Here is a 288,358-nt window from a genome sequence, read left to right as displayed (position 1 = left end):
TTTGAGGTCCTATGGCTTTGTTAGAGTTGCTAAAAGATCACAGATTTTGCTGAAATATGACCATGTCCCTAAGGGCCCAATGGATTTTCTTCTTGTGTTATGGGAATTTCCACAATATCCACACATCCACAATACATTAACTTCACATGTATACCACAAGCAGGGCAAGTGTAATGATTTGTTACTACAAAGATGCATTTTCTGCCCCTCCCAACTTTTCATACTCCTCAGCCACATCTCCACTCACCTAACCTCGTTTTTTTTTTAACAACTTTAGCTTAAGAAAGCGGTTTTGGTGTATAGATCTTGTCTCTGTAGTCGCACTGCTCAATTCTCTGACATTTTGGAGTTAAATCACTCGTTTATTCAGCCCTAGTCACTCCTCCATGCATGTGACTAAGATAGCCTTCATAAGCACTTCCTGTAAAGAGTCATCTATAGTTTAGCCTTCTTTTATTGCAAATAATGTTTAATTTAGAATGCCTTATCTCCTGTTCTGTTAATAGCTTGCTAGACCCTGCAGGAGCCTCCTGTGTGTGGTTAAAGTTCAACTTACAGAGCAGGAAATACAAACTTTTGAGGTAAGTTACATTTGACTGAAAATGAAACCATTTTTTCCATGCAGGCTGTGTCTATCACAGCCAGGGGAGGTGTGGGTAGGGCAGCAGAAACAGAAATAAAAGTGATTTAGCTCCTAAATGACAGTGATTTAAGCAGTGTGACTTCAGGGGCATAAGCTTTACACAAAAAACTGCATTAATAAGCTTAAGTTGTTTTGGTGACTATAGTTTCCCCTTAAGTAATTCTCAACCTGTTTTTTTTCATATTGGATGTATAGGCAGTTAGCTTCTATTAACTTCCTTACAAAAGGCAGGTGTTAAGACTTTTTGGTTTAGTGGCAGCAGGTAATGAGTAGCGACAGGGTTTCGAAATCAGTTGCTTAGTAAAGGGTAGCAGCTTCCAAAGGGAATAATGGGAGCTGTTAGCTATTTAGCAACTGGTTTCACTACAGGCATCTACTAATTCCCTTTCGTAACTTGCAAAATTTTAAAGCTGATAAGCAGCTACTACACTCTAAAAGTAGAGGCAAGCATTTTTAGCAAGAAGAGGCTGACTGGCAAAAAGTAGCAACATGGTTGCAAAAAAAAGCCCTTAGAGCAGGGGTAGTCAAGTTTGCTGGGAGTGGAGGTACTAGGTGGCTTGATTTTTAACTACACAGAGGAAGATGTATTTTGCCTCCCCCCAAACTTCACCTGTGTTTTATATCCCTTCTTTTTCCACATCCCCTCTTTAGTGTATTTTATTCCCCCTTTAGTGTGTCTTACAACCCCCCTTGTGTGTCTCTTCCTTCCCCCAGACCCTTTCTGTGTCTCTTTCTTACCCCAGACGATTTCTGTGCCTCTTTCTCCTCCAGCCCATTTCTGTGTCTCTTTCTCCTCCAGTGCCTTGTGTGTCCCTCCCTCCAGGTCCCTTTGTGTGTTTTTCCTCCCAAGCCATAAAGACATAGATATGCAGGAAAAAATACAAACATGCACAGAGACACAAACATACAGACACACAACCATAAAGGCACACAATCAAACACAGTCATACAGGTACACTGTCATACAAACACAGACATATACAGATACATACAGACACAGATATACAGTCATACAGAAACATAGACACAGTCATACAGAGACAAAGACGCAGACATACATTTACACAGAGACATAGAAGCAGTCAAACAGTGACAAATACAGAGGCATTCAGAGGCATACGGACACAGTTACACAGATACATGCAGACAAACAGAGACATACAGGCAGAGCCATACATACATACATACATACAGAGAAATACATACATAGTCATACACGGATACAGAGGCATACAGAGACATACATATATGCATACAGAGTCATACATGCATACAGAGACATGTAGACAGGCATATATGTTGTGTACAGTACATATATGAATATTAAATAAATATTAATATTAATAAAACACACACACTAATATACATTCATTATACATTTTCATGAAAACTTTGGTCTTTATGAAGACCCATGCACACTCACACATACACTCACTGACCCATGCATAGATACGCTCACTAACCCAAGCAGACAGACACTCACTGATCCAAGCAGACACACTCACTGACCCATGCAGACACTCACATCCTGGCCATTGCAAACACACACAATGACCCATGCACACACACACACACTGACCCATGCAGACACACACATGCACTGACACACACACACACACTCTGACCCACCCCCACACACACAGTGACTTTGATAAGCGTGGGTGGCTGGCCACTGGACTGGATCAGACAAGCTTCTGCTGGCCTAGCAGGTCACTTGCTGGGCAGGCTGGTGACAGGGTAGAGTATAGTAGGGCAAGTCAACTGCTCTCTAGACATGTGCAATTCGTCTCGGTACCAATGTACATCCGGATGAATTTCGTGAAATTCGGACATGCTTACGAATGTCTGAAGTGCCGAAGTTCGGTAGTTTGGAAGTGCCGAACCGAACCGAATGACATTGGTCCAAATTGCCAAAGTGCTTCGGATTTCTGAAAAGTGGCAAAACAAGAGAGAAGGAGGAAAAATTACGTGAATGATGACAGGAATCTTTACCAATAAGCTAATTCCTGGCACTGGGTGCCCTATAGATGTGTAAGTGGTTCTGGTGGCAGTCCTAGCACTGGGAGCCCTATAGATGTGTAAGTGGTTGTGGTGGCAATCCTGGCACTGGGAGCCCTATAGATGTGTAAGTGGTTGTGGTGGCAGTCCGAGCACTGGGAGCCCTATAGATGTGTAAGTGGTTGTGGTAGCAGTCCGGGCACTGGGAGCCCTATAGAGGGGCAGTGGGCTCCCAGTTCGGTAGTTTGGAAGTGCTGAACCGAACTGAATGCCATTGTTCCGAATTGCCGAATCAGACACATTTTTTTACTTACCCGAATTTCCGAACTGAACCAAATTTTTTTCCCATGCACATGCCTAATGCTCTCTTCTCTGCTGGATGCTCTCTTTTGATCCCATTTAAGCAACATAATTAGACACCTCTTTCCGACAATACAATCTTTCTCTCAATACATACAGAGGTTAATGTCAACACATTATTAGCATTGAATTCTCCTAAAAAAATCAGGTCATGGATTATGTAATTGGTGGGAGAACTAGTAACTTAATTTAACAAGCCATTGCTTCCCCAGCTCAAAGTTGTAGGCCTGTGTTTCCTGTTTATTACCTAAACTTGTGAGTCATCTTGCAAGGAACCAAGTAAAGAATTTTCCATTCCTTTTCAAAAACAAACATGATTTATTTACATATATATTCATAACAAACCTATGGAAATGCCTTAGCATTAGTCTAAATACATTGTGTTTGAATAAAACGAGTTATTCACCAAACAGGGATATTGCCAGCAATTCACAAATTTTAGACCAAATAACTACATTTGAAAATTTCTCCTAGTCAGATCTGCTTCCAGCTTACATTCATTAAAGTGAAATATAAGTGAATTTTAGATTTAAGGCCAAAGTAGCCAAACCGAAAACATACCACTATTTTTACCTTAAGTTTGAAATTCACTTAGAATTTTCACTTAAGTGAATAACCCTGTTAATTAATAACCTTGTTACAGTGAGGTAGCAGACAGATCCTTCCAGCTCAGCACTCAAAAAAATGAAGTTGCCAGTATAAATAATCGGGTGGATTTGGGTTCCAAAAAGTCACGCTAATGAATAACCCTGATTATCTCTTGGGGAAGTAGCAGAAGAGAGACATCCTTGCCCATTTAGCACTAAGATTGTCTCTGGATCCTGCTTAAAAAAAAAAAAAAAGTATTATATGACTGATTTGAGGGAGAAGTGTCTTCGTTGGTATCATCAAAACTGTTTCAGCACAAATCATGGCTTAATAAATCCAGTTTGTCTACTATATATAGTGAAGGATCACACCTTTTAACACCGGTCGAAAGTGTGGCATAGGGAGTGGTGCAGAGCAGTCTAGACATCATTTAAGCTTAGTATTTATGAGTACAATGGTTTGGTCAAAGGAAAATCAGTGGTTTGGAAACCCTTTAAGTTAAGCATCAGGTGGCTTGATGTTGTTTTATCAGTTGAAACAGCTGAAATTTTGCAAATGTAGACTGTATATTCAGCTCTATTGAGGAGGAAACTAGTAATGATCATATGGAAACAAAAACAGCTCATGGTTTAATTTGATATTTGCTAAAAATAGACAAATCTGAATTTACTACCACTGTGCATTTCACCCCTGTAAGGGTTTTGTAAGTAGGATCCATTGGACCTTAGTGCAAGAATAATCGGGTCCTCAAGGTTTATCCCTCTAAGGAATACACCTAAGTGGTATGTGTGTGGTGGCTGCTCAAGTGTGGTATGTATATGTTAGCTATGTAATGAATGGATTGGGTGTGTGAGGTTAGCTGTGTGATTCTGCATGTGTGTAAGGGATAGATTGTGCGTGTGCAAGGGATGCATTGTGTATTTATGTGTATATGTATAATGTAAGGGATGCATTGTGTGTGTGTCTGTGTATGTGTAGAGTGTAAGCAATTCATTGTGTGTGTCTGTGTAGTGTTTAATGAATGTATTGTGTGTAAGGGATGTATTGCGTATTTCTGTGTATGTGTGTGTAAGGGATGCATTGTGTGTTTCTGTGTGAGTGCGGTTAAGGGATTAATTGTGTGTTTATTTCTGTGTGTGAATGTGTATGTAAAATATGCATTGTGTGTTTCTGTTTGTGTGTAAGGGATGCATTATGTGTTTCTGTGTATGTGTGTGTGTAGTGTGTGGGAATGCATTGTGTGTTTCTGGGTGTGTAAGGAATACATTGTGTGTATATATATATATATATATATCTGTGTGTGTGTGGCATGTAGGAATGCATTGTGTGTTTATGTGTGTGTAAGGGATACATTGTGTGTTTTTGTGTGTCTGTGTGTGTATGTGTGTGTGTGTGCGTGCAAGGAATTCCTTTGTGAATTTCTGTGTGTGTAAGGGGTGCATTGTTTGTTTGTGTGTGTGTAGTGTGTCTGAGAGAGCGTTTCTGGAGTAGGATGTAGGATTTTTGTTGGGGTAGTGAGGGGAGCAGCTTTTTGCCTATTTTTTTATATTTGTTTATATTCTTTTTTACAGGTTATTCCCCGACCCCGCTCCGTGTTTCTTACCTGTATCCAGGGAAGGCGGACAGATACATATTTTTGTTCCTGACCATATAGTGCTCCTTTAAATGATTATTGAGTCTAATACCTTGTACAATTCTCTAAACTGTTCAGTAAGGTATATACATGTAGATTTTACTTCTCACCCTTATGATGACCATTCCTATATATATATATACATACACATTCAACATACAGAAACTTGTGCCACTAATGTGAGTATAGAAATGCATCATTCATAGTCCCCTAATATATCACTTAATACAGTGCAAAGATACAAGTTATGCTACTAGTCCTGGATTAACAGTGCATGACACCTCCCTCATGATCAACAGGGTGTGTAGCTGTGTGGTCTATGAGCTGCTATTAATCAAGAATTGGACAATCCATTTTAATAAATATTAAAAAAAAAAAATGTTATTCTTTATTTTTTGTAGTGCATTAACTGATAACAGATTGCTGCGAGGTACCCCAAAGGCATTCCTCCAACGCATTAAAGACATTTGAAACATAGAGGTACATGCGAAATCAAGCACAATTTTTATATTTAGAGATAGTTTAGGTAATAAACAGTAGAGGGTCTAACAGCTGATTCTGTCTCATAACTGAAGGTAACATCACTGATATGTCTAGACGGCTAGTTTTAGGCATCAGAGAGTGGTATTCGATCTGTGTTATATAGGCTTAGCCTAGCTTTTATGTCAGAAAAGAGGCAAGATTGTTATACTGGCCCTGGCTATCTCCACTACTGTTCTCTTACTGTATTAATCGCAGTAGCAGGGGTAATAAAAGTGAAAGTAAACAGTAAAATTAACATTAGGCGCTAGCAATATACTTTTCAGGACTGTTACGAGTACCCTAGGAGTTGTATGCCAGGGGTGGTAGAGTCCTCTGCATAGGTGTGTGGTTAGCCAATTCCCCGTTGGGGCCAAGCTGCATTTTGCCATGAGAGTCCCGCACCATTCCTTTTGCCCTTGTGCTGCCAGTCCCATAAATCTGAATATAGCTGCATCTTGGCTGTTGTCGAGTAGCGAGGCTCTCTTCCCGGGCCTTGTCCCCTGTGTCGTCTTTATGCCTGTAGTTGGCGCTGTGGCGTGAGCCTTCTCTGCCAGGATGAATTGGGAGCTTGGGGTCGGTATGTTCCAGGCTGGCGTGTGGTGGAGCTGCGGTAGGGTTGGCGAGTAGACCGTGCACGGATGAGTGTGGGTCTTGGGCGGCTGTGCGTGCGCCGGTTCGCCTGCTGGGAGTTCGGTAGCGGTTACTGCTTTGCGAAGGTAGGAGGCTGTGGTGGGGCTCGCAAGTGCAGCTTACCCTCCAGCTTCCTCCAGAATGCCTCAAAGTGGTTGCGTATTCATGAGAGGATGTCTCGTGTTGCATCTGTCGGGATATCAGCGATTGCCTCTTCTGCCATTTTATGTAGGTCTCTGCTATCCTGTCTTAGCGCCTTTTTGCTTCTCTGTATGCCCGGGGTAGCCACCCCTGGGCCTCAATATGCCTCCAGGCTGAGGGAGCATCCGCCTCCCCCGCCCATCGTGCGCCAGGTCGCAGTGTCTGTCGCGGATCTAGCTGGTCCCAATCGGGTAGCCCCAGGGCCGGTGCTAGGATTTTTGACTACACAGGCGAAGATGCATTTTGACCCCCCCCCGCACCCAAAAAAAGCCAATGCATCTTCACCTCTGTGTCTCGTAGCCCCCCTTTTGAATTTTACCCCCATTAGTGTTGCATATCCACTCTCTTACCCCTCTGGTCCCTTTGTGCCTTACACCCCCCTTTAGTGTGTCTCATACAACCCCTCTTATGTATTTCTTACTTCCCCGTCAGACCCTTTCTATCTCTCTTTTTCTCCCATATAGACATAGATACAGGCAAAAATACATACATGCACAAATACACAAACATACAGACACACAACCATACAAGCACACAGACATAATTATTCAGGCACACAGTCACAAAGATATACAGACACACAGTCATAAAAGGCACACAATCAAACAAACAGTCATACAATCTACACATTCAGGTACATTGTCGTACAAACACAGACATACATTCATACAGACACAGGCACACACAAAAATACAGACACAGACATAAAGAAACATAGAGATTGGCATATAGAGACATACATACACAGTGATACAGAGACATACATACGCAGACAGTCATAAAGAGACATACAGACAAGGCATACAGAGACATACAAAGACAGACAAACAAAGAACCCTGCACACTGATACCGTGTAAATGCTCCGGCCATCCACAGTGGTAGTTGCTCCGACGTCAGGCAGACATCGCTGGATCCACCAGTAAAGTCTTCAAAAGGAATAAACGCAGGCAATACTCCAATAGTAAGGATGGTATATTTATTGATAGGTGACCAACCCCATAGAAAGTGTGATGTTTCGGCTCAGCAGAGCCTTAATAATGCAATAATGCTCTGCTTAGCCGAAACGTTGCACTTTCTTTGGGGTGGTTCACCTATCAATAAATATACCATTATTACTATTAGAGTGTTGCCTGCGTTTATTCCTTTTGAATACATACACAGATCATCATACAGAGACATACAGACTGTATGTCTCTGTATGACGGTCTGTGTATGTACACAGGATGGCTAAAAGATAGACCCCCATCTGTCGTGCAACTTTAACAATGCTTTGAAAGCTGGGGCTCTACCGATTCCCCATGCTTGCAGGATTGTATTTAGCATGGAGCAGTATTTGTGTGTTTGACTGTAAGTATGTGTTTGTATAGAGTATGTTTGTGTGAATGTAGGGGTGAGTTTGTATGTAGTGTTTGAGTTTGAATGCAAGCATGCATTTACGTGTAGTGTTGGGTTTTTGAATGCAGGTGTGTGTTTATATATAATTTTGGTGTCTGATACAGACGTGTGTTTGTATGTAGTGTTGACATTTGAATGCAGGGTTGTGTTTGTATGTAGTGTTGAAGTTTGCATGCAGGTGGTTATTTGTGCAGGTGGTTATTTGTGTGTAGTGTTGGTGTTTGAATGTTGAGATGTATGCACATATACACATACACTGCCACACACGCACACACTGTGATACACATACACGAAGATGCACACACTGACACACATGCAGATACACATATACACAAACGGATACACATTCAGATAGACAGACACACATATACAGATACACACAAACACTGACAGTCATACAGATAAACACACACTGACATACAGACACACTGACAGACATACAGATACACACATACACAATGATAGACATACAGTCACACACACAGACACACTGACAGACACACACACACACTGTAAGAAGAAATTGTTGCATACCAAGGACAGTCCTTCCTGGCAATGGTGTTACCAGATGGCAGTGACCTCTTTCAGTATGGTAATGCACCCTTTCACACTCCATAAAAAGGTTCAGGAATGGTTTAAGGAAGATGACAAAGAGTTAAACGTTGTCCTGACCGCCAAGTTCCCCAGATCTCTGATTGAGGATCTGTGAGATGTGCTAGAACAGCAAATCCGATAAATGGAGGCCCCACCTTGCAACTTGCAGGACTTAAAGGATTTGCTTCTAATGTCTTGGTACCAGATACCACAGGACACGTTCAGAGGTATTGTGGAATCCATGCCTTGGTGCATTAGAGCCGTTTTGACAACACGAGGTTAAGTAGGTGCTTTTTATGTTGTTGCTGATCAGTGTAAACGTCCTATACAAAGAAAGAAATGTCTTGCTCACAGAACACAGAACAAAAAAAAGAAAATAAGATATATATAAGATAAATAATGCAAGTACTTTACCTCAATAACCCAGTATAGATGTACAATAAAGAGTAAGAATGTTTCGGTGACATCCCTGATCACAGAGCTTACACTCTTATATAAAGGTAACAACACGGAGAAAAGCAGTCCCTGCTCACAGTGCTTACATTCTAATATGCAGTTTACAATACAGAAATAGGAGGTCCCTGCTCACAAGACTCACACTCTACCGAGTCTCCACTTGCCGCTTAACAAGGTTATAAATGAGTTACTCCAGCCAACGTGACCACTTCTACTTTTTAGACCCTCCCTCTCTCTGTCCCCCCTGCCTACCCTCACCGGCCTAGACAGCGCATCCTAACAGAGTTGGTTATCCTGGTCTACTGACAGACTCCCTCATGATAATATTTATTTTGCCTATTGAACACAGCACGTGGGGCTGGGAGTTTTTTGATAGGCTGCCCTACCCTCTATTTAGGTATTGCGAGTATGTGAATTCTACAGGGAGTTTATTATGATTCTGAAAATCCTATTGGGAGTATATTATAAAAAAAAGAAAAAAGACCAGGGATCCCATCTATCCTACCACCCTTTTTGAGAATGTTTGATGTAGATACGTCTTTAGCTGCTGATCTCAAGGCTAAAAAGAAAAATAGAAATAAAATATATGCTATACAAGTGCTAACTATTTGGTTAGTTTATACTGTATTCCCTATATCAGGTTTGCCGGTAATATACAATGGTATTGATACAACATCTGAATAATCATCTTACAATGAGTCATTGTAAATCCATTCTGATAAATGTGGCAAGATGCAGCTGTTCACTGTACGACATTACATATATGTTAAATAGTTACTGCCTACCATACTGTACAAACAATCTTCACAGCTCTGTGGTTCTGTATTAGTTCTTTGTGATACAAAAGATGAGTAAAAGCCTCAATGATTTTGCTGCAATGTAGACAAAAAGCATACTTCATAATCTCGAGGCCATAATAGCAGAATGGGGAGAGCATTATTTTTACAACACTGCTCATAACTTCCAGTGGTAAGCTTGCCACCATAAAGTTGGAGATAAAGTTGTATGTCTCCTAATCGCTGCGGACAGTCCCCAACCTAATGTGGAAACCTTCCAGACTTACTGAGGCCATATGTTGGGAGGTATGAGATATATTGTGAACTAATATTCCCATCACTCTTTCCCAAGCTTCAACTGAGTACAGGATCACTATTTAACATATGTGCAAGTGTACAAAAATTTTATCAAATGAATTGTGCGAGAAGGTGCATGGTTCAATCAGCAGTTGTGACCTATGGCTAATGGGAAATGGCTGAATTTGGTGTTAGAAGCTCTACCCAGTTCAACATTTTACCAAAAATAATTTTTATGTAAGAAAAAGTAGTCCATGCTTTGTCTTATGAATATCTTTTGATTTGTTTGGAATTTCAAAGTAATGACAACACAGTAAACTGAACCTTTATTAAAGAATGTACATTGCTTAAAAACGCAAAACTGACACTGCAGTCAAAAGTAAAATATGTTAATAAGTATTTTTAATAGTTGTGTCTCATTAAGACTGTTGAACTCCAATCACCTAAAACAGGGGTCCTCAAACTCTGGCCCTCCAGATGTTGCTGAACTAAAACTCCTATGATTCTCTGGCTATCTATGCAATTCAAAGAATCATGGGAGTTGTAGTTCAGCAACATCTGGGGGGCTGGAGTTTGAGGACCCCTGACCTAAATTATAATTTGCTGTAAAATATCTAAGCGCACAAACTTTGCTTTTTTTAAAGCTTCTATATTATAAGTATGTATTATGCATATCAATATGACTGGTCATTGAATATACTACGTATTTTATAATTAATAATTATGTCAACAACAAAAAGTAAAACAAAAAAATTGTCAATTAATAAAAACATGCTTTATCTTTAAAGTAACACTCTGGGCAACAACACAGCTGTCAGTGGCTGAGCTGTGTACATACCTTTGTTAAGGAAGTCTTTTTCTGGAGTGAAGGGGTGTGGCTAAAAAGGCAGGGTTATGGTGCAGCATTCTGTAAAACATAATTTTTTTTAATGCAAAAACTAGATTAGAGAATGCAAAAAATACATAAATAAAGCAAATGCATTTTAGTAGTATTGACACCCTTTAACCCCTTAAGGACCAAACTTCTGGAATAAAAGGGAATCATGACATGTCACACATATCCTGTGTCCTTAAGGGGTTAAAGTATTTTAAGTAGTTTTTTTTATTAAATTTTGTTGAACAGAAATACATTGTAGCTTTTGTTTCCCACATTGCACTGTGCTGTGGAATATGCTTACAGAAAATTATTTGGGCCATTAGACTTTATATATTAAGTGACTTTACAAACATTGTAAATTGCAAGCATGGAGTAGAAATGTGTGTTTGTGTTACACACAGCCAACACCTTAGTGGCCACACCTATCAACATACTCAATTGGCAAAGATTTATTTTCATCAACATCTTAGGAACACTGACATCACTGGGTGGAGAATAACGTATGATAATATATTAAATGGGACTATTCGCTATGACATATGCATTTCTGTGTAAACTAAGCTTCATGGTATAATTCTTTAAACAAAATATTTTATACCACTTGATTAAGCCGTGTATTAAATTAAAATGAAATAAACGAAGGCTAGATAAGTGCAGGTAGAAAACCAGATTGATAGACAAGCAGAATTCATAGTTTTACCATTGTATGCTTTAGTAATGTTTTGTATATTAACGGATAGTACAATACTATACAGAATGTGATGAAACGTAAGTAAATTTCGTATGTGATGAAAAGTTAAGTTGTCTCCTAAAAGTATAGTATAAATATAAATATTCAAGAAGGCCCATACATTCCTGCCAGCTTTTTTTTAAAAAAAAAAAAAGGAAATTGAACAAGTAGTGTCTCTTCTGTCATAAAACTTGCTTAGTGACCAATTGTTTAACAATTGTTCCGAGCTGGCACCAGGCACCATGACCACTTCAAATCACTGAAGTGGTCATGGTGCTTGAAACAATTCTTTAAATAAGTCTTCCATTGCACAGGGGAAGGCAGTGCCTCAACTAACAATTCATTTTGTGCAGTAGCTTGAGGCCTGTTATGACTCTGTTCCAATTAAACCGTTCCACAGAAACTGCCTAAATATCTGCTATATGGAAGAATAATGGGCCCAGTGGCGGAGCTACCACTGGTGTAGCTGTGGCTGCAGGTGTTGGGGACCCATCGGGTAGCCATTCCACTTAGGCAGATGGGATAAGGGGCCAGGTTGGGTGCTGCATCCCTTTTAGCAACACAACCGGGCCATTTTCATGTCAGCAGCCTTTACTGGGAGGAGGTGACTATTTGTCACTTGCTCTCGGCTTACATACCATGCAGGCTAGGAGGACAGACGAGGCATAGAGTGGGAGAAGGAAGCACACTGCAGACAAAAAGAAAAGGCTCAGACTCCCATCAGCCTTAGCCAGCCCAGGAAGCCACCCCCCCTGTAGCCAAAAGGTATAGAAGCAGGGTGGTCGCTACAAATAAAAATGTTAAAATAAGACGTGTGTGTGTCAGTGTGTGGGTGAGTATATATGTGTATCAGTGTGTATGTGTATCTGTGCGTGAGTATATGTGTGTGTGTGTCAGTTTATATATGTATCTGTATATGCTAGTTCTCATAAGTCTTAATTCATATTTTCTGCTCTAGGCACTAAGTGTACATATTCTATTTTCTTGTCAGGTAAACCATGGAATAGTTTATTCACAAACAGTGAATTGCTGTGAATTGAAAACAAAATTGCAAGCCAAATGTCAAAATAGTAGGAATGAGAAACTATTTAAACAAGAGAGGTTTTGGTTTTTTTTTGTCAAAAACTGTTATTTCGTTCTAAAATGTACAAATACTACTCTGTTCTCCACAATTCACGTTTTAGTGACTAAATCTCATTGTATCCTAAATTCACTTTTTGACTGACATTTTTTTTACAGATTTAAAAAAAAATCTCTAGTTTCTGTGAAAATTGCTGCTAATTTTTTTTTTTTTTTTTTTATAGATTACAGCACTATGGCGTTTCTTAGAATATTTGGTGATATTATTATAGATATGAGAAATCTCTCTTTTCTAAGAACATTTTACTGATATCCTTAGATCAATCTGGAATAGGTTATCAGTTACAGTTAGTAGCTGTATCTTTCGCTAAAGAGGATTTCAGCAACACTATGCTTATATACCAATAGTTTTAGAACACCAAGCCAGACCAGAGATTGCAAAGTATTCAAACAGACATTATCAATTTATGCAACATATTGGTATTGGAAAATTTAGGAGAGTAGATGACATGGCAAAATGAGCAAAAAGGCTCTAGTGTTTTAATGAACAAGTAACATGCTATGTCACGCATCAGGTAACTGACAAAATTATCACTTCAGAACCATTCATTGTAAGGATAGGAGATAACACGTAATTTGGTTTAACTGCCAATTAAGTTTAACTTTTGATCCTTCCTTCATGTCATGTCTAATCTATATTTCAGAGATTAAGCAAACATTTCATTTTTAAAACTAAGGTTTTAAGCTTAAAATGGATTTAAAAAAAAAAAGTTTTTTGCAAGGCCAATTATTAAAGGGACGCACCATTGCACAAATCCACAAAAAATAAAAGTCACCAATTAGTATATATACCTCAAATGAAAACTTGCATGCATTTAAGTATGCATTTTCTTATTTGGTGTATTTATAAAAACAGCTTGCAAAAGATGCAGCTCTCTTGTCTGTTTCCTTTGCATGAACTCCCCTTCAGCTCCAACCCCCTCCCCCCCATTCCCCTTGCCCCCCTCAGACTTCTGGTGGCTGTCCAATCACAGACTTCCCAATGTAGCTCAACAAGAAGTCTTTGCAAGGCAGGTGCCTCTTGAGTTTAGCTCCACTGAGCTAACCAAACCAGGAAGTAACATGATCTGTTGTCAACCTGAAAACCAGGGGGTGTAACAATGTAGATTTATAAAAGTGCCAATTTCTATTGAACTCTATTGCACTGTTTGTAAAATGAAAAAAAGAGGACACACTCTTCACAAATAAAGCACTTCGGCAAGCTAAAGTTCTATAGGGGTTCTAAATGTCCATTTAAGAGTATTCAATCACACAGGGCACACACTGAGAGGGGGGGTGTTGCCACACTGCCATCAAAAGATGCAGTAGGTGAGGTTGACAAGGATTGGCCTGGCAAGCTTACATTTTCTCCTTGTGGGGTTTGGATGCTGGAATTGAAAGGTGTAAAGGGAGATTAAATTGGGCAGAGCTATCAGTGGAATGTGGGCATTAACATGAGAAGGGGCATGTACTTGTAGACTATAACATACACACACATAATGATATGACACACACTGAATCAATCACAAACACAAACTAACATTACATACATACAGAATGAATGATAAACACATAAACTGACATTAGACATACAGAGAATAAATCACAAACACACATACTGACATTACATATAAAGGGACAGTTGCAAACAAACATGCTGACTTTACACACTCATCAATCAACCAAACAATCAATCGATCACAAAAACATACATTGAGATTACAGACATGCAGAATAAATCACAAACACATAAATTGACATCAATCACAAACACACATATGGACCTTACAAACATAGAATCAATAACAAAAACATAAATTGAGATTACATACACGCAGAACAAATCACAAACAAATTGACATCACACACATAGTAACAGTCACAAATAAATATGCTGACATTGCACAAACACGCAGGAGCACCAACATAATACACACTCACAATGAACACACAGAATTACTGACATATATACATACTGACATTGTAAATATTCACTGAAAGCACATGAGTGTATATGTGAAACACTCACTATTTTATATTGTAAGCACCGTTTACAACTAGTAACATTACATTATAGTTAATAATAATGGAAGGGTGAAACTTGAAGGAATCTCACAGATTGCCTTATAAACAAGTAAATAAGCTGACGTTACTTGCAACTCTGATTAAGACTTAAATACAATCCCCTTTATCCTAGTGAAACTTAAAATGTACTTAGCTCCACCAATATGCTATATAAGTAAAATAAATAGAAAATTGATTTTATTTGGGATGTGTATTGCTTTCTTATTTGTTGTGTGTAATTCAAAGATAAAGTATATTGATTTAGGCTTTATGTAAACAGACCTGATCTCCAAAGGAATGATCTGTTAAATAGACATAAGTAACTTGTTTTGGAAAACAAGGGTGGGCTATTTTCTTAGCATTAGTCATTCTTTTTGAAAAAATGAATGCTTGGCAAATCGATTCGTATAATATCACTACTAAATCATTAGGCAAACATTGTCTTATAAGGGAGTGGGAGTTAAGATCTATATCAATAAAACTATTTTGACAGGGATCCAAACTATGCATGTCATTAGTTTGGTGATCCATTATTTAAATGCTATATCATCAGAGTCACTAGGTCTGGGTCCCCCAATGTGGTAACTCATGGTGTGTGTCCCCCTCACCGCCCCTCCCCTCCCCCATGGAACGTCTTCCCTATTGTAAAGCGTTGTGGAACAAGCTGGTGCTATATAAATATCAATAATAATAATTATAATAATAATGAAAGGCCATATAGAATCCTAACACTGGCAGCAATGTAAACAACCGCGCATGCTCATAGCACATGCAAACAAAACACGTGATTGGAAGTATCATTGTAATTGGGCAATAATAACAGCTCTGACCAATGCACATAGGAAGGTTCAAAAAGTAAATTAACCTTTTTAGCTATATTGATACGTTAGCTAGGTTTAAGAAAAATGGTTTTGTTGTTATAGTTATAGTTATAAGAACAAAACCAGTGTTTCAGCAGAACACTGCACAAACAATTATATAGACAGTCATTTTGATGTCACCCCCTTTGATGCTATCACCTGAAAGTCCTGCAAGACCCCTAGTGACAACGCTTGATGTGCTATATTACAATACTCTATCTCTTTCTCTGTAAATATTCAGGAATGTAAAGTTAATTCAAAGCACACTCATAACATACTGAGCAGCACACAAACAGTTCACCTTGGTATTTTGGCCTACAGTTCACTTTAAATTCCTGACAATTCACACATTCGTTAATATTCTAGTCATAATTTTAGTCTTGAACTCAGGGACGATTGATCTTTAACATGGATTCTTTGGTTTATTTATTTATCTTTTTTACAAAATCTTTCCCAGAGCAGTACAGCGCTGCCGTGGGCTGCTGGCAGCTGAAGCACCAGGAATTAAAGAGCAGCAGATGGACGAGGACGGTTGTGAGGCCCATAGCCTGCTAGCACCATAGCCTCTACATCAAGTTGTCGAATCGAATGTCGTTGGTCCGAATTTCCAAATTTTTTGGCCCATGCACATCCCTAAAAACCACCCTCTTCAGGCAGAGAATTCCATATCCTTTTTGTTCTTATGGTAAAAACAACCTTTACGGTTCCTCAATTATATGTTGAAGAGAGCATTTAATCGGTGCAGTGCGGCAATTTACCATGCAGGTGCACTCGCCTCTCAAGGTTTTCCTATGAGGAAGCATCGGATTGGCTGAGATAATCAGGAGTTATGATCTCAGCTGCAAAGATTGGGTGGCAGGGCTGAGACCAGCATGCTATGGGATATTAGGTAAGTACGGTGCTTTCTAAAACTTACAGGGGAGGCCTGAACATCTAATTAGTGAGGGGGGGCACTATAGTGTACGTTTACATTTTTAACACTATAGTGTTCCTTTAACTTGAGTTTGAAGTTGGAGTGCTAGGGTGGTTGAACTGAGTCTGCAATATGCGAGCCTGGCAGTGGTACAGGGTGAGTATGTTGTTATGTGTACTTGACAGGGTTTCAGTTATAGTATATGTGTTTAATAAAAGCAATTGGGCCTGGTAGGTTTATAGGCGAATGAATAGGCGAATGAATGGTGTATGGATCTGATGAGAGTCAGTGAGTGTGATTATGGATGCTAAAGATATTGAACAGCTGGTAGTTACATGTCCTGTTATCATATTGTCCTCTCTCAACTAAATTCATAAAAATGAAAACACTTCACTGGATCTTCATCTATGTTGCAGGTCACTGATCAAGGGGTTAACTAGGAAACAGGTTACAAAATACCTTCTTGGTGACTGTATTAGTGTCCCAGCATCAACTCTAAAGAAAGTAAATAATATGTAAAAAAAAAAAAAAATGCACAAATTCAGGTTAAACTACTGTACACACAAGGGTGTTGACAAAAAAATAACAATAGCTTAAGTCATATCAGTTCAAGCTGCTGCTCGCAAGGGCGGGTTGATAGCTGGAGTACTTTGAATATCAAATTACATGAACTATCGTTTTAAACTAACAAATGTAAACATTTTTTCTCTGCATATGACATGACTGAGCTGATTAAAAGTCAGCTGATTTAAAACTCAAGATTGGAACAGTTTACTTAAAAGGCATGACCAAACTACAGCCTTAAGTAGCGAGCATACTATTTGTTCTTGACTTAAGTTAATTTAATATCTCCATAAAGAACAATGTTTATGACTTTCTTAATTCTTATTTAGTTCATGCACATATCGTTTTAAAGAAACACTTCAAGCACCATTAAATTATTATCCACCACAGAACATTGTAACTAGTAGTTTTAGGACAGTTTGACTTCTTACCTTGGGTCCACTCCCAGGTCCGCTAGCCAGAGAGCTTTAATAAGTCTGTCTGAGCTAAGCCTTACGATCACCAGAACAAATACAGCTTAATTTAGTTGTTCTGGTGAGTACAGTCAGCCTTTGGCTGTAAACACTGCTTTTTCAGAGAAAAGGCAGTGTTTACAAGGCAGCCTAGGAACACCTCTAATGGTCACTCCTCTGACAGCCACTAGAGGTGTCTCCTGGGGCAGTGTTGCACAGGGGCAGCACTGCCATTCAGGGTCTCCATGCTCTGCATTGCATGGAGACACAGAACTTTCCCCATATCGATGCATTGGTTCAATGCATCTCTATAAGAAGATGCTGATTGGCTGGGGTAGCATATTGCCCCCCCCCCCCCCCCATCTCTCCTATGGTAAAGCATTGTGATTGTCTGAGATCATCAATTTTTACTTATTTAAGGCAGGCAATGGAAAGCCAGGGAGCCTACTTGTGTCTTTAACACTATAGGGTCAGATATATACGTTTGTATTCCTGACCCATTAGTTTCCTTTAAAGATCATCACTTAAAGAGTCTTTCTATGGTTCCCTTAAAACCTCTAATCATAATTAGTGGCTCTTGGACCAGGCTACTTACTTCTATTGGTGCTGTTCAAGCTCCATGAGGTCTTCATTCACCAAACCACCATTTTAATGTTTCCAAGATAGCGTTCGCCAGACATATCTTCCTCTGCTCTTCCTAGGGCGTGCATGTCAAATAACGCTCAAGCTTGGTGAGAACCTCTGGTACTACTGTGCTGACTTTTGGGATCCATGAGAGTCAACTCAGAGAACTGGTTATGCAACGCTAGAGGGAGGTCAGGCAATGTCAAAGTTGACAAAAGACGTGAAGCTTGACTAAAGCTCCACCTCTTGTCAGCTTGCAGATTAAACATAAGGAAAAGTAGTCCCTACTGTTCCTTATATACAAAAAAAAAATCTAAATAAAAATAATACAAAAATAGGGTGTTGCCCACATATAACAAACCATTATACAAAAATTAAATAACAGAGCTGCCTTAAGGGACCCTGTAGTCAGGGCTGCCATCAGGGGGTGACAACCATAACGGCACACTTAGGGCCACCCGATGGGCCCTATATCTTCAGGGCCCAATCAGCACTGTGGCCGTGGTATAGCGCGACCGGCCCCATTAAAAAAAAAAAAAAAAAAAGCAGCCGCAAGTGCTGCTGGGAGGAAGTGGTCACTTCCTCTCAACTCACTCCGCACGGGAGGAGGGCGCGCCAGTGAAGAGGGAGCCGCGCCGACTACCATCATCCCCAGCCACCCTCCTGCAAAGAAAAGGTAAGAAACAGGAGGGTGTCTGGAAAATGAGCTGTGTGTGTGTCTGTATGCATGTATGTCTATGTATGTATGTCTGTCTGTATGTCTGTCTGTATGTATGTGTGTCTGTCTGTCTGTATGTCTGTGTATGTATGTGTATGACTGTATGCATGCATGTATGTATGTCTGTCTGTATGTATGCATGCATGTATGTCTATGTATGTCTGTCTGTGTATGTATGTATGTCTATGTATGTATGTCTGTCTGTATGTATGTCTATGTATGTATGTATGTATGTATGTATGTCTGTGTATACATGTCTGCCTGTGTGAATGTCTGTATGTGTGTGTATGTATGCATGCATACAGACATACACACATACATAGTCTGTCTGTCTGCATGCATGTATGTATGCATGTATGTCTGTGTATGTGTGTATGTTTGTATGTCTGTATGCATGTCTGTATGTCTGTCTGTCTGTATGCATGTATGTCTGTCTGTATGCATGTATGCCTATGTATGTCTGTATGCATGTATGTATCTGTATGTCTGTTTGTATGTCTATATCTGTCTGTCTGTGTATGTATATGTATGTATGCATGTCTGTGTGTATGTCTGTATGCATGTATGTCTGTATGTCTGTATGTATGTATGTCTATATCTGTCTGTATGTATATGTCTGTATGTATGTGTATGTCTGTCTGTATGTCTGTGTATGTATGTCTGTCTGCATGTATGTCTGTCTGTCTGTCTGTATGTATGTCTGCATGTATGTCTGTCTGTATGTATATGTCTGTCTGTCTGTATGCATGTATGTCTATGTATGTAGGTCTATGTGTCTGTCTGTCTTTCTGTATGTCTATGTGTATGTATGTCTGTCTGTATGTCTACGTATATATGTATGTATGTCTGTGTATGTATGTCTGTCTGTATGTATGTATGTACAGGCTTTTCCTGGTTTACGAACTCCCGCTTTACGTTTTCCCGCCTTTATGTACGCTTACCGGACACACCGCCATTTTACATCACCACCATTTTGTGTTCTCGGTCTGTGGATGCGGACCAAGGTGTGTCCCCAAAGGAGCAGAGTTTGTGGCAAGGAGAAGATAATGGTAAGTTTGCTTGCTGTTTAACCCCTCCTGCCACTCTGCAGTCTGTCAGGAAGTGCACACAGAGAGAGCATTTCCTTTTAGACCGGGTACTGTACTGAGGCGAGCAGGTACAGAAGGGGGGGGGAGAGATACATGGACAGGAGGGGGGAGACACACTGGGACAGAGACACGGAAAGGTACAGGAGGGGGGAGATATACATGGAAAGGAGGGGAGGGTGGAGAGACACGGGGACAGAGACACGGACAGGTACACGAGGAGAGGGGAGGGGGAAGAGATACATGGACAGGTGCAGGGGGGTGAGACACATGGACAGGTAAAGGAGGGGAGGGGGAAGAGATACATGGACAGGTGCAGGGGGGTGAGACACATGGACAGGTAAAGGAGGGGAGGGGGTGAGACACATGGACAGGTACAGGAGGAGAGGGGGTGAAACACATGGACAGGTACAGGAGGGGAGGGGGAGAGACACATGAACAGTTAAAGGAGGGGAGGGGGAAGACATACATGGACAGGTGCAGGAGGAGAGGGGGTTAGACACATGGACAGGTACAGGAGGAGAGGGGGACAGACACATGGACAGGTAGAGGAGGGGAGGGGGTGAGACACATGGACAGGTACAGGAGGAGAGGGGGTGAAACACATGGACAGGTACAGGAAGGGAGGGGTGAAATACATGGACAGGTACAGGAGGGGAGGGGGAAGACATTCAAGGACAAGTGCAGGAGGAGAGAGGGTGAGACACATGGACAGGTAAAGGAGGGGAGGGGGTGAGAGACATAGACAGGTACAGGAGGAGAGGAGGGGAACCACATGGACAGGTACAGGAGGGGAGGGGGAGATACACATGAACAGGTAAAGGAGGGGAGGTAGAGACACATGGGGGAGCTGGGAGTGGGGAATGAGACACATGGAGGGGGTAATTAGACTTGGGGGGGCATGAGAGGGGGGAATGGGAAACATGGTGGGGGATGAGACATATGGAGGGGCTGAAGGGCAAATGGGACACATGTAGGGGCTGGAGGGCAAATGGGACACATGGAGGGGCTGGGGGTGGTGGTGAATGAGTCACGTGGAGCGTCTCAAACGAGCCAGAAACAAGTGAGGTGCAGTGTTCAACACGTGCTAGACCATTGAGGGTGGACCCACTCAACATGTCATTGAGAAAGGAAGATGACTGATGATGATTTGGTGAAGATTTCAGTATTGGTATGTATTCCATAAATGTTCCTACAACATATATGTATTTTCTATGCTTTCATTTTGTATTTGTATTTAATAATTTAGGTTTTCAATGGTAACATTTGTTGGTCAGGAACGGAACCCATGTTTAATACATTGTGGTCTATGGGAAATTAGTTCTCACTTTATGAACTCTCACTTTATGAACTAGGCTTCGGAACCAATTAGTTTGTAAAGTCGGGAACTACCTGTATGTCTGTATGCATGTCTGTATGTATTTATGTATGTCTGTATGCATGTATGTATGCATGTATGTGTGTATGTATGTCTATGTATGTCTGTCTGTCTGTATGTATGTCTATGTATTTCTGTATGTATGTATGTCTGTCTGTCTGTATGCATGCATGTATATGTATGTATGTCTGTCTGTATGTCTATGTATGTATGTCTGTCTGTATGTCTATGTATGTATGTCTGTCTGTATGTATGTCTATGTATGTATGCATGTCTGTCTGTATGTTTGTGTATGTATGTCTGTATGCATGTCTGTATGTCTGTATTATGTCTGTATGCATGTATGTCTATGTATGTATGTATGTCTATGTATGTATGTCTGTCTGTATGCATGCATGCATGTATGTATGTCTGTGTGTATGTCTGTCTGTCTGACTGTATGCATGCATGTATGTCTATGTATGTATGTCTGTGTATGTATGTATGTATGTGTATGTCTGTATGTATGTCTGTATGCATGCATGTATGTCTATGGATGTATGTATGTCTGTATGCATGCATGTATATATGTATGTCTGTATGTCATTATATATGTATATATGTATGTCTGTATGTCAGTATGAATGTATGTCTGCATATCATTATGAACGTATGTCTGTGTGTATGTGTGTATGGATGTCTGTATGCATGTATGTCTGTCAGTATGTCTGTATATATGCATGTATGTCAGTCTGAATGTATGTATGTATGTCTGTATGCCATTATGAATGTATGTCTGTATGGATGTCAGTGTCTGTATGTCTGTATGTCTGTCAGTATGTATGTGTGTGTGTATGTATGTATGTCGGTGTCTGTATGTATATATGTGTCTTTATGTCCTCATGCATGTGTGTCTGTATGTATATTAGTATGTGTCTATCTGTCACTATGTATGCCTGTGTGTATGTCTCAGTATGTGTGTGTCAGTATGTATGCCTGTATGGGTGTATGTCTGTTTCAGTATGTGTGTCTGTTAGTATGTATCTGTGTCCTTTTGTAGCAGTGTGTGTATTTGTGTCAGTGTGTGTATTCCTGTGGGCGGTATTTGGAGGCTGACCCAGTGGGCGGTATTTGGAGGCGGGCCCCAGGGGGCCCAGACCCTGAGCTGAGTTAGGGGCCCCAAAATTTCTGGTGGTGGCCCTGCCTGTAGGTACTATAACCATTTCATCTAATTGAGTTGGTTAAAAAGTCTGGGGTCCTCTGGCACTGTCACTTCATCCAGTATTATACTAATTTCAAGCAGTTTAAGACTGAACAAGAGTCCTTGGCTTCCCATAGCCCAGCCCAATTGGTGGTAATGCTAGTGTCAGAATGTAGCCATAATGATTTATACCTGCAATCAGGGCCAGCCCATCCGTAGGTTCTGGTGGGACCATGGCTCAAAGCGACACTTTGACAGGGGCGACATTTTGCCCTCCTGTACACTTTAAGTTGCCTGCTGTGGAGTCCGGGCCGCCTATTTGCATATATAGCGAATACCTCTATATGTATATGCAGTTCCTTGCTACCTTGTCCTGTGAAGAGGTGGCCCAGAAGTCTAATCTTCCCCTCCAGTAGCATGCCCTCTCCTCTCGCAAGCCATGTGAACGCTGCAGCAGGTTCTGGCATGCATTATGTGACATGCGGAGCGTTGTTTTGGCAACCATGTGGCAACACTCACGTGGCTTGCGAGAGAAGAGGACATCCTGCTGGAGGGAAGATTAGAGTTCTGTGTTCCTTCTTCACAGGACAAGCATGCTGTGACAGCAGACCACAAAGGAATCTAGTGTCCCCTTCCCTGGCCAAGGGTAGGAGGGAGGGGGGGGAAACATTTTTTGATTCTAGCCTCACCTTTGTTCCTTATGTCCAGTCTGTTGCTAAAACTTGTTGATTCCACATTAAAAACATTGCCCGCATTTACGCCTTTCTTACACAAAATGCTGCCAAGGAGTTCTTTCTAAGTGTCAGGACGTTCGGGAAATGTGAAAGGAGGCTTCGCACGGAGTAAAGGTGAGAATTGTGGGAGAATTGTGGGATGCACAAATTGCATCACCGAAAATGAAGCACACTTTGCTCCTCTGCTGGTCATAGCTGGTCAGGCGTTGGAAACCTCCATAAGACAAATAGTCTTTGATTTTAAAGAAAAGCTGATGACATCTTTATGACGCTACTGGAGGAGTTAAACCTCTGGCAGTAGAGGGGTTAAACTCACTATGTGCATCATTTCATTGTGAAACAATGCAGATACAGAATTCAAGATACCATGACCACTTTAAATCACTGACGTGATCATGGAGCTTTGAGTAACCCTTTAAAGTTTAATGATGAATGGAAGGAAAGATGTAGCAATTATGGTGGTTATAGTGTCCTTTAGCTCGTTAGCTAAAATCAATTAGGTTACATAACATTGAGCAGAGGTAATTATGATTGTGAGCTCTGACATGGCTAAAAAAATATAAAATTATTTAAAATAGGCAGTGCTCTTCTAGCATGTAGTAGTTTTCCTTGATCTAAGGTATAGTCAAGTTCCTCTGTCCAAAATAGTTTGGTATTGTAAGTGGTTTGCCAGAGTACACAGTAAGACAGGGAAAAGTAATCTTGGAGTCAGTGAAGTAAACCATTTTCACACTCAGTTAAAGGGTTATCCCAACCACCATGACCACTTCAGAGATTCAAAGTGGTTAAGGTGGTAGGAATAAATATGTGCAGTGTTTCAGCTTAAAATAATAATCATACAGAGATATTGTTAATTGTGTGCTTGGGGCTGCCTAATGTCAAGAGAAAATTTCTATCCCTTCCCATGTAATACAGGTGTGTTTTTTTAAACCCTCTCTCCCAACTCTCCTCCCCTACCTGTCCATTGTCGCCCCTCACAGGCCAAGAGCATGCACATGCGCAATCAGCTGGCAAAATTTCCAATCACAGGCTCCTATATCAGAAGCCTGTGGTTGGACTGCATGATCCCCCTGTGAAATAGGCAGGGCATGGAAGATCAACCCCAATTGCTTCACTCAGTGCTGGATTTAAGATGAGTAAAAAGTTCATTTTTCAGGTTTTATTGCAAAGGGGGCAGGGTGGGCTTCTCCATAGTACCCAGTAGGGTATTTTACACAGGAAAGGTGTTGGAGTAACTCATTAAATGGCTTTAGAGAAAAAGTATGTCCAGCAAACTTAAACTTTGCTGGTTAAGGAGACCTTCGAAAAAAATTACAGTACTCTGTGCCCTATTTACTGCTATCTTTGACTGTTAAATAGATGTTTTTTTTTTTTTTTTAAGTATTATTTAAAAGACCTTCTCTCACTGGAATTTCAGTGTAAATTACACAGTATCAACTCTTTCCCTAGCTCACAACCTAGACATCAAAGACCAGCAGATTAACAACAGACTATCACTGCCAGAAAAAGTGACCTCATTTGTGGTAGTGAGACAGCTTTGGGGAGTAATGAGAATTCAAACAATTCTACCTAAATCAAAATGCTCAGCGTCATCTGGTCAATTTTATGCTGGCACTACATGAGCTATTTCCATCCCTTTTAATTGTCAGTATTGCCAACTAGATTAAAAGTGTTTGTATTGCCTGTGACAGAACACACTTCTAATGAAGGCTAACAGTAGTAGGCTGCCTTCCTTTCTTGATAATTAATTCCCCCCTCCTTGAAGAAAAATATATGAGTTGTTTAAATGTATTTAAAGACTTAGCTTAAAATTAAAAAAGGAAGATGAACACTCAATAAATTTCCATGAAATAATAATCAATAAAGATAATATGTATGCTAAAAAAATCGTTGTAGCGGATTCTTTTATCTAGATAGTATATTTATAATCCAGGATTCCTGTCTGTAAATATAAAAATATCTGTAGATAAGCTTGGTACTTAAAAAAATAATATTGGCAGACATATTTGTGTACTTTTATTTTGCGTGATAGTGTAACGTTTAAGATGTTAATTGTATTAAATTATAAATCTGGGGGTGGGAAGCCTTGGAACACATGTCCCTCTTCCTGGACTACAGGAGGGTGAATGAATGTCTACCTCCTTCAAATTGTCACTGTATCTAAGTTTGCACGTTTGCATTACTGTGTGTGTGCATTACTGTGTTCGTGCAAATGAATGTGTCCATTTTCCAAAGATAAAATCCAACACATCAGTGCCCTTTCTGAATTTATGCTCTGGATCCTTCTCTAATTTTAAATATAGTCTGGAGAAGTTGAATCTGTAAAACACAGTTAACGGTTACAGAACATTAGTTCAGATTACTAACACTCATTTGGGAATATCTGGGAACTGTTACAGGCAGGCAAGAGTTTCAAACTGTAAGTCACCATGGTAGATCATCAGATTGAAGATGAAGTATACTATTATTTTATGAAGTTCTTACATATTCTGCAGCACTGTTCAGTAGGTCCATTAACAAATAGTTGTAACAAGACAAGTTGGAAGTACACTATTCTACATTCTGTGGGGAGTGGGATACAATATATGTCACACATATAAAAACTGGATTGCTAGGTATGGTTACAATAAAATGAGACATTTAATAAAGACGAAGTAGTTGGAGAAAAGAAAGAGAAGCAGGTTATTGATGTTTGGGGAGGGTGCGGAAAGGAAGGATTGTTTTGACTGAATGGAGATTAATGGTAAAACTTGTAGTGGGGGAAAGAGTTCCATAGGAACTGTGCAGCCCTAGAGATATGTGGAAGGTAAGGCGTTTTAGGTGCAACTCTTAGCAGATGAATGATGCAAATATTTAATAGCGTGGAGGGACCTGGATAAGCAATACTTATTTAATAGTGAGGATAGGTAGGTAGGGCAGCAATTTGAAGTAATTTGTAAGCAAGGACCAAGATTTTTTAAATCTAATTCTTATGAGTAGCCAGTAGCCGAGGTTGTTGAATATGCAAGATGACAGGATGGGGGCTGAGAACAGTTCTTTGGGGAATACCAACACGGAGATCAGGAGATCATGAAGCACCAGAAAAAGATAACGCTGGAAGTGCACTTGGAGAAGTAGAAAGAAAACCCTGAAAGAGCAGAATCTCATAGACCAATGTTATGAAAGAGTGACAAGAAGCAGTCAGTGGATAACAGTGTCAAAAGTAAGGGAATGGTCAAGAAGAATGAGAAGGAGGTAGGGAGTGTAAGGAATTAATTAATTGGTCACTTTAGTCAAAGCTGATTCAACAGTGATAAGTGTTGAAATGAGACTGAGTACAGAGTTATATTCAAGGAAATTGGTTAGTCTTATGTATGCACAACTCTCTTGAGGATCTTGGAGGATGATAGTCGTATGATGGTAGAGACAGGGTGATAGTTGGATGGGGAGTTTGGGTCAAAGCTGGGCTTTTTTAAGTTTGGGGTTGTGGTTGCATGGTTGAAAGGAAAGTTGGAGCTTTTAGTGATAGTTCGGGGATTAGTGAACATGAGATAAAGAGTAGACATATGCAATTTGTTTAGTTACGAATGTACATTCGTCTGAATTATCATGCCGGATGTTTACGAATCTCCAAAGCGCCGAAGTTCCAGAGTGACAAAGTTCCGTAGTTCAGAAGTGCTAAAGCTCCAAAGCTCTGAAGCTCAGAAGTGCCAAAGTGATTCAGATTTCTGAAAAGTGGCAAAACAAGAGAGAGGGGGGGGGACAATTACGTGAATGATGACAGGAATCTTGACCAATAAGCTAATTCCTTTTGTGCAATGTAGTGCTTGCTTTCCCAATCCGGTTTCAGTATTCCCTGTCCAATGACAAGAGCAATAGACATGTGCAATTTGTTTCTTTACGAATGTACATTCGTACGAATTTCATGCCATTCGGAAATTCGGATGCTTACGAATGTCCGGAGTGACGAAGTTCTGAAGCTCTGAAGTTCCGAAGTGACGACATTTGGCAGTTCCGAATTGCCGAAGCAGACAATATTTTTTACTTACCTGAATTTCCGAACCAAACCAAATTTTTTGCCCATGCACATCCCTAGTAAAGAGCATTGCCATGTATGAGCTGATTAATTAGTCCAACGAGTAAGTATGAAGAAGGTCATAGTGAGGAGTCATAGCTCACAACCCATGTCAACAATACCATTTTGATAAAGATAGAATATCATCTCAAAGTCAGTCTGTGTTAGACACCCTGACATTGTATTTTGTACCTTGGAAGTCAATATATTATATCTATGTAAATAGGGAAGCAGCACAGGCTAACAGCTGGTGATGTATCTTACTTCCTATTCTTTGATCATGAAAATGTTTTGCTAAAACAGCGTCCTTGTTTTTTCACTGGTAAATAAGCTCTTTGATCTGCACATGTGAACTTCCTGCAAATTATAGCTGATTTGTAAGTCAATTCATACATTAATACAAAATGGTTAATGCCTACTGAAAGCTAAATGTACCCTTTCAGGTTAAGTATTTTGATATTTTTTATTTTTCCTATTGATGTTTTAATGTTATTATTGGAGACATTTTGACCTTTAATTCTGAGGAACCTTTCATTTAACCTTTTAACCCCTTAAGGACCAAACTTCTGGAATAAAAGGGAATCATGACATGTCACACATGTCATGTGTCCTTAAGGGGTTAAGTTAAATTAGATTTATGACACCCTCCCCGTTTCAGTAGTCAAACTGTTTTAGAACAGTTGGGCAACTTAGCAGAAGCTTCTGTTACCTCCAAAGACTAGCACCTTCCTGCAGCATTGGCCTAACCTCTTTCAGGCTACAGAGGAGGTGGTGGCAGATACCCGACAGACCCCAAGTAAGTTGTCAAACCATTCACAAATGGCTTAACTGACACCAGGGCACATCTGGCACAATACACACTGCAGTAAACATTGCAGTGAGCTGTAGTGGGTAGAGTGCTTGTAATGTTCTTTTACATTCATGGAGCTCTTCAGTAGGAACAAGTGTACCGCCAATGTTTGTCTATGGAGATTGCATGGTATATAATGGATTTTGTGCATTTATTAGCAGTGTATGTAATTAAAAGTGGGTTGCAGTGGTTATAGTGCTTGTAATGTTCCTTTAAATAGGAAACATTTGAAACAAATCAGTTCATAAATGTCTGCCATATTATATATGTTAATTATTGTAACGTTGAAGAATCTAGGTGCAACAATAGAGATACGAAGTGGTGGACTACACATAGTCATAGAGTGGGAGTGCAGAATACTGGGAGAGCACTTCCTGTCAGTCCGGCTGGGTACAGGAAACTGAAGCTCCTGCACCGCGGTATGCTCCGCTCAGCCACGCTACAAAAGAGGCTGGCCACTAAGGGGGGTAGAGAGAGAGAGGAAGACAAGGGGCGGGGGGAGGGGAGGACACTAAGGAACCGGGGGGAAGGGAAAAGGAACACTAAGGGACAGGGGGAGGGGAGTACTACTACAAAGAAGGGAGGGGGAGGAACACTAAAAGGGATGGGGGGCACTAAGAGACAGGTAAGGGGGGGAGAGGAAGACTAAGGGACGGGGGGATGGGAGAGGAACTCTAAGGGACAGGGAAGATAAGCACTAATGAACGGGAAGTGGATGGGAGAGAACCACTAAGGGACAGGGAGGGGAGAGGAACACTAAGGGATAGGAAGGGGACTACTAAGGGACAGGAAGGGTAGAGGAACACTAAGGGACATGGAGGGGAGGGGAAAGGAGTGGAACACTAAGGGACATGGAGGGGAGAGTAGCACACAGGGGGGCCTGAGTGGAGAGAAAGACACACAGAGAGACATGAGGGGGGAGAATGACACACAGATGGGCCTGGGTGGGTGAGAAAGATGCACAGAGGGGATGGGGATGAAACAGACACAAAGAAGGTGGTAAAAAAAAGTGCTTCACCCTAAGACCAAATAGGTAATGGGTAGGAATAAAGCAGTATTCAACTTAGTATGCCAAAAACAGCTTCCCAAGAGGCCTTCCCCAACAGCGCCTCTGATAAGACAGGTAGATGTGAAAACTGGGATACAGCTAGGTTTTAAAATACAAAAAATAAACAGTACATAGTGAAGTATATAAAAGTATTATAAATGTATAATACGGCAGTTATTGATTGCACTCACAAGATGGAAGTTCAAAAAGTGCCCTAAAGCCCCAAAAAGGCTGCAGTAATCTGTTCTCCAGTGATAGATGTTCAGTAGACACAGGAACTTGGAAGGATGGAGTCAGGGATCAGATTAAAATGATATATTTTATTAGGCACAAATAGTCTGATGTATAAAGGTAATAAAATCAAGATTGAATAACAAGATGTAAAAAGTAGTATCTAACGCGTTTCGTCCATTCAAGATGGACTTCCTCAGAGATTAAAATAAACAGCAATGAATCAAATATATCATGCATAATCCAAACCCCCCCCTTAGTCCCATTTAAATAGTACCAATCCATGTTATTGATTGGAGAATCAGTTGGAGGAAATAAATTCTGTTCCAATCCAATTCGTTGTTTGGGGGCTAAACACTCCTCATAGGTCCTCTTTAGTCTTCTTCACAGTCGTTTCTAATCGCCGTAATGACTTCTCGCTGGTTCGCCGAGTTGGTTCAGCTTGCGTTCCATAGGACGGCATTTGTGTTCCATGGAATATTTCCGGTTCCGGTTTAAAGTTCCTGAACGCTGCTTGTGTTCCATCTCTATGGCAACATGCGTTCCAAATACGCTGGAACTACAGGGAGTGCAGAATTATTAGGCAAATGAGTATTTTGACCACAGCATCCTCTTTATGCATGTTGTCTTACTCCAAGTTGTATAGGCTCGAAAGCCTACTACCAATTAAGCATATTAGGTGATGTGCATCTCTGTAATGAGAAGGGGTGTGGTCTAATGACATCAACACCCTATATCAGGTGTGCATAATTATTAGGCAACTTCCTTTCCTTTGGCAAAATGGGTCAAAAGAAGGACTTGACAGGCTCAGAAAAGTCAAAAATAGTGAGATATCTTGCAGAGGGATGCAGCACTCTTAAAATTGCAAAGCTTCTGAAGCGTGATCATCGAACAATCAAGCGTTTCATTCAAAATAGTCAACAGGGTCGCAAGAAGCGTGTGGAGAAACCAAGGCGCAAAATAACTGCCCATCAACTGAGAAAAGTCAAGCGTGCAGCTGCCAAGATGCCACTTGCCACCAGTTTGGCCATATTTCAGAGCTGCAACATCACTGGAGTGCCCAAAAGCACAAGGTGTGCAATACTCAGAGACATGGCCAAGGTAAGAAAGGCTGAAAGACGACCACCACTGAACAAGACACACAAGCTGAAACGTCAAGACTGGGCCAAGAAATATCTCAAGACTGATTTTTCTAAGGTTTTATGGACTGATGAAATGAGAGTGAGTCTTGATGGGCCAGATGGATGGATTGGTAAAGGGCAGAGAGCTCCAGTCCGACTCAGACGCCAGCAAGGTGGAGGTGGAGTACTGGTTTGGGCTGGTATCATCAAAGATGAGCTTGTGGGGCCTTTTCGGGTTGAGGATGGAGTTAAGCTCAACTCCCAGTCCTACTGCCAGTTTCTGGAAGACACCTTCTTCAAGCAGTGTTACAGGAAGAAGTCTTTATCCTTCAAGAAAAACATGATTTTCATGCAGGACAATGCTCCATCACACGCGTCCAAGTACTCCACAGCGTGGCTGGCAAGAAAGGGTATAAAAGAAGAAAATCTAATGACATGGCCTCCTTGTTCACCTGATCTGAACCTGTTATGTATTGAGGTTTATGCAGTCCACCTTCCAGTAGATGGCAGCATAGTGAAGTTATGCACTTGTTCTATTGTGTTTAGTCTCTTTGGTGTTATGTCATTATGTGTGTGTACTGAAGTAAAGAGAAGTTCTATTTTACTACAATGTCTGAGAGCCATTTGTGAATATATAACATGCTAATACACTAAACTGGCGACGAGGATGGGATTATAATAAATGGACACTGCAGAATATATATAGAGGAAATGAAATCAGCCTGAGTGAGGAAGTAAAACTTTTTTTGGAATTCTTTTATCTACAAATATTTCCAGCATGGCTTCTCTGGGACACATGGAGGAATTTGATCTGGCTAATCCAGCCTCATGGGACTCATATGCTGACAGGTTAGTGTTTTTCCTGGAAGCTAATAAGGTGGTGGATGCTATTCAGAAGAGAGCTGTGTTACTGAGTGTTATTGGATCCAAATCATTTGATATTGTCCGCTCACTGATATCTCCTGCTAAACCACAAGACTACTCATTTGAAGAAATACTGGCACTGTTAAAACATCATTTAGCACCCACCCCATCTGAAACAGTGAGGCGTTTCCATTTCAATAGAATAAATCAGAAACCAGGTGAAAGCATTGCAGCATACATTGCAGAACTGCGCAGGCTGTCTGAAAATTGCAATTTTGGTACCAGCTTAGAATCCTTGTTAAGGGACAGGCTTGTGTGTGGGGTGCAAGATGAAGCACTGCAGAGGAGACTGCTTGCAAGACAGAATTTAACTTTTATTATTGCACAAGAGGAAGCGCTCGCAAATGAGGCTGCATATGTCCATTCAAAAGAGATACAATCCTCCAGCAAAGATAACTCACCTGAAGTAAATCTAGTGAAGAAGACTGATGTTAAATCAAAACACTGTTCACCACACACTGATGTCACAGCTCCATTTAAAGGAACTTGTTATAGTTGCGGTGGAAAACACAGGCGTCACACATGTCGTTTTCGAAATGCAGTTTGCCACACATGTAAACGTACAGGTCACATACAGACTGTTTGCCAAAGTCAAGCCAGTGGAATTCAGACCAAATATAAGAATGTGAATAAAATACAAACCACAGCGCACTCTTTTAATACTCCACAAACCGTTTTCAGATAGTGAAATGACTGCAGGTGTTTACTCAAATGACTATGTGAATAAAGTGGAAAATTCACCATCAGGACTGAAGATTTACACTGAAATTGTGCTTCAAGATGTTCCGTGCAAAATGGAAGTAGATTCTGGGTGCGCATATTCTTTGATTTCAGAAGAGACATTTACATTGTTATGGCCTCATAATTCTCCTTCAATAGTACCTTGTGATATTCATCTCGTGGACTACAACAAACAGGCTGTGGATGTTAAAGGGCTTTGTTTTATACCAGTAAAATATGGTAAATTCAGAGGACATTTACGTTTAATAATTACTAAGGGACAAAGAGCAAGTTTGCTACGTAGAGAGTGGTTTGAACCCTTAGGAATTTCATTAACTGGAGTTAATAATGTATCCACAGATAGTCTACAGAATGTGATTGATAAATTTAGTGCAGTCTTTGAAGAAGGTCTTGGCATGTTTAAAGGCCCTCCTGTTTATTTTGTATTAGATTCAAAAGTACCCCCAATTCGTATGAAGCCTCGCAAAATTGCATTAGCTCTCAGACCAAAAATAGATGCTGAGATTACACGTCTTGTGGAACAAGGCATACTTGAACCCATAACACACCCAAAGTGGTGTACACCCATAGTTCCGGTCATGAAACCAAATGGGGATGTCAGAATCTGTGCTGACTACAAATGTACAATAAATAAAGCGTTGCAAGAGCATCCCTATCAAATTCCAGCTGTTAATCAAATTCTTACTACTTTGGCAAAAGGAAAAGTATTTGCCAAGTTGGATATGGCTCAAGCCTACCAGCAGTTACCTGTGGATGATGAGGCTGCTGATGCACAAACGATAATAACACACAAAGGAGCTTTCCGAGCAAGACGTTTGCAGTTTGGAGTTTCCATTGCTCCTGGCATATTCCAGAATTTAATGGAGGACCTCTTATCTGGACTTCCAGGTGTAGTGCCTTATTTTGATGACGTTCTTATTGGAGCAGATTCTATACAGTCATTGGCTGCACAGCTACACCTTGTTTTACAACGTTTTCTTGATGCTGGTCTAAAACTTAAAAAAGAAAAGTGTGTTTTTGGTGTAAGCAGCATGGATTTCCTTGGTTACCGAGTTGACGCACAGGGCATTCATCCAACTGATTCTAAGGTTGAAGCTATCCATAGAGCTCCGGTTCCAACAAACAAACAAGAACTGCAAGCTTTCCTAGGGTTGCCTAATTTTTACCATTCTTTTCTGCCTGATAAAGCCACTGTTGCTGAACCTCTGCATCGTCTACTAGATAAAGATGCTCCATGGAAGTGGACTGACGTTCATACTACCGCTTTCAGCGCTGCTAAAAAAACTGTTGTCTTCTGACAGTTTGCTTGTACACTATGATTTGGAGAAACCGCTCAACCTCACCTGCGATGCTTCTCCGTATGGCATAGGGGCTGTATTGAGCCACACTTTGAGAAATGGGGTTGAGGCTCCTATTGCATTTTATTCACGGACTTTATCTACTACAGAGAGGAATTACGCCCAAATTGACAAGGAGGCTTTAGCTATTGTGTCCGGTGTAAAAAAGTTTCATGACTATTTGTATGGGCGGAGGTTTACTATTATAACAGATCATAAACCTTTACTGGGTCTGTTCACCAGCAATACTCCCACTCCTCAAATAATTTCACCACGCATGCTCAGGTGGTCCCTTCTGCTGAATGCCTATGATTGTGAGTTCAAGTATCGTCCTGGCAAGGATATCACACATGCTGATGGATTAAGCCGATTACCTTTGCCTTCTCCTGACTTCCTTGTTCCTCCTATGTCTGAGGTCCTCATGTTGGAATCCATTCCAAACCCTCCGTTACATGCAAGTGACATTGCTTGTATGTCTGCCAAGGATCCTTTGCTGTCCCGTGTGCTCAACTGGGTTTGGAGGGGGTGGCCAAAATCAAAAGTGGAAGACAAGTTCAAACCATTTGTAGTGCGCCAACATGAACTATCTGCCTATAAAGGGTGCCTATTATGGGGAAACAGAGTGGTAATTCCAAATGCAGGACAAGCTCGAGTATTGCATGCTCTTCATGAAGGACATCCTGGAATAGTTCGCATGAAAGCTTTAGCCAGAAGTTATGTTTGGTGGCCTAAAATGGATGAAGTTATTGAAAAGTGGGTGAAGAACTGTGTACCATGCCAATCTACTCGTCATGCTCCACCTAAAGCCTCAGTACATCCTTGGGAAGTGACTAGGTCACCTTGGTCCCGTTTACATATAGATTTTGCTGGCCCTTTTCACGGACAGATGTTTTTTTTAGTTGTTGACTCCTTTTCAAAATGGTTAGAAGTTGTTCCAGTTACATCTGCTACCTCAGTCACAGTCATAAAGATTCTAAGGAGGTTGTTTGCTACACATGGGTTGCCAGATACAATTGTGTCTGATAATGGAACACAATTTACCTCATCAGAATTCAAAATGTTCATGGCAAGTAATCTTATTCGACATGTTACTATTGCACCATTTCACCCATCATCAAATGGTCAAGCTGAGCGTATGGTTCAGACTACCAAAGACTCATTAAAGAGAATTATTGAAGGAGATTGGAATCGTAGACTTGCAAATTTCCTTCTGCAACAACATGTGACACCTTGCTCAAGCACCGGTAGTAGTCCAGCAGAGCTCCTTATGAACCGGCGTCTTAAAACTTGTTTGGATCGTTTACATCCTGATTTGACAACTGAGTTACAAGAGAAGCAAGAATTGCAATTCAATAAGAACTATAATGCTTCTACTGTCAGAGTATTTGCACCTGACAGTGATGTCTATGTCAGGAACTATGTTTCTGGGCCTAAATGGATACCTGCAAAAGTACTTATGGCCACAGGACCTTTGTCATACAAAGTACGAATTCCTGATGGTAGAATATTACGAAGGCATGTCGATCAGATTCGGGAACGGAGTGATGAGATTGTGCCTGCTGCCGGTCCCAGTCATACTGGGTTTTCTGTGATACCAAATGATGTGGAACCACTGGATGATACAGGTCTCAGTTCTCCAGGAGTTGTTATTGAAGAACCAGTTCTGTGTGGTCCATCTGACAGAGCACAGGAAGAAGGGATGGGCACAACTGAAGGTCCAGGTGAAGCAGTTCCAAACACGGTTTTGGGGCGCCCAAGACGAAATATTAAACCTCCCAGTTATCTCAAAGACTTTGAGGTCTAGGGGGGAGGAGTGTTATGTATTGAGGTTTATGCAGTCCACCTTCCAGTAGATGGCAGCATAGTGAAGTTATGCACTTGTTCTATTGTGTTTAGTCTCTTTGGTGTTATGTCATTATGTGTGTGTACTGAAGTAAAGAGAAGTTCTATTTTACTACAATGTCTGAGAGCCATTTGTGAATATATAACATGCTAATACACTAAAGAACCCCATTGAGAACCTGTGGTCCATCATCAAATGTGAGATTTACAAGGAGGGAAAACAGTACACCTCTCTGAACAGTGTCTGGGAGGCTGTGGTTGCTGCTGCACGCAATGTTGATGGTGAACAGATCAAAACACTGACAGAATCCATGGATGGCAGGCTTTTGAGTGTCCTTGCAAAGAAAGGTGGCTATATTGGTCACTGATTGTTTTTGTTATGTTTTTGAATGTCAGAAATGTATATTTGTGAATGTTGAGATGTTATATTGGTTTCACTGGTAAAAAGAAATAATTGAAATGGGTATATATTTGTTTTTTGTTAAGTTGCCTAATAATTATGCACAGTAATAGTCACCTGCACACACATATATCCCCCTAAAATAGCTATAACTAAAAACAAACTAAAAACTACTTCCAAAAATATTCAGCTTTGATATTAATGAGTTTTTTGGGTTCATTGAGAACATGGTTGTTGTTCAATAATAAAATGAATCCTCAAAAATACAACTTGCCTAATAATTCTGCACTCCCTGTATTTTAGGCAGTCCAGCTTGTGGAACGATAGGATCTTAGGATATGAAAACATAAAGAACAGCATAGCAATGGCATGTATTTAATATGTATATACAGAGGGACATATTCAGGACATGTGAAGGAAACCCATATGTAGAGGTAGGATGATAGTAATAAGATGGAATAAATGGATGAGTGAAGAGCAGATATGGATGTGTATCTTTGTATGATTCACCTAAGTGAATCAGGACATGAAACAGACCAAATCAACATCTATATTCATTCCCCTGGGTTCTAAAGTATCTAGTTGATATACAAAAAGGACCTATGGGTGAAAGAGACACAGAGGGGTTGTAGAAGAGGAAAAAGAGACACAGAGGAGCTGGGTTGAGTTAGACACACAAAGGGGTGTTGTAAGAGATACACAAGGGAGGTGTAAGACACACAGGTGGGAAAAGTAGGGGATAAGATACACTAAAGGGGGTAAGACATTTAAAAAAGGGATAAGAAACAAAAGGCGGGTTAAGATGCACACAGGTATTTTTTTGGGGGGGGTGCCAAAATCATCTTTGCCTGTGTACCCAAAAATCCTTGCACCGGCCCTGAGTCTGATAGAACAACATGGGTGTGGCAGACACCAGAACACCTAAAGAACGCTTCCTACTGAAATACATAGTGCCCACTGTGAAGTTTGGAGGAGAAGAGATACTGGTCTAGGGCTATTCTTAAGTGTTTGGATTAGGTCCCCTAGTTACAATGAAGGGGCACCTACTAAGCACCATAACAAATTTAGCATAGTAAAGCAGTTTTGGTGTAGATAATAGGCCTTTGCAGTCTCACTGCTCAGTTCTCGGTAAATCACTTTTGTTTCTGTTTATGCAATCCTAGCCACACACCCATGACCCCATAACAGTGTAGGTGAGCTTACACTTTATTGCCCATGTGAGTAAAAACTAAAAACTTTCTGTTATTTAAACTTGCATAGGGATTTGGTAGATTGTGCAGCAGAGACAGCCTGGGAAACAAAATTTGGCCCGTGCATTTTATAATCACAGCAGCCTACTGAAAAGGGGGTGGAGTCAGTGATGGGGTTTGTTGTCATCACCTTCACCATTGAGAGAAATGTTTTTCTGCAATGAGGAAAGCACAACTCTTTGTAACGCTTTTACCTACTCCTGGTGCCTGCGCTGCTTTCCTCTTCGGGCTACGCAAGCCGAACACTTTGTGTGCCCCTGCTGCTCCCCTTCTCAGGTCACAGGGCCCAAACGCTCCATGTGGTCGTGTTTCCTGTACAGGGAATACTTCATACTTACCATTTGACCCAGCGAACAGCTCCCTCTGCTGGTTCATGCAGGCTGAAATCCTCTTAGACGTTTTTTCCCTGTATAATATTAGACAATGCCCGTTTGAATGGTGTGTCTTTTACAAATTCAAATGCTGTGACGTCACGCTTGCCCTTAAAGTGACTACATCATCCAGGCAACCCCATTATCAAGCATCTTTGAGTCGCAGAGATGACGCTGACCAATAAGAAAAATTTCTAGCCTATATAATGTTAATTTGTGAACCTTATTACTTGTCCTTTTTTTGGTTTCTGCATTGATACACGTTAGTGATTATTAGTGATGTCCCGAACGGTTCGCTGGCGAATAGTTCCTGGCGAACATAGCGTGTTGCGAAAATATGCGATGTTCGGTCCGCCCTCTATTCGTCATCATTGAGTAAACTTGAGTAAACTTTGACCCTTTACATTTTCCCAGGGTAGTTAGTTTGTTCATTTGAGAATGGTTTGTTAATCTATCTAGGATCTACTAGCGCATCCTTCTCTTTGGATGGAATTTTGATGCAGGGAGCATCTGTTAGCTCCCCTGAGCTAAGCTCAGTAGTGCCCTTAACCCCTTACCACAAGTGAGTTATCAAACCATTCGCTACTTACCGTGGGAGAGTGCCAGGGCATAACTGGCACCATAACCACTTTAACAGTGACTGCAATGCCCCTTAAGATCTATGCATAATCCGTATATTAGGTTTTTTTTAACCGTAGTTTTCAATGTATTAGGCTGTTTTTTTCTAAAAAATTTTTGTCTAAAATTGGGGTTCGTCTTATACATGGAATGTCCCTGCAGGGTTTAAAAAAACACTTTTGTGCGGGTCCTAAGTTAAGATGGCGCCTGCCACATTTCAATATGCCATGGTGCACGGCTCCACGCACATACCTGGCCTTCCTCCCGCCAATCCACTTCTGAATGCTGTGGAAAGGAGGACATCAGCACCACCAACAAAGCTCCAGAGACATGTCATACCATAAAAGGGGCAGCCATATTACGGTATGCTCTACCTCAGGTAGGTCTTGCTTTTCTGATTTATATTCATGGGGGGAGGGGGGAGATCGGTGTCAGGGAGCAGAGGGAATACTACTGTGATGTCCCAGCACGCCCTAACACCACCTGATGTATTGTGGGAGCTGTAGTCACAGCATGCACCATAGAGTACCGTAGCACAGGGGAGGCATGAGAATCAGAAGTGTACTGTTATCCTCAGAAGTCACCTCTAAAATATCAAAGTTGTTCTATTTGATGTTTAACATATTGATTTCTTTATTTTGGGCTAAAAAAATAGGGGTCGTCCTATACATGGGAACGTATTATATATGGGGGCGTCTTATACAAAGAAAAATACGGATTAGTACACTGAACCCTGCGGTTTCTTATTTTTTTGACGGTTCTGGTGTCTTTATTTTCAAGATTACTCTCTCTCTTTAAAATGTTTGGACATCTCATTTAGTCCAACTTCCACGTTATCAGTAGCTGACAGTCATTCCCTTCTTATCATTTTACTTCCTGATTTCATATTGTTTGTAGAATGGGTGCTGTCAAACATTAGAAGATTATTCTAACCTGTCAGTTTGAAAAAATAACTTACTTTCATATTTACCAGAAATTAAACCCCATCAAGAACTTTATCCCATTATCTCTTTTTTATTAATGTTTATGGCACAGTGAAAGGTCTCGTGGTTGAAGCAATTAAAATGCATTATATGTTATTGTATAAGCACAATAAAGTGTTGAAATGCCATAAAGGTTATTATTTTATCATTTGAAAGACATCCAATGGACAGATGTTAAAAGATAGCATTCACATCACCAAATTTACAGAATGTATTGGACTTCTTTAATATCGTGTGCAAATATTCTAATCAGTATATTGCAAGTGTCTAAAATAACACTAATATTATGTATTAAGTATGATAATACTTGCAATATGATGCATTGTAATGTAATGTTCATTAATACCTACCATGAAACAGATATTTTACATTTATAAGTAATTATAATCAACAGACTTGTGCAGGGCATAACATTTAGGTTCTTCCTGGCAAAATATTCTGAATAAAAATGTATTTTTAATATCTCCAGCATTCGAGGACATGTCTGTTCAGTTCGCTCAAATATTTGGATAAAACAAAAATTGACAACTCTGCAGTACAAGGGTTAATCATGAAATCAGAAATATAAAAAAAAAACTGTGGTCGTCAATTTGACCCACACATTTCTCTCCCCATATTATATTTAAAGCACTACTGTGGGAGTATGGGGGGACACTATGTCTCACAATGGTGGCACAGGGGGCTGGACAGTCTTCTTCCTACCACAGGTTCTTTAAATTGAATCCCCACGGGTACATTACTAGCAACCGATCAGCAATAGCTCGCTTTTATTACATCAGGCAGTCCGTGGACATGCATCAAGTCATGGCATGATGAGTGGCATAAAATGTACCTTGTGCTAAGGGACCAGCCATACTTCTCGTTTCTGCTCAAAGTCAGATTGTTCCATAGAATTACTGATCATCCAAAATTCATACGAACATTCTTCCAATACCAATTCTAGTCTGATCAATTTTCAAACATAAAAACAGAACATTCTTGCTTCATTTTAAAAGTTAAATAGTTGTAAGATAGTTGTGTGTTATCACATTACCAATGCAGTAATGCTAGAGCATTTATTCGAGCACAGCCTCCCTACAGCACAGTTTATAACAGAGTGTATCAATAGAATTAATGGCACACCAATATATCCTGCAATGCAACTCCACATTCTTAAATTGCTGATGGTGTATAATGATGTAAATTATAACTACTGGGAAACGCTTCCTGAGCATTGTAACACTACCCTAATGATAAGAATGTTAAAGGAAATTAATTTGACAAGAAAACCAAAATATGAACATTGTTTTAAGGTAAAGTGCCAATGTCATCAACAAATCCATCAACCCAATGCTGTGAAAGAGATCCTGATCTTCCTCTGTTGAAGGAACACTTCAAGCACTATAACCACATTTTGATGCTTGGAGTGTTAATTTAAGAATTTGGGGCATTATAAAGGGGATCAACATTTCTCTGGTTACTTACCAAATAAAACACTGAATATCACATATACCGGTAACTTGTGTTAATCTTTTTTCACGGGATGCTTCATTTTATTATAAATGTATTTTAAAGATTTAGCAATTGCCAAAATAATCCAGTTCAGTTCAGGACATACAGTTTGGCCTGTAATTTGTATGCATTTATTAAATTGTTCTAAAAATGGTCTAAAATGTGTTGGCTTTTCTCTACCTAAATCATTACTCCTAATATTGGCCTTGATTTAGTAATATTTCCAAATGATTCAATACTGTTAGGAAAACTGTTAGAAAGCCCTTTGTTACTCTTCAGAAAATCCATTAGTCTTTAATGGTGACGTCTGTAGATAAATCATTTGGAACCCATTGCATGGGTTGCAAACTCTCAATGCAAGGCAAACCCTAACCTGAGTCCCTCAATAGTCTTGATCCGACTTCCCTACTGCCTCGACTCCATGATGTGTGTGACACTGATAGTTGTAGTATAGTGCCATTTTTAAAATCCACCTCACACATAAAGTAATGTGTATAGTCAATACACATTACTTTAGATATGAGGTGGATTAAAAAAATTAAGAAACTCTTACTGTCACATACATCACAGAGACAAGGCAGATAGGGCAGGAGGAGAGAGGCTATATAGGCTCCCATTACCATCGTACTGGTATGATACCATTTAATAGGCAGCTAAATCGTATCTAAAACAATTTAACCCTATTAAGGTTAGAGAGCTTGCGGGAGCCTCCTGGTACCATAACAACCTCATTTAGATGAATTTGTTATGGTGACCGGAGTGTTCCTTTAAGGTTGCACTCATGCTGGGCTACCTGGGAATAGATTCTGATGCAGGACACCAGAGAACAAAATTGGGAAAGCAGGACAGGAGCCTTAAATAAGGACTGTCCCGCCAAAATGTAGAGAGGCCTGCCAAATTCTGCCATTTTCAGAAAAGATTACCAAACTTAGAATGGAACAAAAGATGACATTGTGTATTTATATATGCAAATGTGAAAGTTTGGCTTGGTATATGAGTGAGTAGCTAGTATGAGAGAACAGGCCTCTCAGCTATATCAGTTTTCACAGGAGATTCACACTTTTGTCCAACATCCATTTAAACCAGGGAATTGCTCTAAGCAAGCATGCGATGAGTGCTTAAAGGGACACTCCTGGCACCAAAACAACTTAATCTTAATTAAGTTGTTATGGTGTCAGGAGGCCCCCAGAGGCACTCTTACCTCAAGGAGTTAAACCATTCTCGAACATTTTAACCCCAAATTTGCCTACAGCGGTAATCTCCACTCCCCCCAAGATGGTATCAGGCTTCTGAAATTTCACTACTTTTTTCCAAGCCAGTTTTGTGAATTGTGGGTCACTGACTGGATGAGAGTGTCAGCTAACCGCTCTCAGCCAATCAGCAATCCCCTGCCTGGTGGCAGCTCTTTCTGCATGACCCAGATAGCTGGGGGCCATAAAGGATGTCTGTCATATATATGTTTGTGATTTTGTCAGTGTAGGGCTAGAATATGTGGCTAATTATGAGTATGAGAGAGTGATTAACAAAATATATTATGGCTCCCGGCTGGGTGGGGTTAACCCGGCCCATGAGTCGGAACTTCGACTGCAGTGAGGGTGGCCACTGAGCAGGGCCGGACTGGGAAAAAAATTAGGCCCGGGCATTTTTCAATCGGAGCGGCCCCCTAAGAAGGGGGCGGGGCCAGAGAGGGTGTGTTTTGTCATCACTAATGACAAGCACGCCCCCTCGCAAAGTGAGCATGTTGGTTCAATGCGCAGAGCCCCACTGAAGAGCTCTGGCATTAGAAAAAGGCCCTGAATTTGTTCTGCACAGCGCAAGCAAATTTAATAACATGCTTGCGCTGTGTTTGCTTTAAATTGTCTCTGGTGTCTCCACAAGTGGGATACCAGAGGACAAAAGGGCCAGGAAAGTGCATGGTGCATATGTTTGGAGCCTGCTTGTGGGATTGCGTGTGTGTAGAGTGTGGTGTGGTATTGTGTAAATAGGTCAATTTCATTTGTGTTTGTGGTGTAATGTGTGGCTAGGGGCTGTAGAGAGTGTGTGTATAGGGGGCATAGTGTTATAGGGGATGTAGCGAGTGTGTGCATACGGGCTGTAGTGTGTGTGTGTGTGTGTGTGTGTGTGTAGGTGACGTAGTGTGTGTAGGGGTTGTAGAGAGGGTGTGTTTAGAGAATGTTGTATGTGTTTGCTGATAAGGAATGTAGTGTGTGTGTAGGTGGTGCAGTGTGTGTGTGTGTGTGTGTGTGTAGGAGATCTACTGCGTAAAGGACCTAGAGTGTGTATAGGAGATTGTGTGTGTGTGTGTGTGTGTGTGTGTAGGGGATTAAGAGTGCATATAGGGTAAGGGATCTAGCGTGTATCTGGAGCGTAATGTGTGTAGTGGTGCAGTGTGAGGGGTGCTGTAGTGTGTATATTATATTTGGACGTATTGTATGTTTGAGGGGCACAGTGTGTGTGTCTGTAAGAGGGGTGCTGTGTGTGAGGGTGTTTTTATCTGCCGTCACATTCTAGGTTTTTAATTTTCTTTGTCTGTTAACTCACTGAGGGTTATTTGGGTGCTGTGTGTGTTTGGGTGTCGCGCTGTGTGTCTGGGGGTGCGCTGTGTGTCTGGGGGTGCGCTGTGTGTCTTGGTGCGCTGTGTGTCTGGGTGCGCTGTGTGTCTGGGTGCGCTGTGTGTCTGGGGTTGCTGTGTGTGTCTGGGTGCGCTGTGTGTGTTTGGGGTGCGCTGTGTGTGTTTGGGGTGCGCTGTGTGTCTGGGGGTGCGCTGTGTGTCTGGGGGTGCGCTGTGTGTCTGGATGCGCTGTGTGTCTGGATGAACTGTGTGTCTGGATGCGCTGTGTGTCTGGATGCGCTGTGTGTCTGGATGCGCTGTGTGTCTGGGGTTGCTGTGTGTGTCTGGGTGCTGTGTGTGTGTCTGGGGGTGCTGTGTGTGTGTCTGGGGGTGCTGTGTGTGTCTGGGGGTGTTGTGTGTGTGTCTGGGGGTGCTGTGTGTGTGTCTGGGGCTGCTGTGTGTGTGTCTGGGTGCTGTGTGTGTGTCTGGGGGTGCTGTGTGTGTGTCTGGGGGTGCTGTGTGTGTGTCTGAGGGTGCTGTGTGTGTGTCTGGGGTGCTGTTTGTGTGAGTGTATTTTTTTATTTAAATTAAAATATATTTTTTTATTAATAAAATAAAATGTTAAATGACCCCCCCTTCCCCCCTTCTTACCGTTATCCTGAGAGGGGGGAGTCCGTTCAACCATGAGGAGGGGCCTGCTGCCATGGAGGGTGCTTCCTTCCCTGGTGGTCCAGTGGTGAGAGTGAACTCTAGCCTGCAGGCTAGAGTTCACTCTCACGAGATCTGACCGTTGCCGCGATAACCGCGGCAACGCTCAGAATCCCGCGAGAGGACCCGGCGGAGCTGCTGGATAGAGCTCGCCGGGTCTTCTCCTCCCTCCCTCCCCAAGCGGCCGCATCTGAGTGCCTGTGGGCCGGTGAGGGAGATCTTTGATCTCCCCACCGGCCCATGGAGGCAGACAGCAGGGCTGGCGCTCGGGTAGCGCTGGCCCTGCAGGGGCTGGCAGGGGAGATCCTGTGATCTCCCCTGCCGCCCTCGGCCCCACGGCCATCGCGGCCCACCGGGCATTTGCCCGGTGTGCCCGATGGCCAGTCCGGGCCTGCCACTGAGGATTACAATCTAGGGGGTTTGGTGTTTAAGCAGCTACAATTGTATAGTATTGCAACCAATTGGTGTATATTTGTGACTCTCCAAATTAGCGCTGGTACATCCACTCATTTTCGATTCTGCCACTGAGGATGACCACGTTGACCCATTGGATGCCCCTTTCCCTATCCCTGGGAGGCCAGCATGTGCCACTGATAGCCTCATAGCAGTGCCACATCAGAGAATATCTGTTGACTGTCGGGGCCTGAATTGTGTTGCTCCGGTGCCCCTGGGGTTGCGGACTTGGCGATGGTTGCCATGGGCTACCTGCCCACTGGAGAGGTTAATGCCCTGACATCTGGGTCTGACGGGGGTACTAAGAAGGAATTGACCCTGGTCCTGTGAGCCCAAGCGTGTGGCCAGTGCCGAATGAGACATAAAGAGGCAGACACTACAATGGGGTTATGGAGATGTTGGGGAGGTGCTGGGGATGGGTGGTCTGCGGACTTTTGGTTGGGGGTCCAGTGGACCGATTTGGCTCACCTGGCGGGCTATGACTGGCCCATAAAGGACGGACGTGGGCTCTGCGCCCTGGAGGGCACAACGCTAAAGTGATACAGACATTCTTTAGTTTGCTATGTGTTGCCACATTATCCTGATTTCTCGGGGTGGAGGGGTAGAGACGTTCTCTCACTCCGTTTAAATCCCCCCCCCCCACACTTTTTTTAGGCCTTCATAAACTCTAATATAACTGAGTTGTAAGACAGTATCATGAAGAGTACAATATGGTCGTCCTCACAGAACTTACTCACTTTTATGCTATACATGGTTATGGTTCATTAAGTTGATGGAGAAAGGTTATTCAAAGCGATAACTACATGTGACTTATCACTGTGTATCTCATATAAATTTGCATGTTCCATAATGCACATTGCGATCCTATTTTCTTATTACATAAAAGTTTTACCAATATGGTTTCTTATACTAAGTGTCGCTTTATTATTAGAACTTTAATTTCATGATTCATTTTTTTCTGTTATTACATGAGTTAGCCCTAAGCAGCATTAACATATATATATATATAACCAGGGCCGGACTGGCCCACCGGGATACCGGGAAATTTCCCGGTGGGCCGTCGGCACCTGGGGCCGGGGAGACATGTGGATGTCCTGCGGCCGCATGGAGAGCTTGGATGGCGGCCGCAGGGGAAGCTCTCCTTGCGGCCGCAGGGGAAGCTCGTCTGGCGGCCGCTGGTGGAGCAGGCTGTTCTGTCTCTGCTCCCCCTCCCTCGCGCGCTAGAAAGAGACCGGCGCCGGAATATGACGTCATATTCCGGCCCCGGTCTCATTAAGCTGCGCGCGAGGGAGGGGGAGCAGAGACAGAACAGCCTGCTCCCCCAGCGGCCGCCAGAAGAGCTTCCCCTGCGCAGGCAAGAAGAGCTTCAGGAAGGCTGGCTGGGCTGGATGGTGAGCACAGGAGGGGTGGGGGGGGGGAAGTAACAAAGGTCACAGGAAGGGGAGGGTGGGGGGGTAACAAAGAGCACAGGAGGGGAGGGGAAGGGGGGGTAACAAAGGGCACAGGAAGGGGAGGGTGGGGGGTAACAAAGAGCACAGGAGGGGATGGGGGGGGTAACAAAGAGCACAGGAGGGGAGGGGGGGTAACAAAGGGCACAGGAGGGGAGGGGGGGTAACAAAGGGCACATGAGGGGGGGGGGGTAACAAAGGGCACAGGAGGGGAGGGGGGTAACAAAGGGCACAGGAGGGGAGGGGGCTAAGAGGTCACAGGAAGGGGAGGGGGGGTAACAAATGGCACAGGAGGGGAGGGGGCTAAGAGGTCACAGGAAGGGGAGGGGGGTAGCAAAGGGCACAGGAGGGGAGGGGGCTAAGAGGTCACAGGAAGGGGAGGGTGGGGGGTAACAAAGGGCACAGGAGGGGAGGGGGGGTAACAAAGGGCACAGGAGGGGGGGGGGGGGCTAAGAGGTCACAGGAAGGGGAGGGTGGGGGGTAACAAAGGGCACAGGAGGGGAGGGGGGTAACAAAGGGCACAGGAGGGGAGGGGGCTAAGAGGTCACAGGAAGGGGAGGGGGGTAACAAATGGCACAGGAGGGGAGGGGGCTAAGAGGTCACAGGAAGGGGAGGGTGGGGGGTAACAAAGGGCACAGGAGGGGAGGGGGGGTAACAAAGGGCACAGGAGGGGGGGGGGCTAAGAGGTCACAGGAAGGGGAGGGTGGGGGGTAACAAAGGGCACAGGAGGGGAGGGGGGTAACAAAGGGCACAGGAGGGGAGGGGGCTAAGAGGTCACAGGAAGGGGAGGGGGGTAACAAATGGCACAGGAGGGGAGGGGGCTAAGAGGTCACAGGAAGGGGAGGGGGGTAGCAAAGGGCACAGGAGGGGAGGGGGCTAAGAGGTCACAGGAGGGGAGGCGGGGTAACAAAGGGCACAGGAGGGGAGGGGGCTAAGAGGTCACAGGAAGGGGAGAGGGGCCAAAAGATGAGCACAAAAGGGGCTGAAGAGGGTACAAGTCGGAAGGGGGGCTAAAGAGGGCACGGGATGGGGCTAAAGAGGGCACAGGAAAGGAGGTGGCTAAAGAGGGCACAGGAAGGGAGGGTGCTACATAAGGGCACAGGAGGGGAAGGGGCTAAAAAGCACACAGGGGGCAAAAGAGGGCACAGAAGGGGAGGGGGGCACCTATCAGTCTGCCCACCCACCCACACAGGTAGCAACAAGTATGTATGTCAGTGGGAGGGTGTCTGTCTGTGTCATGCTGTGTGTGTTTCTGTGTCATGCTGTGTCTGTGTCATGCAGTGTGTGTGTCTGTCTGTGTCACGCTGTGTGTGTTTCTGTGTCATGCTGTGTGTGTGTCTGTCTGTGTCACGCTGTGTGTGTTTCTGTGTCATGCTGTGTGTGTGTCATGCTGTGTCTGTGTCTGTGTCATGCTGTGTGTGTGTCTGTGTCATGCTGTGTGTGTCATGCTGTGTGTGTGTCTGTATCATGGTGTGTGTGTGTGTCTGTCTGTGTCATGGTGTGTGTATGTCTGTCATGGTGTGTGTGTGTCAGTCGTAGTGTCTGTGTGTGTTTGTAAAAATAATGTTTTACTCACTTTTTTTTTCCAACGTCATGCTGGTCTCTGCCTCTATGACTGAGATCATCAAGCTTGATGATCTCAGCCAATCCGCACTGACACAGGAAGCGCCTCTAGTGACCGTCTGAGTGTCTGTCACTAGAGGTGTCACTAGGAAGCAATGTAAACACTGCCTTTTCTCTGAAAAGTCAGTGTTTACATTCAAAAGCCTGCAGGGACAGGCTATAGACACCAGAACCACTACATTAAGCTGTGTGTGTGTGTGCGCCTGCTAGTGAGTTTGCTTGCTTGCATGTGTGTGTGTGTCTGCTAGTGAGTGAGCTTGTATTTTTATGTCAATGAGCTTATGTATATTAGTGAAATTGTTTGTCTATGAGGCTGTGTATCAATGAGCTTGTGTGTGTCAGTGAGATTGTCTGTGTCTGCATGTGAGTATGCTTACTGTATAATTAAATGTTTTACTCTGAAAGGACCAATATATTATATTAGAAAAAGCTATATATATATATATATATATATATATATATATAATTACTCAATCATCTGGGGTGGCAAGACATAGCCTTACATATTACATGCGACAATATATGGCGCAATGACTTATGGGGCTGGCATAGATTTTTTTTCCCAGGGCTGCTTTGTATCCCCAGTCCGGCCCTGTATATAACACTGTTATATGTCAAGCTATACCGCCTGTGCAGGCTTAGAAGAATGTGTGATCAATGTGATGTCATGATGTTCGCATTGCTGCGGTACAAAGATTTGTGTCTAATTCATTTGTCTTTGAGAAATATATCTTCTTGAGCCGACATTATGCTGTAATAACCTATCAAACAGATACTGTTTTAGCATGCTGCGACATGTATTGCTTTCCATTTACATATATGTTGCATACTGTCTAATGATGTTGATAATTTCCTTTAATGCCTATATAGGTATAACCTAATATATATTATGTAGCTACTTAGGTCTATGGATGTTATGTGTAATAGACAGATAAGTGAGTGTGGCTTAAAATTTAGATGCGTTTCTTGGAGAACCTTTACCATAATTAATTGTCTTTGTTTGAACTACACAGGTGTTTAAACATTATGTAATCAAGGTGCAGTGACCAAGATTGTTGTAGTCTGTGTCTCTCCCTACCCCCTTCAACTGATCAGATGATTTGTACCAGCCAACCTGAGGTTTTCGTGATATTCTTCCTCCTACTGGACACAGCTCTATGCAATACAGGAGAAACTGCACAGGGAACGTGTAGATTAGGGAGAGAGAGAAAGAGCATAGTCTGCGGGTAAAGTCACAAAAGCCCAATGCTTCACTCTCCTGGAACAAGACTTTTCCAACATGTTTACTCTCTCCTTTTGCAGAAAATTTATTTAGTGTTATATAAATATTTGCTCTGCCTGACTAACCATCTTGTGTAATCTAACAAACAATCCATTTGTATGGCTTCTATCCAGTGTCACTGTATTATGCTGGCACAGGATCGCCATCTGGGGAGACAGCCTGCACTCTGTTTAGCGGTTGGATCAAGTAGACCGGGCCCCTGATCACATGCACTGAAAGCACCATCATCACTCCTGTGAGGTAGTTTTGGGAGCAAGTGATGTCAGAGGTGTGGATGGAAAGGAGAGCAACCCACAGTCCTGTACCAGCTCACAGCAACTGCCCTCTACTTGTCCTCTCCTTGTTGGACCATGGGGAAGCAAACCTCAAACTGTAAAATGGTTGCCACAAAGAAAGATGTCTAAATAATTTTTTTTTTTAAATATTCTTTATTCTAAAATTTTTACAAAGTTTAAAAGGTTTCTGCTATAAAACAGTATACGAAACAAATGCTGATGCTTTCTCCTGTACTGGTGTCATGTTCAAAACCATTTAAGTAATAAAGTGTAAAACAATATACAATACAAGCACAGATGCTTTTTTCTTGTACCAGTGTTGTGTTCACTGTTATATTTATTATTTACATGGTTGCTCAATTTGTTTGTATGAAATTTTGTTGCCTTTAGCATTTAGCATTTCTGAAATTAGCTAAACTTTACATGCAAACTGTATTTTTGTGAGGGATGAACTAGTCCATAAGGGGGAGTAAAGAAGCAGAGGAGAAAAAAAAAAGAAGAAGAAATTCCACCACTGGGTCCCTGCCTCACTCCTCAGGTTAGTGGAGGATGCTGTGTCCCGGACCTTAATCTTGATGGTAGTTAAACGTTCTAGCCAGGAGATCGATAAGGTGACCCAGTCTCGTAGGTCTTGTTTAATAGTTTTTAGAAGAGTAATGTAGTTTAGTGTATAATTCCAGTGAGGTAGAATCTTCTCTTCCAAATAGGCGATTGTTATTTTTTCTGAGATAGGAGTATCAATATTTAATTCTAACAATTTGATAGAGTGTTTTTGGGATGGCTGCAGACTTAGAGACATTCAGCCTATATCTTGAGACTAAAGGTATTTTTCTAGAACATTAAACTGGCGAGGTAAAGAGGTCGTGGGTCAACTACCTATTAAAAAAACATAATTGGCATAGACCACCACTTTGTATTCATTAGATTGGACCTGGTTGCTATAGATTTGGATGGTGGCGAATAATGGCTAATAGTGGTTCTATACACAGGACAAATAATAGTGGGGAAAGTGGGCATCCTTGACAACAAGTGCCATTGTATATAGGATATGTGGAGGGGTTGGGGCTGGATTGTGAATTTGGGCAGTCAACTTTTCATAAAGAGCAAAGAGGGCATTATTAAATGTCAGGGAGAATTTAATTTGTTCTAGGATTAGGTGGCTAAAGGGCCAGGTCAGTCAATCGAAGTCCTTTTCGACATCATGAGATAAAAATAAGGTTGGTATATTTTTAGGTTTGTACAACCCCTAATAAATCGTGCCTGTCTGTTGGGTATAAAGCTTACTTGTTCAGGGTGGATGAGGTGTGGCAGTAGGTAATTATACCCATTGGCCAGGATTTTGGTAAATATCTTAGAAAGGGTCTATAGCTGAGGGGGTCATCCCGAGGTTTCACAAGTTTTTGGATGACAGAGATCCAAATTGATTGCATGTCCTCCATTAGTCTGCAACAATTCACGAGGGCCTGAAAAAGAGTAAGCAGTTTTGATGTGAGAGTGTCGGAGAAGAATTTATAATTTACACTTGTGAAGCCGTCTGTGCTAGGAGCCTGCTGTACTTGAAGAATTTTATGGGTTCTTCAATCTCCTCTGATTGAATAGAGAGATCAAAAATCTTTTTTTGGTGCTTGTTTAGTTCAGGTAGGCCTGTGCTCAGCAGAAACCTATGCATTGTTTCGACTTGCATAGAGTTGTTGAGAACTGCATGAGGTGAATGGTGGCATGGTGCAGGTATAGTTCAAGCAAATTCTTTCCCAGGGTCTTCTTCGGGTGTTTGATGCAATCTCTGGATGCATCAACGTGTTTCATCAACATAAATGCCGTATTGTGTCTTTTTGCATCAATATGGTGCATTTCCTCTCAGTGTCTGATGATGATGTCACAGTAACAAGTATAACCTCGAAGATGTAGTGTTTACCTGTGGTAGTAGCATCTTAGCTCAGATACACCCTATAAATCCACACATTGAGCTCTGACTAAGACTGTACCTGAAATCCAGCCTTTCAAAACCCTGTTCCATACTCCCTCCCTTTCTGATTATTTAACTGTTTGCTGAATATCAGACCCATGGTTTGCCTGCCCAAACCTATAGAGTAGATCTCGCTGAGCATTACTATACAGTGTCCTAACAGCCAAGACACTTTGGACTCTTCTGTCATCTGACCACAGTTCCAGATATGCTCATGCTTTGTTTTGTGTAATGATTAACTTCCAGAAAATCGTCTCCTGGTACAGTTTTTGGGTAATTTAAAAAAATTGAATAATTTACCTCAATTCACTTTCTGCAGTGACAAGACCCCATGTCCTTATACTTACTGCAAATAGTAAAAAAAAAAAAAAGAGGATGACAGCACTTACTAGTGGTCAAGTCATGGCATTTTGTGGCAATAACACAAGTACAATACAATATTTGGGGGGGATTTCCCTTTTATGGTTGTAAAATAGAGTTATGGAAATTTAAGGTCACAAAATCTTACAAATGTCATAAACAACATGTCACATGGAACAGATTAATATAATATTTGTGTACTAAGTAATTGAGTTCACTATCTGTCTGCAATTAAATGATGGAACAAGTCAATAAAATAAAAACGACATTATCTTTCACCCCTCCTCAGGTCTCTGACTCACACAAGGTGTTCTTGGCAGGTAACCAATATTTTGTTTTGAAACTCACATTTTTCCCCTGAAACATTAACTTTGACCTGCATTTCAGCATTTAATATGCTGGAGTATATGCATTTTTGTATTTTCTATATATAGCTTGTTGTTGTGAAGCAAAGCAACAAAGGAGGAACATCAAAATAATAAAGTAAATACACTGGAGACTACAATATGTATAGGTTTGCTTATCTCATAGTTTTGCAAAAAACATGTAAACTGAAACTGCTTCTGAATGTCTCAATTAAAAACCGGTTAAGGGTCTTTTACAGCTCATACATTTTTATAATATTACAAATATATTAACAAATGTTTATAATGTTATACTTTAATTTTATTTATCTTGGAGTGTGATGCTGTGTTCATTTGGTGCTCCCCACGCAGGATCTGATTAATATGTACATTAGCATGAATCCAATCCAATCAATCATGTGGACACATCCTAAGAAGGATGTGAAGATAAGTTACAGTATCTGAGAAAGTGGTCCAATCTTGCAAGATCAATTCTGTTGTCACCAGAAGAAGAATGCACATATTTTGTTTGAACTGGTGTAAGAGTATGGTAAAAAGAAACACGATAAAAGGAAATTCAAACTGTTAGAATTGTTTTTGAAATGTAAAGTTTAAATCTATTTCTGAAAACCAATGAATACAGTGAGGGAAAAAAGTATTTGATCCTCCTGCTGATTTTGAACATTTGTCCACTAACAAAGAAATGATCAGTCAATAATTTTAATGGTAGGTGTATATTAACAGACAGAATAACAACAACAAAAAAAAAAAAATACAGAAAAACACGTCAAAAAAGTTCTGAATTGATTTGCATTTAAATGAGTGATATAAATATTTAATCCCCTATCAATCAGGAAGATGTCTGGCTCCCAGATGTCTTTTATACAGGTAATGCATTCAGCTCATCAATCAGTTCCCAAACTCTTCACCATGGCCAAGACCAAAGAGCTGTCCAAGGATGTCACGGACAAGTTTGTAGACCTACACAAGGCTGGAATGGGCTACAAGACCATCGCCAAGCAGCTTCGTGAGAAGGTGACAACAGTTGGTGCGATTATTCGCAAATGGAAGAAACACAACATAACTGGCAGTCTTCCTCGGTCTGGTGCTACATGCAGGATCTCACCTTGTGGAGTTTAAATGATCATGAGAACGTTGATGAATCAGCCCAGAACTGCATAGGAGGATATTGTTAATGATCTCAAGGTAGGTGGGACCATAGTCACCCCAAAAAAATTGGTAACAAACTACGTGTAACGTACAACCCAACATGCAGAGGGTAAACCCACCAGAAGAATATAGAGACAGTAAGAATCTCCCTAAACCGGTCCTTAGAATAGCCGGAGTAAAGAATAAACTATAGGAACGTCAAGACAAGCCAAGGTCAAGGGTAGCCAGAAATACACAATAACCGAAAAGCAAGCCAAGTCAAGGGAGCCAGAAAACAGAATAGTAGAGAGCAAGCCAGGTCAAAACCAAAGAACTATCACAAAAGGACACAGGAACACACTAAAGGGACACTAGTGACACAAGGCACACTAGGAACTACAACATGACACTGTGCTTTGGGCAGGCTGGGCTTTTATATGGTTGGGGCGTGGTTAGCATAGCCACACCCCCAAAAGGTACGTGTGTGCCGAGGTTTGTTGGATAGAGCTCTCCTGACATCATGACACCAGCGAGTGTGCGCCGCATCCTAAAAAGGGGCGGACGCACAGCCTCATTCTGCGTGGGAGTGGCGGACTGACAAAGTAAGTGAAAGAGGGCTGACATTACCCCCCACTTAGAACCACCCACTGGGCGGGAATCACCAGGACGATCAAGGGATGGGAGAGTGGAAAGCCCAGAGTAGACTAGGAACATGAACCTCCCCTGGAACTCTCCCTTGGAGAGACGGAAATCCACAATAGACTGGACCTCATATTCGTCCTGCCCTTCCACCACAACAGGAGCAGGAGCAATAAAGGGTCTCGTGAACTTGTTACAAGTGAGGGGCTTCCATAGCAAAATGTGAAAGGTATTTAGGATGCGCAAAGTAGAAGGCAATTCCAACCTGTAGGAAACGGGGTTCACACGTCTTAGTATCCAATAAGGGCCTATGAAATGAGGAGCAAACTTTTTGGAAGGCACTTTCAGGTTGATATTATTGGTACTGAGCCAAACCCTATTACCCACTTATAAGTAGGAGCTGCTTGTTGGTGTCTGTCCGTGTATTTCTTCTGCAAGGCAGCTTTATGAGTTAGGATGTGCTGAACCTGCTCCCATGTAGTTCTCAGGTTAATAAAATATTGCTCTACAGCCGGCATCTCTAATGAAGGAAAGACAGCTGGAAGAATAGAAGGATGGAAACCATAATTGAGGTAAAAAGGACTGTGGCTTGTGGATTCTCGTTGAGTACAATTGTGAGCATATTTAGCCCAGGGAAGCAGTTTCGCCGTAGATATTGTTCCAAGGATTGGTTTGTTCTCTCAGCAGCTCCATTAGATTGAGGATGATAGGATGCTGAATGACATAACTTGATACCTAGTTGGTTAGTGAATGTCTTCCATAATCGAGAGACAAAGTTAAGCTGAAGTGGTCTGGGTGCCTATAGTGGTTCTTTAAAACGTGAAAAAAACAAAATACCAATGTGCCTGTCTAGCTGTTAGTCTTTTGGCCTCACTCATGTAGGATAGGTTTTCATGATTCATCGGGATCGTAACAGGGATGGACGTACCTTCTAGCAAGTGGCTCCATTCCTTTAGGGTCAGTACAATAACAAACGCAGCCTTTGAGATGTCAAAGGTGGCAAGTGCTTCCAGAGTCCACACCTAATTAGTCTTCCCCTTCTTAGTCATGTTAGAGATAAGCGACATTATGGAGGAAAATCCTTTAATAAACCTCCTATAGTAGTTAGAAAACCCCATGAAAAGTTGGATGGCTTTTAACACTGTGGATATGGGCCATTTGCGGATGGCATCTAGTTTTTTAGGGTCCATTTCAAAACCGGACTCAGAAATTATATACCCCAGAAAATGCACCTTTTCCTGATTGAATAAACACTTCTCTAATTTGCAGTACAAGCCATTGTTCAACAATTTACATAGGACTTTTCTTACATGCATATGGTGGGTTTTTGGATAGCATAACCACGTCCCCAAAAGGTATGTGTGTTGAGTTCTGTTGCATAGAGCTCTCCTGACGTCATGACACCGGCACTCGTGCGCGCGTCATAAAAAGGGGTGGGCTCACAGCAGTTGACGTCCCTGAGGCTGAGTGGAGCCTACTTCTGCGTGGAAGAGGCGGTCCACCTGATCCCGGTGTCGGCAGATCGGCAGACCAAGAAGGTAAGTGAAAGAGAGCTGACACTACGCTGTGAAGGACTAAAATCCTGCAGTGTCTGCAAGATCCCCATGCTCAAGAAAGCACATGTTCAGGCCCGTCTGAAGTTTGCCAATGAACATCTGAGTTGTGGTCAGATGAGTCCAAAATCGAGTTCTTTGGCATCAACTCAACTTGTCGTGTTTGGAGGAGGAGGAATGCTGCCTATGACCCCAAGAACACCATCCCCACCGTCAAACAAGGAGGTGTTAACATTATGCTTTGGGGGTGCTTTTCTGCTATTGGGACAGGACAACTGCACTGCATCAAAGGGACGATGGACGGGGCCCATGTACCATCAAATCTTGGGTGAGAATTGTAAATGGGTAGTGGATGGGTATTCCAGCATGACAATCACCCAAAACACACAGCCAAGGCAACAAAGGAGTGGTTGAAGAAGAAGCACATTAGGGTCCTGGAGTGGCATAGCCAGTCTCCAGACCTTAATCCCATAGAAAATCTGTGGAGGGAGCTGAAGCATAGGCGTGCGCACGGGGTGTGCCGGGTGTGCCTGGGCACACCCTAATCCCCGCGGCACGACTATGGATTGAGTCCTGCAGGAACGGAGTTCCTGCACTTTTTTTGTGCAGGAACGCCGTTCCTGCAGGCACTCAGCGCCCCCCTTCCTCCCCCCATGTCCCGCCTGTCATGGATGGGAGGGGGGGGGCAAGAGGTTATGGACCCCCCCGGTCGGCTCTCTCAATATCAGCCGCGGCGAGGGAGCTGTGAGCTCTCTGCTCCCTCTCGCCGCGCGCTGCTTGCTGATGCTGGGAGCCGGAATATGATGTCATATTCCGGCTCCCAGCTACAGCAGACAGCCCGCACGGCGAGAGGGAGCAGAGAGCTCACAGCTCCCTCGCCGCGGCTGATATTGAGAGAGCCGACCGGGGGGGTCCATAACCTCTTGCCCCCCCCCCTCCCATCCATGACAGGCGGGACATGGGGGGAGGAAGGGGGGCGCTGAGTGCCTGCAGGAACGGCGTGCAATTAGGGGTTGCCAAACTCTCTGATACTGAAAAATTGCATAGGAGAAAGGAAGGACTCTGCCTATACTGTGGTGGTATTTGATAAAAGAATGCCCCGTGATTCCGGGAAACTCACACCTAAGACCTTATAGGGGACTGGCCTTGGGTGTGAAATCTAAGTCTCCTAAATTGCCTCCTAACCGTTTGCCTCTCCCTGTTTCTCTTCATATGGGAGAGAGTTGTATAGCTGAAAGCATACTAGCCTTGGTTGATTCCGGGGCTGCTGAGAACTTCATAGACTCTGGTTTTGTTACGAAACACAACATCCCCATCAGAGAGAGGGAGATACCCTTGGCCATTGAGGCCATAGATGGTAGACCTTTAAGTACTCCAGTCGTTACCCATGAAACTGTACCATTATTCATGTACACAGGGGTTTTACACTTTGAGACTGTTCAGTTCCAGGTTATCACCTCTCCCTCTTCTCATATCGTGTTAGGGTACCCATGGTTATGTTCTCACAATCCCATTTTCGACTGGGAGTTGGGACAATTAAAATTGTGGAGCAAAGCCTGCCATGAATCTTGTATGATTAAAGTCACCCCTTTAAATACTATTAATGTTCCTACTACTCCTCCTTTGACTACTGTTATACCTCCTCAGTACTTGTTTCTCAAGACTGTATTCGATAAAAGGGAAGCTGGTAAATTACCGCCTCACAGACCCTATGATTGTGCTATTGATTTATTGCCTTTCTGCTGTCATAGAGTGGCCCCTACCACAAGGTTTGAAAGCAATTCAGCGTTTTCTTGGTTTCTCTAACTATTATAGATGCTTTATTAACCCCTTAAGGACAGATGACGGATATATTCCGTCATGATTCCCTTTTATTCCAGAAGTTGTGTCATTAAGGGGTTAAGGGTTTTTCTTCTATTGTAGCGCCTATCACCCGTATGACAAAAAAGGGTGGTAATACTCGTGTCTGGTCTCCCGAGGCACTTCAGGCTTTCGACTTTCTTAAATCTACATTCGCCTCGGCACCTATTTTACAGCATCCTATCCCCTCACTGCCTTATATTCTTGAAGTTGATGCTTCTGATATCGGGGTAGGTGCTGTTTTGTCCCAAAGAGAATCGCCTGAAAAACCATTGCATCCTTGTGGCTTCTTTTCTAGACAGATGTCCAAAGCTGAAAAGAACTATGATGTGGGTAATCGTGAACTCCTTGCTATTATCTTAGCCCTTAAAGAATGGAGACACTTGTTAGAAGGAACTAAGGATCCTATCCTCATTTTTATGGATCACAAGAATCTATCCTACCTTGGTGAGGCTAAAAGATTATCTTCTAGGCAGGCTAGGTGGTCATTATTTTTGTCCCGTTTCAATTATATTATCACCTATAGGCCGGGTGATCGCAACATTAAAGCAGACGCTCTGTCCAGACAGTTCGAAACTGCTGACAAACAGGAGATTGATGTTACTTCTGTCATTCCCCCAGACAGGATAATAGCTACTACTATGTTGTCTATTTCTTCATCCCTCTTGCAGACCATACAGGCGAAACAAAGCATGGCACCTAGCGAGAGGCCTATTGATAAATTGTTTGTTGATGTTCCCGAGAGATGGGAGATTCTGTCATTATATCATGATACTAAGACTGCTGGACATCCTGGTATTACCAAAACGGTCAGCTGTTTCTCGATATTTTTGGTGGGATACCTTACGCAAGGATGTCACTGACTATATAGGTGCTTGTACAACTTTTATTTATGAAATCTTCTCGTAGAGTTCCTTGTGGGCTTTTGCATCCGTTACCCATTCCCGAGAGACCTTGGTCTAACCTATCCATGGATTTTATTGTTGAATTACCCCCTTTGAATGGTAACACAGTCATCCTGATGATAGTAGATCGGTTTTCCAAAATGGCTCACTTTGTGTCTCTTCACAAGTTGCCCACATCCAAGGAACTGGCACTTATCTTTGCTAGAGAAGTATTTCGGTTACATGGTATTCCCGTATCTATTGTGTCCGATAGGGGTAGCCAATTTATTTCCAGGTTCTGGAAAGCCTTTTGTTCGGAAATGGGTATTTCTCTCTCATTTTCTTCCCTTACCATCCCCAGTCTAATGGAGCTGCTGAACGTGCCAACCAGTCTTCGTTGTTTTGTGTCTCACCATCAGGACAATTGGTCTGACCTGCTTCCTTGGGCTGAGTTTGCTCGGAATAACGCCACTCATGATTCTTCCGGCAAAAGCCCTTTTTACGTTGTCTATGGCCAGCATCCCGTTGTTCTTCCGGCTGCATTCTCCTCACAGGGCATGCCAGTTCTGGATGAGCAGCTGACTGGTTTGCGTGATACTTGGGAGCAGGTTCAGCGTTCTTTGGTGGATTCCGCTGCTCGCCAGAAGGCTCACGCTGACATGCATCGCAGAGCGGCTCCTTCTTATGTTGTGGGGGACAGGGTTTTGCTTTCTACGTGGAATATTCGCCTCCGGGTGCCTTCTATGAAATTGGCCCCCCGCTTCATTGGTCCTTATCGTATTCTGTTTCATATGCCTTGGGTCTTCCTAAAAATCTGCGTATTCCTAATGTCTTTCACACCTCATTGTTGAAGCCTTACGTACGCAACCGCTATACCCGGCATACTCCCCCTCCCCCTCCTGTCTCTGTGGAGGGTCATGAGGAATTCAAAGTTTCTGCTGTTCTTGACTCTCGTTTCCTTAGGGGTCGACTTCAGTACTTGGTGCATTGGAAGGGCTATGGGCCTGAGGAGCGCAGTTGGACTCAGCTGATGCTGTTCACGCTCCCCGCCTTGTACGCTCATTCCATTCTCGTTTTCCTGCCAGGCCTGGCCCTGCCCGCCCGGAGGGCGTGTCCTCAGGGGGGGGGGGGGGGTACTGTAGCATTACTTACCTTATCCAGGGGCCGGCCGCGGTCCTCTCTTCGAGCCGCGCGCGGTCCTGCTGCTGCACGAGCCGCGCGTGGCTCATCCGACTGCTTCAATAGCAGTCCCGCCTGAATCTAAGAGCGCGCCGCGAGTCTCGGGCGTGCTCTTAAAGAGACAGTGGGAGCCTAAATTGCCAAAAGGCTCCCAGTGGCCCCTGTCATGCCACACTCCCCATACACTTACCTTTTGGGGGTGTGGATATGACAGGAGCCAATCACATTAGTTTAGAAGCTATTTAAACTTACCTCTCCCTTTACTCCCTGCCCTATCGTGGTTTCTGTTGCAGTTCCCTTTAGCGCTTGTTGTGTTCAGTTGTGTTCCTTTGTATTGACCTTGGCTTTGTTTCTGACTAAGTTATCTCTTTATCCTTATCTGTTCTGTTTGCTGGCTTGCTGTTTACTGTGTACCAGACCCCGGCTAGTCCTAGTTTACGCTGTCACTTTGTGCCCTTGACCTCGGATCGCTCCTGACTCTGTACTCCTCTCTTATACGTCGAGTCAGGCCATTCTAAGGTCCGGTAGACGTATCTCCCCTCTGTGTTGTCTTCTGTTTAGCTGAATCCTGTGTGTTGGGGTATATTCTCGTTACAAGTGGAACAAAATCCCTCCTGAGATGTGTGCAAGCCTGGTGGCCAACTACAAAAAATGTCTGACCTCTGTGATTGCCAACAAGGGTTTTGTCACCAAGTACTAAGTCGAAGGGGCCAAATACTTAAATTGACATGCAAATCAATTTATAACTTTTTTGACATGTGTTTTTCTGGATTTTTTCTGGATTTTTTTTTTGTTATTCTGTCTCTCACTGTTAAAATACACCTACCATTCTAATTGTAGACTGACCATTTCTTTGTCAGTGGACAAACGTTCAAAATCAGCAGGGGATCAAATACTTTTTTCCCTCACTGTGTATATCTCTTATACTACATGTTTTCTGCCCTGGTGGTACAATGGTGACCTATAAGACTTTACCAGTTATGTGCAAGTGTACCTGTGGCCTATTATGTAGGTAAGACTATAAGGATACGCAGAAATCCTCTGTGAAGACCCAAAAGTGAATTATCCACCACAGAGCATTTAATTTATATCATCAAATTGATCATGCCCTTTCTCTTAGTGGATAATATACTAAAAAAATCGAAGTATGGGATCTACACACTAGATGCATTGCATTTGTATACACTAAGTGTAGAAAATATTTTATTTTCTATTGTTCAGTTAGAAAGCAGTCCTTTAATAATGTACGCATGTGATTGCAGTCTTCCTGGTTTCATATATAAATCAGTGGCAGCTAATGCAGGTTGAATTCAGAATGATGATTAGACATGTGCAAGGCGGAAAAGTTCAGTTCGGCTTAAAATCACCCGTGCAAAATATTCAGGAGAACTTTCAGACAAACCAAAAAGGTACAAAAAAAAATGGTAAATAGTTTTGATATGTTTTCTGTTTACAAGTATCTGGATATGGAAGTCTACAAGGAATTATTTATAGTATGTAGCATCTCTTCCTCAAAAAGCTGCAGTATATGGCACCTCACCAAATGAGGCCCCCTGCAGAATCCCCTTTAAGTGACCGAAGGTGCATGCCCCTTTATCCCCTGCGTAGAAGCTTGGAGCTCAAGGTGTCACATCCTGTTCCTGGCTGCGGATCATTCTGGCTATGGCTTCTGGTATCCAGTACTCTTTTTACAATTCTTGTTTAGTTTTTCCTGTTTTTTCTTGTTTTCTATTCTATGTCTGGTTCTCTTTATGCTGGGTTTTCTGGGTTCATTCCTGTATTCCGTTCCTGGAATTCCAAGTCTCTTGGATTCTTTTAAATGTTTGTTTTATGTTGCCACACCCATTCCTTTTCCATGATTCCTTTTGTTTCAGTTGCTCCATGCAGGCAGTTGCTCAATTCCTCTGCCTTTTCTTGCAGATATTAGGCAGTTAGAGTAGGACCTGCCTAATATGGGGTACATTGACATTGTGGCAGGCTATTGCAATGTATGATCATATAATGTAACTAAAGCCCCATAGTTTTCCACATATAGTACTTAGTTATGTCTCCTCTTGTTTTGCCTATTATATCTTGTCTTGTTTTATTTTGTATTCCCAGTCTATGTACAGTTCTGTCCTGCCCTGCCCTGCCCTGTTCATGTTTCCCTCATGTCTTGTGTACATGATCTGGGTTTAGCTTCCTATTCTTCTCTGGTTCTGGGTTCTACTAGTTCTGTCTTGTTTGGTGTCTATTCTAGTCTTGCCTTGTTTCTGTACTGGATACATTCCTGCTGCAGAGCCTCCCTATTCAGCTCCTGGGAGGTCTGCTTATTTCCAAGCTCCTAGTTCCTGGGATCCGCTGAAGCTGCATCAGGGTCCTGGTATGTGGCCGCACAAACGCTGGTGCTCAACACCAGGGGGCGTGTGGTTACCCTGCACCAGACCCTGCTAATCCACTTCCACACTGTGACTCCTACTTTCAACATTAGGCATACTGGGTCCTGGTCACCGGACCGCCACCCTGACACAAGGTCCAGTGTGAATGGTTTCTAGGTAGAGAGAGAACACCTTTTTCAATTACATGAATGTTGGGAAGCCTGGCTAACTTGGTTGCTGGTGTTTTACATTCTTGGAAGGAAATTTGGTCTGCATTAATTGTTTTCAGATGAATTTGGCAAAATTCTATAGAAATTCAGCTAAAGTCATTTAATTCTGTAGCAATTCAAATATTTTTGGCTTTCAGTGCAAATTCTTTCTTTTAAATCTGATGATGGTGTGGTGCATTATATTTAGGTATTTAGTTTGAGTTTCATTAACTCTTGTTAGATTTTTGTTTTATATATAAAGTTGCAGTCAAAATTATTTAACTCCTACTGAAAATCAAGTTATTGTCAAAATTTACAGACTTTCAGCTATTTGCAATGAACAAGTCAAACAAAAGCAATTGAAATAGCTCAACACAACAAATGCTTCAAGTGGTTTCCCCAAATTCAACTGAAAATGCAACTTTAATGACTTATCCAGTATCAAAATTATTCAACCACCTGAATAGAATCCTTCACAACAACAAAAATATACAAAACAGGTGTTGTCTCAAGCACACCTGATGCAACTAATCAAGGGTTCATTAGTTGCACCAGGTGTGCTTGAGCTGGAACACTTGAAATACCTGGCTAGGGCTTTTTTGCGTGTCACATGTGAATGCAGGTTAGAAATATGGCTTAGTCAAAATAATGGTCCACAAAATTAAGAGAAGAAATCATCACCCTTCACAAACAAGGAACGTGATACAAAAAGATGGCAAAGGCACTGAATGTTCCTAGAGACACCGTTGGAAGCATAGTTGTTAAGTTCAAAGTTAAAGGAACATTGGTTAGACTACCTGGATGGATCAGAAAAAGGAAGCTATTAATCTACGCAACCAGATTTCTGAGAGGACAGGTTGTGAAAAAGTCTATAGTGAATGCAACAGACTTGCAGCAAGACTTGGTGGCAACAGGCACTGAGGTTTCAGTGAGCATAGTAAGGCTTGTACTAAATGCAGAGGGTTTCAATGGCAGAACTCCAAGACGTACGCCACTACTGACCCAAAGGAACAAGAAAAGTCAGCTCCAATATGCCCACAAATCATATAAATAAACCACAGACGTTTTGTGATTCTGTTCAGTGGAGTGATGAAACAAAACGGAAACTTTTCGGCCCAATGGATCAGTGGTATATCTGGAGAAAGAAGAATGAAGCATATGCTGAAAAGAACACTCTGATTACAGTGAAGAATGGTGGTGTGTTGGTGATGTTCTGTGGCTGCTTTGCATCCTCTGGCACTGGAAACCTGCAGCATGTAGAAGGTAAGATGAAGTATCAGCAAATCCTAGGAGAAAACTTCAGGCCATCTGTGAGGAAGCTGAAGCCTGGCTATCATTGGACATTCCAACAAGACAATGATCCCAAGCATACCTCAAATTCCACCATGGCTTGGTTGCAGAAGAAGTCCTGGAAAATGCCATAGTTGCCATCACACTCACCTGTCTTGAACCCCCATAGAAAATCTCTGGTGGGATTTGAAGAAGAATAATACTGCACTGGAGGCCATTGCTCATGAGCAATGGGCTAAGATTACTCAGGAATGCTGCCAGAAGCTGGTGTCTAGCTATGCATGTCGTTTGCAGTAGGTCATAATAGCAAAAGGGCACTCTACTAAGTACCAAAGATGCTTGCTATGAAGAACTTGAAACATTTTGAGACTGGAGAAGTCATTATAAGTTGCAATTTTAGTTGAATTTGGAGAAACCACTTGAAGCATTCATTGTGTTGAGCTACTTCAATTGCTTTTATTACATTTGTGCATTGCAAACAGCTGAAAGTCTGTAGATTTTGCCAATAAACCTGATTTCCAATGAGAGTTGAATAATTTTGATTGCAGCTATATATTTTTTCACTGTTAAGAGAAACTTTGTATCCTACCTATGTTTACACAGCTAAGTGGTAGTTGATGCACCTCCCCCCCCCTTTTTTTTTTTACAGATGCTCTTGGATTGTCTATATGCGTATGGCAGCAGATACCCCTACAAGCCATTCCTCAGGGTCTCACCCTTTGGATGTTATTGCCTATACGAAACAGGCTGTGGCAGAGGGAGTCAGAAAAGCTACACGAGGTTCCAAATGGACTAGATACAGCATCAGACATGATTGAATATGATACTTCTGAGGAAGGTGAATGTAAAAGAGAATTTGGAGAGGACTATTTCTCCTCAGGTGGTGAAGATATTTCACATTCAGGAGGTTTTACTGAGACAAAAACAGACACTCTCTTTGATTCGATACGTAAAACCCTCAGTCTGGAAGAATCCTCAATCCTCTGTACAGGAACCTTTATGTAGCAAGTATTTTGCCAGTCTGAGAAAAAAAGAGACTGGTTTCCGCCTACATGATATTATTAAGAGCCTCATTTAGGATTAATGGGAGAGGGCAGTAAAAGGAGTAGCCATTCATGGAAAATGGGCCAAACTTTACCCATTTAAGAAATCAGATTTCCTATATGGCTGCCGGAGCCAGCCTTCATCCAGCAGCTGCTCCAGGGCCATGGAGCTATGGACAGAGGTTTTTGAGATAGATATCAAGGAGGGGGTAAGCCATTCTGGCCTAAGAAGAACTGTTGAGGATATCAAGTTGGCATTGGACTTCTGCTCAAATTCCTAAGGTGACCTGGCCAGTTCTATAGTGGCCAATGTCTCAGTGCATAGATCTTTATGGCTTAAGACTTGGGATGCAGATGCAGACGTCTTTCAGGGAATTATAGGAGGTCTTTCAGAGAGTCATGGCAGTACAGACCTGGAAACAGCCCTTTTGTCAACACTGGAAGAGTAACCAATCTTTCAACAGAGGCGGAAGATGAAGAGTAGATTCTTCATGTCAAAGAAGAGGATTTTAATGCCAGGAGAACACAGTTTTCATCAGTAGGGGCCATACTGTCTCAATTCTCCAAAGTCTGGAATCATTCAATACAAGATGCCTGGGTAAAATACCTAATCTATAAAGGTTATTTTCTCAAATTCACCTGTCAGACCGGGTACAGTGGGCAGTACCTACTCTACTGCGGCTCAGCCAGGAGGTACAGGAGGGGCTGGGGAGAGGGAATTGGACACATGGAAAGACTGACGAGGGGGGGGGGATGGGATACATGAAGAGGCTGGGGAGAGGGAGTGGGACACTTGGAGTGGCGGATGAATGAGACACATGTAGGGTCTGGGGGAATGGGATACATGGAGGTGCTGGGACACATGGAGGGGTTGGGGGATGAGACACTTGGAGCGGCTTAGGGGGCAATGGGACATATGAAGAGGTTGGGGTGGTGGTGAATGAGACACATGGAGGAGATAAGGGGGCAAATGAGACACATGGAGAGGCTGGGGTGGAATGAGAAACATGGAGGGGTGAATAAGACACATGGAGCGGCTGGAGGGGTGACGGAGACACATTAAGGGGTTGGGGGAATGGGAGACATGGAGGGGCACTAAGCAACACACATAGGGCCTGGGGGCACAAAGAGACACACAGAAGACCCTGGGGAACAAAGAGAAACACACAATGGGGCTAGGGTGAAGAAAGAGACACACTGAAGGGCTGGGGGTGACAAAGAGGCACACAGATGGACTGGGGGCAAACAGACACATAATGGCTGGTGGGGAAGAGACACACAACAAGAGGTTGGGAAAAAGAGACATACACACAACAAGGATTTGGGGGAGAAACAGACACACAAATAATCTGGGGAGAGTAAGAGGCCTGCCAACCAGCCACACCAGTCTGACAGCCACAGCTGTCAGCCGCAGCCAACCTGCCTACTAGCCACAGCAGCCAGCCTGCCTGCTATCCAGCCGCAGCAGCCAGCCGCTGCCAGCCACAGCAGCCAGAAACAGTAATTAAGAGATGGGTATAAGAGACATATGTTATTTTACTATGTTGTGAATGGGTCCAGAGTATTAGAGAGACCCCTTTCCAGGGTTCATTACCTCTTTTGTAGTCTATAATGGATTCTTGAGGGGACTCTTTCTAACATACATTTTAAAGTTAAGGGAAATGCCAAATACAGGGTCTGCCCCAGGTCCCAAATGCTCTAGGTACGCCCCTGCCCAAAGTTCTAGACAACCGGAGACTGATACTAGACCTGTCAATATTGAGTACTTTTCTGCATGGGAGGACATTCAAAATGTAATGTTTGGCTACGATTATCTCCACATACCTATCACAAAAGATCATCAGAGGTATCTAGAATTCTGCCTCAACAACATGCATCTACAGTTAACTTGTCTCCTCTTAGGCCTCAGCATGTCACCAAGGGTCTTTACCAATGTGTTGCTATTGCTGATTGCAGAGATCTGTCTACAATGTATTCATATTTATCACTATCTGGACGACATTCTTCTAGTAGTCGTGCTATATTGTTGAACCATCAAGACAGGTCAAAGAACATTTTAGAACAACATGGATGGATCTTGAATGTGGAGAAACAAATGGTATACCTAGGTTGCTTGTTTCAATTCAAGTCAAGGAATGGTTTGTCTCTCACTCAGAACAGAAAGGCTCAAGAAGAAAATTGTGGAGTTACACCCTCTATGTTATGCTCCAGCCCGCAAGTTCATGAGCCTACTAGGAACCCAATCTCCACGCAGAGGTGTAACTAGAAACCCCGGGACCCCAGTGTGAAAATTGCCCTGGGGCCCCCTCGATGTATCTCATTTCCCCAAGTGTCTCATTTCCTCCCCCACAGCCCATCCATGTGTAACATTTCCACCCCTCAAGTGTCTCATTTGCTCCCCCAGATCCTCCATGTGTCTCATTTCACCCACAAACCACTCCATGTGCCTTTCTCCCCCTACACTCTTGCCCCTCCATGTCTCTCTCCCTCCCTGCAGCCCCTCCATTTCTCTCTCCCCCCTCTCTTCCCCTGCAGTCACTCCCTTTCTCTCCGTCCTCTTCTCCCTTGCAGCTTCTCAATTTCTCTCTCCCCCACTCTTTCCCTGAAACCCCTCCATTTCTCCCCCCTTCCAGACCCTTAATTTCTCTCTCCTTTCCCCTGCAGTTCCTCCATTTCTTCCCCCTTCCCATGCAGACCCTCCATTTATTCCCTCTTCCCCTGCAGACTCTCCATTTCTCCATTCTCCCCTTCCCCTGCACACCCTCCATTTCTCCCCCTTCCTCTGCAGACCATCCATTTCTCTCCCCACCACAGACCCTCCATTTCCCCATTTCTTTGAACCCCTGCACACTCTCTATTTCCCCCCCTTCCCCTGCAGACCCTCCATTTATTCATTCCCCCTTCCCCTGCACACCCTCCATTTCTCCCCCTTCCCCTGCAGACCCCCCATTTCTCTCCCCCCCACAGACCCTCCATTTCCCCATTTCATTCTACCCCTACACACCCTCCATTTATCCCCCTTCCCCTGCACATCTTCTATTTCTCCATTCCCCTCTTCACCTGCAGACCCTCCATTTCCTATTCCCCCCTTCCCATGCAGACCCTCCATTCCCCCTCCCCTGCAGACCCTCAATTTCTCCATTACCCCCTTCCCCTGCAGACCCTCCCTTCACACCCTATATCCCCCCTTCCCCTGCACACCCTCCATTTTAACCCCCCTTTCCCTGTAGACCCCCCATTTTAACCCCCCTCTTCCCCTGCAGACCCTCCATTTCAACCCCCCTTCCCCCTACAGACCCTCCATTTCTCCATTCTCCCCTTACCTGTTTGCCGCAATCAAGGTACCTGTCTCAGCGAGCACTTCTTGTCAAACCGGTTGGCCTCACTACACACAGCGGCAGGAGGGGATCAGCACAGCACATCTCTCCCCTCTTGCCTGTTAGCCTGTGACCGTGGGCCCCGGCTGGTGCTGCTGCGCACCGGACCTAAAGGTCTGCTGGTACCCACGGTTGCAGCCCTGCGACCGTGGTAGTTACGCCACTGCGTCCATGATAGGTTTGACAAGGTAGGTTCAGTGGCATCTGAGGATCCCTCAATGCACTTTTCTATCACAATTCAGACACCAATGCCTTGAATAAGAAGATCCTCTTCTAAACCAGAGTCAAGAAAGTTTTATCATGGTGAAGAAAGGATGTGAACTTGTTTCTTGGATTTCCCTGAGAAGAAATAGAATGGAAGGTAAACACAAAAGATGCCTGTATCTCAGGATGGGATGCTGGTCAATCCTTTGCACATGGGACATGGTCAGAAGCCCTGAAAGAAAGTCTGTTCAATGTACTGTTTATGGCAGTATTTAAAACCCTTCAAAGCCTACAAAAGCAAGCTCATTAGGTGACACTTCAGGAGTCAATGGAGTATATTCAAAGCTTGGGCTTGTCACCAGTGGGGTACCTCAGGGATCTGTACTTGGACTCATTCTCTTTAATATTTTTATTAGTGATATTGCAGAAGGTCTTGATGGTAAGGTGTGTCTTTTTTGCTGATGATACTAAGATATGTAACAGGGTTGATGTTCCAGGAAGGATAAGCCAAATGGCAAATGATTTAGGTAAACTAGAAAAATGGTCAGAGTTGTGGAAACTGACATTTAATGTGGATAAGTGCAAGATAATGCATCTTGGACGTAAAAACCCAAGGGCAGAGTACAGAATATTTGATAGAGTCCTAACCTCAACATCTGAGGAAATGGATTTAGGGGTGATTATTTCTGATGACTTAAAGGTATGCAGACAATGTAATAGATCAGCAGGAAATGCTAGCAGAATGCTTGGTTGTATAGGGAGAGGTATTAGCAGTAGAAAGAGGGAAGTGCTCATGCCATTGTACAGAACACTGGTGGGACCTCACTTGGAGTACTGTACACAGTACTGGAGACCGTATCTTCAGAAGGATATTGATACCTTAGAGAGAGTTCAGAGAAGGGCTACTAAACTGGTGCATGGATTGCAGGATAAAACTTACCAGGAAAGGTTAAAGGAACTTTACATGTATAGCTTGGAGGAAAGACGAGACAGGGGGGATATGATAGAAACATTTAAATACATAAAGGGAATCAACACAGTAAAGGAGGAGACTATATTTAAAAGAAGAAAAACTACCACAACAAGAGGACATAGTCTTAAATTAGAGGGACAAAGGTTTAAAAATAATATCAGGAAGTATTACTTTACTGAGAGGGTAGTGGATGCATGGAATAGCCTTCCAGCTGAAGTGGTAGAGGTTAACACAGTAAAGGAGTTTAAGCATGCGTGGGATAGGCATAAGGCTATCCTAACTATAAGATAAGGCCAGGGACTAATGAAAGTATTTAGAAAATTAGGCAGACTAGATGGGCCGAATGGTTCTTATCTGCCGTCACATTCTATGTTTCTATGTTTCTATGTTATATCCAAAATTTATGAGATTAATAGTAATTCATCCCTAAGGGATTGAAGGCACCTTCCACCAGGGCTCTCTCTACTTTCTGGGCAGCTGTAGCACATATTTCTTCTGACCAGATCTGTAGGGCAGTCACATGGTCCTCTCAGCATACTTTTATCAGTGAATATCAATTGGATGTCAGATCATCTCAAGGAACAGAATTTGCCACAGCTGTCCTTTCAGCTTCATAACTTGTATAAATAAATTGACTCTGTTTGTATCAATATATGTTTGATTGCTTCTTTCTTTCCCTCCCTAGTTGGGTTAGCTTTGGCATGTCCCAGAAGTAGTGGTGCCATAGCCACGGCCATAAAAAAAGATAATATATTTATACTTACCAATATTTTCTTTTCCCGGTAATGGACCATGGCACTATATACAAAACAGGGTAAGAGGCCTAATGTGGGAGTATTTATAAAAATGTTAATTCTTTATGTCCAATGGAAGTGGTGGGTGGAGCTAATCCAGGAGTAATGGTGCCATATTATGAAAATAAAATATCTGTAAGTATGAATACACCTTCTCTTATCGACCTTTACAGAATTATACCACAAACTTTTCTTTTTAAGATGTCCATGGAAAACAAGGTTATAGAAATAGTAGAAACTCATTTTGACACTTTTATATATTTTCATGGGCATTTTCTTTGTTTAGATACCTTCTACATACATTATATTTGATTGTTACATCCAAAGCTAGCTTTCATGAACAAATAAAATACACAAACTTTCAACTTACTTATGGCTAACCAACACAGAGTCCTATGCGACATATGAAACATCATTGGCATATTTTTTTTTTCCTATGAGAAAACCACAAAGTCTCTCAAACACTGAGAGTTTCAGCAAACAGAAATCCAGCAACAACAATGAATATTTTTCTTGTCTTACACAATGGCAGGTGATGTTACGCTTGTGAATAACACAGAAAATATATTTCTAAAGCAAAAATAATGCATGCAACAAGTACTCTGAAGGTTGTGTTCTGCAATATTTTGAAAAATATATATATATGCAGCTACACATGTTAGAGAAAAAAATCCATGTTATTTCCTAGCACAGATTCTAGGCTGATATTCAGATGTATATTACCACTTTTTGTTCCCCCTGTGTAAGTCGAGCGTTTACATGATGCACAGATAAAACATGACTATGTGGCAGATTATAACTGCAAACAGTGAAACATATTTTCTGCATGTGGTCATAAAGCAATGTGAAAATAAAACATGTCTGGGGTCTATGAGAGCAAGAGAGGGGTATTTGGCAGAGTGGTGTGGTGGAGGGTAATAGATTTATCATGGTTAAAGAGTCCAGAAGTTCCATAACTCAATAATAACTATTATAGGGGATGCCTAGTCCCCTGGTCCTAATATCTATATTGGAATATCAACTGGAAAAATTAAAAAAATCCAATACAATAAACAAAAAAAATTCAGACCGTCCAAAAGGGGGTGGTGGCATGGGTTTGGAACATTCACTAGATATCATTCCCCAGGCCTCCCCTGGCTTATAGTGAAGTCTGAGGGACCCTACTTGTTTTTTTGTTTTTTTTTTGCTAGAGAAAATTTGAGAAATAATTTATTTATTTCTATCTTGCTGCAACGTGTGGTCTCATGGTCCTTAGAAATTTATTTTTGTATTTTAAAAAAAATGTTTTAATTTCTACCTCAGCATCAGAGTAGACAGTAACTTAGAGGATGAGATTCATACCACCAAAAATGTCAATTCAACTTTGGTGTGCTTTGGTGACACATCAGTGGCAGGACTTCTGCCAGTGGGAAATGGCACACTCATCGGGTGCCCCATGCACTTAGCGCGACCCAATTGGAATTGCTGAACAGGAGCCTGGTCAGGCGCCAGGGACGTCTTTAATATTGATTGGACCCTGAGCAAGCATTTGCTTGGGCCCCCTGGACTCTGCCACCGCCAGCTCCCCCCTTACTCCCTGGCATGCAATCAAGCCCTCCACCCCAACGCAGTGACGGATTAAAGTAGAAATAGCCCTGGTGCAAGAATTTTTTTGGGCCCCCCAATCGCAAGGGTGGCCAGAAGGTAGATCCCTATCTGTCGTGCAACTCCAACAATACTTTGACAGCTGGGGCTCTACCATTTTCCTATGCTCGCAGGGTTTAATTTAGCACTGAGCCATATTGGTGTGTTTGAATGTAAGCATGTTTTTATATGGAGTATGTTTGTGTGAATGTTGGCGTGTGTTTGTATGTTGCGTTTGCATGCAAGCATGCATTTATGTGTAGTGTTGTTTTTTGAATGTATGGGTGTGCTTATATATTATTGGTATTTAACACCAAATGTGCATGTTTGTATGTAGTGTTGATGTTTAAAGCATGAGTGTGTTTGTATGTAGTGTTGAAGTTTGAATGCAGTGGTGTATTTGTATGTAGTGTTGGTGTATCAATCCTGAGATGTATGCACATACACTCTGCAAGGATGGGCAAATGGTAAATCCACAGTTGGCATAGCATTGTTAAATTTCTAAAACTGTTGACATGCGCATTGTCGTATCACGGCATGTTAGTACCCATTAACCAAACCCCAATAAAACACAGACACTAATTTATACTGTTTGAATTAATTGTCCACAGCATTATTAAATATATAATCATTAATATAACAATTAGGGTCATTGCCAACAACCTTCATGGCATATTAAAACCATATAGGGTCGTTAAATTGTCTCCCCTGGCAATTAGGGTCACTGCCAACAACCATCATGGCATATTAAAACCATATTGGGTCATTACATAGTCTTCCCTGGCAATGACCCAACCATAAACATGATATAATAATATATATAATACATAACATATAAACATGGCCATCCATACAACCCCATTTCCAATAATAAACTGGGCTCAAACCTACCAACCACGTAGACTCCTCCACCAGGTTCGTAGCCCCCAAAGAGCTAGAACCTACCAACCAGGTAAAGTCCTGCCTAAATCACCTTAAGCCTATCCATCCTCCCTTCCTACTCAAGGTAACTCCCAATTTACCTTGCCATTCCCCACCATAGCTCAGGACTTGACCCCCTAAAGCTCCTGAGCGCCCCCACCACACAAGAACAGGGCCCTGGCAATACCCTCCTGAAAGCCCAGGTTAAGAAGGTCATACCCCACATCTGATAGATGGACCCCATCCCTCCCAAAGTACCCAGGAAGCATTCCTTCCAAATCCCAATGTCTCACTGCTATACCCTCTATTCTCCTTACAAAAATTGTCATTGTCTTATTTACTTTCCCCCGACACCGCTCTACTGCTGCCGGGATCCTAGTATACCTCCAGTGAAAACATGGAACCATTTCGGACCACACTAGCACCATACCTGGGACTAGCTCCCGTAGCCGGTCCAAATCCCTCTTCATCCCTTGTACCAGAACTCTCTGAGGGACCAGTCCTATCAGTTATTAACAATATATCTGGGGCCACTCCCCTCAACACCCTCTGAAAAAATTCCCCACTGACACCTTGCCAACCGAAGCCCCAAAAACCAAACCACATTCGTAAAACTTGCTCCAGAGGAAAGACCAGCTGCATTCCACACGTCTGAACTGCGGCTCTTTTCTGTGCCAAAGAGTGGCCCACCAGACCTAAAACGAAAACAAAATTAACAACTGAACAGTTTCTCCCCACTCCAACACTATACCCATATTTAAGCCAACCAGTTAGGACCGATTCCCACCTACCAATCCGTTTGACCAAACCATCCCCGAGCCCTAAACGAGAGGCCTCCATGGCCGCCCTTATCCTGAATGAGTGGGTCACAAACAACTTTGGGTCCAAACCTAACCTTTGTATACCCAGCCGATAAACCTTAAAACATTGAAAACAGGACAGGGCGAACCCGTCCTTGTGTAACAGGAAACAACTGTCAACCCTTGAGCGAAAGTCTATTCCACTGGGCATGTGCTTGAGCCCGGTAGGGAATAGAGAGTCACCAAGCAATCCTTTCCGAACACATCGGCCGAATATGAATCAACACCCTGTCTGACCCCATGTCCACATCCGACCATTGAATTCCCCGAACTCTGATGCCACATCTCTTCCGAACAGGTATGGTCCTCCTTCTGCCTTCCGCTAGAGGACATGGAAGCGTTGCACCGAGAATTGTGCCTTCTGCCTGAAGACGCTGCTCACCCCCTTGCTGAGATGCCTAGCTTCAGGGCTCCCATCCTTGCTGCACCTCCTAGTAGTTGATCGCCTGTCACCGTGGCGCCAGTGCCTGTCCACGAGACGCTCCTCTCTCTCTATCCCTGTATGTGCTATGCCTCACCTAAGTGCCTCCCTCTGGCCCTCCCATGCAGCCACATACCCACTGTCCTTCTCTGCTGACAGCCTGGCATGCTGTTACCGCTCAGAGTAGTGCCCCACTGACCATAGCTAAGACGCCTCCGTGACTCTCAGCCCCCCCGGCATACACTAGGCCCACCTCTGGCCATTCCAGTCCAAGCCTGGCTGCCTTTCCCCGTGCCAGCAGCCGCAGTCTCCTCCATAACCTGACTGCCTGGCCCTGAACCAGCAGCCGCAGTTGACAGACAGCAAAAGGGGCCGCTCCCCCCTCCCGGTGGAGTAATGGCCCTGGTCCGCTGTCCCCTGAGCCCAGGATCCACCTCTGCCTGCCCCAACCTGAAATTGGTAACTGGGCCCTTGGGGGCAGGCTCATGGAGACCATGAGGGGCGCCTCCAGCACTGTCTTCATTCCTGGTGGCTCTCCCTGGTACCAAGTAGCCCGCTGTCCTCCCCGAGGCTTGCGCCCGCCAGCCTATTTAAAATGGCCAAACATTGTCACTAGAAGCATTTTGTTCAATAATAGAAAATTCTGCGCGATGCCTGAATTTTGGACGAATATATATATGTATATATATATTATTTTTTAATTAAATATATAATTATAGATTTAGGTTTTTTTTTTGTTCTGCATTGCATGGCTGGGTTGGTTGGGTCGAGAAGGGTACATTTTGGCCTGGAGTTCAGAATTTTGGACAATCACCTGATCAATCCGTATTCAGCCAAATTGCAGTTCGGCCCAAAGCAAATCTTCAAGTCCCAATAGTTACATTTCTAAAACCATCTACCAAGAAGGGGAAAATGATTTATTCATTATAATGTTGTAAAAAAAGATTGAAAAAAATAAATAAAACGCAAATAAAATAAAATTGTAATTAAAGTGCTCAACAATGTTTGTAACGAGTTCCTGTAATATGTATAACTAGAAAACTTGTGACAATGAGGCTATCCGATGTCGAAAATAAATTCATGAACTGGTGTCATGAAGACTGGACTGATGACCTGAAATACAGAAAAATAGAAAAATAAGGAATAGGGAATAAAAAAAATCAAATAGTTAATGAGTGAAGCATATCTTACCATTTTGGTTACTGCTGAGCCTACATACTGAAAACTGAAGACTGTCATATTCCTTTTAAGTAACTGTTTTATCTCTCTTACTTAGGCCCAAATCTCCATCCACCCCTGCAACAAGAAAGCCATTTAATTTTACTCAGCTCATTTGGGAATGCCTTGTGTGTATGTCTTTTTTCACCATTTTCAATAGTGGGGTGAAATTGAGTTTAAAAGTGACTGATACGTTTGCAGAAAACCATGTTCCCAGGTATTTGATTGCCTCTCTATACCATTGAAAGGTGTAGCTTCTGCATAGAGCAAGCACTATATGTGCTTGCTTTACGCAGGATTTCTGAGTTACACGTCAAGGATTTCTGAGTTACTAAAGTTGATTTTCAGCTTAGACAGGCGACCGTATGTTTCAAATTCACTCATTATCTCATCTTATGATGTTTGCGGGTTCGTTATCGAGAACAAGGGGTCATCAGCGTAAGCCCATATCTTACTCTTTCCCCAGTTCCCTCGAATTCCAGATACCCGTGGATTGGATCTAACAGCGTTTAAAAATGATTCCAGGCTAACAATAAGCAGAAGAGGTGAGAGAGGGCAACCAAGTCTGGTGTCATTCCTTAACGTAAACTACTAGAGAGGATATCGTTGTCAGACATAAGCTGCTGGATTGGATTACAATTAATATATCCATGATATCGTGGGGAGTCCAAAGCCCAGATGTTGCAGGGTCCTCATCAGGAAAGAATAATCTGCCCTGTCAAATGCCTTCTCCACATCCCTTGATACCAGTAGGGAGTGGGTCGCCCATTTCTGTGCTGCTACGATTAGATTGAGCACTGTTGTAGTTGCTTTTTGTTTTAAATAATTTAGGAGCAGATTTCTCACACAGGGGAGTATAATGATCAACATTCAATGTCAACAGAGAGCATGAAAAGCAGATTACTGTACTGCAAATTAAAGTAAAGCCTAGGTAGGCGATGAGGCAAAACGGCTAACATGTGTGCATAAAGGAAGCATAGACATATGTAAATCACATATGTCAATCACATATGGCAGGACATGCCACTGAGGGCAGATGGTGCACTGTTTCTCAGGTACCAGGCTGCCGGAGGCCCACACAAATCACCCCAACAGTGCTCACAGCAACGGGACAATCCACTCCAGGCCCACCTCAAAGCCCATCATTTGCTTCACAGAGGCTCACTGAGGAGGGGGCTGGACCAAAGAGGGTGTTTTGTCATCATCATCATCAATGACAAGCATGGTCCCTCTTTTTTTTAATAAACTGCAATAATTACCTTTGAGGGTACCAGACATCCACTAGAAGGACTTCCGGGTCATTAGGAGACCTTTCCTTGCACTATAGTTTTCCTTTAACATACTTGGGTTGTGTTTGCTTATGACTTGTCTGTGATGTCTTCATAAGTGTTATACCAGAGGATAAAAAGGCCAGGAAAGTGTATTGTGCATTTGTCTGGAGTCTGCTTGTGGGATTGCATGTGTGTAGAGTGTAGAGGTGATTGTGGTGTGGTGTTTTGTACAAATAGGTCAGTTTCAGTTGTGTTGTGTTTGTAGTGTAATATGTGTGGCTAGGGTCTGTACAGAGTGAGAAAGAGTGTGTGTATAGGGGATGTAGCGGGTGTGTGCATCGGGGCTGTAGTGTGTATTTGTGCAGGTGATAAAGTGTGTGTAGGGATTGTAAAAGGTGTGTGTTTAGGTTTGCTTACAGGGGATCTAGCATGTGCATAGGGACTCCAGAGTGTGTGTGTCAGGAATGTAATATGTAGGTTGTGCAGTGTGTGTGTGGAGAACCCAGAGTGTATAAGTCACTATTATGATCACAAATCTTGCTGTAGTAACCCCAAGCAAAGCTCTATTAACCCTTTACCTCACTGCATTCAAAAACTGCACCCAAAGCAATACACCCCTCACTGTGCTGTATCATTAAAGGACCACTATAGTGCCAGGAAAACATACTTTTTTCCCTGGCACTATAGTGCCCTGAGGGTGCCCCCACCCTCAGGGTCCCCCTCCAGCCGGGCTCTAGAGGGTGGAAGGGGTTAAACTTACCTCTTTCTCCATCGCCTGGCAGGGGACTCTCCTCCTCCTCTCCTCCTCCTCGGCTGAATGCGCATGTGTGGCAGGAGCCGCGCGCGCATTCAGCCAGTCCATAGGAAAGCATTCTCAATTTTCACTGTGAGAAGCGCGGAAGCCCTCTAGTGGCTGTCAATGAGACAGCCACTAGAGGCTGGATTAACCTGTTTCTCTGAAACTGCTATGTTTATAGAAAAAAGGGTTAATCCTAGCTGGACCTGGCACCCAGACCACTTAATTAAACTGAAGTGGTCTGGGTGCCTACAGTGGTCCTTTAACTCCAAGAATAGAGCTTTAAAGGGGATGTGCTGTTTCTTTAACTTTTATTGGAGGTGCTAGTTCTTTCTTAGTATTACAGGAATCTCAGGGAAATCAGGGTATTAATGAAAAGGTACCAAAACTAGACCCATGATTTTTGCATACACTGTCCCCCACCCCCCAAGCAAAGCCCCTGGAGTTAAGCATAATTTGTAATCATCAGCATACTAGAGCAAAACACCCCAAGATTCAAAATGGACAACGAGTGATATTATAAATTTAGAAGTATAAGTGTGGTTGTGGCCAGGGACAGGGCTTGTCACAGAAATGTAGATGGCTTACTAATAAATTATGCATCTAAAATTTAATTTAGAACAAGAACAATGTATATGATTTATACAGACTGACACATTTATTATCTAGGAGTATTATTACTGTGGAACTCTGGTATACACTTAGACACGCCAACAATATGGAGCTCCGGGAAAAGAGGGACATTAGGACAGAAAAAGTGTCAGTCCTAAATAGGAACATCTGAGAGGTGCTGCAACAATGTCTTTGCATTTATATATTGTCACAACCACTTTTTAAATGCTTCCACCATATATGATTTCAATTTGCACCGTGCCATAACGTTTTTTTTTATTCCACTGTGCAATAAAGGGTTTGAACACATTATCTACTAGATGGCAGGGACATTGCTTAGTTCCAGAAACAGCCAGGGCCTAAGCCCAAAGGAAAACTCCATAACCCATACACTAACAGAGAGGTGGATATATGTTATGACACATACCCACCTGTCTCTGTTTTGTCCCATCCTCTCTACCCATGAGTGGCGTGTTGCAGATGCTCTCCATGTTCCAATTATAGCATATCTGAAAACAAGCACATTTTGCACATACAGATATTTCATACAATCCTACCATTCTAACTAGCTAAGTAGCCTGGCCTGGAGCACTAAACTACTGATCTTTCTTTTTATATATATAAAAAAAAGTAAAGAAGCAGCTGCCAGTTATAAAAGTAAAAATTAAAACCCATTATTTTCTGGAGACATGGGGTAAAGAACCCAACATGCAGGGCTTTGGCCCCCGAAGACCCCCCTGCATGCCTACACTGGCTGGCTAAATCGTTGGACTTGTATTCATTTACACATTGTGCTAATAAACAGGCTATCGACAAAGTCTGACTTCCTCTTACAGAGGAAACTCTTAAAAGACACATTTCAAGGCAAGAACGGAAAGGCTTAGTTGAGTAAGAAAATGACACAATGCAGTTTATGTGCACATCTAAGAAAAAAAGCAGTTTGTTTCCAGGGTCTAGAGCTGTGACTTAAAACTTACTGCAGCAAATTTCATTCTTCTCGCAGCAGGTAAGATACAATAATACATGTGTGACTGAGCATGCATTGTGTGATGTTCTGATAAAAGACTAATATCTGGTGTTTGGAGAAGGTCAGAGAGTTCAAATTATTTGTCAGCCGTTAAAGGTATATACATCTAGTTATGATGTATGCTTCATATTCTACAATGAAAGAACGTAGAACAGTTCACATTTGGTAGTAATTTCTCAATTTAATTTTCTATTGTTGCAATAATATTGTCGGTCAATTTACAACACAGCACAACTCACAATTAGTTAACAGACATCATGCTGTCAGTAAGTATTGGGTAAGGATTACAAGAGGTTAAAGAAGTCCACTTATTTTATTACTTGTATCTGTTATAAAGGGGTTAAGACATACATTCTGCTGGGTTTGTAGGAAAAAATGTTGTACGAGACACCTGCTTGTAACTGTAAAGTATTATACACAAGTGTTGAAAAAAACTGCTCCATCCTGTCTACACAGTTTTTATATGCAATTAGGTTATTTTTATATAAATGTTTATAGATTTATTCACTAAAGTAATAATTCACAGTGAACTCGAGGTGAATTTCAGATTTTAGATCAAAATAGCTGAAAAGCTGACTTGTTGAATTTGACCAATTCAGCTATTTTTGCCGTAATTTGTAGTTCACTTGGAATTCACTTTGTATTATCACTTTAGTGTATAACCTTGTGGGAAATCCAATATGTACATAACTCACTAATATAGTTAAAAAGTTGCACGATGTGTCCAGCAATGCTTGAATTGTGGTTAGTTACAGGAAGTGCTATATGCTCCCAATGATTTATACAACACAGCCCATTTATACCCATTTATATTATTGCCAACCTAGAGGTCATAACCTATCCCTGCTCCATAACTGTTTAAAGTCAGTTTGGAGATAAATAATTCTCTAAAATGGACAACAATAAAAAAAGTTCCTTGGAGCACGTTAGGACTTCATTGTACATGGTAGGCTGCCTGTGAGAATGTGATGACAGATCATTTCCCCTCGATGGTCTAGAGCAGGCATAGGCAACCTTCGGCACTCCAGATGTTTTGGACTACACCTCCCATGATGCTTTGTCAGCATTATGGGTGTCAGCATCTGGAGTGCTGAAGGTTGCCTATCCCTGGTCTAGAGAGTAGGTGCATAGGAGAGTAATGGAACCCACAATATGTTACAGCCTATTTCTCACTAGATACCAGAAATCAATATATAATGGAGAAAAGGTGTTGGAGTGTGTATGTCAATGTCTAGAAGTATGTGTGTCTGTGTGTTTGGCTTGAATTATGTATCTGATTGTGAGTTTGCAAGTAGATACTGACATTCATGTGCATCATTTGACTTTAATCATTTTTAAGAGGGCCACCTTTGTTAGCCGCCAAAGTTTCAGGTCTAGACATTTGCCTGGCCTGAATTTGTTTAACACGTCACCCCTGCATCCAACTTTTAAGTTATAATTCAATGTCCAAGATATAACACTTTTAGAATTCAATATTGTGTCTGCAATTACTCACATACTTTTTGACAATGAATGTCCCAACCCTGCATTGAAGCAGTACTTTAAACATGCAATGTTGTGCCTTCAAATGTTATGAGGCCTAGCTTATAGTTCTAGCTGTAGCCTTATTGCACAAGCAGATGGCAGTGATAGAGCTAATGTACACCAGTCTTATTAGATATGACATAATGCCACTGTGTAGGTTTTAAAATGTCATCTGTACATTGGGCAAACCAAAATGACTAAGGAATATAAACGTATAGACAGGATAGCACACATAAACAACTGGTGAGATACCTTACTAGAGTCAAATGGAGAGACCTGAATTAGAAAACTATAACCACTGACTCGTGAAACTAATCGGTATACAGTGGAAATAGAATAGGGTTTGGCGGGTAGAGATTGCCAAAAATAATATTAAAAGTGGATGGAGATCTCCTCAATAGTGAGAAAAAAATATATGTAATATACAGAGACTGTATGTTCTTGAACCAGTATATAACTTATGCAAAAAAAATTAATGCATTTAGCAATAAAAAAAACAAACTGAATACCAATGGGATAATTATATTCAATTGCAGAGTTTTGTCAGCTTAAAATCAGACTATTTACCTACTATGAAATAAGTAGGAAAACTCTGGTAAAGCTGAAGATTGTTATATAGTATCGGTTTAGTACCGATTTATGTAGGAAAACGGATACAAAAATCTTCAATGATATATTGTGATCAAACGTTTGTGTCAATATTACCACAGAGTTAAAATCCGTACAGCCCAATAGGTCATATAGTGCAAAAGACAGGGTGCTTTCTATTCAAATTTATTAAAGTTAGACACTGTCAAATAAAAAAATCAATAAATATAAAACTTGCACTCTTAGGAGCACTCTTAGGAGCATTCCAATATGGAGCATAAAGTACTAGGTCAACACACTGTAGATCTGAAGATCTTCTTAGGGAGTCTGGATCTCTGTGCGATGTTAGGACACTGGATACCCGAGCGTGCGTTCCACTGCGGCTCAGGATGTATTCCACTTGGTTGTCTCCTAGGAGCTCGTGTAGGATGTCTGCCTTACGCGTTTCGTGATCGGCTGCTGAAGGGAGATAAGAAACTTTTTGGGTCTGCAGTGTGTTGACCTGGTACTTTATACTCCATATTGGGATGCTCCTAAGAGTTTTATATTTATTTATATTAAACCAAAATGACTACCTATTTCTCTACATATATTCTCGTCTTGTTTTTTGATACTTCTACAATAATGATGTGCACTGCTTCTAAGTGTAGTGGTGGCATGCCATTCATGCCATTTTGGGAGGATCAGTTCCCCACCATCACTAATTCACGAATGAAGAGAAGGTGATCTTCAAGTATTCATATCTTTCAATCTATGATGATCGGGAAAATGAAATGTTTAAATAGCTAGCTGTTCTTGGTGTTCTGAACCATTGAAGTGTGGATGACAATTTCACCTTTCAAAAAAATTGCTCATTTGAGAATTTCAGACTGCACTTGTATTACTATAGTCATCATAATTAACAGATTTACTAACTTAATTTGACATGAATATCTTGGAATTTCCAAAGTGCGGCTGAGAGTGTTTGCATATGACACCAACATGGCTACAAGATGTATGGTGGGAAGAGAAATATGACTGGACAAGCAGGAAATAGTGATTAAAAAGTGGGAGGGAATCATTAATAAAACAGGAAGGGGAGGATAAAGAAAAACAGAGAAGGTGAAAAAGAGATAAATAGGGGCAAGAAAATCGAGATGGGGTGAGATATGAGTGAAGGATAATATGGGAGGAGAGAAGAAAATACACAAATGGGAAAATGAAGGAGGGGCATGTGTTGGAGGGAGGTAAATAAGAAGATACATGAATGAGCAGGTCAGTGAGGCCAACAGATCTCTTTGGGCCCCTTTGAAAACTGTTGGCTGGGTAACTCCAACACACACTAGCAGACAATGCATGCACATGTCCATACACACAGATGCTTATTCCCACACTCACACATTCCCACACTCACAAATACACACTTGTACATGCAGATGCACACTGATACATGCGTACAAAACAGATACAGTGAAACACTACTATACATATACATAGATTCACACTGCCACACACACACACACACACTCACATACATAGCACACACAAACATATACATAGTTTCACACATGTACACAAACTAATAAACACTGCCACAGAAAGAGAAACACTGCCACATGCACGTGGATACAGTAATGGGATAAAGAAAGTACATAATAACGATCATCTGTTCCTTAGCAGGTCTTAGAATTAGGTAAATACAACCTCAGATGAACAACACATAACACCTTACACCGTGTTATGATTTATTTAACAAAAATAAAACTAAAATGGAGAAGCCATGTGTGAAAAACCAAGTACACCTTATGATTCAATAGCATGTTTAACCACCTGTAGCAGCAATAACTTGAAGTACTTATTTTCTCTATGAATTTATCAGTCTCTCACATCATTGTGGAGGAACTTTGGCCCCCTCTTTTTAACACAGTTGCTTTAGTTCATTGAGGATTTCCTTGCATTTGTTAATGGAATTTTAAGGTCCTAGCACATCATTTCAATCGGTATGAGGTCTGGAATTTGACTGGGCCACTGCAACACCTTGAATCTTTTCTTTTTCAGCCATTATGTTGCAGATTTGCTGGTGTGCTTGGGATCATTGCTCTGTTGCATGACTTAATTTTGACGAAGCTGTTTGACAGCTTCACATTTGACACTAGAATACTTTGGTATACAGAGGAGTTCATAGACGACTCAATGACACAGGTTCTGTGGCTGCAAAACAAGCCCAAATCATCATCCTTCTAATACTATGCTTGACAGTTGGTATGAAGTGTTTGTGCTGTGTTTGGTTTTCACCAAATGTGGTACTGGGCATGACGACCAAACATTTCCACTTTGGTCTTATCTGTCCAAAGTACATTGTTTCAGAATTATTGGTGTTTGTTCAGGTGCAACTTTGCAAACCTAAACTGTGCTGCCATATTCTTTTTAGAGAGAAGATGATATCTCCTCGCAACAATTCTAAACATACCATACTTGCTCAGTCTTTTTCTAATTGTACTGTCATTAACTTTAATATTTAACATGGTAACTCAGGCCTGTAGAGTCTGTAGAGTTTTTGCAATCTCTGAGCATTGCAAGGTCCAACTTTGGGGTGTACTTGTTTTCCACTTTTGAATGATCTTTCTCACTGGAGAATGTAAAATGTAAATTGTTTGGAAATGGCCTTATAACCCTTTCCAGTTTAATGGGCAGCAACAATTGCTTCTCTAAGATCATTGATGATGTCTTTCCTCCTTGGCATGTGTTAACACACACCCAAATGCTCCAGACTAGCAAACTGCTACAAGTTTGGCTTTAACAGAAGTGGTCACACTTGCGGATGATCAATTAATCAAGGGCATTTGATTAGCAGAACATGTCTGCTACCTAGCCTCTTAATTCCTAAGGAAGCATAAGGGAGTACATGGTATAATGTGTCATGCATTTGTTGTTCATCTGAGGTTTTATTTATCTCATCATTATTTCTAATTAATTCAACAACTGATCAATATAAAAAATATAAAATAATAAATAATTTTTTCTAATTATTTTCGCTCCAAGTATACTCTATTTAATCATCCAATATCCTATGTATTCAATTAACTCATTCATATTTTCAATCCTTAATGTATACTTCAATGTGATACTCCCCAACTAACTATATTTCATGATTTAGTATGCGTTATTTAATAATTCACGATGGTATCATCATATCTCTATTACTAACATCGTCCATCATATATATATATATATATATATATATATATATATATTTATTTCGAAAGAACTTGCACTTTAACTTTAGTAACTGAATGATTCACAGTTACTTTAGCCATACACATGATATACACTCTGGTTGATATGATGTCTTCATGTAATATCATATCTCCCAACTAATGCTTATTAGGCAAGTACGTGTTTTTGCTGCTTGACGGCTGAGTATATTTTAAATTTCATAATTAATAGACATTTAAACATTAGTGCCTAATAAAAGATAGTTCATCTGGAATACATAACAGATATATCCTTATGTTATTATTATTATTATTATGTTATTTATATAGCGTCATCAAATTCCGTAGACATGTAGTTGTAACAAGACAAGTTGGACACACAGGAACAGAGGAGTTGAGGGCCCTGCTCAATGAGCTTACATGCTAGAGGGAGTGTGGTAAAGTGACACAAAAAGGTAAGGATAGTATTAGACTAGTGACAGTTGCAGAAGACGAATCAGTCGGGAGCTATTAACAGTTTAATTGATATGCTTTTATGAAGAAGTGGGTTTTTAACGATTTTTTTGAAGGAGTGGAGCCAGGGTGAGCATCTAATGGAGGAGGGAAGCGAGTTCCACAGGAACGGTGCAGCCCTCGAGAAGTTTTGAAGGCGAGCATCAGAGGTGGGAGTACGGACAGAAGATAGATGTAAGTCTTCAGCAGATCGTAAGGGCCTAGACGGGACATACTTGTGTATTAGGGAGGATAGATTGGTGGGAGCAGCACTATGTAGAGATTTGAAAGTAAGAACCAGAATTTTAAATTGAGCCCTATATCTTACAGGAAGCCAATGTAGGGACTGACAGATGGTGAGGCGTGGGAGGTGGGGGCACACAGGAAGATGAGCCTCGCCACCTCATTCATTATGGACTGTAACGGCGCAGGTTGGGAGCACGTAAGACCACTGAGAAGCGGATTACAGTAGTCAAGGCGAGAGAGGACATGGAATGGACCAGCACCTTAGTCGCATCTGGCGTTAAGTAGGGTCGGATGCGCACAATGTTTTTGAGATGGAAACGACAGGATTTGTTTAATAGACTGAACATGAGGCTTGAAGGAGAGGTCGGAGTCAAAGAGAACACCTAGGCAGTGAGCCTGCATGGTGGAGCTGATGGTAGCACCGTTGACTTGGAGGGAGATAGACACAGGGGTAACAACACATGAGGGAGGAAAGACCAGAATTTCAGTTTTGGTCAAGTTTAGTTTAAGGAAGTGGGCAGCCATCCAGTTAGAAATAGCACAGAGGCAGTCAGAGACACTAGTCAAGAGGGACGGGGAGAGATCAGGAGAGGACAGGTAGATTTGCGTGTCATCTGCATAGAAATGATATTGGAAGCCAAAGGAGCTAATGAGTTTACCAAGGGAGGCAGTATAAATGGAGAAGAGTAGGGGACCAAGGACTGAACCTTGGGGGACACCAACAGAGAGGAGTTGGGGAGAAGAAGCAGAGCCAGAGAAAGAAACACTGAAAGAGTGCTGGGAGAGATAGGAGGAGCACCAGGAGAGAGCAATATCTTGTTGTCACGTATTGATCCGCTTATAAAAATGTGGTTAATGATATTTTGGTTGCAGCTCGGCACACAGGAAAAGTTGTGCCGAGCTGCAACCAAATCCACAGAAGGGTTAATGCTGAGCAGCAATTATGCAAATGGGAATCTGGTAACTGCTTTGGGGTCAAAGGCCGGTTACAGCCTATCAGATCTAGAGGAGGGGTATTTAGGTCCAGTTCTCATCTTGCTCAGTGCCCTGCCGTGGTTTCCCTTGTGGTTGTCCGAGAGCGCGTTATTGATTCTGGTAATTCTGGTTATTTGACTTTGGCATTGTTTTTGACTTCCCTGTTTTCTGGCATCCCTGACTCCTGGCTTTTCCTTATCGTTGTGTCTCTTTCTGTTTCCCTTGACCTCGGCTATTCCTGACTATTCTTTGGTACGTTAGTCCGGCCATTCTAAGGTCCGGTATACGTTACCTATCAATCCTCTGTGTTATACAATTCTACGTGCTGGATCATTCTGTAATCCTGACACTTGTAGACCGATATTGCGGAGGATGAGAAAAAGCTGTTGATGATTAACAGTGTCAAAAGCCGCAGACAGGTCAATATTATATTAAATTATACCCTCTGAACTGATTTATTTTCAATACTTAGACCACTACAAACCGCATTAATGTATTGTACTTCCTTCATTCATGTAACTAATAATCCAACATGATGTCATCCCTAGCAACCTGGTGGACCTATCAGAGTGTAGGGCACTTTATTTAAACCTAAAAACACGGTACAGGGGGTCACCCTTGAAGAGCTACTTACTGGCAGAACGCACGTTGGGGCTCAGCCCAACACCTACTCAATGATAGAATCTGACTATTGATATTACGATTTTGTTGTTTACTGACCCTATACTTAATTTTACATTCTATATGTACAACTGCAGAGGTTAGTAGGGAAGGTGTGGATAATTTTTATTTTCCGCGCATAGATAGCAGCCCTTGAAGGCACAGATTTAGGGTTCTTAGATTATATTAGGAGCTATTAGGGTACTACTGTCGATATTTCACCATTTAGTAGACATTCAGGTGCCCTTGAAGGCACAGATTTAGGGCTCACTAAGTAGATATTTTATCTCTTAGACTGTAAGGATTGTTCTTGTAAAAACCTTTGGATCGTGCATAACAGGTGCCTTTAGATATGTTGTATTTCAAATTCTATTAATCCTATCCCAATTATGCTCTGTATGTGCACTTCAATTATAATTATATTCACTTTTATAAATAGTTATACTGTTTCTAGAGGGTACTCATCCCTCGATCTAGATTCTTATTTAGCTAGATATCTGGAGGATATTGCCTATTTATTTATTACATATCTTTATATGATAATCTATCAGGATCCTGTCATTATTTAGGGAATATTTCCCCCTCCTTTGTGTGTTTTCCTATTCTTGCTCTACATGTGATATGCAGTAGTTGTGCTAACTATGGCTACATATTGCTATTCTTTTTCCACTTAGTTCCACTTCCTATTGAGTGACTTCTGTCAAATTTGCTACTATTTATTGTTACATTATATCATATGTCTAGCAATCTATACACCAGTATCTCCACATTTAAATCCTCAGTGGTTTTATCTGTCAATTGTCACCACTTCGATATTTCCAATTCTACAGTATATTTCTAGCGAATAATTATATTGTGTATATTCCCGTTTCCCTTGATTTAGGTTCTCTCATTAATTTTTTAACCATGCTTAATAAATTAGTTCTTAATTCTTATCAGAATAGTGGTACTACCAGGACAGATTACGCCTTTTCTCTTTTTTTTTTCTACCAACAATTTTCTCCCAGGGTTATCCCTTAGTGTCTGTCCTAGATTTTTCCTATATAGTACTAGCTTCCTATGTGTTCCCCTTTGTTATGTCTGCTACTTAGCCTCTTAATTCCTTAGGAAGCAGTAATGGTGTACTTAATGTTTCACACATGGTGTTCCCATTTTGGCTTTATTTTTGTTAAATAAATCATAACACCGTGTAATGTGTCATATGTTGTTGTGCATCTGAGGTTGTATTTACATAATTTTAGGACTTGCTAAGGAACAGAAGATTATTATTATGTCTTGATATGTAAAACCATGGAATTGAAAGAGGATGTACTCTCTTTTTCCCAATACTGTAGATAGTGCCACACATGCAGAGACACACACTGCTATATGTATATAAAGACTGACATACACATATAACGACAAAAATATACACAGCTGACCTTTATTTTGTCTAAATTGTGTTGGAGGAGGTCCTGCTCCCTGGGGTCCAGTGGTGCAGTGAACAGCTCTGGATCTCCAAGCAGTGCATCGTTTCTCTTATCTCCCACACTGCTTTATTCTCAAACCTGGATAAAGTGATTTGACATCACTTCCTCTCAATGCTGTAAAGAGAGAAATATCTGCAATTACTACAGCCCATGAAGGCATCTGCTCTGACTCAAATTCCACATGTGGTCTGGCTAGGGGTGATATGTATAACGGTGTATGAGCTGTTACCCCCTGGGAGAAGGTAATGGGTATATGAGAACTGGAAAAATACTTAGAATCATACATATATTCTAAAAATATCCTACACAATATACACCCAAGTCCGGTGAAAGGATTTCTGGCTACATTAGCAAAGACTTCATCTCGTAGCCGCCCCCTTTTGAATTTCTTACCCACTTTAGTGCTTCTTATCCCCTCTCTTGAATGTCTCACCCCCTTTGTGTCTCACACCCACCTCTAATATATATATTTTACAACGCCTCTTGTGTACGTCTTGCTTACCCTCTTTTCTGTGTCTCTTTCTTCCCATGGACCATTTCTGTGCCTCTATCTCCCATATAGACATAGATATACAGGCAAAAATACATATATGCACAAAGACACAAAAATAGAGACACACAATCATACAGGCACGCATACATAGTTATTCAGGCACACAGACACAAAGATACACAGACACACAAACAAACAAACAGACATACAGGCAAACAGTTATACAAACTACACATACAGGTGAACTGTCATATAAATGCAGACAGACTGTCATACAGAGACATACAGACAGAGTCATACAGAGACATACAGATAGACATACAGATACATACAGACCCAGGCATACAGACACAGACATACAGACACAGGCATAATGATACATACAGGCAGGGGCATATTAGCCGCGAGGCAAAGAAGGCATTTGCCTTGGGCGGCATTTTCCAGGGGGCGGCAAAAAAAGCCGCCCCCCAAATGCCCAAGGCAAATGTCTTGTTAGCCTTGCGGCTAACTGACATGCCGGCGGGCTGCTGGGCGATCGGGCGGCACTGCCGGGCGGGCGGCCGGCCGGCCGGCGAGGGAGCACTTCCCCTGAGCTGTCTGCTCAGCTCCCTCTCTAGCCGCAGAGTGAGGCTGGGAGGCGGAGCCGGAATATGACGTCCTATTCCGGCTCCCAGCCTCACTCTGAGGCGCGCGAGGGAGCTGAGCAGACAGCTCAGGGGAAGTGCTCCCCCTAGCCGGCCGGCCGCCCGCCCGCCAGGCAGTGCCGCCCGATCGCCCAGAAGCCACTGGACCACCAGGGAAGAAGAGACACCCCCCCCTCCCCAGCATTCCCAAAGGTAAGGAGGCTGGGGCGGGGGTGTTAAATTAAAAAAAAAAGTGTTAAAAATAAATTTCAAAAAAAATGTGTTAAAAATAAATTTCAAAAAAATGTGTTAAAAATAAATTTCAAAAAAATGTGTTAAAAAAAAATAAAAAAAATGTGTTAAAAATAAATTTAAAAAAAGTGTTAAAAATAAATTTAAAAAAAGTGTTAAAAATAAATTTAAAAAAATGTGTTAAAAATAAATTTAAAAAAAATTTGTTAATGTGGGTGGGTGAGTGTGTGTCTGTGTCTGTTAGTGTGTGTGTCTGTTAGTGTGTGTCTGTGTCTGTTAGTGTGTGTGTGTCAGTGTGTGTGTGTGTCTGTCTGTTAGTGTGTGTGTCTGTTAGTGTTTCTGTCTGTGTCTGTTAGTGTGTGTGTGTCTGTTAGTGTGTGTGTCTGTTAGTGTTTGTGTCTGTGTCTGTTAGTGTGTGTGTCTGTGTCTGTTAGTGTGTGTCTGTGTCTGTTAGTGTGTGTGTGTCTGTTAGTGTGTGTGTGTGTCTGACTGTGTGTGTATGTTAGTGAGTGTGTATGTTAGTGAGTGTGTGTGTCTGCTAGTTTGTGTCTGCTAGTGAGTGAGTGTGTGTCTGTTAGTGAGTGTGTTTGTCTGTTACTGAGTGTGAGTGTGTCTGTTAGTGTGTGTGTGTTTCTGTTAGCTAGTGTATGCGTATCTGTCAGTGAATGTGTGTGTGTGTATTTAGAATGCGTGGCGGGGGAAAGGTTGGGTGGGGGTGGCGCAAGGGAGGGGTGGCGCGGAGGGAGGGGGGGCGCCTGAGTTTTGTCCTGCCTAGGGCAGCACAAAACCAGGATACACCACTGCATACAGGTAGGCATGCAGTGACATACATACACAGTCATACAGAGATTTTTTGTGTGAGTGTGTGTGTCTGCTAGTTTGTGTCTGCTAGTGAGTGAGTGTGTGTCTGTTAGTGTGTGTCTGTTAGTGAGTGTGTTTGTCTGTTACTGAGTGTGAGTGTGTCTGTTAGTGTGTGTGTGTTTCTGTTAGCTAGTGTATGCGTATCTGTCAGTGAATGTGTGTGTGTGTATTTAGAATGCGTGGCGGGGGAAAGGTTGGGTGGGGGTGGCGCAGGGGAGGGGTGGCGCGGGGGGAGGGGGGCGCCTGAGTTTTGTCCTGCCTAGGGCAGCACAAAACCAGGATACACCACTGCATACAGGTAGGCATGCAGTGACATACATACACAGTCATACAGAGATATACATACGCAGATAGTCATGCAGAGACATACAAACACAGGCATAAAGAGACATACAAATAGGCATACAGTGACATACATACACAGTCATACAGAGACATACATACGCTGAGATTCATGCAGAGACATACAGCCACAGGCATACAGAAACATACAGCCACAGGCATACAAAAACATACAGACACAGGCATACAGAGATATGCATACACAGTCACACAGAAGAATTTAGTCATACAGACACAACCATTCCAAAGTTTCCCTCTTTAACAGAGGACTATGTGTGACAAATAAGTGCTAAAACGTGAATGTAAAAAATGGAAGCGGCTCTATACACTTGTGTGGAAATATCATCTTATCCACAAAACAATCATGAGAAATATGAAGCGGTGTAAGTGAAAAAAACCTGCACCTATAAGTGGAGTGCTGAAGCAAATACAAAACTTACCAAATGTTATTTGTTTAAAAGTTTGGTGTGGAGTGCATATAAAAGGGTGAAAGAACAAAAGGTACAGTATAGTGTAGATGGTACTTAAAAATTAAATCCAATATATAGTATAACAGACAGAACACTCACATTTGAAGGAGCCTGTGTATAGGTACGGGCTCCATAATCAGGCCTATGTGCTTGTATGGTAGCACCACCTTTCCGCTTTGACTTGGAATGGTTCTCATAGACAAAAGATAAGGACAAAGCAAACCAATGTGCAGATCTCAGGCCAGTGCTTGTGTGTTTAAATATAGGTATGTATTTGTATGGAGTATGGAGCATGTTTGTGTGAATGTGGGGGTGTTTTTCTATGTCGTGTTGATGTTTGAATGCAGGGGTGTATTTGTGTGTAGTGTTTGACTACTGAGATGTATGTACATATACACATAAACTGCCACACACACTTTGATACACATATTCACATATACACACACTGACACACACGCAGATACACTGACACACATGCAGATACACACACACACACACACATATATATATATATATATATATATATATATATACTAATACAGATAGACAGACACACAGATACAAACACTAACAACATACACATACTGACAGACATACAGATACACAGATACAGACACTGACATACAGACACAGATACACAGACATACACATACGATGACATAGACACATACAAACACATACACACTGACAGCATTACAGATACACAACACTGACAGACATACAGACACACACATAAACTAAAGCTGTACGCACATATGCGTCCTTGCATTCACACTTATTTTTGCTTCCCACAAAATACAAACCCATTTACAATATCGAGATAAATGCGAAAAATTCAGTCATTCACACTGCCACTATATACACAAAAAAGCATATGCAATCCCCCTAACAAAGCACTCAAATGCATATACTAATAATACAAAATATGTAAAAATAAAACTCATACAATTACACACAATAATAAATGCACATTTGCTCAATGCATGTATATTAGCTTCCCAGAGGCCCAAGATTACATTTTTCCCATGGACCTATCGATGTTAGTCCATCCCTAAATGTATATACCAACAGTGATGCACTTTGCGTAATTGGATGCTCTCAATTAAATGTTCTGCCTTGCCCTTTCTTTTCTATAATGTTTGTCAACATCATATACCTGGAAACACAGCCTCATCAAAAGCACAGAGTACTTCCTCTTCCTCCTACTGGGGACGATTGCATTGTCTGTTAACCTCTTCATGCTGGATGATGTGTCGGGACATTCACTGTATAAAATGGTTTACATGCCACTTTTCATGAAGAGGTTAATGTGACATGATGATGATAAAATGATACATGATACCTCTGTCTTCACCAGCATTTACATTTTAACTTATTTATCCTACTTCCATAACCAACAAATAACATGCAAAAGAGGAAGTTGAAGATGAGCAAAATCTGGTCATGTTAAACAAACATAGTTTCAGTTTTTTGATTCACCGAAACAACATAAAAATATGACTTTACTTAAATGCGTAAAATGTTTAGATTTCACTACATTTTGCTATATAATCCATGTTTATTTTTAATGTCGGTAACCTTGATAGAATTTGTTTCGGCATAGGATAAGGTCTAAGAATTTCACCATACTCACTTCTGCAGAACATAAACAGGAAGTATAATTAACTTCCCTCTGTGGCATCAATAAAGGATAACTGTGTTTATCATGGTGAACAGCCTGCTGTTAAATGCTTTGCGCATGGTGTCAGATGTTCTTTCTATTGGAACCTAGATTTAAAAATATTTCCGTATTGAAGTGAAAGATGTCACTCTCCATATAGCGCACCTGCAAAAAATGTATATGGAATATAATGTCCCCTATACATTGTGCTGGACAGATTGCTCAAACTTTCATAGCATAAATAACATTCCTATATTTATTTTGCTGACATTTCCAGGCTTTAGCACTGTCACATGCGTAGGAATAAGCCACTACCAATATTGCACCATTAACACCCCATTACATTATGTGTGCTACAAAAAACAATGTACAAGAAATCACAAGAGGTGCATTGGGATGTCTATTTGGCAGAGTACTTCACGAATTAAGCATCAGACGTGATATATATGCATATATAGGGTTATCGCTAACTCAACATGTCAACACTTCCTGACGTACCCCCTGACAACAAAGTGTGTGTGTGTGTGTGGGTGGGGGTGGGGGTGGGGGGGTTAATGGGTATGTCAGGGCACGTCAGGGCACTGTTGTAATTATGGTGATTGGAGGGTTACTTTAACTTCTTAATCAGAAGATATATTTAAAAACAGAGTGACCAACCTATGATACAAAAAGCTTTCTGTGTCATCATTAATTATTGTCTGCACTTTGCAGAGAGTGACTTACAGTAAAATTGACAGGGGGCCACCAAGCTTCCCTGTATTTCCCTTCACATCAAAATGAGGGTTTTGCTTAACATCAACCTTTTCTGATTGGCTGTAGTGTACAATTATATTGACAGTGCACACTTGCAGGCTGATTAACTGTCACATGACTGTGAGAAGGTCAATTGAAATTACTTCTAGCTACAAAAGAAAGTGCATAACCATTGCGGCTTGCAGTCGTAATTATTATGTCTGGAGTGCCCTGGTGCCCCCCATTGTAAGGAGTGAAACAGTTTTTGAATAGTTTGATGTTTTACCTGGGGTCTGCCATGCACTGTCCCCACCTCCATTACCAACACCTAAGATCCAGATGTTCTTCAATGGAACTTCTGCTAAGTCTTCTGAACCAAGCCTCACAATGCCCAGCTATCCTGCTCAGGAAATTCGAGCCCATGGGGATAAGCAGTGAAGGCGCTGTACAGGGTATAGAGGGTGCTTGAAGTGTTCCACCAGGAATAATTGAGAATTGATAGAGGAATAGCAAAATAAAAATAAATACAAATTTTGACCTGGAACATTATCCTGGTTGTAATTTTTCCAAACTGGATTCTTTTATGTAAAATGTGTAATTACTGCATTTCCAAGTTAACAGAGCAGCCTACAAAGTATTTAAAACATTTCTTCCTTTAAGAAAACACAAACAAGATAAATCTAGGGTTAGTGTCAGTATAACTTTTACATATTGCTGAGGATTTAGTTAGTGTCAGGGTACACTAATATGCCCAGCACGCAGAACTTAAGTAACATTTTAAAGAAAACCCTAAGGAGTATTACCAGACCTTAGAACGGCTGCATTTAACATATAAAAAGAAAAGTACAAGACAGGCTGAGGTCAGCAATACAAAATACGGTAGGCAAGCCAAAGGTCAAGGAATAAAGAAGTCAGAATAGTCAGGAAACAAGCCAAAGTCTAAGAGATATAGAAATCAGAAAAGTCAATGAACGAGCCAAGGTCAAAATACACAGCAATCAATATGCTCAACGGAAACCATGCCAGGGCATAAAACGTTTAAATAGCCTAAGGTGCTCTATGATTGGTTGTAGAGGAGTATGTGATAGTGGAACTTGTGTGTGTGATGCCAGAAGAAGGTAAGCAATCGGTGGCATTCCAATTGTCATGTGGAAATGCCACCTCAACGAGACACGCCCGTTGGGTCCCATACCGTACTCTGGCAGGAGTGGATCCTGCGGGCGCCATGACAGTTTGTCAGCGTAAAGGTAAATCCCATGTTTACCCCCTATTTTAAATGTATGATTGAATATTTATTTTAAATGGATACTCCCCAAAAGCTGTCCAGTTTAATTAAGTGCTTTAGAGGTTAACGGCATGTCTCCTCAGTTTATCCACATTTGGGCCAATCATGCAATTGGACAAAGTCCTGTATTTCAAAATGCCATACGAATAAATTACTTACATAGTAGATGAGCATGTTTGTTTGAGTTGTGATTCAGATTTCTACTGTGGTGCAAATAAAGAGATGATTCATGGAAAAAAAAGGTGGTTAATGGTTAGAGGATAGCCACTAAAAATTTATTTCAGCTACATATCAAGTGAGAAGTGACAAATATAGGGAATAAAGGAAGTATGGTAAATATATATATATATATATATATATATATATATATATATATATATTTGTTATATATAATTAATATAATTTTTTTTCAAAATTAATTTTAAAGGTGTAGCACAAGACCACATTTGTCATGCTTCTTATGAGGTATCCAGGACTATATGGTAGGTTTTCCTAAGCCATAGCTAGCCAGGTACGTGTGTACACTGTCTGACAGCGGGTTGATTGTGGTCAGCAAGTTGAGCCCCCATTGGGGTAGTAAATCGATTAGTTGCTCCTGCCATCGGTCATGGATGGGTTTGTGATAAAAGGAAGTAGAAACTTTAATAGTGTTGGGTGATTATGGTATTGTAGGCTGTTGAGCGGAGATGTTTACCAATTCTCTTTTTTGGGGTTAGCTTATAGGATCATATACGCAGGTAGTAGCAGCAAGCAATACCCTTTCATCTTATTGAGTTATTAAATACCATTTTTTTCTGATCTATTTTTTTAACCCTAGCTTTTCTCACACTTTATTGCAGAGGCATCCAATTGCTGCATTCCGGGGATCCTCTTGTGTCATTTGTATATATTAATATTTTGAGTGCACAATGACAGTGGGCTGATTTGACTCCTTCCAGACTTATACCAAGTTTTTGGTTTCTTTCTATTTATTTTGATTAATTTAATTTGGGTTTATGCCTGTTGAGGTATTGAGGTATTGAGGTATTTTATAGTTGTGTTTTTATTAAAGGGACACTATAGTCACCAGAACAACTATAGATTAATGTAGTTGTTCTGGTGAGTATAATCATTGCCTTCAGGCATTTTAATGCAAACACTGCCTTTTTAGAGAAAAGGCAATGTTTACCTTGCCCCTAGGGCCACTGGAGGTGCTTCCTGGCTCAGTGCTGCACAGTAGGCAGCAGACACTGAATTTTCCTCATAGAGATGCATTGATTCATGAGGAGGTGCTGATTGGCCAAAATGCTGTTCGACACTGGAAAGCATTGGATTGGCTAAAAATCTGCAATTCTGATGATGTCACCAAGGGGGCGGGCCAGTGCGGCAGACCCACGCGGCGCTGGATATAAGGTGGATTTTAATTGCTTTTAAGGGGACTAAGGGGGGGGGGGGGGCAAGCCACCAAAATGGTGAGTTCAGCACCATAGGGTCAGTAGTACACTTTGTGTCCCTGGCCCTAAAGTGTTCCTTTAAATCACAAAATGTAGCATTGAATTTGTCTCATTTGATGGATTGGGGCAATTCAAGTACAGTTTGTAGATAAATACAATTGCACAAATACAATTTGTGTAGAAATAAATACAAATTGAATGCCAAGAGATAGAACATGTACATTCTGTGATAATAACTGGATTATCAGCTGAATATATTTTAGAAAGTGGTCGGTTTTCATGATTCTTACCTAGTATAGCTGTGTCCATTGTGTACAATTTTTGCAATTTATTTGCAATTTAAGGCTTTCGTACAAAGTCCTCTAATTCATGCTGGAAACAGACCTGCAATTTAGGTAATCTTAATAGTGTTTTCAGAAAATCCCAAAGTATATAGAATGAAAATCATTGTCACTACTTAATGTTCTAATGACAGGGTTTGCACTGACATTGACTGTTCATTTGAGATCCCTACATATTATGGACAGCATATTAATGCTACATACTGCTGTGCATCCCAATTCTTTAACTGCACATCAGCATGAAAAACCTTAATGTATACAGCATGTCATGGTGGATCTAGCAAACCTACCTAAATGTGGTTCAGCTAATGTTAGTCTAGATCCCTACCAGGATGGCATGTGGCTGAGAGTGATAGGAGCTGAGCAACATAAAATGCAGTTCGGTAATCCATTTAAACTTCATCTTTATGTTACTAAAGTTGACCAACCACTAGCCCTGATTTCATGGAACTGTTTTGGGCATAGGACTATGTGCACGGTCGGTCAAATAATTGACTTCCATGGAAATCTCGAACCCCTGAACCGATCTGGGTGATTTTTGGATATGTTGGTCACCCAGATCGGGGCTATCAGGGGATGTAACGGTGGGGTTTTCATGTATTTTATGTGTATTTTGGGGTGTTTTATAAATTGTGTGTTTTCTGTGCCTGGAGATAATTGAGTTTGTACAGTTCCTGACTCAATTATCTCTCAGGTACAGGGGAGGGATTACCCTATTTTGTGTGGGAGTGTCCTGGGCGTGTGTGCTGTGACTCTGAAATGTATAATAGCAGGCCATTGAGCCTGTATTAAACAGATCGTTTTACCCCTTCATTAAGTCTAGGCTAATGTCTGGGGGATTGGGAGCTATATTCACAACTAATCACTACTGCGCTTGGGACTTGGTAGATTCATCACGGAAATACTCAGCTGTATTATTGGAATCTGTTACACTTCAAAATGCCAGAAGGGAATGATTCTACTCAACATAACAAGTAGACTCAAACAGAGTTGTAGCTGTTTTGGTGACTATAGTGTCCCTTTAAGGCTGAAGTAGCTGATATGAAATTATAGCTGGCTTAGAGAATTTTTCCAGTTCAACTATTTTTGCCTTGAGTTTGAAATTCACTTTAGTGAATAACCCTGTGTATCTTATAAACTCAAGTAAGAGATCAGACTTCAGTAATAACCCATTGAGCAGGGTCGATTTTTCTTTTAAGCTATTAAAGTGTTACCATGTTTCCCTTCCAATCCCTGCCTCCCCCAAAATTATAATTATGAAATACTAATTTTGACTGTGTTGAAATTTCACTGAAATTCCATCCCTGTCAAGAGATTTATTTCCTATGCCTGAAATCTTTAGACACTGGGTGGAGCAACTGCCCTCAAGAAGTGTCAATCGGATCAGCAGTCACCAGTGAAAACTGCAGGGAATTGGCTTTAACTATGGACGATACCGCGTTCTTGTGTACATACACCTTAATGCTGTACTCTCAACCATGCATGAAAGTAGTGACGACAGCTCCTGGTGGACCCGCTAGAGGAAGATAGCCGCAACCACGAGGGACAGGTTAAGGTTATTAGAATTCACTTACCTGCTCCCCCAGCCATTGGACCCTTAGAGACAATCTCACCGAATTCTGCAAAGTCCCTAGACTTTGGAAGTGCTACGTTAAAAAACTAGCAATTCAGCAATGACCCTTTGAGACATATACTATGTGACCTTATGTTCCCTAGAGACTGTAATTCTGGTATTTCTTACACTTTCAGGAACATTTTCTACTATCAGCTATATTTTTTTTAGACCATATCCGTAAAGGGGAAATTTTATATTGCCTTGCTGGATGTTTCTCCTTCCATTTAGAATAGGTGACTAATTTCAAAATCACAAGCTTTATTAAATTAAAATAAATAATTTTGTATGATTAAGTCTTTCCCCTTGAAATGGGCCAGTAGAATAGTAAATGTCAGTACTATATTGACATTATTTTCCTGCACTTGAAACCATTTATAATTACTATGTTGAGGGAATTTTTTTTTCTTTCTTTGTTTTAGTGTTACATGTATAAAGTTATATTCTGGCTTAACTCCATGATTTTTTGTTTTTGTTTTTTTAATTGCTTTTGAATGTGTTGGAATTTATATCTTACAGCCAACAATATGTGCTTCCTGCAAGCTCTATTCACTAAAATAAAATAGCTAATTTTTACCATTTAGTTTTTACAATACAATATCAAAATCAGTCCTAAAATATGGGAAACTTAGAAGTGTTCATAAAGATTTCATATACTTAAAATTAGTTGAGGGTTGGGTGGGAATGTCAATGTAAATCTTTATATCCCCTTGTTCCTAGAACCCATGCAAGGCTGCCATCAGACATTTTGGGGCCCATTACACAGCTCAAGACCTGAGCTCCTGGGATTCACGCTCAAGGCTGGCCAAGAGTCCACCTACGGGATCCGCCACACCTTCCACCCCACCATCTTGCAGACACTTGAGTTGTGGTAGGCAATGCAGAAAGTAGTGTTTGTATGTAGGGGATCCATTGGGTGTAGGGGATGAAGTGTGTGTATGTATATATAATTTCACATTATATATATTCACAATGCTCTTACAACAGATTATTCAAATATAATTTAGCTCATTGGCCACTAGTACTATTTAATTTTTCTCCCACAGTGGAATTAGTGTAGGACCCACTGATATAGGGGTACTGTGAAGTAGTGGTGGGATTAGCACAATATAGTCATATGGTGGAACTGAATCCCTATATTTGTTAGTGGAGATAGGTGATTTTAAGTACCCTTGTTTAAATGTGCTGTTTATTAATCTGTATTAGGTTCTACAATATTAGCCAAGAAGGACAAATATAATTTTGCTACATACTGTAGATCAGGTAAAAAAAAATATAAATAAAAAAGTAAATATAGACAAAAAAAGTGCTTACACAAACATAATTACTGAATCAAATCATTGCTATGCAACAGAATTTGAATATGCAAAAAGGAGTGCGGGTCCACCTGTATTCTTTACTGCTGACTGTCATAGTTTTTGATGGGACCATAGGACTGTATATGCACTTATGAAAACCTATTAAACTTTGTCCTGGTTCTTACCATCTATTCGAGGCTGGCAATATATCTGTAAATGGACTTGGGACACAGTGTGAGTATCATTAAATGAACACTCTGTGCAGCATAACCACCACAGCCTGCTGTAGTGGTTATGATGCCAGGAATGTCCTGGCGCAGTCCCAGTGTAATTTGTCAGAGTAAACACTGCATATAGAGATTCAAGCTTGTTTTCTGTGAGAGCTTGACCGACACTCTCAGACAATGAGTGTGGTTCTGCATGACCCTTCTCAGCTCTGGAGAGCAAATCTCCACATTATGGGGACAGTACCCTTACGGGGTAAAATAGAAGCAGGGTATGTGGTTACTGGTGCCCGGCTGGTCAGGGTAAGTTGTCAAATCACTCTAAAACAGCATAACCAATTAAACTGGGATGGTCTAATAGCAATTCACTCTTGATACTAGAACCACTACAGTAACCGGTAGGGGTAAATTTACTCAAAGTATTCCCTTGATATCTAGATTAATGGTGACAGTGGAAAATAACAGCATAATAATGCCTGCTGTAAATCAAAATTAAGGTTGCTCAGGGATGTAAGCAAAGTTGCCACATTGGAGTCCAGGGCACACACATGCTTTCGATCCAGAGTGCTATCTTGGGAGGGGCCCATTGATCATAACCCCCTTTCCCCCATGCAAACCTCACACTCTGCCAATATTCCCCCTTCCCACACTTCTCACTTCTGCCCAAACCCCTTCCCTCAATGCCCATACCCCCCTTCCATGACATCCCATATCTTCATTCTTAAACTGTTACTTTGTAATTGTATCTCATAGTGTACATAATGTGGACACAGTACATTAATGCACCACTGTTCTTTTCCTCATTACCTTCTTAGCTGTCTGTAAATTATTAACCAAAAACCATGGCAGAACGGAGGAGATCAAAAGGGAAGAAGCTCGGCTCTTCTAGAAGACTCGTGAAAAAACAAGACGAGGTAGAAGACACACAAACTCATACTACAGAAGAGACTTCAGATGATTTATTTATTATTGGAATGATGGAAAAAATCCGCAGCCTCTTCGATGAAGATGAAACAAGTGGAAATATATTGATCACACGTACTGACATGGAGGTAATTAATTTTTTTATGTGACATCAGCTGATTTTGTATGTATTGCTGATTTTGCTAGGATCTCCTATAATGTGTGCTTGACCTTGCATGACTTCATTCAGTACTCAACCCAGTCATGTTCCTTGACTCATCTTTGCATGAGAAAGGTAATTTTAAAAAGTTGGTCTGATCTTGTAGTTACATAGTTACATAGTTACATAGTTAGATAGCTGAAAAGAGACTTGCGTCCATCAAGTTCAGCCTTCCTCACACCTGTTTTTTGTAGTACTTTTGACTGTTTGACAACATCTGACATATAAAACCAAACATGCATTGTTTATATTCTGTGACACAAGTACACACCTAAATGCATAAAATAACTGAAAAAAATAGTTTCTGTTATATTGGGCTTTTGCCTCATTGCGCCTACTGAACATACACATAGTGACTGTCAGGGAATTTTTGACTGAAACTTAGAATGCAGTACTAACTGAGGTGAATCGACAATGGTGTAAAGTCCAGGGCAAACAATACAGACAGTGCAAGTCAAAGCAAGGTCAAGGCAGTCTAGAAATCCAGGCAACAAGGTTCAATAGCGGTACAAAAGGGTATCTAGGTGAATAAACAGGAAGTGTCCACTTAAAATAACACAGAACAACTGAGCAATGATAGCTCAGCTGCTCTTTGTTTAAATTGGGCGCCTAACAAAGGTCACGCCATTTCTGACATGCCTCCACACTGCCCCCTTAATGTGGAGGCTGTCAGAGAGCTTGGGTGTACCAGGAAAACTTGGAGAGAGTGGCCTGTCTTTAGCCAATGGGTTGTCCTGTGGCATACTCTGAGCTTGCATGTCTCCCTGGCATGTTGTATTGCTGGGAGACATGACACATATTGGGTTGGAGGTCGAGGCTTGACCAAGTTCAGGCGGCTGCAGCTTGGAGGTGTCAGAAGAGCAGCGATGGAGCAGAGGTAAGTTGTGACATGGCCCCCACCTTGAAGACACATCCTCTGGAGGTATAGGGGAGAAGGCCAAAGTGGATGGTTACGATGGAATGTACGGACATAACCAGGGGAGTGTGCATTGGATGCAGGCTCCCAGGACTGTTCCTCTGGACAATAGCCTTTTTAGAGGATGAGATAATCCAAGCATCTATGGCGGATACAGTAATACAAGATCTTTGTGACTTCATATTGGATAGGACTTGGATAAGATCCAGAGAAGGATGATGTTGTCCTGAGAAATTATCTCCCAAAAAAGGGTTTCAGCAAGGAGACGTGAAACACAGGATGAATTCTTGGACAAGGTGGTAAGGGTAATCATATAGTCACAGGAGAGAGGATTGGTAAGTTCTTCTATGGTCCTATGTACTTTGGGCCTAAATTCCAGCTAGGACAGGACAGTTTTAAGTGTTTGGTGGATAACCACACCTTTTGTCCAGCCTGGTAGATAGGGGGGGGGGAGGGGTCTAGGCTTCTTGTCAACATTCTGTCTATAGTACAATTCGTTATGTTCGGCTAAGCTTTCATTACCTTATTTTAAGCCTCATTTAGCCATACTACTTGTCGGTCAGAATTTATATATAATTTTTGTTATGCCATTAGTTAGTTCCAGGACTGCAGGTAAGCTTCTACTGTGTGTTTTTAAAGCTGTAAAAACACTCACGCATAGGACACATTTTATCTGTTGCCTCATTGTGGTATTATTAATCTCCAGAGTAAGACAAGATATTGGCCAGTATAGTCTATGTAGAGTTAACATTTGAATTGGTATTTTTAGTATGTAGTTGTATGTTAAATTGTTCCATGTCACCTGATCAGTACGCAGTACTTTGTATTACTACAAGGGTGCAGTTTACTTTAGTTTACCGATTACCAGTTGTCAGAAGCTAGAGGTATTGGGGACTATGTTCATAACCAACTATACATCCCCATTCATCTACAGGAACAATTACAGTAACAGGTTCTCACGGTTTAATTTATTAAGTTACTTAGTATTTTCCATAAGTAACAGTCTCTTTTGCTTAGGGGTATTAAATACATAGGCGTGCGCACGGGGTGTGCCGGGTGTGCCTGGGCACACCCTAATCACACCTCCGTGCTGCACTACCTTTGGGCAGACTAACATGTCGGGTCCTCGGTCTATGACCGAGGACCCGACACAGGAGGGGGCCGGCGGCGTGCACACAATGCCGCCGGGTGAGAGGCCCCTCCTGTCCGTCTGCCCTGATCCTCAGTCTGCAGCTCCGCCGGGAGTGAGCTGCAGACTGAAGTATCTCGCGATCTCCAGCCTGTCAGAGCGTTGCCATGGCAACGCTCTGCCTGGAGATTGTGAGACTCACCATGTGGTCTGCAGCTCACTCCCGGCGGAGCTGCAGACTGAAGAGAGAGGGCGCCCACTGGACCACCAGGGCAGGTATTTAAACCCCCCTCTGCCCCCTGTCACTCACTGCCCCCCCACCCTGCCTCTGCACCCATACCCCCCTAACCCCTGTCCCTAGCCCTCTAACCCCCTAACCCCTTTCACTCACTGCCCCCCACCCCCCCTAACCCCTGTCCCTACCCCTCTAACCCCTGTCACTACCCCCAACTGCTGTAACTACCCCTCTAACCCCCTAACCCCTGTCACTACCCCCCTAACCCCTGTCACTACCCCTCTAACCCCCTAACCCCTGTCACTACCCCCCTAACCCCCGTCACTACCCCCCTAACCCCCGTCACTACCCCCTAACCCCCGTCACTACCCCCTAACCCCGTCACTACCCCTTCTAACCCCTGTCACTACCCCCCTAACCCCTGTCACTACCCCCCCAACCCCTGTCACTACCCCTCTACCCCCCTAACCCCTGTCACTACCCCCCTAACTCCTGTCACTACCCCCTAACTCCTGTCACTACCCCCCTAACTCCTGTCACTACCCCCTAACTCCTGTCACTACCCCCTAACCCCTGTCACTTTCCCTCTCCACCCCCCAACCCCTGTCACTGCCCCTCTACCCCCCTAACTCCTGTCTCTACCCCCCCAACCCCTGTCACTACCCCTCTACCCCAACCCCGTTCACTGCCCCTCTACCCCCTAACCCCTGTCACTACCCCTCTACCCCCCAACCCCTGTCACACCACTCTACCCCCTAACCCCTGTCACTGCCCCTTTACCCCCCTAACCCATGTCACTGCCTCTCCAACCCCCTTAACCCCTGTTACTGCCCATCCACTCCCCCACCCCCTGTCACTGCCCCTCTACCCCAACCCCTGTCATTACCCCTCTATCCCCAACCCCTGTCATTACCCCTCTATCCCCCTAACCCGTCACTACCCCTCTACCACCACTAACCCCTGTTACTACCCCCTAACCCCTGTCACTAACCGTCTACCCCCGCTACCTCCTGTCACTGCCCCTCCACCCCCCACCTCCTGTCCCTCTACCCCAACCCCTGTTGCTTCCCCTCCACCCTCCTAACCCCTGTCGCCCTCACAGTGCACCCCTCACAATCATACACACTGTACCCCACACACACTGAATCCCTCACAATTACACAAACTGTACCCCTTACAATTACATACACTGTACCCCTCACAATCACACACTGCACCCTTCACAATTACACCACACTGTACCCCTCGCAATCACACACACTGCACCCCTTACACGCTGCACCGCTCACAATCACACACACTGCACAGCTCAGCTCACAATCACACATACACTGCACCTACGTATACTTGTATTTGTGTGTGTGTATGTATATATATATATATATATATATATATATGTGTGTGTGTGTATGTATATATATAAAAATACATATACACGCGGCGTGTGTGTTTGTGCTTTAGGGTGCACACCCTAATGCAACAGGCTGCGCACGCCTATGATTAAGTATGCTCACCACACTAGATTTTGTTTGGGAGTATGTCACGAATGCGGTGGCGAAGCTCATCTTTCTGTCTGCCCATACCTCCTATGCCTCCGCCATCTGTCAACCCTTAAACTTCCCATAAGAATTTAAATTTAAAATTCTGGTCCTTGATTACAAATCTCTACATAACACTGCTCCTACCTACTTATTCTCACTAAAACACAAGTCACAAGTATGTCCCATCGAGAACCCCACACTCTGACCAAGATCTGTGTATATTCTCTGCTCGTACTCACACCTCTGACGCGTGCCTTCAACACTTCTCTAAGGCTCCGCCGTTCCCTTCCCTGCTCCATTAGATTCTCACCCAATCTTAGTTCCTTGAAAAGATCACTAAAAACTTACTTCTTTAGAAAAAGCATATCAATTAAACTGAAAATAGCTTTATCTCCTTGCACTTTGTTAATCCACTCTGCTTCCTCTCCTGCAACTGTCATCCAATGAACTAACCCTTCATTGTAAACTATTCTAGTAACCTACTTTTTCCCATACATGAAATACAGCCTACCCTTACCTCTTGTGCCACTTTATCCCACTCCCTCTAGAATGTAATCTCGTTTGAGCAGTGCCCTCAGCACCCTCTGTTCCTGTGCGTCCAATTTGTCTTGTTGCAAATACATGTCTGTTAGCCTACCTATTGCACAATGCTATGAAATTTGTTGACGCATTATAAATAATAATAATAGAGGGGGCGGAGCTAACCACAGAGCTGAATGGATGCATTCTAACACAGCTCCGTCTAACCAAGTCACAATTCCACAACCATCAGGTCCAATGATAAAAAATGGGACACCCTAAATTGTCCACTGCCTCCCAACATGGGCGTAGGAACCCAAAAAAATCTGGGGGGGATAGCATTTTTACTCGCCGGGTATATTCTTATTCCGTAAACTAGGAGTTGTTTATCCCATTGTACAGCGCTACGGAATTTGCAGTCGCTATATAAATGATTAAATAATAACATTAAAGGGTCACTACAGGGAAGGGGTTTTACTTACCCGGATACAGCGCCGGGATCCTCCTGATTAGAACCACCCCTACCCTTCCCATGAATATTAGAACCACCCCTACCCCTTCCATGCACAAAAGAATCCCACCTACCCCTTCCACGCATATTAACCCCCTACCCCTTCCATGCATATTAGTACCCCCCTAACCCCTTCCATGCATAGTAGTACCCCCTAACCCCTTCCATGCATATTAGAACCCACCCTACCTTTTCCATTCATATTAGTACTCCCCTAACCCCTTCCAATAATTGTTCTACCTCCCCCCTCCTCCCATCCATATTAGTAGCCCCCCTAAACCTTTCCAATTATTTTTCTACCTACCCCTCTCCCCCTATCCTTATTAGTAGCCCCCCTAACCCTTTCCAATTTTTTTTCTGCCATGTTAACTAACGCCAGTGCTGGAGTGCCGCCGTGTTTACATTAAAAGGCCTGCAGGGACAGGCTATAGACACCAGAACCACTACATTAAGCTGCAGTGGTTCTGGGGACTATAGTGTTTCTTTAATGTGAGGTAAATTAGAGATTAGTGCCACGAATAATATGCTAGATTGCCTACTTACAACAAGATGAGGATGATGATGGGCTCTAGCTGCAGTCTGGCTCCACTGGTCTGGTGTAGAACAGGCTCTCTATGGTCACAAAAATCAATGTTCTGGGAGAACGGGAAGCAGCTCCATTGTTTGGGGGCCCTTTACACAGCTCAAGGTCTGGGTCCCAGGGTCCACCAATGAGTTTGTTCACAGGGGGTGGAGTGTGTAGGGGATGTCCTGATATGTGTGTAAGGAATGCATTGTGTGAATCTGGGTTTGTATGTGTAAGGGCTGCAAGGTGTGTTTCTGTGTATGTACGGGATGCAGTACATATGTGCGTCTGTAATGGGTGCATTTAGTGTGTGTACGGGGTGCATTGAGTGTGTGTAAGGAATGCATTGTGTGTTTCTGTGTGTGTAAGGGTTGCATGATTGTGTGATTGTGTGTGTGTGTGTGTGTGTGTGTGCGCATGGGGTGCATTGAGTGTGTGTAAGGAATGCATTGTGTGTTTCTGTGTGTGTAAGGGTTGCATGATTGTGTGTGTGTGTGTGATGGATGTCAATCTCTCTCCCTCCCTTGTCACTTTCTTTCTCCCCCTCCCTCCCTTGTCACTTTCTTTCTCCCCCTCCCTCCCTTGTCCCTCTTTCTCCCCCTCCCTCTCTCCCTTGTCACTCTTTCTCTCCCTCCCTTGTCACTCTTTCTCTCCCTCCCTTGTCACTCTTTCTCCCCCTCCCTCTCTCCCTTGTCACTCTTTCTCTCCCTCCCTTGTCACTCTTTCTCCCCCTCCCTCTCTCCCTTGTCACTCTTTCTCTCCCTCCCTTGTCACTCTTTCTCCCCCTCCCTTGTCACTCTTTTTCTCCCTCCCTTGTCACTCTTTCTCCCCCTCCCTTGTCACTCTTTCTCCCCCTCCCTCCCTTGTCACTTTCTTACTCCCCCTCCCTCCCTTGTGCACTTCCTGTTAATCCCCTCCCTCATTCCCTCATCCCCCCTCCTCCAACCCACCTCCTCCACCTCTCAATCGCTGCCAAGTACCCTCTCATGGACCAAAGCTCTGCTACATACACTACAAATCAATTATTCCTTAAAAAAAATAAACATTAAAAATAGACTATAAGCATATATACTAATAAGGGTCTTGACACCTGTGCATGGACCATAGATCCTATAAACTGCACCTTCGATCTCCTCTGTTGCAACTTAGCTCTTAAATTTTCTTAAACATCCCTCCCCCCAATATCCCATTCTTCTAGATACCACCCACTTTTGATAGGGTACTATATCATCACGATGTCAACTCTTTCAAAGTGAGAAACCATTGCATGTAGATGTTGTATGCCTCTCGGGCCTAAAGAGTGCCCATTCAAATCAAATCAAAATGTTTAATACTGTTTATATGGATTTGTACACACACAGCGGATGACAACCACTGCGATACATCCTTTCCTAGCCAGAGCATCGCTGGTTGCCATCTGGTTGCTCAGTTGCCCATCCTCCACCACCACCCCCTATTAATGCATATTATTCTCAAAATTGTTATAGGTAATTTCGACCTGTCCCATGGTGCCCTAAAGGTCCCCAGACGGTAATAGCCCGTCTTGGGTCAGACACCAGTGGGTTCTCTATAGATTGGCGATAGGGGTTTAGCACCTGTGCCACCTCTATCTCCAGTCTCCGGAGACACGTACATACTAAGTTACGGTTATGGTTTCTTTCTTTGTATATAAGTTTGCTGATCATTGTTTTCTTTTGTGTACATTGTAACCAACCTCCTCTCCCATACCTGACACACTTGGACATTAGCTGCCCTTTACAGGGAATAGCCACAAACACTCGTATATTATTATGGCTACCCTACGAGTAATCACCCTTAACGTTTGGGGGCTATATCATATCAGCATACACTCCCTTCACATACAATAACCTCAAGACCGATTAAGGTCGGTAGATTACTCCTGGTCAAAGGCCAGATTGGCCAAACCATGGCCATATTTGAATGCAAACCTCTACCTCCCTAATAGACACCAGCGTTAAGCCCTCAAGAAATACGTACACCATTGAATTATTCATAGAAGGAATGCTAATATTAGGAGGGGACCTAAACATATCTCTCGTCACCACTCTTGACACTATTTCCACCTCAACGCATTACCAAACATCTGCCTGCAAACGAGTCACCCAACTCCTTGACCAATCCCGACTATTTGACTGTTGGAGGACACTGCATCCCCACTCCATAGACTCCTTCTATTCGATGACGAAAAATACCTATTAAAGACTAGACATGGTATTCCTCGCATGTGACCGCTTACACCTAGCAACCTACTGCTTATATGGCTCGATCACATGGTGAGACCACGCAAAAATCAATGTTTCAATCAACACTGTATACTTGTCAGGACCTGTTCTGATGTCTGACCATGGTTTCTGGTATCCAGTACTCTTTTAACAATTCTTGTTTAGTTTTTCTTGGTTTTTCTGGTTTTCTATTCTGTGTCTGGTTTTCTTTATGCTGGTTTTCTGGGTTCATTTCTTTAATCCGTTCCTGGAATTCCCAGTCTCCTGGATTCCTTTATATGTTTGTCACACACACATAGTTACAGACAGGCAGTCACACATACACACACAATCACAGGCATACAGACACACACACACATACAAACAAATAAACACAGTTACAGGCAGACAGACAGACAAACACACACACACACACACACACACACAGTCAGAGGAAGACAGTCACAGATAGACAGTCACAGACAGACAGACACACACACACACACACAGTTTCAACAGACAGTCACACACACAGTTACAGGCAGACAGGCAGACAGACACACACACACAGATACAGGCAGGCAGACAGACACACACACACACACACACAGTTACAGGCAGACAGTCACACAGACACAGACAGTTACAGGCAAGCAGTCACACACATAGCTCCAGTCAGAGGAAGATTGTCACAGACAGACAATCACACACAGTCACATGTTTGGCAGACAGTCAAACACACAGTTTCAGGCAGACAGTCACACACACACACACACACACACAGTTACAGGCAGTCACACACACACACACACACACACACACACACAGACAGTTACAGGCAGACAGTCACACAGACACCGACAGTTACAGGCAAGCAGTCACAGACATAGCTCTAACACACACACACACACATACACACACACACAGTTACAGGCAGACAGTCACACACGCAGACAGTCACACACACACACACACACACACACACACACACACACAGTCACCAGCAGAGACAGTCATACACACACACACACACACAGCCACAGGCAGTCACACTCACACATAGTGTCACAGGCATACAGCCAACACACACTCTCTCTCTCTTACTTACAGACAGTATGGGCTAAAGGAAGACTGGATTCACTAAAGTCCCTGGAGTCTGTAAGTTGGGGAAGCAGGGACTCATTCCTGCTTCCCCTTGAAGTGCAGCAGTAACAGCAGTGGGTAGAGGCTGTGTTTAGCTCCTCCCCCGCAGCCAGTTTGACCCTTCCCCACTGCCGATGAGCTCCACCCCCACTTTTCTCATGTGTGGCCGTTTTTCAAGTTCTGCTGCCCCTGCGTGTGTGAGCTGTGCCAGTCACACAGCTCACACATCCTAAGACCAGCCCTGGTCATGGCACCCCCCTGGTGAGTGGCCCAACAGTAGTATATAGCAGGGGCAGGCAACCTTTTAGCAGCACCGTGACGATATAGGATTGTGATGTCCTGTAGCGTGCGGTCCTATTGTTTTTTTTAAATTGAGGTGTGTATGCTGCCGTTTTCTGCTTGTGTTATTTTTACTGTAATTGCTTTGTATCATTGTATATGTGCGTATATGCAGGGTCGTCTTTAATATTGACTGGACCCTGGGCAAAGCATTTGCTTGGGGCCCCCTGGACCCTGTCCCCCCTCCCTCCTCCCCAGGCGTGCAATCACGTCCTCCACCCCAACGCTGACACACACAGACATGCTGACACACACACACACAGACATGCTGACACACACACACAAAGATATACTGACACACACACACCGATATACTGACACACACACACACCGACATACTGACACACACACACCCCAATATACTGACACACACACACCGATATACTGACACACACACACACTGATATACTGACACACACACTGACAGACACAGACACACAGACATACAAATACTGACACACCCACAGATAGATATACTGACACACACACACACAAGCATTCTAACACACACAAAATGTACACTTTAAAACCCACCCTCCAGTTTCCTACCTTTCCTGCTGGTGGCTGAAGGTGTTGGGAGTTGGGGGTCTGGCTCTCTTGGCCAGCCCCCCTCCACTCTGCCTACTCTTCTTTCCCGCGCGCTCCTCTCTTTGTGGGAGGAAGTGATGCACGGCCGTCCCTTCCTCCCAGCCTGCTGCCGAAAATCAAGGGGTCCACTCGCGCTGTTAAAGCGCCTCAAGACGCGACCAGACCCCTGCTGACAGAAGCCCACCGGGTGGCCCTTTGTGCATGGGCCAGCCGGTGGGCCTCCTTAGTGTGCGGATTACCGGCCGGGGGGTGAGAAATAGTTGAGGCCAGCGCCCCATGCAGCTGCCCCATTTGCCCCGCGTTAAAGACGGCCCTGCGTATATGAGCTGTTATATTGTATATGTTCATGAGTAGTTTATGGTATTGTGTATGATACATATGAATGTAAGCTGTGTATGGGGGCTGCTTGTGGAATTGTGTGTGGATGGATATGTCACATTGTGTGTTTGGTAGTGTGTGGGGGCTGTTTGGGGTATTGCATGTGAGAGGCTGCATGTGGGGTTGTGTGCATGTATGTGGATTGTTAGTGGTGTTGCGTTTGTTCAGATTGTGTGTATGTTTGTGTGTGGGCTGTCCGTATTATTTGTATGGTGGGAAGGGTTATTCTGCATTTCTGTGTATATCTAGCAGTATGGGTGACTTCCCTGGGTTCCAGTGGGGACCAGGCCGGCCAGGTACATGTCAAAGACAGGAGCTGCAACTGCGTGCTGCTCTACTACTGTGTGGATTCTCATTCATAAGTGCTGGGAGGAAGTGATCTAAGATCACTTCCTCTACGTCCTGCAATGCATACATTGAGGATTGTCCTTCACCACCTTTTCGGATTAGCAGATATCTGAAGTTTTACTGGGACTCCTGATAGGCCAGAGCCTGTTTGGCTCTAGCAGCCTTGAGTGCCGTGCAAAGACACCTTGAGTGCCGTGCATGGCACTAGTGCCGTAGGTTGCCTACCCCTGGTATATAGTATATTAGTGTATATATATATATACACCCTGTTTCAAATTATTATGCAAATGATATTTTTCTAATTTACCTAAATAATTTATGTAAATAACAGTCAGCATAATTTTCATGTTATCAACTGTTAAGAGTACAATCCAAATTTTATTGAACAAACCTCCTAATGATAACAGTACTTTTTTTAAACATAAAAAACTTACAATGCACTGTTCCAAATTATTACGCACAGTAAGTTTCAAAACACTTTATAGGTTGTATAGAACTGAAAATTGTCATTTGTTGTATTTGCAGCAAATTTACTGAAATCAAATGCTATTTCAATCAAACTTATACCAACATTTTAACTTTTTAAACATTTTAACAGGTCACGTTACATTTTAACATAGGCCCCCTTATTTGATAGCAGCTTCACAAGTCTTGCATCCATTGAACTTGTGAGTTTTTGGACAGTTTCTGCTTGAATTTGTTTGCAAGATGTCAGAATAGCCTCCCAGAGCTGCTGTTTGGATGTAAACTGCCTCCCACCCTCATAGATATTTTGCTTGAGGATGCTCCAAAGGTTCTCAATAGGATTGAGGTCAGGGGAGGATGGAGGCCACACCATGACTTTCTCTCCTTTTATCCCCATAGCATCCATTGATACAGAGGTATTCTTTGCAGAATGAGATGGTGCATTGTCATGCATGAAGATGATTTTATTACGGAAAGCATAGTTCTTCCTTCTGTAACAGGGAAGAAAGTAGTCAGTCAGAAACTCCATGTCACGTTTAAACATTTGTTATGAAGGAACACAACTGCAGATTTCGTATAGTTGAATATTTATTAAAGAAAGTAAAAGGTAAAAACTTTAATTCCAAATTACAGGCACTGTAGCTTAAGTAGTAAATGATAACTGAAGTCCACAGTTACAGGCACTGTAGCTTTAAGTAGTAAATGATAACTGAAGTCCACAATTACAGGCACTGTAGCTTTAAGGAGTAAACGATAGAAAATTGCAGACACTGAATCAATAAAGAGTCTCTTAATAGAGTTAACGGTTTAGGTGAGAAGTAATTACAATAGCTGTTCCATACTTTAACTTAAGCAAGCCAGATGCAGATAACTGATATGAAGTATGAGTTGAGTTTAGCTGTAACAGGATTGTTTTTACCGAAGGACTTTTGGAGACAGGTAATAACAGCTTTTAGATGCAACTCTTATCACATTGGTTTTACTTAGCTTCCTGCACATAGAACACTGGTTCCCGAGATATCCTCAGAGGCGTATGAAGATTGTTTAATCTTTAGTCTTGGATGAGGAGAGGTGAAGGGAACTTTGCAGAGTCTTTCAGTCCGGTTTGGTAGCAGAGGCTTTCACAACGAAGTTGTAGCCTGGTTGTGAGTAAGGAACGTAGTTCAATAATCCAGCCCTGATCAGCTGGTGCAGTCAGATTAAATAGGCAGACCGTGTCATAGAGGGGTGTGGCTAGACTCCGTGGAACCAGGAAGTAAGAGGATACCGTAGTTAAGGCATTACAGTACCCCCTCTCTAATGAGCAACCTCAGGGTGCTATTGACTTCTGTCACGTTTAAACATTTGTTATGAAGGAACACAACTGCAGATTTCGTATAGTTGAATATTTATTAAAGAAAGTAAAAGGTAAAAACTTTAATTCCAAATTACAGGCACTGTAGCTTAAGTAGTAAATGATAACTGAAGTCCACAGTTACAGGCACTGTAGCTTTAAGTAGTAAATGATAACTGAAGTCCACAATTACAGGCACTGTAGCTTTAAGGAGTAAACGATAGAAAATTGCAGACACTGAATCAATAAAGAGTCTCTTAATAGAGTTAACGGTTTAGGTGAGAAGTAATTACAATAGCTGTTCCATACTTTAACTTAAGCAAGCCAGATGCAGATAACTGATATGAAGTATGAGTTGAGTTTAGCTGTAACAGGATTGTTTTTACCGAAGGACTTTTGGAGACAGGTAATAACAGCTTTTAGATGCAACTCTTATCACATTGGTTTTACTTAGCTTCCTGCACATAGAACACTGGTTCCCGAGATATCCTCAGAGGCGTATGAAGATTGTTTAATCTTTAGTCTTGGATGAGGAGAGGTGAAGGGAACTTTGCAGAGTCTTTCAGTCCGGTTTGGTAGCAGAGGCTTTCACAACGAAGTTGTAGCCTGGTTGTGAGTAAGGAACGTAGTTCAATAATCCAGCCCTGATCAGCTGGTGCAGTCAGATTAAATAGGCAGACCGTGTCATAGAGGGGTGTGGCTAGACTCCGTGGAACCAGGAAGTAAGAGGATACCGTAGTTAAGGCATTACACTCCACATACTTTGCAGAGGTCATCTTTACACCTCCGGGGACCCTAAAGGGGCCGACCAGCTCTCTTCCCATGATTCCAGCCCAAAACATGACTCCACCACCGCCTTGCTGACGTTGCAGCCTTGTTGGAACAAGGTGGCCGTCCACCAACCATCCACTACTCCATCCATCTGGACCATCCAGGGTTGCACGGCACTCATCAGTGAACAGGACTGTTTGAAAATTAGTCTTCATGTATTTTTCTGCCCAATGCAGCCGTTTCTGCTTGTGAGCATTGGTTAGTGGTGGCCGAATAGAAGGTTTATGCACAGTTGCAAGACTCTGGAGGACTCTACACCTTGATGTCCGTGGGACTCCAGAGGCAACAGCAACTTCAAATATCTGTTTGCTGCTATGTTATGGTATTTTAGCAGCTGCTCTCTTGATCCGATGCATGGATCTGGCAGAAATCTTCCTCAATGTGCCTTTATCTGCACGAACCCGTCTGTGCTCTGAATCAGCCAAGTTTTCGTGAAATATCTAATGTTTTCATACCTCGTCCAAGGCATTGAACTATTTCACTCTTTTCGGCAGCAGAGAGATCCTTTTTCTTCCCCATATTGCATGAAAATGGTGATCTGCTTAATAATGTGGAACACCCTCCTTTAGTAGTTTTTACTTAAATTGGGCTCACCTGGCAATCTAATTATCACAGGTGTCCGAGATTGTTTTCAGTGATCAAAATAGCCCTGAGACACAATGCCATCCATGAGTTAAACTGAAAAACTAAATATTTAATCTTTGTGACACTTAAATAGAATTTGCATAATAATTTGGATCAGGGTGTATATGTATATACAAATGTGTGTGTGTGTTACAGGATTGAAATTATTAATAATATATGTTTTGTTTTTTATTTCAGAGAGTGAGCAGTATTTTATTCTGCAGTGTGGAGGAGTTAGAGCTTCTATTTGATGACCTGAACAGCGAAGGAAATGATTACCTAACTTATGAAGAGCTTGCATCAGGACTGAGTATGTAAAACTGTGACACTGAATTTTAAACATTATTGACTGACATATTTACTTTATAGGTCAATTCATTTAGTGCTTTTCGTTATTTAAATGCATTTTACACTCCAATCAGAATACTTAAAAGGCTACTTTATTAAATCCTTAAACATCTTAACATACATAAACAACAAAAATAGGATTTATCATTAAAGGAACACTATAGCAAAAGGAATACAAACCTGTGCTCCTCATGAACTGAATTTTGATATTGCTTGCTAAATATTTAATAGGCATTTAAAATAAACCAGAGCATTACATTTTAATAAAAATGTTCATGTTAGCGCCCCCTTCCTTCCCTCCCAGGGAAATAAATGCCAGTAGTCTACACTTTTATACATTTGACAATATAAATATTTCTCTTTTAGTATTAACAAGAATCTGGTGAGGTACTGCTCCAAGTGCTCCTATGAATGAGCCGTCGCTGCCCAATTCAATAGAATTATAAAGAATGAATAAAAAGAATCACCCTTTTGTTCCTTTTAAATGTTTTCAGTCTTTTGTTGCGTGTATAAACAAAGAACAAGAATATATAACGACTAACAATGCTATATGGGCACCTACACTTAAAACAGTGTGCCCCCTATACACCAAGCAATAAATGAACAAAATAATAAGTGGGGTGAAACAAAAAAAAAATCTCCCCTGTAAAGGAGGTAATACAACCCTAAGAAACAATAAACTAGATATATCCAGATATCTAAAAAGGAAGAAACAAAAACTACATAGGGTAATAGCGTCAGGTATCAATAAAGAAAGAAAAGAAGGGGAGCGGTCAAGGATAGGGGTTTAGTTTAACACCCTCGTCCCGTACCTTACCCACAAAAAAGGTCACCTAGACTGGAAAAGTAGGGGATAACCCTACTGAATACAAAGTCTGGCCCTGTCCCTAGTCTCTAGATTCTAAATCTCCTGTATACTCCTTCATGGGTGTTCTATGCTTATACTCCGTCTAGGGTAAATCCCTCAAGTTTCAATCGCTGTCTAGGTACTAAAGACAAAAAAAAAATACAAAAAAAAAAAAAATACTTAAAATAAATAAAGTGAAAAAGTGCGTGCATAGTGATAAGGTGCTCCATAACGGAGGGACCCATGAAAAAAAACCAACGCGCATTTTTAGCGTAATAATACACCGTCCCCAGGGGCAAACGTGAATGTGACCAGGGCCGCCACAGGAAATTTTTGGGCCCCTAACTGAGCTCAGGGTCACATTCACTGATACAAAAGGACACAGAAAGTGACCACAAGGTTAAATTTCCCATCCACTCCAATAAGATCCTAAAGGAGGAAATAATAATAAATAACGAAAGAACTTTATTAGCAACTCTAAAAAGTATTAGGACAAATTAAACAGTGTAGCCTGATATGAGGGGGAACAGCCCTGAGTGAGATGCTCATAATAGATAGTCAATAATAAAGCATACCACACTAGTTCCAAACGGGTATGGATTGGCAGTACGAGAACTAACTGAAGAGGTAGCAATTTCCCCCTTTATGTGTTTAAGCCCCTCAGAGAGATAAGTAATAGAGATATAACCAATTAAATCCACCTCGATAGGTTTACCAGAGGTCTGTGGGAAGGATATCCCTAGTCTCTAAACCTTCAGTCTCATGCAAACACCTTCATGGATATTCTATGCTTTAATTCAGTTTAGGAAAAAAAAAATCCCTTAAGTTCTCAAATAGCTGTCTAAATACCGAGTGATATGCTCACTAGTTAATAATTGGTAATTAAGCATGCTACATTAACTCCACAGGATACAAATGTAACGATATGAGAACTAACAGAAAAAGTAGCAATCTCCACCTTTGTGTTTGTAAGCTCTCATGGAAATGTATATAACACTGGCTACAACAGAGCCTAGTGTAATCATACAGAGGCAAAAGTCAAAACACAAAGGAATAGTGAGCAATATGCTAAACAGTGAGAAATAAGCACAGGAAGAAATATATAAAGTGAAGGGTATATATACAAGGAGATAGGTGATAGGGATATATACAAATGACTTCACCTCTCTATAAATACTAGAGGTATCTGGTAAAGGTGTCCCTAGTCAGGGCCGACCTTATGGGTGGGTGAGGTGTGCACAGGGCGCCATGAAGCAGGGGGCGCTGTGCATCCGACACAGCTACATGGCCGGCCAGGATTAAAATAAAAATTGGCGGCGGGGCGGGGGTTACCTGCGGCAGGAGCGGAGCTAAAAGTGCAGTGTAACTGCTGCAGGGGAAGCAGGAAGGAGTCCCTGCTTCCCCCAGCAACCAGAATCCAGGAGCTGCACTGTCTGTCGGCCTCCACAAGGAACAGAGGTAACTATGTGTGATTGTCTGCCTGTGTGTGTGACTGTGTGTTTGACTGTCTGCCTGTGTGTGTGTGGCTGTCTGCCTGTGTGTGTGACTGTCTGTGTTTGACTGTCTGCCTGCGTGTATGATTGTCTGCCTGTGTGTGTAACTGTCTGTGTGTCTGTGTGTATGACTGTGTCTGTGTGTATGACTGTCTGCCTGTGTGTATGACTGTCTGCCTGTATGTGAGACTATCTGCCTGTGTGTGAGACTATCTGCCTGTGTGTGTGTGCCTGCCTGCCTGTGTGTGTGTGTGTATGTGTATGTGTGTGACTACCTATGTGTGTGTGTGTGACTGCCTATGTGTGACTGTCTGGGCAGACTAGATGGGCCGAATGGATCTTATTTGCCGTCACATTCTATGTTTTTATGTCTGCCTGTGTGTGTGTGTGTGGCTGTCTGTGTGTGGCTGTCTGCCTGTGTGTTTGTGTGTGGCTGTCTGCGTGTGTTTGTGTGTGGCTGTCTGTCTGTGTGTTTGTGTGTGGCTGTCTGCGTGTGTTTGTGTGTTCTTATCTGCCGTCACATTCTATGTTTCTATGTCTGTGTGTGCGTGTGGCTGTCTGGTGTGGCTGTCTGCATGTGTGTGTGTGTGACAGGGTGTGTGGAAAGAGGGGGAATGGGGGAACAGGGGGCGGGAAGGGTGCCCAAAGGCCTAAGTCTGGCCCTGTCCCTAGTCTCTAGATTCTAAATATCCTGTATATTCCTTCATGGGTGTTCTATGCTTATACTCTGTCTAGGGTAAATCCCTCAAGTTTCAATCGCTGTCTAAGTACTAAAGAAAAAAAAAATATATATATATACTTAAAATAAATAAAGTGAAAAAAGTGCGTGCATAGTGACAAGGTGCTCCATAACGGAGGGACCCATGAAAAAAAAACAACGCGCATTTCAGTGTGATAATACACCGTCCTCAGGGGCAAACGTGAATGTGACCAGGGCCGCCACCAGAAATTTTTGGGCCCCTAACTGAGCTTAGGGTCACATTCACTGATACAAAAGGACGCAGATACACACACACACACACACACACTGATACATACTAACAGACACACATACTGAAACAGACATACACACTGACACACACACATACTGAGACATACACATATACAGACACACATGCATACATAGTGACAGACAGACACATACTAACATACATACAGACACACATGCATAAGGACATACAGACATACACACATACATACATTCATAATGACTTAAAGATAGGCATACATACATTCATACTGGCATACAGACACTGACATCTATACACACATTCAGATATACATACAGACAGACATACATACAGACAGACATACATACAGACAGACATACATACATACATACATACATACAGACAGGCAGACACACATACAGACATACATACATACCGAGATATACAGACAGACATACAGACAGACATACATACATACAGACATACATACATACAGACATACATACATACAGACATACATTCAGAGACATACAGACAGACATACACACATACATACATACATACATACAGACAGACATACATACATACATACATACATACAGACAGACATACATACATACAGACATACAGACAGACAGCCATACATACAGACATACATACATACAGACAGGCAGGCAGACATACAGAGACATACAGACAGACATACACACATACAGACATACATACAGACAGACAGACATACATACATACATACATACAGACATACAGACAGACAAACATACATACAGACATACATACATACAGACAGGCAGGCAGACATACAGAGACATACAGACAGACATACATACAGACAGACATACAGAGAAAGACATGCATACATACATACAGACATACATACAGACATACATACAGAAAGACAGACATACAGACAGACATACATACATACAGACATACATACCGACAGACATACAGACATTCCTGCCTTCGGATGAGCCGCGCGCGGCTCGTGCAGCAGCAGGACCGCACGCGGCTCGAACAGAGGACCCCGGCCGGCCCCTGGAAAGGGTAAGTACCGCTACATTTCCATAATGAAGGCTTGATGTTTCACATATGGTGGAATTGCCTCAGAATCAACCCATTATGGGTTGTAACCTTTGACTTAATAAATAATTTGGGAGGTTTGTCATTGGAACAAAAACCCGAAATAGCGCTACTTTACCTGTTCGGGAATAAGTACAGTACAAAAGCCGAAATCCTGATAATCCATAGGCTTCTAAGATCTTAATTGCAAAGAGCTGGAAACAAACCAGAATCCCAACAAAGAACCAACTTAAAACCCAACTGATAAAACAACTCGAGGTGGGATCAGGAGTGATACTTAATAACCCTGATGCCTCCCGTAAATTCGATGATGCCTCCTCGGACTTTGATCCAAGAGATTAAAGTGTTTTGAGGCATCTAGATCTATATGTCAATGATATTGGATAGAACTCAGGTTGAAGGGCTACATGTGATGAGGGGCCTATTTGAGCCCATGGCTAAGGATGTGTTCCAAAGCCAGGCTAAAACAGAAGTATGGACTAAGATATACAGTTTGGTCCTTCTGACACAAGAATTTAATGTATGGATATTGTGAGCCCCATTATTCTTCTTTTTACTTTCTTTTCTCTTTTTGGTTTTTGATCCTGCCCATTGTTTACTGTTCGACATAAATCGATGATAGAATTTAACCACGTTAGTACTCTTACCATAACAATAATATAAGAACGAAACCGAGGTAGAATAAATCTGTTGTAGGATGATTGTTCTCCGATGAAGATATAGCTATATGTTGATCTTCTGTAATCGAGGGTGTCACATGAATTTCACGTAAAGGAAAAGATGTTTTACTAAACTCTAGCGGAGTGGGTAGGGTTAATACTTATGGTCAACTTTGTGGTAGAATGTACCTATCGGATTTTGTATGTATTGCATGTATTGGGCTATTTTTACACCCGCAAAACTATACATATAAAAAAATTCTTCTTTTACATAAGGCATTTGTATAGGAAATAAAGTGTGAATATTAAATTTAAACGTCTCCGTATGAGAGAAAAGAGAGTTATATATACACCTCTATATAGAAAGAAAAGGAGGAGTTAAGGACAAAGATTTTACAGACCCAGATATGTTTTTAGACCAGTCCTGTCAGGTCTATGTCTTGATTCAAACCTTTTTTAAGTGTGTTTAAACTATATATCCATTGAGTCTCTTTTCAATTCAATTCTATTTGTCTATTTCCACCTCTCCAATGTTTTTCTTCTCGATCAATACCAATAGCTGTGAAGTTGTCCCAAGTAAAATGAGGACATGCATTGCTATGTTTTGGAACACATTTTTTTTAATGTTATAAAAGTGTTCCGCCAGCGTCGTATGTAATTTGCGTGTGGTCCTCCCTGTAACGGGTGACGGTACGGAGACCAGGATTCCTGTGTGCCAGCTGATGATAAGAGTCAACCTTGTGGAAGGGAACAATCAGGGCCTAGTGCAGGGTAACCACATGCCCCCTGGTGTTGAGCACCAGGGTTTGTGCAGCCACATACCAGGGCCCTGATGAAGCTTTTTTGCGGATTCCAGAAACGGAGAAGGACAGAAAGCAGAGTCCAGAACATGTACACAAGACATGAGGGAAACCAGAACAAGGCATGGACGGGACAGGACTGTACATGAACTGGGAAGACAAAATAAAACAAGACAAGAGATACCAGGCAAGGCAAAACAAGAGGAGACATAACTAACTACTAATATGTGTAATAAACATTGGAAATGTAGACATACATAAATGGCCAAGATGTATGCAGCCCACCACTGCGCCAAAGTACTCCAATTATGGTGGGTCCTAACTGCCTAGATATGTATTACTAAATAAACAATAATAAAACACACTGCACTTACCTGCAAAGGAATGAGCAGAGGAAATGAATCCACTGCCTGCAGGACCATACTGAAACAAAAAGGATTAATGGCAAAGGAACGGGTGTGGGAACAAAAAACAATCATTTATAGGAATCCAAGAGACTGGGAATTCTAGGAACGGAATAAAGGAATGAACCCAGAAAATCCATCATAAAGAAAACCAGACATAGAATAGAAAACCAGAAAAATGAAGAAAAACTAAACAAGAATTGTTAAAAGAGTATTAGATACCAGAAGCCATCGCCAGAAATGATCCGCAGCAGGAACAGGATGTGACACTCCCTATATATTGGGATACACATCTGCATTGTAGTAAATATACAACGAAAATGGAGGATCACTGTATAAATATCTTTATGTTGTATTTTTTATTGGTATACGTGCCTTCAAAGCTGTTGGTTTTTCTTTTTTTATATTTACATGTGGAACGTTTTCAACAACAATAAAAACCTTGTCGATCTAATAGTCTCGGAATCTTTTTATTTTCCTTTACCAAGCTGGGACGAATTTGATTTTTTATATAATGTGGATTGCAAAATAGCTATATTTTATTTCCTCCCCAAAATCCACAAGGATTTAAAACAACCTCCAGGCTGCCCTATTATTAGTGGTGTAGGCTCTTTGTTTTCAAAACTGCAACACCGCAATTGATCGAACTAGCTCACATTATCCACCATGACTCTCAAATGTACCGAAAGGTCAAATGACACAATTAAAAAGGAATTGCTCAGATAAAGGTATATTCAAGGAACAAGCCTTGATTATATAAAAACCTTACTTAGAAAAACGGTATGATCTGGAGAAAATGAAAAAAGATGAGGAATATGTTGACTCATTAGTTAGGACATCTTTGTTAATGAATAATAAGAACAACAAAAAAGATAGGCAAAACAATAAAACATATGAATATGCATTTACAACTAAATACAACTCACAAGCCAAAAAATAGAAAAAATCTTGAAAAGACACTGGCATATACTACAAAAAGATGACATATTAGACAAAATTATTCCAGACAGACCTACGGTCATTTATAGGAAAGCTGATAATTTAAAAACTATATTAGCTCCCAGCTTGGTAAAGGAAAATAAAAAGATCCCGATACTATTAGATCTACAAGGTTTTTATTGTTGTGGAAAACGTTCCACATGTAAATATCAAAAATGAAAAACTAACAGCTTTGAAGGCACGTATACCAATAAAAAAAATACAACATAAAGAAATGTATACAATGCTCCTCCATTTTCGTTGTATATTTACTACAATGCAGATGTTGATCCCAATATATAAGGAGGACCACACGCAAACCTAACCCTACTCCTAACCCTACCCCTAACCTAACCCTACTCCTAACCCTAGGGTTAGGGATGGATTAGCCCTACCCTAAACCTAACCCTACACTTACTCAAAGTGTCGAAGTCCCGAAGTTCCGAATTTCGAAAGTCCCGAAGTCCCGAATTTTGGAATGCCGAACCGAAACAAATATTTTGCCCATACACATCCCTAATGGAAACAAGAAGCAAAATAGCGTTCCAGTGTGGAACGCACGGCGCTAGTCCATGAACACAACCAATACTCGTTAAGAAGATTCAGCTCCCTATTTGAAGAATGAATGGTCTGAAGGGGATACATATCCCTGAATAAGTAGAGACAGATGAAACACGTTGGACATCATCCAAAGATTCCGGATTTATTTGTCTTGGGACTTTTATTTCAATTGATTTTATTATTATTGCTGCTCCTGTATCTACCAGCTTCTGAAGTGATCCACATCACCAGGATCCGCCAAATGCAGAGCTATGCTGATTTTTAAGCTGTGTTTGTATGTGCAATTTGAATAAATTTTATATTTTACATATACAATCTGCACTATCTTGTGTTCTCCTTCTCCATTATAAGCAGAGAATCATACCACACCCGGGAGGACACATATCCCTCCTATACAGTGAGACCTCCATGCTGATTTTCACCTGATGGGCTTATCTATATCCAAGTTTCTGTGAGTGCAATCTATGATAAGCAGGTTTATTGATACCTGACGCTATTACCCTATGTAGTTTTTGTTTCTTCCTTTTTAGATAACTGTATATATCTGGTTTATTGTTTCTTAAGGTTGTATTACCTCCTTTACATAGAAGATTTTTTTATTTTGTTTCACCCCACTTATTATTTTGTTATGTTGTTTTGTTGCGTGTATATCAACATTTTTGTGACTGATTACATGCATAAGCATAGTGATCGATAAAACCAGCACTGGACAGGTTTCATATTTTAAATTCTATAGTTTGCTTTCTAATATACCACTGTTTACTGTTCCATCAATACACTTCTTAAATTAGCCAAAATTTGCAGTGAAAATAGTTGGCATAAATATAGTTAACTTACATTTTTCAACATTAGTATCATCATCAGGGTTTCAGAGGGACACATTTTAACCATGTAACACTATTTAAAAGACTAAATTATTTACTATCCTGTTCCTTGCAACTGTTACCAATAGCGTTCGGGACTGTTTACTGGGCTTGGGAAAGTACAAAGGGTTTTTTTATCTATAGGATCCCTAGCTTTTCCCTTTCCCAGTAGACTGTGTGTCTAGATTTAAATGGGAAGCAGTAGAGTATATATAACACACTAGCATTGATCTTCAGATTCAAATATTAGTCACTTCCTCAAACAAATAAATAAAGATGAGCATTGCATTTATTTCTAAAAAAATTTACCAGGAAGGATACATTGAGATTTCTTTCATTTTCAAGTATGGACTGGGTCCACAAAACATTATTTTATGGTTGAAACTTTGTTGGCTGGATGCATGCCTTATATAGGAACTATATCCAGCTAACTAAATAGATTTATTCTATTATTTACCATTTTTATTTATTTTAGTAATGCAATGCCAATATAATATAAAAAAGGCATGTCATTGTATAACATTAAAGAGTGTCAAATAGAATATATAATACATAAATATTTTAAATTCTTGAATGCGTAGTTGAGTATAAGGTGCTTGCAAAACAGAAAACAAGAAATTATATAGCATGGTATGAACTGGTGTTTAGAGTAGACAGTGCAAAAACATAACACAAACGGGTGATATAAATCAGCAGCTTAGTTTGGTTGTATGACTATGGTGAAATGTCCCATAAGATGAAAGATGCGGATGCTAGACACCAGACACCAGGTAAACAAGCCTATATACTAATCCCTTCTCAGCCGATGCCCTCTGAGGGTACAGCCCTGTCCCGCAAGATGGCCAGGGGCTCAAGAGGTGAGAATTTCCAAGACAGAGATGGGATTGAGAGGTGGCTCACAGATGGCTGTAACAGCGTTTTCAGCAAAGAGTGTCCAGGTACCCGGTGTTTATAAGGTTTTTCTCTATGGCAAAGTTGGGTCCGTTTTTAGGTACCTCCAACCTGGGTATGAGGATTGCACTGCCGAGTAGGCTGAAGCAAGGTATGTTTCAGTGGCTCATCCAAACAGTTCTTCAAGCGACAGGTGAGCATAGACCTAAAATCTGCAAATAACCTGTCTAGTGATGTCCCGAACACTTCGCCAGGAACACGCGCGATGTTCGGTCCGCCCCCTATTCGTCCTTTTTTCAAGGAGTGGAGGCTGGGTGAAAGTCGGATTGAGGAGGGAAGGGAGTTCCACAGAAGAGGTGCAGCCCTGGAGAAGTCTTGAAGGCGAGCATCAGAGGTGGGGATCCGGGCAGAGGATAGGCGTAGGTCTTGTAAGCAAGTGTCAGAATTTTGAATTGGGCCCTATATCTAACTGGAAGCCAATGCAGTGACTGACAGAGCGTGGAGGCATGGGAGGTGCGACCGGACAGGAAAATAAGCCTCGCAGCCGCATTCATTATAGATTGCAGCGGTGCAAGCTGGGAACATGTAAGACCGGTGAGAAGTCAAGGCGAGAGAGAACAACAGCATGAACCCGTACCTTAGCCGCGTCTGATATGGGCGGATGCGCGCTATGTTCTTGAGTTGGAAGCAACAGGATTTTGCTACCGATTGGACATGAGGAGTAAAAGAGAGGTCAGAATCAAGAAGAACCCTTAGGCAGCGAGCTTGCGAGGTAGAAGTGATAGTAGCGCCGTTGACTTGGATGGAGACAGACACAGGAGTAGCAGCACTTGAGGGAGGAAAAACTAGAAGTTCTGTTTTGGACAGGTTGAGTTTAAGGAAGTGAGCAGCCATCCAGTTGGAAATAGCAGAGAGGCAGTCAGAAACACGAGTCAAGGTGGGTGGAGAGAGATCAGGGGAGGACAGGTAGATTTGCGTGTCATCTGCATATAAATGATATTGGAAGCCAAAGGAGCTGATGAGTTTACCAAGGGAGGCAGTATAGATAGAGAACAGTAGGGGCCAGAGGACAGAACCTTGGGGGACGCCGACAGAGAGGGGTTGGGGAGAAGAGGCAGTGCCAGAGAAAGAAACACTGAAAGAGCGCTGGGAGAGGTAGGAGGAGCACCAGGACAGAGCAGTATCCCGTAGACCAAAGTTACGGAGAATGTGAAGAAGCTATTGATGATCAACAGTGTCAAAGGCGGCAGAAAGATCAAGGAGGATTAGAAGGGGGGAGTATTGGCCGCGAGATTTAGCAGCAATTAAGTCATTGGATACTTTGGTCACAGCAGTTTCAACAGAGTGACCAGCGTGGAATCCAGACTGAAGGGGGTCAAGCAGAGAGTTGGATTTGAGAAAGTCAGTCAATCTGGCGTACACAACTCTCTCGAGGATCTTGGAGGCAAATGGCAGTAGCGAGATAGGGCGGTAGTTGGATGGGGAGTTGGGATCAAGGTTGGGCTTTTTCAGAATCGGGGTTACGGTTGCATGTTTGAAGGGTGAGAGAAATGTGCAAGAAGAAAGGGAGAGATTGAGGATGTTAGTGAGAGGAAGAGCAAGAGAGGTAGACAAAGTGCGGATGAGATGCGAGGGAATAGGATCGAGGGAGCAGGTGGTGGGGCGGGAGGACAGGAGCAGAGTAGAAACCTCTTGTGCTGTAGCAGGTGCAAATGAGGCATAGGATGGCAGGGGGAGTGGGGTTGGGTGTTGTATTGATAGGGGTAGGAGAGAGATTAGAGATCTCTTTCCTGATTGTAGAGATCTTCTCAGTGAAGTGAGATGCAAAGTTTGTGGCGGACAAGGTGGTGGAAGGAGGGGGAGTCACAGGGCGAAGAAGAGCATCAAAAGTGTGAAACAGGTGTTTGGGTTGATGGGACAGTGTGCTTATGAGGGTGTTGAAGTAGTTTACTTTTGCACAGGAAAGAGCCATGCTGTAGGAGCGCAGCATAAATTTATAGTGGACAAAGTCAGATGCAAAGTGAGACTTTCTCCAGCAGCGTTCAGCAGTTCTGGAACATTTTTGGAGGTAACGGGTCAGCTTGGTGTGCCAGGGTTGTAATTGGGGGCGCTTGCTGCGTTTAACTGTAGGAGGTGCCATGATGTCAAGTTGAGAGGAGAGAGTGTAGAGTGTAGAGTTGTAGAGTGCGGTTGCAGAGTTAGGGCAGTTGAGATTTGAGATGGGTAGAAGGAGTGTTTGGTGGAGAAGTGCTGGAGATCGAGGGAGTTGAGGTTTCTGCGAGGTTGGAGAATTGATGGTGGTGAAATTTTGGTACGGGGTATGCAGATGTTAAATCTTAGCAGATGGTGGTCAGACAAAGGAAATGGAACAGTGGAGAGATCAGAGGTGGTACAGAGATTGGTGAAGATCAGGTCAAGAGTGTTTCCTGCGGTGTGAGTTGCTGAGGTAGAAATCTGTGTGAGTCCAAAGGAGGAGGTTACAGAGAGCAGACGGGAGGCATCAGGGCAGATGAGCTTATTGATGGGGATATTGAAGTCCCCAAGTATGAGGCAGGGAGTGCTAGAGGAAAGAAAGTGGGGTAACCAGGAGGAAAAGTGTTCAATAAATAGTTTACGATGACCGGGGGGGGGCGATAGATGATGGCAATTCTTAAAGGAGTGGGCTTAAAAAGGCGTACAGTGTGAACTTCAAAGGAAGTAAAGGATAGGGCAGGGGCAGGGAGGATAGGTTGAAAGGTACATTGAGGGGACAGAAGGATGCCTACACCACCTCCTTTACAGTCGAGTCTGGGAGTATGGGAGAACTGTAGACCATCGAAACATAAAGAAGCAGGAGTAGCGGTATCGGACAAGACAAACTGCAGAATATATGTATGTATGAACAAACACTCATACATACACACACACACATATATATATATATATATATATATATATATATACATACACACACACACACACACACACACATATATACACACACACACACACACACACACATATATTAAAGAACAAGCACACCCAGTTAAGATACAATGACAAAGAAATGGTGGTTAGAGAAACATAGTTTAAAAAATATGCAAATGGTTAAAATTCAATACAATTATAGTGTCCAAGGGTAGATAGTTTCCTCCACAGTCTACCTTGCAAAAACTCAGACATGCATAAGGCCTTTCCCTTCCAGCTGTAGGCGATCTGAGCACTGTTCAGGTTTGCTAGAAGTGGTCTTTAAAAACTCAGACTTGCAAAAACTCAGACATGCATAAGGCCTTTTCCTTCCAGCTGTAGGCGATCTGAGCACTGTTCAGGTTTGCTAGAAGTGGTCTTTAAAAACTCAGACTTGCAAAAACTCAGACATGCATAAGGCCTTTTCCTTCCAGCTGTAGGTGATCTGAGCACTGTTCAGGTTTGCATTGCATTATTTAATCTAGACCTGGTTCTTTTCATTAAAAATATATACATTTGCAGTGACATTTTCAAGAGCATCTAAATGTTTACAGTATTTTTTTTTCAATTCTTTATTTAACCTATGCAGAAATATTCTGCTCTTGTGTGCTTACATTTTCTGCTACGAATGGTTAGAAATGCATATTTTAAGACTTTTACCAGAATGTAAAAATAATGTATGTATGTGGATATAATGTAGCTCATAGAAGACCTTACTCTGTTATAGGAACACCAGGCATTAGACATAAATAACACACAAACATATCCATAACAGCTCAAACTTAATAATAATGAATGATGGCTGTCTGGATAAGCTGTTGACAGCAGCTGAGCTTTAGGTAATTTTAGATTTAGGTAATTTGTGAAATCTGTCCAGTCTATGAGCATCTCAGACATGCTCAGTATGACCCTGGAGATGATTTCTAAAGTAACCCATTTAACATCCAGTTGGAGATTGCAACACACAAACAATGTTTGTTTTTCATTCTGTTTCTATAATCCCACTTTGCAACTGTTTGTTTAGTCTGTTGCTAGAGAAATATATTTGTACATATACTATATCTTCTCCATAATGCATTGAACAGCTTCTTCTATAGTACCAGGTGGCTGAGTGGTTACAGTGATGAACTGCTAACCCATTGTCCTCTGCACACATGGGTTTGAATCCAATCATGCATGGGGTAGGCATAAGGCTATCCTAGCTATAAGATAAGGCCAGGGACCAATGGAAGAATTTAGAAAACTGGGCAGACTAGATGGGCCAAATGTTTATCTGCCGTCATTCTTTGTTGGGTATCTATTGACGTTTTGAAGAGTGCAACATAGCACCTTTTAAAGTGCACATTTATTTTGCCATTAGTACTTGTATGAAGAGTTAAAGAGGGGATATTCTATTAATTTTAAAAGAGACACTTTAGACCCCTAACACGCTTCAGCTTTATTTGTTAAGAGTGTTTTCTTAGTTTCATTTTACAAAAAGTGTAGATTTCAACATAAATTTGCACTTTAACAAATTTCCTTTTACACTAGGTTTCAATCAAACAACTGGTCCTGTTACTTCCTGGTCTGCTTAGCTTAGTGGAGCTAAACTCAAGAGGCAGCAATTGTACAAAGCATGTTTATTCTAAAGTCTTCTCACTCAGCTATATTGGGAAGAATGTTATTGGGCAACCACCAAAATCTAGGCATGGTTAGAAGATGACGACTTGTAATGGCAGCCTTTAAAAGATCTGCAGCTTTTGAGAACTTTTTAGATATACCCCTAAAAAGCAAACGTGTAATTAAATGCATACATGCATGGCAGGCATGGCAGTTTGGTAGCTCGGTGGTTCTCAACCCAGGGGACAATACCCAAAATCGGGTAATCATCTAATTCTAGTCCTCCTTTAGTTGGAACAGAGATGTGCCCACAATAATTTGTTTACTTTAGCACCATTGCTATCCTGTGTGAAATGGAGACTGTCTCACATTAGGAAAAGTCATGTGAACATCATTTAAATTTAGTATTTTGTTTAGGATACGTCATATCAAACTTTAAGAATGGGTCACCAAGACAACTTTACAACATTAGAAAATATCACCAAGCTAACTCCAAAGCCATTATTTGAGTCTGTGACATAAAATGTTAAGAGCTACTCACTGTTGAATGTGAATAAATATATTAAGTTAAAAAAATATATGTAATTAAAAAAGCAAAAAACGATGCAAACAAAAATAAAAAAACATGCATATTTATTTGTTTTGCAAACATTTTATTCCCAATTTTATGTCAAGACACGGAGGCTCATATTGCTTAACCCTTTCTTTACTGTCCACCAATAGCAGCAAAGTATATTAACAGTAAGAAAAAACAGTAACCATAGAGATAGGACACTCCCATATCCAGTCCCAGTATAATAGGCAGCACCTCCTCCTCCAATTCCTCTTTCTTTGCTGCTACCAGACAGATAAGTACCTCACAAATTATTTTTCTCTGCTGACATTTTGTACACATTCACTGGTTAATGTATGATTGTATTTTGTATTTATTTGACCTTCTGTTGTATACCTTGTTTGAGCCCAGGGTCCCAGACCTTCCCTGTCCGGCTTTATCCTGCTCTACCTTCTCTGATTCCCTTGTTATCGCTCTAAACTTTCCCTCCATTACTCTGCCGGTCTGCCTGTCTTCTCTCCTATTGCTGCATTCGAATTTTTCATGTGAACGCTGCATTCACCTGTTTGATGTGAACCGGTCTGCCTGCCTATTCTCCTATTGCTGCATTCGAATTTTATAGCATGACAGGAGGCTTCATATTTTGCTTAAGTCTCTCTTTACTAGAACTCCACAGCAGCACATTAACAGAGAGATAAACACCAAAGACAAAAACATAAGGCATCTATATAAGGCTCCTCCTAAGCCACCATTTCCTCTTTCTTTGCTGCTCCGCAGAACAGTACAGGTCAGAGTACCACTGCCTCCTGTTATATATGGGTGGCTTTGTGTCTATTATATGTCTATTATATAGACTATATATGTCTATTATATGTATATGTCTATTATATGTAATCTGTGGTTTTATGCTCTTGTCTTGGGTTTATAGTATTGCTGCATTTATTTCTGTGGCTGTTTCTGGGATTTGGGCTTTGCCCTTCTGCTGTTATTTTTGCCTCTGTTTTTTCCTCTCCTTTGCATGAGGTTTCACTTTACATTTTTTTTTTTTTTTTTCATAGTTTTTATTGTTCTGGTTGGTTTTTCTTTTTCTTTTATTTCGTGCTGGTCTGGTTCTCCGTTGCGGTCGCCGGGAAGCGGTCTTCCGACCGCTCCCCGTGCCGACCATCGGGACCGTGGAGAAAGACTCCAGCGGTCCCACGTGTCCCTTGTATTGATTCCCGCCCGCCGGCTTCGTCCGCCGAGTGGGAATCCTCTCATTGCCTCCCTGCCCGCGCCCCGGTCGCTTGTTGGCCGCTTCCCGAGCGGCGTGGGGACGGAACAGGGTGCTGAATTGTTACCGCGGGAGCCTCCGCTCCTGAATGCCCTTTCCCCCGCGTCCACGTGGCCGGACAGTGAGGGGTTGTGGGCAGTGCATACATCTTTCTTACTGATTCCAGTTATTGCTGTACGAAGTGACTTGCATGAGGTCACACAGGATTCTCCTATCTGAGCATAGCCCTGTAACCACTATGCCCTGGCCTGGCCGAGATTAGTGGGAGTTAGCCGCCAAATTGTAATTAGCAATTTTCTTTATTTCCAGATTCTCACTGAATAAAGGTTTTTATTTTGCAGGGTGCGCGGCTCTTTTTCGGTCTACTGCCGCGCACACCATTTATTTCTTAAAGGCGCAGTGTCCGTTTTTATTGCACTGGCTGCCTGTCTGGATGCTTAGTTCCCTCTGTGTGGGGGATCATTACTACACATGTGCTGTGTTTCTCTGGGCAGGTTTTGGGGTTTTTTTCTCTACCTCTGCCTACAGTTTATTCTCAGTGCATGTGTTGTATGGCTTTGCAGGCTTCTTCTGTGGATGCCATTATTGCATGTGCCCTAGGGCTCTGGGTGGCTCTAGGCATTCCACTTCATGCCTCCTGCGTAGGACCCGCTTAACATCACCGCACTATCATGGACCGAGACTGGTCTGGAGGCCTAACTACACCTCTACCCTGCACGCACGATATGTCAAGTAATTCCTGCATATCTACCGTAAGGACCTACGTTCCTGCCTCATATACCACTGGGACGGTCCTACCCGTGCCCAAATACTGGCCTGCTTTGTCTGTGCCCTTATGATTGGCCTGCTTTGTCTGTGCCCTTATGATTGGCCCGCTTTGTCGGTGCCCCTTGATTGGCCTGCTTTGTCTGTGCCCCATGATTGGCCTGCTTTGTCTGTGCCATATTACGCATGCTATTGACCTGGTGGCTCCGTATCCTGGAACACGTTTTGTTGAGCCCGCATGCGTTTACTACTTGCCTCTGCCATACTAGGGGTGCTGCCCCTACTGCCTGCTAGTGATACCTGTTCTCTATTCAGTTAGGTATCACGTGCCGTCATCTCAGATGTTATGGAAGCCTCTGCACGGGAGCAGACTTTGCAGGCACTGTTTAATGCGGCTGTGGCCGCCTCTGTTGAGGAAGCTCTGCCTAGGGCCCTTCCTCATCCACGAATGGAAAGGGGTGCGAGAGGATCCCCCCGCTTGGCAGACGACTCGGCGGAGTCAGACTCTCAGGATCGAGAGCAGGCAAGTGCGCTAATGCGCTATTGGAAGGGTGAAGGCCCTGAACCACGCTCCCGGAAGGACAAGACTCCGGCGAAGCGACATGGTTCGAGGTTATAGAACCTCACCGGCCAGGCGCCGCCGTCTTTCGGGCGCAGGGGAGGTGGCCTCCTTACCCCCCCTATATTGGCCTGCTGGAGGAGTGGCGGGCAGACCTGTCTCCCTCGGATGAGGGAGATGTTTGGATGAGGACCGTGGGGAAGGTCCCAGTCGGCGCCAGGAGGATGAAGACGTGCCGGCGACAGAGGCCCCCACGGCGATACTGGGAGACGATGCCGGAGAGCCTCTGTTTGACCCTCGGTCTAGCTGACACCCCTGACCCTCGGAATGGTCACTGCCCAACCACTTGGCACTATCCGTGCTCTACTGGACCCGCAGCCCCCTGGAAGGGGAGGCCCGCGAGAAGCTGTGGGCGGAATGCCCCAAACCCGTCCTGCCGGACGAGGGGGCGGTGGCTCCGGATTTTGACCCCCTGGCGGCCTCGTAATTGAATAGTACGGGTCGGGACCCCACGAAAGGGGTCGAGCGTCACCTCCGCTCGACACAGGATGGACAGCTGGATAGGCTGAGCCCATTTGTGCAGGTTGTTGGCCCTGACAGACATGGCCTACACGGATGGTACGAGCCTGGACCCGGCCGTCAGACGAATTTGGGCGCTACGCCCCATTTGCCTTCTAGGCAATGCTAATCTGCACCGAACGCAAGTGTACGGCTCTGTTTCAGATGGACACCGAGCTATCGGAGCCAGGGTTCTAAGTATTGGGCCCCCGGCCAATAAGTCCTACTGTTCGGGGAACCTCTCATTAGGTGCTACAGAAACGCACCGACTTTTGCTTCCCTGGATAAAGCACAGTCCTCTATAAAGAAGGTATTTCGCTCACGGTTATCCCGGCTGGTCTTCGGACCCACAGATCCATGGCCCGTCTTTTCACCGCCATACCAGCCCGGACCTCTCTACACTCGAAGGGCGGGTAGAGGTCGTGGAGACCGTGCCAGAGGACGAGCGAGATTCCCTGCGGGTGAGTACAACTCCTGCCACTTTTCTATTTCCCTCTACTACGTACAGACAGTGCGTTTCGCTGCAGGGACAGGCGGCAGGAAGTGCCTTCAAACGCATGGGTCCATCGGCCTGTATGAGATTAGGTCATGGACTTCCACACCCCACTGACGCGGGTTGGACCTCCAAGTGTCTCCATCACCGCGAGGGTTCAACGTTCCTTGACAGGTTCGGAGGTTCGGACTCTGCTCGCCATTGGCTCGATTTTCTAGTGCAGATGGAGTCGGGGGAGTTCCTCCCGGTGGTCAATTTTGGGAATTGAACACCTTCGTTGTCTGCTACCACTTCAAGTTGGGGGGCATTCACCTCCATCGGAACCTTCCCCGGCCGAGAGACTTGTTCATGTGACTAGACCTAAGGATCCTTACCTCTCCGTCCTGGTTGACAAGAGTGGTCGCGGGTTGCTTCGCTTCACCTGGAATAGCGTATCTTGCCTGTTCATGTGCCTCCCGTGCGGCCTCAGTTCGGCCCTTGGTGCTTCACCAAGCTGCTGACGATTGTGGTCACCCGATTCTGGTCAGTGAGCGTCCGTTTCCTGTTATTTCTGGATGATGTGCTAGCCCTCTGCGAAGATCCGTCCTGGCTCGGACTTTGAACGCGTTCGGCGACCTCCTTATTGGAGCTCCTGGGATTCGTGGTTAATCTGAAGAAATCAGCTTTGGAACCTGCCCGGACGGTGGAGTCCTTGGGTGTCGTGGTCAATGCGACGGAATGCCTTCCCCGTCCGCCTCTGGCACTGTTGGCAACCGCCCGGGAGGTAATGAGAAGGATATCACGGCAAGTCCGGATTCCCTTTCAAATGTTTGCTCGCATGGTGGGCCTCCTCCCAGCCTCGATACAGGCAATATACCCGGGCCCACTACACTACAGTACCATACAACGGTTAAAGGCCCATGCTCTACGCAGGTGACCTTCTTCAGACCAGATGATTTTCTGTTCCGGACGTGAGGACTGGACTGCGCTGGTGGCTCCTGCGCATGGTCGCATGGAACGGCAAGGCAATATTCGGACCAACCCCACAGTTCGTACTGGAATCGACTGTACGCCTTTGGGTTGGGGTGTCACGTGCGTGACCGGGTCCACGGGCGGCCCGTGGTCGAACAAGGAGTCTGAATTCCACTTCAGGTGTCTGAATTGATGGCAAGTTCGTTGGCAGTTCGGAGACTGGCAAGTCACCTGTCAGACTGCTGTGTCCTCCTTCGGAGGGACAGGGTTTCAGCGGTGCAATATACCGACCGCTTGGAGGGCGCTCGGTCTCGCACACTGGAGGGGACGAAAGGGATTTCCAGTTTCTACCCCAGCGCAACATCGCATTTCAGGCGGTGTATCGGCCGTGGGAGTCAAACCTGACGTCGGATTGGTTCTCCAGACATTGTAGGATGCCAGCGACTGGGCGCTCTCTATTCGGCTCCGGGACGCCCATCGGATTCGGTCGTGCTTTGGTTGACTCTCGGTTCCAGCGTGCGCAGTGATGGTCGCGCTTCGACAAGTGCGGTCGTTTCTTTTCAGGAAGCTTAGGCGTTTCCTCCTTTCGCCTTTTTTCCCCGGGTGTTGCTTCTAGTTTGTGGTCGTCATGTGTCCTTGGTGTTGTTGACTCCGCTATGGCGAGAGCGGTCGGGTTCACGGAGCTTCTGGATTTTTTCTTGTCGGGATCCTCTTTTCTTACCATCCTCTCGGATTCTCCTCTTGGACTCTTTCAGGAGTACCTGGTATGTCGAGGCGTCGTCACTATCGGTCAGGGACCTTCTCTGTGTCCTCTCAACATGGATTTTCATAGTGTCGTTGGTGCTTAGGAGAAGATGCTGAACCCTTTTTTCTGGCCCGTGACCAACTTGCTGAGTGTCTTGTCCCTCCTCGAGGTTTTGAGATGGCTGTGCCATCTGGTTCTTGTGATTAGTCCTTTATTTAGGCGGCGCGTGTTCCGTTTGGAGGTTTTTTCCCATCGGTCAGGACCCGCTGGTCTGCAGATTTCTACGGGAGAGGAGGCTGGCACTTCCTCCGGCGCCTAAATACCCTTCCCTCTGGGAGGTAAGTATGGTTTTAGCGTTTTTCTTCGGGATTCGGCCGGAGTTCCTTGTTTTTCCCCTCGACAGCTTTCTGCTGTGTTTGTCCTCTTGTTGTGTCTTGTTTCGTTCGGACGTGTTTCTGATGTGCGATCCTTCGCCCCTGCCCAATCTCGATGGAGGAGATGGTTATTGACGCTGGTAGGGGTGAATGCTACTCTTGGAGTGCATTCGGTTAGCGGCGCTACTGCTTCCGAGTTTTTTTCCTTGATGGGCATTTCTCCTCGGGACGTTTTTTTGTAGGATGGCGGTCCGGTCCCGTGAGGAGTTTTTTGCGCCAGTTTATTTGGACCGTCGGACTATGTTTCTCTTGCTTTGCTGTCGGAGCGTTAAAACAGCAAAATATGAAGCCTCCTGTCATGCTATAAAATTGTAGATTATACTAGCTTTAGTGTAACTATAATCTTAATTTTATTAATGACAGGAGGCGAATATTTCCCACCCAGTTTGGTTTCTCCCCCCCTTGTTTTGGATGGATTGCATTGATTGTTTTTCTGTCGATTTGTCTGATTATCTGGGCTAGGTTTGGTAGTCTGGGGTGATGTTGTGGGAAGTGCATGTTATATTGTATTGACGGTCATTAGTGATGAATTTCATGTCTTTATTCTGTCAGTACTGGATCGTGGGATTTATTTTTTATCGGTACATTTCGTTCACTAATCAGTGTTTTCGATTCTGTTTATTTCGTTTCAGTTTAATGGTTCGACTTCGGTTCATAGGATCGGCTGTTTGGCAGGATGAAGTTCAAGTTCATCCATTATCCGAAGTTTTTCCTGATGGCATTCATTGTTATGTTGAAATATTTTCTTTATTTAGTTTTTGTTATTATTGTGTACGTTACTTTGTCGCAGCGTGAAAGAGGAAATGGTGGCTTAGGAGGAGCCTTATATAGATGCCTTATGTTTTTGTCTTTGGTGTTTATCTCTCTGTTAATGTGCTGCTGTGGAGTTCTAGTAAAGAGAGACTTAAGCAAAATATTCGCCTCCTGTCATTAATAAAATTAAGATTATAGTTACACTAAAGCTAGTATAATCTACAATTTTTCATTCGAATGCTGGATTCACCTGTTTGATGTGAACCAGTCTGTCTGCCTATTCTCCTATTGCTGCATTCGAATTTTTCATTCGAATGCTGGATTCACCTGTTTTATGTGTTCCCCCCCGCGGCCATTTTCTATCAGTCACTTTGGCGCTCTTTTTCCCTCCGTTCTCCTTATCTGCCGGTCTGGACCCTGGTGAGCTCCCTCCTTTTTCCTCTGTTTACACTGCCTAGCCTTGGGTGATTAACTCCTGCTAGTTGCATCCTCCACATATTTAGCAGCTCTATTTTCTATTCACTACTCAGTATATATTTTGGTTGTCTCCCTATATATTAGACTGCATATTATACTGCATATTCCCTGCATATAGATATATATATATTTTATTTGGACCTGACCTTAGCCTCAGTTAATATTATTATGCCTAAACCTAAAGGGCCTGTCTCCCCTCTTTCCCCTGAGGATAGGGATATACCCCAAGCACTGGCTGACCCGATCTCTGCCAGCTCTGGCCCCCCTTCTTCTGCGGGCGACCCTATGTCGGTGCCGGATGATGCCGAGGCCTTAGCACTGCAACGTTTAGTCATAGACGCCATTATGGCGCCATGGGCTCAATGTCCGCAACCCTGTCTCAGACTATTTCTCAGGCTTTATTGGCACAACCTGTACCCGCAGAAGCGTCTGCCATACCTACACGCTTAGCGCATCCCTCTGTAAACCTCCCAGGGGGCGACTCTAGAAAGGCTAAGGCCAAATCTAAACACCTGATCCCTCCCGCCTCCAGAACCACCAAGACTGGTGTGAAAATAGCCACCCAAGATAGCGTGCCTGTGTCACGCAAAAGAGCCTTTCCGCGCCAGGCAGAACGGGGGCGGCACTGGAAATGTGCCAGAGCACTTACAGAGAGCGACTCCGACTCAGAAATCGGGTCTTGTGAGGAGGCTATTGATGAGTCTGGGGATGACTCTAAGAACGAGTCGGACGGGCAGGACACTGACCCATTTGCCCCTACCCTACCAGGATTGGTAATTGGTGACTCTCGCAGTGACTCTCCCGCTACTGCGGGTTCGACTCTCATGGACCCGGCTGGAGAACCTATGTTTGACCCGGATGCTCTCCATCACCCGAGGTCGGCAGAATGGCTCCCAGCCGACCATGTAGCAAAATATCTTGAGAACTGGGTTAGGCGCCCTCTTAGCAAGACGGCGCGCAACAAGCTCAGGGCAGAATGCCCTAGACCCCTTATCCCTAATAAAGTCTGCGAGATACCTATTGTAGACCCTAAATGACGCAGTTTCTTGCAAAGATGGGTTGGAATCCCCGTAAGGGTCTGGAATCTGCATTAAAGTCATGCCAGGACAAACACCTGGACATTTTTGGTCCCTTAGCAAAATTATTTGACCTGGCCGAGATGGCCAGAACTGAGAATAGACAGGTTGACCCGGAAGAACTCCGTGGTTGGGTGCAGAGGGCAATCTGCATAGCCGGTAGTGTGAACACTTCCCTGTCTATAGAACGGCGTAAAGCCATCCTCTTTAAAATCGAGCCCAAACTGGCCAACCTCGCCCTCACTGAGGTGGGCAAAGACGCTCAGGGCCAGCTGTTCAGAGACTCCTTTATCAAGGATCTGGGGCGCTTTGTAGGTGCTTTCACAGCCTTAGACAAGGCCCAGTCCTCCATGATGAGAGTGTTTCAGGGACGGGTCTCTTCCAGGGCCTGCAGATTCAGGAGCCGTCTGTCCGGCCGATCTAATTTTAACTCCCGAGGATCGGGACGAGGCTCTTATAACCAGAGGCCACCTTATCAGGACACGAGACACCAGTCTCCCTTCTTCCCATCTCGTGGAAGACCATGGCGCTCCAGAAGCTTCAGAGGGAACCCCGGTTTCAGACGCCCTTACGGTAAGGCCCCACCTAATTCATGCTTTTTCCAATATCTGTGTAGGGGGCAGACTCCGTCATTTTTTACATGCCTGGTTAGAGATCACCTCAGATGCCTGGGTTGTGAACACGGTAAAGGGGTTCCACATAAAATTGGTAGACTCCCCGGGTCGCATTCCTCCCCCTCACCCCATGGTAATGTCAAAGGCAAACCGCGCCTTAATAGACAAGGAACTATTGTCACTCCACATGAAAGGAGCGATAGAACGGGCACCACTGAACCATGCTGGGGTTATCAGCAACATTTTCCTGGTGGAAAAGAAAGGCGGCCAGATGCGCCCAGTTATAAACCTTCGGGCCCTAAACTCCATAGTGCGCTACCGACACTTCAAAATAGAGGGAATCCACCTCCTTCGGGACTTACTCCTACATGGAGACTGGATGGCAAAGTTAGACCTCAAAGATCCCTACCTAACGGTCCCGGTGACCGAGTCATCCAGGGACCTACTGAGGTTCCTCTGGAAAGGCGGAACATGGCGATTCACATGCCTCCCGTTCGGACTCTCGTCTGCTCCGTGGTGCTTCACCAAATTGATGCGACCGGCCGGGGCTTGGCTGCGCAGTCGCGGGGTAAGGCCGATAGTCTATCTGGACGATGTCCTCCTCATGGCACAAGATCGGGGAGTCCTCTTAGAACACCTTCAATGGACAATGGATCTCCTACGTCGCCTGGGTTTCTTGCTCAACGGGGAGAAGTCCTTCCTATCCCCGACCCGACACATGGAGTTCCTGGGGTTCACGGTCGACTCAGAAGCGGAGTCTCTCAGTCTCCCTCCAACCAAAATACGCTTAATCCGCAAGGAACTACGACGTGCCCTCACGAGACACCAGCTGTCGTTGCGACACCTGGCACGACTCGTTGGACTACTGACCTCGTCCATCCAGGCGGTGTTCCCGGCTCCGCTCCACTACCGAGCTCTTCAACGCCTGAAGATAGCACACCTTTTGCAAAGGGGCCTCGTATGCAGATTTGGTCCCCCTGGACTCGGAATCCCGAGACGAGATGACCTGGTGGATCCACAACCTATCCGCCTGGAATGGCAAGGCCATCTTCGACTCTCAGCCAGAGTTCACGGTGGACTCAGTTGCGAGTCTCCACGGCTGGGGCGCACACTGCAACGGGGTGACCACTGAGGGTCGAGGGACAGACGCAGAGTCCCGACTCCACATCAATGCCCTAGAACTATTGGCTGGTTCCTTCGCGATCAAGAGCTTTGCGAATGGCACGGCCAGTGCATGCATCAGACTGCGTATGGACAACATCTCAGCGGTCCGCTATGTCAACCACCTGGGCGGCACACGCTCAGCGATGTTGGCCCGCTTAGCGAAAGATTTCTGGACCTATTGTCTAGCCAGGAACCTGACGGTCCAGGCGGAATACCTTCCTGGCCTTCACAATACCCATGCGGATTGGAGCTCACGCTATCTCGCAGACACCAGCGATTGGAAATTGGATACAGAGGTGTTCTCCACTATCTCGTCCCTTTGGGGGCCTTTCTCTATAGACCTCTTCGCTTCCAGACTCAACGCCCAACTACCCAGGTTCTACAGCTGGCGCCTGGACCCGGCCGCGGAGGCAGTGGACGCGTTCCTACAGGAATGGCCCGACTCCTTTGCGCTTCCCGCTATTTGCCATGCTCCCCCGAGTGCTACTCCAGGTACGGCACCAGATGGCGGATATGGTCCTGCTAACCCCATTCTGGGGTACCCAGTCGTGGTTCCCTCAACTCCTGGAACTGGCAATAGACGTTCCCGCTCTTCTGCCGCCCAACCGGGACCTTCTGCTGAACCCGATGGGCCAACAACACCCCCTCCTACTGGACGGTTCATTACGGTTACTGGCATGGAGAATTTCGGGGGACCCTGGGAAGTCCCAGGAGTTTTGGACACAACTCGACGCCTCTTGGCTGACGCATGGGCTCCCGGCACTAGACGCTCATATGGGACCGCTTGGAGAGCTTGGGCTGGTTTGTGCCTGGCTAGGGACCTGGATCCCGTGACGGCCCCTGTTACGGCAATACTACTCGGACCTCACCTTGCAACAACCTGTTCTGCCTCATTTCATGTAAACGAGTCTCGGAGGTACGTGCCCTGGACCAAGATGGACCAAGATGCGAGATCCTTCACCCCGGATGGGGTGACATTCAATATCTCCAGAAGGACGAAGACGGCCATACGCTCAGTCTCGTACCCGAGTTTTCCGTCTAACCCACTGTTGTGCCCAGTGACCTGTTTGAAGGAATACGAACTTCGAACGAAGGCCCATAGGTCGGACCCAACGCCTCAACTTTTCCTCGCGACCCGTCGACCATTCACCCCTGTATCCAGCACGACTTCTTGGGTGAAGTGGATTATGTCGCAAGCGGGGGCGGATACATCCATCTTTAACGCCCAATCCACACATGGGGCGTCAGCCACGTCCATGGCCTCTTCAGGGGCACGCCTGGAAGACCTTATGAGGATGGCGGACTGGTCCAGAGAATCCACCTTCAGGGAATTCTACTTCCGACCTCAGCCACACGTTTTCTCGTCGGTCATTGCTCAGCTTTAAACTAGCAATATGAGCCTCCGTGTCTTGACATAAAATTACATGATTTTGCTATTTCATGACGAAAAGTCATGATTTTATAAAAGACACGGAGGCGAGTATTGCCCCTCCCTATTACTTATTTATATAATTTCCCCCCCCTGTCATTTCTCGCTTCGGGCGGTAAGTATAACATTGCCTTCCATGAATGTATGACTTATATGTACATCTGACTCATGACACTTCACATACATGGGGACTCTTGACTCAGGTACGAATGGGGGTACACTAACGGGTGGCTTGGTTTCCAATGTATCGTATCTTGACATGGGCAAATAGTGTTAGTACCGATTTAACCTTTGGGCTCCTGTCATTATGTCTTCACAGGTTGATCCACTTCTAAGCGCATCGCATGAAGGACGTCTCTATGCTCAGGACTTCCACAAGTTAGCTGAAGTTCAAGAGTTGACAAAGAGATGGACTCCCTATGGTTAAAGTTTCACCATTCGTTCCCGGTTTTGCCTATGTTCGAGGGCATCCGCTGTTCCTGTATCAACAAGGACTCTGGGCCGTGGCCCTTCTAGTGCTGGACTGTTTCCTGACTTCCGGTTACTGTTGGCGGGTAGCATCTCCAAAGAAAGAGGAATTGGAGGAGGAGGTGCTGCCTATTATACTGGGACTGGATATGGGAGTGTCCTATCTCTATGGTTACTGTTTTTTCTTACTGTTAATATACTTTGCTGCTATTGGTGGACAGTAAAGAAAGGGTTAAGCAATACTCGCCTCCGTGTCTTTTATAAAATCATGACTTTTCGTCATGAAATAGCAAAATCATGTAATTATTTAACATATTTTTCCAGAAAGCAAAACATACATTTGCAACTTTCAGGAACATGCAAGTATAGAATTTCTATAAAATCACAGTACACAAACAAATGTTTATGCTTTTATTTTATTTATTTGCACTGCTGCTCCAAAATAGGTTGGAGGAAGGAAATTTAAATTGCTCTTTATTTTGGCTGCCCTGCCTGAAACTTTGCTGTGAAGGTGACTGTAGTAAACGTCTGTAGTAAAAAGGAAATAATGTATAGGGAATTCACCACTTGGAAAAATATTTACAATAAAATTTCTCAAATACCCTGAGTTCTGTCAAAATACAGACATATTTACATACAATACGGTCCATGGTGGATCAGACTAAACACATTTCTCAAACAAGATTTGAAATTTCAAGTTATGGTAAATATACATATAGTATAAATCAGAATGTGTTTTATCTCTCAAACTATGTATGCTATTACACTTCCTTGAATCTATTATTAGGTAAATATGGTGCAGCTCAATGACGCTGTGCAATAAATTAATTTCAAATAAAAGATCCAGTTCTGGCGATTTGACTTGCTCCAGTTGTTTCCTTAAAAGACCACTAAAAACACCCATTCCGCTTAATTTCAAAGAAGCGGTCTGGGTGCCGTGAACCTTTAGTTATAATCGTGCAATGTAAACTTTACAGTTTTGTAGAAACAGCAATGTTTTCATTGCAAAGTTATACACACCACTAGTGGTTGTCTTTCTGACAGGCATCAGAGATGATTCTGTTGCAATAACCGAACTTGGTTCTCCATCAAATGCTGCTCCCAGAGATCATCGACTGGTGCAACGCAGTGATTTTTTGGGCATGAGCACTAGCCTCGCAATGTTTCCCTATGAGGGATTTCAATGAGGGAGGCAGAGCGGAGGCAGAGCGGCGACAGCAAGACTAGCACAGCGAGTGAAGAAAGGTAAGCATTACTCCTCTTTCAAACATTAACGGTAGGGAAACACTATAAAGTTTGTAGTCCTAAAACTATAGTGTTCCTTGAATTTTGGATCTGTCATGCCATGAAATATCCTTACTGAGTAAGCATACATGTAATTTTTATACTGTGCTGCAAAATTGTGCATCCCAAAATGGAAGCCTAAATTCTCTGACCCCAACTAACAAGTAAAGCGTCTAAAAATTCCTAGTGTAGATTGCAGGACTTGTGGAATACTGCTTTGTCACACTGTGAAGGGATATTACATTTATGCATATTATATGCCCAGGACTGATCACTATGTGACCACCAGAGGGTGCATCATGAAGAAGCAGCACCATTAAATGGAGATCCACCTCTCATACCGAAATCACACATACAGAGCGATCACTTTGTATTGTGTGAGCTGGGAAATCCCGCTGCTTATGTCAGTGCTGACATCATTAGAGGGAATCCCTCTAAGTTAGGGTTAGGGCTAGAGCTGTGCTTAGGGTTTATGTAGGATACATATTAATGTAGGGTTAGGTTGGCGTAGAGTTGATGTGGGGATAGAGTTAGTGTAGGGTAAGGGTTAATGCTGAGTTGCTTTTAGGTTAGGGGTTCAGTTAGAGTAGGTGTATGGTTAGCGTTAGTGTAAGCATAGGGTTATGGGTAGGGCTGTTGTGGGGTTAGGAGCAAGGTTGATATAGAGCAGGCATAGGCAACCTTCATCACTCCAGATGTTTTGGACTACATCTCCCATGATGCTTTACCAGCATTATGGGTGTAAGAGAATTATGGGAGATGTAGTCCACAACATCTGGAGTGCCGAAGGTTGCCTATCCCTGATATAGAGTAAGCAATAACTACCACATGTTAATTTAGATCCTAGACACCTGAGTCTTTTAATAATCAGGACTGATACAGGAATATATTTTGAGTTATTTTTCTTTAGCTGCACTTGACGTGTAAAAGTTATTGTTATCAAAACAAAAAAAAAAGATTAGTTTTTACATTTGTTTTCCCATTTTTAACATTTTATTCATACTTAATGTTGTGTTCGATACACAAATTGGATATTAAAAGAAAGGTATTTCTGTCTTCTAAAAGCCAATATTTAATATGTGTGGGAGCACTTAAATAAATCCTAAAAACGTTGGTGGAACAAGCACATAGCACAGATGCTAGTTTTTTTTTGTTTCAGACGTTGAACAATTTCCTCCATCCTTAATGGGTTAAACCCTTCACTACTAAGTTATTTCAAATAAGAAAACAAATCTATTTGAAACATGGAGGTTGTAGCTGGCATTCAGACACAGAATGATTATAATTGTGTTACATACAACCATGGCCGGACTGGAAACAAATTCAGGCCGGGCATTTTTTACAGCGGCCCCATGAAAAGGGGGTGGGGCCAGAGATGGTGTGTTTTGTCATCACTAATGAAAAGCATGCCTTCTCTATAAGTGAGCATGTTGGTTCAATGCGCAGAGCAACTGCACAGCTCTAGCATGAGAAAAAGGTCCTGTATTTGCTCTGCCAGCGCAAGCAAATGTAATAACATGCTTGCGCTGTGTTTGCTTGTAACTTAGTGTCTCTAGTGTCTCCATAAGTAGGATACCAGAGGACAAAAGGGCCAGGAAAGCCTATCGTACATGTGTTTGGAGCCTGCTTGTGAAATTTTGTATGTGTAAACAGGGCCGTCTTTAATAATGATTGGACCCTGGGCAAGCATTTGCTAGAGCCCCCGGTTTTCCCCACTCCCTTGCATGCAATCACACCCTCCACCCCAACGCAGTGGCAGAACTAAAGTATAAAGATCCCTGCTGAAGACATTTTTTTGCCCCCCCAATTGCAAGGTTGGATAAAAGGTAAAGCCCTATCTGTCGTGCAACTCTAACAATGCATTGACAGGTGGGGGTTGTACCAATTTCCCATGCTTGCAGGGTTGTATTTTGCACTGTTTGGATGTAAGCATGTTTTTGTATGAATTATTTTTGTCTGAATGTGTTTGTATGTAGTGTTGGAGTTTGGAAGCGTGCATTTATGTGTAGTGTTGTTTTTTGAATGTGTGTCTATTTATAATTTTGCTGCTCAGACACACTGACACAATTAAATGGAGTGGGAGCGTTCTTTTAATGTTATTTATGCCATGCATGCTTTCAGTAATGTAGCACTACTTTAATTTTTATTTAATTCTTTTTAGGAAAATTTATCCAATCAAGCAACAGTCCATTGAATCAAAAGAGAAAAAGAAGATCTAAGAAAAGAATGGAGTTTCCTGAATTCCCATCGCTAGAGGAAGCAGACACTGAAGAAAGAAAACAATTCATGTCATTCATGGAACAGCTAGGAGCAAACAACATTTTTGAAGAGTATGAATTATAAATATTAAGATATTTCTTAACTAGTAAAAAAATAATAATTTATTAAATTAGTGAGAATGCATCAGATTTGCACACTATACTTTTGAATTAAGATGTAATAAATACATATTATAACCATACTATGGGGTATATGCAGGTCTGGATTTACATGTCAGGTACCTGTAGGCACATAATTCTTAGGTGTCCCCTGCTCGACCTCAAAAAAAGGCATATGAAAGGGTTACTTTAACACTTTTAAGATGGAGAATCTTTCTGAAATTGTATTCCCTATTGGGCACTGTGGAGAAGGTCCGCCCACTCAATTTGTTGTAAAACCTGAAAAAAAAAAAGGATTTATGTACCTGAAACCCAGCACAGGGCAAAACTCCGGGCGCTGCTCTACTGCGCCACCTCCTGGTGTCATTGGGGCCATGCAAGGTCCAATCACAGGCTTCTTATAGAAAAATGGGTGATTGGACCATTTCACTGGTTGAGTGCGTAAGCGCTTGTTCTGTGCCGACAAGGGGAGGGAAGTAGAGGGAGGGTGTGGGGAGAATTAAAAAAAAAGCAGGATGGGAGAATTAAAAATAAAAAAATAAAAAAACAATGTTGCATAGAGGAAGGGGAAAAGAAGCTTCCACAGGAAAGGAGAGTCAGCTTCACCTTGCAAGCACTCTGCCTGCAATGGGAACACTTCTACATCTGTTGGAAGCAAGCAGTCTGAGCTGACTACAGATGTATTTTATGCACAGAATTGACATTACCAGCCAGGAACAGAGTGTAACAATAGCAAATAATTCAAATACATACTAACTATTACCACCAGCGGCGGAACTACCATGATAGCAGGGGTCACAGCTGCAACCGGGCCCATCATTCCAGGGGACAATGCTGCCCTGTCAACCCTTGCTGATGCATATTTTGCCAGTGCCAATTGCAGAACAACAGGGGTTACAAAGGTCACGCGTGTGACCAGGCCCCCTGTGTTTCGTCTGTCATAGCGGGGCCCATGTGTATATGTGTGTCTGTCAGCGAGTGAGTGTCTGTCAGTGTGTGTGAAATCGGCAATTCGGTTCTATTCGGCACTTCCGAAACTCGGCACTTCGGCAATTTGGATGCATCATAATGTCCGAATTGCCGAAATTCATCCGAACTTAAATTCGGACCGAAATGAATTGCACATGTCTAGTGTTTAGGGTACAGGCATATGGAGTTTGAAATGTTATTTGGAAATTGCCTCCTGCAAGGCATTTACTGTGAGAGGCAGTTACTAGGCAGATGGGAAATAATCTCTTCCAAGTCCTGTCCAGTCTCACACACAGACACTGGAAAAGCTTGATTACACAGATGCTTACACCCCTTAAAACAGTTCCTGTATCTCTGTTATTTATCTTCCTTCACCAGCCTCCTCAACTCGAAAAAATGGTACATTATAAGTGTATAAATAAGTGCTCGCTACAGGAACTTCAGCCCTGGGTACACTGGTATATTTAGTAATCTATCAATATTTTTACATTTTTACATTTTTACATTTAGTCAGAATCATGCAATAATTTTATACCGATATAATTCCTTAATTCCAAGACTATTTTACTGCCAGTGATGCTGATTTTCTTGTAATTTCAATGAGAAGCACAGTATTTAATGTAAGGTATAGGGCAGTATCAGAAAAGTGGGATTGTGTCATTGTTAACAATTCGTGGCAGTTGATAAGTTGTTGTTAAGTTGTTGATAATTCTCAAAAAAAGCAGGCATGAACAACAATGATAGGTAGAAAGATAGATAGATAGAGAGACAACAATTTACATTTTGGCCCAATTTATATATGATTAAGAGGTTTATAAATATACAAGAATTATGTCTGAAATCTACATTTGTTGTTAAATGAAAGAAGGAACAAAAGCTCATAGGTCAGACAATTAAATGTAATCAGACTGTATTAACAGATTAAGTATGAATGTACAAACGTATACTATTAATTTTCTTAAGATTTCTTAGAAACCTTGTACTAAACTTGAAACCATCTCAAAATAAAATAATTAACTCTATGTTAGATTATTTTAAAGAACACTGGAAGCATAGCAACTCCTGCAGCTTACTACAGAGGTGATGAAACAACAAAATGCCAACTCCCCTGTGTAATAATTAAGGACTATAAATATCCAATCATTTTTAGGTTTTAATTGATCGATTTAGGTATATTAATCAATCCCCTGCAATTGCGTGCACAATTATTTGCTGTTTAGTGGTTAAATTACTTTGCTTATGCAGCCCAAGTCACACCTTGACTTACATAGCTACTATAAAAAAGGCTGATTATTGATCAGATCTTACAACACAGTATGTTTACTTTAGAGGTTCTTCTCTCCTGCTGTGTGTTGAATTTTAAGCACACACAAAATAATTATGCAGGCTTTAGCAAACAATTAACAGAGCAGAAGATGCGACATTCCAAATTAAACTCAGTTTACTGTGTACTATGACATAAGGGAAATTAAAGAAATGTAGACTTCTTTTTCAGGTAGTGTGTAAGAAGGGTGCATGAGTCACAACCAGGGGAGGTGTTGCCAGGGCTGCATAAACATACATTTCTGAATTGCAGATAGAGCAATAAGACTGCAAGGCTATGATTTATACATCAAAATTACTTCATTAAGCTAGCATTGCTTTTGTGCTACAGTGTCCCGATCCCAATTATGGAACCCAATCCATAATTCAGTATGTTATATTGCATAAAGGGGAAAATAGATCACAGACTGCACGTAAAAACACATAAATCAAATAAGGTATGTGGAGGATACAGAAAATAGAAAATGGATCTGGGAAAACAAATTTAGACTTCAAAGATAAAGAAAAAGACAAATGTCCATGTACCAGCATACCCAGGTGGATAAATGCAATATAAATCAAACCCACAATTTTTTAAATAGTATTTTGCAGTGAAAGGCAAGTGCTACTGTAATGTTAACTTTAAATACACTCACAATTATGAGCATATGTGTGGCTGGAAGTTTATTAATTCTTAAATAGATGTGTAGTGATGTCCCGAACAGTTTGCCGGGAACCGTTCGCTGGCGAACATAGCGTGTTCACGGTCGCGAACACGCGCGATGTTCGGTCCGCCCCCTATTCATCATGGAGGTGGGAGGGTCTGGGAGGGAGGGTCTGCTGCTGATTGGCTGGAATGTGTCTGCTGACTGTGAGGTACAGGGTCAAAGTTTACTCAATGATGACGAATAGTGGGCGGACCGAACATGCTATGTTCACCAGCGAACGGTTCCTGGCGAACTGTTCGGGACATCACTATAGATGTGATGATTTGTTACATGACTGGTGAACAAAATTCAACATTTTCTATAAAGAAATATAGAAGACATTTTAGGAAAATTAAACACCCATGGTTAGACAATATACATAGGTTAAACTGTCAATATATATGCTTTATATAGGAAGTTAGAAATACATTTTCAGGCAAAAAAATAAATAATACACACAAAGACAAAATATGTATACATTATAGGTAGAAAAGAAAAATGTAGACAGACACATAGCACATCATTCTCAAATAAAGATCAATCAATAGATACATAAATACTATATAATTTATTATAAATTAATATTTATTTTCATTGTATTTTCATTTATTATAGTGAAAATGAAATTTGGAAACTTTGGACTAGACTTGCACAAGATGAGCCTAATTTGCTTGAAAACTTGGAAGAATTTCTTGCTAAAGTCACAAGTCAAATCAAGGAAGCCAGGGTAGAGAAAGAGAATTTGGAGATGGCACTAAAAAAGTAAGTTAATATCAACTGTTGGTATTAATTAAAAATGTCTTTAAGCACATGCATTTTGAGCAAAGAATACAATGCATTGTCTTATATTAGTGACTGTAACATGTTTCCATGGATTTAGACCAAACAACAATGTTTAACTATACATTTTTAGTGATTATTTTTTAAGATTAGTAATGTTTGACATTTTAAGATTAGACAAGATCGCTTTTGTAAAGCTATAAATGGAGTTATTTAAATAGCTTAAATAATGTTACTTATTGAGCAGTAGGTAAAAAAATAAAATAGATTTCAGAGAGTATATATGGTGAAAATGTTTTTTTATTACTTTAAACATGACTTGACATTGTGAAATAAGTATCTTTATCATTGACAACATCCCTGTGTCATACGTAAGCACTATAGTTATCCAATATTTTTTAGGATTTAATTGATCAGTTTTTGTATTAATCATGCCCTTGCTAGTGTGTGCTCAATTATTTGCTGTTTAGGCGTTAAACCACCTTGACTTACACAACGTCTATTAAAAAAAGCTGATTATTGATTAGATCTTACAGCAGAGTGTGTTTACTTTAGCAGTTCTTATCTCCTGCTGTGTGTTTTTTTTAATTACACACAAGAGACTTCTGCAGTCTTCAGCCTAAAATATACAAATTATTAAAAATATTGTAAACCAACTGAACACTGATACCTAACTTCAGTTTACCTGGTTTAGATGGGCCTATTTAGTTATCTTTCATTACTGAATCTAGTGAAAAAATAACTGTTACATGATTTCAGGACTGGTTGCACTGAGGTTTAGGTGTCTTTAAAGGAAACCTCAAAACCTCTAAAGCACTTTAGCTTACTAACGAGCTTTATGTGTGAAGAGTGTGTCCTCTTTTTTTTTGTGCAAAATTTTTTGTTTTTAATAGAAATTAGCACTTTTATTAATTAACCTCATAGCTGTCAATCCCAGTTCTGTTATTTCTTGGTCAGTAGGCAAGAATCTGCTAATTACATTTTCCCTACAGAGGGGGCTGCATTGGGAAGTCTGTGATTAGACAGCCACAGAATGTCTGGGCTGGGGAAATAGAAGGGGGCTTGCAAAGGCTGCAAACAAGAGATCGGCAGCTGTTGTAATTTGACATTTAAGATAAAACCTCAATGCCAAAAAATGCATAATTAAATTAATGTTTAATTTTTATTTTTTTATTTGGGCAGTGGAGTGTCCCTTTAATGCTTTGTTCAAAAGTTTCTTTACTACATTCAGTGCCTCTGTGATTCCTAATAAATTTATAAACTTCTTCTCCACATCTAGTGAGCCAATAAAATTGAAAGGTAATACTTAGTATAATTCAAACAAGTTTAGCACCACAAGGATCATACATATTTATATTGTATTAATCACGCACTAGTATGGAGATGCTACAAATGTAGATATATATAATTTGATACCAATACAATATCTAAACAGTGCTTTAAACGGTCTTCAAATGGTTCCAAGCATTATGACTGCTGCCCTGCCTCTATAACGATATAAGCTCACCAATACTAGTGTATCTCTATTAAAGGAACCTTTAAAACACATACAGCACTCCAACTTGCTGAAATGCTTATTTTCACTGGAGTCTGTCATATTTTCTACATTTTATAAAAGTACTCTCTTACAAGAGAAACCGTCACTTTTATAAATTACCAGTGCACATCCCCCACTAGTAATCAGACAGTCAGTGAGTTTTTTCCACTTTCTTTATCTATATAGAGCTAACGAAAGATGCACGTGTGCTAGGCTAGCGTGCGCCTAACTTTACCACTTCTCAATGAGCTTGCAGAGAGGGGATATGTAGGAGGGCTTGCAAAGGCTTCAAACACTAGATGTGCAGCTTTTGCAATTTGTTTTTTTTTTTGTATACCACCAAAGAAGACAAGCAGAAAATGTACACGCATTCTATGAAAGAGTGAAAACAAATCCAGTGGAGTGTTTCTTTAAGAATTTGTTTTTCAGTTTAAATGTATGAAGTCCTAAATTTTTTATTTTGCATTTTTGCTTTAATGCACTTATACATAACTAAATGTTTTTTTTTTTTATCTTTAACAGAAGAATATCTGAGCATACTGAAGAAGTTCAACATCTGTATGAAGAGATGGAGCAACAAATTAATGCAGAAAGGATAAAGCTGCTTAATGAGGTATCAGATTTACATATTTACATATTAGCATTATTAACATGTTTTTAGTATAGAACATTGAATAGTCTTTAGGTTATGGAGAGATTTTACAGGCATAGCTGTTATATAGAAATTAAAGTAACCTCTTTCATCTCTAATCTTCTTCAGTGGAAACAATATGGACAGAAATATCTATATTAGTGTCCTGTTCAACTATATACTTCTGCATCTAAATGAAGTTGGCCATTGTTAGTTGCATGGTCTCATATGCTACATCTAGAGAAACCCAATGCAAATGGTAATGACCCACAGACACAATTTTTTACTTGCAAAGGCTTATTGGGGAAGATGTTAGGGACATTATAGGGAAAATACCATTAGCAACATATGGATATGTTTGAAGTGATGCATATACGCTAGTAGAACTGGGCTGTTTGCTTCTTTTTTTTCAAAGTAACTGAAGGTTTATTGGGGTTCCTCTTGCCAGAATAAGGCAGGAGTGATAGATCAGGAAGGAACCTTGCAAGACTTCTTCCTAGCCCAGCACTCTGTGGGTTTGTTCTTCGGCAAGTTCAATCTTGTCAAGGCTTGTAATAGTCCTTTGGAAAATTTCACTAGAGCAAACTGTGGTGGTTACTATAGTCGTCCAGACCACTTCATCGTAATGAAGTTTCCTATGGACAAGTGTGAATGCATGCGAGGAACATGGGATTGGACATCGGTGGAGAAGACCATGCCTCCTCTGTGACGTAGTTGGAGGCAGAAAAGGTGAGTAAAATAGTGAGTAAATCTTTATTTTTATTTTATGTTAATGCACTGGGTGGGACCTGAATGAGAGGAGGGACCGGAATAATAGGGTTAGGAATATAGATTTGTATTCCTAACGCAAAAGTGTTCCTTTAAGAATGGCTTGACATTTACTTGTTTTTGTTGGACACTTGTGCTGCCTTTGGTCTGAGTTGCTATAATTAAGTGAAAGCTCATATGTCTGTTCTACCATACCAACTCACTCCATATCTGGACATATTTTTACACTCTTAGCTGACACTCTAAGCAAATGAGTAAAGCCCTAACATGGTATGAAAAATCGTGAATATCTTCTACACCATACTAAATCAGATGGGAAGCAGCGTTGTAGCCTGACATTATTAAACTGTCTGAAGTTTACTTTTGGGTTGCATGAGGTGACTTTTGACACCAAAACAACAACAGTGCATTGTAGTAGTTATTGTATTGTTGTGTCCGTTGAAACCCCATATTCATTCACAATGTCACAATTAACATCCTCCAAAGCATCTGACTGACATTTCTATATTTATATATGAGTAGTTCAATAAGCCAACAAGATAGTTAACATTTTCAAACCTGTATATTTGTTGCAAAAATGACAGCCAAAAATGGACATTGTATTAAATAAAAGTTACAGATGCAACAACTAATATTAACTAATAGAAAGAAAATATATTTTACATGGACAATGGTGTGGAATAAAATTGTATAATTGTTGAGATGTCAGGTTGAATAACTGAGCGTAGAAAATTAATAGAAACATAGAATGTGACAGCAGATTAGAACCATTCGACCCATCTAGTCTGCCCAATTTTCTAAATATTTTCTTAAAGCTAGGATAGCCTTATGCCTATCCCACGCATGCTTAAACAACCCACACACATACACTGCCCCCCATACACACACACTCCCCACACACACATACACTGCCCCCATTCACACACTGCCACCACACACACCATACACATTCACACACTGCCCCCATACACACATTACCCCACATACACAACACATTCACACACTACACCCCCCCACACACATACTGAAGTCTGAACCTTTTACACACACTGCACCCCTCACACATTGCACCACTCCCGCACACCACTGATCCTATGCCCTACTACAGCCCCATATCCCAGCACACCCCAGGTAAGTTGTCAAACTGTTCTTAAACGGTTTGACTACTTACTCTGGGAGGGGGTCCCACACGCCTGGCACCATAACCACAACACAGAGCTGTAGTGGTTATTGTGCATGGATTATTTCTTTAAATAATCTGCAAGTGCCCCTCCCAAGATCAGGCTCTGGATCCGCCCCTGGCTTAAACTCCTTTACTCTGTTAACCTCTACCACTTGAGCTGGAAGGCCATGCGTCCACTACCCTCTCAGTAAAGTAATACTTCCTGATATTATTTTTAAACCTTTGCCCCTCTAATTTAAGACTATGTCCTCTTGTTGTGATAGTTTTTCTTCTTTTAAATATAGTCTCCTCCTTTACTGTGTTTCCCTTTATGTATTTAAATGTTTCTACCCTATCCCCCCTGTCTCGTCTTTCCTCCAAGCTATACATGTTAAGGTCCTTTAACCTTTCCTGGTAATTTTTATCTTGCAATCCATGAACCAGTTTAGTAGAACCTCTCTGAACTCTCTTTTAAGTATCAATATCCTAATAGACAGCAAAATGTCTGAGAACGTTTGACGTCAAGAAAAATGTGCAATTCTTAAAATGTACACAGTATCATACTATTTGTATGATTACATTGTATTTACAGTAATCACACTCTTAGTTTTGCAAAGAAAATGTTGTATATTTTAAATATAATGTATATTTTATACTTAATTATATAATGTATATTTTATACTCAATTCTCACTCAGAGCGATGCACGAAGCAGCATCCACAGCAAGGAAATGAAGAAAGTGATTGGTGTGAAAAATAAAGAAGTGCAACAACTGGTTGGGGTTCAGGATGAGGTAATGAAATGCAGTATTTAATTTCAATCTTGCAAAAATCTTTACAATTCTTTGCAAGCCAAAACAAGGGCAAAACAGGTTGGCAAAAATTCCACTCACAAAAAAAAGAGTTCTCCCCACCTTGCTCCTCTCTCTCAACTGCACCCTCCCTACCCTTCAGACCTTCTCCCCGGCTACTGAATAGGAGGTAGTTGCGCTTCTCCTCTCGTAAAATCCAGCTGTCCGCTTGATCCCATTTCTTCTCACATTATTATATCTATCTCCTCTTGTCTCGTGCCATCCGTAACGGACATCGTCAACTTCTCTCTTCCTTGTTGTCCCTGCTCCCTTTAAACATGATACTGTCATAGCAATCCTAAAAATATCCGTCTCTTAAAACGTCTTCCCCTTCCAACTATTGCCCATATTCCTGCTCCCTTTTTTTCTCAAATATTCTAGAAAGACTCGTCTCGTTTGGCTTGTTTCCTCAATTCCAACTCTCTTTAATATGATTAAAGTTACTAGTAATCACAGCTAAATCCAAAGGTCACTCTCTTTGACACTGTTGATCATGGCCTCCTTCTATCTTATTGATTTTTAGCTGTAGTAAATACATTTTCTTATTTCTTTGTTTATGAGACAAGCAAAGAAATGAAAGTGCAAGCATTCCAATAGTTTCAGTTGGTCTCATAAACAAAGAAATAAGAAAATGTAATTACAACAGGGCTGCGATAAAATAGAAGGAGGACATGATCAACAGTGTCAAAGGATGCAGAGAGGTCGAGAAGAATTAGTATGGAGTAGTGGCCTTTGGATTTAGCTGTGATTAGATCACTTGTAACTTTAATAATATTAAGGAGATTGGAATTGAGGAAACAAGCCAAACACATACATAAACACATTAGGAGTCTCATACTCTCATTGATGTTGAAACATTAATATATACCCCTCATTTTTTGAGGTTCCAGAAAAGATGACTTACGGAATAAAAATGTTGGATGAACAAATCTGAGCCCAACAGAAGTACTGACTCTCAAGCTGAAAGACTTCAACCTGCATTCACATTGGTCACAATATATAGTTTGTCATAAAAGCAATCTTACATATTTTATGAAAATGCATATTTTTATAGTAGTTGGTTTGTAGCATGTGGTTGTATAGACTACTTTTTTAATATTTAGAAACCAATATTAATATTTTCAACAAAGCAAGGGTTCTAATCCTTTGTAAATATCTCACTTTATACATTAGCACAGCCTGAAGAGGTATGATTAAATATGTTTTAGGAATAGTATTATTTTCAATAGTTCTCTTTTGTAGAATCCGTTTATTCCTGTCACGTATAGTACTTCTTTTGTCTATCTCCCTCGACATCAAACATCAAACAGCTCTATAACAAAATGAAGACACATAAAAAACAAAAAACAAACAAGACAAAACATAATTGAGATGCAATAACTAAAGTGACATCCAATTAAAGGTTTACTTGCATAATTATATACAAAATAGCTATATAAATACTACTTTTTTACATTAGGTTTTATACAAAGCAGCATACTTTGTGTATTTTTTTTTATCATGTATTTCTATATCAAGAACACACCCGGCAGTAACAGACAAAACGTGCATAGCAATGCAATAAAAGGTTCATCTTACAAGTTTACAGACAGTAAGGAGACAGTCTTTGAAGGAAAGACTTTCTGTGGTTTATTTGTTGACAAATTTAACTGCAGGCTAACATTTCAACCAATGAAATGCTGACATAGAATTATGTTTGATTGCAAATACACCACTTTTTTTCTTTGCTAAGACACTTTGGATCCATTCTCTTTTTTTATTTATTTCTATAGTACCGATTTTACTCTAGCAAACCAAGCAATGAATCAACTAAGTACAGCGTGACATGTTCCTTTACAGTTTAAAATATGTAAATACATATACACACACACACACATATATATATAGGTATAGATGTATATGTGGTCTTGATACATTTTTTTAAAGTTAAAGGGACACTCCACTGCTTAAATAAATAAAAAAAATACAAACAAAAAAATCCTAACGAAAACATACATTACTTAAATTATGCATTTTTTTTAAATTGAGGTTTTATCTAAAAACAGCTTGCTTCTTGTCTGAAGCCTTTGCAAGCCATACCCTATAAATTCAGCTCAGACGTTCTGTGGCTGTCCAATCACAGACTTCTAAATGCAGCTCATTGAGTCTTTGCAAGGCAGGTGCTCTGGGCAATTACTGCCTCTTGATTTTATCTCTGCTGAGCTAACCAAATCAGGCACAAACAGCTTTGTTATCTGATTAACAGCCAGGGGGGTGCAATGAGGTTAATTTATAATCTACAATTCTCTATGGAAATCTACACTTTTTGTAAAATGAAAAAGAGGACAGACTCATCACACACAAAGCATTTCAGATGCACTTCCTGGTTGTTTAGCTTATCATAGCTAAACTCAAGAGGCAGCAATTGCTCAAATTACCTGCCTTGCAAATACTTTTTATTGAGCAGCATTGGGAAGTTTGTGATTGGACAGCCACAGAAAGTCTGGACTGGGAAGAAGAATAGTGCTTGCAAACGCTGCAGCTTTTGAGGGATGCTTTAAGATACACCATCAAAGAAAAACATACATATTTTTCTACTAAATAACAATAATATGTGATTATATATATATATATATATATATATATATGTTGTAATTGTGTAGTGGAGTGCCCATTTAACAACAAATGTTCACTGTAAAGGTCAAGGTGCAAGAAGATCACCTGTCGTTGTGTCCCTGCACATAGTTATGTATAGCAGCAGTGATTTGCTGACTAATATACAATCAGACCCTATAGATGATATTGCAGAGTTCATGATCGAATCAGACCCTATAGATACTATTGCAGAGTTTATGATTGAATCAGACCCTATAGATGATAATTGCAGAGTTTATGATTGAATCAGACCCTATCGACAATATTGCAGAGTTCATGATTGAATCAGACCCTATAGACAATATTGCAGAGTTTGTGATTGAATCAGACCCTATAGACAATATTACAGAGTTCGTGATTGAATCAGACCCTATAGACAATATTGCAGAGTTCATGAGTGAATCAGACCCAGGGCCGTCTTTAACACGGGGCAAAAGGGGCAGCTGCACTGGGCTCAGTCAGTCTTAGGAGTCCCAAAGCAGCTGCCCCTTTAGCCCTTCGGCCGCCGTGGTGCGTGTGTCCCATGTGCAACTTCCACCGCGGGCCGCACGATGTGGAGGCTCATCGGGTGGCCAATGCTCTAAGGGCCACCCAATGGCGATGGATTTTCAGGGGCCCGGCTGCTTGAGAGCGCGACCGGGCCCCCTGTGATAATGTCAGAATGCTGAGAGGAAGTGACAGCCGGTAAGAATTGAGAGGGCTAAGTGTAACGGATCACCTGGCACCCCGACTGGGTACCTCCGTTAAAGGATGCTCCTAGCGCTTCCTGAGGACTCCAAGCACTCTGGCAGACACCACAATCACCGAACCGATTCAGCATATGAATCTTCTCAAGCATATGAATGCTGTAGACCGTTGAATAGGAACCATACGAATAGGCTTACACTCCTAGCAGTCAACTGGAACAGCATGCAATAAATCCTTCCCCCAATAATGAGACGACACTTCACTTTGAGGGTAAAACAGGAACTCTCGACTGGCTCATCCAGTCTGGCTTTTATTTCCAACTCACACATACAGGCCACACCCAGGGGGAGGCATAAAAGAACCAATGACATAGATGTTACCTCCCACACATCCCCTCCCCTTAGTGTGACACATAATCCCATTATGCATACAGTGTAAAATATACTTTTACACAACTTTCATAACTTTAAAACCATACATCACATTCACATAAAAATACATATCCACAATCAATCCATTCAGGGGAACAACATATTAAAAAATGGCATGAATCCGACCAGGGGTTCAAAAGTTACTAAAAGTATCTTTTGTTCCTTTCTGGCTGGCAGAAAAACATCCCCACAATGCACCCTGGTTTCCTCCCTTCTGCCCTGGAGTTAATTAGAGAAGTAATCCAATTACCGAGGACTAAAGGCAGACTCCATTAACCACATGGTTGCAAAACAACATAAAACACTTTAAAATACATAAAGTCACATTTACACATAACACACAGACATTTCACCTATCCCAAGATAGCTGGGATCTGCACGCACAAAACTACCGAATAGCGCGCAGATCCTACTCACACAGTACAATTGCCATGGAGCTAAAGTCTTTCCCATAGTCTTTCATTATATGAATAGGCTCCATGGTATGGCTATCTGGGGTATCACATTCCCATAAAGTCTGGTCCATAGTCCAAAGGCAAGAGGCGGGCAATCAGCCCCCTCCAAGGACACGTGGCGAGGTCGGTTTCGCCACACTAAGTGTGTTTTTTTTTTTTAATTTTGTGTGGGCATTGATGGCGTGATTGCATGCTACGAAGGTGAAGGGCTAAGTCAAGGGGCCCCAATCAAATACCTGCCCAGGGTCGAATCAGTATTAAAGATGGCCCTGATCAGTCCCTATAGACCAGTGTTCTCCAACCCAGTCCTCATGGACCACCAACAGTCCAGGTTTTGTCAGAATCTCCATTGGAAAAAAACAGGGAAATACATAAATCCTGGACTGTTGGTGATCCATAAGGATTGGATTAGAGAACACTGCTATAGACAATATGCCAGAGTTTATGATTGAATCAGACTCTATAGACAATTTTGCAGAGTTCATGATTGAATTAGACCATGTAGACAATATTGCAGAGTTTATGATTGAATCAGACCCTATAGACAATATTTGATTTTGCAAAGGCCTTTGACACAGTAGACTACGACATTCTACTGCAGAAACTAAAAAACTCAGGTATTGGTGATCGTTCGCTAACTTGGTTTCAATCATATGTATCAAATCGCTCACAATATGTGCCCATTTCTAACAACGACTCCCTCCCTCTACCAGTCACGTGTGGTGTACCCCAAGGTTCCATTCTCGGCCTCCTACTATTCACATTATTTATAAATGATCTGCTTAATGTCTGCAAATCCTCAAATGTGCACATGTATGCAGACGACACAGTATTCTATGCAAGCAAATCCAATCTACCGCAGCTTGAGGCTGTGCTCCAAGACCAGTTCACAGAGGTAGAAAAGTGGATCACAAAAAGCAAACTCTTCCTAAACACTGACAAAACTGTCACAATGATTTTTGGAACAGTACCTAAGTTACACAAATTATACAATTCCCATCTATCCATCAAAACAAAATCAAATAGCACACTGACCGCAGTCCACTCTTTCAAATATTTGGGTATGTTGACAGACCGCAATCTATCTTTTGGCCTCCACATAGAAAAACTTGCATCTAAACTTTCTCCAAAACTAGGTGCCCTGTACAGAAACAAATCCTGCCTAAACCCTACAATAAAAGAAAAGCTTGTACAGCAAATGCTGATGCTAATCATTGATTATGGGGATATAGTATATGCACCTGCGCCGCAAACCCACCTTAATAAACTTAATACATTGTATAACTCGTTCTGCCATTTGTGCTACAATGTAATTACATGACCCACCATTGTGACATGCTAAAAGAACTAAACTGTCTGTCGCTGGATTTAAGACGCACCCTTCATCTTTCCAGCCTTGTGTCTAAGAGCATTTCTGGGAAGCTCCCACCCTACCTGAGCAGAATGCTCTTCCCGGCTGTTCCCATCTCCTATTACCTCCGATCCAGTACCAGCACATTATTAAGTCTACCTCAATACAAAAAGAAAGCAGCTCGATCTTCCTTTTCCTACAGAGCACCGCAATTATGGAACAAGTTTATGATTGAATCCGACCCTATAGACAATATTGCAGAGTTTATGATTGTTACAGCCTTTTCCTTGTACTGGTTCCTATCCATATTAACTTTCTACACATCTTATCACTTATCTACATACTCAGCTCAAACTAGTAGCTCTTAACATTTCCTAGTTTGAGAAATAATGTCTCAAATTTTCCATATCTCAATGAATAATTTTCCAATTATTTCCAATCCTTGCTTGCCAACTCTGGCTTACTATTGACTTGTGTTTTTGTGCTGAACATAAAAAATAAGTCATAAAAACAATCACAGACACCACTGGGATAAAAAGAGCTCTAGTTGATGAGCGCTGTCAAGTCTAAGTCCTGGAAGAACAGCAAAAATCCTCCTCACCTCACTTTCATTAAACCTGCTACAAATCCCCTTGTGGTTAAAAAAGGCCATTAAGCATTTTTTTCTTGGTTACTGATGTCATTATTACCTTAATGACCTCAACCTCAGAAGGCTGAGCGCCTGGTAGAAAATTACCATATCAAACCAAATGAGCTACATCTATCTATCTATCTATCTATCTATCTATTATATTATGGTTATTGATTCCGTGTATAGAGTGCCAGCAAATTCTGCAGTGTTCTACGGTTTTATAACTAAAAATATAAACATGCACGCTAACATGCAATATACATTTGAATAAATGAAAAATCAGTAATATGTCCTGCAGATGTTGAAATAGCTTTGAGGTAGCCTAATGGAAAATATATTTAGTAAATAAAATCTCTTTCAAATTATAAAGGATTTAACAATTGTGGTTTCGTGAAATAGCCTTACAGCAGATATAGAGAGAATAATATATTATGTTTATAATACATGTCAAAAAAGGACTTTAAAAAAAGCTACGATATTTTATATTTAGAACAATTTGTAATATGGACAGAGTAGATAAACTGTTGGCTCTCAAGCAATGGAAGCCGGCATGTGATTTAATTTTTCTTAAGACTAAATAAACCCCATATTACTGTCCTATATATATTAGCATATATTTTTAGTCTGCACATATGTTCTTGAAAGGAAATACCTCTATCAATATGTTTCTTTGTCTGTCTCTCTCTCTCTCTCTATATATATATATATTTGTGAAATAGGGAAGTACAGTCCCCTTGGCAATATTGCCCTTCAATACTATATCCTGATGTAACCTATTAGACATGTAAGCAGGGTTCAATCTTCCTTAACCTTTCCCTACCTTTAATACATTTACTTAACATTTGCCAAACCCAGGCCAGTCACCTGTCTGTTTTTTTTCTCATCTTTTCCCATTGACATATTAAAAAACTAAAAAAACAGTCCACATTCCAACAAACCTGGGAAAGCCAAGGGCACCCCCAAGAAAAAGGCACCAGGAGTTCTGTATGTTAACCTATATCCAATTCCACATCTGATGTAGCTTAAGCGACGACCCCTGGTCTATAAAGAGTAATAGGGACCCTACTTGGTCTAACAAACACTCACTCCTCTGAATCAGAAAAGAAGATTCCTACTCGATATGACATTGGCGTGCTCATGATTTCTGATTTTTAGTTTTTGTTCATTGACTAACCACCTGTAAGAAGTTCATTATTTAATATTTGGTTCGGTTCAGAAATTCGGGTAAGAAAAAATTCTGCACTTCGAACAATTCGGTTCGGCACTTCCGAAATGCGGAACTTTGGCGATTCGAAACTTCGGCAATTCAGGACTTCGGAATTCGAACATCTGTAGGGCTCCCTAACCCTAACCCTACCCCTAACCCTGCCCCTACCACTAACGCTCATCCTAACCCTACCCCAACCCTCACCCTACCCCTGTCATCATTCACGTTTCCGTCCCTCTCGTGTTTTGACACTTTTCAGAAATCCAAAGCACTTAAGCACTTCCGAAATTTGGCACTTCGGCAATTCAGCACTTCCAAAATTCTGGACTTCGGCACTTTGGAAATTCGGCACTTCATACATTCGGAAGCATCCAAAGGTCCAAATTGCACAAAATTCGTCAGTATTCACATTTGGAATGAAACTAATTGCACGTGTCTATTTAATATGATGTTTGTAACACACTGACTGATCGCATCTGGCTCTATACATTACTAAGTCAGACTTGTTGGACTGAATAAATTGTGTATGTTCCCCTAATGTGGACTGAGAAACAATATTTATTTATGATTACCCCACTCACTGTTAGACAAATTCTGCAGCGCTTACAATGAGTGGACAAACGGACATGTAGTTGTAACCAGACAAGTTGGACACACAGGAACAGAGGGGTTGAGGGCCCTGCTCAATGAGCTTACATGCTAGAAGGAGTGGGGGGAAATGACACAAAAAGGTAAGGGTAGTATTAGACTAGTGACAGTTGCAGAAGAGGAATCAGTCAGGAGCTATTAACAGTTTAATTGATATGATTTTATGAAGAAGTGGGTTTTTAACGATTTGAAGGACTGGAGACTGGGTGAACATCTAATGGAGCAGGGAGATATGTTAGATACTCCTTACATAGGAAATATAAAGGACCCAGCTTAATATTTGTCCCTACACCACACAAACACATACAGTTTAAGGAAGGGAGAGACAGACACATAGAACCTCACTTGTTTAGTTACTATTATTATTCATTTTGTTGCCTGCTTGACAACATGAACAACTATTCTTACTTTAGAACTGATTTACAAGCAACTTGTTTGAAAACTTTGCATTAGCTGTTATCAACTGATGTTCCATCAGTGAACAATAATTTAGATATTCTTCATCTTGATGGCTTTTACATGTTGCACTGTACTGTGAAAGTCAGTTGCAAAGTTGGTGCAAATCAAACTTTAGTAGTTAGACTTCTCTGAGTCTGAGATAGTGGTATGTAAACAACACGATCCTGAACATGCTTCTCTTTTATAGTTGGAAAGAGAACTTCACAAGCTAAGAAGCACCCAGCAGGTAACAAAGTCTGAGAATGAAAAATTGAAACGTACCAACCAGGATCTAGAGGAACAGCTTGAAAAAATACGAGATCAACTTTCAGAAGCTCAAAGTTGTCTGGTTGAAATGAAGCAAAACATTAGTCAAAATGATATTGAAAAGTAAGTGGGAGCAATATGTCTTGGCAATTGTAATATATTCTGAAGAAATTTTTGGCAATTTAGGCAAGTGTTGCATCACTTTTTAATGGAGAGGGCTGTTCACCTCTTATAAGTTTCGGCTAGGGGAGGAAAATGCTTAATAGCCTCTTCCTAAAGGGACCCTATAGTCACCAAGACAACTTTAGGTTAAAGAACCAATTTTGGTGTATAGATCATGTCTCTGAAATCTCACTGCTTAATTTTCTACCATTTAGGAGTTAAATCTTCTGTCTATTCACATCTCTCCTGGCTGTGACTGACACTTCTTGCATGAAAAAGATGGTTTCATTTTCAATCAGATCTTAACTTACTTTAGAAGTTTTTATCTTCTTCTCTCTGTAAATTGAACTTTAATCACACACAGGAGGGTCCTGTGGGGTATAGAAAAATTATTAACATTGCAGGAGAAAAAAATCTGAATCCAACAGACATTAAAGACATTGTGCATTAAAGGACATGTGAAAATTAGGTCTGTTTTTACAGTAAAGTGTTTAGGAAGGCTGTGTAAGTCATATGCAGGGAGTTGTGGATTGGGTTGCATAAAAAAGTGATTTAACTCCTAATTGTCAAAGAATTGAGCAGTGAGACTGCAGGGGCAAAGTAATTACACCAAAACCACTTAGTTAAGCTATAACTTATAACTTAGTTAGTTATAGTTTTTTTTTTTTTTTTAATAATCAATATTTATAGAGTGAAACAAGACCCACAGAATATAATATGAAGGAAAATAACAAAATATTTAGCAAATACTAGGCAATAACATGTGATTGCTCCAGTAAGAAATTAAGAAGCAGTAGAACTTGTTTGTTGTGTTTGTAGTATTTAAGAACACAAGATACATACAGTTAAGGTAGCTGAAACTAAATATACAAGCATAAAAAAGAAATTGGGCCACCCACAGTAAACAGCATGTCAAATCTGTGAATGGTGGAATTTGAGTATGTAAAGCTAAAACAGTAGAGCAGAGAACATCAAGCTCATCTCTAGTCAAGCTAGGCAAAAGAAGTGGTTTAATACGACTACAAGATGAGGCTGCCTCTCATTATTGAACTACCTGTAGTGTCATGAAATACAGATGTTTGCCATGTTTGTTACGCAGTGCAAAAGAACTACATGTGATTGTGACACTGTAGTTGTTATTGCCCCTGTGAGAACTTGACATTAATTGAACAACTCACAATATGTGTGGAGGTACTATTTAAGATCTCTCAATAAATATGGTCAAGGTTACTGATGGTCAGGGTCAGTGTGGGTATATGTGTGAGGAGGGTCAATGTGTGAGAATGCCGAGGTGTACGTGTGTAAAGGGCAAATGCAAGAGCATAGATGTGTGTAGGTTAGATGTGTGTGAATGCATGGGTATATTTGTCTGGAGTGATTTGGCTGTGTGAACCTATCATTGATGGTGCCACTCCCCATTCCCACATCGTTGGTATCTCACCACCCCATAGTTAATCTATTTTCACCCTCTAGAGCCAGCAACCCGCCTGTCTCATAGTCAACATTCTATTTCCCCTACAGCCTGTAGCTCAATGTTCCCCCTATAGACAACAGTCCAATTCTCCCTCATAGCCAGTAGCCCAATTCCCCGCCCCCCTGTATCCTGTAGTACAATTCTCCCCCACAGCCAGTATCCTAATTCCTCCCTTTAGCTAGTAGCCCATTCCTCACACACTCTCAGATGTAGTAGCCCTTCGCCTCCTTTCTCCACTCCTCTCCGCTAGTCCAATCCCTGCTATTTTTTTTGAGGCTTCCCTTGATTGACTATCTCTTGCCTCATCTCCAAGTAGAGCCACAGAGAGTGTTTGTTCTCTTTATAGCACCAAATAATGCAACACCACGTTATACGAGGTGACACCATGAATCACAAAGTACTGTGTAAGTTGTACAGACCTCCAGTGTCCTGTATACAGCACTCCATGTGGCTAAACTCATTCTTCAGAGGTCCTTTCACACCTACGGCCATGTGAAGTAAGTGGTAGTGGATGCGGTATGCCTGGACTTAGTTTCCACTCACCATTTGCAAGATGGCAAGTAACAATTTTGATTATCCCTGTACACAAATACACACCACCAGACAAAACCACAACAAATGACATTCAATCTGATGTAAAAACAAAACAAAACTAAAACTATTAAAAATAAATTATTATTATTATTATTATTATTATTATGATTATTATGATTATTATTACTGGCATTTTTAAAGCGCCAACATATACCACATCGAAATATAGTTTAAAAGTAACATAACTATGAAGCATGTATCACAAGAATATAATGCCTTCACAAGCTTCTGGAAACACGTCAACCTTAATTTATGAATGACCCCTCAGCCCCTTGATGACATTATTTTGCCATAAAACTCATCAATACCATGTACCTCTATACAGACTATGCATACTGTTATGTATATATCTGTAGATATAGATATGTGATATAATGTATTTCTGACTTTTCAGTTATTTATAGACTCACCATTGTAATATAAGCAAAATACACAGGCTGCATGGAAATTATGTAAATCTCTGCACATTTTTCCATGAAATTAGAGTGGACTTACACCAGAAAATGATGTAATGATGCTATGATGCCTCATTATCCTTATTTGACCTACATAGATGCTGTTAGCATTACTTTCATTCCTTAGGCATGTCATAATAAGTTTTTTCTGTTTCCAATTTGCAGGAAACATTGAACTAAATTCAAAATGATAAGATATAGCATTGTTATTCCTCCAGTGTTAAAAGAACACTATAACGTTAGGAATAAAAATCTGTATTCCTAATGCTATAGTGCCCTAGTCCTCGTTTAAGTTACCGGCCCCCACCTGCAGGGAGAAAAAAAGGAAAAAGGTAGTTTACTTACCCATTCTCCCTTGCAGCATTGGTCTTTGTTCTGCGCCCTCTCTCCTTATCACTCTCAGCCAATGAGATAAGTCCTGCATCATTGGGCTTACCATAGAGCTGAGAGCTTCACAGTGCGGCTCCTGGCATACCCAAGATAAGTCATTAAACCATTCTTAGATTGATTTAATACTTGTGTTGGGGGTTTCCTGGTGCCATATCTACCACAAGTCCCTGTAGTTGCGGTGCCTGTGTTGTTCCAGTTAAAATATTAATAATACAAATTAGGTGATTGTCCAAATTCCCGGACAGGCGAACATGTATGTTTGTATGCAGAGATCTGCCATAGCTCCAAAAAAAGAAATGATTAGTGGGGAAAAAATATCATTGATGGCTAGGGGATAGCCACTAAATATTATTTTATATGCAGATCAAATGAGAAATGTCCAAAAGAGGGAAAAAAAGCAGGATTATTCACTAAGGTCCAAAGGGCCCCTAACTGAATGGGGCAAAACCATCCAACTGCATACGGGGCCATTCGGACTGCAAAATCTGGACATTGTTGATGGAATTCATCAATGTCCAGATTTTGTAATTAAGGCTCCAAATGGCATGAATTTGGTCTGGTTTTCAGTGACCAGCTGAAATCCACACTGAATGGATTAAATCTAGGCCCAGAGGCTTCAACTCCAGGCCTGGGTTAAAAATAATCCAAGAGGGAGGGGCTGAGTAGTCGAGCTTCTCGTACTGTGGGCTGAAGGACTGTGGTTTGTGCCTGATGTCTGTGCCCCCATATCAAGCCTCCAGAGTGGGCATTGGCTCACTACTGTGGTCTGACCGGAGAAGTAGTCCTGATTTCCACTGCATTTATTGGTGGTTACATAGATTTCCTCATGCTGTAGAATAATAATTAGCCTGTAATATCCAAGACTACATTACACTTTCTTCAATTACACTCATGCTGTTAGACTTGTTTATTTAGTATGTGATATATATCTTACAAAAAATGCAGCCCTTTAGATGTGTCCTGTTGCTCTTTATTGTTACTTGTATTCTTATTGTTATGTCTTGCTCAACATGTATTTTTAACAATGCACTGTAAAAATAAAGAATAAAAAAAAAAAAAAAAAAAAGAAAATCAAAACTCTTTGCCAGCTGGCAGCTCTAGCAGCTAGCAGATAAATAGTGAAAAACCCTTGGTGGTGCCACATTAAAATAGTAAAAAAAAATGTAATAAATTAATACAAATCCTATGTTGGTCAATAAGACCCCCATATAACTATATTGGGGGTTGAATACGACCCCACATGTTATCTGGCAGGAAACATTAAAGGAGGGGGGGACCTATTGACCCCTCCTTTGAGCCCCACCCAGGGGCAGCAGGTTGAGCCCTAATATTTATAGTAATGGAAGGGACCTATTGCAGATGGTATTTCCACCCCTCCACAATTTAAAGTAATTCCCACCTTAGGTGTCTAGGTGTAACGGAGTTCCAGTACTCCGACCGAGTACCTCCGCCAAGTATGCTTCCTTGTAGCTATCAGGGACCCTGAAACACTTCAGACCAGACGCCGAGACTGGGATCACTTAGGGACCTTTCCACCCTGGACCAAACACCAGACGACACATGGTGAAGGTTAAACAGCAACTCTTTTATGAATACAGCACACATAGTTTAAGCCCCCAATCACCTCATTTACATACAATAGGTTACATAGATTACTATGGTACAAGGAAGGGTGGGGTCAGACAATAGCAAGGGCTGATGGGAGATTGAGGAGGGACAGAGCAGCTAGATTAAACTGGTCTGGCAGTGTCCCTGGGACAACGCCCTGCTGGGGAAACAATAGGACAGGAAAAAGGGGGATGGGGAGATGCACAGACCAGCAATACATTCAACATACCCTGCACAAATAATAGGCACAATGTGACAAAACACAAAAGGAATTTGGGAGCCCACCCATAGTGTCTGTCTTCCATCCACAGTGGTGGTGACTACCGTCACACTAGGGGTCTCCAATATCTGCTAGCCAACCGCCAAAATAATACCTACTCCCAATCTAATGTTTCAGGGAGAAGACAATGGCATGTCCACTCCACCTATTTTATAATTAATTAGGTCCCCACCCACCGCTCATGAATAGATCCTCACCTTAATTGTTAATATTAGGGCCCTCACCTTATATAGCTTATAGTTGGGGCAAGGGGAGGGGACAATAGGTGCTCCCCCTTTACTGTTAATATTAGCAGGGGCGGGCTGGGCCGGGGGGCAGGGAGGCAATTGCCCCCCAGGCCGCCCAAAATTATTTTAGGACCGGCCCTTTAAATGCTGCAGCCGCCGAGCGCTCTGTAAAGCGCTGCAGCTACTTTTCCCTCCCCTCCCCTGTAGGTGGTCGAGCTGCACTCCGGTCCGCGGTCCGCGGTCCCGGCCGGAGTGATGGGAAGGTGCACACTGAGTGTGCACCTTCCTGTCAGTCCGGCCGGGTACAGGAAACAGAAACTCCTGTTCCGCGCGGAACAGGAGTTTCTGTTTCCTGTACCCGGCCGGACTGACAGGAAGGTGCACACTGAGCACCTTCCTATCACTCCGGCCGGGACCGCGGACCGGAGTGCAGCTCGGCCACCTACAGGGGAGGGGGTAAGAAGGGGGGGAGAGAGAGAGAGAGTAAAAAAAGGGGGGGGGGGAGAGAGAGAGTAAAAAAAGGGGGGGGGAGAGAGAGAGTAAAAAAAGGGGGGGGGAGAGAGTAAAAAGAGGGGAGGTGGGAGAGTAAAAAGAGGGGAGGTGGGAGAGTAAAAAGAGGGGAGGTGGGGAGAGTAAAAAGAGGGGAGGTGGGGAGAGTAAAAAGAGGGGAGGGGGGAGAGTAAAAAGAGGGGAGGGGGGAGAGTAAAAAGAGGGGAGTGGGGAGAGTAAAAAGAGGGGAGGGGGGAGAGTAAAAAGAGGGGAGGGGGGAGAGTAAGAAGAGGGGAGGGGGGACAGAAAGAAGAGGGGAGGGGGGGAGAGTAAGAAGAGGGGAGGGGGGAGAGTAAGAAGAGGGGAGGGGGAGAGTAAGAAGAGGGGAGGGGGGAGAGTAAGAAGAGGGGAGGGGGGAGAGTAAGAAGAGGGGAGGGGGGAGAGTAAGAAGAGGGGAGGGGGGGAGTAAGAAGAGGGGAGGGGGGAGTAAGAAGAGGGGAGGGGGGAGTAAGAGGGGAGGGGGGAGTAAGAAGAGGGAGTAAGAAGAGGGAAGAGAGGGAGTAAGAAGAGGGGAGGGGGATAATAAGAGGGGGGAGTAAGAAGAAGGGGGAAGTAAGAAGGAGGGGAGATAAGAAGAAGGGGGGAGTAAGAACAAGAGTGGGGAGTAATTAGAAGAAGGGGGTAAGAAGAAGAGGGGGGAGTAAGAAGAAGAGGGGGGAGTAAGAAGAAGAAGGGGGTAAGAAGAAGAAGGAAGGGGTAAGAAGAAGAAGAGGGGGTAAGAAGAAGTAGGAGGGTTAAGAAGAAGGGGGGTAAGAAGAAGGGGGGTAAGAAGAAGGGGGGAGTAATAAGAAGAACAAGTTGGGGAGTAAGAAGAACACAGGGAGGAGGGGGGTAAGAAGAACACAGGGGGGTGAGAACACACAGAGGGAGGAGTGAGAAGAACACAGGGAGGGTGGAGGGGGGATGAGAAGAGCACAGGGAGGGTGGGTGAGTGTGAGAAGAGACCGCTAGGGGAGGGTGGGGGAGAGGAGAGACCACTAAGGGTCAGGGGAGAGCTCTAAGGGACAGAAGGGACAGCTCTATAGGACAGGGGGCAAGACAGGGAGCTCTTTAACACTACGCGCACACACACACACACACACAATGCATCCCTATACATACACAGAAACACACAATGCACCCCTATACATACACAGAAACACACAATGCATCCCTATACATACACAGAAACAGAACATGCTTCCCTTACACACAGAGAAACACACAATACATCCATTACACACACACACACACAATGCAACCCTTACACACAAAGACAATGCATCATTTGCACACATACACATACACATACAATGCAAACCCTTACACACACATGCAAACACACACACTGTTTTTCTTACATACACACAGAAACACAATGCATCTCTTACACTCAATGCACACACATACAGACACACACCTTGCATCCCTTATGCATACAAACACAGATTCACACAATGCATCCCTCACACACAACCAGAAACACATAATACATCCCTTATACACACAAACACACTGCATCACCTGCACAAACTGGTATCCCTATACACTACATACCATAAGCACACATATGAGATAACACATAAGACATCCCCTACACACTCCACTCCCTGTGAGCGAGCTCAAGGGTGGGTGGAACAAATAAGTGGACTTATGAGTGGGCCTTATGGGCATACTCACCGTCAGGCACTGGGGCCCAGACCTTGAGCTGTGTAAGAGGCCCCCAAAAAATGGAGCTGCTTCCAATTCTCCCAGAACGTTGAATTTTGTAACCACAGTTGCAAACAGCCTCCAGAGGTCCTGTTCTACACCAGACCAGTGGAGCCAAACTGCAGCCCATCATCATCCTCATCTAATTGTAAGTAGGCAATCTAGTATATTATTAGTGACACTAATCTATAATTTACCTCACATTAAAGGGACACTATAGCTTAATGAAGTGGTTCTGGTGTCTATAGCTGGTCCCTGCAGGCTTTTTAATGTAAACACACACTGTGTGCAGCACTGGCGTTAGTTCATATGGCAGATCATATGGGTGGGGCATTGTGATGTCACATGGGGGGGGGGCAAATTTATATTTTGTCTAGGGCGGCAAAAATCCTTGCACCTCTGATCCTGGGCAGGTGCACCAGTCTACTGGTGACCCACAGGAGGGGAGTGCACTGATTGCACTGCACTCTCCTCCTGCCCAGACCCGTCTTGACCGCAGTGCAAGTGCCCTCTGCCCCTAATTTACAGTGGCTCACACTCACAACAAGCAGTGCCTAGAGCCCTTTGCAGAGACGGAAACAAAGAGGTTCTGTGGCAGCTGGCCGTCCTGCAAGCATTACATTAAACAGCTGTTCCCCATGCAGCCACAGATGGCGTTGTGCTGGGAGACTGTGATTACTCTTCACTTCCTCCCAGCCTACAGAGCAGCGCATGGGGGAGAGAGGAGGAGGCATGATTTAATCTTGAATAAATCCTCTAAGCCAACCTTTATAAATTTGGGGGGGATCAGCTCTGTTTCCACAGTTTATTGGTGTTTGCTCTCATCTCTGTATTAATATTGAGGGATGTCTAAGTAGTAACATCAGTGTGTGTCAGCAGGACCAGCCGTTAGGGTGGGCAAGCTGAGCGGTCACGCAGGGTGCCATGACAACAGAGGCGCCCGGCGGCCAACACAGCTCACAAGTTGGGTACACCAGCATATTTAATTTAAACGATTCGCTGGTGGTCCACTGGTGCGCACCAGCAGTAGGTGCAGTCAGATCATATCCTCTCCCTCGTGGTTCCGGCGCTCAGTTAGTGAGTCAGAGCACAGGCTCAGAGATTCTCAGCCTGTGCTCTGACAACATTGAAAGTCAGAGCCGTGAAGGAGCGGGTATGGCAAAGAGCTACTGATTAGCATAACATCAATATCCGTTATAAAACCAGGAAAAGGTGGGCATGGATGGTGAACTGATTTGGTGGCGCAATGGGCCACTTGACTGGTTTTGCCCCCCAGGCCTAAGGCTGCCAGCCCTCCCCTGAATATTAGGGCCCCCACCTGTGTCGCCCATGAGCTGGGACCGGGGAGGGGGGGACACTAGGTTCTCCCCTATTAAAATTTCAAGTAGTGTCCACTCATTGCTTATCCGTGGGGGCATCTGGAAAACTTTGTTGGGACATGACTCCATTTGCTGGATTGTAGGTGGGGATGTATGGAGGCACTTATCTCCATTATAGCAAAGTAGGGCTCTTCTTAACCCTCAAAGAATTTTTATTTTTATATGTTGCTTTATTTTAAAACTTTTTTAATGTATTGGCTGACTAGCAAGTGATGGCCTGCCACAACATATTTATTCCTTAAAAAGGTGCGTTTTTTTTTTTTTTTTTAACTATTTGTCTGCTGGCTGCTAACTCTGCCAGTGGCAAACATAGTTCTTCAAATGATCAACTACTTGAAAAAGCCAAGTGAATGATAATTTGCGAATGTGCATCCTGCAGGATGCATTCAGTTTATCATCGGCTACCATGTAATTGTTGATAAATCTCCAATTCCGGTGATGTATATTGATTCGAATTCGAAAATAATCGATTTTTCAAATTCCTAAGAATTAATTTTACAGAATTGGTCAGGTAGACTGAATCCTGTCCCCATTTGGCTTTAGTAAATTTGCCAATGTGGTCATAATTCAATCATTTTCATTAAAATCCAGTGTTTGGTGAATAACCCCATATATGTATATATTTGTACATTATGTATCTTATTAGTTTTCCTGAAACTTTTTTGGTGGACGAAGTTCTGACAAGCTGAACGATCACATCCATGATTTTCTTCAGTCCCGAAAATGTTTCATTTTCAGAAAAAAATGGTTCAGCTGAAATTAATTTTTATGCTGTGCACAAGTCTAATGAAAAGACTTAAAAACAAAAATGGTCTCTTACCTGACAAATTCATTTATTTCTGAATGGCCAAAGCCCACAGGTAATGACATAACTGTAAGAGATAGTGTAATGATATTGATGTTACAAAGTTTTGGAGTCCAGTAGCCAGATCAGCAATGTTTTCTGCCAGAGGTAGCCACTCGTTACCCAGGTGGTTGAGCCCCTGAGCCTTGAGTGGCCTTCTGGTCTTAAGCAGAGATGGGAGACTGGAACAGAGAGATGATAATCGTAGTGAGGCAAGCCGAGGTCAGTGGGAAGGAGAAGCAGCAAAGTCAAAACGGTCCAAAATCAGCAACAGGTAGGAGAAACATGAACAAGCTTGATTAGAGAGTACAGGAACCACAATAATCTGGCAAAGGTACAGAGACAGGAAGTGGCTTTTATAGGCCAAGAACCAGACACATGACCAGACACAGCTGAAGAGACTTGTCACTGATACCAATGCTGTAGAGTCAAGGTTACCAGATCTCAGGTACATTTACAAAAGGCAGGCTGGTGTACTGGTAAGGAAGCGGTTTAGCAGCATGTAAACCAGGGTTTGAAACCCAGCAGAGTCAGTTCCTCACAGATAGAAACCAAGCTTAAGCTTGTTCGTTCCCCCCCAAAAATTACATTTGGAAAATATGCAACCAGATGACAGCCAGATTTAAACCATAGAAGACTCGTAATGAAAGACCCATGAGGTACCCACTGTCCCAGCAAAATTAGCAGTGATCCTGTCCGAGTAAAGCTTGTTAAGCAGGCAATAAGCCTTCTAGATCATGGACTTGAGCCAAATGGCAAGAGTGACAGTCACAAGTTTTTACCTAAACAGGGCCCAGAAAAATAGAACAAACAGAGAAGAACACTTAGTTCCTATTGACCTGAGAATAACATCCAAATCATGCAACAGCCTTTCCAGGCCAGCTCCAAAAGAGGAAAGAGACAAAATTTGACCCTTCAAGAAACTAGTTGCCAAACTCTTTTCCATGTACACCATATCTTGTGGTAATTGCATTCTGACAACAGACTTGTGAGCCTGAAGCAAGGTCTTAATAACCTTAACTGAAGAAGCTCTGGAGCGCAAGATCTGATGTTTAATTTCAATCCCATCAAAAACAGATTCAGATGGTGTAGCTGGAGAAAGAGGTATTGGAGGAGATCCACAGTTGAGTTCAGACACCTCTACCAGTCACACATACCAGGTATTGTGTTGTTATTGAGGAACCACCAGAGTACCAGGGCTGTGGGTGGGCACCATCAAACAATATATATATATATATATATATATTGTTTAACCACTTAATTTAACAAACATTGATGTTTAGGCAAATACATGAATATGTATGTTCATTAATATAATTTTATAACATGACAGGAGGTTTCATATTTGCTTAAGTCTCTCTTTACTAGAACTCCACAGCAGCACAGAAAAACAACCAATCAGAAAAAAGTTAGGTACTATAAAACTCCTCTCCCCATGCATCATTTCCTCTTTCTTTGCTGCTCCGCAGACATTATAGGTCAGAGTACCACTGCCTCCTGCTATATTAGTTGTTGGCTTTGGGATTTAGTTTGACTTATAGTGATGTCGCGAACATAAAATTTTCCGTTCGCGAATGGCGAACGCGAACTTCCGCAAATGTTCGCGAAGGGGCGAACCGGGCGAACCCCCATATACCTCAATAGGCAGGCGAATTTTAAAACCCACAGGGACTCTTTCTGGCCACAATAGTGATGGAAAAGTTGTTTCAAGGGGACTGTGGCATGCCGGAGGGGGATCCATGGCAAAACTCCCATGGAGTCTGGTTTTAATCCATAGGGCATAAATCACCTAGCATTCCTAAATTGTTTGGACTAACATGCTTTAAAACATCTGGTATGATGTTGCATCGATCAGGTAGTGTAAGGATTACGCCCGCTTCACAGTGACAGACCAAACTCCCCGTTTAACGCACCGCAAACAACCGCAAACAGTCCATTTGCACAACCGCAAACTCCCCATTTACACAAGGTTGGATACCAAGCTAGCCATGTCCCGTTCCTTGTCCTCACTGATGTCATTGAAGGTCTCTTCCTCCACCCAGCCACGTACAACACCAAGGGTCCCCGAAAGGTGACAACAAGCCCCCTGTATTTTTTTTTTTTTTAAATGTACACTACTGTTACACCAGATATGAGTTGCACTGGTGTGACACTGTGCCCTGTCAGGCCCTGAAACGCACACGTGTGAAGGAAACTGACTGCTATTATTTCACAAATTTTATATAGCATTTTATGTTTTTTTGAGACCACCTTAAAAATATTGGATATCGCTAAAAATCATGATCACTATATACTTTCTCTACAAACCTCTAAAACGAACCAAACTACTCATCCATCCGCTATACCACTTTATCCCACCTAGAACTAGTGCCCAGTTAAAATACTTGACTCTTACTTACCCACACTCAGTCATGCCACACACATTTCACCACTACTCTCACTGAATCCCTCTGACTACAGCTTAATTCATCTTCTACATCAGAACACTACTCCTAAGATTGGGTTGTATCCATGTCTCGGGTCTTTCATTTAGAATAGGGGCAGCTTCGGTCTCCTTCAACACTGACACTCCAGTGCATATTATTAAAAGATTGGGCAGATGGAAATCCTCAGTCTACAACCGATATATTCCTCATCCCGAGAAAGAATTGAGGAAAGCTTTTAAAAGTTTGGCTTTGTAAATTTGATGCAATAAGTGTGTTTTTCTATAATACCTTTTCACCCTCTTTACATATATTACTAATATGTTTCTGAACATATATATTATATTATTCACTCACTCACTCTCTGGGCCGCCCTAAGACATCATGCTGCCTAGGTCCAACGATAAATGACTATGGGGGATAATGTATAATAAGCGCAGGTTACTGGCTATGGGGGGATAATGTATAATAAACACAGGTTACTGGCTATGGGAGGATAATGTATAATAAACACAGGTTACTGGCTATGGGAGGATAATGTATAATAAACACAGGTTACTGGCTATGGGAGGATAATGTATAATAAACACAGGTTGCTGGCTATGGGAGGGATAATGTATAATAAACTCAGGTTACTTGCTATGGGGGTAATGTATAATAAACACAGGTTACTGGCTATGGGGGATAATGTATAATAAACACAGGTTACTGGCTATGGGGGGGATAATGTATAATAAACACAGGTTACTGGCTATGGGGGGATAATGTATAATAAACACAGGTTACTGGATATGGGGGATAATGTATAATAAACACAGGTTACTGGTTGTGGGGGGATAATGTATAATAAACACAGGTTACTGGTTGTGGGGGGGATAATGGATAATAAACACAGGTTACTGGCTATGGGAGGATAATGTATAATAAACACAGGTTACTGGCTATGGGGGGGATAATGTATAATAAACACAGGTTACTGGCTATGGGGGAGATAATGTATAATAAGCACAGGTTACTGGCTATGGGGGATAATGTATAATAAACACAGGTTACTGGCTATGGGGGGATAATGTATAATAAACACAGGTTACTGGCTATGGGGGGTAATGTATAATAAACACAGGTTACTGGCTATGGGAGGATAATGTATAATAAACACAGGTTACTGGCTATGGGAGGATAATGTATAATAAACACAGGTTACTGGCTATGGGGAGGATAATGTATAATAAACACAGGTTACTGGCTATGGGGGGATAATGCATAATAAACACAGGTTACTGGCTATGGGGGATAATGTATAATAAACACAGGTTACTGGCTATGGAGGATAATGTATAATAAACACACAAAAAAAATAATAAAAAAAAATGAATTCAGCTTCAGAATTAATCTAAATTGTATGCTGTCTAGGAGGTGGGAGGGTCTGGGAGGGAGGGTCTGCTGCTAATTGGCTGGAATGTGTCTGCTGACTGTGAGGTACAGGGTCAAAGTTTACTCAATGATGACGAATAGGGGGTGGACCGAACATCGCATATGATCGCCATCCGTGGCGAACGCGAACACGCTATGTTCGCCAGGAACTATTCGCCAGCGAACCGTTCGGGACATCACTAATCACAGATTCTGTGTGCCTTTTGGCAGTATGTATCACTGATTCTGTGTGCTTTATGGCAGTATATATCACTGATTCTGTGTGCTTTATGGCAGTATATATCACTGATTCTGTGTGCTGTATGGCAGTATATATCTCTGATTCCGTGTGCCTTTTGGCAGTATATATCACTGATTCTGTGTGCTTTAGGGCAGTATATATCACGGATTCCTGGGAGTTTACTGGCAGTGCATATCTCAATCTGGGAGTTTCATGTATATACGAATCTCAGTGCACAGGCTCTGTTCAGAGCCAGATTGCTAGTTGGCTCTAAGATGAATGTGCTTCACAGTATAGTTTTTGTCTGGCCCAGCTATGGAGTCCCAGGTGAGTCTACTCTGGTATGATTTTACTGTCCATGGCAGATATTTTAAGCCAGCAAACCTGGCCCTGGTTCAAACTGGTATGGGAGACCAGTCTACGCTGATATTATTCTATTTTATCAGGTTATATGGGGATACTCCTTGAGTTGGCTATAGTTTAGCCCTACTCCCGAAAGAGACCATTGGTACAATACCCTTCAGGTGGTATGATGATCTATAATTAAGAGAAGAATTCTCACAGATCTGTATGTACATGTGCATACCTTTTCACAGTTTAAGGAAGATATCGGTCAGTATATCTTGATTTTATGGACACTATTATCACTGGAACAACTTCGGCTTATGTCCAATACAACTGGAATACTACTATTTGCCTGCTGGGCATTTAGGGACTGCCAGTCCCGGTTCAAGTTATTCACACGGCATTACGCTGTCTAAAAGGGTTGATGTCTGGGGGCCCTATGTCACAGGGTGCTCTGAGGATCTACATTTTTTTGGGGAACTCTACCCAAGCACAGTGGTCCCCATTACTCACTCAAGACCCATGGTAAAGCGCTGCAGAATTGGATGGCGCTATATAAATAACATATAATCATATAATAATAATATGCAACCCAGGATTGGCCTGCTATGTCTGTGCCCCATTGATTGGCCTGCTATGTCTGTGGCCATTAGAACGGCCTGCTATGTCTGTTCCCATTAGAATGGCTTGCTATGTCTGTGCCCATTAAAACGGCCTGCTATGTCTGTGCCCATTAAAACGGCCTGCTATGTCTGTGCCCATTTAAACGGCCTGCTATGTCTGTGCCCCATTGATTGGCCTGCTATGTCTGTGCCCCATTGATTGGCCTACTATGTCGGTGCCTATTTTAATGGCCTGCTATGTCTGTGCCTATTTGCTTGTCCAACTATTCTGTGTCCATTTGTTTGGCCTTTTGGGCCTGTGCCCTTCTGACGGGCCTGCTCTATTGGTGCCGAACCCCTTTTGGCCGCAGGCCTGGGGGAATATCACTGAGGAAAAGCCAGTGCCCACCAGTGACATGGAAATAGGCAGGTGTCCAGACAAGCACCATTGCCATACTATCCAAGAGGACACCAGTATACGGCCATCTGAATATGGTGGGAAGGGTGAAGGCCCTAAACCTCATGCCTGAAGGGCAAGATTTCTTATGAAGACCCCGGACACACATCCGCGGTTTACACCAGACCAGCGACGGCACATCTCCAAGGAGAACTTCGCACAGGCAAGGACCGGTACTCAGACACCTACAGGAGAACGCGGTGTTTTCCTTGTCTTTAACAACTAACTCCGTATCTGCCTCCCGGTATCCATATAGGTATCGGTAGTTATTCCTGCATAAGGTTAGCTCCTGGCCCTGTTCAGTGGGGCTTACTTGTCTTACCTTCCAGCCTGCTATTTGCCTTCTAGCTGAGATAGAATTTGCATTTTTACTCTTATCTACGTTATTGTTGTTTTTTTGTTTTCATGACTTCCTTTTCCTTTCGCTCGGGTCGTCGAGAGGCCTGACTTGACCTCCTCCGATCTCCCGGGCACTCGTGGATTGCGGAGAACGGCTTTCCTCAGACTACCAACGGTCATCCTGGACCCCCCGCGCGCGCACAGGATCCGGACGGTCAGTTGGTAGTTTTCCATCGTTGTTTCCGAAGATTGCCCTCAGCCTTATGCTGATACTAGTAATTGGTGTACCCTGCAGTTGGTCACCCTGAGTCTCTAGGGACTCTAGTTTTGATCACAGGAGGGTGCGGCCCTCCATCACTTCGATCCGAGAATGTTTTATCTTCAGGAACAGAGAGCGAACCCCTCTCAGATACGTAACCGGACACTGATTTGTTATTAGAGGGCGCAGCCCTCCCTCAACCTCAGCCAGAGACTGAGCTGGATACAGAGGAAATGTTTGGAGGACACATTCTCATAGAGAGAACCAGTCACGGATGTAGACTCTACTGTTTGGTTATTTACGGATGCGGTCCGCTCAGGCTATCAGCCAGACGCTATCATTCGATCACATTAGTAGAGAGCGCGGCTCTCTCATACACTCGGCGCTCTACAGTGCCGACCATTTGTTCATCACACAGGCTTGTACCTGTGCAAGACATTGATGACTACATGGAGGGGCGTCCCTCCTGCATTCAATTAGATCTGACGTCCGTGCTACTGATTTTGTTATAGAGGACTGCCTGGTCATGCAAGATATACATATTTAGACTGGATCCCTCTATTCTGTCTCCTGTAATGGATCTACTGGATCCGGACTGCTGTAACACACGCAAGACATTCTCACAGAGGTATAACGGGGGGAGACTCCCACTTATTTACACACACTCCTGGAGATGGTACGGCTAACGGATGGACCTCAGGTATTACGTGAGTGCAGGTTTTGGTATATTCTGCACCATTTAAAACAGAGGATTGCTTTCTGTTTTGGATATCCAGACCATTACGAACAACTGCGCAGACAGTTTCTCCCATATTTAGATGACAGGAGATACGGAGACCTTCATGGTGCAAACGGGCACTGCCTTGCTCGAGTAAAAAGATTAAGGAAGGCCTATTACCCGATCTGAAGGTAAACCGTTCACATGGATCACATGGTAAGACCGGAAACCCCGGTTGTCTTGAGTTCCCCGGTCATTACGATCTTGGGATAAGATGGCAGGACTGCCCCATCTCCTCGGAACGCATACCTGGTGAACAGGGTTCGGAGATGGTGGGTCCTCCATCTACACTCTATTTATCCCTCACGGGAGCTGTTTTGTTCTGGATTCACGCTAATCTACTTTTCAACTACCATCAAGGATATCTACGAGACTTTATGTGGGTACCTGGTGTACCCCGACTCTTACACAGACATCTTTCACTCTTAGACGAGGACATATCTGGATGGAAATCTGCACTCCAGTTTGCACTTCCCATCCCTTTGAATATTCCTGGGATTCACTATTCCCAGATTAGTCGACCACCGTTCCTCCCCACAAGTTCAGTTTGGAACCCTGAATGGACGTCCTTTTGGAGTCTTTCCTCTACCGTGTCCGAGGATTACACAGTCCACTTGGAATATTGGAATCACTTAGGATACGGCTAGTTTGACCACACTCTTGCCTGCATTATAAATTTATTCTCGGATGAGACATATCACCGGGTAGGCCAGGATGGAACGAAAGATCCTACTCGGTTCTATTGCGATTTGGTGGTGGACTTAGACGCATACCTTGAGATTGAAGATCTGCCTGCAAGGCCACATTGCCGGGTGAACCTGGCACGATCGGTGGAGCAACCTTACACATCAAGAGTTGAGACATGGTGGCAGTGTCTTATCGCGGCCCTAAGTCCGCAAATGACCTTCGACATTTTATAACTGCAGGGAAATGGCTAATAGGTCAGCTTGCCAGCTCATGGACCAGCTGGTAGGTCACAGGTCGCAACCCCACGTACATTGGATCTATCAGTGGATGATGTTTTTTCCGTTTTTGGGATACTTCATCAACTGGCATCTCCGTCGGTGTATTGTCATCTATCGCAGTTGGAAAGTCCATTTAGGATTGCTCGGGTAGCTCCGAGAATAGGTACCAGCGAAACAAACAGCGTTGGATTTGTTGACTGAGCGTTAAAACAGCAAATACGCAGCCTCCTGTCATGTTATAAAATTGTAGATTATGCCAGCTTTAGTGTACCTATAATCTTAATTTTATTAATGACAGGAGGCGAGTATTTCCCACCCGTTCTTATCCCTCCCTTTAATTTTATAGTTTGGATTAATCAGGTACGTATGCAACTCTGCTTGTTGTCTCTGCTACCTGTCACCTGTTCTTATGTCTGTTTTTCATAAGTAGAGTTGAGTTATCTACAGATTAAGGTAATGTTGGTTGCTACATTGGGTACCTACATGTTTATTCTGAGTACATTTCATTGGATAATCAATCTGTTCGATTCTGTTTTTCTCTCGTTTCAGTTTACAGTCCATCAACGCTATCTGGTGTGGCAGTTCTTCTCGAATGGTGGACATTGCTGTATTCGTTGTATCTAGGACTTTGTTTCTCCCCCATTATGTTCTGCCTTTTGTTCTGTTTTGTTGCAGCTTGAAAGAGGAAATGATGCATGGGGAGAAGAGTTTTATAGTACCTAACTTTTTTCTGATTGGCTGTTTTTCTGTGCTGCTGTGGAGTTCTAGTAAAGAGAGACTTAAGCAAATACTCGCCTCCTGTCATTAATAAAATTAAGATTATAGGTACACTAAAGCTAGCATAATCTACAATTATTTTACTCAAATAACACAATGTAATGCATTGTCTAAATATAATTGATTGATATATTAAACTGGAAATAGTGCAATAATTCATCATTATTTATGTATATGTATATAACAAAATCAGTTCTGATATAACTGTTCACCTAATCTGAAAAGGTATTATTCTAAATATGAAATCATCATCTGGTTGCAAATATCTAATATTATGACAATCAGCAAGAATGAGTATTTCTGTTTAAAAATCATGATTTAAATCGAGTCTTACTGACTAGCATTTTTTTTACTTAAATATATTTGATTTAAATCAAATTCACCATGCATTTGCTATTATATAAAGCTGAAGAACATTCTTACTCAAATGCACAAACTGAAAGTTGTAACAAAGAGGACACTTATATATTTTTTCTTATATTCTCAGGGAGAAGAGAGAAGTTGACGAGTCAATGAGTGTTTCAAATTCGCAGGTATGGTAATATTCTGCCATAAATGGCTAGGTATATTAAAAGAACAGGGTGTTGTTAAGACAGAGAAGAATCTCAGAGCCATACATGCTATATGTCAAGGATCCTGTACATCTGCATGCAAACACCATTATCTGCCATTTATGATACCATATTTCAGCTATTTTGACACACAAAGTGAATACAAAGTGCAAGTCCAATTTTAGGCCAAATAGCAAAACTGAAAATATGGCTGACTTGAAATTTTTTCCAAATCAGTTATTTTGGCGTAGAATTTGAAACTTACTTTGAATTCTTGACATTTCACACAAGTTAATAACCCTCTAAAGCAAACGTGTTAAATAACAACCCTTCTCATAAACATTATTGAATTCATTGCAGGGGAAATATTAACCCCTTAAGGACACAACTCCTGGAATAAAAAGGGAATCATGACGGAATATTTCCGTCATGTGTCCTTAAGGGGTTAAGATATATTCTACGCTAGATTAGCTGTATAGGTGATGCGTCCCCCTTTTTAGTAAACTCAAAGAGAAAGGGACCACACACTTCCCACATAGTAGCTAAAGGTTCTTAGCTGAACTTGAGCAGACACAACTCCACCAGCGATATTAAATCCAACCAAGTCCAGGTACACGGTACCTCAAAAGTTGACAGAATTTATTGGAGCAACGTACACCAATACATTTTGCCACCTTTTGAGCTATTGTATGTCTGGACTTTGTTGGACTCCTTATTAGTAGAGACTGAGCTTGTATGCACAAATGACCATGAACAGCAGATTTATGCAATGCAATGAATCATGGGGACATTTTCACACAATTGCTTTAAATTCTTTTCTGTTCATCTTTTAGAGATATTTGTGATGTCACCGGCTAATTTAATTAAAACAGAACAGAGAGCTAATTTAGTGCAGTACCTGGTAATCCCCTCAGATCTCAAAACGTTTCTCATTAGTCTAAATCCTTCCTAAATGTTGTGTTTTTTTTATAGTTCAATAGTTTCACATGTATTTTAACACATTTGCATGTACATTTCCTGTGTTCTGTGCTGCAAATGTATTTCACAGTAAACACCAACATTAGCAACCTCTGATTCACAGATTGTTAAAGGAACACTATAGTCACCTAAATTACTTTAGCTAAATAAAGCAGTTTTAGTGTATAGATCATTGCCCTGCAATTTCACTGCTCAATTCACTGTCATTTAGGAGTTAAATCACGTTGTTTCTGTTTATGCAGTCCTAGCCACACCTCCCCTGGCTATGATTGACAGAGCCTGCATGATAAAAAAAACTGGTTTCACTTTCAGACAGATGTAATTTACCTTAAATAATTGTATCTCAATCTCTAAATTGAACTTTAATCACATACAGGATGCTCTTGTAGGGTCTAGCAAGCTATTAACATAGCAGGGGATAAGAAAATCTTAATTAAACAGAACTTGAAATAAAGAAAGCCTAAATAGGGCTCTCTTTACAGGAAGTGTTTATGGAAGGCTGTGCAAGTCACATGCAGGGAGGTGTGACTAGGGTTCATAAACAAAGGGATTTAACTTCTAAATGGCAGAGGATTGAGCAGTGAGGCTGCAGGAGCATGTTCTATACACCAAAACTGCTTCATTAAGCTAAAGTTGTTCAAGTCACTATAGTGTCCCTTTAAATCATTTTGTTTATATTTATGCAGCCCTAGCCACACCTCCCCTGGCTCTCTTTACAGGAAGTGTTTATGGAAGGCTGTGCAAGTCACATGCAGGGGGGGGGGGGTGTGACTAGGGTTCATAAACAAAGGGATTTAACTCCTAAATGGCAGAGAATTGAGCAGTGAGGCTGCAGGGGCATGTTCTATACACCAAAACTGCTTCATTAAGCTAAAGTTGTTCAGGTGACTATAGTGTCCCTTTAACAATACCTTTTACATTTTTGTAATTTATTTTATAACAGGTTCATAACATTGAATTTCGTTAATATATTATTGTTGGGATCAAAATGTCTGACATAACAACTGGATCAACAGATGAGTTTAAATTCATAAATAAAAAATATCAATAAAAGCATTAAAATTTAAAAATGTAAAAACCCCATACACACTTCTTTATCTGCTATTAATTCAGGTACATTATTTTTCATGTGTGAGGGCACTACAACTATGACAGCCCACGGTAATAACTATGGCGCCAGCATGTCCCTGATGCCACGACCCAGTTCTGTCTGAAACACTTCAAAATGGAGGCTCCTGTGGCTTCATTCCTCACTTTGTCTATTGTGATTGTCTGAGGTTCATTTCCGCATTAGCAATATGTATTTTGTCCAGATTTGGATGACATTAATTGGCTGAGCACGTCAGCTATCATACTTAAGATAATGAGTACCATCTTATGGGCTTTAGTGTTTATGGTCCAACAATACATATATTTGAAATATTGTCCCTTCGAAGACCCTTTGAGGCTCTGGTACAGGTGGCTGGTGGGTTGTGGGTTGTGCGCTCGGCACCACGTTGGATCAGTTATATCCATTTGAACCAGTGGACTTGATTTACATACATTTTTGATAATTTTTTCTTTTTTCATTTTTTTCTCGTTTTAGTTTTGCATATTTTTTTCCTTTTTTTCCCCTTGCCTATGTAATACATATACTCTTATCTTCATGAGTTAGTAGGTGCATCCACCGGTGTCATTAACAGCGATTACTATCATCATTGCATGAATTATTGACTATTTACTGATTTAAACTTGGTCTAATGTATTTGTATTCAGCTGTTTATGTGCATCGTGAACCATAGGTACTGTACAGGTGATTGATGGGCTCTACGAGTATACATAGGTATTTACTGTGTTCTTTGTTTTTCCTTCACATTGCAATTGAAATATCTGTTTCTTTTTGAATATATTTCAAATATATATATATATCTATCTTTGCATCATTTTGAGCGCGTTATTCCTTTCAATTGATCAGCTATTTTTACCTTAAACTTGAAACTTACTTTGAATGCTCTCTTTAGTAATATAATCAGTTTGAAAGAACAATTCCCCTTTAAATGCACAACAACATGGGTGAGTTAGATGAGGAAAAGGCCTTTGACAGGTTCAACTGGTATGATATTAAACTGCTCCTACAATCCTTTGGCTTCTCATTTGAGACCATCCAATCAATGTTGGCACTTTATGCTTTACCCTCTGCACAAATATTTTATGCAGGATTCACTTCTGACCCATTCCCAATTACTAATGGAATATGGCACCCACTTTACCCTATTTTATTTATATTGGTCTTAAACCCTTTAGCAGTGACAATCTGCAGTCATCCTCATATTACAGGAATAAACTATATCCTAAACTTATTTGCGAATGACATATTACTTATGCTTACCAGTCCCTCACAGTCTTTTCCAGCTTTGCATGAGCTCCTAAAAGACTTTTGGTGGTTGTGTGATTACAAGCTCAATACTGTAAAAACACAAGATGATATTGATCCTTCCCCACAGCATTGCAGGTACTTAGATCCCTATACCAATATGAGAGGACAGGAGAACTCAGTACATCAAATACTTGGTTGTTAAAATAGCCCAGTCCCCAGAATTAATGTAGAATAAGTTAACTATGCGTCCCTTATACAATTAATAAAGCAAGATCTGGGATATGGGAAAGGTAGTCCCCTGAGGATGGACAGGATGGGTTCATAGCTAGATACCTGCTGGTCTCTGAGAAATGCCTCACTACCAGATGTTCCACGAAGCAACGGGCATGGCAAAGCAGTAAAGGGTATTAAGAATACAAACAGTTGAAGACATGCTTGAAGAGAGTATAGGATTCAGCTTGCATTCCCAGTTGCAGGTCGCTGAGTATGACAGGTACGGTGGTGCCTGTGCAGAGCCTCTACATTCTCTTCAGACCGGAACTAGGCTGATAAAAGCCACAACACCATGCTCCCACATCCCCCTAGTTTATTCTTTCTGCTATTTGGTTTACTCATTTTATATATATGATGGTTTTCTTGTTGGAACCATCCCTGTATCAGCCTTTTTTGTTTATAATAAAAAAGAAACATGGCGGGGCATTCACTTTTGGATATGTATGATGCGTACATCAGGATTAATCGTGTATAGCTGATGAGAGGGGTTGTAAGCACGCTCGAACAACATGTTTTACCTAAAACATGTGTTCTGTTGTCTATATGTGCCTTATTGTATACTTTGTAACTCAATAAAAGACAAAGTTGAAAAATGTAAAAAAATAAATATATAAAGCTATTTCTTTTCCAACACATTCATATTCCACTCAGTTTTGCACAACCACTCTCAGTGCATAGCAATATGCAACTCTGCTGAGAAAAAAACATTTCTAACAAATCTAAAAAAAAACACTAAAAAAACACATGGTCATTTTTGATGACAGTGTCCATTTAAAGGACCACTAAAGCCACTCAGACCACTTCATCTCAATGAAGTGGTCTGTATACGTACAGTGGTCCTGTCATTTTAACCCTACAATGTAAATCACCACCGTTTTGTAGAAACATGTAATACAATAATAAAATAAATCTTTGTAGAAACATTTAATACCCAATACATTTAATACAATACAAATATGTTATAACAAAATAACAATGAAATAACAATATGTGCATGTTATATTTAGCAATATATAATTTATCTATGTTGTTGCACTTCATAAAGGTCACAATGTTCTTTTCTTTAACAGTTTTATCAGATTTGCTTCCAGGATCCATCCCTAAAGAATAAAATTAATGACCATGAAGAAATCACAGTTGAACCAATACATCAACATGAACCTACAAAACTGTGAGTCTTTTATTCTTGAACAAAGAGTCATAGCTCCAAAGTTGCATGCTGTTACCCTGTGATGTCACAAAACTTCAAAAGGTCCTATTAAAGAAGATCAGTGTAAGATGGTTTCACTGACAAGTCTTTGATGTCTGAGTGGAAAAAAAAAATTCTGTTTTTCCTGGTGCGGTAGAGCAAAATAGGAAAAAGCAACCAGACATTTGGTGGGCACTTAAATGATGGTTTTAAAATATTTCGTTTTGTGATTACAAGTATATTTTATTTCTAAAATACATTTTAATTTAAAATCTGTTGGCACGCTGGTAGAGTCATGAGAATAATTTCAATCAGAAGCCGTTTCTTGGACCAACGCCACATTAAAACAGTGTTATTACAGCTTCGTCAATGAGCTGAAAAAAAAATGTTTTACAAGGTGACTGCAAAAAATATAGATGTTTTACAAGATAACTGCAGTAGGAAAGAAACTTAACAGCTCTTTCCAAGTGACAAAAAGTCAGGAATGGAATATAACTATTTTTTGGAGCAAGTCAAATCATGTCATTAAAGATAATTGTAACTTTTCTGAAAGAATCGGAGTGCCATACTGGGGTATTAGATAAATGATAGTATGTCTCTGGATTCGGCACTGAAGCAGCAAGGACATACAATAATATCCCATTACAGCATATAGACATAACCACGAATCAGTGAAAGCTTCCCCTGTGGTCTTCTTTAATATATTTTTTTCCACCTTTTTCTTTCTCTTATTTTCATTCATTTCCTTTTTTTTTTTCTTGTTGTTTTGTTGATAGACATTACATTGCATTATAAGAGTTATGATAATAATAATACTAATAATGATCATGTTATTGACATGGATGTATATGTGTATTTATCGACAAATTTTATTTATTTAGTTTTTGTAAATTTCTGTATATATATTCTAAGAAAAATAATTATAGAAACTAAAATATGAATGAAATTGATGTTGCGAATGCAGAAGCAAAAGGAGAACAGGGGAGCAGATAACTTGGCCAAACTGCTTGTAACATATCTGGAAACATTTGGAGTGTTTAAGATAATAGCACAATGGTGGCAATTAAAATATAATTATGTAATAGGGGCCAATTTCAGTAGTGCTGCACAGCCCATATTTGTACAGTGTCTCTTTATGCAATACCTCTTTACAGGAGTTCGAAATTCTTGCAAACAACCGTTAAGTGGTTTAAGTGTTACAGACACAACAAATATAACTAAAGAATTTTGGGATGTTTTTTTATGTCAGTCACAGTCTGTTTAGTGCTGCACACAAACTAGACACAATATATTGTGCTCTTATATCAGCAGCTCATGGAATTCCTATTTGTTCATGGAATTTTGCATTGCAGCTGTGGCACGTGCTGGCTGTGGGAATGGGTGTCAGTAGTCAGCCCCCCCCCCCCCCCCCCATCCTAACATTACAATGAATAAGGGGATCCAAACACCTACATTTATCTCAAAACGTATTTTTCAAATTCCGTCACTCTCCGCAAACCTGCTCTGCTACAAACTTAAATATTTACTAGTAATTTTACTTACCTAACTTACTTTCTCAGTGGTTGTCCTACTTAAAATCAAATAATGGATCCACTTGATCCATATGGATTTTTGGAATTCTAATCTGTTTTGCTCAACCCTTACTTCCAATCCTTTGGATCAAGTCTGATATTAGTCTGGCTTGTCTAATGTAAAGGCATAGATACACAAACAAGAGTAAAAAATACAAATTGCACATTTCTAAACTCTACGGGTAAACCTTAGAAGTTTAATGTATGCTGAGATAGGATGGCGTGGAACATGTTATTGCTTGATAAATATATTTAGATAAAATATGATATGATAGCACCTTAAGTACCAGTTACAGCATGTACAAGGAATATGTAGATGAAAGCATTTTTGATGGGTTGCAAGAATTACTGTAGTGACTAATTTATAATATTTATCATATAATAATAATAATATAAATCATAGATGTTGTACGTGTTTGTCATTGTTGTTAAGTGAATTAGAAATGGAGCATCAGAGTATCTAAAAAGAAAACAGCTGAATTTTTCTACTATTTTGACTTTACATGTTAAGTTCATATTAAAGTCTTACTTTACTAAAAGAATAACCATGAGAATGTTAAATTAGTGTTCGACAAGGCCACCTAGTGGACAAAAGGAATAATGTAAGTTTTCAAGCAGTAGAAAACCTGTAGTGACTATAGAGCAATTCTGTGGATACAACCCTCTCTGGTTTGCGTCAAACTATTGTAAACTGCATTAGCCTGTCCAACTTTGATTAGCAACGGTAGGTAAGAATGCAAGGCTAACCCAATGTCATTGTTTTCAATCTATCATTGATACCCAATTCTGATGGGCCAAGGGATGGAGATGCTAATAGGTGCTGGAATAAATCCACTTTTTCAAGAAATAGACCTTATGTACAAATATATAACAAATATATATATATATATATACTTTTATTTGATATTTCTTTAGGATTTAGATTTTATGGAGGACACACTTGGCTTTTAAAACAATTTATGATCAATGCAAGTGTTTTACTTAATTCTCAGCCTAAAATAAGCATTGTGATTTTGTAGAGAGAAGCAGTATCCTCATTTGGGTCTATATGTCCCTGACATAAATTTAATTTACAAATAATACCATAAGCTATTAAGTGAACGCTAATTCAACCTTAACAGAAGCCATATTGTGTGTATTTCCAAAAAAAAAACCTTTGTGGATTTATATTGTGTAGGGCTCAGTTAACAATTGCAGTCCAAATGGGTGGAATAAATTTGTGACGTCGTCAGAAGATACCCACTTCAACCCAAACCAGTCCACCCACCCACGCACCTAATGGCGCCATTCTTCTTTAGTTAATACTATCCACACTTTCTACAATGGAGACAGAGAGAGATTGATGTGATGCAATTTCACCTAGGGAAGATGCATAGTTTTGCTAATAATTTGGCAAAGGTACAAACAGATGCAAATAGCGTGTGATGAAAATGAAATAAAATAACACAGATAAAAATTTTTTTAAAAGATATGAACTGTGTAATAAATATATTTTTAGTTATTCATATATTGAAACAATGAAATGAAAATGAAAAGTGCACGGACCAGGCTAAAATAAACTTCACAATCATAGAATGTCGAGCACAAACCTTAGTTTAATGACGCTTCCTAATGGTGCCAAACTGAATGGTTGAAACGTCACCATTTAATTTGGCACCGTCAGGAACCTTCACTAAACTTGGGTTTGTGCTGGACATTCTACCATTTCGAAGTTATTTATATATAACATTTTTGAGGTAGTGTCCATTTAAACTACCAGCTAAAATTTTTTATCAACTCCCTGCACATCGCTTAAATAAAATGTCTCCACTATTGGTTCCTATACTGGCAGCTCAGACTGTATGGTGAATGTATGTATAGCTGTCATGAAGGTTGTGATGTCACCTGGCCACATTTACAGTCACGTCCCCTAAACACACATGAACATCCTTGGACATTTGAATTTTTAGGAAGCATGTAATTGTACTATATGTAGAAGATTGAAGAGAAGCAGAAATAAGACAAATCACAATACTTGTTGGAGCAGAACTAAAATGTCCCCAATTTTCTTTTGTTCTATTCAATTATTTGACCTCTTTGTAATTTCATCCTTCTTTATATTCAATGTTTTAGTATGTTAGACCACATACTAAAACGTTGAATATAAAAAAAGATGAAATTACAAAGAGGTCAAATAATTGAATAGAACAAAAGAAAATTGGGGACACATCTTGACATGCATGTCTTAGTAGTGGTGCTGCTATAGAGACTAGAATATATACAAAATACAGGTTAAGGAACAGTGAACATATACATATATTTTTGCATTATACAAGGCTACTAAAAATTTCAGCAAAGAAATTTGGAATTCAGTTCCACCATATGTCCGTATTGTGTTTAGCCCACCACTACATCACACTACCACAATACCGGTGGGTCCTACACTAACACTAATGTTAACATACAAGACAAATTAAATGGTGCTAGTGCTAAAGTGTATTTAATAAACCTGCTGTATGAGCATTGTAAATATTTATAATTAATGCAAAGAGACTATGAAAGTCAGGTGTTGTAGCACTGTGAATTCTATCTAAACACAGGCGTAACGACTATATTGATTAAAAAAATAATTTACTCAGTTGAGGTTATTGAAGTTTGAAGATGGTGGGGCGATGACTCTACCCTCAAAATTTGGGTTTACCCTTTTAACACTGTGTACTCAACCTCTGACTCAACAGCAGCATGCCCATAGATAAAACAGTTTCTTCATACCTTCTAACACACACTTATCAATAGTATTACCATGTAGCAGATTTGACATTTTTGTTAGTCATTGCAACATAAACTGCCCCATAGATCACCCTCCACTAATTATACTCATGTGCCATGTATGCCAAGCAACAAAAAAAGTACTAATAGTGCTGATGGTGATTTGAGCTGCTGCAAGTGCAGCCCAATGACCCAAATGTTGCATATGCCATGTATTGTTGAATGCTGTGTATTGTGCATTGTAGACTGCTGTGTATTGTGTATTGTTGAATGCTGTGTATTGTGCATTGTAGACTGCTGTGTATTGTGTATTGTTGAATGCTGTGTATTGTGCATTGTGGAATGGTGTGTATTGTGCATTGTGGAATGCTGTGTATTGTGCATTGTGGAATGGTGTGTATTGTGCATTGTGGAATGCTGTGTATTGTGCATTGTGGAATGGTGTGTATTGTGCATTGTGGAATGCTGTGTATTGTGCATTGTGGAATGGTGTGTATTGTGCATTGTGGAATGCTGTGTATTGTGCATTGTTGAATGCTGTGTATTGTGCATTGTGGAATGGTGTGTATTGTGCATTGTGGAATGATGTGTATTGTGCATTGTGGAATGGTGTGTATTGTGCATTGTGGAATGCTGTGCATGTAGTTGGGAGATGATTTACTACAAGAATACACACACAAATTTTATTCTGGTTCTGTCTGGCTTGTATCTTGCCAACGATGCACAACTGACATACATTTCAGTTGATACATGCATGGTTTTTAAGGCACTCTGTATAGATTAAGCATATACCTTCCAGAGGTTTAATAGTAAGGATATTTAAGAAGTTGGTGTCCACATAAGAATATGTGTAGTGTTAAAGTATTAATAAAGATACTGCAGCAGCATATTTGTTAGTTCAATAATAAGAAACTCCCAAAATCTTGTTAATACCAAATATTATTAATCCTGTAACAAAGGCATTTCAAGATACCAATATATATATACAAATAAAAATATTACTAATGATTTATATTAGTATATATTAAATGTACAATATAGTCACCAGAACAACTACAGCTTAAAATATTTGCTCTGGTTACTATAGTCAGTCCCTGCAGTAAACACTGCCTTTTCAGAGGGACACCTCCAGTGGCCACTCCTCAAACAGCCACTAGAAGTGATTCATGGGGCAGTGCTGCACACGTTCAGCATCTCCACTGCTGAACTTTCTCCATAGAGATGCATTGATTCAATACAACTCTATGAGGAGATGCTAATTGGCCAAGTTGGCGTTTGGTCCCGTCTACGTTCCACCTCCTTAATGATCTCAGCCAATCCAATTTTTTCCAATAGGGAAAGCATTGGATTGGCTGAGATAATCAATTGTGATTATGTCAACCAAGGAGGCAGGGACAGTGCCAGCGGACCCATGTGGAGCTGGAAATAAGGTGAGTATTACCTTTTAAATGGGGCAAGCCACCTAAATGATGGGTTTAACATTACAGGGTCAGGAATAGATCTTTGTGTTCCTGACTCTATAGCGTTCCTCAAATAAAAATGCAGCTTTGGTGTATAGATCATGCCCCTGCAGGCCATGTTCAATTCCACTTTTGTTTATGCTGCCCTAGTCACACCTCCTTGCATGTGACTTGCACAGCCTTCCTAATCACTTCCTGAAAAGGATCCTAGATATTCTAGGTTGCTTTATTGCACAGTCTGTTTACTCTAGAATGTATTATCTCCTGATCTGTTAATAGCCTTGTATAGACTGCTGGAGCCTCCTGTGTGTGAATAAAGTGTATTTAACAGAGCATGAGATAAACACTTCTAAAGCAAGTTAACATCTGATTAAAATGAAACTTGTTTTCAAAGGAGATGTGGCTAGAACTGTATAAAAAGAAAAAAAAGTGATTTAACTAAAAAAAAAGTGATTTAACTAAATGGCAGAGAACTGAGCAGTGAGACAAAATGTTTCATTAAGCTAAAGTTGCTTTGATGCCTATAGTGTCCCTTTAAATACATGTAGTTTTATATATATATATATATATATATATATATATATATATATATACATATATATATATAACATTATATGACATTAAACTATACTATGTATTTATGTAAATAAAAGCTACTAACTGAGACTCGGATTATCTATTTAACAATGCTTACTGTTGAAACGACTTATTGTAAGATTTAGGCCAGTTTTGCTATGTTGCAGTTATTGCTGAGTTGCGGAATGTTATCTTTCCTATATTTCGTAATTAAGGTGTCAATTTGGCTCAATGCACTGTTTACCAAATTCCCTGGAGTGTTATTTCTCCTGACAATTAACACAAAATGCTGAGTCGACCATTATTCATCAATGTTAGTGAAGCAACATATGTTTTAAAGAGTGCTTGAATATTATGGTTTCGGTAATTGTTTGAAAAACAACAACATATCTGAATCCAAACATTATATCGCATATGCCCCACCCTGCAATACAATAAGCTGCTTCAAAGTGCACGGTAGTTTGAAGCTACTTTAATTAACTGTAGGCTTTGAAGAAGCCTATTGTTGGGTGTGGCGGTAGCATGTCAACGACTGGCATTTACTTTACTTTGTCATACAATGGATTTGTGTGCTTCGTCAGTGACAAAAGGATAGGTACTGGTTTGAAAAAGAATACAAGATTATATTTTATAAATGCATTTTATTGGTAGCTGATACAACACTGTAAGCCATGTGTTTTGAGGCATTATGATTTCTCCATGCAGATATTTAGAATAAATTCAGCTCACATTATGTGGCTGATGGGCTAAAATCTCTGCTTTTGCTGAGCCTTTGAAAGGAATATGATATTACTATGTAATCACCTAAGCCATTTTGCATTGGGCATATATGAATGGCCTATATAAATGTAAAGGTCTAGTTGTAAACAGACGCCTGTTAAGCAGGGTAATCGTTTTTGGATTGTGAAATCAGATACTTGGATAATTTCATCATAAGAGTAAAACAATGTTAAGCCTATAATTTTATTCAAACTGATAACTAGATGAAAAGGCTAGTTACACACCATCCATGCCTGTACTTAAACATACATCTACTTAAACAAATATTCATTATAGATTCCCATAAGATCAAATATACTTTGCATAGAGGGATTTTTTTTTGTTTGTATTTCACAATCAAGCAAAAATTGCCAAGTAATACAGTATCAAAGGAAGACAGAATACATGAAAATGAATAGCTATCAAACACTTTAATGTCTTACACACGGGTAAGGTAAGCTTTGGGGAAGACAACAAAGTTAAATAATTCAGCCCTTTAAATATGTTTGCGTGATGACTATGTGTTATAGCTCCCTCTCTCTGGCATTTCCACACAGTCCCTTGTCTTGACTACCCTACGTCTAATGCTCAGAACTCCACCATGATGGGTAGCCACAGACAGGCGAGCCTGCCTATGAAGTAGACTAGGAATTAAAGGTGCCATGATATAACACAGAGTGATGCTGTCACCCTTCAGTTCGTATTTTGGAAACTTCATATTTGTTACCATTGAAATGCACTCTGTTTTCCAAATTACTTTGTAACACTGGCAGTTGTCTCTTGCTTTGTATTTTGTATGATCTTGTTCTTTGATATCCAATATATGACCTGTTTCGGATTACACATCCAATATATTGCCATCCTGTTACAGGGTGACACTATTTTGTGCCCATATTGTTCCTTGCTACATCATCAGTTTGCTGCACAGTGTTACCCTTTCTTTCTTGAATTCTTCTTGACCATATCTTAATCTGTATCTAAGTCTGCAACTGATCAGTCCAATAAACATTATTTAGGTTCTGAATTCTGATTCTATGATGCATGGGTAGGTGTTTGCCATCATCAAATTTGCAGCTGCAAATACTTTCAATAGTGAATAATAGGGACTTGTATGGTGACAACTTCATTAGCACATCATACCTTGCTAAAAACAGAGCTTCAACCAGCAATTCCTCTTTTTTTTTTATCCCATCTGATTAAGCTCTACCCTATAATAAAATAAATCTATTTTCAAAGTGTGTAAATTAAATACTCTCTATACAGGCTGCTGCAGGTTCAGTGGTTATGGTGCATTAAGCATTTCATTAATGAATTGTATTTGCAGTACTGGACCTTGAATAGTGCCATACTATAGTGATAAATACTTTAAATATTTCTGTTCCCTTTCATGACATTATGTACTCTGTGTCAGTAAACCATAACATTGATTATGTACTTTTACATTAAAACAATGTCTGTTGCTGTAAGGAAGTATATATTTGTTTACCAAACGTTGCATTTAAAAATGTAATATGCATTAATGTCATGGTTAAAGGAACACTATAGTCATCAAAACAATTTTAGCTTAATGAAGCAGTTTTTGTGTATAGATAATGCCTCTGAAGTCTCACTGCTCAATTTGCTACCATTTAGGAGTTAAATCACTTTTGTGTCTGAATGTGCAGCCCTAGCCACACCTCCCCTAGCTGTGACTCACACAGCCTGCATGAATTTGTTTTCATTTTCAATGAGATGTTAACTTTCTTTAGAAGTTTGTATCTCCTGCTCTATAAATTGAACTTTAATCACATACAGGAGGCTCCTACAAGGTCTTGCAAGCTATTAACAGTGCTGGAGACAAGTAATTCTAAATAAAAAGAATGTGCAATAAAGGAAGTATAAATATTAGGGCCAGGAGGGCCCCTGGTGCATGCGTACTTCATGAGATTCAACCAGCTTAACCCCAAAGTTGTCTCCACCACCCATTTCAACTCCTGTACCTCTTTCAAGACAGTTTTTTGAATGGGAAGTTACTGATTGGATGAGAGAGTCAGTTGACCTTTCTCAGCCAATCAGCAGCCTCAGTGCCAGGCTGCACTCAGTGCTTCCTGAAACTGAAATTGGAACTAAATTCAAACGTCACTAAATTTCTTAGAGCACCTGCCTTGCTAAGCTACATTGGGAAGTTTGTAATTGGACAACCACAGAAAGTCTGAGCTGTGCCAGAAGGGGAGGGATCCTAAAGGCAGCAGACAAGAGATCTGCAGATCTGCTTAATTTTTTTTAATTTTAATTTATTTATTTTTTACATTTCCATTGGAGATTTCCTTTAATTTGCATCATTACATTAAGCTGTTCCCCTTATTCTCACAACTCACTTTGTGTAATGACTACTGGTACCTGGGCCATCAATCAATTTACAGATCTGATGCAGTCAGTTATCATTCTGTTGAACATGTTTTTTAATAATCCCATATTTTTACAACAATTACAAACACTGACATAAAACAGTACAGTAAAATGGAAACAGAAATCTAAGAAATGGAAAAAATGGATCTTGCTATGCAAAAACAACGTAGATCTTACTAATAATACTGACTACATGTTCTCTGTCATTGGCAAAAAAATTCAGATATGCTGAACAGCTGAATTACACAATGCTTTTCAACTAGTAATCATTTTACATATCCAATGTAATATGCTATTTCAGCAAAATTGGTAGTGCTTATGGTTTCCATACTAGAAAAAAATGTCTATTTAATAATTAGTGATAGTATATTTTATAATTCTATGTTTTCTGTTTTCTATATTTTTTTCAGAGTCCTAAAAACATATTCCAACATTTCCAATGTACCTGCAAACCCAAGAACTAGAGTCATTTCTATAGAGGAAGACCCCATGCCAGAGTATTTAATTGAAGACCACAAATTATTTGATAAGAGCTCAGAAGGGGAATTAGCAAATCTTTCCCCAGTTTCAAGAATCCAGACAGTTATTGAAGAAGAACAATATATACATGAAGAAGTTACTAAAGGAAAAGAACATAACATTTCTAGAATGATTGATATTGATCCACAAGACGTAGAAGCAAAGATCAAGCCGAAGACGCAAGAAAAACGCCGTTATAGCTCATCTTCTGATGATTCGGCTAAGGCTTCCTCTCAAATAAACGTTATGGTGCAAAGTCAGAATTCCATAAAAACAGAACGTTCTGTAAGCATAGTCATGTTAAGACGTAATAGCAGCCTTGATGCTCAGAAAGCTCCTTTGCATCAAGCAGAGACAACGGAAAATGACTCTGGCATTAAAAGTGAAAAGACAGATGTAATTACCAATAGTTTAGACAAAACAAAGTCACAGGATGGATCGAGCAAAAATACCAGCTCGGTAACATACAGAACAGTTGAAATTAAAAAAGATGGTAATCAAAAAGATGTGACCGAACAGATGGAAGCAACAAAATATTCTGTGAAATACAGAGCTGTGGGATCAAAACAGGATAGCCTTGGAATAAACAAGGAAACACATCAGTCATCAGAAGGCTTTGAAAAGAAAAGTCCCTTTAAAGATATGAGGGATGCCGATCATGTGTACAAGATAATGTTTGTTGGTAACTCGAATGTAGGAAAAACATCATTTCTGGAACAAGTACATGGAGGATCTTTTAAAAAAACTACATCTGCTACTGTAGGTAAGGTGGTGCAATTAAGGTTTAGGCAACATACAAACTACATATCAATGACCATGTTTTTTTTTTCCCATAAATGTCGATAAATTGATAAATGTTGGTCGATAAATGTTTGTTTTTTTGTTTTGTTTGTTGACATGTGCTATACAAATTGCAAAATGAAAACATGAAGAAAATACAAAAACATATAAAGCTTCACATACGCCAAAGTACATTTTATAAGCTTCTATGAGAGGCCATCAATGGAGAAACAATCAACAGACTAACCTCTTCACTAAAACTACATATTGTCGGGAATTCGAAAGTAAATTCCCAATTTTAGGCCAAATTAGCCAAACAGAACAACATTGTTAAATTGGAAAAATTATCCAATTCAGCTTTTCTTTCAATAATTTGAAATTCACTTTCACTTCTCAACAATTCACACTAGCATAAGTCGTAGTTGTTTTTCTATTGGGCATGAAATGGATAAGACTTTTCCCCCACTAGTCTGTGTTCCATTTAACATAGAGACATATGCTTTTTATTCCTAGAAGAATTTAAAGGAACACCTATAAAATTTAAAGGGCACCATAACAACTTCATCACAATTAAGCTGTTAAGGTGCCAGGAGGTCCTTGGTGCTGACTTACCTTTATAGAGCTCTCAGACAGTCAGCGGCGCTCTTGTCCATTGCAGTTTAAGACTTCCTGTCTCAAGATACTGAGAGATGTGAAAGGGCAGGGCAGTGTATGTATGGAGTTCAGCCATGTTAGGTGCTACAGCAGGAATGTGTTTATCAGCAAAGCTATTGAACAAGTGTAATATGTGACTTGTGCTCAATAAATCCTGGCTTATTAATAGACAGTATGTTTTTGTGAGTCAACTATCAACAAACATAGAATTGTCTTTATTAGAATTTTTTTTGCCTAATAAGCAGACTCTCAGAAGCCAGTTGTCAAGCTCTATCGGGTTTTTTCAATCCTATTGTAAAACTGCATGCCTGTGTTTTTACATATACTAATACTTTTTAAGTGTGCTCTCACCTACATTTTACGGTTTTGATATCAATCAAGGAGCATGACTAACTATTTGCTGCTTTTAACTCCTTCACTATAGAAACACATGCACTCATGCAAAATTAAATATAATGCAATAAAACACATGTATCTTCACTACCCTCCCAGGACTTGTCCTCACTTAGCTGAAAAATTTATTGTTCAACTGCTGTCCTTTTGTCTCACTCAGAGGGATAATGTTTGCCAAATGCTGGTATTTTAAGAATCAAAAGTCTCAAAACCTTCAGCATTTTATACACAAATACCCAAATGTAAGGTATTTAACTGTTTATATTTTTTAACTACTGTATACTACAAATACAATACATCTTCATTTGCTCTCCTGTTTGCAGGATTAGATTATCGTATTAAAAATTTAATTGTGGACAACAGGCAATATGTTCTTCAACTTTGGGATACAGCAGGACAAGAAAGGTAGGAAAAACATATGTACATCTGTAACATACATATTTAAAATATGTTCTGAATTCATAAATGCATAATGTAAATTTGTAATGCATTAGTGTTTAATCATGCTTTTCACATTATCAGTCTTCGCCCAGTCTCCAGTCTTTCAAAAAGAAGTTCTAAAATATAACCAACGTTTGTTTCTTCATTATAAATGACAAAAGAAAAATTTAAATTATAGCCTTACACTTCTCTAAAGATAGTTTTTAAAAGCTTCATTATCGGTGACCATTTAGAGCGGATAGGGAAAGTGGCTTACTAGGGAAATTTTGATGAACACAGTGTCACTCCCCTATGGTTTATCACCTTATCCATAGTGCCGCTTCTGTCTGCCTCCTCTACAGCTGCGCTCTCCTCCGGCTTTTTCCCTGACATCGCCTGTTGCGCATCAGAGCCTTTATATGGTTCAGCTTTTCCTGGCACAAATAATGACCAGAACTGGCAACCAGCCAAACATGGTCCACATAGAGCTATTTAAACTTAATTTGGCCCTTATTCTGTGCCCTGTCGTGGTTTCCATGTTGTGGCTTGCTAAGAGCACGTTTTCTATAGTTGCATTTACATTATCTGACCTCAGCTAGTATCTTGACCTTTCTCCAGTCTATAATCTTGGTGTTTGGTTTGTTCACTCATTTACACCACTCTCTGTCTCCCTGATGTCAGTCTTGTAAAATTCTAAGGCCAAAATACTTTAGAACTCTGGTTTAATATAGTTGTGGCTGTTCACTTAAGTTATGCATGTTGGGTCTAAGTCTAACCTAATATAGAGCTACCTAACATTCTTACGACTCACCGGTTAGTTAGTTGTGCTGGTGAGTATACCTGATGCTGGTGGCTGTCAATGACAAAAACAAAATCACCAAGTACTATTAATACTGCTTCTCGGAATTCATATATCCTATTAGGCAAGGACAACTACTAACTTCTAACACCGTAATTATGTCTGAGTCTACAGGAATATTGGCTTTCTTCCATTATTTACTATATCAGTAATCTATTCCTCAAGGACACCGCAATGAGTGAGAAGTACTGTTCACTCATTTAATATACCAATTATGTCCCTGATCAAATACGATTAAGTGCCAAACACCCAAAGTGTCGGATTTAACATTACCACATTGACTCATTAATGTTTGTATTTTTTCTTTCAGTTCATGTTCAAGTTTGATTTATTTTTGCACGTATATTTTTTATTTTGTTCATTATGTATAAAAAACAAATGAGTTGGTTCCCCAGTAGAATAAGTTTTTCTAGGTACATCCTACCACTTATCTTATTTCCTGTTATACGCAGTTTATATGTATTTAAGCAGTTTGTGCTGACTAGGTAACAACTCTGAGAAAGGCTTCTAATGAGCCAGAAAATTGTCTTAGCAGTGTCTAAAAAATATAATATATATATATTTTTAATCCTGGGCACTCTTTGTGTGTATGCTCTAACATTGTAGCATCAAGCTGTCTGCTAACAGTTGTGAGAGCTATTCTCTTTCGTTAATAGAGAAAGAGATGTGATTCTAAAGTAAGCACACTGCACTGTAAGATTTTATTAAAATAAAACCGTATAATATGGAGTGTGCATGACATTTTGTATCTGTGTGTGTTTCTGTGCGAACCTGTGTCTACCAGTGTGTGTGTTTGAGAGAGTGTGAGAGTGAGTGTAGCAGTTTGTATCTGTGTGTGGTGGTGTATGTTAGAGTACTTGTTTGTGTGTGTGAGAGCACCTGTGAAAGTGTTTGTGTCCAGGACTGTGTGTCTGAGTGTCTAAGAATATATGTAGCAGGGTGTGTCTGTGTGTATGTGTGTCTGGTAATGTGTTTGTGTATGGCAGTGTGTATCTACATGTATGTTACAATTTGAGCGTGGGGCACTGTGTGTCTGGCAATGTGTAACTGTGTGTTTTTTATGGGGTGCGCATCTGTGAGTGTAAATGCCAGTGCATATTTGCATGTGTATATAGTAGTACATATTGGTGTTTGTGTGTCTGGGATGCAAATCTGAGTATTTGTGTCTGAGAATGGATATTTGTGCATGTATATTTGTGTGTGGGAATCGGTGTGTTTCTGAGGCATATGTGTCTCTGTGGATGGGTGTACACACATAATTGGGGGAGAATGACTAATAAAGGGCTGGGCATCGATTTTGTAAAAATACCACAAAATTAAGTCTCTTTTCAGCTATCTAACTATGTAAGTAAAAAGGAAAGTCACTCCAAATATATGTAGGTCTCTCAACAGCATCCAACATCTAACACTGCTGTGAGGTCTTGATCAAGCTGCTACCTAGAAAGCTTGAAAGGATCTCACGGAAGGCTGAAATGTCACTACCTATTGTGGAACCTCAGTAAATTTGGAGTGTTTTTTCACGTTTGTGGAGTGATAAACTTTCTTTTTTACTTACTACATTACTTGACAGCAGTCAAAAAGGAGTCAGTACATGTTATGTTATAGTGTGAGAAGCTTAATTGTGGGTGCTGGTCATTTTTTCATGTGTGATGGCAACCCTGACCTTGGTGAAGAGTATTGGTATGCCTAACTGCACATGTCACCCCAGTTTTCTGGTAACAGGTATAAGTGAATGCTATATAGAATTAAAGCAGACAATCTCCTTGGTTATTATATTTCTAATATATATTCTGCAGGTTCCACAGCATTACAGAACAGTTTTTCAGAAAAGCAGATGGGATTGTGATTATGTATGATGTAACTTCTAAAGACAGTTTTAATGCGGCACGGTACTGGCTAAATTGTATTAAGGTAAGAGTATTCATATATATTTATGTGTGGATCAAAAAGAAATTACAAATAAATATCGTGTCACCGAGGTGGAAGTCGAAAAGTGTTTGTTTAAGACAATGTATCAGTGCTAAATACTAGCAATCCTAATATTCACCAAGTGGTGCCATTGATTTACCAAGCAACATTGATTAGTATTAGAGATGTCCCGAATAGTTCGCTGGCGAATAGTTCCTGGCGAACATAGCTTGTTTGCGTTCGCCACGGCGGGCGAAAATATGCGATGTTCGGTCCGCCCCTATTCGTCATCATTGAGTAAACTTTGACCCTGTACCTCACAGTCAGCAGACACATTCCAGCCAATCAACAGCAGACCCTCCCTCCCAGACCCTCCCACATCCTGGACAGCATCCATTTTAGATTCATTCGGAAGCTGCATTCTTAGTGAGAGGAGGAACTGTGTAGCTGCTGCTGATTTAATAGGGAAATCAATAGCTAGGCTAGTGTAATCAGTGTCCACTACAGCCCTGAAGGACTCATCTGATCTCTGCTGTAAGGACAGCACCCCAAAAAGCCCTTTTTAGGGCTAGAACATCAGTCTGCTTTTTTTGTTTTTTTTCCTGTGTAATCTAATTGCAGTTGCCTGCCTGCCAGCATGTGTGTCAGGCTCACAGCGTATACTGTGCCCACTTGCCCAGTGCCACCACTCATATCTGGTGTCACAATAGCTTGCATTTAAAAAAAAAAAAAAAAAACTATTTTGAGTGTAATATAATAGCAGTCAGTTTCCTTCACACGTGTGCGTTTCAGGGCCTGCCAGGGCACAGTGTCACACCAGTGCAACTCATATCTGGTGTAACAGTAGTGTACATTTAAAAAAAAAAAAATTTTTTTTTGACTGTAATAGATTGAATAGCAGTTAGTTGTCTGCAAGCGTGTGTGTCAGGCTTACAGCGTCTATTCTACCACCTTCTGCCAGTGCACAGTGCCACTCATTTCTGTTGTCACAGTAGCTTGCATGCATAGTACCACTAATCAAAAAAAAATTACAGGCAGAGGCAGGTCGCCCCGCAGAGGCCGTCGTGGTCGTGGTGCTGTGATTCCCTTTGGCACTAGAACAATGCCCAGTGTTCAGAGGCCACGTACCCTGAACTCGAAAAGTTCTGAGGACATAGTTGACTGGCTAACACAGGACACCCAATCTTCTACAGCTTTCGCTCGGAACCTTGACGCACCATCCTCCTCCAGCTTAGCTTCGGGCACCTCTCAAGTTACCACTCGCCCGCCTGCCGCCACCACCAACACTAGCACCACAGCCGCTTCACTTGATCTGTCAGAGGAGTTATTTACACATCAGTTGGAAGAAATTAGTGATGCTCAACCATTATTGCCAGAGGATGTAGATAACAGGGATATGTCTCAGTCAGGCAGCATTACACACATGGACGTACGGTGTGATGATGATGATGTTGTACCCACTACTGCTTCCTTTGCTGAGTTGTCAGATACAAGTGAAGCGGTTGATGATAACTATGCGTCCATGGATGTCCCGTGGGTGCCCGCTAGAAGAAAAGAAGAACAGGGGGAAAGTTCAGATGGGGAGACAGAGAGGAGGAGGAGACGAGTTGGAAGCAGGGGGAGGTCATCGCAAGGAGCTAGTGGCACCGTCAGACAGCATGCATCGGCACCCGGGGTCAGCCAGACAGCACACCAATCAACGCATGCTGTTGCCACCACCAGAATGCCGTCATTGCAGAGCTCAGCAGTGTGGCATTTTATTTGTGTGTCTGCCTCTGACAACAGTGATGCCATTTGCAACCTGTGCCAAAAGAAAAGAAAGAGTCGTGGGAAGTCCAACACCCACCTAGGTACAACTGCTTTGCGAAGGCACATGATCGCACATCACAAACGCCTATGGGATCAACACATGAGTACAAGCAGCACACAAACTCAAAGCCGCCATCCTCCTCCTGGTCCAGCATCTTCAGCCACATCAACCACTGCTGTCCTCCTTGCCCCCTCTCAACCATCCGCCACTCCGTCTCTCGCCTTGAGCAGTTCCTGCTCATCTGCCCACAGTGAGGTGTCTGTCAAGGACATGTTTGAGTGTAAGAAAGTCACCCCCTTGCCCGGCATCTGACAGCTGGCTTGTCTGAACTCTTAGCCCGCCAGCATTTACCATACAAGCTGGTGGAGTCTGAGGCATTCCAAAAAATTTTAGCTATTGGGACACCGCAGTGGAAGGTACCCGGCCAAAATTTCTTTGCACAAAAGACAATCCCCAACCTGTACTCGATTGTGCAAAAGGAAGTAATGGCATGTCTGGCACACAGTGTTGGGGCAAGGGTGCATCTGACCACTGATATCTGGTCTACAAAGCATGGTCAGGGCAGGTATATCACCTACACTGCGCATTGGGTAAACCTGCTGACGGCTGCCAAGCATGGAATGTGTGGCTCTGAAGAGGAGTTGGTGACACCGCCACGACTTGCAGGCAGGCCTGCTGCCACCTCCTCTACTCCTCCTACTCCATCCTCTTCCATAACCTCCCCGGCTGAGTCCTCTTCTGCTGCTGCGTCTTGCTCCACATCAATGGCACCCCCCCAGCTCCCCAGGTACTATTCCACATCCCGGATACGGCAGTGTCACGCCGTCTTGGGGTTGACTTGCCTGAAAGCAGAGAGTCACACCGGACCAGCACTCCTGTCCGCCCTGAACGCACAGGTGGATCAGTGGCTGACTCCGCACCAACTGAAGATCGGCAAAGTGGTTTGTGACAACGGAAGAAATTTGTTGGCGGCATTGAATTTGGGCAAGTTGACACATGTGCCGTGCATGGCACATGTGTGTAATCTGATCGTACAACGCTTTGTGCATAAGTACCCAGGCTTACAGGACGTCCTGAAGCAGGTCAGGAAGGTGTGTGGCCATTTCAGGCGTTCCTACACGGCCATGGCGCACTTTTCAGATATCAAGCGGCGAAACAACATGCCAGTGAGGCGCTTGATTTGCGTCAGCCCGACACGTTGGAATTCAACACTCCTAACGCCTGCTCCAACAAGAAAAAGCCGTTAACGACTATTTGTATGACCGGGGTGCTAGGACAGCCTCTGCGGAATTTTTTTGCCACGTTACTGGACGCTCATGCGCAATGCCTGTAGGCTCATGCGTCCTTTTGAGGAGGTGACAAACCTAGTCAGTCGCACCGAAGGCACCATCAGCAACATCATACCATTTGTTTTCTTCCTGGAGCGTGCCCTGCGAAGAGTGCTGGATCAGGCCGTAGATGAGCGTGAAGAGGAAGAGTTGTGGTCACCATCACCACCAGAAACAGCCTTATCAGCATCGCTTGCTGGACCTGCGGCAATGCTGGAAGAGGATTGTGAGGAAGAGGAGTCAGAGGAGGAATGTGGCTTTGAGGAGGAGGAGGAAGACCAACCACAACAGGCGTTCCAGGGTGCTCGTTGTCACCTATCTGGTACCCGTGGTGTTGTACGTGGCTGGGGGGAAGAACATACCTTCAGTGAGATCACTGAGGACGAGGAACGGGACATGAGTAGCTCGGCATCCAACCTTGTGCAAATGGGGTCTTTCATGCTGTCGTGCCTGTTGAGGGACCCTCGTATAAAAAGGCTGAAGGAGAACGACCTGTACTGGGTGTCCACGCTACTAGACCCCCGGTATAAGCAGAAAGTGCCTGAAATGTTACCGAATTACCGCAAGTCGGAAAGGATGCAGCAGTTCCATAATAAATTAAAAAGTATGCTTTACACAGCGTATAAGGGTGATGTCACAGCACAACGGGAATCTAACAGGGGAAGAGGTGAAAGTAATCCTCCTCCTCCCACGACCACGCCTGCAAGGACAGGACGCTTTACAGACGTGTTGTTGATGGAGGCGAAGTCCTATGCATCGCCACAGCCCTTCGGGGTCCACCCTCAGAGAACGACTCGACCGACAGGTAGCAGACTACCTCGCCTTAACTGCAGATATCGACACTCTGAGGAGCGATGAACCCCTTGACTACTGGGTGTGCAGGCTTGACCTGTGGCCTGAGCTATCCCAATTTCCGATAGAACTTCTGGCCTGCCCCACTTCAAGTGTCCTGTCAGAAAGTACCTTCAGTGCAGCAGGAGGTATTGTCACTGAGAAGAGAAGTCGGCTAGGTCAAAAAAGTCTAGATTACCTCACCTTTATTAAGATGAATGAGGGATGGATCCCGAAGGGACTGACAGTGGGCAATACATTCGACTAAAAAAGGCTTGATGAGGGGGACGTAACAGGGATTAAACTGATAAGAATAGTACTACTTAACACACCACTCCCATCTGGTGGCACATTAGATTGCACGCGAAGTGCCCCAAATTTGAAGTAGGAGGACCGACCAAGCATCTTTTTCCATCTCCCGGTTCCTAAAACCGATGCCATATACACGTCCCCTGATAGGGGACGTAACAGGGTTTAAACTGATAAGAATAGTACTACTTAACACACCACTCCTATCTGGTGGCACATTAGATTACACGCGCAGTGACCCAAATTTGAAGTAGGAGGACCGACCAAGCATCTTTTTCCATCTCCCGGTTCCTAAAATCGATGCCATATACACGTCCCCTGATAGGGGACGTAACAGGGATTAAACTGATAAGAATAGTACTACTTAACACACCACTCCTATCTGGTGGCACATTAGATTGCACGCGCAGTGCCCCAAATTTGAAGTAGGAGGACCGACCAAGCATCTTTTTCTATCTCCCGGTTTCTAAAATCGATGCCATATACACGTCCCCTGATAGGGGACATAACAAGGATTAAACTGATAGGAATAGTACTACTTAACACACCTTATAATAATGCAGAGAGAGGCAACATAGAGAGAGGAGTCTGAAGAAGAGGAGTCAGAGGAGGAAGGTGGCTTTGAGGAGGTGGAAGACCAAACACAGCAGGCGTCCCAGGGGGCTTGTTGTCACCTTTCGGGGACCCTTGGTGTTGTACGTGGCTGGGTGGAGGAAGAGACCTTCAATGACATCAGTGAGGACAAGGAACGGGACATGGCTAGCTTGGTATCCAACCATGTGCAAATGGGGAGTTTGCGGTTGTGCAAATGGACTGTTTGCGGTTGTTTGCGGTGCGTTAAACTGGGAGTTTGGTCTGTCACTGTGAAGCGGGCGTAACCCTTACACTACCTGATCGATACAACATCATACCTGATGTTTTAAAGCACGTTATTCCAAACAATTTAGGAATGTTAGGTGATTTATGCCCTTTATGGATTAAAACCAGACTCTGCATCAACTATGTAATTTTCCATGGGAGTTTTGCCATGGATCCCCCTCCGGCATGCCACAGTCCAGGTGTTAGTCCATTTGAAACAACTTTTCCATCACTATTGTGGCCAGAAAGAGTCCCTGTGGGTTTTAAAATTCGCCTGCCTATTGAAGTCTTTGGCAGTTCGCCCGGTTCGCACGTTCGCAAACATTTGCGGAAATTCGCGTACGCCGTTCGCGAACGGAAAATTTTATGTTCGCGACATCTCTATTTTATCCAAGAGCTTAGCTATAGTATTATCAACAAACCTTAAAGCAGGGGATCCCAATTCATTTTTCCCATGGAACCCTTTGACATAGTGTATCAACATTGTGGAATCCACCCAGGAAAAATAAATTGCACAGTTTTTTGTATGTGCCGGTGTGTGTCTGTGTGTCAAGGTGTGTGTATCTGTGTTTGTATGTGCCAATGTGTGTGTATCTGTGTGTCAATGTGTATCTGTGTGTGTGTGTATGTATCTGACACACAGATATACACACGCACGGGCACATAGTGGCACACAGATACACACACTGGCACACAGATACACACACCTTGACACAGTGGGTATCTGTGTGTGTGTGTGTGTGTGTATGTATGTATCTGTGTGTCAGGGTGTGTGTATCTGTGTGTCAAAGTGTGTGTATCAAGGTGGCACATAGTGGCACACAGATACACAGACACACACATCTTGACTCACAAATACACACAGTGACATATACACACACTTGCACCCACAGATACACACACTGGCACATACACACACTCAGATACACACGTTGACACATTTGTTAAATTTTACTCCACCCAGCCCCCCTACCTTTGGGAATGCGGGCATGGAGTCTCTATGTCCCTGTGGTCCAGTGGGGCTGCTGGGAAGCTGGTGTGCGGTCCATGGGGTCCAGTGGGGCTGCTGAGCAGCTGGCGTGTTGGCGGCGAGGGAGCAGTGATCTCCCTGCTCAGTTCACTCGCGCGATGTCATATTCTGGCTCCGGCATCACTGCTGTGTGTGTGAGAGAGCTGGGCAGGGAGTGCCAATTGTGTTCTCGCTGTACCCCAGGGTTCAGCAGAACACCAATTCGGAAATGCTGCCTTAAAGCAACACATGTAAAGTGGATAAACCACACATTCACTCTAGTAGCGTAGTTGCATTAGAGAATATAGAATTGGTGCAGGCATGCTAATACAGAAGCAAAGATGTATACCAAACAAATATTGCTGTATTTAATGAGAACCTAATCTAACATCCTTCACAGCCATAATATTACAAATACACAATTAATTGATCATGTGTAAATTAAATTTTCCATAAACTGAATGAAAGTTGTAATCTCTCTATGTTTTTAGTAAAAAATCGATTAAAATCCTTGTAAACAGAAACATGGTTATTTATATAATAAGCATTAGTGGATCTGTGAAATGATTGATGGACTCATATTCTGCTGTGTTTTTCTCTGAAGTAAAAATTAAATAAAAAATAAATAAAAACTGCTGCTTTTGGGTTTCTGTTTAAACCAGGCAACTGCGCTAAGTGTGTGGGGAAAATATAACCTTACACAAAGATTTATTTAATATCTTGTTGCCACATTCCCCAAAATGTCATCATGTTCCTTATAAATACCCATGTGCATGATATTTCCCTTTTTTATTTATCAAACCTATTGAAAAGGTGCCATACCTTTCAAGCGTTAGGCCAAAAGACTGTCATTGGACAGTCATGATCACATTACTGTTAGTTCATTTCGATGTTATTATTATTATTATTATTATTATTGCCATTTATATAGCGCCAACAGATTCCGTAGCGCTTTACAATATTTTGAGAGGGGGGGATGTAACAATAAATAAGACAATTACAAGAAAACTTACAGGAATAATAGGTTGAAGAGGACCCTGCTCAAATGAGCTTACAGTCTATAGGAGGTGGGGTATTAGAAACATTAGGATAGGAAATATCAAGTAGGAGTGAAGCAGAGCTGGAGGAGAGAGCAAAGCACTATCCCATAGGAGAGCAAGCGACAGGTATGTAAGGGAGAGATTACTCTGGGAGGCCATATGCTTTCCTGAAGAGATGGGTTTTAAGGCCCTTCTTAAATGATTGAAGACTAGGGGAGAGTCTGATGGCAGTAGGCAAGTTATTCCATAGGAGAGGAGCCGCCCGTGAGAGATCCTGCAAGCGTGAGTTGGCCGTACGGGTGCGAGCAGCGGTCAGGAGGTGGTCGCGGGCAGAGCGGAGGGTACGAGGAGGGGCATACCTCTGGATCAGTGAAGAGATATAAGAGGGGCTGGAATTGTTCAGTGCTTTAAATGTATGGGTTAGCACTTTGAATTGACTCCTATAGGATACAGGGAGCCAATGTAAGGACTGGCAGAGGGGCGAGGTGTGAGAGGACCGACTGGATAGGAAAATCAGTCTAGCTGCAGCATTCATTACAGACTGTAGCGGGGCAGTACGGCTTTTGGGGAGACCAATCAGGAGAGGGTTACAGTAATCCATGCGGGAAATTACTAGAGCATGGACAAGCTCCTTGGTAGCATCTTGCGTAAGAAAGGGGCGGATGCGGGCTATGTTTTTGAGTTGGAACCTACAGGACTTGGCAACAAACTGGATGTGAGACTCAAAGGTGAGACCAGAGTCATGTATGACGCCAAGACAGCGCGCTTGTAGGGATCGACTTATGTGGATATCACTGACTTGAAGGGAGAGTGAGAGAGGAGGATCAGTATTAGGAGGAGGAAAGACAAGGAGTTCAGTTTTTGAGAGGTTAAGTTTGAGAAAGCGTGACGACATCCAGTCAGAGATGGAAGAGAGGCAAGCAGTGACACGTTGCAGGACGGCCGGGGAGAGGTCCGGTGAGGAGAGGTATATCTGAGTGTCATCAGCGTACAGGTGGTAGTTGAATCCAAAAGAGGCAATAAGTTTTCCAAGAGAGGCAGTATAAAGAGAAAATAGAAGGGGACCAAGGACAGAGCCTTGGGGAACTCCAACCGAGACAGGGCGAGGGGAGGAGGTATCCTTGGAAAAGGAGACACTAAATGAGCGTTGGGAGAGATAGGAGGAAAACCAAGAGAGGACAGAGTCACAGAGACCGAGTGATTGAAGAGTTTGAAGGAGGAGAGCATGATCAACTGTGTCAAAGGCAGCAGAGAGGTCAAGGAGAATTAATATGGAGTAGTGACCTTTGGATTTAGCGGAGATTAGGTCATTAGTCACTTTGATAAGAGCGGTCTCAGTAGAGTGGAGAGGGCGGAAGCCAGACTGAAGAGGGTCAAGGAGAGAGTTGGAATTAAGGAAGTGAGACACACGGGTAAAGACAAGTTTTTCCAAAAGCTTTGATGAGTAAGGGAGCAGGGATATGGGACGATAGTTAGAGGGGGAGGACGGGTCAAGAGATGGTTTTTTCAGGATAGGTATTACAGTGGCATGTTTAAGGTCAGCAGGAACAGTGCCAGAAGAGAGAGAGCAGTTAAAGATGTGTGTTAGGATAGGCACAAGACAAGGGGAGAGAGATCTGATGAGGTGAGATGGGACAGGATCAAGTGGGCAAGTGGTGGGGCGAGAGGAATGGAGAAGTGCAGCCACCTCTTGTTCAGTAGCTGGGGAGAAAGTCTGAAGGGTAGGGAAAGCATGATTTATGTGTGGTTGAGAAAGAGAAAGGCAAGGAGGGGAGAATTGTTTCCTTAGCTGTTCAATCTTGTCAGTAAAGTAATATGCAAAGCTATCAGCTGTAAGGTTAGTTTGGGGGGTGGCCACAGCAGGGCCGCGAAGGGAATTAAAAGTGTCAAAGAGACGTCTGGGATTGCGGGAGCATGAACTAATGAGAGAGGAAAAGTAGGACTGTTTGGCGAGGGCAAGGGCTGCGCTGTACGAAAGCAACATGAATCTATAATGAAGATAGTCTGCCTGGGTGCGGGACTTCCTCCAGGAGCGTTCAGCACAGCGGGAGCAACTCTGCAGATAGCGTGTTGATTTATTATGCCAAGGTTGGGGTCGTGTTCTCCTCGTGGTGCATGTTTGGAGTGGGGCTGCAGTGTTCAAGGCAGATGTGAGGGTAGTGTTATATGTGGAGATGGCCAGTGAGGGACAGGAGAGGGAAGGGATGGATAGCAGTTGTGAATCAATGTCAGCCGACAGCTGCTGGAGGTCAATAGAGTTAAGGTTCCTCCTGAGCTGAGGGGGGTTAGGCTGAGGTTGTTGGGTGAGGGGGTAATTGAGAGCAAACGATAAGAGGTGGTGATCAGAGAGAGGAAATGGAGTATTGCAGATATTAGATAATGTACATGAATAGGAGAAAATAAGGTCGAGGGTATTGCCAGCTACATGAGTGGGAGAATTAGCCCACTGCAATAGTCCAAGGGAGGAAGTAATTGAAAGTAGTTTAGAGGCTGCTGGGGTTAAAGGTGGGTTAATGGGAATATTGAAGTCTCCAAGAATTAGGGATGGAATGTTGAAAGAGAGGAAGTAGGGTAGCCAGGCAGCAAAGTGGTCAAGGAAGAGGAGAGGGGAACCAGGGGGACGATAGATGACGGCAATGTTAGCAGAGAAGGGTTTGAAAAGGCGAATTGAATGAATTTCGAATGATGGGAAAGAGAGGGAAGGGGGGGTGGGCAGGGTTTTAAAGGAGCAGTGGGGTGAGAGAAGAAAACCTACACCGCCACCTTTAATCTCCGCTTGTCTTGGATTGTGGGTAAAGTGAAGACCACCAAAGGACAGTGAGGCAGGGGTAGCAGTATCCGAGGGAGAGAGCCATGTTTCTGTTAGTGCAAGTAGGTTTAGGGAGTGTGTGATAAATAGGTCATGGATGGAAGTAGATTTAAAGGTGCTGCACACAGAGCGTGCATTCCAGAGGGCAGCTTTAAAAGAGGAATTATTGTGAGAATTACATGGAATGGGTATTAGGTTGTTGTGGTTTCTGGTGTTTGAACCAGGTGGCTGAGTAGTGGAGGGACCAGGGTTTGGAGAGACATCACCTGCTGCTAGGAGTAGTAGGATGGAAAGGAAGAGAAGGTGCGAGTAAGATTTAAATGTTGGAGATGATAGCTTGTATTTAAGGGATTTAGGAGGGGTGTGTGGAGAAAGGCTGGATAAATATGAGTAAAGTGCATGTGATGAATACAGAGATGAGGGGAGCAGGGAGGGAGCAATGAAGATGGTGTTAGCAGGAACAGGTAAGTGAAATGATAGAGAGATTTTAATGATGAGGGAAGTGAGAGAGAAAGTGAAAAATAGAAGTGAGAACATTAGTAGGAGCTGTGTTTTTAAGAGCTGTGGTTAGGAGGGTTAAGGGTTAAAGAGGTGTTGTGTGAGTATAGCTTGTTTTGGGTGTGGAGGGCTTGGTGGACATAATTGGTTTAACAGGAAAGCTAGGTAATTTGAGCTATCTATAAATGTAATGATTACCATGGGGGGTTTGGGGTGTGGGGTAGGGTGGGTGGGAAGTGATCATCCAGAAATGCTACCTCTGCTTATGGCAAGTCCTGCAGGGTTGTGTGCTGTGAGTCCTGGGTGTAGCTGGTTCTGCAATTTTATGAGGCCCAGGCTATAAAGGAGAGAATCTGGGGTTAGATACAGCAGATTGTGGGTGGAGAATCATTGGGCTGTTAAAAACAAAATCAAGGAAAAGCAAATGAAAGGGAATTTGAATTTAAGGATATATGAGGGAAAGTGAGAGATAAGATAGGAAAAAGTCATAAATAGGGAACATCATAAATTAATGAGGCATAGAGTGCAACTATAGGTTGGTCTTAAATGATGCCAAAGCATATGCAGGGAAGGTAATAATGTTTTTAGCTCATGTTAATGCAAATATAATTAGACTATATATGTATGTTTAATATTTATATTCTTTCAGGAAAAAACTGAAGAAGATATTGTAATTCTCTTGATTGGCAACAAGATAGACTGTGACTCTGAAAGAAAAGTGGCTCCCGAGCAAGGGGAACAACTGGCTCATGTATGTAGTTATCTTAATGCTCACTCATTAATTCTTTAATTTTTATCTTTGAAGGGGACAGCAAATTTACACTGTTATACAGGCTGTACACTTACTACTTTACATTGTAGCAGAGTGTCATTTCTTCAATATTGTCACATGAAAAGATATAAAAAAAATATGTGAGATACTGTGTGTGTATATATATATATATATATATATATATACACTAAGTGTATAGAAAATCTCACTGACACACATGCTCACTACAGACAAGCTCACTACAGAAAAACTCACTGACACACATGTGGTCACTACAAACAGACACACATCCTCACTACAGAAAAACTCACTGACACACATGCTCACTACAGACAAACTCACTGGCACACACACATGCTCACGACAGAAAAGCTATCTGACACACACAAGCTTGCTTACACAAACTCACTAACACACATGCACATGCTCACTACACACAAGCTCACTGACACACACACATGCTCACTACAGACAAGCTCAGACATACACACATGCTCACTACAGACAAGCTCACCGACACACACAAGCTCACGTACAGACAAGCTCACTGACACATATACACATGGTCACTACAGACACGCTCACTGACACACACATGCTCACTACAGAAAAGCCATCTGACACACACAAACTTGCTTACACATAAACTCACTGACACACATGCACATGCTCACTACACACAAGCTCACTGACACACACGCTCACTACAGACAAGCTCAGACACACACATGTTCACTACATACTGACTGTCGCACACATGCTCACTTACAGAAAAGATCACTAATACACTTGCTCACTACAGACACACTCACTGAAACACAAAAAACCTCACTACATACAAGCTCAGACACACACATGCTCACAAGAGACAAGCTAACTGACACACATATGCTCACTACAAACTCACTGACACACACATGCTCACTTACTGATATGCTCACCCACACACACATCCACATACAAGCTTAATCACTAGCAGGTACACACACACACACACACAATTATCATGCAGTGATGTCCTGAACGGTTCGCTGGCGAATAGTTCCTGGCGAACATAACTTGTTCGCATTCGCCACGGACGGCGAACATATGCGATGTTCGGTCCGCCCCCTATTTGTCATCATTGAGTAAACTTTGACCCTGTACCTCACAGTCAGCAGACACATTCCAGCCAATCAGCAGCAGACCCTCCCTCCCAGATCCTCCCACCTCCTAGACAGCATACAATTTAGATTAATTCTGAAGCTGTATTATTTTTTATTTTTTTGGTGTTTATTATACATTATCCTCCATAGCCAGTAACCTGTGTTTATTATACATTATCCACCATAGCCAGTAACCTGTGTTTATTATACATTATCCTCCCATAGCCAGTAACCTGTGCTTATTATACATTATCCCTCCCATAGCCAGTAACCTGTGTTTATTATACATTATCCCCCCATAGCCAGTAACCTGTGTTTATTATACATTATCCCCCATAGTCATTTATCGTTGGACCTAGGCAGCATGATGTCTTAGGCTGGCCCAGAGAGTGAGTGAATAATATAATATATATGTTCAGCAGTGGCGTACATACCAGGGTCGCAGGGGTCGCGGCTGCGACCGGGCCCGGCCCACCAGGGGGCCCGGCCGCCCCTGCGACCCGGTATGTAGCCACTGGGCCAGCCTCTTCTCCTGGGGGGCCCTAGAGCCGGCCACCTCCGGGCCCCCCGAGGCTGGCCCTGCTGCCACCCGGCTGGCCGGTCCTGCGGGCGCGCGAGGGAGCACTCTCCCCTGAGTGCTTCCTCTTCAGCTCCCTCGCGCACCGCGTAGGGATGCCGGCGCCGGAAGATGACGTCATCTTCCGGCGCCGGTATCAGTACGCGGCGCGCGAGGGAGCTGAAGAGGAAGCACTCAGGGGAGAGTGCTCCCTCGCGCGCCCGCCAGCCTGACTGCCCGCCGGGTGACCGGACCCCCAGGAGCCCAGCAGCACCACTGGACCCCAGGGAATCCCCTCAGCACTCCAAAAGGTAAGGAGGCTGGGGGGATTAAATACAAAAAAACGTTAGTGTGAGTGTGTGTGTGTGTTAGTGTGTGTTAGTGTGAGTGTGTGTGTTAGTGTTTGTGTCTGCTAGTGAGTGTCAGTGAGTGTGTTACTGTGTGTGTCTGTTACTGTGTGTGTTTGTGTGTGTGTTAGAGTGTGTGTGTCTGCTAGTGTCAGTGAGTGAGTGTGTGTCTGCTAGTGAGTGTCAGTGATTGTGTTACTGTGTGTGTCTGTTACTGAGTGTGTTTGTGTGTGTGTTAGTGAGTCTGTTTGATGTCTGTTAGTGAGTGTGTGTTTGTCAGTGAGAGTGTATGTTTTGTAAGTGAGTGTGTATGTATGTCTGTCGCTGAGTGTATCTCTGTCAGTAAATGTGTGTGTCTGTTAGCTAGTGTGTATGCGTCTGTTCATGAGAGTGTGTGTGTGTCTTCAGCACTTACCTTTCTCCAGCGCCGGACTCCCTTGGCGCAGGGGAACCCTCCGCCTCTCAGCTCCGAATGCGCATGCGCGGCAAGAGCCGCGCACGCATTCAAACCGCCCATAGGAAAGCATTACTCAATGCTTTTCTATGGACGTTCAGTGTCTTAGAATCGCGGAAGCGCCTCTAGCGGCTGTCAGTGAGACAGCCACTAGAGGCTGGATTAACCCTCAGTGAAACATAGCAGTTTCTCTGAAACTGCTATGTTTTCAGCTGCAGGGTTAAAACCAGAGGGACCTGACACCCAGAACACTTCATTGAGCTGATGTGATCTGGGTGTCTGTAGTGGTCCTTTAAGTGTGTGCATCTGTATGCACTGGCGTACATACCGCGGTCGCAGGGTTCGCAGCCCTGCAACCCCTGCGACCAGGTGCCCGCCGCAATGTGTTGCGGCCCCGGTCCGCCAGAGTAAGCGCGGGGGGTTGGGGGGGGCCCACGGATCAATTTTCGCACCGGGGCCCCATGGGTCATGTGTACGCCACTGATGTTCAGAAACATATTAGTAATATATGTAAATCGGGTTCATGCAAAGAGGGTGAAAAGGTATTCAAGAAAAACACACTTATTGCTTCAAATTTACAAAGCTAAACTTTTAAAAGCTTTCCTCATTTCTTTCTCGGGATGAGGAATATATCGGTTGTAGACTGAGGATTTCCATCTGCCCAATCTTTTAATAATATGCACTGGAGTGTCAGTGTTGAAGGAGACCGAAGCTGCCCCTATTCTAAATGAAAGACCCGAGACATGGATACAACCCAATCTTAGGAGTAGTGTTCTGATGTAGAAGATGAATTTAGCCGTAGTCAGAGGGATTCAGTGAGAGTAGTGGTGAAATGTGTGTGGCATGACTGAGTGTGGGTAAGTAAGAGTCAAGTATTTTAACTGGGCACTAGTTCTAGGTGGGATAAAGTGGTATAGCGGATGGATGAGTAGTTTGGTTCATTTTAGAGGTTTGTAGAGAAAGTATATAGTGATCATGATTTTTAGCGATATCCAATATTTTTAAGGTGGTCTCAAACAAACATAAAATGCTATATAAAATTTGTGGGAATATCGAGTATTCGTGTACAGTAAATCAGAGAGGGCTCAGAATATCGAACCATCGATCGGTAACCTGGATGAAGTAGGGGGTCTATCTGTTTTATTAAATACGTGGTAATATGCTTTTAATGGGATAGGATGTTAGGAAAGGTGTGTGATTGGGATAAGTGGTTGTGGCTGTATTTACCTTATCCTGGGACCGACCTGGCTCCTAAGCTTGAGCCGTGCGTGGCTGGATCACTCCTGCCTCCACACGAGCCGCATGCGGCTTGATCTCCTCTTCTGACTTAGCCGCGTGCACTGACCGCAGTGATCGGTCACATGGCCCGCCTGGCACTAGGAGCACGGCTCGAGTCACAAGCTCGCTCTTAAAGGGGCAGTGGGAGCCAAAAGTTGATTCAGGCTCCCATTGGCCCACGTCATTCCAGCACCCCCTCACACGAACGTTTTGGGGGCACAATAGCTTGCATTTAAAAAAAAAAAAAAAAACATTTTGACTGTAATTTAATATCAGTCAGTTTCCTTCACATGTGTGCGTTTCAGGGCCTGCCAGGGCACAGTGTCACACCAGTGCAACTCATATCTGGTGTAACAGTAGTGTACATTTAAAAAAAAAAAATACAGGGGGCTTGTTGTCACCTTTTGGGGACCCTTGGTGTTGTACGTGGCTGGGTGGAGGAAGAGACCTTCAATGACATCAGTGAGGACAAGGAACGGGACATGGCTAGCTTGGTATCCAACCTTGTGCAAATGGGGAGTTTGCGGTTGTGCAAATGGACTGTTTGCGGTTGTTTGCGGTGCGTTAAACTGGGAGTTTGGTCTGTCACTGTGAAGCGGGCGTAACCCTTACACTACCTGATCGATACAACATCATACCTGATGTTTTAAAGCACGTTATTCCAAACAATTTAGGAATGTTAGGTGATTTATGCCCTTTATGGATTAAAACCAGACTCTGCATCAACTATGTAATTTTCCATGGGAGTTTTGCCATGGATCCCCCTCCGGCATGTCACAGTCCAGGTGTTAATCCCTTTGAAACAACTTTTCCATGACTATTGTGGCCAGAAAGAGTCCCTGTGGGTTTTAAAATTCGCCTGCCTATTGAAGTCTATGGCGGTTCGCCAGGTTCGCCCGTTCGCGAACATTTGCGGAAGCTCGCCTTCGCCGTTCGCGAACGGAAAATTTTATGTTTGCGACATCACTACTGTCATGGCCTTAAGCCTACCTGTCTCAGAAGGCTGGGGGAGACTGAGACACTTTTCTGGCCTCTTCCTTCAGACAAAGTCAGTGAATGGGGGCTGAGCTTGTGCACGGGAGGCGGGGCCTGAATGCGGGGGCTTTCCAAGGGAAAATTATTTAAATTGCACACTAGGGCTTCCTGCCGGCATTTGCCCCCCACTGCGGACGCCCATGACTGTAACTTCACAAAATTGTGTCTAGGTCATACATTGAGCATATTGTTTTACGCAGAAGATATAACTGAGAATAATTTGGGGGATTTTATGACAGTGGCACAAGTGTAAGAAATACCCAGCAAAAATGCAACATGTATGTAAAAAATGCAATTTTATTTTCCTTTACCACAAACATTGACATAAATTGGTGAAAAGGGGTGACAAGTTAAGGCACAATATATGCCATGTAAGATACCCTGATGTGTCTGCTTTCTCAAATAGAAGCCCTTTGTGGGGTTATTTGAACAGTCAAACTGCTATAATACCCCAAAATGAGACAAAGGCCCATCAAATCCATCTATGAAAATTCTGACTATAGAAACTGAAATAGCCTTGTCTCTTATATGGCATTTTAGCTGCACAGAATAATCCCTAAGGCATACAATGGGGGTATTGTTGTACTCAGCAGATATAGCTGTAAACAATATGGGTTTCTGTGCAGGAATAGCACACACCAGCTTTACGAAATACACATTACAAAAACCTTGTTATATGTGTATATGCCAGAATAGAGAAAAAACACAAATTTACTCCAATATTTAGCAGAGATTGGCGATTAAATGGCTACGTAAAAAGATGACTGCTAGAGGTGCTTCCTGGGTCAGGGCATGGAGACAAATTTTCCTGATAGAGATGCATTGATTCAATGCATCTCTTAAGGAGATGCTGATTGGCCAGGGCTGTGTTTGGCTTGTGTTTACTCTGTTCCTGATCTGCCTCCTTGAAAGTCTCAGCCAATCCAATGCTTTCCTATGTGAAGGCATTGTATTTGGCTCAGAACACCACTTCTGATTATGTCAGCCAAGCATGCAGATCAGGGGCAGAGCCAGCAGTAGACTGGAGTAAAGGTACAATTTTACTATATTTAGTGGGATAAAGGGGGCCAGGGGGTCTAGATGGTGTTTTTAACACTATAGGGTCAGGAATACATGTTTGTGTTCCTGTACCAATAGGGTTCCTTTTCATCTGTTTTTTGTTGCATTACCTTTAAAAAAAGATTGCAATATTTTTGAATTGTGATTGCATTAAAACGTAATACCAAATGAAAGTCAGAAAACATTATTGATCAAGTATCAATGCTGGGTTGTGATTAAACCTTACGAGAAAGGAATTAGTGCAGGATGGTATGCATCACAATTTTTGGGGCTTTTTTTCTTGCTGTCTTTTTACAGTGCTATCACCCTGGCAGAATTTGTATTTTTGTTTTAACAAGCATTTTTAACAAAAACTAAGTTTTATCTTGACAGCCTTTGAGGGCCTGTGCTTGTTTGGTGCAGTTTCTATAGTAGGTTAAAGTGTAACACGGTGTGCAATACAGTGTATGTCTTACATGAAAAAGCTAATTCTTGATCTTTTGTTACAAGTACAAAGTAATATATTTTTATTTTTAGGAGTACAAATTGCTGTTTACAGAGTGCAGTGCGTCATCAGGAATCAACATAACAGAAGCACTGCGCCAACTAGCAAGGTAATATAAAAATGGAAAACTAATTAATGGAATTTTCATAAAATATGACAAAGTTACTGTCGGTTACAGTTACTACCACATTTACACACTGGGGAACTGTATTCCCAGTGTGCAGATGTTGTAGTAACTCTCCTGCTGCCATATTTTCCTTAGCACATCATCCATCAAATGTTTCAAATGATAGTGACCCAGTCAAGCACCAGTTTTATTTTTTGCACCGGACCTCCCAATAATGGGCGGACACATTTGGAAAAGGGCCTCACTGAAGGCACTGTAGCCTCCCGGTCAGACAGACAGCCTTCAGGCTGGCCTTCTCCATACAGAACCTTACAGAGACCACTGCTGAAGTTCTCCCTGCAAGACCCAAGTGCCCATTCATGTATATAATATGCTTGCTCTGTGCTACCTGATGACAGTTCCCTGGTGTCTCCGGACGCAGCTTTGATCCACTGATCATATTTATTACAAGTCCTGCAAAAATATATAATGATGTATGTCATAAACCAAGAATTTATTATTAGCTTTCCAAAATAAGCACAAATTACAATTTAAAGGGACACTATAGTCACCTGAACAACTTTAGCTTAATGAAGCAGTTTGGGTGTATAGAACATGCCCCTGCAGCATCACTGCTCAATCCTCTGCCATTTAGGAGTTCCATAGTTCCATAGTTACGTAGCTGAAAAGAGACTTGCGTCCATCAAGTTCAGCTTTCCTCACATTTGCTTTTTGCTGTTGATCCAAAAGAAGGCAAAAAAAAAAAAAAAAAACAGTTTGAAGCACTTCCAATTTTGCAACAAGCTAGGAAAAAAATTCCTTCTTGACCCCAGAATGGCAGTCAGATTTATGCTTGGATCAAGAAGTTATTACCCTACATTGAAAGCGGTTATTAACCTACTTTGAAAGATCATAAACAAAGTTAAATCCCTTTGTTTATGAACCCTAGTCACACCTCCCTGCATGTGACTTGCACAGCCTTCCATAAACACTTCCTGTAAAGAGAGCCCTATTTAGGCTTTCTTTATTGCAAGTTTTGTTTGATTAAGATTTTCTTATCCCCTGCTATGTTAATAGCTTGCTAGACCCTGCAAGAGCCTCCTGTATGTGATTAAAGGGAAACTCCAGTGCCAGAAAAACGATCCGTTTTTCTGGCACTGGAGGGTCCCTCTCCCTCCCACCCACCAATCCCCGGTTACTGAAGGGGTGAAAACCCCTTCAGTGACTTACCTGAGGCAGCGGCGATGTCCCTCGCCGCTGTCTCCGCCTCCGCGACGCTCCTCCTAATTATTACGTCGGCCGGTGGGCGAGACTAATCTCGCTCACCGGCCGAGGAGACCTAATGCGCATGCGCGGAAATGGCGCGCATGCGCATTACGTCTCCCCATAGGAAAGCATTGAAAAATCATTTCAATGCTTTCCTATGGGGTTTTGAGCGACGCTGGAGGTCCTCACACAGCGTGAGGACGTCCAGCGACGCTCTAGCACAGGAAACCTGTGCTAGAACCCAGGAAGTGACCTCTAGTGGCTGTCTAATAGACAGCCACTAGAGGTGGAGTTAACCCTGCAATGTAAATATTGCAGTTTATGAAAAACTGCAATAATTACACTTGCAGGGTTAAGGGTAGTGGGAGTTGGCACCCAGACCACTCCAATGAGCAGAAGTGGTCTGGGTGCCTGGAGTGTCCCTTTAAAGTTCAATTTAGAGATTGAGATACAATTATTTAAGGTAAATTACATCTGTTTGAAAGTGAAACCAGTTTTTTTTTTCATGCAGGCTTTGTCAATCATAGCCAGGGGAGGTGTGGCTAGGGCTGCATAAACAGAAACAAAGTGATTTAACTCCTAAATGACAGTGAATTGAGCAGTGAAATTGCAGGGAATGATCTATACACTAAAACTGCTTTTTTTTAGTGTTCCTTTAAATCATAAAACTGTGAACTGCTCTGTCAATGAGCTGATAGCAGCTGTGGTGTGGCTGCATTAAAGTAATTTTATAAAGCATTTTTATTAATTCAATGTGATGTAATGGAACTGCACCTGATGCTAAATTATTAACAATTTTCTTTTTAATTTTATAAAAATATTATTGCAATACATATACAGTATTATTTACTTAACGGTAAATTGTCACAAACTCACCAAAATATTGCAAAGTGACAAAAGTCAGCTGTTTTGGCTACCATTTTTTGAAAATTGGGCTAATTTGACTTCAAGCGATACTATAGTGCAGGAATACAAAGCTGCATTTGTAGCACTATCGCTCCCCCCCCCCCCCATCTGTGTTAAATAGAGGGTTAAAAACCCTTTATTTACTTACCTTATCCCATTGCTGGATCAACGCTCTATGTCCTCCTACATCCTGCGACAAGTGGGTGCTAATTTGCATGTGCTTTAAATGCCACAAGCGCATTAGACCTCCCTATAGGATTGAATCAATGCTTTCCTATGGGGAAATATCTGACGCCGGATGTCCTCCTGCAGAGCGTGAGGAGGTCCAGTGTCGGATAGTGGACCAAAGGTCCGTTTCGATCCAGTAAGAGCCTTCAGTGGCTTCTCTGGAACAGCACTGTTTAACATTGCAAAAGGGGCATTGCACCACTTCAATTAGCTGAAGTGATCTGGCTTCCTGTAGTGTCCCTTTAAATCTACTATTTCCTAGTGAATTCTTGACAATTCACAGTGTTTTGAATTGCCATGAGAGTACTCAAAACAGTTTATGCCACTTCCCAAGAAAATTTCTCTAAGCAGTCTCTTCTGAAACCCTAAACTGTGTGCAACATGGAATGGAAATATTCTATAATTTACTGTATATTTCTTACCCTTTAATAACTTTTGTTCTACATCTCATAATTAACTCTAAAATTGATTTTACGTAATCTCTAGAGCACAAAGGGTGCTTGTTCTAACAAAGGTGGCATTTGTGCTTCTCTTTTCTTTTTGAGGGTGTGTTTGATCATTTTTGCACATGCTCTATTATGCAATTAACTTAAATATATAGTATCAGCATGGCTATATATTAGTGTCATAATAAAATAATAATATGTTTGCTAACTATGTAATAAAATGCCACTTGTACAAATCCTTTAGAATATATACAGATTTTACAGCATGTTTTTTTTTTTTGTTGCATTTCCTTGTGCAGATCTCTTAAAGCACATGAAGAATATATGAAAAATAACGTGGTCAAAATAGGAAAAGAAAACGAGAAGGAAAGCAAAAGCTGTTGCATGTAAAAAAGAATCAAACATTAAAGGAAACATTTTTATTTGCTTACTTAAACTGGTTTTGATATGTAAACTGCTCAAACTGAAATATGTCATAAATATACATGTTGTTGTTACATGTTGATATTATTTTAACATTTTGTATTACTTTTTATTTTGACTGCACAAACACACGGTATGTTTTTACACTATTATTATTATTATTATTATTATTATTATTGCCCTTTATATAGCGCCAACAGATTACGCAGCGCTTTACAATATTACGAGAGGGGGGAATTTTACTATAAATAGGACAATTACAAGAAAACTTACAGGAACGATAGGTTGAAGAGGACCGTGCTCAAACAAGCTTACAGTCTATAGGAGGTCAGGTATAAAACACAATAGGACAGGAATTCGCAGTCAAATAAGGTGGGAGTGAGGCAGAGCTGGAGGAGAGAGTAGAGTGCTGCCCTTCAGGAGAGAGCAATAGACAGGTATGTAAGGTAGAGGTTACTCTGAGAGTCCATAAGGTTTCCTAAAGAGATGGGTTATAAGGCACTTGAAGACTAGGGGAGAGTCTGATGGCGGTAGGCAGGCTATTCCATAGGAAGGGAGCCGTCCCCGAGAAGTCATGCTAGCTTGAGTTGGCCGTACGAGTGCGAACAACGGACAGGAGAAGGTCAGGGGAGCCTAGAGACCAAGAAGGGACATACCTATGAATCTGTGAGGAGATATAAGAGGGGCTAGAATTGTTCAGTGCTTTATAGATGTGAATTAGTGCCTTGAATTGACTCCTAAAGGATACAGGAAGAAAATGTAAGTACTGAAAGAGGGGTGAGGTGTGAGAGAACCGACTAGAGAGGAAAATCAGTCTGGCGGCAGCATTCATTTTGGACTGTAGTGGTGCAGTACGGCTTTTGGGAAGACCAATCAGGAGAGGGTTACAATAATCCATGCAGGAAATTACTAGAGCATGGACAAGCTCCTTGGTAGCATCTTGCGTCAGAAAGGGGCAGATGCGGGCTATGTTTTTAAGATTGAATCTACAGAATTTGGCAACATACTGGATGTGAGGCTTAAAGGTGAGGCCAGAATCAAGTATGACACCAAGACAGCGCGCTTGCAATGATGCACTAATGTGAATACCACTAACTTGAAGGGAGAGCGAAACAGGAGGATCAGTATTAGGAGGAGGAAAGACAAGGAGCTCAGTTTTAGAGAGATGGAGTTTCAGAAAGCGGGAGGACATCCACTCAGAGATGGAAAAAAGGCAAGCAGTGACCCATTGCAGGACGGCAGGAGAGAGGTCCGGGGAGCAGAGATATATGTGGGTGTCATCAACGTACAGGTGGTAGTGGAATCCAAAAGAGATAATAAGTTTGCCAAGAGAGGCAGGAAATAGAAGGGGACCAAGGACAGAGCCTTGGGGGACTCCAACCGAGACAGGACGAGGGGAGGAGGTAACATTAGAAAAGGAGACACTGAATGAGCGTTGGGAGAGATAAGAGGAAAACCACGAGAGGACAGAGTCACAGAGACCAAGTGATTGAAGAGTTTGAAGAAGGAGAGCATGTTCAACGTTGTCAAAGGCAGCAGAGAGGTCAAGAAGAATTAGTATGGAGTAGTGACCTTTGGATTTAGCTGTGATTAGGTCATTAGTAACTTTGATAAGCGCAGTCTCAGTAAAGTGGAGAGGGCAGAAACCAGATTGAAGAGGGTCAAGGTGAGAGTTGGAATTGAGGAAGTGAGACACACGGGTAAAGACAAGTCTTTCCAGAAGCTTTGAGGAAAAAGGGAGCAGGGATATAGGACGATAGTTAGAGGGGGAGGACGGGTCAAGAGATGTTTTTTTCCGGATACGTACTACAGTGGCATGTTTAAGATCAGCAGGGACAACGCCAGAAGAGAGAGAGAAGTTGAAGATGTTCGTTAAGGAAGGCACAAGACAAGTGGAGAGAGATCTGATAAGGTGAGATGGGACAGGATCGAGCGGGCAAGTGGTAGGGCGAGAGGAAAGGAGAAGCGCAGCCCCTCTTGTTCAGTAGCAAGGGGGGAAAGTCTGAAGGGTAGGAAAGGCATGATCTACGTGTGGTTGAGAAAGAACGGCAAGGAAGGGAGAATTCTTTCCTTAGCTGTTCAATCTTGTCGGTAAATTAACATGCAAAGCTATAGGCATTAAGGTTAGTCTGGGGGGTGGCCATAGCAGGGCAAAGAAGAGAATTAAATTGTCAAAGAGACGCCTGTAATTGCGAGAGCATGAACTAAAAAGATAGGAAAAAGAGGACTGTTTGGCGAGGGCTGCGCTGTAACAACACAATATGAATCTATAATGGAGAAAGTCTGACTGTGTGCGAGACTTCCTCCAGGAGCGTTCAGCACAACAGGAGCGATCTTTGCAGGTAGCGTGTTGATTTAGTATGCCACAGTTGGGGGCATATCCTCCTTGAGGTGCTTGTTTGGAGCGGGGCTGCAGCATTCAAGGCAGAGGTAAGGGTAGTGTTATATGTGGAGATGGCCAGTGAGGGACAGGAGAGGGAAGGGATGGATAGCAGTTGTGAATCAATATCAGCTGACAGCTGCTGGAGGTCAAGAGAACCTTGACATGAATAAGCACTATCATATATTGTTTAAAAATATATAAGGGAAGTCATAAAGAATGAAATTGACACAGATACTTTACACTGTTTGTAGCTTTAGAAAGTCTATGAAATAATGATGCCATATTTATTAAAAAAAATGTAATTCACTTTAACAATAAAATAAAGTGACAATAAAAAGAAGTCTGAAATGCATTGGTTAACTTTTTTTTTGGAAAGGTACTCACATGTTCTATGAAGACAGTCTGAACCTGCCATGACAGAGGACAAATTACCACATTGGTTCCCCAGGGTGACCGTACATTAACCCCTTAAGGACCGGCCTGTTTTTGCGATGTTTGTACGTTAAGGACCAGAGCAGTTTTAACACTTTTGTGGTGTTTGTGTTTAGCTGTAATTTTCTGCTCTCTCATTTACGGTTCCCATACAAGTTATATATAGTTTTTTTTCACGACAAGAAGGGCTTTCTTTACATACCATTATTTATATTATGTCATATATTGTATTTAAAAAAAATAATAAAATATGGTGAAAAATTAAAAAAAAAACATGTTTTTGGACTTTTACTTGAAAAATCTTTTACATATCTACAAAAGCTAATGAAAAAAACTGCTACATAGATTCAAAATTTTGTCCCGAGTTTAAAAACACCCAGTGTTTACATGCTTTATTGCTTTTTTTTTGCAAGTTATAGGCCTATAAATACAAGTAGGAAATTGCTGTTTCAATATTAGAGAAAATTTATTTATACTTACCGTAATTTTCTTTTCCTGGCTATTATTCATGGCAGCATTTAACATATGGGTTTAGCTCCTCCCTCTAACCCTCAGGACAGGAAACACAATCAATCAAACAATTAAGCCTACCTTCCCCTACTATATTAGGTACCCCAGTATCCTCCACACCTCAGTCCAGTAACAAGACAAATAAACCAAGAGAGGGCGGGAGACCAAATGCTGCCATGAATAATAGCCAGGAAAAGAAAATTACGGTAAGTATAAATAAATTTTCTCTATTCCTGGCTAATCATGGCAGCATTTAACATATGGGATTCCCAAAGCAATAACCACTCAGGGAGGGTAAGTCATGCTACAAAAATTGTTTAATATCCACTTAAGGCTTATAAGAGTTCAAGACCGAAAGGCCAAACTCTGAATCAGAATGAGAAGAGACATCCACTCTGTAGTGACGTACAAAGGTCTTCAAAGACGACCAATTGGCAGCTTTACAAATGCTCTCTGCAGAAACCCCTGACTCTGCAGCCCATGAAGTAGCAATGGACCTTGTGGAATGAGCTTTGATGTCCTTGGGAACCGGAACCTGTTTCGACCTGTAAGCTCTAGAAATAGCCTGAACGGTCCAGGAACGAAGGGTAGCGACAGAGGCTGCTTCACCTTTACGAGAACCCCAAGGAATCACAAACAATTGGGGAGACTTTCTCCAATTAGCTGAACGTCCAATATATGTGGAAAGACACCTCCTCAGGTCTAGTGTATGGCATCTTACTTCTTCAGGAGATGATGGATCCTGAAAATACCCCGGCAGGACAATCTCTTGATTCAGGTGGAAGGAAGTAACAACCTTAGGAAGGAACTCAGGTCTAGGGCGTAGCACAACTCTATCATCGAAGAAGGTAGTGAACGGTTGCTCAGAAGACAGTGCTCTGATATCTGACATTCTCCTAGCAGATACCAAGGCCAGTAACAACAGGGTCTTTAGAGAAAGAACCTGCATAGGGACCTCATCGATAGGTTCGAAGGGATGTTCCGTCAAGGCCTGCAGAACCAGAGGCAGATTCCAAGGAGCCGAGAATCCCTTGATAGGAGGTCTAATCCTAATGACAGCTTTGAAGAAACGAATCACAATAGGATTTAATGCCCAACGAACACCAGAAAGAGCTGAAAGAGCCGAGCAGTGCACTTTAAGCGTGTTAAGTTGAAGGCCTCTCTCCAGGCCTGCTTGAAGGAAACCCAGAACCTGAGACACGGAAGGGGAACTTAAATCTTGAACCGTGGAATTACACCATCGTGCAAAGGCTTCCCATACCTTATGGTAAGTAGAAGAAGTAGAAGGATTCCTGGAACGTAACAGGGTTGAGATAACCTGGTCCGAAAGGCCATGTTCAACTAGAGACTTCCTCTCAATAGCCATGCATGGAGCCTGAATTTGTGAGGCTCCGGATGAAACACTGGACCCTGAATCAGCAGGTCTTCTGATATTGGAAGTTCCCAAGGCAGGTCCATCGATAGTCTCTGCAACAGGGGAAACCAAGGACGACGAGGACAGAAGGGAAGAACAGCTATCACCTTGCAATGTTCTTTGGAGATCTTTCTCAGAACAGCGTGTATGAGCGGAATCGGAGGGAAGACATAAGCCAGATTGAACACCCAACTGATGGATAGAGCATCCTGAGCAACTGCCATTGGATGGTATCTCCTTGACACAAAGCATGGAACCTGCGCATTCCGATAGGTTGCCATGAGGTCTACTTGGGGAAGACCCCACTTCTGGACCAACTGGGCGAAGATCCTCTTGGAAAGTTGCCATTCTGAAGCTTCTATCAGGTGTCTGCTGAGGAAATCCGCTAATACATTCTCCTTCCCTGGAAGATAGGTGGCACACAGGCCTTCCACATGATTCTGAGCCCAGGTCATAATGGGAACGATCTCTCTCATCAGGGCTACACTCCTTGTTCCGCCTTGATGGTTCATGTAGGCAGCAGCTGCTTTGTTGTCCACTCTCAACTTGACCCAGCAATGCCTGATGACCTGTTGAAAATGAAGAAGAGCCAGGAAAGTAGCTCTTAGTTCTCTGACGTTGGAAGGCAAGCATTGAGTTTTCGGTGGCCATTTTTCTTGAAAAAATCGATTGCCTAAATGTGCCCCCCAACCTGTCAGACTGGCATCCGTCGTAATGACCACCCAGTCTATTTCTCGTAAGGGGAATCCTCGGGAGATATGTTCCCACGACATCCACCAAAGGAGCTTCTGTTTCAGAGCCGAAGGAATGTGAATCAGTGACTCCCAATCCCTCGAGCTGGTCCTGAAACTTTTCAGAAAAAATTGTTGAAGAGGGCGAAGGTTCCACTGCGCCCACCTGACAAGCTCTATCGTGGAGGAGAGAGTCCCCAGGAGCCTCATAAACTCTCTTGCCGAGGCCGAAGTCTTCAGTCTGAAGTCTCTTATCCGATCTTGAAGTACGATCTTTCTGTCGTGTGCGAGAGATACAATCGCCGTGTCTGTATTGAAATTCGCTCCCAGGAATATTAGTTCTCTTGAAGGATGCAAGTGACTCTTCTCGTAGTTGATGAGCCAACCGAAATGAGATAGAGTGTCGAGGACTAGTTGTCTGTGTTGAAATATTATTCCTAGGTCCGGGGCCACTACCAGGATGTCGTCCAGGTAGTGAAACACCGCTACACCTTCTTTTCTGAGCAAGGCAATGATGGTGACCAGAACCTTCGAGAAGGTCCTTGGGGCCGTGCTTATACCAAAAGGAAGGGCCTGAAATTGAAAGTGTTCTTTCCGGACACAAAACCTGAGAAACTTTTGATGGGCGATCGTGATAGGGACATGAAAATAGGCATCCCTGAGATCTACTGATATCATCCAATCTTGGTGATGAACAACAGGGATGATGGAGCGAATGGATTCCATGCGAAATCTTCTGACTCTGAGGTAAAGGTTGAGCTGGTGGAGGTCTAGAATAGGTCTCCATTTTCCTTCCGGTTTCTTGACAAAAACAGGGGAGAATAATAACCCTGGAATCTTTCTCTTATGGGTACAGGTACGATGGCCTTTTCCATAAGAAGATTGTAGACATAGAGACTCAGAATCTCTCTTTTTTGGATGTTGGCAGGAAGCCTTGTGCGAACAAACCTTGGTGGAGGCGGATATTCTTCGAATTCCAGATGATAACCTCCGCTGATAATGGATCTGACCCAAGCATCTGGAATGATTTCCCAGGCCCTCTGAAAGAATGAAAGACGTGCTCCCACTCGAGGAACCTGGAGTAAGCCACCTTCAGAACTGCTTGTTGGGGCGAAAGGAAGAAGTCTGCGTCTTGCCCCTAGAGGATTTTACATTCTGGCCGCTCTTCCAATTGGAATGCCTAGAGAATTCTCTGCCTGGTCTGTAGGTCTTACTTTCTCTAAAGTAGCCTTGATCCCTAAAAGGTCTGCGGTCCAAATGAGGTCTCTTAGGACGTCTATCTTGAGGCAGCATGACCTGTTTAACCTCCGCTGCTTTCTTAATAGCTTCATCCAGCGGTTTCCCAAAAAGCACTTCTCCCATAAAGGGAAGTGAGCATAAATTATTCTTAGAGGAAAGGTCTGCCCCCCAGGACCTTAGCCAAAGCGCCCGTCTAGCGGTGACTGAATGGGCCATAACCTTCGAAAGAATTCTAATAAGGTCAGTGGAGGATTCCAAAAGCCAGTCACTGGCGAGTTTGATATCCCTTAAGGATTCTGCCATCTGACGTCTACTTACACCTTTATCGATGTCATCCTCCAAGTCAAGCAACCAGGAACGCATGGCTCTAGACAAAGCAGAGATGGATACGGCCGGGTGGCAACCTAAACCCGCTGTCATGAAGGCTTTAGATAAATCAGCATCTATCCTTTTATCCATGGGCTCCTTAAGGGAAGCATTGCTATCAATCGGAAGCGTAGATCTTTTAGCAACCTTAATGATAGGAGCATCCACTTTAGGGACCGTAGTCCACAATCTGGAATCCTCCTCTTTGATCGGGTATAACTTTGAAAGCCTTCCCTGACTAGTAATCCTTTTACTAGGAATTTGCCACTCGTTCCTCATCAGGTCTTTAATCGAGCTGTGGACTGGGAAGGAAGGTCTTTTCTTATGCAAATCTCCAAAATGTCTGTCAGAAGCCGAACATTCTTTGGCCTCTTCCGGCAAATCTAATGTACGTCTAACAGCCATAATCAAATGCTCCATAGCTTTGGAGTCCAAGGAGCAAGGTTGTTCCATATACTCCTCTTCGCTGGAAGAGATTGGCTCTAAATCCAGGTACGCTGAAGGTTGTCTGTATTCGTCTTCAGACTGATCTGAATCCATGCCGAAGGTCTCACCTCTTGATCTCTTATTCTTGTGAGATTCAGCAATTCCCTCTACCACTGCTTGCTTAATCCAATACGCAATATCCTTTGCTGAGGAGGTAGAGGCTTGCGGTGACTTCTGGCGATCAGATTCACCTGCGACCATGGCTAAGCATCTTCTGCAGAGCCTGCAGTTATCCATAGGCCTTGCTCCACATCCCGGGCAGGCTGCCGGTTTTTCCCTTCTCCTCGATGGGGATCTGGGACAGGACCGGTCACGAGGGCTGTAAGAAACAGAAGTCATAAGACTGTACCCTCTATGCACTCTTTTTGTAACGTGAAGAAAACATAAAAAACATTGCTCACCTATGACCTATAGCAGATCTCGTTGATTTTGCAGAAGGGGATGATGGATCCATACTGACTGTAGGGCTAAGAACATTAAAAAAAAGGTAATGTATTCCCAGCCCAATATTATGAAGATTTTAAAAGAAAAGTAATTCACTTACCTGCAGAGATTTAAGAACAGTCTACTAGAGCACTGTATCTGTAAAGGGAACTGAAAACGAGCGTTTTTAAGTATGAAAACCGCCATTTCAAAGTTTTTCTCTGCACCTTTAAAGGATCGCACATGCGCACTTGGTCGCGAGATCGCGAAACCGCCATTTTGGACATGGGCAAATTTTACTCTGAGTCCGGTCGGACGCATTGCGCATGCGCGAGCGTCTTACCGTTATGCTGATCGTCTGATCGAGGTCTGAAGCAGACACAGGACGCCAGAGGATTCCCACAGCCTGTGGAACTAACCACCCAGGCTCCCAGGGGTTCCCAACTCCATGGAGATTGGGCTACATGTGCCTGGGCTTCCTGAGGAGGGAGGCTGACCTCCACAGGGACAAGACCATATCAAACATGGTCAGGTGAGCAAAAAAAAAAAATATTTCAGATAAACTGAGAGAAAAAGAAAAAAAAATATATATATAAACTGTCCTAGGGCTAGGAGGACAGGAAAAGACTGAGGTGTGGAGGATACTGGGGTACCTAATATAGTAGGGGAAGGTAGGCTTAATTGTTTGATTGATTGTGTTTCCTGTCCTGAGGGTTAGAGGGAGGAGCTAAACCCATATGTTAAATGCTGCCATGATTAGCCAGGAAATATATATTTTAAATGTATCAATAGTGACGTTGTAACACCGTTATCTGTCATAAATCCCCGAAACACACCTAACATGTACATATTTTTTAAAGTAGACAACCCAGGGTATTCAAAATGGGGTATGTCCAGTCTTTTTTAGTAGCCACCTAGTCACAAACACTGGCCAAAGTTAGCATTTATATTTGTTTGTGTGTTAAAAATGCAAAAAATGCTAACTTTGGCCGGTGTTTGTGACTAAGTGGCTACTAAAAAAGGCAATACCTTGGGTTGTCTTCTTTTGCAAATGGTATGCCATCATGGGGCTAATTCTCATTCCTTGGCTACCATACGCTCTCAAAGGCAACCTAACCAATCTGACAAATTTCAATAAAAAAAAAGTAAAATCAAGCCTTATATTTGACCCTGTAACTTTCACAAACACTATAAAACCTCTACATGTGGGGTACTGTTATACTCAGGAGACTTTGCTGAACACAAATATTAGTGTATCAGAACAGTAAAATATATCACAGCAATAATATCCTCAGTGAAAGAGCTGTTTGTGTGTGAAAAATTCAAAAAAACTTCACTTTCACTGACAATATCATCGCTGTGATATGTTTTACTGTTTTGAAACACTAATATTTGTGTTCAGCGAAGTCTCCCGAGTAAAACAGTACCCCCATGTACAGGATTTAGGGTGTCATAGAAAGTTACAGGGTTAAACACAGTGCTAGCAAATTAAATTATCTGGACTTTTGGCCTGGGTTGGCAGGCAGGTCCCTCAAATTGCAATCATTAAAATTACTTAATTAGGTAAAAATATTACATAAATACGCACGTAGAATTTTAATATATATACATATTTATATATTTGATGTCTACGTGTATATTTATGAAATTATTTATGTAATTATGTATGTGGACATATGTATATTTCGTATTATTTTTATTTATTTATTTATTCATAGATATATATATCATTACATTCTAAGTGTATTTTGATATAAATATATATATATCAATATCAAAATACTTTTAGAATAAAATTGCATATATATATATATAATTTTTTTTAATTATTAAAAATTATTTTTATTTTTTGTTATTTATTTTTATTAACATATTATTTGTATTTTATAATAATATATATATACCATATATATAGTTATTATATATATTGTATATATTTGTGTGTAATTTAAATATAAGTGTATTTTTATATTAATATACGTATATATAAATATAAAAATACACTTAGTATGACATTATATATATGATATATATACAACTGCAATACTCCATTTCCTCTCTCTGATCACCACCTCTTATCGTTTGCTCTCAATTACCCCCTCACCCAACAACCTCAGCCTAACCCCCCTCAGCTCAGGAGGAACCTTAACTCTATTGACCTCCAGCAGCTGTCGGCTGACATTGATTCACAACTGCTATCCATCCCTTCCCTCTCCTGTCCCTCACTGGCCATCTCCACATATAACACTACCCTCACATCTGCCTTGAACACTGCAGCCCCACTCCAAACATGCACCACGAGGAGAACACGACCCCAACCTTGGCATAATAAATCAACACGCTATCTGCAGAGTTGCTCCCGCTGTGCTGAACGCTCCTGGAGGAAGTCCCGCACCCAGGCAGACTATCTTCATTATAGATTCATGTTGCTTTCGTACAGCGCAGCCCTTGCCCTCGCCAAACAGTCCTACTTTTCCTCTCTCATTAGTTCATGCTCCCGCAATACCAGACGTCTCTTTGACACTTTTAATTCCCTTCTCCGCCCTGCTGTGGCCACCCCCCAAACTAACCTTACAGCTGATAGCTTTGCATATTACTTTACTGACAAGATTGAACAGCTAAGGAAACAATTCTCCCCTCCTTGCCGTTCTCTTTCTCATCCACACATAAATCATGCTTTCCCTACCCTTCAGACTTTCTCCCCAGCTACTGAACAAGAGGTGGCTGCACTTCTCCATTCCTCTCGCCCCACCACTTGCCCACTTGATCCTGTCCCATCTCACCTCATCAGATCTCTCTCCCCTTGTCTTGTGCCTATCCTAACACACATCTTTAACTTCTCTCTCTCTTCTGGCACTGTTCCTGCTGACCTTAAACATGCCACTGTAATACCTATCCTGAAAAAAATATCTCTTGACCCGTCCTCCCCCTCTAACTATCGTCCCATATCCCTGCTCCCTTACTCATCAAAGCTTTTGGAAAAACTTGTCTTTACCCGTGTGTCTCACTTCCTTAATTCCAACTCTCTCCTTGACCCTCTTCAGTCTGGCTTCCGCCCTCTCCACTCTACTGAGACCGCTCTTATCAAAGTGACTAATGACCTAATCTCCGCTAAATCCAAAGGTCACTACTCCATATTAATTCTCCTTGACCTCTCTGCTGCCTTTGACACAGTTGATCATACTCTCCTCCTTCAAACTCTTCAATCACTCGGTCTCTGTGACTCTGTCCTCTCTTGGTTTTCCTCCTATCTCTCCCAACGCTCATTTAGTGTCTCCTTTTCCAAGGATACCTCCTCCCCTCGCCCTGTCTCGGTTGGAGTTCCCCAAGGCTCTGTCCTTGGTCCCCTTCTATTTTCTCTTTATACTGCCTCTCTTGGAAAACTTATTGCCTCTTTTGGATTCAACTACCACCTGTACGCTGATGACACTCAAATATACCTCTCCTCACCGGACCTCTCCCCGGCTGTCCTGCAACGTGTCACTGCTTGCCTCTCTTCCATCTCTGACTGGATGTCGTCACGCTTTCTCAAACTTAACCTCTCTAAAACTGAACTCCTTGTCTTTCCTCCTCCTAATACTGATCCTCCTCTCTCACTCTCCCTTCAAGTCAGTGATATCCACATAAGTCGATCCCTACAAGCGCGCTGTCTTGGCGTCATACTTGACTCTGGTCTCACCTTTGAGTCTCACATCCAGTTTGTTGCCAAGTCCTGTAGGTTCCAACTCAAAAACATAGCCCGCATCCGCCCCTTTCTTACGCAAGATGCTACCAAGGAGCTTGTCCATGCTCTAGTAATTTCCCGCATGGATTACTGTAACCCTCTCCTGATTGGTCTCCCCAAAAGCCGTACTGCCCCGCTACAGTCTGTAATGAATGCTGCAGCTAGACTGATTTTCCTATCCAGTCGGTCCTCTCACACCTCGCCCCTCTGCCAGTTCTTACATTGGCTCCCTGTATCCTATAGGAGTCAATTCAAAGTGCTAACCCATACATTTAAAGCACTGAACAATTCCAGCCCCTCATATCTCTTCACTGATCCAGACGTATGCCCCTCCTCGTACCCTCCGCTCTGCCCGCGACCACCTCCTGACCGCTGCTCGCACCCGTACGGCCAACTCACGCTTGCAGGACCTCTCACGGGCGGCTCCTCTCCTATGGAATAACTTGCTTACTGCCATCAGACTCTCCCCTAGTCTTCAATCATTTAAGAAGGGCCTTAAAACCCATCTCTTCAGGAAAGCGTATGGCCTCCCAGAGTAGTCTCTCCCTTACATACCTGTCTCTTGCTCTCCTATGGGATAGTGCTTTTCTCTCTCCTCCAGCTCTGCTTCACTCCTACTTGATATTTCCTATCCTAATGTTTCTAATACCCCACCTCCTATAGACTGTAAGCTCATTTGAGCAGGGTCCTCTTCAACCTATTATTCCTGTAAGTTTTCTTGTAATTGTCTTATTTATTGTTACATCCCCCCTCTCAAAATATTGTAAAGCGCTACGGAATCTGTTGGCGCTATATAAATGGCAATAATAATAATAATAATAATAATACATGTGTATATATATCATATATATATACACATATTATTTTTTTTTTTACACTGATTGTTTTTTTTACTTTATTTTTTGATTTTTTACTTGCAGGGAGACTGCCTGTCAGCACAGACAGTCCCCCTGCAGGCAGACACATGGACCCCTATTGCGGTCATGTGATCGAGTGATCACATGGCCGTGGGGTCCTGATCTGCTGAGGGGGGACTGCCCGGGCAGACAGGCAGTCCCCCTGGACCGGGAGGAGAGCTGATCGCCGCCGTGGGGCCGACGGCGATCAGCTAAGTAGCCCCAGACCGTTATGACGGTTCAGGACCGTCAGCGGTCCAAACGCACGTTTTACCGCTGACGGTCCTGAACCGTCAGCGGTCCTGAAAGGGTTAATCAAGTACGTATATATATATATATATATATAGAACAAAAACAATCACCCTTGCACATAAAACAAGGAGGTGAGAAACACTTATCTTATTAGACAGTGGTTACAGCTTCCTCCAGGGATATCCCAGCAATAATCCCTCCAACATAGAATAAGTATACACAAAAATGAGGATGTAGCTGTGGATCTACAAAAGAATATGGAACAAATAATAGTGTAACACTGTATAACAGGGTACAAATGCGCTGTATTAGATATAACTCACAGGATGGATGAATGGCCCAATGGTGCCTCCCCTGATGTAGGTGGGGGGGAAAATCACTGCTTCTGCTCCCAGGAAAACAGAGTTGGACTCAGGATATGGAGTAAACAAATCCCTTCTTGAAGGTCTTCTGAGAAGGCTTTCCACAAGATTTTGGATTGGCAATTGTCCCTCTGGATTGCTCGGGATTTATAAGCAATAGGATGGATGAATTAGTGACGCTCAAGGGTGCCTCCCCTGATGTAGGTGGAGGGCGAAATCACTGCTTCTGCTCCCAGGAAAACGGAGTTTGACTCAGAATGTGGAGTAAACAAATTCCTCTTTATTTAAAAATATAAAAGATAGATGTATGTACAAGCTGTTATGGTACCAGGTCCTACGCGTTTCATCCAAATGGACTTCTTCAGGGTGTGTAATGGATGCACTCACATGGAGCAGAGTCTAACGAGGACAGGCTGAAATCACACCCACAGTGGTAAATTTTGGCAATACCAGGGCCTCTTATATATTCAATGCAGGAAAGCTCAGATAAAAGACAAAGTAAATAAGAGGACCACTATGTTATACAGTGTTTATGTGAATATAAGATACAGGTAACTGCTCACGTTATATAGAGCCTAATAAACTTGGCTCTTAGTGTAACAGCGTGTGTGCCAGTAGAGGGTGCACACCCTTCTTTAGATGGAATAAATGCTGGGAGGCAGATATCCAGGGATATGGAGACAAAAAAGAGAGGAGCTTTGTTCCTAGTGTAACAACGGTTACCAATAACACAATAAGTAGAAATGCAGGTAACTGCTCACCTTGTAGAGAGCTTAATATACTTGGCTCTTAGTATAGCAGCATGTGTTTCTATATAGGTGATGTAACCCTTCTTTAGATGGAAACAAGGTACAAGGAATCCACAGAACTAAAAAATAGCTATAACTAGTAGTACTTTATTTTAAATCAATAAAAGTGCAGTTAAAAAAACTATAAAACAAGATTAAAGTAAAAGAATACTAACAAAGGTAAATGCTGTCCACAGATCTCCCCAGTTCAATCAAGACTTGAAACTGCAAACAGGCACATGCTTCACAGCCACACATTACATGCAATCCCATGCATAAAAGCAGCAAAGTTCTGTTCTCCAACACTTCCTCCTGACAGTCACCTCCTGACCAACCTGTCCCTCTAGGTAGCCTGGCCAGAAGCACTAAACTACTGATGTTTCTTTTTATAATAAAAAAATGCAGAGGAGCTGCTGTCTGATATAAAAGTAAAGAGAAAAAGAGAAAAAAACAACTATTATCCTCCTGTCTTATCAACCAACTGTAGAGGGCAACATCTCGGACTTTAGCTCCCAAAGCAACGTCTATTTCAGGGATAGGTAACCTTCAGCACACATAATGCTCTAACAGCCATAATGCTGGCAAAGCATCATGGGAGATGTAGTCCAAAACTTCTGGAGCGCTGACAGTTGCCTACCTTTGGTCTATGGTGTGGAACATATGATTTGCAAGTGTGAGGTTTGAAAATTAAAAAAAAAAACCAACGTATTTTTACGTGTCTGTGGTTTTGTTTTTTACGCAAAATTAAAAATAAGAATGTTGAAAAAGGAAACAGTTTCTATAGTGTTGGTTTGCAAAGAAAATTATCTTGTATGTTTTTTGATTTGTGTGGAACTGAGCAATGTATTCCCATAAATATTGGTAAATTAATATGAAATGCAGGTTAAAGTTTTCTTTATGCTTCAATTTAAAAGTTACTCATCATTAAAATTGTGCATTTGGTCTCAAACGAATTGTGATTCATCCAAATTTGGGATAATCAGTGAGTTGTCCAAATTGCATAACTCCGAATCACCATATGACTGAATGACTGATACGTGAATTCCATCCTTGGCGCAAAAACAAAAACCTGACAAAGCCAACAAACGGGTGAAATTACTTTATAATATTGGTATATTTTTCATATTGCACTATCTTTGTTGTTTTTATAAATGTAATAAAGCAATACTTTTTTTAATACCATTACCTGCACTTATAAAAGAAGGTGGTGTGGTCCTCAACCATACAAAGCTACAATACCGAGCCAGAATTTACAGAATTTACTACTCATATGTTTCTCTCTTAAAGCAATATTACACTATTTCCAAAAAATTCTTTTCACTCTGAGATACATCACTGGATTAAGGGATCCATTAAAATAACTAATACAGGGGAGGGGAGAGGTTGCCCAAACGGACTAAAAAGCTATACACACCAGAGCTAGATGGATTGGCTCTGGACCATGCAAGTGATTCATATAAGATATTGCACCTTAAAATATATAATAAGGTTTTACACTATTGTCTACTATTTTTCTGTTCAAGGTATACTTGCTGGTTTACCACAACGTTTCATCAAAGCCAGTTAGGTAACTCGTTGAAATATTGCACTAAACACAGATGTGTACACTTATTGCACTTTAAAGGTACATAGCGCTCCACTGTTTTTTATTGAGAAGGAAAACAAAGGTGCAGTAACATAATCAGGGCCGGACTGGGAATGAAGAGCAGTCCTGGAATAAAATTCTATACCAGCCCCATAATGCATAGTGTTCAGATATGGAAGCGGGAAAAAAAACCTTAAAACTGAAAACTATCACTCAAACGTGAAAGAAAGCACTCATATACAAAATTGTGGATTTATTGTAAGCAGACCTGCATTTGCATATCATTAATAGTTCAGTCCAACTACCTTCACATATTAAGGAAAGTTTCGGAATTGGACTGAAATTGTGAATGTATGTTATTGCAGTTGTTATGTATGTTATTGCAGTTATTACAGCAGTAAAACAAAATTAAATTTTCTTGCTCATTTTGAAGTAACAAGAGTGTGCTCTTCACTTTGGCTGACAACTGGATGATCTCAGTCTATGTCAATTCAATTCACATAGGAAAGCATTGGGAGGCTATTGCGCATGTGTGGCAAAACGTAGTGCTTCACCGCACCAGTCAGCATCTCCTCATAGAGATGCATTGCATCAAAGCATCTCTATGGGGAGCGTTCAGGGCCTCCATCCAGAGAGTGAAGATGCTCAACAAAGGTGCTGCACACTGTGCAGCACTAGAAGAGGAAGCAGCTCTAGTGGCCGTCTGAGTGACTGTCACTAGTGATGCTCCTAGGCAGCAATATAAACACTGCCTATTCTCTGAAAAGGTAGCATTTACAGTGCTCAGTCTACAGGGACAGGCAATAGACATGAGAACCACTACATTAAACTGTAGTAATTCTGGTGACTAGGTGACTATAGTGTCCCTTTAATATGAAGTCTCATTAGCACCCCATTTTTCCCATTAGCTCCCTCCCAGCCTTGTATGTGTTTCATTCGCCCTTCCCATGTGTATATAGGCCCCTCAGCACCCATGTGTCCCATTAAAGCCCCTTCCTCAGTCCCCATGTGCCCCTATAGCCCCCTCTCCAGCCCTCATATGTCCCATTATAGTCCCCATGTGTCCCTATAGCCCCTCAGCCCCCATGTGTCCCAATATAGCCCCCTCCCCAGCCACCATATGTCCTATTCTAGCACCCATGTGTCCCTATAGCCCCCCATCCCCCATGTGTCCCATTATAGCCCCCTCCGCAGCCCCCATGTGTCCCATTATATCCCCCTACCCAGCACCCATGTGTCCCTATAGCCCCCCCCAGTCTCCAGGTGTCCCATTATAGCCCCTCCAGCTCCCATGTGTCCCATTATAGCGCTCCCCAGGTGTCCCATTAAAGCCCCCCAGCCTCAATGTGTCCCATTATTGTAACCGCGGCTGGTTCCCTTATTTACCATTATAATGTCTTAAAGCATAGAACTTAGTAGGGCTAACCATACAGATATCTTAGCCATAATTTTATATAGTTAGTAAGAGATCCTCTATTTAACATATATAAATAATTGAGAATACAATATAAAATAAGGATTGTCTTGGAAGCAATAAAGTTTTGTCTTTTTAGATATTTATTATATAAAAATATAAATATAGACATATAAAATCCATTATAGCAGAGTTTATTAGATTAAACTAAATGCTTTCAAAAATCATTAATAGGTTAACATACCCTTCTGAACATGTCATCATGTCAGCCTCTCTGTCATGGAGCAACGTCTGTCTCCAAGTCTCTCCTCTGTTTCTTAACATTTTAAAAGTACACCTATTGATACCTTAGGTGGCTCCATTTTAGGGTTACCATAGTTCATATATGAAAAAGTAACACTTATTTTACTTTATTCATTTTAGGACCTCCCTTAACTTGGCCATAACCAAAGGGTGTATACGACATGGAAATTTTCCTGACTTAGGTTTATGCATTATTGTTATTGTAATTTGTCTGGGGCAAGATGGCGCAAACATATTATGCACTGAGGTTTTTTGCTTAAAGAAACATCTATGAAAAACAATATGTTCCATTTCTAACAACTTGTCAGTTTGCAATATCTCTTAAAGACAAAGTACACAGTTTAAGAAATACAACATTTCATTCTAAAACTTGTAATATTTGCATTTGCCCATAACATTATAGCCCCACCCAACCCCCATGTGTCCCATTATAGCCCCCTCAGGTGTCCCATTATAGCCCTCCCAGCCCCAATGTGTCCCATTATAGACTCCCCAGGTGTCCAATTATAGCCCCCCAGCCCCAATGGTCCCATTAAAGCTCCGCCCAGCCCCCATGAGTCCCATTATAGCCCCCCTCTCCTCTTCCCTGTACCTTGCTGTAGCGTGGCTGACCGCAGTAGAGGAGTTTCTGTTCCCCTACCTGGTCTGACAGGAAGCAGTCATGTGCTCTCTGTGAGCACTTCCTGTCATACCGGGTAGGGGAACAGAAGCTCTTCTACCATGGTCTGCCTGCTCGGCCACGCTACATTCTGTGACTGGCAGGAACGCATCCCCTCCTACAGGTTACTGTGTAATTGCAGGCCGGTGTGCACTAGGTGGCCGAGCACCAGCCTGATAGTATGCCATCCCACCTGGAAATTTCCCGGTATTTTACAAATACACATTAAAACTGATTTTAATGGTATTGCCAGAAACATTAGTTCAGCTTGAAGGTCATTAATCAAAACAGCTCAGAGTCATGTCTAGTATGACACTGGGAATGTCCAGAATGACTAATTACTGAGAGATAGACTAGATAACATAACATAATAATAACATAATATATAATGGGGGGAACAAACATAATTCAATGCTTTACTGCGAAGGTACTTAAAGGGGAAGTGAGACTAGTACAGTGTCTTGGGAGTTTTCTAAACATTAACAGCGTTAATTACATTGTTATCTTATGGGCAATTAAGTATTTATTAGTTACATTTTTAACTGCATTATAAATGTATGGATAATTTTATAACTATATGAATGTATGTGTGTGTATTTAGAACTGCCACATGAAAAAAACCTTATTAGCCCGAAACCTTACTGTTTTACTTGCGAATTTGTGCAAACTGAATTGTGCAAACAAAACCAAGACATTAGCAGCATATCCTTTAACCCCTTAATGACACAACTTCTGGAATAAAATGGAATCATGACGGAATACATCCGTCGTCTGTCCTTAAGGGGTTAAGCCTTGAAGTAATGAGGTGTGGCCTTCATGGATTGGATTTGTTGTTTCAACACAACCAACAGATGCCCTATTGGAATGAGATCTGCGAAATTCAGATTCTTCAAATCATTTCTGAACAATATTTGCCGTGTAGCAGGGTGCATTATCCTGCTGAAAGAGGCCATCATAGAACACCATTGCCAGGAAGGAGTATACGTGGTCTGCAACAATCTCCAAGTAGGTGGTACATGTCAAAGTAAGATCCACATGATCCAAGGTTTCTCAGCAGAACATTCTTCAGAGCATAACGCCTTTCTCCTTCCCATAGTGCATCTTGCTGCCATCTCTTCCAGAGATAAATGATGCACACAAACCCAGCCACTTCCGAGAGTAAGTGATTTAGAGAAAGGAGTCACTTTTGACTTTGGCACCCGGGTTACTTTTTGTAAAGTTTCTTCCATTGAAAGGTAGAGGTAAAAAGTCTGAGATCATTTCTGGTATTGGGTTCTCAGAAGAGTGGAAGACCACAGCAGCTTTGGAATGAGCAGACTGAGACTTTAAAGACCTTTCTTATGGAATGCATTGGAGAAAAGGTTTTACAAATAATAAATTGTTGTTCTGGAAGGCAGTATAAACAACATGATGCAAACTGAGTTTCAGCTGAAATTTGTGACTGAAGCATGGAGTGATTCTCCTTAACACTGAGAGCAAGTCTAAAAATGTTTTTGCAGAATACGGTTTCTTGTAGATCTTTTTCCCTAGAGTCTTATTTGAAGCGCAGTTCTGGGTCACTTTACACCATACTGCAGACTTGACTTTGAATTCTGTATTTTCAGAAAAGTCATCATCCAGTGAGGCTAAATACTGAGCACCATAAATATCAGTGCTATATACAGTCTTATCATTCGATTGACATTCAACAAGAACAAGTGCCGGCGACACTAGCAGCAACGCCCATATGTAGAAGCCCAGTATGCAAAGAAACCACAATACATAACAATGTAAAACGGAAAACAAGTATATTAGTTCCAAGAATACAAATGGAAAACACAAATGCAGATACAGGGTAAACTCAATAGAAGTGGGCACTACTCTGGGACTCAGGCCTTCTGAATGCAGAGAGCAGAGCCTGCAGGATACAGGGAGCAAGGCCTCTGGGAGATGGTGGACAAGATACCTGTCACGTATTCATCCACTTATAAAAATGTGGTTAATGACATTTACTGTCCACTCAGGAAAAGTTGTGCCGAGCAGCAACCTAATCCACAGAAGGGTTAATGCTGAGCAGAAATTATGCAAATGGAAACCTAGTAACTGACTTTGGGGTCAAAGGCTGGTTACAGCCTATCAGATCTAGAGGAGGGGTATTTAGGCCCAGTTCTCATCCTGCTCAGTGCCCTGTCGTGGTTTCCCTTGTGGTTGTCCGAGAGCGCGTTATTTATTCTGGTATTTCTGGTTATTTGACTTTGGCATTGTTTTTGACTTCCCTATTTTCTGGTATCCCTGACTCCTGGCTTTTCCTTATCGTTGTGTCTCTTTCTGTATCCCTTGACCTCGGCTATTCCTGACTATTCTGTAGTACTTTAGTCCGGCCATTCTAAGGTCCGGTATACGTTACCTATCAGTCTTCTGTGTTACACAATTCTACGTGCTGGATCATACTGTAATCCTGACAATACCAGGACCAAACCTGAAACAAATTCAATCAACTGGCAACCAAAAAATGGGTAAGATTAGACGAAATAGAGAAAAAAAATGACATGGTAGAGCCAGACGTGGTCAAAGTCAGATCCCATCTGTCAGGGTGCAGCATCCTGCAACAGCACCACAGCAAGGTAGTGGTCCTGTGAGGTACTGCATCAGACTGAAGCAACCAGAAAACTTGGGGCTGTATATAGAATATTGATACTAATAGTGTATCTATGTAACTATATCATCACATACATGAAAATGTATAAGTATAAATAACTAGTTCATTTGGGATTTTCATTTTCTTCTGGAACTTATATAACTTTGTAACTATGTATGTTACATGAAAAATATATATGCACTAAAGGCTAGTAAGTAATAATATGATAAAAAGGTTATATTCAACCATTTGGATAATGTCAGTATTATGCTACCAATGTGTGATTAACATCTAATGCTTTAGCAGGTATTACAAAGTGAGGATGTGATGATAAGTATGCTAATTTTCTGTAATACCCCAAAATTGAGTAACTGGAGATCACACTACAAACACACACATTGACTGAGTGAAGATTCCGTGAACACACTTCCTCTTTAGACAGAAAACTGCTCACATTCTTTTAACCAGCTATTAAGAAGACGAGAAAAACACAACGCTGTACGACTAAACAAAAACCGAAGAGGACCAGCAGACTTACAAGAATCTAGTAAGATTAAGGGTAAGATTAGCACGGTTGTTTACTAAAGTTAGAAGTCAAGATGAATTCAAAGTAAATTTCAAATTGAAGACCAGAGTATGTGAATGGAAAGTATAGCTGGCTTAGAGAATGTTTCTTTTGACCTTAAATTCACTTTGAATTCACTTTAGTGAGTAACCCTGTATATATTAATATTACAATAGTAAATTATTTAAAAAAGCAAGATATATCAGTAGCGTTTTATTATCAGTTATATCAATTTCTAGCCTAAAAGGTTTCCAAAAACAGAGAACCAAGTATTTAAACATTCAAGTTTGAACCTCCAAACTGTACTTTTAGAAGAGGATGGAGATACAAACCGTTAGTTGCTGACATTGACATGTGTAGCCTAATTACAAAGGTCACAGAGTGGCCTTAGGCTTTCCAGATTCAAATCTTTCTTGTTTCTGGCTGTGCGTTGGGGGAGTAAGGGGGGAAGGGGAACAGGGGGCTGTGTGTTGAGTATCTAAAAGTATAATTGGGGTAGCATGTTATGCAACTGTGGCTTCATTCACCAGTACACCTGGGCAAGGGAGGTGCTAGGCTATTTTGATCTCTATGCAAGACCAGATACTTGCTACACGACCAAAAAAAAAAAAGCTACACAAATTGCAAACATTGATTTTTAAAAACAGGTTTGTAGAAAAAAAAAACCCTCTGTGTATTTCTTTGTCCCCCCACCCCCTCTGTGTGTCTCTTTGTCTCCCGCATGCCCTCTGTGCCTCCTTGTCCCCCTAGCCCCCTGTGTGTCTCTTTGTCTTCCAGCCCCTCTGTCTATCTCCTTGTCCCCTTAGCCCCTGTGTGTCTCTTTGTTCTTTGTTCCCCAGCTCCTCGGTGTATCCCCTTCCCCACCCCCCCACCAGCCCCTCTGTGTAACTCTTTGCCTCCCCAGCTCCTCTGTGTATCTTTTCCCCTCTAGTCCCTTTGTGTGTTCCTTGTAGAATTGATATGCAACCATTAACTTACATTTCTTAGATGACCAGAACCTAAAATGTACATTTTACTATTTAAAAAGAGCAATTGTCAAGTTCTGGATATGTTAAGTATCATTCATTTACATTAAACTGTGCCAACCATGTTTCTCCCACCAGTCAAAAATGACATTAACAGGGCTATTCACTATAGTGAAAATTGTTAGAAATTTTAAGCAATATTTGAATTTCAGGTCAGAATAGACAAACTGTGTTTTCAGTTTAACCCCTTAAGGACACATGACATGTGTGACATGTCATGATTCCCTTTTATTCCAGAAGTTTGGTCCTTAAGGGGTTAAAGGGTTACTTTAAATTCACTCTTTAAATAACCCTGTAAGAGATGTGAGTAACAATCACTTTCTGTGCATGTTATAGATTAAGCCACACAGCTAGTGATGAACCACTAAAGGCATCTAGACCACAGCAGTTTAACAGTTTCACTTGGTTATGTGATGTTCGACGTCCATGAAGATGTTGAATGTCATTAAATTAAGCTAATAAGGAAGCATTGGATTCAATGTTCCTCTATGAGGACAATTTGTTTGGACGCTCACTATGCACGTACATCTCATCCACAAAGCTCCTCTGTGCTGATGATTGTGGAAGTGATGCAGGATTTCAGGAAGTGATGCAGGATTTCAGGTCAAAAAGCATGTTCCTAATGCTATAGTGCTATAGTAGTTCTTTAAATATACATGTTTATACTATTATTATTTTATGAATAACTTCTGTTATCATATGTGAAACTACATTTAAGGTACTTCCCTGCTATGCTTATACCACATTATGCTACTGCTATTTATATATAATTTAGTCAATTCTCAATTGTTTGTTGTAGATTCAGAAGAATGTGTGTAAAATAACTGTAGCTTGGTGTTGCTGTGTTTTATACAGCTTACTTGTAAAGTAAATATAAAATCACACATTTTAGTTTACGTTCTTAGTTGTTTTAGATACCCCAGCTTTGCAGTGCTGGATGCTATTGAGACTGGTGATCATGATTATGATGGGAATAAAAAAAACTGAATCTTTCTAAAAGAAAGCAATGTAACAATCATACATTCTTATGGTCTTGTATCTGATGGAGGTGGTAATGGATGAACAATTGCAGGGTACATTTTTAAGACTACACAATCTCTATCTTTATTCAACTCAGTCTACCTGTCCATCTTACAAACACCACAGCTCTAATATCTTCTCTCTCAAAAATCATAAATTCTAATTCTCTTTTCAGGACTCATTTGTACAGTCTCTTCTCATTCCTCTCTTACTAACAAACAGAAGCTTGCTTTTGATATGCAGCCTGGGACAGAGAAATAAAGGGGAATTGTGGGCACACCACAAAAAATTAGGTTCGGTTCGGCACTTTTGAAATTCGAGACTTCGGCAATTGGGGACTTCAGTAATTTGGCACTTCTGCACTTCAGTTCAGTACTTCCAAAAATCGTGACTTCGGCACTTCGGGAGTTTGACAATTCGGGACTTCTGTAATTCCCTGACCCTAACTCTATCCTTATACCATAGGTTAGGGGAAGGGTTAGGGCTAGGGGGTGGGTTAGGGGTAGGGTTAGGGGGAAATTCTGCACTTCGGCACTTCGGTTCGGTTTGGCACTTGCGAAATTCGGCACTTTGGCAATTCCACAATTCGGCAATTCAGTTCGGTTCGGCAATTCTGAAATTGAACCTCCAAAGCATCCGACTGTCCGAACTGCCGAAATTCGTCCGAATTTACATTGGGAATTAAACAAATTGCATATGTCTAATAATAAACAATCCACCTTTATATTTAACACCAAAATAACATAACAATTATACGAAACACATAGTCCTGGTTACGGCAGGGCTACAACCTTATTCCTATAATAAAATAACCAGCACTGGAAATACAACATTTCTAATCAACCCACTAACTATGTATTAAACCCCACCCCATAAACACCAGGGTGAGTAAAAAAGATATTCAGTCATCACTGGATGCTAGTACCACTCTGTCACTGCAGGAACAAGGGAACAAGACCGATAGAATTGCTAACTACCCAACACCTATGTCAATATCATTGGCTGGGTGTGTGGCCTATTCTGCACCAATCAGTGTTAGGTGGGAGTGGTTTATTGGTACAAAGAACAGGCCCAAAACCTTGCTAAACTAAGGCCACATGTTTGTTCATACTCCCCCAGGCATCCACAAGGCTCCTCTGATTACAGCCATGACTACATCGCTGTCCTAAGTAAAACCATGCCCTGCAGTGCCAGCTCATTGACTGAAAGCATCAGCTTATATCTATCAGTCAACATGCTAAGCCCTGCACCACCCAGAAAAAGAGTAAGATCCCACAGGACTCTGGGCAAGTTAACAGTTTGGGGGTCCATCTTCACTCTTCATATAGGGCCAGGTACATATATGGTTCCAGGGCCACTGTCTAAGTTCTGTGCCCTATGCAACTGCCTGAGGTCATCCCTATGGTTATTTTTGCTCTAACACTATCATGCTTATCTCAAAGCAGTGAGCTTCTGGCTCTCATGGAGATGACCAGGTAAGGTGTCAAAACATTAGCAGGGTACTCCTGGGACCACATTCACTGCAGTGTAGTGTAATTGTTTTGATGCTTGGAATATTCCTTTAAAAAGACCTTTCCAAATGAGGAACTCATTATATCTGGTGTTTTATATGAATTGATGTGTGCTCATTTCATTAACCTGTATATCATATGATTAGATGATGTACACATTACTTAGCTGTGAGGTTATCACATTAGGCTGATATTATTACAGTGTAAGAAGATCACAAAGTACATTTTAAAAGGCATAAAAGTATAAAAATACTTATACATTTTAATTGGTAGAACTGGTAGATTATGCACTGTGAAAAGACAGTCATTTTGTCTAGTTTCCTTTTGACCAAGTAGCACAAGTTCTTCTTCTTTATTTTCGGGTGTGTTTCATTTTTAGAATGTAACAGGAAGTTTGGTTTTGCAAAGTTTTTTTTTTTCTCTCAAACTATTGAGGTCATTGAAAAACGTCTACTAGTTTGAGGGTGCACACAAGTAAAGATGCAGACTAATTTATAGAAATATTTGGTGAAAGTCAGTAGACCACCATTCCCTGCAGTTGTCCGCAAATATATATAATCACAGCAGCTTCCACAGAAATATTTTAAATATACATGAAAATCTTTATTTACTACTGCAATGTAAATAACTGGAAATTGACACAATATGCAATTACAGGAAGTGTCCAAAAAAACACCAAAATAATGAATTGATGAGCAAGATATACACTACAAAGATATATACGATAGAATATAAACATAAGTATACATAAAGCAGCTGTTTTACCTAAAAAAAGTGTCAACGGAGGCTACGTTTCCTGACGCTTTACGTTTGCGTTTTTTAAAGGGATCAAATTAAAGTTTCACATATGAATTTACATTTTTTGTACGTATTGTCAACCACTCTGTCCATCAAATAAAAATGTTACTTCAGTCAGAATCAAGTTCTATATCATGTAAGCCCCAGAGTTGTGTTGTTATGTCATGCTACGCACAGTAAAGTTTAGCACAATTTATACCACAGTTTATCTGCATTTAACATTTACTTTCTCCTACTTTCCAAAGAGGAGGATTTTAGAAGCCTCCGTGGGAATACAGATTCCGAGTAGACTTCATTTAAATAGTCAATGTTACAGCATCATTCCTCATCTTAAATTCCAACAGACTTTGCAGAACAGGGTCTGAGTTTGTTTAACTTTTTTGAGCACAGCTCCAAAACACAAAAGCCATATAAAGATGGTTGAAGGCCCACCTTGATGTGGGCTTGACCTCTCCAGTGCTACAGTTGACAGAGGAAAAGCTCTTCTTTTACCTACAGCACTGAAAACGAAAATACTGACATAAGCTGAATGCATTGTTACACCTGTAAGTAACAGAGAAGGATCAAAAATTGGTCCACAAGTGTACAAAAAGCAGGGGATATTTAGACAAAATGGCTACCCACCTTTAACCAGGCAAATGGTGGACCCCAAATCACTTGTTAAAGTGCCACTTTGCATAATTTGCACAACCCCGAATGGTGACATTGCCACTGGGAGTCTGGTGGCCGGGGTGGGGCAGGCAAAGCTGAGCTTAACTTACCTGAACCTGTCCCTTGTGGGCACCTACATCTTCCAGACACATACAGCAATACAGCATTGAGTTATACAGAGGATCCCATGATTGTATCAATTGCTTTATCAGAAAATACATCTGAGGCATTATTGAGTTTGAACAAGTACTGATAAACAAGTATTACCTTGTGGATAATAATCACAATCAATTTCCAACGAACAAAAGCATAATGTATTCATGTATTCTTGTCAAGTTAATACTATATATATATATATATAAAGAAAGAAACAAAAATCAAACAAGTACTTAAAACCATAAATTAAAGACACAAATTGTCAACTTTAGGAAATTAATTCACAATTTTCAGAACTAAATCTATTGCACCAATTATTATAGAATCTAGATAGTAAAAAAGTATGCCGATAAGTATAAGCAAGTAAAGAAACAAATTACTAATGATTAGTTATAGGTTATGCACATTCTGCTACAAAATAATAATAACAATAATATAATTAACTAAACAATGCACATCAGGTAACTAAAAACTATAGACATTTTAAAAATAATTCAAAACACGACAACAAAGGTATGTGGGTAATTTAACCAACAAAGTGAAAGGCATCATTTGGACACAATGTATAGTGTCTTTCTCTAGCCTTAAATTTAAGTGTACAACTCGGCAATATATAGGTGAATATAACAAGTGTGTAATTAAAAACAATTAAAAACAACCAATTAAGTTTAACATTGATATGCTTCCATTAACATTTAAAGTTTGTTGAAATTAAAGTTTCGAAGTAATCAACCCTTAAAAATGATAGTTACCAAGATTTAATGGCACGATGTCTCATTTAAAATATTAACCATAAAAATAGCCATGTACATCCATAATATATCACATCATATGTGACAATATATCTAAAAGTGCAAGTTTATAATAGCAAAGTAACAAACGTTTTTTTTTTACCCAATGTCGTTTATTGTGTATTTTTTATTACTGTAAGAACCATCAACAATAATTATAATTTGCACTAATAATATGCATTATATATAGCAATGTATCTAAGGTAAAAATTTGTGAGGAAAAATACGCTTATCCAAGAGTCCCAGGGTTATGGGGTCTAGTGGATCAGTACTAAAGGATGCCCTATGTTACTCTCCCCTGAAATTGGGGAATAACCCACGATAAGCTGTGTATACGAGAGTGGACTGAGAGGTCCTAAATGGGAGAGTAAACATTGAAAGTGGGGAAGGGGAGTCCTACCATTAAAAATCCTAAGGGGAAACAGGAATATAAAACAGGACTGAGAGATGGAGACAGAAAAAGATAGACATATAATGTGTATGTATATCCACACACACAATTACCTATCAATATCCAGCTAGGTAATACAACATCAGCTTATCCACTTGTCAGGTCTAAGCCTAAACTGTTCTAAATTGTCCCAGCTATCGGACAGAAAAATCAGGTATAACTAGAGGTTAAATATGGGATCTTGGACTAAAGAGGAAGGAGTTAATTACCCCAAAAGAAAAGATTTAATTGCAGCCCCAAAACCTAAGACTTCTTAGAGTAGGTCTGTCCTTACGACCTCGGCACTGTGGATTGACCACAGATGCCTACCCGAATCTCTCTCCCTTCCTGAACTGTAAATAAAATTAAATAAACCTTAGCTAATGCAGTGCATAAGTGCTACCAAGTAGTAGCTACTTGCAAAAATGTGTTTGATAATATAAGATAAACACGAATTACCATAATAGAGGTGCCCTCAGTCTACTCTAACTAGTGAATGTACAGGCTGCGTGCAAGGTGGGTTATGTGGCTCGGATACAAGCTACGTGAAATAATATAAAATAAAAGTTTCACTGCGGTCTGGAGTCCTCTTGAGTGGTAAGCCATCCAATAAACTTCAGTCTCGTTTAGGTGACCTGGTAGGGCTAGTATCATTGCATGGTCTTGTTGCAACGTGATCAGGACGCCGCTGGAAAAGTCTCTTTCATCCAATGCCCTCTTTATGGAAACGGTAGGTGCCCGTCAGGGGGCCTCGGCGGTCCGCCGCTGTGCAGATGCTAGTGAGGGTGTCCCTCCAGGCCCAGGCTGGTGTGTAGGCCTGCATCTCTTGGCCACAAACTCGGCTACCTCTGGAGCCCGAGTTTTCTCCACATGCAGGAGTGACAGAAGGGCTGGTGGTCTTCTGTCGCTTGCGAAATATGTGCCTCCGTAGCAGTGGTGATGCTTCCGGGCTTTCTGCCCTGTGGCTCGCAGCCCAGGTGGGCCAGGTAGGATGTGGGTGAGTATATGTGATAGCGTTGGGCCCAAGGGTTTTTGCCTCACTTCCCACCACCTCTGGTTCTGCTCACCTGTCATTTGTGGTTCAGGCATCTCGGTTCGGGCTGCTCGCTGCCGTTCCAGGAGTTTGTCCCAGAAGCGGTTACAAATCGCCTCTAAACTCTGCAAGGGGCATACTGTTGCTTTTGCGTTGGCTGCGTTCTTCATGTGCACTGTGCTGCTAGCCGCCCTCTTAGGTGCACCATGTGGGGGGCTACACCACTGTATTTCAGGTTCAGGCTTGTAGTACGGTCTCGGCTGGTTGCTCCTGGTGTCCAGTGAGGACCGGGATAACCCCCGCCGGTTCAAGGGGGTGGAGAGGGGGGGCGAGTGCACTGAGGAGTCTGTGCGTAGCTTTGCCATCGAGGAGAGCGGCTGCCTCTTTTAGATGATAATGGTAGTTTGTTTATGAAATTAAATTTTATCTATTTTACTGCAACCTTTGGACAATCAGTCAGAATCTCATAATCAACAGCATATTGCTGTATCTGATCTCCTGTGCTAGCTTCTGGAGACCAAATTATGGGAGCAATGGCCTACAGGGCTAATACCCTGTTTCAACTACAACCCTAGCTGGGTCAGCCTAGATAACACTAACATAGCATCAGGAATAATACATGTAATACTATAAAGATCCTTTGAGAATAGGAGCTTACTCCGTCGTTGAGTTGCTGTTTTACACAATATGGTGTCTCAATTCCTTCGGAGGAGTATGCCAATTGTCAGTGCATGTTATTAGATATAAAATCTTGTTGCATGACACTAGCAGCAAGTAGTAGCAGAAATGACAAGGAATTAAACAGGGAAATGAGAATATATAAAAATTGATAAGCGCTATTTAATAGGTAATGAACGTATCTATGATGGTGCTTTTGGCAAAATGCCAATGAAAATAATTTTAAAAAGTGTATTTAGTTTTTCGTTCTTACTATTTTCTTTTATGTTCAATCTTTTATAACAAGAATGATGTCCTTATCTTCTATGAGTTTATTTGTGCGAGTACTAATAACCACATGCCCAAATAATGGACATCAGGTATTATATAATGATGTCACTTATAAAACCTAATAATATATATTTATTTCAAATTACCAGCAATGACCACTTCAAGGTGCTCTAATAGAATAGCATGATTAAGAATTGTGCTAATTGCTTTATTACATTGTATGGGAAAGCATGACGCAATTGTTACTTAATTATCAAGCCTAGGTTAGAACAGAGGCAGAATTTTGTTCTCTGCAATAAGTGTGAAATAAAACAACAAAAAAACAAAAAGTATTAGAACAAAAATAAAAGCATAGAACAAAAAACAAGGAATTCGTAGAATTGTCTTCCTGAAAGGAGAATTGTCATTTATAATAGGTTATTATATGTATATTTAAATACACTATTACAGAGTTAGGTTTTTCTACTTAAAATCAAAGAACAAGAGAACTCTGAGAACAGACAAAAGCTTAGGGAAACTCATTATCAAGTCCTTCGGTAAATCCCCGCTCAGGTCTCAAAATATGTTTTGCTCACTTGTGCTATTACTTGTGCTATTACAGAGAGAACATATTCTAAAGCATATAAGTTTGATCCCTATTAAGGGCATTCCAAAACCAAAATGCCAGCATGTTCTCTCTGCACAAGAGATAAAGCAGTCCCAGATGATCGTTTCGGCCATCTTTGGGCCTCGTCAGTGAGGTGTAGCTGTTACCCCATGGGCACGGGGTCCATATCTGGATTACTCATTTAACTTAAAGAGAGCCAAGTTAATGCATTGCAAGAAAAACAAAGAATATGAGAACTCTGAGAACGAACAAAAGATTAGAGAAACTCAGTAACTTGCCCTTCGGTAAATCCCTACTCAGGTCTCAAATAGTTTTTGCTCACTTGTGAGAATGGTAAACATACACAATCTGTGAACCAGTGCTATATTTCCACCTCCCCTTCTTTATTGTGACCCACAGGGGTGTTTAAATGCCAGGGTTCTGTCCTACAGTATTCAGCTAAATGTCCTATCTACTTTTAAAGTGCTAGCACTCCCCATGTCTAGAATTACTCACCTAAATGTGTCTTAGATGCACTTGACAAGTAGTCTTATTAGCCTAGCTTGCTGACTTGCCTTCCAACAACTGTTTTGATGCTTTGGCACGATAGTTCAGTTGTATAATACTCAACCATACACTAGACATAGCAGTCTAACTAGAACTAACTATTATATCATAAAAAATGTGCATGTTTTCTCGAATTGTCCCAAATGTTTTGTTTGATGTTATAATTGTGGTTTGCCGTTGGTGCACCTCAAGCCTGTTTGTCTATTTCTGCACTCACAAATAAATAATGTAAAAAAAAAATATTTGGTGATTGAGCCCATAACAGTTTTTGGTCCCTCCCAAACTTCACCTGTGGCGGACCGCAAGTATATCGTCGCCATGGACTCCCTTTCCCAAAATAACATAGCTCTAGCACTCATGAAAGTATATATAACTGGTATTGCCTTTCCCCCACACATTAGTCGAGACTGAATGCTGGGAGTAGATCTGTTTAAAGCAGGCAAGCACTCTCAATTTATACATATAGTAAACTCCTCCCTGTCTGAAAGATAATTGAGTCAGGAAACTTACAAATTAATTATCTCCCAGATACCGAAAAATAAAACCTTTTAACACCCCAAAGGTACCCCCAAAATACATGGAAACCCCTCACATCTCCAGATAGCCCTGATCTGAGTGCCTAACATATCCAAAAAGCACTTCGATCGGTTTGGTGGTTTGGAATTTTCATCGAGGTACAGTTTTGACCGGCCGGCCACGAGGTAGAAGCCCAAAATAGTTCCAAAGAAATTGTGTCAACAGCCAGTCTCAGTTCGAGGGTTTTTATATGAAAACCATATACAATATCCGGACGCTTTTAAGTGTTGAATGCTCCCCCCATTGGGTAGTTTATATCTCTAGAACGCCGTTCGTATAGGTGTTCGGGAACTTGAACGGACAGCAGTTCCAAATTCACCAGTGTTTGCGGGAGTGGCTAGCCAAAATAAGTTTCAGACACTCATCGACTAGGTACCGCTGCCTGCGTTCGGGAGACAAGATGGCCGCCATCCATTCTGTCGACCACGTGTGTTCGGTTACATAATATGGTGGCCACCCAGGGGAGCCTTTTAGTAATAGCTTCCATTGTGGTTTCACACTGGATACTTAGTGTTCGATGTTCTATTGAGGTACAGGGGTGGTGCTCGTTGGGGAACCGAACTACGTGGGTTCGAACCAGCAAATTAACAGAAATTAAACTTAAGTTACCGAACCAAGTGATGGGGTATTCCGTCACACCACCTTTCAGTGTCTAGTGCATATAATCACTAAGGATCCAACATTCTGCAGTTTTCTGCATAGATGTTTGGATGTTGCTTATTCGTTCTAGACCATTCTTTATAACATTTTAAAACTGGTTTAACAGATGCTCCATCTGGCAATATCACCATGACTGAAGAACTTCATACTGGCTTGTGAAAACATACAAATGCCTGTATGTTTAACCTACTGAATTTGCATATTATGGCCATTACAAGCAAGTTTCTCTTGGACGCTTTAAATTCAGAGTCTGCATTTTCCTGCCTTTTACCCTTCCCAGAGAGTAGTGCAGTGTCTGATAGTCAGGAGTGTTTCAGATAAATCTCTGAACCTTCTTGTAGAGAACTCAATCAATTGAGCCTATGTCTTCATGCATTTACGCAGTGAATTATCTTTTAGATGATACGCTGAGTAGATATTTGTTTTGATGAGCAGGTGTGCAGGTTTACCTAGCAGAGTTACTACTTAGAGTACGTCTCCTATCTGACTTTAAGCAAGCAATATAAAATATACGTGAGTGCACTAAATGAAAAATGTCAAACTTATGGATGCATAGTCTAATAGCTCGAAGTATACACTCAGTGACTATTTTGGAAGCACAACACCCAGATAAAAAGAGAAGTGCTCTGTGACTTTGAAAGAAAACAGATTCTAGCCCAGGCAGAGAATGTCACTGGGCAGTGGCGGTAGCTGTAACACAGGAAGTGGTGAAACCACTACTTTCTAAAATAAAATAGTTATGTGTATGACGTACATGAGAAAATGAACTTAACTCCTTTTCAATTAATGATCTACCAAGGAAGTTAATAGAGAAGTCCTTTAGTTTAAGACTTTTAGTGAAAAGAAAACTTTCAGCAACAGTTAGGCAGGACACAGTAAAGTTTACAAACTGGTTTGAACATGTCCCATAAAATAAGAAAAGCCTTTATTTGTGTGGAGTTACTATACACAGGACACATAGTGACCTGGAATTGGTCCATGTACACTCTACTCAGAATACACAGCCACAATGTAATCTATGTATGTGCAAATACATTCAGCACAAACTGTAGAAAGAATTTGTGGCAAACACCAGCTTGAAAATGTTGAAATGCCCCTTGTGAAATAAATCCTTGTGGGTTGCCGATTTAAAAAAAAAAAAGAGATCTGTACATTTGCAATGCAGCCACACATGACATGCCACTTATGGCCACCAACCCAGCCACATACTCTGAAACCAACAAATCCTCCTACTCTTAGAACATGGCTAGGCACTCCTTACCTCTAAGACTAAGTCGCACCCACACACCCATCACATTCACAAACTTGGCAATATAATTAGAGATGTCCCGAATAGTTTGCTGGCGAATAGTTCCTGGCGAACATTGCTTGTTCGCGTTCGCCACGGCGGGCGAACATATGCGATGTTCGGTCCGCCCCCTATTCATCATCATTGAGTAAACTTTGACCCTGTACCTCACAGTCAGCAGACACATTCCAGTCAATCAGCAGCAGATCCTCCCTCCCAGACCCTCCCACCTCCTGGACAGTATCCATTTTAGATTCATTCGGAAGCTGCATTCTTAGTGAGAGGAGGGACAGTGTAGCTGCTGCTGATTTAATAGGGAAATCGATAGCTAGGCTAGTGTATTCAGTGTCCACTACAGTCCTGAAGGACTCATCTGATCTCTGCTGTAAGGACAGCACCCCAAAAATCCCTTTTTAGGGCTAAAACATCAGTCTACTTTTTTTTTCTGTGTAATCTAATTGCAGTTGCCTGCCTGCCAGCATGTGTGTCAGGCTCACAGCGTATACTGTGCCCATTTGCCCAGTGCCACAACTCATATCTGGTGTCACAATAGCTTGCATTTAAAAAAAACCCAAAAAACTTTAATAATAGCAGTCAGTTTCCTTCACACGTGTGCGTTTCAGGGCCTGCCAGGGCACAGTGTCACACCAGTGCAACTCATATCTGGTGTAACAGTAGTGTACATTTAAAAAAAAAAAAACCACTTTTTTGACTGTGAAATAATAGCAGTAAGTTTCCATCACGCGTTTGCATTTCAGGGCCTGCCAGGGCACAGTGTCACACCAGTGCAACTCATATCTGGTGTAACAGTAGTGTACATTTATAAAAAAAAACCACTTTTTTGACTGTGAAATAATAGCAGTAAGTTTCCATCACGCGTTTGCGTTTCAGGGCCTGCCAGGGCACAGTGTCACACCAGTGAAACTCATATCTGGTGTAACAGTAGTGTACATTTAAAAAAAGCAACACTTTTTTGACTGTGAAATAACAGCAGTCAGTTTCCATCACGAGTGTGCGTTTCAGGGCCTGCCAGGGCACAGTGTCACACCAGTGCAACTCATATCTGGTGTAACAGTAGTGTACATTAAAAGAAAAACTAGAAATTTGACTGTGAAATAATAGCAGTCAGTTTCCTTCACATGTGTGCGTTTCAGGGTCTGCCAGGGCACAGTGTCACACCAGTGCAACTCATATCTGGTGTACCAGTAGTGTACATTTAAAAAAAAAAAAATACAATTTTGACTGTAATGGATTGAATAGCAGTTAGTTGTCTGCAAGCGTGTGTGTCAGGCCTACAGCGTCTATTCTACCACCTTCTGCCAGTGCACAGTGCCACTCATATCTGTTGTCACAGTAGCTTGCACGCATAGTACCACTAATCGGAAAAAAAAATGACAGGCAGAGGCAGGCCACCCCGCAGGGGCCGTCATGGTCGTGGTGCTGTGATTCCCTTTGGCCCTAGAATAATGCCCAGTGTTCAGAGGCCACGTACCCTGAACTCGAAAAGTTCTGAGGACATAGTTGACTGGCTAACAGAGGACACCCAATCTTCTACAGCTTCCGCTCAGAATGTTGACTCACCATCCTCCTCCAGCTTAGCTTCGGGCACCTCTCAAGTTACCACTCGCCCGCCTGCCGCCACCACCAACACTAGCACCACAGCCGCTCAGAGGAGTTATTTACACATCAGTTGGAAGAAATGAGTGATGCACAACCATTATTGCCAGAGGATGTAGATAACAGGAATATGTCTCAGTCAGGCAGCATTACACACATGGACGTACGGTGTGATGATGATGATGATGTTGTACCCGCTGCTGCTTCCTTTGCTGAGTTGTCAGATACAAGTGAAGCGGTTACACTCAGCATCACCCCTCAACACCCTCAGCATCACCCCCCCAGCACCCTCAGCATCACCACCCTCAGCATAACCCCCCCACCACCCTCAGCATCACCACCCTCAGCATAACCCCCCCACCACCCTCAGCATAACCCTCAGTCACCACCCTCAGCCTCACCCCACTCACCATCACCCCCTCATTCTCACATCACCCCCCTCACTCTCACATTACCCCCATGACTCTCACATTACCCTCACTCTCACATTACCCCCCTCTCACTCTCACCTTACCCCCTCTCACTCTCACATTACCCCCTCTCACTCTCACATTACCCCCTCTTACTCTCACATTACCATCACCCCCCCTCACTCTCACATTACCATCACCCCCCCTCCCTCTCACATTACCATCAACCCCCCGCTCCCTCTCACCATCACCCCCCTCTCCCTCTCACCATCACCCCCCTCTCCCTCTCACCATCAACCCCCCCTCCCTCTCACCATCACCCCCCTCCCTCTCACCATCACCCCCCTCCCACCATCACCCTCATCTCTCCCTCTCACCATCACCCCCCCTCTCACCATCACCCTCCCCTCCCCCTCTCACCATCACCCCCACACCATCACCCCCACACCATCACCCCCACACCATCACCCCCCTCTCACCATCACCTGCCTCTCCCTCTCACCGTCACACCCCCTTTCCCTCTCACCGTCACACCCCCTCTCCTTTTTGTTAGTGGGGCCTCATGTTTGCGTTTCGCCTAAGGCCTCATAAAGTCTAGAGCCGCCTCTGAACATATAAAGGACTAGGGTTAAAACAGGGCAGATCCAGATCTGAATGTAAAACAACTCACAGATACGAGAATGTCCCATTTTTTTTAATACAAGTAATTTATGGTAGAAATATATTAATCATTATTTGTGTTACCTTACAGGAGAAAAATCACCATGTCTCAGGAATGCATCCGAGTGCTGAAGTATATGATGTTTGTTTTTAATTTAATATTTTGGGTAAGTTAGCTTGAAAACATATATAATTCAGTTTGCTATTGCATTTTGATCCAATCAAGAACCAATATAGATACATATAAAGATAGAAAGCAAAAAAAAATAAATATATATATATATATATTAGCAAAAATGTAAACCATGTGTTTTTTTTCTAAATGTTTTCCCATTTGTAACATTTTATGCACACAGGGGTGGGGGCCAGGGGGGAGGACATTAGTTCCCCCCCCTTATTTTACTGTAGGGCCCCAACCCACCGCTCAGGGGTGGGGGTCAGGGGGGAGGACATTAGGTCCCCACCCCCTTATTAGTATTTAGGGCCCCCACCCGCCGCTCAGGGGTGGGGGCTAGGGGGGAGGACATTAGATACCCCCCTTATTCCAATTTAGGGCCCCCACCCCCGCTCAGGGGTGGGGGCTAGGGGGGAGGACATTAGGTCCCCCCCCCTTATTTTACTGTGGGGCCCCTATCCACCGCTCAGGGGTGGGGGCCAGGGGGGAGGACATTAGTTCCCCCCTTATTAGTATTTACGGCCCCCTCAGGGGTGGGGGCCCGGGGGGAGGACATTAGGTCCCCCCCCTTATTTTACTGTAGGGCCCCCATCCACCGCTCAGGGGTGGGGGCCAGGGGGGAGGACATTAGGTCCCCCCCCCTTATTTTACTGTAGGGCCCCCACCCACCGCTCAGGGGTGAGGGCCAGGGGGGGGGGACATTAGGTCCCCCCCTTATTTTACTGTAGGGCCACTACCCACTGCTCAGGGGTGGGGGACAGGAGGGAGGACATTAGGCCCCCCCTTATTATAATTTAGGGCCCCCACCCACCGCTCAGGGGTGGGGGTCCATGGGAGGACAATAGGTGCCCCCCCATTATTTTACATTAGGGCCCCCACCCACCGCTCAAGGGTGGGGGCCAGGAGGGAGGACATTAGGTCCCCCCCTTATTCTGATTTAGGGCCCCCACCCGCCGCTCAGGGGTGGGGGCCCGGAGGGAGGTCAATAGGTCCCCCCCCATTATTTTACATTAGGGTGCCCACCCGCTGCTCAGGGGTGGGGGCCGGGGAGGGCAAAATTATTATAATTTTGTTTTTTACAGTGAGCAGCCACAGGCTGCTCACTGTTTAATAGACATGCCCCTACTCGCGGTATAGCGAGTAGGGACATAATTTACTAATACTAAGTAATCTTTACTTAGTATTAGTAAGTTTGGCTGAAAGACCAATTTAGGTCTTTCAGCCTTTTAGTAGATAGCTCCCTAATACCGTGGGAATTAGGGAGTTATCTACTTATTCATTCCTGTCATTACATTGACTGGCCAAGTAACTTACATTTTATATGAATGTGTGTTACTTGATTGTTCTAAGTGTTGCAAATGCTTACAGCTGAATCCTGGCTATGTTTGTATACTTTTTATTAAAACTTTTTACAATGTAACATTCTTCTTCTTTCACTGGGTAAGTATATTAATACTTAGGCAATACTGTGCTTCGGAACTTCGGCACTTCGGAAATTCGGGACCTCGGCAATTCAGCAATTCGGCACTTCGGCTATTCGGACATTCGGAAGTACCCGAATGTCCGAATTGCCCGAAATTCGTCCAAATTTATATTTGGACTGAAACGAATTGCAAATGTCTAGTTGCCTCTGCAACCCCTTCATGTACCCCCCCAGCATTGAAAGGGATAAAAAAAAAAACTCTGTACTCATCCAATTGGGGATTCAACGAATGCTGGATGTCCCCATGGAGAACGTGAGGACATCTAGCGTCTGTTAGGCAACCAAAAGTCCCCTAGCAAGCATGAAGTGCCTCTAGTGGCTGTCTGATTACAGTCACTAGAGGCAGTTTTAGTCCCGCAATGTAATTATTGCAGTTTCTCAAACACTCTAATGACATACATTGCAGGACTAAGTGGGACTGGGACACTGTGCCTAGACCATTTCAATGAGCTGCAGTGGTCTGGGTGCCTATAGTGTCCCTTTAAATTGCAATGGAACAAACCAATAGCTCAAATGCAAGGTTATGTCAACAAGTCATAATTTCAACTAATAATTCCCCAAATCCCCCTGAAGCATACCTTTAGTACAAATTGTTCATCTTAGCCATTTGAAAAATAGATTGATGTATAATTAATAAATGCTTCACGGCTTTGCATAGACATCTGTAAGGAGTTTCTACATGTTTGAGATGTATACTATATAAGTCTGAGAGGTCTGTGTGGAAAATGTCCAAAAGTACTTGTGGTTGTAGATATTTATCCCAACTGTAACAGAATGTTTAAACACAGTGTGTTCTTATTTTTATAGGTAGCTGGATGCTCTATCATAGCTATGGGCATCTACTATTTGGTAAATGATATATATGGAACCCTAGTCCCAGAAACATCCTCGTTAACTGTCGGCAATATATTGATTGTAACTGGATGCATCATTATGGTTTTTGGATTCATCGGATGCATGGGTGCAATTAAAGAGAACAAATGCCTGCTTCTTACAGTAAGTATTTTAATATTATTATTTTATACAGGAATACAGCCATTTTTATTGCACTGAATTAAAAGCAACTTGCTTTAAAAATAATAGGAAATATAGGCCCATAGGAAACATTTACATTTTTTATCATGTAGCAGCCTCACCAAGGATTAAATCCTGCATTTTCGTGAAACACATTACATTTCCCTAATACCCTGTGCAACAGCACAAGCAACTTTCTCGGCTCATTAAATTAGTAATAGTCTGCAAATTGAGCTTATGCAATTCTTTAAGTTCATTTAACTTGTACTTGATAATAAGCCACCTCTGTATTAAATCAGATCCACTTAGACAGTGTCAGTTTTGTAGCCACCAAACAAAGTGAGATATACCTTTAAAACACAGGAGCAGACATGTCCTGCGTTCCCCAGTTAATGTTGCAAAATAAATGAATTAATCCATTGTGGGGTAAGAACAAATCTAACTCAAAATAACCAAAATGGGAAAATTCCAATTTAATTTTGTTTAAATCTGTTATGTTACCTAAGAGAATTTTTAGTGAATAAACCCCTTAGTATACTAGCCTACCCAAATACTGAGCAGATATTAAGGTATTAAAATTAAGGAGTCCCAAGGCACCCTTATTATTACAAAAACAAATGTACTTAAGTGACCTACAATTAGTGGGGAGGCAAAGAACGGAGATTTATTTTTAGGGGGTAATAAAGGACTTGCCCTCTAGTACATCATAATTTTGTAACACCTCTGCTAACAGGAAACATGGTGTCCATTAGTTTTAATATTTATTATTGTCCTTAATGTTTAAAGGATCACTATTGGGTCAGAAACACAGACATGTATTCCTGACCCTATAGTGTTAAAACCACCATCTAGCCCCCAGTGCCCCTCATGCCTCCAAAAATATAGTAAAAATCTTACAGTATTCAGGCCAGAACCTGTAACTCTGCATGCTGTTTGCCTAAAAAAAAACAAGCTGTCTGCTGACATAATCAGAAGTGGTAGCCTGATCCAATCACAATGCTTCCCCATAGGATTGGCTGAGACTGACAAGGAGGCAGATCAGGGGCAGAGCCAGCATGATTCAAACACAGCCCTGGCCAATCAACATCTCCTCATAGAGATGAATTGAATCAATGAATCTCTATGCGGAAAGTTCAGTGTCTGCATGCAGAGGGAGGAGATACTGAATGTTTGGATGCATTTTAGGCAGCCATGAACCAGGAAGAATCTCTAACAGCCATCTGAGGAGTGGCCAGTGAAGTTATCACTAAGCTGTAATGTAAACACTGCATTTTCTCTGAAAAGACAGTGTTTACAGCAAAAAGCCTGACGGTAATGATTCTACTCACCAGAACAAATTCAATAAGCTGTAGTTGTTCTGGTGACTATAGTGTCCCTTTAAATATGAGGAAGAGATGATTGTGATCTTTTCCTTTTAAAGGGAAGCAACATTTCTCTGGAAATTCCATCATTAAATAATACTTCTTTCACGTGATGCACAGTTTTTTTTAGATTTATAGTAATAAATATTTAGCAAACAACATCACAATCTAGTTAAACCCCTTAACCCCTCCAGGACCCGCCTGTTTTTGCGATGTTGTTTGTTAAGGACCAGTGCTCTTTTAACACTTTTGTGGTGTTTGTGTTTAGCTGTAATTTTCCTCTCTCTCATTTACTGTTCCCATACAAATGATATATTGTTTTTTTCAGGACAAAAAGGGCTTTATTTGTATCATGTCATATAATTTACTAAAAAAAAAAAAAAATATGGTGAAAAATTAAAAAAAAAAACATGTTTTTTGACTTTTGCTTGAAAAATATTTTACTTATCTACAAAGCTAATGAAAAAAACTGCTAAATAGATTTAAAATGTTGTCCTGAGTTTAAAGATACCCAGTGTTTACATGCTTTTTTTTGCACGTTATAGGGCTATAAGTACAAATAGGAAATTGCTGTTTCAAAATATACATTTTTTTAAATGTATCAATAGTGACATTGTAACACTATTATCTGTCATAAATCTCTGAATCACACCCCACATGTACATATTTTTTTAAAGTAGACAACCCAGGGTATTCAATATGGGGTATGTCCAGTCTTTTTAGTAGCCACTTAGTCACAAACACTGGCCAAAGTTAGCGTTCTCATTCCTGGGCTACCATACGCTCTCAAAGGCAACGTAACCAACCTGGCAATTTTCAATGTAAAAATATTTGACCCTTATATTTGACCCTGTAACTTTCAAAAATGCTATAAAACCTGTACTGTTATACTCGGGAGACTTTGCTGAACACAAATATTAGTGTTTCAAAACAGTAAAATGTATCACAACAATTATATCATCAGTAAAAGTGCTGTTTGTGTGTGAAAAATGCAAAAAAAGTAACTCTTACTGACAATATCATCGGTGTGATATGTTTTACTGTTTTGAATCACTAATATTTGTGTTCAGCGAAGTCTCCCGAGTAAAACAGTACCCCCCATGTACAGGTTTTAGGGTGTCATAGAAAGTTACAGGGTAAAATACAGTGCTAGCAAATTAAATTATCTGGACTTTCAACCTGGTTGTCAGGCAGGTCCCTCAAATTGCAATCAATAAAATTACTTAATTATGTAAAAATATTACATAAATACACACGTAGAATTTAAATATGTATGCATATTTTTATATTTGAAGTCTACGTGTATATTTATATAATTATTTATGTAATTTTGTATATGGACATATGTACCGTATATACTCGAGTATAAGTCGACCCGAATATAAGTCGAGACCCCTAATTTTACCCAAAAAAACTGGGAAAACGTATTGACTCGAGTATAAGACTAGGGTGGGAAATGCAGCAGCTACTGGTAAATTTCTAAATAAAATTATATCCCCCCCAAAATTATATTAATTGAATATTTATTTACAATGTGTGTGTGTTTGTATGAATGCAGTGTGTGTGTGTGTATGTGTGTGTATGAATGCATTGTGTGTATGAATGCAGTGTGCGTAGTGTTTGTGTGTGTATATAATGCAGTGTGTGTGTATGAATGCAGTGTGTGTAGTGTGTTTATGAATGCAGTGTGTGTGCGTATGAATGCAGTGTGTGTAGTGTGTGTGTATATAATGCAGTGTGTGTGTATGAATGCAGTGTGTGTAGTGTGTGTATGAATGCAGTGTGGGTGTGTATGAATGCAGTGTGGGTGTATGAATGCAGCGTGGGTGTGTATGAATGCAGTGTGTGTATGTGTGTGATGCAGTGTGTGTGTGTGTGTGTATGAATGCAGTGTGTGTAGATAATGCAGTGTGTGTGTATGAATACAGTGTGTGTGTATGAATACAGTGTGTGTGTATGAATGTAGTGTGGGTGTGTATGAATGCAGTTTGTATGAATATAGTGTGGGTGTGTATGAATGCAGTGTGTGTGTGTATGAATGCAGTGTGTGTGTGTATAAATGCAGTGTGTGTGTGTGTGTATGAATGCAGTGTGTGTGTATGAATACAGTGTGTGTGTATGAATGTAGTGTGGGTGTGTATGAATGCAGTTTGTATGAATGTAGTGTGGGTGTGTATGAATGCAGTGTGTGTGTGTATGAATGCAGTGTGTGTGTGTATGAATGCAGTGTGTGTGTATGAATACAGTGTGTGTGTGTGTGTGTGTATGAATGCAGTGTTTGTGTGTCTGATGTAGAGCCTTGGTGGGGGGTGGGCATTTTTTTTATTATTTTTTAATTATTATTATTATTTTAATATTATTTTTTAATATATATATTATAATTTATTTTTATATTATTATTATTATATTTATTATTATATTGGGCTGTGTAGGAGGGGGGCTGGCAGGAAGCTGTAACTTACCTTCACAGCAGCTCCTGTCAGCTTCCTTCTCTCTCCTCCGGTCAGCTCCCACTGTAAGTCTCGCGGTCGCGCGGAGCGTTGCCACAGTAACCCGTGGCAACGCTCTGACCCCGCGGCTCTCGCGAGACTTGCAGAGGGAGCTGACCGGAGGATAGAGAAGGGAGCTGACAGGAGCTGCTGTGAAGGTAAGTTACAGCTCTCTGCCAGCCCCCAACAGGACCGCTTGCCTTGTAATGAGCCCAGCGGTCCTGTCTTTATTATGGCAATGTAAGTTGCCATAATACAGACACTCACTCGAGTATAAGACGAGTGGGGTTTTTTTTGCTGAAAAACTCGTCTTATACTCGAGTATATATGGTATATTTTGTATTATTTTTATTTATTTATATATGCATAGATATATATACAATTTCATTCTAAGTGTATTTTGATATAAATAAATATATATATATAAATATAAAAATACAGTAAGAATAAAATTTCATATAGATATATATATATATATATATATATATATATTATTTTTTTATATTAATATATGTATATATTAATATAAAAATACACTTAGTATGACATTATATATATGTTATATAGACATATATTATATAGATATAATATATGTCTATATATCATATATATATATATATATATATATTTGTGTACGGCACATTACGAGGACGTTAGACAATGATAACAAACAGAAGCAGTATTAGTACTAGCAAGTCAGTTGAGGTGTGCCGAAACTGACGTGAGGTTAGGCCTGTAAAAGAGGGCCCACCTAGGAGAAATAATAAATTGAGGGTGCGGTGGGAGGGGCACTTCCGGGATCGTCGCTGACAGGTAGTAGGATAGTATTACGTTTATATAGGGCAAGTTGTACCTCCCACAATTCCAGGCCAAGCCTTCTATTTGTGTACGGCACATTACGAGGACGTTAGACAATGATAACAAACAGAAGCAGTATTAGTACTAGCAAGTCAGTTGAGGTGTGCCGAAACTGACGTGAGGTTAGGCCTGTAAAAGAGGGCAAAAATGATTAGAAGCGATTTCTTGATAATTCATACAAGTTTATTTAAATACAAACATTATTTAGACATATTATGGAAAGCCATTCTTATCTCACTTTCAGGGTTAGGAATGTACCTATTGTATGCAGAAGACTTCCATCTTCCCATGTTTTTAATGATGTGTGTCGGTACGTGGTTACCTGAGGCAGCTGAAGCGGCACCAATGCGAAAGGAATGACCCGAGAATGCGTGTGGGTTATGTCCAAGCCTGAGTAAAAGAGTACGAATGTAATACATGAACTGCTTGGTTGTTAGGGGCTTCCCTTGAATGGCCAAAAGTGGACTAGCTGGGTTGGAAGTGATTTGGGACCTCACTAGACTATCTAAAAGTGGTATAGGACACCATTTGGTAAAGGTAGGATAGTATTTAATTTCTACCGGAGGACCTGTTTGGCTAGTTTTAGTACGGGAAATGGATAAGACATAGTGGTCTTGTTCTTTGTGTAGGTGTTTCTTTTGGAGGCAAAGCTCCGAATCGGTTGCTTTTTCCACTGAGAACTCTTTAGGTCTCAAAAAGCCGTAAAAAGCCAAGTAAGCTGCTGATTTTATAATTAAGTTTGTAGTGTGTTCAAAAGGGGTTGTGTCGAGAACATCGGAGATACTTTTAAAAAGTTTACTGTCTATGGGAAGTCTTTTGATGGGATTGTGTGCTGATAATCTGTGAACCCCTCTTAATATGCTTTTAACTGGGTAAGACGTAAGAAAAGGAGTTTTGTTGGGATGGTTGGTTAACATGTAGTGTTGTATGCCTGTTAAGTAGAGTTTGATAGTGTTGTATGCTAATCTAAGAGAAATATGGCAAAAAGATGTGAACGCAACAACAGTTTCAACAGAAAAAACATTTATTACGTGATAATCACGAACAAAATCTTTAAACAATTTGTAAGCTCTAGAGTAGGCTTTCCTTGTGTTAGTTGACAGGCCTGCCTGAGCGAGAAATTTACCATGCTGTAAGAGAGAACTTATGTCATAATTAGTTCTGGGAAGCTTGGTGCCGCCCTGGGTTGCGGGTTTGCTGTTGGGTGATACCTGAAAAATTCCTGTAAATTTAAACGTGACAGAGCATCAGCAGCGTTATTTTGAACACCCGGAACGTGATAACAAGAAATACAGAATTGTAGGTTAGCCGCCAGCCAGGTTAGTCTCCTAATTAATTTCATAATTGTTAGTGATTGAGAGCGGCCTTTGTTCACTATATCACAGGTGGCTACGTTATCTGAAAAACACCTGACTGACTGACCACTCCATTCTTTACCCCAGACGTGAGCGGCTGCTACAATAGGATAAATTTCAAAAAGAGCCGAGGTGTTATTGAAATTTTCGAGAGAGGTGGTCTCAACTGGCCAAGAGTCATATAGCCACTCATCACCGAAAATGGCTGCATACCCTAACGCACCTGAAGCATCGGTCCAAATAACAGGGGAATCGTCAGATATGGGTGGAACAAACAGGGACCTGCCATTCCAAGAAGATAGGAATAGCTGCCACATTTGCAGATCGGCTCTAGCCGAATCGTTAAGGGAAGTTGTGGAGTCGTCGTCGGGTAGGCCGTGTAACAGAGAGAGGATTCTGGATATGAAGGATCTACCCTGAGGAATAATTCTCATGGCAAAGTTTAGTGAACCGAGTAGTGATTGCAGTTGTTTCCTAGTGCAAGTGCCTTGTGACGTGCAAGTGTTTATGTAAGAAAGTATCCGGTCTACTTTCTCTTGAGGCAGGCTGGCTTGCATAGAAACTGAATCGAGTGTAATACCCAGGAACGTGATAGTTGTGTTGGGACCTTCAGTTTTGTCTTGTGCAACGGGGACTCCTAAGTCTTTGAAAAGAGTGAGCATGTACTGTAGGCTGTGGGGTGTGTGTAGGTGAGGTTCGATGGTTAGGAAGTCGTCTAGGTAGTGAATGACTACTGGACATCTGCATGAGTTGAGTAGGAGCCAGGTTAAAGTTTCGGCAAATATATCAAATAACTTGGGGCTACTTTTAGATCCGAAGGTCAGTCTTGTTGCGAAATAGTAGCTTCCTTCCCACTTAACTCCATGCAGATGCCAGAGTGACTGGTGGATGGGGAGCAGTTTAAAGGCGTTTGTGATGTCTGATTTACTTAACCAAACCGCCCTGCCGGCATGAATTATTGCTTGGATGGCATCGTCAATCTTGGCGTATTGCAGGGAAAAGTCCTCTGAAGGAATCAGAGCATTAAGGCTAGGAGTTGGGGACGAGTGTGGGGCGGAGAAGTCAATGATCAAACGCTTTTTGTTGTTGTATTTGCCTGTGGCGATACCTAGTGGGTTTGTCCTCCAGGAAGTGAAAGGAGGAGTAGAGAAAGGGCCTATCATAAAACCATTTGAAATTTCTTTGTGTAACAGTTCGCGTATACTGTCTGGGTCTGTGAGTGCCGACTGCAAGTTGGGGCATTCTAAAACCCCTGTGGGAAGTGACACGAAGCCTGTGTGGAACCCATTAGTAAATCCTGCCGTAAGAAAATTAACCAAATGAACAGAAGGATGCTTAGACAGGTAGCGTTGCAACTTAGGTACGTTTATTGGCGTGGCAGATTTGTTAGGGTACAGTCTGTTGGGGCACATTGTTTTGGCATGTGCTCTAAAACATATTGAGCATACGTGTAACAGCCTACACGCACTATAACTGCAACTACCTGCATTAAAATTGTTGCATACTTGAGCTTTACCTAGGAAAACAATAGGCCTACCCAGTTTGTCTCTCACTTCCCTCTGTGACGTGTTAGATTGATAACCAGAATTTGCGTTACTGGTAGAAGGGATTGCCACGTTCTCTGGACAGAAGTTAACTGAATGAGCAGCAGATGAGCATATAGCGCAGGACGGGGTTTTAAGACCTGCAAAATGCATCAGGAACAACTCTGTGTCTAGCTGTGCCCAATCAGTAATGGTATTGTATTGGGAGAGAGAAGCAGCGGATCTTGAAGAAAATGACTTGTGATAGTCGTAAAATGCGTAGCCGCCGTACTTGTATGCTAATTCAATCACTTTATGAAGATACAAGTCAAGCTCCTCTCTCCTAAGTGGGAAAGTTGTACAGATAACATCTCTGTATAAGCCAAATGCGAGGACAAACTCGGGGATGTTGAGTTTCCTATTAAGTCTCGGGTCTCTAGATTTCATCACTACTGACAGGTCCTCGAAAGTATAGGCCCTGTTTTCTACCACGTCTTGTGCAGCGATCAGTAGTGATGCTAGATTTACGTCCTTCCCCTCTATAATGTCTCGTCTTAGGGACTGAGGAATGAGGTGAATAGGGTTAATGATATTAGAGGCTCTACTAGTTGGTAGAGGGTTGTCTTTACCTACGTTAGGTGTGGGCTCAGTAGCTGGCACGGGAATCTCTGGAGCGGTCGTGATACTGTTTGACTCCAGATTATCTAACCTATTTTTAATTGTAGCTACCGAGGAAACAAGGGAGGTCATCATATTGTGTAATTCAGCCAGGCTATTTTGCACATTGAAAACCGTACTAGGGCCTGGCCTCTCGTTGTCATCGGTAACGTTTAATAGTCTAAACAGTTCAGCTTTCCTGGCTGTAGCCGGGAAAGGAATGTTTCTTCTTTTAAGTTCAGAGGTGATCTTGGGGATAGTCCAGGACCGATAGCTGGAAGCTGGACTTGGTGGATCGGTACGTCTCTGTGAGCCTGATCTGAGTGGAGTGCTGGCCACCGACAAATCATCTCCTTGTATAGACTGGTTAGACATGCTGGGAAGTGAGGTAGATGGATAAAATTTAGTATAGTACTGTATGGAACGGTAGAGACCCAGCTTACTATGCTAATGCCTACTGGCGAAATTATATTAACTAGCTTATTATTGGTGACAGGTGAGGCCCTGACTACTTGCCAAGTGGCTATGAGAGGCTCTACCTATGATTTGGCTCGTGGGGCCTTAGTGCCACTGAGGTGGGTGGCGGGGTGTTGGCCTCTCGGTGACGGTTAATAGAGTAATAACGAATGGCCGTGACTGGTGAGGCCCTAACTATGAGATGATGCAAGGCTCTAACTATGAAATGGGACGATTGGCCTGAACCTCTGAACGAAACGGTAGTCGGTATGCCTTGCGGGACCACTAGACTGTTAGGCGAAGAGGCCTATGGAATTCCTAATTTGGCGAGGAATTAAAGAGTAACCTAGTTTGTGTTTGAGCCGTATACATACCTGATAAATGACTTGGCTGAAGTATCCTGAAGTAGTTTAACCAAATTCTTACTTGGACCTAGAACATTTACAGATTTAAATTATGACCTAAGCCTGGGAGCAGCTGAAGAAACGTACTATTTATTCCCCACAAAGTTGTATACTAACCGTATGCGTAAAGCTTTAGCGAAGACTTGGCTGGAGAAAGCCAGCACTTTAACCAAGTATTGGATGCTTTGTGACAGGTACCGCTTGTACGCTGTGTCGTATATTTTGAATTAAAAATGGAGGGAAAAACACATATAAACCATGTCATTTAATAAAGTAGTATCAAGTAGTAATAAATATGAACAGTGCGAGACTGTAAATTGACTGTCCGCAGTTAACCATGGGCACTTTGAGTCCCCCAATTAATGGTACTGAGTAAAACCTGCCTATAAATATACCTATGTATCAAACCTATGAGCCAATGAATGTTTACACCCCACGAAAATGATAGTTTGCGGTAACGGAGGGGTAATTAAAACATATATTATTATTATTATTAGTATTATTAGTATTAAACCTAAGAATTAATAACCGAGTAACATGTTAGATATGACTTAACTGATTACCGGCAGAGCGGGGAAAGAAAGTCAGGGTAAACCAGATTTGAACATAAAATTTTTCCTATAACGATTAAAAGGTTTAACTTACAGGATTTAATAATACGTTATTACTGGCGTGCGAGCCCGAGTAGCAGTTAAAATAATACAATTTATAACCCTACTGGCAATCAAAACAGTTTCTTGATCATGAATAACAAGGAAATTGCATCTACAGTTACACAAGCCTACAGGAAAATGAAAATTAATCCATATACCACACGGCCACAAGGTGGCGATATTCAGCCAACTATTCAGCCAAAGTAACTGACTGAAATACACGCTGACAGAAACCAGCCTGCAAGCGGAGAAAAGCAGAGCTAAAGAACACTTCGCTGACACAGCCCTGTACCTCTGACCAGGATTGTATGAAAGAGTGAAGGTAGGTCTAATGCCCCTGAATTAAAGCATGTCGAGCTTATCATTAACAGCTGAACCGGGAAGTAACTAAACAACCTAAGAACTTAACCGGCCGTTATATTTAACTTTGAATGTGGAAATACCGTTGTGACTATGCGTGCTGACAGTCGAGTCAGAATAAATGGAGCTGCCCGACTCCCCGCAATGCCTAAGTTCGTCCGTATCGTATATGTTTGCAAAGTAAGCTGTAAGCCTGGTACCGAGCGGCGGGAAACCGTAGCAGCTGATAAAAGTAAATAATTTTAAGCCGATAGCGTGTAAGTGTAAGCCCCCCATGTAGGTAATGTGCATGGCAGGACAGACCGATATTGAGCTGAGAACAGCTCAAAACTCACTGTTAGACGTTCTATTTGACTGCAAAGATGTTTAGCTGCTTGACGAAAACTCCGAGCAGAGAACTTGCAGGAGGACTGCCGGGCGGGAAAAACAGTATCGGGCTGTGAACCGGAAGAACCTAAGCACTTCCGGGATCGTCGCTGACAGGTAGTAGGATAGTATTACGTTTATATAGGGCAAGTTGTACCTCCCACAATTCCAGGCCAAGCCTTCTATATATATACACATATATAATTATATATTTTTATTAACATTAACATTTAAAAAAAAATATTTTACACTTGCAGGGAGACACTAGGACACCTATTGTGACCATGTGACTGCTCTGTTGAGTGATCACATGGCCCCTGGGGTCCTAATTTGCCGCGGGGAGACTACCTGGGCTGCCGGCGGTCTCCCCATACCGGTAGCACCGCCGATCACCGCCGAGGGAACAACGGCGATCAGGTAAGTACATAATACCGTTGTGACGGTTCAGAACCATCAGCGGTCCTCAATGGTAAAATACAGATGACAGTCCTGAACCGTCCGCGGTCGCGAAGGGGTTAAGGACTCAGCCAAATGTACACGTTGTGTTTAAAACAAAACATAAACAAAACCTGGAATTTGACTATATGTCTGTTCAACTATAATTCACCTCTTTCATATTAAGTGCAACCACACTTATTATATATCATTTTATTCAGGGGAGACAGTGCTTTCATTTAACATCAAATATGTAGCTATGAAAAATAATTTAATATGAATAAAATGTAAATAAATGGGAAAAATAAGATTTTATTGATTTTTTTTTTAGTTCTACATGATATTTTAACTGTGAATGCCATAATACTCTTTGCTTTAACTGCAATAAAATACACATATTTGTATTCAGCGATGTCTCACGTGTAAAACAGTAACCCCTGCATACAGGTTTTATGGTGGTTTGGGAAGTTACAGGGTCAAATATGGCATGTTACATTTGTCAGTTTTTTCACATTGAAATTTGCCAGATTGGTTACGTTGCCTTTGAGACCATATGGTAGCCTAGGAATGAGAATTACCCCTATGATGGCATACCATTTGCAATAGTAGACAACCCAAGGTATTGTAAATGGGGTATGTCCAGTCTTTTTTAGTAGCCACTTGGTCACAAACACTGGCCAAAGTTAGCGTTAATATTTGTTTGTGTGTGAACTATTTTTTTTAAATTATTTTTATTTATATATAGGTATATATATATATATATATATATATACATTGATATGTACATATATACTTATGTATATATATATATATATATATATATATATATAATTTTGGTTTTGTGAATTTTGATATCAATATACTGTATATACTCGAGTATAAGTCGAGTTTTTCAGCACATTTTTTGTGCTAAAAAACCACAACTCGACTTATACTCGAGTAAATGTCTGTATTATGGCAATTTACATTGCCATAATACAGACTGGGGGCTGGCAGAGAGTGCTTACCTCTCCTGCAGCCCCTATCAGCTCACTTCTCCGCCGGTCCGGTCAGCTCCCTCTGCAAGGCCCAGTGTAAGTCTCGCGGGAGCCGCGGGGTCATAGTGTGGCTCTCGCGAGACTTACACTGGGACTTGCAGAGGGAGCTGACTGGACCGGCGCGGAGGAGAAGGGAGCTGACAGGGGCTGCAGGAGAGGTAAGCGCTCTTTGCCAGCCCCCCTCCACTGAACTGCCAATGCCACTGGACCACCAGGGAGTGAGAGCCCCCCTCCCTGAGATGTATCAAGCAGGGAGAGGGGATGGAAAAACTATATATATATATATAAATAATAAAATATTAATAATTAAAAAAATTATAATAAAATAATAATAAAATAAAAAATAATAATACAACAAAAAAATAATTAAAAAAATAATAATAATAAAAATGCCCACCCCCCACCAAGGCTCTGCAACACACACACACACATACAATCATACACACACTGCATTCATACACACACACTGCATTCATTATATACACACACTGCATTCATACACACACTGCATTCATATATACACACTGCATTCATTATATACACACACTGTAAGTATTCAATTAATATAATTTTTTTTAGGATCTAATTTTATTTAGAAATTTACCAGTAGCTGCTGCATTTCCCACCCTAGTCTTATACTCGAGTCAATAAGTTTTCCCAGTTTTTTGGGGTAAAATTAGGGGCCTCGCTTATATTCGGGTCGGCTTATACTCGAGTATATACGGTATATAAATATATATATATTAATATCAAAATATAGTTAGAACGAAATTACACACATATTTTTTTAATTATTTATTTATTATTATTTTATTTTTTAACTTATTTACATATTTATTTATTTTACATTATATATAAATATATATATAATCATATATATATATATATATATATATATTAATAGTAAAATACACTTAGACAGTGAATGTGTATGTATGTGTATGTGTACATATATATATATATATATATATATATATATATATATATATATATACACATATATATATATATATATATATATATATATATATATATATATATATATATATATATGATCTAAGTATATATTATTGAATTAAAAACTGTGTTTAAAGTTTATTTTACTTTTTACAGGCAGCAGGGGGACTACCTGTCATTCCAGGCACTCCCCCTGCTGGCACTGCTATGGATGGCTATTCCGTCGATGTGATTGTGAGGTCCTCGCAAGGACCTCGCGATCACATGGCCCAGGAGCGTCAGAATGGTAGCAGGGGAACTCCCTGGGATGTCAGGTAAGTCCCCCCATCGTGATCGCCAGCTTGGGATCGCCGGCGAGCAGGTAAGTACATAGGACGGCGTGGAGCCGAGTCCCCAAGGATGGCATAGCACACCCGCCATCCTTAAGGGGCTAATCCAGGCACAGACAGGACACACATTGCAAATATTATTTTAAGATATATATATATATATATATATATATATATATATAATAAAACTTGTTAAATATAGGACATACGTAAACAGAATATTAAGATTCCAGAGATTCCAGATTGAATATCGAAGGGACACTATAGCGACACTATAGACCACTTCATCTCACAGAAACCGCAATATTTGTATTGAAGGGTTAAGACTGCCATTAGACAGCCATTAGAATCACTTCCTGTTTATTCATGGAATTTCATTCGGTAAAACGGCACTGGACATCCTCACGCTGTGCATGAGGACATCCTGCGTTGGACATCCAGTGTCTTCAAATCCCCCATAGGAAAGCATTGATTTAAGACCTAATGCGGCCACTGATGCATTGCGCATGTGCATTAGGTCCCCTCTCCATGATGACACTGGAGGAGGCGGAGATGGATCCAGCGTTGAGGGACTGGAATAAGGTGAGTGTTTTAAAGTTTAACACATTAATTGCCACAGGGGATAGTGGGGCAGATGGACACTAAAGTTTTCCTTTAAAAGGATTGCGCTTTGGAAATGTTATGATTAAATTTAATTCTGTTTCTTCTAGTTCTTCATTTTGCTTCTGTTAATCCTTATAATTGAAGTCGTATTGGCAATTGTACTTTACGTTTATGAAAAAAAGGTAAGTGTGCTCTTGGTTGTGTAAAATCTCATGTATTATATTGTCATATAGTTAAGCAACTGTGCTAGCTTTAAAACATAAAAAACAACTGCTTAACATTAGCTATTAGAAATTCTTCTTTTTTTTTATTTTTTATTCCTATGTCACATTCTTGCTAAAATAAAGCACTAATGTGTTTCAACATCTTCAATGAATGCTTCTTGAATGAAGCATACACATTGCAGGGCTAATTCAGGACAAACTTAACTGTAGTTGGTCATATACATGTGTGTGTGCTCATGATTTTATAAAACAATAAACTCCAAAAATCTAAAAGAGAAACTCAATGAAATTCACTCACTAGGATCCACCTGAACTCAATAATTTGTCAATTAAATTTCGAAAAAAACAGTGGTTATTAAAGAGAGGTGTTAAAGCTTACTATTTATCCCTACAATTTATAAAAAAAATTATCTATAATGGTAAACAAAATCAAGTTCATTCCACTTTTTCCAAACTTTGGGAACCGTGGATGAGTATGTCTCTAGCCGGACCTGAGGAGGTTTGAGGAGTCTGGGGGTGTTGCAAATGATGGCATATGTTATTATTATAAATTTTTTCCTCTCTTCTTCTCTCTCCCTTTCTTTTCATTATATTAAACTATACACATATTGGAGAGTTTGTTCGCTGACAGGTGCTTTGATAAGTAAAGTATTCCAGTTACAATCTGTGATCTCTAGAATCCAGCAAGGCTCTCCTATCACAACAACGACTATTGTACATGTGATATACACTTAGAATATGATCTGTACATATATTCTACAAGTCCTGCAAGACTCTCACTTGTCATGCATTTAATTTTTGAATTGTCTCTCTTTATTTGTGTAATACAAATAAAGAATAAAAATAAAATCAAGTTCCATCTCCAAAATAATCCTTAGGTATATACCAATAGGCACAAGTATCTTTTCTACAAGGATATAGCTAAGTAGTAATTAACTATGGAGATACTAAAACATTGTAAAACTCTTCACTAATAAGGCCTATCTTCAGATATTACTGTTGCACATAGTCGAGCATATCTCAAGAAGGACCATGGCAAAAATGTCCACAATTATTCCATAATTCCTAGCTTTGCACCAAATCAGTACAGATAGATATTATGTTTCAAGTCTCATATTGCAGATACACATTGAATTTGCATCAATCAGTAAGGAGTTTTTATCATGTTTTGCTTTCACCACAATTTGTTTAGCACTTAGGTATAAGCTTGCAAAAAGATTTCAACTCTTGATCAGAACTGATACTGTGTTGATGAGACTAGAAGTGGTCAAAAACACTTGAAAAAATAGTGCTTTGTTGTCAAGTATGACCTTTAAAACATTACACTTATATTTAGATTGTAAGCTCACGGGCCATCTAGCCAAGCACTTTGTATAAAAGAGTTTCAATGGCTAGATATCAGCTTACGGGCTGGGCTCTCTTACCTCTTGTATTTGTCTGTGTATATTGTACGTTTCTCCACTAATTGTACAGCACTGTGGAATCTGTTGGCGCTTTATAAATAGCAATAATAAATAATAAATACATATTTAGTAAAATCTTCAAGACGTACTTGGAAACCAGAGTAATCTGAATGCACCGTTCCTGGTTAAACACTTTGTTATTATCATTATTTGTGTTAATATGCATGGTAAATATGAAATTCTAAGAGAATTGTAGAAAGGGGATTTTTTGCCCCAGATAGAATTTTTCCAAAATCCGATAAAATAAATGACGGGCATCTAAAATGCACAATAATTTCTTAGTCTGATAACTCCCCAACCTGTCACCTCATGTCTCCAATCCTTCACTTAACCCAACAGAGCTTTTAAATATATGCCGTGTACACTAATAAATAAATAAGTTCTAATAAAAATAGTGAGCCCCCCATCTTGTTTGCCTGATCAAAAATTTCAGGTAATCCAGTACAGAAGACTTTGAGATAACATTCAGTGTACTTTCTAAAGGTTTTTTTTTCTAAACCTTTTTCAATTTTATTAGAATTATACCCTATTAGCATTATTCTATAGCCCCCCACCCCATAATTGCACAGCATGTTCAAGGTGTGTCTTACCAGTGATTTATAAAGAGGTAAAAATATATTTTTGTACTAAGAATTAATGCCCCTTTTTATGCATGACAATACCTTGCTGGCCTTAGCAATTGCTGATTGACATTGCAGATTGTTGCCTAGTTTGTCTATAACAATTCCCAAATACTGCTCATGTGTTGTTATCCCTAATTCACTACCATTTAGGATGCAAGTTGCTTGTGCATTTTTTACCCCTAACTGCATTTATCTACATTAAATGTAATCTTCCATTCCCCCACCCCCATCTATCTAAATCCCTCTGCAGCAAAGTAATATCCTGCTCACATTGCAGTACTTTACAGAGTTTTGTGTAATTTCCAAACACTGAAACATGGTTTTTCAATTACTATTCTATGATCATTTATAAACATCTGAAATAGAAGCGGTCCTGGAACAGAACCCTGAAGGACACCACTTATCACTTTTGTACATTTTCCATTAATGGCAAGTCTCTGTACTCTGTCTACCCAAGAAAATAATTTTAATCTAGACCATTTCTGTTAGTTTGAAAAATAACCTATTGCGTGGAACTGTATCAAACTGACTTGCCAAAATACAAGTAGATCACATCCACCGCAACACCCTGATCTATACTTTTACTTACTTCTTCGTCAAATGCAATTAAGTTAGTTTGACATATGCTTCATAAAATAATGCTGAGTTTTACTAATAATGTTCTTCTCAGTAAATTCCTGACCATTATCACTTAAAGGGACTCTCCAGTGCCAGGAAAACAAATCAATTTCCCTGGCACTGCAGGACCCCCTCCCTTCCACCCCCCATTCCATGTTGCTGAAGGGGTTAAAACCAGCCGGCTGGGGAGTACTAATGTGCATGCGCAGCAACGTCCGCGTTCGCGTATTACACCTCCCCTTAGGAAAGCATTATACAATGCTTTCATATGGGGATTTCGGTGATTTTAGTGGTCCTCATGCATAGCGTGAGGACATCCAGCGTAGTTTAAAACACTTTTCGTGTTTTAAGAACACAGAAGTCCCTCTAGTGACTGTCTGATAGACAGCCACTAGAGGAGGACTTAACCCTGCAAGGTAATTATTGCAGTTTATAAAAACTGCAATAATTAGGCTTGAAGGATTAAGGATGATGGGAGTTGGCACCCAGACCACTCCTATCGGCAGAAGTGGTCTGGGTCCCTGGAGTATCCCTTTAATAACCCTTCAAATACTTTCACAGCCACAGGTCTATAATTTCCAGGCAAATATTTTGAACCCTTTTTGAATATAGGAACCCTATCTGCCTTTCTCCAATCCTCTGGTACAATTCCTGAAAGATCATGAAAGATCAGAGGTTCACTTATTTCCACACTTAACTTCTTAAGTATTCATAGGTGAATATCGTAAAACCCTGGAGCTTTGTTTACATTAAAGTTCTTTAGTTGCTGCAGCACCTTGTCTTGAGTCCAACACAATTTTTCTGCAAGTTGCGTGCAACAATTATTTGCATATCTCTGTTTTTAGAATTTATGACAGAAACCAAAATAAGTCAGGGAGAATGTGTCAGATTAAGACTTCTGGGTCAAAATACCTTAGAATTGACAAATATACCAAAGTAAGGGAAAGGAAAAAATGTAAACATAAACAGCCCTTTAATTTCAAAGCGTAACTTTTATTTAAATATCTATTAAAATACATAATAGTAGAGATAAAATCAATGGCTCACTTGTCTCATAATTCAAAATCACACCTGTAGTCCAAAGGCCTACTTTTGGACCGGATTCTACACACAGTTTATTTTGAAGAAAAAAAAAAAAGCTGTGGTGGAGCCAAATTCTTGGTACACTTAGTAATGGGGGTAACCCCAAATAGAAAACTGACAAACGAGGGAATTGTCCCGGTAGGGACTGGGATGAATCAAAATATACTCAAATAAGTAGAAATGAGAAATTATATCATGGTAGTAGAATACTAACTGTCATGTTGCTTTCAATGAGATAGTGAAAGAGGAAAGCTTGTCATGGCTACTAGTGCAAAGTCCCTGTAGCCCTTCCAAAAAACTAATATAGGGGAGTGATACCGATGTAAGGTAGCTTAAAACAAAATTCTATTCTTCTCCCATTATATAATTTCTCATTTCTACTGATTGGAATTATAGGTATTCAGACTCAGATTGAGATACTATACATCTAGCCCCATCGCGGACTGACTAATTATCGTAATAATTCATTTACTTTAATTCTTCTGCATAGCATTTTTTCTGCATTTTATTATTGGTCTCGCAACTTCCTTCCCCCCATTCTATATTTTCTTTTAATGCTTCCTTACCTTCCCGCTGATATCAGAAGGAGCTTGATATCCAGGCTGCTATCCGACGGAGCTCGATATCTAGGCACAGATGTGTGCAAGTGTATACCTATATGGTATAGGTTAGTTCTACTACTTACCACTATCCCGCTATTGGGTAGGCTATTATAACTTTCATCCACAAGTATCAATGATGACATTCGAGCTAATGTCACTGGTCTAATTTCATACAAGCTACGTTACCATTGTACTTTTACCAGTCTGTTATGAAGCATTAATACCCTGTTAACACATCTATATATCCCACTAGAGTTAGCATATCAGAGCTACATAGACTAGTGGTACATCTTGTCTCACTATCAATAGGGACGTTCCAAGTTAATGTTACTGGTGATCGTACAGTACTTATTATTTTGTTCACCTTTTGTACACAAGCACTTTTTTATATATATATATATATTTTTTTATTGTATTTAATTAAATTTATTTTTTTTGTTTTTATTACCATTTAGTACATAGTCTTAAATATTTAGTACTCGCATTTGAGTATATTTTGATTCATCCCAGTCCCTACCGGTACACTTCCCTCGTTTGGTAGTTTATTTTGTATCTAATTCCTCCTTGGTTACAACTAGCTGACTGTCATTGTTTGATGGTTTATCTTTACTTTAATAAATTTCTATCTGTGGCAGCTAAATAACAACCCCATACAACTCCCCATCTTTCTATCCTGCAATTTGTTAAGTATATTCCCTTTTTACTAGATTATTGATTATATTTTGAACAGAGCTATCTGTTTTAAATTAGGCATTTGGAATATAGGTGTACTATTGAATTATGAGACTAGTGAGTTGTTTTATCTCTATTATTATCTCTTTTAATAGATATTGGAACAAAAGTTAAAATTCAAGGGCTGTTTATGTTTAATTTCTTTTTTCTCCTTCCTTTGGTATATCTAGAATGTATGTACTTAATTTTTTGGGGGGGTTGCGGAGGGTTGATTTGCCCATTTTTGCTATCACTATTCTAGTTTAGTGCATCTAATCTAAAATATAGAAAAGAAAATGGAGCAGCACTAGATAACAAGATACAGAGGCAGCACCCCTAAATAAAGGAAATTCTCTCCAAAAACCCTTGTTACAGTAGAAAGAAAAAAAAGGAAGGAGGGATGCGCCAAGGATGAGGCAGATAAAATATTTTACAATAGAAACAAATAAAAATGCAATATAAAATACTTTATAAAATACTTTTGAAAAGCACACTTAGTAGTAGAAGCAGGTACCCAAAGGAAAATTATCAGCAGTCCCAAAAAATGAAAAATTTTGAATTTGAAAAAGGGTTCTTAATGGTATCTTCCTTCTTAGGCAAGTGGGTCACCATGGATACTCAAGATTCATAAAAAGGAAAAATAAAAGAAAAAACTCCAATAGTGTAATAAGTTCACAAAAAAATACAAAAAAGTAAAAGAATTCCAGTCTACTCACATGTCCTAGAGATTAGGTCAGCTCTGGTGTATTGTGCAACAAGTGGTGTTGATCCCCCACCTATAGGATATTTTGGAGGGTAGAGGTAGTTCTCACGGGATAAGTGCAGGACCGAAAACAGAAATACAAAAGCAACAATAGAGCTTACTGTGTAGATAATAAATACCAGGAGTAGTGCTATGTAGAACATACTCACATTTTTCTGAGCAGGAAACACTGCTCAGTTGATACAGCATAGGTGTTATAATCTCCACCTGGGATTCTTGGTGAGATCCTCACTGGAGAAGTAAAACAGGATGCCAGATAGTAAAAGGTGATGATGAAAATAAATAAAGGTTTTTGGCACAATATAGAATTAAAACAGCCAATAGACCTTTGTTATAAACAATAAATACAATCAAAAACAGTCCACGATGCTTTTCTCCCAAACAGGGCAGTTTTTTGATAACCACTTGATAAATCCCTGTTTGGGCCCCATTTTCCTCTGACTGTATCATTGGTACCAATATGGACCATGACAGCCGGATCATCCCTAGCCCCTCCGAATAATCAATCCACTCTTTAAGCAGCATGTCGGACACGAGCAACTCAGAGACAGCAAACTGTCCGGTTGAGATTATCAGAGCAGAAGATTACCCTATCTACTCTCTTAATAATAGTCTCCTTCTACCACAACCTCTGTATGTCTCTTTCTCTCCCTAGCCACTTTGTGTGTCTTTCCCCCACAACTCTGTATGTCTCTTTCATCCTACCAGTTCCACTGTGGATCTCTTTCTCTCCTTCCCCATCTGTCTCTTTGTCCCCTCCTTTCTTTTGGGATCTCTTCCACTCCTCCAATCCCTGTATGGTCTCTTTCCCCCTCACCTCCATGTAGGGTGGCCACAAAGGACAGTGGGAGAGGATCTTCTTGTCCTCTACCCGGTCTGACAAGAAGCCATTTGTTGTTTCTCCTTTTGGTTGCGCCACACTTATCTGTGCACATGTTCATTTTTATCTCTGTAGACAAATATTTTAGCAATAATTTTTCAATTTGGTTTTCACAACAAAATGTTTAGATCGAATAAACCCTTATGGTTGTCAATCACAATAGCTGTCTTGGTCTCCGGGTTGTAAATGGTTTGTCATAGATTGAAGAATAAGTATGCATTATTAATTTTCATTCCAGGTAGGTGACCATGTTGTGGCGCATTTAACAACCAGCTTTGAAGAACAAAGAAAAGAAACTGCCAACAATAAAACAAAGCAATTATGGCATGACATACAAAAAAATGTGAGTATCTTATCTCCACACAAAAAAAAGTCTACCAAGTTAAAGCTTGTGAGCCCATATAAACCCATAACGTCCAATGACTTCATGGAGCTCTGTTATTTCTAATGAGGCATCTCTACTCATATTCATATTTTTCTCCACATTTAAATAACAATAGTTTTGCTAAAAATTAAAACATATTGGGCTGCTTTCTACAACATTGCTTGGGCCCCTTAGCCATAGCCTCTCTTTTTTTTTAAAAAAAAAATGTATATTCTTTATTTTTGATGTGCATGGTACAACAGTAGGCTTGCTCAGCAACAACAGCAGTCGCAAACAGAGCGATAATAGTTACAGTAAGCGTGACATGGCATGAGAATAGACATCACAATTTTTGTTTATGATGATAATAGGGAGAGACAGTGGGGAGAGACAAAATGTATTGTAAGGTTCTGGCTTTTCCCACTGTCTATATTGGTAATGTAGGTTAAGGTTCAGCAATTATAGTACAAGGTAGGAAAATAATAAGTTTAACGTTTATATATGAACAGGTTTAGGTAGTTCAACGCTTATGGTGCGTGCTAGGCATGATAAAAGTATGATGCTTAGATATGTATAGGCTAAGACATATTACATTACAGGCAGTTTCATTTCCAAACAATACAGCGTCATAGCATGTTGGGTTTGCCTATTTTAACCTAGAAAAAAGGGTTTATTCAGGATGTGGACGTAGTATGTTAATTAACAGGCTTAGTCAATTACCCCATTGCTATCTTAGGCTTAACAGTGTACAATTAGTGTATGGTGACCGCAGGTTTTCTTATTTAAGGGCAAAGAGGGCGAGACAGGTATGTGTCTCTCGACAATATAAACTTAGTGACAAGTTGTTTGCTGACTGCTAGCTACAGCCTCGTCTTTAGTAGAGGCAAACTGACAGACTTAGCTGATGGGTGGTGCGCCTTCTGGTCGCTTTAGCGAAGTGCAGCTCTTCGTGCGTCAAATTAGAGCGTTATATAAAGGTGTCAGTACTGTCACTAGTCGGATCTTCTCCCTCACTGTGTCATCTGTGGTCATTTAGTCGTTCGGTATACCTGGGGGCTATTTACTGCAACGGGCAAGGCAGTGACCCCGGAATCGTGGCAAAGGATGGGGCTTATGACATTCCATGTCAGGAACTGTCATGTCAGTTCTGCGCGTCTGAGCCTATCTAGGCGATAGCGGTCAGTGAAGGAGGAATCGCATGTATGAGGTTACCCGGGAGCTTGTTGTGCCGCTCCATCATTAATTAGTAATAGTCTGTCAGGCAGCGTGGGGCAGTATTATGGTAGGCAGAAGGATTTCTCTGTGTCATATTCGAGGGATAACAGATGAAACCATGAGACTTATCCAGCTGTGCTAGAGCCCTAGTGATGGTTGGGGATGGGGCAACCGGGAGCCCAAGTACAATAGAAGTGTGTTGGTCTGTTAACTAATTGAAGGTGTCATGTCTGCGAGCATCATCTAGTTATGGGAGCGTGGTTAGGCAAGAGGACCAATAACTGTAACAATAACATAAAACAAACTTTAGATACCAGGTTAGGTAGGCCTCTTTTGGGATGTGCAACTAGCATTTAGGAAATGGCATGCAGGGCAACCCTTGGTTGGGGGTATTTAACTAATTTACCTTGTTGTTTCAAAGAGGACTAATGCCTATTTTGTACGCCAGTATACAGTTAGAGCTACCTCTTTCAGAGAAGTATCACAGGATAAATGTCCAGCAATCAGGGATTATGAGAACTCCTATTTACTTTTAGGCAGATTGTGGTATATGTTATTTTATATTTTTTGTCCACCGTCTTTTTTTTTTTTTTTTTATGCTGGGATACTCCGCGTCCGACCAATAGGTCGTCTCTTTACCGTTCCGTGTGCCTTTCAGGTAATGAGTGCCACGTAGGGGTCGGGTGTGTGACCTGTCGGCACAAACGGAATGGATCTCGCCGGGTCCCATGGGTGTTGAGGAGACGTGGCACTCTATTGGCCTGTCTGTGCGAGGGAGTCTGGTGGTAGGCCCAGTGCCTGTAAAAGCGGCGTTGCGTCGCTCAGATCCCTGATCTGATGAGTGTCCGTCCCTAGCTGTACGGTGAGTGTGTGGGTCATTTGCCATCGGTACTTGAGGTCTCTTTGGCGTAGAAGCGTGGTAAGAGGCTGGAGGGAACGTCTCCAAGCCAGGGTGCCTCTTGAGAGATCGGAGAAGAAGGTTAAAGTCATCCCTTCAAAATGGAACGGCGTCTTTCCCCTCAAGGCATTCTGGACTGCTGTTTTGTCTATTCTAGTTTGGAAGGTAAGTATGACGTCTCGTGTGGCCCCGGTCGGCGCCCTTGGTGGTTTGGGGATCCTCAATATGTTGGCAGGGGTAATCTTGTTGGCCCGCGCGGGTGGTAAGATATTTGCCAGGAGGCGTTCAACAGCCTGGGCTAGTTCTGCCTCGCGGATCACTTCTGAGATCCCCCTTATCTTCATGTTATCACGCCGCCCAGCATCCTCCTGCTCCGCCATGCTGTGGTCATAGAGTCTTTGTTGCCGTTGAATGTCTTGTACAGTTTGTCTGAGTTCCCCAATGTCTCGGGTAGTGGTTTTGGCTGTGTGTTCCAGTGTATTTAGGCGGGTTGTTATCCCTTTTAGGTCGCCCCTCTGTGCAGCGATGTCATTGTGCAGATCCTTGTGGTGGTCTGCGAGTAGCCGCGTGAGGGCCGCTATAGTCACCGGAGCGGTGTCTGGGTCTAAGCTAGTCAGCTGTGGCGGTCTCCCCGACTTGGGTGCCAGCAGGTACTCCTCTCCAGAGAGGTCGTCCGAAAAATCGGAGCAACCGCCATGAAGTGCCGCCATGTCGGTCCCGCTTGCCCCACGGACCTGTCTCCACATGTCGCCAATTGTGAGTCCCGGGGTGTGTTTCTCGGTAGGCATTTTTTTGTTTTTTCGCCCCATGTCGCTCAGTATTGCGTCTTTGTGGTGATTTGGGGGTACCCAGCCTGGGTTTTCCCCCATTTTTCCCTGTTTTTCTCGCGGAGCTTTCAGCCCTTGCGACTGCTTGTCTCGGTTGTCCATAGCCTCTCTTTTCACAAATCATACCATATAAATATGAAGCTTACAGCAAAAATGCAGCATGAATTTAAGGTTTACGTCAAATCCAAATCAAATGCACTTATAGGGACATGCATCACTTAAAAATATTTTTTTTTAACCAGCCAACAAACATGTTTTTACAAATATACAAACTAATAAAATAAAGCAAAAAAAACAAAACTCTGAATAGTATCTAATAAACATTTAGAAACTTACTATTAAATTGGTCAGATTGCATTGTTGAACACGCCTCTCAGCTAGGGGAGTTTCTTCAGCCTTCCCTCCCCCTAAAAAAGAACATAATTGTGTAGTGGCAGCAAACTCCCAATTTTCCTTGCACTGACTAATGAATCATGGAGAAAGAAAACCAACACTATAGCCTGGTCTGCATAAATCACGCTAAATCACCCTTGTCAGGATGTTGCAAAGTGAAGAGGTCTTCCAACTGCACATGTGCGACTCTGCCAGGTATGCCCAATGCACCTTTCCAGCATTCCTAGGGATAGGAAATTAATTGGTTAGATAGGCTGAGTGGATGTGAAAAGTATAAGAAAGAAGATGCAGGGAAATATGAAAATATCCTATTTACCTGATATTTTCAGCCTGCAGAGTGAGGCAACTGTCTTATTCAAAGCTAAAACTTGTGAACGAGGTAGTTGTCTCAAAGTGATGCATATCCTTTTAAGTGTTTATTGGTTTCCAGAGGGTTTCTTTAAGTAATGCATTGCATAGATAAAACATTTAAAATTGTACAAAAACACCAAACTGATCATATTATATGATGAATAAATATACTCTCATCTGAGGTTGCTGCATTTGCGATGAAATCCCAGGATTTATATTACAAGCTGTTAAAACTGCCAGACAAGGTAGTGATCAGCCAATCAGAATGCTCTACTAACCTTGGTACCAACAGGGACTTAATCATCTGCTGGTACTTTTACTGCATGACGGTCTATGCCGTCACTGGGTGATAAAGCCCTTCACTGCATGATCTCATAGACCGTACAGACGTTAAATGGTTAAATAGGGGTTTTGCAAGAGGGTCTCTGTCTGGCCTGTACCCTCCTTGACAGGCAGAACTCCAGGGCCCAGTCACAATAGTGACCTTTGCCACCTGGACAGTATCGGCATTGCAAGTATATAATGTTTTCTATCCAGCAGGGAAATGTTACATAATGTGAAATGCTCTACAAGAACAATGGTCTGAAAATACAAATGTAACTGCTATAGCTATAACCAAGTATAGATAAACACACAGTATATTTCAATCATATAAAACATGACAAAAAATTGTTTTTATTTTTTTCAGGTGAAATGTTGTGGAATCAATGGAACTTCAGACTGGGGAACCAACATCCCCAAGTCTTGTTGTGAAAATACAGAATGCACAAGATATTTCCCAACAGTTAGTATTGTTATTTTTCTTTTAAATAATGGCTGTTAACAACTTCTGAGCGATGAGGTTTTAAATATGACATGGGAAAATAAACAATACTCTGCTACGAAAATCAGTAGAATATAAGTAAACTTGCCTTTATACTATAAAGTTCTGCAATTCACATAATGTTGACAAAACAGAACTTCTAGCTACAGTCATGGCAAATAGAAAGTATACTCTCTTTGAATTCTACGGTTTTATAGATCAGGACATAGGAACAATCATCTGTTCCTTAGCAGGTGTCAAAATTAGGTAATCATTTTTATTAAAATGGAGCAAAATAAACAGCAATACATATTTCCAGGGATTTGACATTCAATAGGGATCTGTGATAAAATGTTAGGTAATTCTATCTTAATTTAACTACAATTACTGTTCCTTTACATACTCATTTATTTACTTTCTCGTTCTAGGGTTGCTCTAAGGCTTTGGAACAGTGGTTTAATGACAATTTCTGGTATGTTGGAATTATAACTATTTGCATCTCAATTGTTGAGGTAAGATCATTTCACTTATATTTGCCACAAACAGTTCACTGTGCATTAACTTTTTGAAAAAAAAATTAGAATGCAGCCAACTGTATTATAAATAGATATATGTATCTACAGATTAGGCATTGCACAATGGTCATGCATTAAAGGGACACTATAGTCACCCAGGCCACTTCAGCTCAATGAAGTGGTCTGGGTGTTAGGTCCCTCAGGTTTTAACCCTTCAGATGTAAACAAAGAGAAACTGCTATGTTTACATAGCAGGGTTAATCCAACCTCTAGTGGCTGTCTTGAGAAATGCTTTCCTATGGACTGTTTGAATGTGCGCGCGGCACGTGCCGCGCATTCCGTTCCACTCGGGAGCTGACGTCAGCAGGGGAAGAGAGGTCACCAGTGCCGAGGGAGCCTGGCGCTGGATTAAGGTAAGTAGCTGAAGGGGTTTCACCCCTTAAGCGCCAAGGGAGTGGGACCCTGAGGGTGGGGGAACCCTTAGGGCACTATAGTGTCAGGAAAACAGGTTTGTGATCCTTTAAGGTCTCAATAGAATAAAATAAGTCTGTTGTTTCCTGCAAGAAAAGCTACTATTCCCTGATTGCTTGGTCAACTGCAAATGAGCTTCTATCGCAGAAGTTGAATCAACTGTGGGTCATGACTGATGTACGGGAAGACCATAAATTTTATACTTTTACCACATCTGCACTGATGATCTGTTCTCTATCAATCAGCTTGGTGTGACAGTTTTTGGATGTCGTTGATGTATGTTATATATTATATGTTATACAGGAATATAGGAATTTTAAATGCTTCTAACATGAATAAGTCTCTAGCTACACCTCAAATAGTCTCAGTTGTGCAAATGTTTTAGCATTTCCTGACCAAACATCTTTACAGGAAAACATATTTGTTTGTTGGTTTTAAATACTACAGTTCAATAGTATAAATGTGAAAGACAGAAGGGAGATGAAGATGTGAGGAATGGGGACAAAGACAGATGAAGATAAGTGGTATAATATAGGGGGCTGATATAAGTAGGTAAGGAGGCTTTACATGGAAAAGACCAGAAGTAGATACGGATGTGGGAATTATAGGATGATGAGGTAAAAGCGGGAAAATGTGAATATAAGTAGCCAATGGAAAATAGAGAGTTAAAATGAGGGAAAATATGTGCTCTGGGCAATGTCAGACCCCCAACCACTGGTCAACACCCTCCAAAAATGTAATACTAAGCACATTTTGTGTTTATGAAAAGTACATATTACCCTCATGTATACATGTCTGCTTTGCTACTAAAAATAGTGCATATTAAATTTCACGCACAAATAAAACACACAGTGCTGAAATGTAAATCTGCCCTCCCACCTAAATGTTCTATTTTCTTTTACAGGTGCTTGGAATGTCATTTGCGTTAACACTGTACTGTCATATTTCCAGAAACAGTGTATCGCTAAATAAATAGTCAAATTGAAGAAGCATCCAGTATTTCAAAGCAAAACAAGATCAATATATGAAGTGCTTGCTATGTGTATCAGAATACATTTAATGTAATACCTTAAATTCCATTTCTAAAATCCGATGCTGTAATAATCCCAGCTGTAATTATATGTATATGGCAGTTAGAACTGTAGTTATAAGTAACACTTTTTTTAGTAGTACTTTCATGCTTTCTTTTTTTTTGTTAATATTATTTGTTAGTACTCTATGTAGCATCATTGCATACATGCAGGGCAATTCAATAAATAGGGAATTTACCATGGAGTTGTAATTTGTATCTTAACTAATTTTCATTGGTCAGTTCCCAAAAAGGGACAGTTTATAATAACCCTAACTCTGTATAAAACACATGTGTATTTAAACATTACAGCTTACAATATTGATAAAAGATGAGTTGCTGGAGGGGGACAAAACTCTAGAGTAGGGCGGGCAACCTTCAGCACTCCAGCTGTTGTGGACTACATCTCCCATGATGCTTTTTCAGCATTATGAATGTAAGCGCATTATGGGAGATGTAGTCCACATCTTGTGTGCCGAAGGTTGCCTACCCCTATTCTAGAGTAAAACCCATAAATGCAAAATATCAGTTTGTGCTTTTAAAGTCAGAGTATCTGTTACTTAACACAATTCTGCGTTAATAATGTATCTCTTTTTTTTATCATCTCATTTGCTTAAGCAATATTAATTAATACATTTTTTTGCGTAATCACTATAGTTAGAAGTAACTGAAAAAGGGACCTCTATACTTGGTAGCGAGCTTAGGTCGTGTTGGTGCATGAAATGTTTTAGGCATCACACAAAAGGCTTTATGTAAGTTGGTTTATGGCAGAGATTGCTTTGAGTATTAAAGGATCACTATAGTGTCAGGAAAACAAAGCGGTTTTCCTGACACCATAGTGCCCTGAGGGTGCCCCCACCCTCAAGGCCCCCCTCCTGAAGTGGTCTGGGTGACTATAGTGTCTCTTTAAAGTGTTCAATTCCTTTTGCCTTCAAAGCATTATTCCCTGGGCTGGTCTCCCACTGGCTTATTTTCTATGTAGACACATTTCAGCTATTGTTATAGCTACTATATTTATGCTTTATTGTTATTGTTGTAGCTCATAGTTTTCTTTAACATATGCATAATGTAGATTTTTATTTAGATATGTACAG

The 288,358-nt window shown here is 41.7% G+C and overlaps 2 protein-coding genes across 3 annotated transcripts; both read left to right on the top strand.

Moving 5' to 3' along the window:
* The first annotated feature begins 77,797 nt into the window (after positions 1-77,797).
* RAB44 (RAB44, member RAS oncogene family) lies at positions 77,798-221,275 on the top strand. The gene is made up of 16 exons (XM_063450543.1): positions 77,798-77,902; positions 99,513-99,749; positions 113,706-113,817; positions 143,702-143,870; positions 147,512-147,658; positions 149,736-149,826; positions 152,472-152,567; positions 161,315-161,496; positions 180,111-180,156; positions 184,852-184,952; positions 194,883-195,754; positions 197,142-197,223; positions 199,894-200,008; positions 211,147-211,248; positions 217,660-217,736; positions 220,879-221,275. Exons 2-16 carry the CDS (start codon positions 99,540-99,542, stop codon positions 220,967-220,969), a joined length of 2,493 nt encoding a protein of 830 aa, XP_063306613.1. The 5' UTR covers positions 77,798-77,902; positions 99,513-99,539; the 3' UTR covers positions 220,970-221,275.
* A 20,731-nt stretch (positions 221,276-242,006) lies between these two features.
* On the top strand, positions 242,007-287,535 carry CD53 (CD53 molecule). 2 transcript variants are annotated; one of them, XM_063444321.1, is made up of 8 exons: positions 242,007-242,144; positions 256,969-257,044; positions 259,343-259,531; positions 273,500-273,574; positions 280,598-280,702; positions 285,096-285,191; positions 285,638-285,681; positions 287,100-287,535. In XM_063444321.1, the coding sequence occupies exons 2-8, from the start codon at positions 256,982-256,984 to the stop codon at positions 287,122-287,124; spliced, it is 597 nt and encodes a 198-aa protein (XP_063300391.1). In that variant the 5' UTR covers positions 242,007-242,144; positions 256,969-256,981; the 3' UTR covers positions 287,125-287,535. The 2 variants fall into 2 exon arrangements, with proteins under 2 accessions (XP_063300391.1, XP_063300390.1); XM_063444320.1 differs by having other exon boundaries at positions 285,638-285,721; positions 287,100-287,534.
* Positions 287,536-288,358: the final 823 nt, after the last annotated feature.

The sequence above is a fragment of the Pelobates fuscus genome, chromosome 1 (genome assembly GCF_036172605.1).
Source record: "Pelobates fuscus isolate aPelFus1 chromosome 1, aPelFus1.pri, whole genome shotgun sequence".
NCBI lineage: Eukaryota > Metazoa > Chordata > Amphibia > Anura > Pelobatidae > Pelobates > Pelobates fuscus.
This window is presented reverse-complemented; position numbering and strand designations above follow the sequence as displayed.

Coding starts and splice junctions, on each gene's coding strand:
- CD53 (XM_063444320.1), top strand. CDS start 256,982: ATGTCTCAGGAATGCATCCGAGTGCTGAAGTATATGATGTTTGTTTTT. Junction 259,532..273,499: donor ACAAATGCCTGCTTCTTACA/GTAAGTATTTTA, acceptor TGTTTCTTCTAG/TTCTTCATTTTGCTTCTGTT. Junction 280,703..285,095: donor GGCATGACATACAAAAAAAT/GTGAGTATCTTA, acceptor TATTTTTTTCAG/GTGAAATGTTGTGGAATCAA.
- RAB44 (XM_063450543.1), top strand. CDS start 99,540: ATGGCAGAACGGAGGAGATCAAAAGGGAAGAAGCTCGGCTCTTCTAGA. Junction 147,659..149,735: donor TTGGAGATGGCACTAAAAAA/GTAAGTTAATAT, acceptor TATCTTTAACAG/AAGAATATCTGAGCATACTG. Junction 200,009..211,146: donor ACTGGCTAAATTGTATTAAG/GTAAGAGTATTC, acceptor ATATTCTTTCAG/GAAAAAACTGAAGAAGATAT.